Source organism: Ictalurus punctatus, chromosome 22, assembly GCF_001660625.3.
Source record: "Ictalurus punctatus breed USDA103 chromosome 22, Coco_2.0, whole genome shotgun sequence".
NCBI lineage: Eukaryota > Metazoa > Chordata > Actinopteri > Siluriformes > Ictaluridae > Ictalurus > Ictalurus punctatus.
This window is the reverse complement of record NC_030437.2, coordinates 8,910,322-9,183,796: the sequence shown is the minus strand read 5'-3', so window position 1 is coordinate 9,183,796 and position 273,475 is coordinate 8,910,322. Positions and strand designations below refer to the sequence as shown.

General features: G+C 38.8%; 11 protein-coding genes across 30 annotated transcripts; 7 read left to right on the top strand and 4 right to left on the bottom strand.

The window, feature by feature from the left end:
• The first annotated feature begins 4,286 nt into the window (after positions 1–4,286).
• On the top strand, positions 4,287–30,312 carry mamdc2a (MAM domain containing 2a). 3 transcript variants are annotated; one of them, XM_017451254.3, is made up of 14 exons: positions 4,290–4,525; positions 5,163–5,279; positions 11,460–11,710; positions 12,270–12,354; positions 12,535–12,672; positions 14,492–14,748; positions 18,842–18,935; positions 19,535–19,681; positions 20,746–21,011; positions 21,767–21,863; positions 24,166–24,321; positions 24,582–24,841; positions 27,952–28,036; positions 29,618–30,312. In XM_017451254.3, the coding sequence occupies exons 1-14, from the start codon at positions 4,486–4,488 to the stop codon at positions 29,677–29,679; spliced, it is 2,055 nt and encodes a 684-aa protein (XP_017306743.1). In that variant the 5' UTR covers positions 4,290–4,485; the 3' UTR covers positions 29,680–30,312. The 3 variants fall into 3 exon arrangements, with proteins under 3 accessions (XP_017306744.1, XP_017306743.1, XP_017306742.1); XM_017451253.3 differs by having other exon boundaries at positions 4,292–4,525; positions 5,160–5,279; XM_017451255.3 differs by lacking the exons at positions 27,952–28,036; positions 29,618–30,312 and having other exon boundaries at positions 4,287–4,525; positions 5,160–5,279; positions 24,166–24,317; positions 24,582–24,779.
• Positions 30,313–32,621: 2,309 nt separating this feature from the next.
• On the top strand, positions 32,622–38,683 carry si:ch211-117c19.1 (myogenesis-regulating glycosidase). Its single transcript, XM_017452407.3, has 3 exons — positions 32,622–32,712; positions 35,658–36,065; positions 36,268–38,683. Exons 2-3 carry the CDS (start codon positions 35,788–35,790, stop codon positions 38,054–38,056), a joined length of 2,067 nt encoding a protein of 688 aa, XP_017307896.1. The 5' UTR covers positions 32,622–32,712; positions 35,658–35,787; the 3' UTR covers positions 38,057–38,683.
• Positions 38,684–43,729: 5,046 nt separating this feature from the next.
• Positions 43,730–44,246, bottom strand: LOC108255405 (tubulin beta chain). The gene has a single exon (XM_017451344.3). It carries the CDS (start codon positions 44,105–44,107, stop codon positions 43,856–43,858), a length of 252 nt encoding a protein of 83 aa, XP_017306833.2. The 5' UTR covers positions 44,108–44,246; the 3' UTR covers positions 43,730–43,855.
• A 295-nt stretch (positions 44,247–44,541) lies between these two features.
• LOC108255957 (tubulin beta-4B chain-like) lies at positions 44,542–47,501 on the top strand. The gene is made up of 4 exons (XM_017452362.3): positions 44,542–44,712; positions 45,023–45,131; positions 45,243–45,353; positions 46,279–47,501. Exons 1-4 carry the CDS (start codon positions 44,656–44,658, stop codon positions 47,337–47,339), a joined length of 1,338 nt encoding a protein of 445 aa, XP_017307851.1. The 5' UTR covers positions 44,542–44,655; the 3' UTR covers positions 47,340–47,501.
• A 1,373-nt stretch (positions 47,502–48,874) lies between these two features.
• LOC108255955 (acyl-CoA dehydrogenase family member 10) lies at positions 48,875–65,111 on the top strand. 7 transcript variants are annotated; one of them, XR_008393205.1, is made up of 17 exons: positions 48,875–48,979; positions 49,182–49,333; positions 51,643–51,791; positions 52,035–52,229; positions 53,394–53,552; positions 55,384–55,528; positions 55,658–55,784; positions 55,877–55,945; positions 56,076–56,260; positions 57,800–57,950; positions 59,381–59,526; positions 61,662–61,835; positions 62,050–62,163; positions 63,932–63,961; positions 64,358–64,391; positions 64,658–64,814; positions 64,918–65,089. XR_008393205.1 is itself a non-coding variant. In XM_017452358.2 (13 exons), the coding sequence occupies exons 2-13, from the start codon at positions 49,183–49,185 to the stop codon at positions 62,157–62,159; spliced, it is 1,761 nt and encodes a 586-aa protein (XP_017307847.1). In that variant the 5' UTR covers positions 48,875–48,979; position 49,182; the 3' UTR covers positions 62,160–62,962. The 7 variants fall into 7 exon arrangements, 1 of the variants encoding a protein (XP_017307847.1); XR_008393204.1 differs by having other exon boundaries at positions 63,932–64,391; positions 64,918–65,102; XR_008393206.1 differs by lacking the exon at positions 64,358–64,391 and having other exon boundaries at positions 64,679–64,814; positions 64,918–65,087.
• Positions 65,112–65,599: 488 nt separating this feature from the next.
• LOC100304853 (aldehyde dehydrogenase 2 family member) lies at positions 65,600–81,336 on the top strand. The gene is made up of 13 exons (XM_017452074.3): positions 65,600–65,824; positions 68,326–68,430; positions 68,692–68,832; positions 70,293–70,372; positions 71,631–71,742; positions 76,355–76,483; positions 76,599–76,712; positions 77,657–77,759; positions 77,937–78,121; positions 79,305–79,469; positions 79,595–79,752; positions 80,497–80,611; positions 81,013–81,336. Exons 1-13 carry the CDS (start codon positions 65,708–65,710, stop codon positions 81,043–81,045), a joined length of 1,557 nt encoding a protein of 518 aa, XP_017307563.1. The 5' UTR covers positions 65,600–65,707; the 3' UTR covers positions 81,046–81,336.
• Positions 81,337–84,663: 3,327 nt separating this feature from the next.
• Positions 84,664–109,508, top strand: mapkapk5 (MAPK activated protein kinase 5). 3 transcript variants are annotated; one of them, XM_047150055.2, is made up of 15 exons: positions 85,090–85,451; positions 85,539–85,891; positions 90,480–90,553; positions 96,582–96,657; positions 99,699–99,796; positions 99,911–100,019; positions 101,338–101,427; positions 101,562–101,657; positions 101,738–101,818; positions 102,211–102,398; positions 106,222–106,342; positions 106,479–106,609; positions 108,149–108,264; positions 108,379–108,483; positions 108,620–109,508. In XM_047150055.2, the coding sequence occupies exons 2-15, from the start codon at positions 85,847–85,849 to the stop codon at positions 108,712–108,714; spliced, it is 1,425 nt and encodes a 474-aa protein (XP_047006011.1). In that variant the 5' UTR covers positions 85,090–85,451; positions 85,539–85,846; the 3' UTR covers positions 108,715–109,508. The 3 variants fall into 3 exon arrangements, with proteins under 3 accessions (XP_047006012.1, XP_047006011.1, XP_053530299.1); XM_047150056.2 differs by lacking the exons at positions 85,090–85,451; positions 85,539–85,891 and adding an exon at positions 84,664–84,939; XM_053674324.1 differs by having other exon boundaries at positions 85,090–85,891.
• A 4,881-nt stretch (positions 109,509–114,389) lies between these two features.
• Positions 114,390–157,817, top strand: atxn2 (ataxin 2). 8 transcript variants are annotated; one of them, XM_017451758.3, is made up of 26 exons: positions 114,390–115,104; positions 122,883–122,916; positions 123,042–123,101; positions 123,408–123,479; positions 123,723–123,873; positions 125,450–125,464; positions 129,709–129,833; positions 129,938–130,029; positions 130,354–130,533; positions 133,589–133,764; positions 136,481–136,678; positions 143,545–143,721; positions 143,908–144,087; positions 144,208–144,297; positions 144,533–144,603; positions 144,690–145,033; positions 150,865–150,931; positions 151,305–151,409; positions 151,953–152,099; positions 153,011–153,028; positions 154,474–154,540; positions 154,791–154,984; positions 155,234–155,357; positions 155,553–155,899; positions 156,771–156,939; positions 157,164–157,817. In XM_017451758.3, exons 1-26 carry the CDS (start codon positions 114,983–114,985, stop codon positions 157,190–157,192), a joined length of 3,354 nt encoding a protein of 1,117 aa, XP_017307247.2. In that variant the 5' UTR covers positions 114,390–114,982; the 3' UTR covers positions 157,193–157,817. The 8 variants fall into 8 exon arrangements, with proteins under 8 accessions (XP_017307247.2, XP_017307246.2, XP_017307248.2 ...); XM_017451757.3 differs by having other exon boundaries at positions 154,474–154,546; XM_017451759.3 differs by lacking the exon at positions 125,450–125,464 and having other exon boundaries at positions 154,474–154,546.
• Positions 157,818–159,654: 1,837 nt separating this feature from the next.
• cntrl (centriolin) lies at positions 159,655–204,813 on the bottom strand. 3 transcript variants are annotated; one of them, XM_053674323.1, is made up of 41 exons: positions 203,694–204,813; positions 202,166–202,293; positions 201,948–202,078; positions 201,716–201,857; positions 201,444–201,630; positions 200,432–200,625; positions 198,312–198,431; positions 196,378–196,549; positions 194,065–194,174; positions 190,461–190,655; positions 188,835–188,988; positions 185,816–186,036; positions 185,464–185,640; positions 185,153–185,287; positions 184,125–184,270; positions 183,808–184,018; positions 182,145–182,294; positions 181,773–181,952; positions 179,237–179,344; positions 178,798–178,939; positions 178,567–178,709; positions 176,279–176,459; positions 175,894–176,192; positions 175,371–175,528; positions 174,531–174,690; positions 174,297–174,427; positions 173,481–173,621; positions 173,263–173,389; positions 170,330–170,494; positions 169,465–169,624; positions 167,963–168,078; positions 167,538–167,725; positions 167,223–167,380; positions 166,572–166,645; positions 166,051–166,230; positions 163,979–164,204; positions 163,625–163,806; positions 162,410–162,613; positions 162,251–162,313; positions 161,859–162,104; positions 159,655–161,744 (listed from the first exon to the last, which is right to left on the bottom strand). In XM_053674323.1, exons 1-40 carry the CDS (start codon positions 203,857–203,859, stop codon positions 161,868–161,870), a joined length of 6,462 nt encoding a protein of 2,153 aa, XP_053530298.1. In that variant the 5' UTR covers positions 203,860–204,813; the 3' UTR covers positions 159,655–161,744; positions 161,859–161,867. The 3 variants fall into 3 exon arrangements, with proteins under 3 accessions (XP_053530298.1, XP_053530297.1, XP_017307257.1); XM_053674322.1 differs by having other exon boundaries at positions 161,937–162,104; positions 194,065–194,171; positions 203,694–204,812; XM_017451768.3 differs by having other exon boundaries at positions 161,937–162,104; positions 203,694–204,811.
• Positions 204,814–204,988: 175 nt separating this feature from the next.
• On the bottom strand, positions 204,989–229,091 carry c5 (complement component 5). Its single transcript, XM_017451771.3, has 44 exons — positions 228,937–229,091; positions 228,438–228,633; positions 227,879–228,029; positions 227,706–227,776; positions 227,531–227,625; positions 227,342–227,424; positions 227,160–227,250; positions 226,690–226,795; positions 226,453–226,585; positions 223,449–223,564; positions 223,118–223,318; positions 222,559–222,762; positions 222,250–222,456; positions 220,452–220,610; positions 220,228–220,354; positions 219,544–219,612; positions 218,876–219,046; positions 217,816–217,896; positions 217,461–217,541; positions 217,176–217,367; positions 216,969–217,056; positions 216,792–216,874; positions 216,445–216,584; positions 215,290–215,511; positions 215,042–215,102; positions 214,845–214,934; positions 214,526–214,732; positions 213,924–214,002; positions 213,509–213,665; positions 211,174–211,272; positions 210,840–211,011; positions 209,369–209,574; positions 208,955–209,107; positions 208,756–208,818; positions 208,278–208,371; positions 208,130–208,169; positions 207,594–207,696; positions 207,427–207,501; positions 207,210–207,315; positions 206,991–207,074; positions 206,783–206,872; positions 206,559–206,642; positions 206,323–206,467; positions 204,989–206,182 (listed from the first exon to the last, which is right to left on the bottom strand). Exons 1-44 carry the CDS (start codon positions 229,002–229,004, stop codon positions 206,044–206,046), a joined length of 5,382 nt encoding a protein of 1,793 aa, XP_017307260.1. The 5' UTR covers positions 229,005–229,091; the 3' UTR covers positions 204,989–206,043.
• Positions 229,092–229,890: 799 nt separating this feature from the next.
• prdm12b (PR domain containing 12b) lies at positions 229,891–234,240 on the bottom strand. The gene is made up of 5 exons (XM_017451390.3): positions 233,710–234,240; positions 232,007–232,197; positions 231,763–231,918; positions 231,426–231,540; positions 229,891–231,125 (listed from the first exon to the last, which is right to left on the bottom strand). The coding sequence occupies exons 1-5, from the start codon at positions 233,927–233,929 to the stop codon at positions 230,701–230,703; spliced, it is 1,107 nt and encodes a 368-aa protein (XP_017306879.1). The 5' UTR covers positions 233,930–234,240; the 3' UTR covers positions 229,891–230,700.
• Between the last annotated feature and the right edge of the window lie 39,235 nt (positions 234,241–273,475).

Here is a 273,475-nt window from a genome sequence, read left to right as displayed (position 1 = left end):
CACTGGATCACTTCATGAGGCCACTTAGGGCATGGCTGTGCTGTGATTCTTCCTCGCCAGCTTAATGCCAGTTTCAGCATACAGCCCCTGTAAAAGCCAAATGCTATGATTTGTTCCATGACCTCATCCAAACTGTTATTGGCCTTTGAAGAAACAACAAAGGTAGCAGCTAATGTTTCAAGCCTTTTGGACCTCATGTTCTGACAAAGAGTGAAACGAAAGAACATGATGTAGAAGAATAGATAATCCTTTTACAAAATGGACATTGGCAAGATAATCTGCATTAATACTTCAGTGACTGATTGCATATGTCATTGTTTCTAGCTAAATATTTAATGGAAATGTTATGCAGGTTTACCATAGCTTTATCGTCATAAATTTAGGGTCTTGGACCAATATGCAATACTTTCAGTGCTCAGTGTCAAGGCTCAAAAATTATTTACAGTTCACTCCGAAAGTATTTGAATTGCTCTCACAATGTTTCTGTCATCAGCTGTTGTTGTTTTCACTGGCTGACCTATTCCATGTCTGGTTGTTAGTACACCAGTGGTTTCTTTCTTTTTCAGGACATTCCAAATTGTTGTATAGGCTATGTCCAATGCTTGTGCAATGGCTCTGATAGATTTTCCCTCTTTTCTCAGCTTCAAAATGGCTTGCTTTTCTCCCATTGACAGCTGTCTGATTCTCATGTTGGTTTACCAATATAACAGGGCACACCTGGGCAGCAACAAACACCTACAAATCACATGTTCCAATATTTTTGATCACTTAAAAAAAAGGGTGGTTTCAAACAAATGGTGTTATGTTCTAAGCTGTTTATCACATCTAGACATAAATTTGAGGAAGTGAAAGCTGAAATTTAGACCTATCATCTCATATTCATATTTTGATCTCTAACACTTGCTGTTCCAATAGTTTTGAAAGGGACTTAACATAATGAATGAAAGGCCCATCAACTGTATATAAATTAGGTTAAGTTTTATGGTTTTAAAAACAATTTTAAGCATCCTTTAGCATGGCTGTGCAGCTGAATCTGGCACCACTGATAAGCATAATTTGCAATAACTTATAATTTATTTACAATTTTTACCAATTACAACAATAAAAATTACAAGCTATACAGGTCACATAAAACTGTTATGGATTCGGTTGCTGACTGAGTACTTCAGCTCCAAGCACTCTGTTTGTCTGACTGGCATTGATATGATTTAAGTTTGAGATGTCAGGCCTGTTCATTACTCTTTCAGTGATTGGCAGTTGGTTACGAGGTTCTGCTCCTTTGAGAGATCAAGCAGGACAAACTAAGAGTGCACTGTCCAATAAATGTTGAGATATTTTTTTCTATGCAAAACCCACCTACGCACACTACTATTCACCCCCAGAGATTCTGAAATGACCCAAAATGACGTATTAAAAGCCTGTTGTCAAATTTGCATTAATCATGCCTCCCATTAAAACACACTGTAATTGAATATTCCATAGAAGCCCATAGAACCCATGCTTCACTGGATTCCTATCAGAGGCAGGGCAGGAGCTTCAAAGAAGATTTTCACATAGGCTGTACCATCCACTGTAAAATTAACAAACACCATAATAATGCAGTGAGACATGCGACCATTTGGTTTGCTAAAAAAATTCACCAAGAGTAGACACATACACTGTAGTGTATATGTGACCAAAAGTATGTGGACACATGACCATTACACCCATATGTGGTTCTTCCCCAAACTGTTGCTACAAAGTTGTCTAGTATGTCTTTGTATGACATAGCATTACAATTTCCCATCACTGGAACTAATGGGCCTAGTCCAAACCTGTTCCAGCATGACAATGTGACTTTGCACAAAGCGAGGTCCATGAAGACATGGATTGCCAAGGGTGGAATGAAAGAACTTGAGTGTTCTGCACAGAGCCCAGACCTCGACACCACTGATCAACTTTGGGATGAATTTGAATGCTGACTTCACCCTAGGCCTTTACACCCAAAATCAGTGCCTCACCTCAGACTTCACAATGCTCTTGTGCAAGACCTCACAATGCTCTTGTGGTTGAATGGACCCAAATCTCCACAGCCATGCTCCAAAATCTAGTGGAAAGCCTTCCCAGAACAGTGGGGGTTATTATAATAGCAAGTAGTGCACTAAACTATATGGATTGGGATGTTCACTAAGCATCTAATTGTGATGGTCAGGTGTCCACATACTTTTGGCCATATATTATTCATATTTTAATGAAATTTTAGGAGAGGCTAGGATTCCTGTGTAACCTTAAAGCAATCGCCTGTTCTACAGTGGATTTAATTTATAGTTGCAAAAGTTAAAAAAAAAATTAAGTACTGCTGGTCTATTGTTTTCAAAATCCCCTTCTACTGCTACCTTAAATCTGATAAATGCGTATTTGCAATAAACAATGCAAAATAAAAGAAATTAAGGTTAGCATTTGACTCAGTCATAATTATAAAAAAAATCTTAACGTTGGCACAGGGGCTGGCATAGAAATGTGCGATGCAATCAATAATTCAATATAACATAAGCTCTCCAAAATCTCAAAAACCTCAAAAAAAACAAACAAACAAAAAAAACTGTGTTGTAGATTCAAATTTCAGGTTTCAAGTTTATTTGTCATGTGCACAAAATGTCAGGGACAGTTATACATTAAAATGCTTGTTGTGATACTTATGTTCTCTACAGCTGTGCAATACAAAAATATAAGTAAAAGAATAAGGGGGAATGTTTTTTTTTGTTTTGTTTTTTTTACAAATACACTAGGAAACTGGTATGTATGGTATAGAGCCCAACTGTAGACACTGGAATATGTGCAATGTGCAGTTACAGTATGTGAACAATAATGCAAAAGGTAAAAATAAATAGTAGCTGAGTGCAATGTGTAGAGTCTGAGAAGTCATTTGTAGATGTCTATAGAGATTTGATGGGAAGTGAAGAAATCAGAGGGGTCAAGATCCAGTTTCTTAACTTACATCCAATCTCAGGTGTCAGCATGAAGTTAGTAGCCTACTACTGTCACCTCCCTCACATGAAGGAGTAAAAATATTTATCATTCTAAAAATATCATTGCCTAATCTGGCATATGTTGTGTCTATTCATCAGCTCCACAATAAAGGCACAAATCATGTAACCCAAGTCACCCAAAGTATCTGAAGAATATGTGCAGGAGGATCTAACTGTTCTCTTTTAAGAACTTCACTGTATGAATGAACAAACACAGAGAATTGAGTATAGCTGATGTAGACTGTGTGACATGTTGAAACTATATGATGTTTATTTTCCTGTTTATCCAAAACAGACACAAATAGTGTGTCTTTAAAATATGATTAAAAGCTGAGGTTAACCAAAGCTGAGGTAAAAACTGTGGTAAAAAGCTGAGATAAAAAGCTGAGGTAAACAAAAGCTGAGGTAAAAAGGTGAGGTAAACAAAAGCTGAAGTAAAAAGCTGAGGTAAAAAGCTGAGGTAAACAAAAGCTGAAGTAAGAAGCTGAGATAGAAAGCTGATTTAAAAAATCTGAGGTAAAAAGATGTGGTAAACAAAAGCTGAGATAAAAGCTGAGGTAAAAATATGAAGTAACAAAGTTGAAGTAAAAAGCTGAGGTAAAAATCTGAGGTAAAAATCAGAATAGATAAGATGAGATAATGAGATAAAAAGCTGAGGTGAAAAAGATGAGGTAAAAAAGCTTAGCTAAAAAGATGAGGTAAAAAAATAGCTGAGGTTAAAAGCTGAGGTGAAAAAGATGAGGTGAAAAAGCCAAGGTAAAAACATGTCTAAAAAAAAAAAAAAAAAAACAAGCTGAGGTAAAAAGGCTGAGGTGAAAAAGATGAGGTAAAAAATATGAGGTAAAAAAGTTTAGGTAAAAAGCTCAGGTAAAAAGGCTGAGGTAAAAAAAAAATCTGAGGTAAAAAGATGAGGTAAAAAAAGTTTAGGTAAACAGCTAAAGTGAAAAAGCTGAGGTGAAAAAGATGAGGTAAAAAAGCTGTGGTGAAAAATCTTAGATAAAAAGCTAAGGTAAACCAAAGCTGAGGTCACAAAAGGTAGGTTATAAAAGCTGAGGTAAAAAACTGAGGTAAAATTTTTTTAGTAAAACTCAGTTGCTTGCAGGGGGCGTGGCAGATGGCGTCATCGCTATCTGAGTGTAGCTTCTCAGTAAGCTTTTCGTTCCCTTAAAATGATTACCTACCCAGTCAAATGCCCACGTAGGCACAACGGAGTGAAACGCGGCTCTCTATACTGAGACACGATCCTGAGATCCTTCATGTCCATCACTGTGCTGTGCGAATCACTCACACATGGCCCTCCTCTTTCCAGCTGCAGACAGCATGCCCACGACGCGCACTGCTCCATGCACTCTGCAGCTGAAGCCGTCACTCTGCAGGACACAAGCAGTGCTTCAGTGAACACTGAACATCCCAGCACAACATTTCTTTCACTGTCTCATCTGTCGGACCATATCTGATACTCGGTCGGAATAAGTGGATGTATGCCATGCGCGTTCTTCATATTTCAACTCTGCTGGGTAAGGCATTAGAAAACACACAGTCAGCGTTCATTAAAATACTGTTTATACAGATAATGGTAGGTAAAGTGAACTTTTTTTCTGTTAGAGATGCGATCAGTTCCTGCCATTGTTCTTAATGCTCTTAATTGTTTTCAGCAGTTTCCTGCATTTGCATCACAGCAGCATAATTATCCAATGAACTGAGATATACTGTACAATGCATATACATTGTAGCGTGCGCCTTTGCCTTATAAGTTTCTCCGCTTTGCAAGTTTAGTTACGTGTGTGTGCGCGCGCGCGTGTGTGTGAGAGTGAGTGAATGGGCATGTCACCACGAGGCCAGGAATATTTGACAGTGTTGACCTTGTGGGGACATTTAGCTGGTCCCCACTAGGAAAACTGCTTTTGCTTTATTATTATTATTATTATTATTATTATTATTATTATTATTATTATTATTATTGTTGTTGTTGTTGTTGTTGTTGTTTTTTTGTTTTTTTTTTATTTAACCCTAAATGAGGCTAAGTGTTTCATGTTATAGGTGTAGGCATAGCATTAATTAGCTGCATCAATAATTGTGTCAATAATTGTGTCTCATAATTATAGCAAAACAAAAGTGTGTGTGTTTGTGTGTGTGTGTGTGTGTGTGCAGCAGTGGTGCTGGTTGTAAGAGCGTACCGGCATTTGTTGCCCGGATCCTGCAGCTTCGAGAGTGGCACATGTGGCTACACTTCGGATCTGGCGCATGCTACTTGGACTGTGAACGACAAAGGTAATTAACAGAGAAACTGAGATTGCCACATGCCAAATCTGCCAGCATTTTAACATAATAATTAAGTGGCACATTTGATACGTTAATCTATGATATTTTTTAAACATTTTGAAAGTTTACAGTGTATGCATGTATTTAGTTTTTAATTTCAGCAATTACTCATACCTGTTGGATATAACTCTTAACTGGGGGACACTGGGCAAGAGTAGGGTGAGCTTGAAGGGCCTGGCTCATCTGTCTGTCAATGTCCCAACCATTAGTACAGATATAACTAGATTCACACAGTATGCTGTCTGTATATGTGGGTCTGAGATGTGATGAGTTAATGTGTTATAATGCAACTGCTTTAATATTTTTGGAACCTGAGACATAAGAGATCGGGAATTTAAACCTGGAGAAGAACAAGGTCCATCTGAGTTGACTTAATGTTTTTCTGTCTTTAGGTACTCAATTTTCTTGTGGTCTGTGTATACAATTAACAGGTACAGGACCTTGGGACTAGTGGTAATGAGTGCTGTAACAGAGAACATGGTGCCTGAATGGTGGACTACAACTGTTATGCAAAATGGTTTTGCACATTCCTTGACCGTACACTGTCCATGTTGTTGAGTCTCTCCAGATGTGGGTCAGGTCAAACATTGATCAATATGGTAGGAAGGCTCTCCACAGTAGAATCAAAGCTTTCCTTCTAAACAGTTCTGACCCTCTTCGGAGGTTAGTCTGGTGTGGGCAGTGTGCATTGGCTCTGTGGTCTGAGAATGTCTTTTTTCCACAATGACTGAATCAGGGCTTAATTCCTGTCTCAACAAGCAGCATCTCTTAATGCATGGCCAGGCCAATGAGAGCATCCAATTACACATTGCTTTCCCTGCAAGCCAGTTGGGTGACTACATCTCTTCTTAAATCTTTGCAGAAAGTATTAAATTTTATTTGTATAGCGCTTTTTATAATGGACATCATCTCAAAGCAGCTTTACAGAAACATATAAAAACAGGATACAGATTTTAAATGTGTGAATTTATCCCCAATGAGCAAGGCAGAGGTGACGGTGGCAAGGAAAAACTCCCTAAGATGATATGCGGAAGAAACCTTGAGAGGAACCAGACTCAGAAGGGAACCCATCCTCATCTGGGTAACAACAGATAGTGTGAAAATAAAGGGAAGTTCATTATAGTTTTTATAAAGTAGTGATTAGAGCAGGTTCATTCCACTTGCTTCCAGCAGCCAGCATGTGGAACTCTGCTGAATATTCTGCTGCAGTGCACTTCCCATGTTTGACGTTCCGAGATGCTCCCTTGCTTCCTTGCCATCTGGATGGTGATTACACACGGTATGAAATATTTTGACCAGTTGATCATAAGACTGCATGGTGTCACCCCTTGATCAGCCAAACAGAATTGGTCTGCTCTACTTTTCCCATGAGCAGTATCACTTTTGACTTGATCTCATGACAAGAAGTACCACGAATACTGTAGCAAAAAGCCGTGACATTTGGATGGATCTCATTATGCTTGTTGGTCTGGACTCTGAGAAACATGAAGTGTTTCTCGCTGTTGGCTGCTGCTGGTTGGGACTGGCAACTGTTGTAACTGATTAGCGAGATTCCATAATGTAGCATGGATGGCAAGGATCTGCTGGTGTTGTTCATGGCCTACAAGGCCTTGAGTTGTGAGAGCCTGATGGACTTTGCTGAAACCGTCTAGGTCCACGTTATCAGTGAAGTCATCTGTTATGAAGGCAGATATGCAGTTGTGTGGGTCATGTGTTGTAAAGTTTCGGGAACATCTGATCTAAATGTGTCTGAAAGATTTTAACTGAAACACTCCTAGAAAATGAGGTACAGTATACAGTAGCTTCCTAAATAGTACTTATTCCTCTGAGGGAAGCCTTAAGGGTTTTAATCAGAAAATCTAGAGAAAAGGGGAAAGTCTTTGGAAAGCCAAAAGTATTAACCTTCCAAAGAATTAGGAAACTTTTTTTTTCCTAAGAGTTGTTGTTCAAAATGTTAAGTGCAGGCCAAAAGAATGTGTAGATAAAAATAGTGCTACTCTCTAAGTTCGCTTTTATTTCCAGTGAAACAAAGACTTTGCTGTTTATGTTTTCATTTAATATTATTAAAAAAACATTGCTAGTCAAGTTTGTAGCAAACTGGTTACAACTCCAGGCAGAGTACTCAAACCCAGGCAACGGTATCAAAAATCTATCTTTTTATTCCCTGTATTATATCTATTAACCAATGGAAAGTTTGGGGACCTTTTACCTTTGACTGTCAGCTACTCATTATGATAAGGACAATAAGTATAATACAGAAATAAATAGAGACAAATAAAATGCTCAAATAGATCACAGTGTGGTAATTGTGTGTTACATAATCTTAACATGCAATTGCACTAAAATAAAATGAGAACATGGGCTTTCAATAATGATGAATGAACAGCCGCTAATGACAACAACTCAGCATGTAGCTGGTGGACAAAAATCATTATACAACCATCCAGAAGTGACATTTTGACACTGAATTAGTCCTCCCAATGCAAATCAAAATGTGATGGGCTGAGCCCACTGGTGCCTCTAATTACTGTATGTTGGCAGGTTATCAGATAACAAGGACTTCTGTCCAACACCTGAAGTTCTATGGCACCAGTTAAGGCATAAACAAACTATGATGCTGTGATGAGCTTGTATCTCCATTACCTTCTGAATAGGTTCCAACTCCTGGTTCCAACACATTACGTTATCTGACATCTTTGATCAAGTGATAGCTAACTTCCAAGAAATTCACCACTTGAACTTCAAATTGAGCTATTTTGAACTGGGCCTGTGTGTAAGCTGTGTGTCTGACATCTTGTTTATAACCTTTTGTAATTGAAGCCCATCTGTGTTTTGTCATGTAGCGTGTCCAAAAACAGCAGCTTGTTCGTTAATTTGTTAGGCAAGACTTTATTTAAAAAATAGATTTTCCTTTTTTATAGCTCTTGTGACAAAAAGCTTGCTTGTGCTATTGTAAACAGCAGCTGGTATTAAGATGTGTAGCCTGGACAGTTGTGTAATGGAGACAGAGACTTTACCAGTGGATAAGTGATGCAAAGACATGAGTACATCAGAATCACCTCATAACAAGCCTATTTGGTCTACGCCAGGCGGTCGTAACCACCCCAAAGGCCAAAAATGTCACTCCCTTTAGTTTTGGATATGGTGTGGTCGTGCTACATTTCCCTTAATGTGTAGCTAAATAGTAGCATAAACCCAGACTGGATTGTGACTGTTTAGTTTCCTGGGCAACTCCAGGACCAACTGTGTGATGGAAATACCCACCATTTATTTTGAGTGCAGTTGAAAGCAAACGCCTGCAGCATGAAGCAGTTTTTCCCCCTCCCTATAAATAAAAGTGCTTTTCCCAATGCAGGAATGAGATCTTCACCTTCAACAATGGCTTGAGTTTATACATATGGTGGTCTGGAGGTCATTGAAGGTGTTGAACTGGGAAAAATTATTAATTTAAAGGGGGAAAAAAACCTTGAAAGTGGCCACACTAACAACTGCAGAAATCATTTGTAAGCATGTTAAGATATCCTGCAGATTTCTATTGACCTCTTTTCAACATTTCATTTTCCCCCACAAAAGACAGATCGTGTGTGAGATTGTTGCAGGGAATCTGAATGAATCATTTCTTTTAGTTATTGTGATGGGACAGGAGTGTCAGCATGTACTGTGGTCAACAAACCCCAGTCACTCTAGATCAGGAAAGCCCTGAGCCTGATGATCTTATTATGACTGGAATACTCCTTACCACTACTCCATGTGCATTTCATTGAACTCTGTCTACAAATGACATCACCTCCTACTTGCCGTCTAGACTGGGTGTCTGGATGGTAAGGAGCTCCATATTTGATGACTCGGGAATTTTTCGACCATGAAATTGCTTACACTCAGAGAGGAAACTGCTATTTTTTTTATGGCTCAGTCAGCACTCATAACAACTGCTAGTTTTTTTTTTTGTTTTTGTCCCCCTGAATCTCACCATGTGTCTATTTTTACTATGCACTGAGATGCTGCTCTGGGCACAGACAAATGCTAACCAAGTAAGTACCTCTTTTTCCACAATTAAAGTGGTGCCGAAAGCATATTACACTAAGAAAAAAGTACTATGCACGAACATTTTGTGTTTGAGGTACAAACAATTGGTAAGCGTGCTCGCAAATGTGCAGCAGTGTACCTCAAGGTATAATTGTGTACTTTGCCGATGTTGCTTGACAGTTATATTCCTCCAACTGAAGGCAAAAAAGACACACCCCTGAGAATACTACCTCTGTGACAAGCGTTTATATCTTAGAATCTCAGTTTAGTACTTTTTCTAAACAGTGTAGCAGTAGTTGAAACAGAACAAAGTACTTGCAGGAGTTCTCAAATGTTATGAGCAAACAACCCCAAATGGACATTATGAATTTTCTGTGACCCTAAGCCTTAACCACCCTGCATCATATGTCAGAAATACAGTATATGTGCGATATAAATGACAGCTACAAACTTTACAACTGGATAATCATTTTCTGTGCATGCAAAGGTATATCTGGGTACTCAGGTTTTTTTTCAGTGTTTTGGTTTCTCCTCATTATTTACCATCATACTAATAAATCCATATTCAATAAATGTTTCTGCACATTTTCATGTTTGTTTTCTGTTGCTTTACTGAGACAACTCCTACACTAGTGCACGAGTGTGTCAGAATAGCAAAAATGACTCAAACAGTTTAAATACGGCTTGTTTGAATGTGACTCCCTTTACCATTTAAAAATAGCAGCACACAAAATCCATCTTCATAGTTAGAGTGATATTCCTCATATTTGTAAAATAGATGAATAAAACTAAACACGAGAGGTCGTGAGTTCCTCTCACGACATCATCTGTAAACTGAATGACCCCACATGAGGTGGCAAGCCCTAGTTTGGGAACCCCTGGTGTTCAAGTATTATTTAATTGATCAAACATTAGGTTCAGGAGAAGATTTAAAACTTAAAAACATACCGTCTGAAGGTCTAGTATTTGCTCAGGAGCTAAATAAGAAAAATCCTAAGAGTCAAGCCCAGGTGCAGGAAAAGTGCCTAGTTTTACAATGTTTTTACAACAGTACATACAAAGAGAAGAAGAAAAAGAAATAGGTTTTGGTGGCATCTGGAATGAATAACTTTCACCAGGCAGACAGCTGGAGGTAACGGTCAAGATTACAAACGTTACTGGGATTAAAATGCATGAACACATCTCATCTATGGTTGCTTCATTTTCCCCAAGCTTTATTTTTTAAATCAAAGCATTTAATTTCAGGTATAGCTAATTATATATGCTCTAAACATCACTCTGGTCTGGGGTTCTTAGATGAACAGCTCTATTAATCATCCTTTGTTTTGAATGATTACATAACCCAAAGTGTGGGAAAAGAGCTTATATAGCTCACACCTGGTTTCTGGCACACTGACTGGATAGTAATGTGGAGCAGTCAGGATCACACGTTTATTATCCACATCACCTCATCCCCTGCTATTATAAATTTAAACACAGTTGTTATGAGATGTAAAAGAAATTAGTTGAATATCACAAATATCATAAAAGAAGTGGACACCTGTTTAACCACTTACACTGCCAGGAGACTTAAATTCCTAACTCTCATACACTATATGGCCAGAAGTATGTGGACAGCTGACCCATCACACCCATATATGAACCTTCCCCAAACTATTGCTACAAAGTTGGAAGCACACAGTTGTCTAGAATGCCTCTGTATCATTAACAATTTCTCTTGACTGGAACTAAAGGGCCTAGCCACAAAGTGAGATCCATGAAGACATGGTTTACGAAGGTTGGTGTGGAAGAAGTGGAGTGACTGGTCCAGAGCACTGACCTCCATTCCACTGAACACCTTTGGGATGAACTACATGCCAGGCCATCTCACCCAACCTCAGTGCTTGACCTCACTAATGCTCTTGCTGCTGAATGGAAATACACCTATGAGTGTGATGGTCAGCTGTCCACGTACATTTGCCAATATAGTGTAACTACATTCATTTCCATTACTGAATAACATTCTTTAACCAAATAATACACCAAGGGTTTATTAAAAAAAGACATGTATATATAGTTATACACATGATTATGTTTGATAATGTGCCTACAATCTTCTCACAGGTCGCTTCATAGCTATAGACTCCTCCCTTATGGGCGAAGCCGACCAGGCCATCTTGGTGAGCCCTGAACTTGAAATATTTGACTGGAGCTGCTTACGTCTAGTGTACCAAATCGCCGGGGCAGGCTCACTTCAGGTTCACTTGCGCCCTGAGGGCGAGAACTTCGACTACCTGCTATGGACGATGGACAAACCCTCGGACAGCTGGTTAATAGCCAGTGTGGACCTCCGCAAGTTTTCCAAAGCCTACCAGGTACCAGCCAACATGGACCAGTCAGTTTGCTGAGAAAGGAAAAAATAATCTCACAGTGAAAATGATTGGTAAAGTGATGTTGCTGGATTAGTCCTAGTGTTAGCATTTGAGCCACATTTGAAAAGGAGGCAGAGGACCTTCTAAACAAGCTAATTTAGTTTATCACTGTTTATTTGGGCTAGGTGAAGTATTTCTGAGAGCTTATCCATTAGAGTGAATTCGTTTTTATTTAATAATTGTACTTAATTATGGCCGCAAAGTAAATTACTTTATTGCATTTTTTTACACCCTATGCAAATACATCACATTAATAGTTTAATCACGTAATATTTTCAAGGCTATAAACATACATATAAAGACTATGATTTATACATTTAGATGCACAATACACTTATTGTGAAAGATCTTTTGTTGTGATCTTTTCCTACACGCAAAAAATGTGTTTTTATTGGAGGATAATTATGTGTTCATCTATAAAGAGTGATTCTTCGTCTGTGTTATAGATTTTGAGCTTTATGGAGCATTACCTCACATCTCCTATCTTTGTCATTTCATGCAGATTTTACTGGACGCCAGGCCCAACAAAGGGACAGGAAACAGCATTGCTATCTTTGAAATTCATATCATACCCGGTTACTGTATAGGTAAATCTGTTCAGTAATTGTTGTTTTTTTTTCTATAGATTCTAAATAGTTCCAAAGTGCACCATGTCTTTAAATATGATAAACATGTTTATGTTAAACGCATGGATTGGTTTGCAGAACTTACAAAAGGACTTGCTCCCTTAACAAGCTGTGAATGTGTATTGTATTGCTCTGTTTTAGAGTGTAACTTTGAGGAAGATCATTTGTGTGGCTACCGAATCCAGTGGAACCCCAATGTGAACTGGTTAATGGGAGGAAGCCTCACTCGAGACCCTCAATCAACCCTCCCATATGGCAACGGCTTGAACAATGACAGAGGTACGGCTTTACTAAAAGCATGCTCTGGAAATCATAATTGCTCAAGTGCTGGGAAATAGACAGCTGACTCACGCTTTCCAAAAGTAATGGAGTTTCTTCAGCGTTATCCCTCATGTTCTGTTATAAATTAGTTTGCCAAGTCACTCCATTCTTTACCCATTCATTCATCTTCAGTAACTGCTTTATCCTGGTCAGGGTTATGGGAGATCTGGAACCTATCCCTGGCACACTCAGCGTGAGGTAGGAATACATGCTGGATAGGATGCCAGGGCACCCTGTACCCACACATTCGCATACTCATTCACACCTAGAGTCAATTTAGCCCACCCCATACACTTACCAGTATGTCTTTGGGAGTTGGGAGGAAAAAGGAGAATCTGGACGAAACCCATGTGAACACAGGTAGAATTCTTTATTTGTTAAGCTTTTTATACTTCTTTAAGGCCTATATACATTTAGGTGTATTTTTATATCTTTATGTTTTGAATGAAACAGGAAAGGAATATCAGCTGTTACAGATTCCACAGATTTAGCCCAATCTCTACTTATGAGATCATAAACACTCATAATAGTCATGCGTCATTCACAAGTGAATCAAATCTTTTAGCTGTCTCTTTAGGTAAACATTTCTAAATTTTACCTTTTGATGTAAATTCTGTATTCAGGATGCTTTTGTGGTGCTAATCATTTACAGTGGTATCTTGATCAAAATGCATCAAGTAAATGAACAGTTATGATAAAAGTACAGAGATCTTTAAATTGTACTTTAAAGAACGTTAAGACACCAGTCACAATAATATTATTAGTTGGAATAATAACCTGGAATGATAGCTGTATTTGAAAGCAACATTTCATCGCCCTACTGATTTTAGGGTTTGTTTGTTTTTTAAAAAGAGAGAGAAAAAAGAAGAAAAAAACTGGCAATGAGCCATTTGAGAACCAAAAGGGTGTGCTCTTACTGATGAGCTAAGCCAAGTGCTCTGACATATTGAAAAGAGCCAAAATTCCCACTAACTCCTTCAACTGCAGTATGACTTCATAATAAAACAGTCCAATCGGCTGTGGTACAACTAGCCAGAGCCAAAAGTTTAAAAAACTAAGTCCAAATCATCACTTTATATGTCACCAGTGAAGATGGGAAAAAATCTACACCATATAGCCAGTAGTTTGTAGACCAACCTGGCCATCATACCCATATGTGCTTGTTGAACATCTCATTCCAAAGTCGGTTCCCCCCTTTGCTGCTGTAGCAGACTCCACTCTTTTAGGAAGGCTTTCCATTAGATTTTGGAACATGGCTGTGGAAATTCATCCACTGGGCATTAGTGAGGTCAGGCACTGATGTTGGGGGAAGAGGCCTGCCACAGTCAGCGTTCCAGTTGATTCCACAGATGTTCAGTGGGGTTGAGGTCAGGGTTCTGTGCAGGGTGCTTGCGTTCTTCCACTCCAACATCAGCAAACCATGTGTTTAATCTCAATGCTTCGACATACAAGGACATTCTAGACAATTTTGTGCATTCACCTTTGTGGTAACAGCTCAGGGAAGACCTACATATGGGTGTGATGGACAGGTCTCCACATGCTTTCAGCCACAGAGTGTATATTCAAAATAACAGAGCAATCAATGTTTACTACAAATTTACAGTAGCATAGCAGTTCACAATGGTATACCCAGGCTTGCTAGTTAGCCCCATTATCTGTAGTTTCACAGAACAACAGAAGAACTGCATTTGTCTCACACAAAGAATTGAGAAGCATTGGTGCATCAAATATAACATGGAATTTCATGGGCAAATTTTTTTTTTATATTCTGGACCAGGTCGCTACCTGTATGTCAGCTCACTTTACACCAAGGAGTTCCAAGAGGTGGCAAAACTCGAGTCACCAATGATCACTGTTCCCATGTCAGGCTGCTTGTCTTTCTACTACCAGAGGAACCTATCCAGGGGCAACTTCTTCTCTGTGTTCACCAGAGACCAGCTGGGCCACTACGAGGAGATTTGGAGGCCAGATGTGTATGCCACGTCCACCTGGAAACTAGTGCAGGTGGACATAAAGGTGCACCATCCTTCAGAGGTCAGTGCAAGAAATGTCAGATCTTCAAGTTCCATGATACTATTGATAGTGCTGTACTGTACATGAGTTCACTAGCTTCTTCATTTCCCCAGTTTTTTAACTGCTCAGCTGTGGTGTCATCCATCCATAGATCCATCCATCCATCCATCCATTTTCCATACCGCTTATTCTACACAGGGTCTTGGGGGAGCCTGGAGTCTATCCCAAGGATCTCAGGGCACAAAGCGGGGGGCACCCTGTACGGGGTGCCAACCCATTGCAGGGCACAATCACACACCCATTCACACACTACGGACAATTTGGAAATGCCAGTCAGCCTACAGCGCATGTGTTTGGACTTGGAGAGGAAACTGAAGTACCTAGAGGAGGAAACTGGAGTACCTGGAGGAAACCCCTGATAAGAGCATAATGTTGTACTCCATTATTCTTTTTTTTTTTTACAGCCGAAGTGATTAGCTTAAACAGATCAGCTCAATGTCTGCACTTAAGCTTTGTCAGCCAACTGAGGGTTTTTTAGTGTTCTTCTTTTGCTTCTTTTACCTTAGTTTTCATAATGTAATCCGGCCACAGCAGGCGCTGGAATGTAGAACAGCGGTGGAGCCTACCCATCAATCAGCCTGTGAGCCTGTGAGCCTGAAGCATATGGAAACACAGTGTCAGGGAAAATAAACAGCTTCCAGTGGCTCACACTTACAGTGGGTCAGCATTCTTTCTGGCTGTTGTGTAGCAAATTCAGAAACTGCCGTTACATTTAGTTTTGGTGTAAATTTAATCGATTTGGGATGACTGGTTCTGTTGAGATGTAGGAATTAGGGGATTGGTGTGTTTAAGGAAGGTCAGCCCCAACATCTGTTGCTTGTCAAACAGACAGGGAGCCAAGATGCTTGTAAGACCAGATTTTATACAGATGTAACCTAAAATAGTTTTGTATCCAACCCCATTTTACTATATTAGTGTACACAGTATTTTCTTTCATTCCTTTCATCAGTATGGTTTATCTCCCCTTATTTTTTTTTCTCTTCCTTTTTTTCCTCCCTTTAAAGACACACATAACCCCTCATTCACAGTGAAGAAAAAACAGGCTACATGTAGCACATAGTGGTCAGATTAATATCAGAATCAGTGTAGTGAATTATATTTTGCTATGAGAGAACTATAGAGAACCAGGGACGTTGGAACAAGATTAAGTAGATTTTTATTTTCTAATAGAGTTTGCTATGCAGGTTAACCTGTGATATGTGTGCAATGCTAAAACCGCTAGAGGTGTAATGCAATATCACTATCTATATCTGTTTAGTACTCCAAATATTCTAAATAGCTGTATTCCGATTTAAACTCGAAGTGAGTGTGTCTTAAACTGGAATTATTAAAGTGGAACTTTTTTAAAGATGTGCATGGGACTTTTTGTTAATCCCATTCGCAGTTATTTTTGTTTGTACTTGCCTGCACCATTTTCCAACAGATTTAGTTGGTTCTCAAAATGTCAACAAAAATTTGCCCAATTTAAACCATCATGACCCAGAAGAATGAATGAATGTAAGTTCTAAATACATCACTGTAAAAGCAACATTCATGTTAATGAATACGGTCTTTCTTTTTTCCCACACGTTACATACACCAATCAGCCATAACAGTAAAACCACTGACAGGTGAAGTGAATAAAATTGATTATCTCATTACAGTGGCACCTGTCAAGGGGTGGGATATATTAGGCATCGAGTGAACAGTCAGTTCTCAAAGTTGATATGTTGTAAGCAGGAACATTGGGCAAGTGGAAGGATCTGAGTGACTTTGACAAGGGCCAAATTGTGATGGCTAGACATCTGGGTCAGAGCATCTCCAGAACGGCAGATCTAGTGAGGTGTTCCCTGTATGCAGTGGTTAGTACATACCAAAAATGGTCCAAGGAAGAACAATTGGGTCATGGGCTCACGGTCATGAACAGGGTCATGGGCTCCCATGACTCATTGATAAGCATGGGGAGCAAAGACTAGCCCATCTGGTCAGATCCCACAGAAGAGCTACTGTAGCAGAAATTGCTGAAAAAGTTAACGATACCTGTGATTGAAAGGTGTCAGAACACACAGTGCATTGCATCTTGCTGCATATTGGGCTGTGTAGCTGCAGACCGGTCAAAGTGCTCATGCTGATTCCTATCCACCACCAAAAACACCTTCAATGGGCAAGTGAGCATCAGAACTGGACCATGGAGCAGTGGAAAAGGTGGCCTGGTCTGATGAATCACGTTTTCTTTTACATCATGTGGACAGCCGGGTGCATGTGCGTTGCTTACCTGGGGAAGAGATGGCACCAGGATACACTATGGAAAGAAGGCAAGCCAGCGGAGGCAGTGTGACACTCTGAGCAATGTTCTTCTGTGAAACCTTGGGTCCTGGCATCCATTTGGATGTTACTTTGACATGTACCACCAACCTAAACATTGTTGCAGACCAAGTACACCCCTTAATGGAAACAATATTCCCTAATGGCAGTTGCCTCTTTCAGGAGGATAACGTGTCCTGCCACACTGCAGAAATTGTTCAGGAATGGTTTGAGGAACCTGACAAAGAGTTCAAGGTATTGACTTGGCCTCCAAATTCCCCAGATCTCAATCCGATCGAGCATCTGATGTGCTGGACAAACAAGTCTGATCCATGGAGGCCTCACCTCACAACTTACAGGACTTAAAGGATCTGCTTCTAACGTTTTGGTGCCAGATACCACAGCACACAGAGGTCTTGTGGAGTCCATGCCTCGATGAGTCAGAGCTGTTTTGGTGGCAAAAAGGGAACCTACACAATATTAGGCACGTGGTTTTAATGTTATGGCTTACCTGCATTTAAGTAAAAACAAATAGTGTGCCTCCTATTCATATCTGTATTTGTATCTGTCACATCTCGAGACGTAACGAAGATAGGATGCAAATGCAGTTTAACAGTTTATTTAATGTGAGACACAGGCAGGTAAATCCAAATACGTAATCCAGAAACATAATCCACAAACATGCAAAGGTCAGGCGATCAGCAAACAGGCATGCACGGGGCAAAGCATGAATCAAGGTCACGGTCACGGAATACAGGGTCGAGATACAAAACAAGAAACATAAACAATAGCGAGGGACTGGGAGTGGAGAAACCAGTGTGGAATAAATCTAATGTTTAACCAAAATAACTCTAACAAGGAACCTAACATGGATATAACTATGACTATGAATATCTATGGTAACAAATCGAATTGAATCTAAACTAAACTTATCTAATCTAATCTAATCTTCCACACCGTGTGCTGGGAGGCGCGCAGTATATATACACACATGATCAGCGTCAGTTGCTGACGGCTGACACCAATCTAGGCACACGTGAAATAACAGCCAGTGACAAAACAGGGAGGAGACATAACAGAAACATAACAAAAAGCACCTGTCCAATGTACACAATGTGATGATTGTTAACAAACGAAAAGCAGGTGCTCGCGCACCTTGCTCTTGCACGTGCGCCCACATGCTCTCTCGCGCGCTGTTTAAAGGGGAAACCGTGACAGTATCTGTTTAGAATGCATTGTATGTTCACTCCGAGCAATGTATTCATATACGATTACTTCCCTAAAACACATGGGCAGAAAATATGACTTCCAGGATCATGCGATATGTGATACATTTGTTTATTTCATACCGCACACTACGGTATAGTGTAATTGTACCAAATGTGGTGCATCTGCATCGCAAAATACATGAGTTAATGTCATGGTCTTGAAGGAGAAAGTGGTGATTGTTTTTCGTCATCTCGGAGCTCGTAAACAGCTTGAGGAAGTCTAGTTCCGACCACTGTGTTTGAGTTTGTGCAGCCAGCACTTCGGGTCTATGTAAATAAAGAGAGAGTGCTTGAGTGGGGTCCGGATATCATCTCAGGCAGATGGTGTTTGGTGTCTATAGCTCTCTACAATTTATTGTTTTTATACTGGAATGCTTCAGTGCTGTTAGGATTTAGATGCGAATGTTTTGGTTGTTTATTCCAAAACTTTCTAGACCAGTTATGGGTGCTGGATTTTGTTTAAGCTTTGTAAATAGCATTTTGTGTTCTATGTGTGAATCAAGGTGGTGTATGAGGTAGCATTCAACAGTCCTAGTGGCGGCTACGTAGCTGTGGATGACATCGCCTTTTCTCCTGAGTTCTGCCACAACGCAACACGTCAGTATAGGCATGTTTCATTATCACTAATATCCTGTTATGTAGCACTTCCTGATTCAAAACCCTCTCACACTGTTTTAGTCTAAACACTGCTTTCATGTGTCATATTTATGGTAACTGAAGAAAACATCAAATATATCGACACTGCCAATATTAAAAGTAATATAACCTATATAGAACATGAAAATGTGGGGAAAATAAAACATTTGTCACCTGATTTACGAAAAATAATCTAGTTGAACATTCCCTTCTGCTATGTTCCCAGGTTTTGCGCTTCTTATATTATATATTGGTTCACAAAAAAGACAGAAATCCATAGTGATGTGCTCAGAGAGTTAATAAACATTAATAATTGCTGCTTCTCAAGCCAAACCTGGTCCTTGTGGATGTTGGAGACATGTTTGTTCAACTTGTACATGTGCCATGAGTTGTTTTTTTTCTCCCACACATGCAGTATATATGAAAAATTTCCACACATTAAACAGCCTGGAAAATACCCTTGTAGTCAGCATTTTTGATGGATCTTAAACCCAAAACATGTTCTCTTTGTCTGATGACTAATGTGTGTGTTTTTTTTCCTTCTGCAACCTTCCCCCCAGAGCCAACCTTTGACCCCTCTGTAGCTAACTGTGATTTTGAAGAGAATCTGTGCCGGTACTATCAGGAGCAATTCGGAGGCAGTGTGTGGAACAGAGTGTCTGTGAGACCAAACGTTTACAGGATTGGAGACCACACTAACGGCGAGGGTATGTGGTGAGATGTTCTTTAATACCACCAACAATCCAGCTTTCACCTTATTTTTTCTGTGGAAATATAGTTCCCTACTTAAGTGTAGCAGAAGATAAAGATTGTGAAAATATTATATCACAGTACTATATATATATATATTCTGAGCTAACCAGACTAAGCTGACACAATGGTTGAGCAAAATTAGTGCCATATTTAGAACAAGGTCTGTGGAAAACTAGGAGCTCAATTATTTATTCAACATTCATTAAAACTATGTATGTAACAAGTTAGCTAACATACTTGCTACGCAGTATTAATTTCATAGTGTGATATCACTGGTTGGTGTTATTAGTCTATGTCCATGAACACACATGGGTGTTGCTATTAGCAACTGACAAGTGCATTTTTCAGAAGTACTGAAAATATTTACAGTATGCTTAGAAGACATTATAATCTGTTTTTCCACAATGATTAAATGTTACCATATCACTGACTCTAGAAAACTCTAGAAATTGGTACCATATTTACTGTGGATGCATTTTGCATTAAGGAAGTTCTTGAGTTAGCAATATAAAGCAGTTCTATTGGGAAACTTTCCTGAAAGGAAACCCCTTTGTTGTTGAGGTCTAAGAGAGACCTCTGTAGACTATATGTACAACATCTGTACATATTCATTTTATGAACATAATCCAACTATTCAAATACTGATCTTGTTATTTATATGTGTGCTATAATATCTTTGCTATTTATTGAACTCACAGAGCGTTTGATTCCTGAACGTTCCTCTCAGACCACCACTCAAACCTACTTGTTTGTGAGTTATTGAGGCCTGGATTAACCCATTAAATCAAGTAACCAATCAAATATATGTAGACAACTATAAGAAATGAATAATAAATATAATAACGTAATAATGATAATGGGGGTTGAACCCCCCCCACCACAGACCCCACTTTGAGAACCATTGCTTTAGGGAGCTAGAACCTTATATCTAATAGTGCACAAGACAAAGAAAAAAAACACATACAGTAGTGTAAATTTCACAAATGTGATTTATCAATACTGTAACTTTGTACTCCAGGCTGGTTCCTCCTGGCTAACACCCGTTTCAGATCCCGCATGGGTTACGTGAGCCGCCTGCATGGACCCTTTCTGCCTGGGAACCACAAATATTGTCTCAGATTCTATTACGCTCTGCACGGTTTAAGGAAGATTGACAACAACCTGGCCCTGTATGTCTATGATGAACAGAACGTAGCTCAGGCTAAGATCTGGACAGTGCCTGAGAGCTCCAGAGATGTGTGGACGGAGGTGGATGTTACATATCAGAGGCCAATGCCAACTAAGGTAAAGATAGATTAACACCAGTATTATACAAAAATGACATATTGCTTCAAAAATACAAAAAAAAAACCCCAAAAAACAACAACTACAAAAAACCCTTCACATTTGTGACTCCATTCAGGTTTTGAATAACTGAAAGATAAATCCTCTCCTAAATTTTACTGCATACAGTACTAGCTGTGAAACGAAAGGGAAGTTCACAATGATTGATGTAGGTTACATGTCTAAATGTGTGATGACAAATTGAGTCCTTAAACATTGTGAAAAGATAGTTTGCAGAATAAACACAGAAAATGTTGCTATTCAAGATTAAGTCATACTGTAGTTTCAACCCAAGATTAGAAATGACACACTGCAGGCCAACTGTAATCAAGCTTTTAAAATGACTTATAAGGAATTCTTATAGTAAGCCTGAGGATTCAAGATGTTATTTGTAAATAAAGTTAGAAGAAGATATATGAACAGATGAGCAGCAGTCTTGGATAAGCCTTAAAGGGGAAAATTCATCCTGAATGTCTTGCATATCAATATTTATATAATCACTATGTGATTTTCATTTCCACAATGATCTTTGACTAAACTTTGATCTTGATCAAATGATCAAATGATCTTTGACATTGAATGTCACTGGAAAATTGAGTGAGACAAGCTGTTTTGTGTTTAGGAGCTCACAGCAAAACGTGACCGTGTTGTTTTGGATGTATTTCCCTTTGGTAGGAAGCTAAGTCATTGCACTCTTGTGTAACTCTTTATTTTAGATTGTGTTCGTCAGTATCTGCAGAAGCTTCTGGGACTGTGGGCTTGTAGCTCTGGATGATATCAAGGTCACTCTTGGGGACTGTAGCATCACGGCAGGTCAGACTCACATTAATAAAGTTCGCAACTGTATTTTTCTGAATGGTCAATTAATATAGTAAGATCTGTGCTGTTTAGTGAAGTTTATTAGTCAGGTTTATTGTCATAATAGAGATTTACCCTAAGGTGTAATTTGGAAAACATTTTGCTTAGTGAGTTAAAGGTGAGAGCTTTTATTTTTACACATTTTATTAGGAACATCTGTACACTTGTAAATTCATGCAGTTATCCAATCAGCCAATCCTGTGGCAGCAGCACAATGCAAAAAAAAAAGAGAGAAGATCTTCAGGTAATGTTCACTCCAAACCTCAGAATGAAGAACAAAGTGTGATCTCTGTGTCTTTAACCGGTGGCATGGTTGTTGGTACCAGATGGGTTGGTTTGAGTATTTCAGAAACTGCTGATCTCCTGGGATTTTTCACAAACAACAGTCTCTAGAGTTTACACAGAATGGTGTGAAAAACCAATAGACACTGAGTGAGCAACAGTTCTGTGGGTGGAAACACCTTGTTGATAAGAGCGGTCAGAGGAAAATGGCCGGGCTGGGTTGCGCTTCCAGAAAGTATATAGTAACTCAAATAATCACTTTACAACTGTTGTGTGTGAAAATCCCAGGAGATCAGCAGTTTCTGAAATACTCAACCCAGCACATCTGGCATCAGCAACCATGAAACGGCTAAAGTCACAGAGATCACATTTTCCCCCATGTTTGATATGAACATTAACTGGAGCTCTTGACTTGTATCTGCATGGTTTTACGCATTGTGCTGCTTCCACATGATTGGCTGATTAGGTAACTGAGTGAATAAGCAGGTTTACAGATGTTCCTATTAAAGTGACCACTGAGTGTATATACCCTCTCTCTCTCTCTAAAAAAGATGGGTGTTGCTACAGATAGTACAATTAACGTTTGCTTAATTACATTTACAGGTGAACCATTTGTTAGTGGGAAATATGTATTTACTTGTAAATACAGTATACTTCCATTCAAATTTATAAATGTAGGTCAGTGTTTCATTGCTATGTTGAACTGAATGTGGTTTTTGAAACCATGTAGCCAGCAACACTGAAGTGCAGTTTATCAGCTCATACTTTCCATGGTTGCAGAAAACATCTGCTTTTGTGCACACAGACATTAAATGGGCAGTGTCTATTTGACTGGACAGAAATAGACAATTATTGCTCTCCAGCAGAAATTAAGAAGTGCAAATTTTTTAAAAAAAAGAACAAGCCACTTATAGTTGCAATCAAAATTATTCAACCCCCATTGCAAATCAGGTTTATTGTCAAAATTTACAGACTTTCAGCTGTTTGCAATGAACAAATCAAACAAAAGCTATTGAAATAGTTCAACACAACGAATTCTTCAAGTGGTCTCCCCAAATTCAACTGAAAATGCAACGTAGAATGATTTCTCCAGTTTCAAAATTATTCAAACCCTTCATGGCAAGCATCTTTAGTACTTAGTACAGCACACTTTTGCTGTTATGACCTGCTGCAAACGAGATGCACAGCTTCTGGCAGCGTTCCTGAGGAATCTTAACCCATGAGCAATGTAACAGTAAAATGCTTGGGTTCGCCTTCTTCAAATCCCACCAGAGATTTTCAATGGAGTTTTGCAACTGTAACTGAAGTCACCCCAAAAAAGTAAAAAATATTAAAGTACGTTATGTAATTGTAGCTGTGGCTCTAATTATTATTGTGACAAACCTGTGACCAAACCTCAGAATGAAGAAAAAAAGTGTGATCTCTGTGACTTTAACCAGTGGCATGGTTGTTGGTACCAGATGGACTGGTTTGAGTATTTCAGAAACTGCTGATCTCCTGGGATTTTCACACATCACCATCTGTAGTGTTTAAACAGAATGGTGGGAATACAAAAAACACTGAGTGAGTGACAGTTCTTTGTGAGGAAACGCCTTGTTGATAAGAGAGGCCAAAGGAAAATGGCCAGATTGGTTCAATCTGCCAGGAAGGATATAGTAACTCAAATAATCACTCTTTACATCCGTGATGAGCAGAAAAGCATGTGTGACTTCCATGTATCTGGATGATTTTATCCATTGTACTGCTGCTGCCACATGACTGGCTAATTGGATAACTACATAAATGAGCAGGTGTTCCTATAAAAGTGGACGGCGGGTGTATCAAAAACAAAACTGGTTATAAATTCACAACATGAAACACAAGCATAGCATAAAGAAATGTAAATGATTATATTTCATTTAGTTCATTTAGTTAAGGCATCAATTTCCCAAAGGTGTCTTTTTTAAATCATGTACTTCATGTGCTATGCTTTCAGGTCCTTTGCGACCACCGCCAGGACACTGTTACTTTGAGACAGGAGACTGTGGATATACTCAGGAAATTAAGAGTAAGAAAGCACACTGGTTACGGAACAGCGGACCGACACCCACATCCTACACAGGGCCCAAGGGGGACCATACCTTAGGGGTAGGTGAGTCAATATACCCACCTTATACTTTTAAAGTATATTAGACCTGTTTTTACTTGTTTTAATCTCTCACAGACTGATTATGCGTATCTGCTTCATCAAGCCAAGACAAGTCTATTTATAAATCGCATGTAAATGCAACAACTTTTGAAATCTTTATTTATTTCCCATTTGCAATGTTCACAATTCCAGTTAGTACAACAGCAGCATTTATCTTATCATGCCAGCTAATGCAATCTAACTGACATTACCATGTCTCTAAGGGTACTACATGTACATTGAGGCATCCAATATGTTACCTGGACACTCAGCACGGTTGGTGACCCCGGAACTACGGGGTTCGTTCAGGCCACAGTGTGTAACCTTCTACTACCACATGTATGGTACGGGAACAGGGGTCCTCAACGTCCTGCTGCGACAGAAGGGTAAAGTCAAAGAGACACTGCTCTGGAGCCGACAAGGAGAGCAGAGTATCTCCTGGATGAAGGCTACTGTGGATTACGACTGCTTTACCAAGCACAATGTGAGAGCATGGAGGCACATTTACTCATACACACACCCACACACACTGATTATCCACTGATCCAGAGGTTATTGGTCCAGCGATCACATGAGACATCAAAGTGGTTAGGATCGTGAGAAGGAGGAAATACTTTGGACTCACTCATGGTGTGTTGAACATTGAGAATGAAACTTCACGATGCTCCCTTGATCACGTTAGACATCAGTGTGGTTAGGTTAGTGGAAAGGATCAAAATAAGGACTTCTTGGACTCTTTCATGTTGTGAACATGAAATTATGTGGTCTGACTACGTTTTATCATAGTGTAGTCAGGGGTAAAATTATTTCTGGCATCCTTCATTATAAATGGACAGTAATGAATACATAAAACTCATAACTCTATGCATAACATGAGTGATAGTTTAAGCTTAAACATGAATGGATACTGTACAATTTTATACTGACTATGCAGTTTTGTTTTCAAACATAAAATACAAGTTTTCTTGAATACAAGATTTCTTAAATGGTTTATAATTATGGGCACATCCATAATTATTATTTAGCAAAGTCTCCTGTGGACAGAACTGCACTGAGCTTCTTTTTTGTAATGTATAATAAGACAATTGTAGAGGGATCTTGTTACATTCGTCCGTGTAGAACATTTCAAACCTATTTAAATTCTTAGGTTTGCACATGTTCTTCTCAGTTCAGACCACACGCTGTCATCATGGGTTAAACCTGGAGACTGAGATCATCCGTGCAGAACACTGATTTTGTATTTCTGCAATCATTTATATGTTAAAATAGTTATGTTTGAGGACATTATCTTGTTAAAAGTGATTTTATGGCCAAGTCTTGCCAACCTCCTGACAGAGGCAACCAGTCTGTGAGATAACATTTCATGGTATTTGGCTGCTTTCATGAACATTCACAAGAACCCCTAGAGCATCAGATACATACAGCCACAAGTCATCAATGATCCACCACCATATTTTACAGTAGGTTCAGATGTATTTCCTCCCAATATGCACTCCCAATTTTCTTATCACACGTTGCAATGACACTTGGTAAGTTCATGATCTTGTGGGTTTTGTGCATTTTGTTGGTTGCTCTTTTAGGAAAATGTCTTTCCTGCACCCTTCAGTACAGATTGTTGCTATGGATCGGATGTTTAATCATTTTGAAACATGACAAACTCGAGAATCATTAACGTGCAAACCGCAAAGAGGAAAATTGTAATGACAGATGCCTCACAGCAAGACTTGCTGGGCATGTAGAAAAAAAACTTGAGCTAGAGTCCGTACGTTAGCGTATTAACTTCCTCAGAATTTAATCTGTGTGACTGCAACATTTTCAGTGGGTCACATATAACTAGTGCAAAGAAACTAACCACCAAGGTGGCGCAAAATGGCAAACAATCTTGAGGTTGGTCAAGTAAATTCTCAAAGTGCATCTGAACTTCTGTCTTAAGCTGTTTACGTATTGTACCGGTGTATGCTATTTGTTATTAGGTCTATGCCTGGGATTGGCAAATTTACAAGGATCAGCTAACGAAGAGCGGAATTCGATCTGCTTGCAGTTGATCCATGGACATGACCAAGACAGATGCTTTAGGATGCATTAGTGCATGATTGGCCAAAATCTACAGTTTTCAAAATCTACAGTGATTTTCTTCTGCTACCGTTGCTGTGCAGTTATAGGACAGTCTACGCAAACAATGTGTCGCTAGCACCATTCTGGCCAAACAGACACCTGTTATTAAAGTTACTTTTGTGTGCAACACCCATTAGACCAGACCTGCTGTCCCAAATGAACATGTTACTATGACACAGCAGACCACATACCTTGAAATCTGTTACCAGAGAGTGATCCCAACATGCTGGCCTCTTTAGATAGTGTTAGACATACAAGTTAAGTCAAGTCAAATGGGTTTTCATTGCCATTCCTCTATATAGCTTGTATACATTAGAACGAAATGTTGTTTCTCCGGGACCAGGGTGCAACACATAACAGTACACGAGACTACATAAAGTGCAAATACACAAGAGTGTGAGATGATTGCAGGACAATAAACGCGCAGAACATGGACTGTGAAGTATATAGAAGTGTAGCAGCAATATTGGAAGCAAAAAGAGTTCCATAAATAAAGTGTCTGTTGCAGCTTTGTAAAGTGCAGGTGTGCAGTCCTATTGAGTCATACCGGGTTAGGGGTTTGAGTAGCCCAGGTGAGCACTGGGAGGAAACAGGGTGTTGAGTACTCTCTAGAAATAAACTGTTACATCTGCTGGTGGAGGCACAGATGCTCCAGTACCTTCTGCCAGATGGCAGGAGGTTGAAGAGTCCATGAGATGGGTGAAAGGGGTAACGGTTATTGTTTGAAGCTACGATGGTTGGTAGAGAAACCCTGGTGATCTTTTCAGGTGTTTTCACAATAAAATAATTCAATTAGCAAGAAACAGAGGATTGGAGTGCTATACTTAGCATCTTGAATCTAATTACTCAAACCATCGACAAGATAAGAATGGTCAGGAGATGAACGTGATGTATCAGGGACATTTTATAGACTACTCAAGTGAATAGTTTTACAGTAACAGACACATGGTTCTTGACAAAGAAATGGGAAAAATGGGAATACTCTACTAGTTCTGTAAAGTAAATGCACCATGAGGTTCACCACTCAGAGGTAGAACCACAGTTACTGTACATATGTAATCTTTCATTGGTAAAGCAGGGCTGAGGCAAAAACCAGAGAAGACAGGAACACCATTAAGATAATGATGATGATGATGATAATGAGTCTTTATTTGTCACATATACATTACAACACAGTGAAATTCTTTTCTTCAAATTCCCCAGCATGTTAGGAAGTTGGAGTTAGAGCGCAGGGTCAGCCATGATACAGTGGCCCTGGAGCAGAGAGGGTTAAGGGCCTTGCTCAAGGGCCCAACAGTGGCAGTTTGGCAGTGCTGGGGCCTGAACCTCTGACCTTCCAATCAGTATCAGAGCCTTAACCACCAAGCCACCACTGCCCCCTTAAGACCATCTCTGACCAATATTTCAAACTGTGTTGAGTTCTAATTTATAGTTTGAGCTGTCTCGATCTTTTTCTTTTCTTTTTTTCTTTTCTGGCAGATTATATTTGAAGCAGTCAGAGGCCCTTCACTAAGAAGTGATATTGCTATTGATGACATTGTTTTCCAAACTGGACCATGCGAAGGTACGTATGACTGTTACAGTCTAGTCTAGTCTAAGCCAAGTTAGGTCAAGTCTAAATAGAGATTGAGTGAATACCAAACTAGTTTCATACATAGATCACAGAGATGTCTCTAAGGGTCTTGCATAGAAGAAGTTATAATTGGCAAAGGAAATTAGGAATTGGCATTTATCACACGTAAGTATGCACAGGTGTACACAGTGGATGTTGATAAATCCCATACATTCTAAATTGCTCTGTTTGTGCACAACCATACAGTGTTTTACATAATAAAACACCCCCAAATCACCATATATGGTAATTAACTTGTGTTTAAAAGTCCCAATATTGTACTGCTTATTACAGAATGAGCATTACAAAAAGTCTAATAAGATTCATTTCACCGACCGTAAAGTAGAGTAAAACAGAAAAGGTTTATTCGGCACTTCTATAAGTGGTTTGTCACAGAAATAATTTAAAAGTTTTTTTTATTTTATTTTATGTAGAAATTTCTGCAGTCCAATGCCCCAACTACGTTTAGAAATTGTTGTCTTGTCCGATGCCATATTTGGAAATGTAATGTATTGCAGTGTGAGCAATATGAATGCATGTAAGATGTGTCATTATTTGGCTCAGACTTGGTTGGGAAATGCCAGACCTGTCTCCAATTTCTCAGTGAAATGTGCTCCATGGCTAAAACCCCCTAGAATAGAAATATACTGTAATAAAACTGCACTGGGCAAATGAAATCATCTCAGTCCAACTTTAGATGTGCCTTTTCAACTGTGTCACCTAGTCTGCACCAAAATCACTAATTACTCTGTCAGTTATCCTGATAGGATTGACAATAAGTGTGATTAGAGTTCTTCAAAATACTGTAGGTGTACCAGCATTTTATACTTTTCTGCCACTAGGGGCTCCTGTATGCATATAGTCCGGAGTGTGCGTAAAGCGTTAATGGGAAAGACTTTTATTTATACCTTGCACACATGTCAGAGGAATTGCTAGCTCCAGTTAACTGGGGCATGGAGGGCACATAATGATGATATAATCACTCTTCAAGACTATATTTATTACGACTTGACAAATATTAGATCAGAACTATTTAATAGCACACACTGCCAACACATCTCTCCGAAATTTATATTATGTTACAAAAATATAAACTGAATATTAGCCTGTGATATTTCTCCAAAATAGACCTGGGCTCCACTAGCTGTTAAATAGCAGCAGGTGATGTTTGATATGGGCCTGGGTAACATCCAGTTGTCCATTAGGTATAATGGACATGTCCAAAGGCTGGAATGAGTGTATTGTCTCCAAATGACATGTCCCAGTATCACATTTAGTCTAGTACCACTCCTGATTGGTGCTTTCCCTTACTTTGCTTCCCATCCTTTCAATGAGGGGACATGCTGCAGCATCCTATGCATGGATAATTGACATAGCAACGGACTCTCTAGGTTTTAACAGCCATGGTTTCAGAGGAGCAGGAAGTCTGCATCCTGCTCAGGGGACTTTGACTGTAGTACTTATTAATCTTGACTTAGGCACCATTCAAGAAATTCTGTTTCTTACTCTCTTTCTCTTGTCTTTCCCCTGTAGATCTCGGAGACAGCTTTTCCTACTCAGGCTTCTCTGAGGACTTCAATGAGATTGAGTACTGAGCAAGGCACTGGAATATTATGTGTTTGCATCTGTTTTTGTTGCTATGCATGACCAAACTGAGAGACGCATTTCATAGGTTTTCTTAGTGGAATTCGTTCATGGACAAAATATTACCAAAAAATTTTAGATGTTACAAGGACATCTTGGGAACGTTGTTATTTTATAAATCTAGCTTTAGCAGTTCTTAATTAAGAAATGCTTTTTGTCCTTTAAAGTAGTAAATTGTCATTTTGTTCAGCCCTCTGCTTGCCTGCAAGGCAAATTGCAACTGAAATGCAAACACTGACAAGCCCATATCCTCGCTGTTGAAACTATATATACCTTGCGAGCTGCATTTTAAGGCCGAACAGTTCCGTAGAAGAGCTGTTTTCTGGGCCGGAATAAATTTAAACAGAAATCGGTGAGATCTCTTCCTTGGCACTAGTGTGGATTCGTTTTTCTAAGGTAACTTTGAAAGGAGGTGATTATTAGATCTAGAAGCACTTTCATATATCGCAGACTGCACCTTTGATAGATTTTCTTCATTGACATCACCCGGCATTTTGCCTTTATTATTTTTTCATTGGTATTGCTGAACTGAAAGGTTTCATTATGTTTGAATATCATAAACATTAAAAGAGCAATAATACTCACTTCTTGTTGACACTGTGCATTTACACCGAACAAAACTATATCGTGATGTATTGTATTGTTTGTATGGTCACTGATGTCATGTTATATCGTATCAGGTCATTTCATTTTGAGTAACAAGTCAAACCTTTTGTATTATTTAGTTTGCTTTTGATAACTTAATTAGTTGTATGTTTTGTGGTATTATATCAAATGAATAAATAATGTTTGATATGGAAGCCCTCAAGAAACCTTTGAAATGTATTCAACATTGAGACATGTGTTTCTTGGTTGTTTTTTTTTTCATGTTTTCATGTGACTTGTACACATCTCATAAGATGATTGCACTGGTTTTTCATGGTTTTAGAAATGTAAATATCAATCCTACTGTACAAACATCTCTTACACGTGTGGACAGATGCCATAATGTAAATGTAGATAGTGCCATCCAGTGGGAGAATTATGATATGAAAATCAAATGGTAAGTCAGTTCTATGGCTTAACTCAGAAATGAATGAAATGCAAGATGGAAACAAAATAATGACGACAATTTATCTTGGTCCCACAACTTACTAACTTGTGGACATGGTTAAATTATCTCATTCGTACAACTTTCTAAGTCATGTTTATGACTTAAATATCTTGTTCCCGCTCCTTAGTCATAGACATGATTTAATTCTCTTGTTCCTACACCTTACTAACTCATGGACGTGGTTTAATTAGCTCATTCCAACACTTATCCAACAAATATCTCATAGATAAATAACATAATAAATGAATGCCAGTCAGGATATTTCCATCAGAGACATATTTCTAATAATATACGCTTGATCTTAGATATATTAGATTAATCAGATTTAATTTCCACTGATAGTTTTTTCCTCTTTAGCCCTGAATGCCCAGGCCAGGTTATGGCCCTGGTTGAAGACCCAAGTTATTAGTTGCATTATTTTATTACACCTGAATATCCCCACTATGGAAATCTAACCAATATCCATTATCTAACCCTTTTTAAGTGAGGTGTAACTTTGTTGTTAATAGTCCCTTTTCACAATGAAAAAAACTTCTGCCTTTCTGCAAAGCAGTGTATACGTACTTCCATTTTACCTTATGCATGCTGGATACTTCAGGAAAATGTAGGAACATGCTAACTAACAACACGAAAAACGAAATGTAAAGTTTAGAATAATAATGTTTAGGTATTTACGGGTTCTTATATTTTAATTCTTTTGATAATGTTAATGAATAAAATAAAAATAAATAAACCTGAAGGTGATGAGCCTCCTCATTTTTCCTCATGGACCTGTGACAACGTCCTGTAACTGTCACCTCATCCACAACTACAAGGCAATGTTTTGGTGAAATGGCACAACATTAACCGTGAATGCGTTACTGACTTTTATCTAATACACAACCTATAGATAACATCGGTAATATGGAAACACGATTGCAACAAGAGTTTGCAGTCTGTATTACAGTAAATCAATCAAGAATAAGGACTTAAAGACATTCTATTTGCAGAAGAGAACGCTAACATCCACCGTTATCCTAACTTTAGCACTAATGTAAGTTGCACTGGACAATACACAAATGCTTAGCTTCATGATCAAACTGATCAATGAAGAATTTGTATCCTTTATCAAGTTTGGAACATGTTATAAGTGATAATTTGTCTGCAAGTTGCTGTACAACGTCTAGACGTATTTCCAGCAGATGTAGAAGGGACTGGGTAAACTCCATAGCATTCCACTATGCTGGCGGAAGTAATCATACCCTACTTTGAGTGAGAACAAAATTTGTGTGACGTCATGTAAAAAGGGTCTATTATGACTATTGGGGTTTTATATCTCTACCTCAAGCAATGTCAAAGCCTTAAAATCCTTTACATTGTGTACAATGTATAATATTTATGCTTTTTTTTTATAATGTACAATTGATTGTATGGTGCATATAAAAGGGAGGGATGGAAGGAGGGAAATAGAGGAAAAAGTTGAGGATTCAAGGCTTTTTTCTTTTTCTTTTCGTTAAATAAATGTAATTTATTGTAAATTATATAATCCCCCGACCCCCACCCAATGTTTTGTTTTGCTTGTTTTGCTTTTTTTGTTTACCCCCCCCCCCCCTTCTTTGTTTACCCATTATATTTGTTGTTGTTAATATCTGTTGTGAGTTGTAAACATATGTATGTGCATTTACTTTTGTATATGCTCAATAAATAAATCTAACAAACAAACAAACAAAGTTTGTTGAGTTATACCGCCGCCATTTTGTTGTTTTGGACACTACCATTCCCACAATGCACCCGGAAACAATTTCAAAAGTCACGTGATGTTTTTGAAACTTGCCGAGACTCCTGAAACAGGCTCACACACAGACCATAGACATTCTGTAGCTCGCGCAGCTGGGACACATCCGCTGACAAAGTAAGTACCACTAACCATGTTTAAACGATTATATATTTATCATTCGGTACATCTCTTAATGACTATTTTTTGTTTATATAGATATGTGTATGTTTGTCGTAAATATATGATATATTTCTGGCCCTAAGTAAGTCAGCTGGTGCTAGGTGCTAGGACTAATGACAGTTACACAGAGAGATAGTAAACAGCTGTTTCTCACAGTCTAACTTACACAAGATCTTTAATATATAAATAGAGATGCGTTTACACATAAATATTAAGTGCTGACTCTACAAGTAAAGTTTGTGTTAATGGCGATTTCTTAAACGGTTACAGCTGTGTTTTAGCCGGTCGCGGAGGCTGGAGGATTCACTTAATTATTAACGAAAGAAAGGGAACATAGTCCAAAAGACTTCGAGTTTTTACAGCTTCAGCACTTTTCTTTATTATTTAGCACTAACTGAGGGTACCGCTTAACAGCGGTATAAGTCAGAGATATTAACTGGTGTGAACACTGATGACACGGATCTGATTTTTCTCCCCTTCTCCAGTCTGTTTACATGTAAAACCTGACCCATAACTGATTAACATGTTTACATCAATCTCCTGACAAAATGCACTGCGGTGAAAACAGCAACTTTGTACCACTGTGATCATTGTGGTTGAACATGATGACTAAAATAGAACAGATTATTTTCACAGAGTTTCTTCAAAATGTGTGTGAAGAGTTCAAAATATCATGCAAGTAGCCTAATGATGATACAAAGAATGAGAGCGACCCTTTATTGCTTATCTGGCGAGGACCACGTGACTTCTGTTCACCTCAATCTCATGAGAATTGTGTTTGAAACCTGGATGTCAAGAGTCGACACCTTGGATGATGAAGAATAGACGGGTAGACGGTTATTATGGTCTATTATGGCCTTAAGACGTTTAATTTTACATTGGCGTAGGAGCCAGGACCATATCCTTGGTCTGCCGTGGCCTGAGAAATGTCTTCATAGACAGCGTGGTTTCTGTAGATACTTTTGAGTTGTTCTTGTTTTTGAAAGGTTGGGTCAGCTCACAGATTGATAAAACAGTTTATTTCATCTGGACTACACTGACTATCCGCAGACCACCTCTCATGATCCATGTGTGTTTGTGTGCCAAACGAATAGTTTTGGCTGATTCATCAAAAATTGCCAGCATTACAATGCCGTTTAACTTCAGAATGAAAAAGATTTGAGCGTTTAGATGCGAGCCAAATGACCAGATATCTGATGTGTTTCAGATTTAGAGCCTCATTTGATCGTGGCTCGTAATGGATGTGGAGAAAATCCCGTCTGAGCTGTTTACACGTATACGTGAGTCCCTCCGGTATTTTACGATCGCAGAAATTAAGAAATTTGGGCCAAGATGTGTGACGTCATCACAACGCGCATTCGGTCAAAGTCGTCTTCAATTCATGTGCTTCGAACATGAGTACAGCTGAAAGGTCTTGTTTACCAAGAAGCATCACTGCGAAAGACTGTGCAGAACAATTTCGTCCAATTGCAGTTTTGCAAGTCAAGTAGTTTTCCGCAGAAAAAACTCTGCAAGTTGCACCGCAAATTTTTTACAAAGCTGCAGCAAAATCGAGCATCTTTGGCCTCAACAATCTCACACACACAACAACCTCAGCAAAATCCTGTATGCACTGATTAGGTATTTCGTTGCTTTATCCCACAGAGACAGCAGATGTTTTTTTGTTGTTGTTGTTTTTTTTTTTTAACTATCAAGTTATCATTCAGTCTCCTCCTCACCATAATAGTGTTGTCTACTTAGCCTGTCTACTAGCCTTGTTAGATTAAACTAACCCATAGCTCAACCATGACCCTGACTCCTAATACACTTTTCACGTGACTTGTGTTGATTTTAATCACAACTTGTGTGTGGAAATGAACTGTACAAGTAAATCATTTTGCTTGGAAGTGTTTGCTTGTTAGTTCTAATATCTATGTGTTGTTGCAGTGTCTCAAATTTCCTTTGTTTATGCTACGACATGAGCCCGTATATAAACACCGTTTATCTCTGTTTCGTATGAGCGGTTTCAAAAATAAGGACCCTTGTGACTGGAGAACTTGCTGACACGAGCATTTTCTTTGCTGAGAAGCTTGAAAGTGGCGAAAACTCCTTCCATTATTGCCCAGTAATCTTACCACAAATCCATATGTACTTTATTTATGGACTCTCTAATGACCCAGTAACACTGAGAGCAGTTTCTCAGCGAACTTTCAGTCTGCATATGAGTGTTTTGTGTCACGGGTCTATAAAATCAATGAGGCTCCATCATGGGAGAAACAATGGTGCTCAATTCATGCCCCAAAGTCCATTCTGCTACTATAAAGCATTTGTAAATAAAAGCTTTAGATCTGGTCAGGAGTTTCCTTCTACGTATTTGATTTAAAGTGTTTCACTTAAAATGATGTCAGTTTTTTTATGTTAAAATGATCTATGGTTTTGAACAGTATGTAAGAAATAAAACACAAGGTATGCCGTTTATAATAATGTTAAAATAATCTGTGACGATGTGGTGTGATGCAGACGTACTGTTTCCACTCGATGTGGGTTTTTTCCCGCTATACTATAACAGCAGTTTTATTCTTTTTATACCACAGTAGTTTGCCAGTTCAATTCTTAATAAATATTAAATGAACATCTCCTTACAGAAAGCTTCACCGTATTAACAATTGTTTTTCTTTGTTAAATAGCAAGTTATTGTAATGGGTTTATTATTAGGTCTATATTCTGTAGTGTGTATGCCTTACAAGTCTCTGTGAATGTGTTGTTGAAAATGATATAACAAGTACTTATCATTTTAATTAAATTTGGCACTACTATCAGAGTTGCTGTTATTTATGTCATTAATACACTTTTTCTTTTGTGTAAAAATAGAAGTAAATATTAGCTTTCTGCTTTTAATATCCGTTTCTTGTCTCTTCCAGACATACACTGATTTCTGAATGTGAAAAAGGTGTTGGCAAGTAATGTGCAGTAAATGCCTGCACATCCACTCAGACAGATGAAGAAAAGCTTCGTAGTGAATGCACAGAGTGTCTCCTGGATATTGCAAGGATGTACCAAATTGTACCAGCGACAGTTGGGGATATTGGCTTTAGTGGCATGCGCGAATACACACCACCAAAGAAAAGAGTGGATCGGGGTGGACATCGACTGATCGCGTCAAGCTTGTTTGGGGCAGTGCTAGTCATTGCAGCTGTGGTAGCTTGGTGCTATTATTCCATGTCTCTCCGCAAGGCAGATCTGCTGAAGACAGAATTGCTAGACCTCAACAAAGATGGCTTTGTCATTCGCAACCAAACTGGAGCCATCATCTTCCGAATGGCATTTAGGTACGTGAACCCATTTGGTACTAGCTCTGACTGAAGCATGGGTACAGCACAGTGGTGATTATATGAACGCTAATAATCCACCCTGAATGCTAATATCAAAATAGAATGTATGTTCTTTTACATATTTGAGTGCAGTCTGTATGTTTAGACTAAGTAGTCTTTAAGTCATGATCTTTTTTTTTTTTTTTTTTGCTTATCTCAGGTCAGGTTCCCTTGATCTGGACTCTTGCTCAAAGGAAGGTACAGTTCTCAGTTGCAGCCGATCCAGTGGAGGAAAGCTTAATTTCTTCATTGAAACTGTGAGACCCAAGGACACAGTGATGTGTTACCGTGTGCGCTGGGAGGAGCTTGATGTGTACCGTGCTGTAGAACATGCCATGGCCTATAATGGCTCTCACTGGTATGGTGGGGCAGAGTCCAGGTCTCAGCACTGGCCAATTGTTTTTGTGGGAATTCAGGAACCCAAACCTTTCATTACTAGTGATGTCAATTCGATTCAGCAAGACTTTGGGGGCATTCTGGAGCGCTACTGGCTCTCCTCCAGTGCAACTGCTATCAAAATCAATGACTCAGTCCCTTTCCATCTTGGCTGGGATGATAACAGCAAGATGCTGCGATTCCAGTCACGGTATGACAACAGTCCATATAAGCCAGACCCTGCACAGCCGGTCCATGCTGAACTGAGCTACCGTGTTTGTGTTGGGTACGATGTTACTTCCATACATAAATACATGGTTCGTCGTTATTTTAACAAACCCAACAAAGTTCCTTCAGAGGCTGTTTTTAGATGGCCAATTTGGTCCACGTGGGCCTTGCACAAGACTGAAGTGAATCAAGAGAAGCTACTGGCCTATGCATCTGAGATTCAAGCACATGGCTTTAACTGCAGTCATCTGGAGCTGGATGATCGATATACGACAGGCTATGGAGAGTTCGAGTTTGATCCAGTCAAGTTCCCCAATGCAACTCATATGTTCCAGAAACTTAGAAATGATAGGTTTGTGGTCACCCTCTGGACCCATCCCTTTGTCAACTACAACTCCACTAACTTTGGAGTTGGAGTGGAAAGAGGGCTTTTTGTGCGAGAACCTACTGGCGAGTTACCTGCCTTGATCCGGTGGTGGAATGGTATTGGTGGTATTTTGGATTTCACCAATCCAGAAACTCGTGAGTGGTACGCCTCACACCTCCGTGCTTTAAAGAACAAATATGCGATTGCTTCCTTTAAGTTTGATGCTGGGGAGACCAGCTACCTTCCCCTGCAATTCAGAACCTTCATGCCCCTGCATGATCCCAGCATATTCACTCGCCGCTACAGCGAGATGGCAATACCCTTCAACGACCGTGCTGAACTGCGTGCTGGGTACCAATCCCAGAACATCTCCTGCTTCTTCCGGATTACTGACCGTGACTCGGTCTGGGGCTACGACCTGGGGCTCAAGTCGATCATCCCTACTGTGCTAACTGTTAGCATTCTGGGTTACCAGTTTGTTCTCCCGGACATGATCGGTGGAAACGCTTATCCAAACCGCACTGAAGGAAGTCAGGGACTCCCTGACCGGGAGCTCTACATCCGCTGGCTGGAACTGTTAGCATTCATGCCAGCTATGGAGTTCTCAATCCCACCATGGCTGTATGATGATGAGGTTGTAGAGATTGCTAGGAAATTTACAAAGCTTCATGAGACCCTGGTGGCTCCTCGAGTGCTCGAACTTGCTGGGGAAGTGTTGGACACTGGAGATCCTATCATTCGCCCTCTGTGGTGGATTGCTACAGATGATGAAGCTGCCTACAAGATCGATTCACAGTTTCTCATAGGGGACGACCTTATGGTAGCACCAGTTCTTGAGCCAGGGAAGCAGGAGAGAGATATTTACCTCCCAGCTGGCAGATGGAGGAGCTACAAGGGCGAACATTTTGACAAAGGGCCGATACATCTTACTGACTACCCTGTGGACTTGGATGAGATTGCCTACTTTGTGTGGATATGAACTTAAAAGGGAAGTGTTTGCACACAACAGACCCAAGTATCTACTGCAATTCCACTGAACAAGCATTCATGCACAGTTTGTTTTTTCTCACATCCGTGTGCCTTGTAATTGGTATGCCACTGTAACCAGCATATGCAATATTATATTTGATTGTTTTCTATTGGTTAAACACATTTTGTACATTGTGTATCTCATTCATTGTAAACAAATGTTTAGAAATGGAGGCAGGGAATGTTGAAGCTACCATTTCTGATTTTACCTGTTTAGAGAAATACATGCATTGTCTTTTGTCCTTTTAAGGCTGATGTTCTATCACATACTCCCAATAGTCCTAGAATGGTGGAAATGTTGTAACTAGATATTAGAAAAGAAGCTACAAAATGGAGAGGGACAAATTCCATTATCACAGGAAAAGTGAATGTTGTAGTGAAACACTGGGAGCATATTACTACCTGGTTTGACAAAAAGCACATAAGGAAACCTTGGACCTCAGTTAATTGGAAACGGAAGTGAATTTTGAAGTCTGTTCTCTTAAAACTCTTGAAAATGCTCAAAAACTACTGATGATGCCATATGGAAGGTGACTATTCTGAAACTGCAATAAAGACACGGGATTTTTGTACTTGTCTTTGTCTTCAGTGTATTTTTTTTACTCCCCTGATGGTTATTAATTTGGGGCATTATTATTTTTATGTTGTACTGTGTGCTTTTTGATTTTTTTTGTTTGTTTGTTTGCTTCAATTTAAGATGGCAATATGGGCAATAAGATTTATTTATAATAAATCTGAAGTGTCTTGGAAGCCTGAAATTTAAAAAAGGGAGGAGGGAGGATTTGATGATTTGATTTATTGATTTATTTTTTTGTCTGTCTGTACTGATACTGTGAATTACATTCCTTTCCAAATTATTTAAACAGCAAGAGGTAATCAAACCATTAGATGTAACTAAATGTAATACAAGCCTTCCTTTGTCAGATTGAAAATGGAAAATGGTCAAGTCTGTTTATTGTTGATTGGTTGGAAATAAACCTACTTTTCAATAAATAAATAAATGCTTATTTATTTATTTATTTATTTAGTTATTATTTTTTTAATAATTGGTCATGATGAGGCACGGTGGCATAGCTGGAAATGTTGTTGCCTCACAACTTCAGGGTTCAGGGTCTGATCCTGTGCTTGGGGTCTATTCCTGCTTGTAGCCTGGTGTTCCCAGAATAGACTCCACTATGACACTGGCAAGAATAAAGTCAACTAGTTCTATGTGAAGTCTTCTCTTGTGTTCCAGAGTTCATGTGTATTAGTTCCAGATTTTAGACAGACCCTATGACATGGTTCCCCAATTTGTATGCAGCAGGCAACAGTGTGTCATAAGGTGTCACTGCAATTACTGATGCGACTCCTATACCCAAAATAAAGGCAACCGAAGGCAGGATGGCACAGCCACTGAGCATTCCTCCAAGAATGAAGGGGATGGATTTAATCAAAAAGATTCATGAGGGAATCTGTAATAAAACTGCAGTGTCTGCAAGGAAATGTGTTTGAAATTGTTGAGGTATAAATCGACCTCACATTTCTCTCTCACTCTCTAAAGTGGATAACCTGCTAGAGAATCTGGCCCAATCATAATATATACAACAAAAGCTCCTCAATTCTGGCATTTACATGTGCACCAGAAAGCTATGCAGTCATAAAATGGGAATAGGGGTAGACCAAAAGGAGCTCACCAGCCTGCTTAAGATAATTACTAGAACTTTAAACTATGAGGAGTTCAGCCCCGGGAGGCCTCACAAGCTGTCTAAAATGCCCTCAAATATTTTCATATTGGTGTCTTCATGGTGAATATCAGGACTGACTGATGTCTAACAACAAAAGTGTGAAATTATCAAGTGAATTCATTGGGTATCTTGCCTCCCCATGCTATTTCTTTTAATCAGATTTAAAAAATGTTTTAGAAAGATTTTTACAAACAGCTACTTGATAGGAAAGGTCTGCTCAGCCACCACTTTCCCAACAACCCTCGCACCTTCATGTGTGCTATTTAACGGCCAAATGTTGATAACAGTCCCCTTGGGCTTGACAAAATGGCTTAATAAAAAAAATATTTTCTTTTGTAATGGCACAAAATATGTGCCTCTGTGGCTGTTAGTATACCTTGACAGGCTGTTCAAGTGTAACCTTGTGTGTTACATTACATAAGTACATGAATCAAATTATTTCTTATGTTAATACTGAAATGGTATTACAGTCTACAGATTACAATATAAACTCATTTAGCAATAACCTGCTTTTAAATGTAGACTACCTGCTCAAAGCTGCCACCCTGCCTTACTGTCCTCAACCTCACTGCTTGACCTGTCTAAAATATACAAGAGGAATGAAAGACAAACCATTAATACTTGATTACAAAACATGGAAACATATAAATGGCCAACTCTTATTTTGAGAACATAAAATCTGTTGTCTAAACATGACACTTTGGCTATTATCTTGTATAAATATTTTTGAGCACTTCTATAAATGGGCAAGACTGTAACCATTTAAGCCTTTAACAACATAACTGCATATGGTATTCACTCCCTAGATATGATAGCTTTATTAGAGCCATGACTGAATCAATCGGTTCATACTATGAGCATGGTAGCATGATGGTGTAGCCATTGCTTGAATTATCCCAAATAGCTTGATTTTGTTGGTTAGACTTTATTTTGTGTCTTATTTACTTTTGCGTTGGTAGCCACCATTCTCTCATCAGCTGCCAACTCCCTTCTAGGGTTGTAATGAGCTTGGCAGGCAATGCAAATGTCATCAAGCAGAGGCCTGATTCTGAACAGCTTGTCATTTTCTGGAGTTCCCGTCTTTTTGTTATTTTCAACATCCTCCTCTGGATCACTGAGGTGCAAGTTCCAAATAAAGTCATTTATAAAAAATAAATTTTTATAAGAAGTTTGTTATACCTCGTGTCAGCTGCAAAAATTTTGTCTTCTTCATAGTCTGGTAGTCTCCACACTCCAGGTCTGATGAAAAATTTCCAAATTCATCATCTTCGAGTTGAGAACACGCTCGGTGTCTTGATGTTTATTCAATGTTCTCTTCATTTTTGAAAATGGCAAAGATATTTCAATAAATGCAACGATTGTCCTTTGCCGGTTTAATGAAAACAAACATGAGAGTTTCATGTTTAAATTTGATTTATTATATTTCTGTTTCTACATGGTCTAGCAACAACAACAACAAAAACAACAACAAGAAAGAAAACAATGGTAAGTAAAATCAGTTATTGGTTTTATGGCAGTTGGTAGACCAGCTTATGGTGCATTATTGCCACCTACTGAGCTTTATGATTTATAATTTAAATGTCCATCTATCCATGCGCTTATCCTTTTCAGGGTCACAGGGAACCTGGAGCCTATCCCAGGGAGCATCGGGCACAAGGTGGGGTACACCCTGGACAGGGTGCCAATCCATCGCAGGGCACCACATCACAGGGCATCGCAGGTGCCAGTCCATCACAGGGCACAATCACATACCCATTCATACACTAGGAATACTTTAGACATGCCAATCAACCTGCATGTCTTTGGACTGGGTAAGGAAACTGGAGTACCCGGAGGAAACCCCCACAGCACAGGGAGAACATGCAAACTCCGCACACACGGCTCCTAACCATGGAGGTGTGAGGCGAACGCGCTAACCACTAAGCCACCATGCGTCCTCCAAATGCCTTCCAGTCTACTAAAAACTGCACTTTGCTCTTTGTTTTAGGGGTCTCCAAATTAAATTTCTATTGTTCTAATTGTCTGAGACTAAAACATTCTTTAACTCATACATATCATATTGCACTGTTAGTCCAGATTTCATATCTACTTAACAATTTAATTACAACATACTTAAATTATTTAAGCTTGAGTGCATTACTAAAATATTCAAGTAGATTCTACTAGTTTGTAGACATATTTCAATGTATGAATAATTTCAAGTTAAATGGATTAAAATGGTTAAGTTTTTGTCCTGACCATGCCTCCATTGGTTAGCAGTTGCAGAGTCAAGGGAAGCCATTTTTTCTTGTGGGGTTAACCCTGTATCAGTGGGTCATTTTGGCACCTGTGTGTCTGGGTCTGTGGGGGTGCGGGTGAGTAGCCACCAACAAATATGTTTATGTTAATGAGACTGTTGTGAAAACCTGTTTCTCCCATTATTAATCACACACAATATATATATTTTGTGGTATAAGAGAATGTTTGTTTCTGAAATTACGTTTTGTGGTATTGTTTTATTTGAAGCTTAAGGATGGTTTGGGTGAAATACGTCTAAAAAAATTGTATCAGTGGTTAATATTGGCATACGTTTGTGTTAGTATGTGGGGGATTTCGTTTGTGTAACCAAATTGTTAGGAAAAAGCATGATGTTTGAAAGTGTACATATATACTGAAGAGTTTCTGTAGATCTCGTAAATTAATGATTCTAGCAGACTGTTTTGTGTGTGCACCTAATTTATGAGAGAGAGAGATTCATGTATTTCCTGGGGTTTGCTGACCAGAATGCTTACAATGTGTTTACGTTAATGAATTAAGGGACGAGTCGTGCATTTCCGTGTTTTACGACCAATGTGTACATTTGTGGTTTAAGTCAGTGGTTTTCAAAGTGGGGGCCGCGGCCCCTTGGGGTCCGCCAGGGGGCGCCAGGGGGGCCTCAACATTTTGGTGTGAAAAATAAATTCTCACTCTCAGACAACCACACACACACAGAGACACACACACACACACACACACACACACACACACACACACACACACACACACACACAATCATTTCCTAATGTAATGTAATGTAAAGATGGAAGATGTAATTTTTAATTAAAAAAAGGGGGATATATTTTAAAGACATCTTGCAAAAGGGGGGCCTCGGTCAAATGTTAATGCCATTTGGGGGGCCTTTCCCTGGGAAAAGTTTGAGAACCCCTAGTTTAAGTGAATCTTTGTTTCTGAAATAACTTTTGTGGTAATTATCAGTTTGTGTAACTAATCTATCAGAAATCTATCAGACTAGACCTGGTGTCTGAATGTGGTAGATGTATTAGAATTGTAGACATTTTGTGTGTGTGTGTGTGTGTGTGTGTGTGTGTGTGTGTGTGTGTGTGTGTGGGGCTACCTATGTGTATGATTTGTGTAATCCTTCTGTCAAGAAATGAACAGATAACATTCATTGGCTACGTTGTTGAGAAAAACACTGTGATGTGTAAAACATTTCTAAAGTCCTTCAAGGCTGTATGAGGACGTTGTTCTCTTTTACTGAGATAAAAAACAAAACCATCGGTGTTATTCATTCTGGAGACTGAAGTGACAATATGTCTGAAGAAAATTAAAAATATTTATTACATAGCCTACTTTCCAAACAAGGTACTTAAAGGGTAAAAAAAAAAAGGTTTATCATTGTATTATTGCTATGTATTATGTCTAACACATAGACTCATTACAAGTAATAATTATACATCCATTTTCCAAATTGTTTATCCTACACAGGGTCAGGGTAATCATTATTCATAATAAAGTGAGCATTTTCATTTAACAATATCAAGGTCAAACTAAATAAATAAAAACTGAACTTAATTTCTCTACACACTATGGCAGCACCTGACTTCACATTTATATAAAACTACAGGAAATAAAGATTATGTATAGCTGATGAAGCTTCTTGCTGTATTCACATATACATTCACTGTATTCACACTTTACATCGATTTCAAGAAACAGAAAGACATAGAAATTGTGAAAATATGAACATGTGAAAGATTAACCCATCTTTAAGCCCCTTCCTCTTCTTCCTCTTCATCAAACTCGCCCTCCTCTTCAGCTGTGGCATCCTGGTACTGCTGGTACTCAGACACAAGGTCATTCATGTTGCTCTCTGCCTCAGTGAACTCCATCTCATCCATTCCTTCTCCTGTGTACCAATGCAGGAAGGCCTTTCTCCTGAACATGGCTGTGAACTGCTCCGAGATGCGCTTGAACAGCTCCTGGATGGCTGTGCTGTTGCCAATGAAGGTGGCAGCCATCTTAAGCCCTCTTGGTGGGATGTCACATACAGCTGTTTTGACATTGTTGCGGATCCATTCCAAAAAACAGCTGCTGAACGGGAATTCTGAATTCTGTTTTTGTGAATCAGATCAGACTCAACTCAGCTCATCAATAAGAGCCGACTCTTTCGACTCCAAATGCCTCAATGACATTTTTTTCGAGACTGGTGAAGGTTGTTCTTTGTCCAACTATGGCTGAGATTGTTTAATGAAATCTAACTCCACCCTCCAATTAACAAAAAACAAACAAAACTTTACATTGCATTCTATACTGTACAATGCATTTGAATAACTGTTTCAGCAAGGGACCACACATGTTCATCCATAAAAACACTAAGCATCCCTGCACTGTTGTTGTGTTCTGTCTTTTATTTGAGTCTGATCTGATTCACAAAAACAGAATTCAGAATTCCCGTCACTATAGAGACGGAATGCATATTTAGTCCGTGATACAACACGCTTATGAGTGTTCGGACGAGTTTGTTTGAGGTCACGGTTTGTGTTTTGTAAACGCTTCTCAAAACAAAATGAGGGAAATTGTTCACATGCAAGCTGGTCAGTGTGGGAATCAAATCGGTGCAAAAGTAAGTTTAAAACATGAATATAATTACAACTCTTACCCTTTAGTTTTAGTTGGTTAACTTCAGAGGAAAAAAGTGGTCGTTGGAAATGTCTGGGTTACTTAGCAACAAGAATATTAGACATTAGACAATATTATTGGGTTAAGTATTTAAGCTACTTTCCTCTTGTTTAACTGAACGTTAACTACGACGTGGCTGATTTATTTCAGGGTTTAGGTCGAGAATCGCTTCTTTTTTGTTTGTTTGTTTGTATTTGAAATTGCTGCCGTTGACTATAATAACGGACTGGTTTTGTAATTTGATGCTGTTGTAGTTTTGGGAGGTGATCAGTGATGAACACGGAGTCGACCCGACCGGTACCTACTACGGTGACAGCGACCTGCAGCGGGAGCGGATTAACGTGTATTACAACGAAGCCACTGGTAAACCCGGCTATCCATAGCTTCACATTGTGTCCAAATAAGCTTACGGTTTAATTACTCACCTTAAATGCTTAACTGGCCGTAGTGAAAGTGTGTCCTGTGGTGAAACAGGTGGAAAGTATGTTCCCCGGGCTGTACTGGTGGACTTGGAGCCAGGGACCATGGACTCTGTAAGATCTGGTCCTTTTGGCCAAGTGTTCAGACCAGACAACTTCGTGTTTGGTGGGTGACATTTATATTTCATTTTATTTTTAATGATTAAAATAAAAATGTATTTTTTTAAATCCTTGTTTGCTCATCTTCCTTCTCACATTGTGCATGATTCGGGTGTACTGATCACGTCGTGATTTATTTATTTATTTTTGTTTAGATTTTCCCCCTGCCTCTGAATTTTGGCTAAATGGTGGGATGATTAAAAAAATAATTTAAAAAAATTATTGATAAATACTGTTTGCAAAGACATGCCCAGTTTCTGTAAGCCAGTCAAATTCTGATTGCTAATCTCCATACCCAAACCCAAATATGCAGTTTCACTCTGAAATAAGTCCCATTCCCTTACATATTGTCTTCAGATCCTTCACAGTAATTCAATATTGTGCAAACAACTTACCTAATGCCTTTTTAGACAATCTGTTGTCACACATACACAGTGCATGGATGCATGGGTCTTTGTTTTTAAGGGGTTATGGAGAGATCTGGGATATCCAGGGAGTTTTTGAGAAAGTAAGATGTAGGAATATGAGCGCAACTTTTTATTTATTATATCTTGTGTCTGGGCCACATTTTGTTATGCTCATAAGCAACACTGAATGAGTGGATGAATGCAGGCAGAGGGTCCAGTTTACCCCAATAGAATGCAAATTTAGAGAAATGAGGGAAGAAATGCAAGGTGACATTGAATGAAGAATTGAATAGTATATTTTTCTCATTTTAGATATGTAGGCCACAACCAATGTATACAACATATATTTCTTAAAGTGTATCTAGAAAGTTCCAAAAAATGCATTCAAAGATCTGGATATTTTCTTTTGGATAGTAATGTATGTATTAAGCACACGTTTTTATATAGATCACTTTAACTGTTTAAAATGGCATGTTTGTGGTGCCTTTATGTTGTAATTTAGCCTTACTGTCCTGCTTTTCACAGGCCAGAGTGGTGCTGGAAACAACTGGGCCAAAGGCCATTATACTGAAGGTGCTGAGCTGGTGGACTCGGTGCTGGATGTTGTGCGTAAGGAGGCTGAGAGCTGTGACTGCCTACAGGGCTTCCAGCTCACTCACTCCTTGGGTGGGGGCACCGGATCGGGCATGGGCACACTGCTCATCAGCAAGATCCGTGAGGAGTATCCTGACCGCATCATGAACACGTTCAGTGTTGTGCCGTCTCCTAAAGTCTCAGACACTGTGGTGGAGCCCTACAACGCCACTCTGTCTGTGCACCAACTGGTGGAGAACACTGACGAGACGTACTGCATCGACAATGAAGCACTTTATGATATCTGTTTCCGCACTTTAAAGCTCACAACTCCCACTTATGGCGATCTCAACCATCTTGTTTCTGCCACCATGAGTGGTGTGACCACCTGCCTCCGTTTTCCTGGGCAGCTCAACGCTGACCTGCGAAAACTGGCTGTCAATATGGTGCCCTTCCCTCGTCTGCACTTTTTCATGCCTGGTTTTGCCCCACTCACCAGCAGGGGGAGCCAGCAGTACCGTGCGCTCACCGTGCCTGAACTAACACAACAGATGTTTGATGCCAAGAATATGATGGCTGCGTGTGATCCACGCCATGGCCGCTACCTGACTGTGGCTGCTATCTTCCGGGGCCGCATGTCCATGAAAGAGGTGGATGAGCAGATGCTCAATGTGCAAAACAAAAACAGCAGCTATTTTGTGGAATGGATCCCCAACAATGTCAAAACAGCTGTATGTGACATCCCACCAAGAGGGCTTAAGATGGCTGCCACCTTCATTGGCAACAGCACAGCCATCCAGGAGCTGTTCAAGCGCATCTCGGAGCAGTTCACAGCCATGTTCAGGAGAAAGGCCTTCCTGCATTGGTACACAGGAGAAGGAATGGATGAGATGGAGTTCACTGAGGCAGAGAGCAACATGAATGACCTTGTGTCTGAGTACCAGCAGTACCAGGATGCCACAGCTGAAGAGGAGGGTGAGTTTGATGAAGAGGAAGAAGAGGAAGGGGCTTAAAGATGGGTTAATCTTTCACATGTTCATATTTTCACAATTTCTATGTCTTTCTGTTCCTTGAAATCGATGTAAAGTTCAGTTAACAACTCCACTGTTGTGCTTTCAAACTTAAATAAATGTACTTTCAAACTCTCTAATAAATGTTTAACTTGGGCAGCTTGGCTCGTTCTTTGCTCATTTTTAACTAAATCATTCAGCAATTTGGAGACCAATGTCTTTTTAGTTCTCATGTAGTTGCACAGAATTATGAATATTATATTTCCATTTTTTGCCTCGACTGAATTCTAAACTCAGATATGATTTTTAAATAAAGCAGAAATATTCAAATAAAAATTTGTTGTGAAATTTGGCTTTAAACCAAAATGAGATCGAGGGTGTTGATTTCTTGTACTTCTTAATTGAACCAACCTGGTCACAGAGTGGGGTGGGTTTGGTGGTGGTGGTAGTGGGGGTCTATGTGAATACAGCAAGAAGCTTCATCAGCTATACATAATCTTTATTTCCCGTAGTTTTATATAAATGTGAAGTCAGGTACTGCCATAGTGTGTAGAGAATTTTTTTTGTGAGAAACCACAAATGTACACATTGGTCGTAAAACACGGAAATGCACGACTCGTCCCTTAATTCATTAACGTAAACACATTGTAAGCATTCTGGTCAGCAAACCCCAGGAAATACATGAATCTCTCTCTCTCATAAATTAGGTGCACACACAAAACAGTCTGCTAGAATCATTAATTTACGAGATCTACAGAAACTATCTGCCGGTGAAACACGTGTGGATGGGTGGAGTGTATTGAGAGAGAAAGCTGAATCATTTTTAACCTCATTCCTGCTTTATCCAGCGATTGGAAGACATCTTGCGAAAAACTTGTCTTCTAGTTTAAACAATACGTGCGATTCTTTTAACCAACACTTTAACATTTTACCTCCTAACGTTATGTTTAGAAGTCATGCAATATGTGTGATTCTTTTAAACAGCACTTTTTAAACATTTTTATCTCCTAAGGGTTATGTTTTTGGAAGACGTGTAATACGGATTCTTTTAAACAGCTCTTTTAATAATTTTTACCTCTCAAAGGGTTATGTTTGAAAGATACGTGTAATTCTTTTAAACAGATTCTTTCTTTCTTTCTTTCTTTTTTTTAAATGTTACCTCCTAAATTTTTATTCAAAGCAAACCCGCCCCCCCCCCCAAAAAAAAACGTAATCAACATTTGTTTTCATTTATTTCACAAACAAATATTCTGCTCATATGTGTACACTTTCAAACATCGTGAGCATGTTAATTAATTAATTTTAAAAAGATAAAGAGTGCCATCTACAGGCGTAATATCATATCTGCAATCAGGGTGGATTTAAGTAAGCAGCTTCAACCTCGGGCCAAAACTCGAGTGAAACAAGTGAACGCACCCCACTGTCGCTACTCAGCACAGTAATTCAAGAGTCTGTAGATGACAGTAACTACACACAGTACATATATACCGTGATCGTATTAACGAGACTCTTATTTTGATAACTAAACCTTTACGTCCTGCAATGTTATTATCACGTGATCACCCATTTCCGGCACGCTACTAGACATCAGTCATACAGTGTAGAAGTTTTGTTCCTGTAGTCCCCAGCCTAGAAAGCGTCAGGTGTGTGTTACATAATTTGGCATAATATTGATCAAATGTGATTTTAAACAGTTAACAGTGGAGTCCTGCTGAATCCATACTGCAGACACACGTTATATAGCCTGTATGGTTCAAATGTCTAGAAAGTTATGAGTCGTTAGTTCTCTGATTATTCTGCTGCTTGTCACTAACAGAAAGTCATTGATGTTATTTCCGTGGGCAGGATGATGGCGCTGCGGCGCGGAGTTTGGAGGTTTCTCCATGTCAAGCCACTTCTTCATCGCCACATGAGTGTGTGCTCTTCCTCCAGCTACAGAGCTGTGATATTTGACATGTTTGGAGTGTTGATCCCATCACCGCTGCCTAAAGCAACAGGTACTGCATGGTTTCTGCATGTTCTCCTCATGTCCTCTCACAAACACACCAACGTTCGATATTCGCAGAAATACGGAAATTAAGGGACCGTCTCTAAAGTTACATACGACATTGTTTATACACGTTTCTAACTTCAATAGCATTTGAAGGGAATGACTTACAGTCATATAACCAACTGTACAGTGTTCATGTAGGTGTCAGCTATGACGCACATACTTTCCAGTTGGTTGTGTGACTGTATGTCATTCCCTTCAAATGCTATTGAGCTTTAAATAATGGTGTATTTTGTGTATGGGCCTATTCACTAATGAAATACTTGGCAATATTTACATATGATTTAATAGCTTATTTTAATAAATATCAAAAATCTAAAAGATGGGCGTCATACCTGACACCTAGATGAACACTTTACAGTTGGTTGTGTGACTGTAAGTCATTCCCTTCAAATGCTATTGAGCTTTAAATTATGGTATATTTAGTGTATGGGCCCATTCTGCAGTGAAATTCATGTCTAATTTACATATGATTTAATAGCTTATTTTAATAAATATCAAAAATCTAAAACGTGTGCCTTATAGCTGACACCTTGATGAACACTTTACAGTTGGATGTGTGACTGTACGTCATTCCCTTCAAATGCTATTGAGCTTTAAATAATGGCATTAAATAATGACGCCAACAAAACTCCATAGAAATGGCATGACTATATCATATAGTTACAGTGGTTATAAAAATTCTACACCCCCCCTGTTAAAATAGCACGTTTTTGTGATGTAAAAAAATGAAACCAAGATAAAACATGTCTGAACTTTCTCCACCTTCAATGTGAAATTACAGCATATAAAAATAAATTGAAAAACAATCAGAAATATTTTCTGGAAAAAAGGAAAAATAAAAAACTTACAATAACCTAGTTGCAAACGTGTGCACACCCCTAAATTAATACTTTGTTGAAGCACCATTTGATTTTATTACACCACTCAGTCTTTTTGGGTGAGAGTCTATCAGCGTGGAACATCTTGACTTGGCAATATTTTTTCACTGTTTCTTGAAAAACATTCCAGATCTGTCAAAATGTGAGGGCATCTCCTGTGCACAACCCGCTTCAGATCACCCCACAGATTTTTAGTTGGATTCAGGTCTGGACTCTGGGTAGATCATTCAAAAACATTGATCTTCTTTTGTTTAAGCCATTCCATTGTTGATTGGGATGTATGCTTTGGGTCAGTGTCGTGCTGAAAGGAGAAATTCCGTTTTCATCTTCAGTTTACTAGCGGACACCTGAAGGTTTTGCACTAAAATCGACTGGTATCTGTAGCTATTCATGATTCCCTCCTCCTTGATAAAAGCCCCAGTTCTGGCTGAAGAAAAGAAGCCCTAAAGCATGATTCTGCCAACATCATGCTTCAACTTTGATGTGGTGTTCTTTTGGTGATGTGCTTTTCTTTTTCACCAAACATACCTTTTGGAATTAAGGAATTATTATACTTTTTGTAATTGGTCTCATCAGACTATAACACATTTTGCCACATGGTTTGGGGTGATTTAGTTGAGCTTGGATGTTTTTTTGTGAGAAATGGCTTCTATCTAGCTCCCCTACCCCATAGCCCAGACATGTGAAGAATATGAGAGATTGTTGTCACATGCAGAGAGTAATCAGTACTTGTCAGATATTCCTGCAGCTCCTTTAATGTTGCTGTAGGTCTCTTCACAGCCTCCCTGGTAAGTATTTGTCTTGTTCTTTTATAAATTTTTGAGGAACGTTCTGTTATTGCTGATGTCACAGTGGTGCTCCATTTTCTCTATTTGCTGATGATGCCCTTCTAATGTTTTGGAAATTGTTTTGTACCCCTCTCCTGATTGATACCTTTTGACAGTGAGACCCTGTACAGCTTTGTAAGCTCTTTGTGGACCATGACTTTAGCAGTCAGATGAAACCAGGATGTTGTACAGAAACTCCTACTGAAACAGCTGATCTTTATTTGGGGTTAGTCAGAATAATTTAATTGATGGCAGCTGTATGATAATTACTTTTAAGCATGAGATTGAATGTGATTGGTTCATTCTGAACACAGCCACATCCCAAATTATAAAAGGTGTTTGCACACTTATGCAACCAGGTTATTGTAAGTTTTTTGTTTTTCCTATTTTTCCCTAAAATGTTTCTGGTATCTGTTTTTCACTTCATTTTTATACAGTGTAATTTCACACATTGCCTACTCCATTTACAAGTGCTCATAGCCCCACAGGAAGTTTGCTTTGTGTGTGATATAACTGTGCACATATTTGCCTTTTTTTTTTGTTGACAGAATGGGAAGATGAGAATGGAGTCCCTCGTGGCACAATAGGCCGAGCTATAAGGGCAGCGGGCAATAACAACTCCTGGAAGAAATACATGAGAGGAGAATTGGGGCCAGAGGAGTTTGTGGAAGCCTTTAGTCAGGACTGCAGTCAAATTGTATGTTTCTCACTATTTTCAGTTCAGTAGACTAGAGTACCCTGGGTATTGTTCATGGGTACTACAGCTTAAGTAGGTTTGCTTATTTATATAAATTGCACTTTGGGCAAAATAAATGTTTGCGTATAGAAAATGTAGAGAATGCTGGATTTCAATTTGAAAATTAGGCATTATGTATTGCATGAACTGGTGTAATAAAGGAAATTAGATTTGCGTACATTATAAACTGTATATTATTTTCAGGTAGGCTTCAAGGTCCATATTGGTTCTTTCCATTCTGTGCTGACCAGTGACTCCATGTCACAGCCGGTGACTGTTATGATGGATGCTGTGCAGTGTGCTCGTGCTGAAGGGTTCAAGACTGCTGTTCTTAGCAACAACTTTCTCTTGCCTGGAGGAAAGTCCTACCTCCCTCTGGACACTTCTCTCTTTGATGTTGTAAGTGAATGAACAATAAACCATGTACCTGTTATTAGGCTCAATTGCTGAAGTAAAAACTACTTCACTTGCGAAAACTGGAAATGGAAACAAGATTTTATATTTTTGATCTTTTTTACAGGTAGAATTTTGTAGGATGTAATGGTGTAATAATTTTGGATACAGTATTGAAAAACTAAAAAAAATGCTGTATTTTAAATAGTACACTGGATCATTGACACTCCAGTTATTCTTGGCAGAGTGTCTTATTTACATTGTTTTATTCAAACTACATAATGATCAAAATGAGGTGTCCATGTGCATGCAACCAGAGTACAGCAGGCGTCATGCAACCACATGCAGCTGACTTCAGGCTTTTTATTTGAAGTTGCATATAAAATCTCCAGGTTTCAGGTTCGGGGGCTGGTGTCCAATTAAAGGTCATTACAACATGTAAGGTACTCAAATATTAGGCAAGTTTATTCTATTAGAAGAGGCTGACATTTCTGATCAGCAGAAGCAGAAGATCTGCTGGGGCAGACCCAGTATCGGTGCTTATACTATGAAAACAACACCACTGTCTCATTGCTACACACTTGCACTGTTCCGCCCTCTTTCTCTTCTTGTTAAAAGGGTCATGGATCATCCAGGTTACAACACACAATATTAAGAATCATGGTCCATGCTTCTATCTGCTGACAAGCTTATAAATGGTAACCCCCTAACCCCCTCTGTCCTGAAGACTTCCCAGTGCTTGGAAACTTTGACTGTTACAAAGTGCTTACAACTGAGACTCTGTTTATAAATGTTAAATAAATATCTCCTAAAAATGTCGCCACATCAATAATGATATGTTTTACTTTGTTAAACAACCTTTTTAAAAATCCTTTTATTATTAGTCTTTAATTAGATTAATTAGTCTGTTAGTCAGTATAAGCACACCTGTACGTGGGCAGTTTCTCCCAGGCAGATCGTCTCAAGCTCAGTCAGGATGGAAGGGTTTGAAGAAGTTCTTTTTTCCTTACCAGTCTTTACTACTCTGAGTTTTCCCTTCTTTTCATATTCTTTTCCAGCACATGTAGCTGAAAGTGTAAGTGAAAGTCATAAATCCGATAATTATCTCACTTCTAAAGTCACCTCACTGTATCTTTATTTTGTATTTGTATTTTTCTTTAATCATTTTAGATAATAGAGTCCTGCAGAGTGGGTTTATGTAAGCCAGATCTCAGGATCTATCAGCTGTGTACCAAAAGACTGGGAGTCTCTCCTGACGAAGTGGTGTTTCTGGACGACTTGAGTTTCAATGTGGAGGCTGCAGTACAATTAGGAATGCATGGCATCACGGTGAGTTCTATAAAAAATACTGTACTTCAAATATTACCAAGCACAAAGACACTAGGAATAAATGTATTGCCAATTGCCATCAATAGGAAAATTGCGTCAGCCCTATGTGTGTGCCTGTGTGTGGGTGTGTGTATGTATGTATGCGTGTGTGTGTGTGTGTGTGTGTGTATATATATATATATATATATATATATATATATATATTTCATAAAATTTCATCACAGGATCTGCTTGTAAGACTTGCAACTATTGGTGTCAAAGTGCATGCTTCTACAAGAAGACAGAGATTGTACAAATTTGACCTGCATGGAAAAAGCTTTTGTTGTCTAAAAAGAACATTAGAACAAGACTACAGTTTGCCAATGAGCACATAAGCAAAGACCAGGCCTTTTGGAATAATTTCCTCTGGACAGACGAATCAGAGATAGAGATGTTGGCCACAGTAACAGCAGACATGTTTGGAGGTGACCTAAGACAGCTTTTCAGGAAAAGCACTTCATACCAACTGTGAAGCACGGTGGTGGAAATGTTATGGTTTGGGGTTGCTTCGCTGCCTCAGGGACTGGACAGCTTGCATTCATTGATTCAACTATGAATTCTGCATCATATCAAAGAGTTCATGAAGATAACGTGAGGCCATCTGTCCGGAAGTTGATGTTAAGCCGAAAGTGGATCTTTCAACAGGATAATGATCCTAAGCACACTAGCAAAGCCACCAAGCAATGGCTCAAAAAGAAGAAATGGAGAGTTATGGAATGGCCTAGTCAAAGCCCGGATTTGAATCCCATTGAAATGTTGTGGGGGGATTTGAAACGGGCAGAACATGCAAGTAAACGTCTTGCAATTGAAAGAATATTGCATGGAAGAGTATTCAAAAATTCCAGCAAGCCTGGTGGACAATTATACAAAATGCCTACAAGAAGTTATTTCTGCTAAAGGGGGCAATACTAGCTTCTGAGACCAAGGGTGTACTTACTTTTTCCACAGAAGAATATCACAGCTATTGATAGTCCTGTTGAATAAATAATTGAAAAGGTTGTGGTTTTGTTCAAGAATATCAACTTTATTATTAGGCACTGTTTCAAAGATGATGAAATGTTTGCTTGTCCAAATATGTCCTGTGTGTGTGTGTGTGTGTGTGTGTGTATGTATATATGTATATATATATATATATATATATATATATATATATATATATATATATATAGTATAAGAATTTCTATGAATAAGCTATTTCACATAGCAGATGTTTACGTATAGTCCACAAGACAAGATAATAGCTGAATTTATAAAAATTACCCAGTTCAAAAGTTTACATACCCATGATTCTTAATATTGTGTGTTGTTACCTGGATGATCCACGACTCTTTTTTGGTTTTGTGATAGTTGTTCATGAGTCCCTTGTTTGTCCTGGGCAGTTAAACTGCCCACTGTTCTTCAGAAAAATCCTCCAGGTCCTGCACATTTCCACTGCTTTTCCATCATATTCTGCATATTTGATTCCTTTCCAACAGCAGCTATATGATGTTGAGATCCATCTTTTCACACTGAGGACAACTTGAGGGACTTGTACATAGCTATTACATAAGGTCCAAACATTCACTGATGCTCAAGAAGGTAACATGATATGTTAAGAGCCAGGGGGATGTAAACTTTTGAACCGGAACATCTTTTGTAGTGGAATTACAATACGAATTGACCAATTCTAGACATTCTTGGGAACATTTTTTTCTCCAAGACTCAGTTGCTTTGCATACCAAATTTATAATCAGATTGATTTTGTTGCTAGACAATTGTTATACAGCATTCAACATATGTTGTTTCTCTTCAGGTTAGAGATCCTGGATTGGCTGTGAAGGAGCTGGAGCAGGTGCTGAAGATACCATTGTCTGGCTATAGGCCTGGACTGAATTGGCAGCTCCCTATCAACCCGCTTACTCAATATCTCAAGAAAGCTACTCAGCTTCCACTTACAGGTACAGTAGAGCTGATTATTATACCTTTTTAAAACTAGACATCAAACATACTGATGTTTTGGTCCATGAATTGCATTGTTAGGTTATATTGCAATGAGATGTTTTGGACTTGTGTTTTTTTTTCTGTAGACCACATTATAATGCAGCGACTGAGCCAGAGTGACTTGACTGATTCCACATACCTGTTGAGCTGTGGACAGCATCGGTTTGTCCTGAAGAAGAAACCAAGTACTGAAGCTCTGCAGAAGGAATGCAGGTTTGTTTGAATGAGCTTATGAGCTTTTCTATTATTTCTATTGGATAATATTTCCCAGTAATTTATTATTATTATTATTTTTTAATCTGTAGGCTTCTCAGGGCCCTTAAAGAAGCCAAAGTCCCTGTACCAAGTGTTATTGCCCAGCATGAGATGCCCAGGTAAGCAGACATTCACCCTCGAACCTTTCTGACCCGTGTAATTTGTGTAAGTTGTAATATAAATACGTATCTTTTGTAATTGTAACTTTTTGTGGTTTTAACATGCCATTTTATGTGTTATTTCCTTGAGCAATGTTCTGGGAAGCCCATTTTACCTGACATTTTACTGTCCGGGTCGAGTGTTTAATGACCACTCTATACCAGGAGAAGATACTCATGGGAAGAGACATGTATATAAGGCTATGATAAAAACCCTCTGCCAGATACACAGAGTTGACCTGAAAACCACAGGTCTACAGAACCGTAGAGATCCAGGTAGGACATGTTTTCCCATTTTAAAGAATGTAAATTGACAAAACTGATAGGTGACCAGTTTGAATTACACCTGAAAATATTCCTCCACATAAACATTTTGCAGTGTGCTGTACAACAAATAAAGAACCCTGTAATTGCTGTATGATTTTACATAAATTGTTTTTTTTCCCCAGGAATTACAGTATATGACATATAGGAGATCATAAACTTTCTCCAAGACGTGCCTCATTCTAACACATGTCTTATTTATCAATGTGTGAACAAATAAGTAATTTAAACTACAGCAACCCAGACCTGGTCACTACTAATGAATTAGTGAATGAATTTATGAATGATCTGCAAACCCAAGGTCCCGGATTTGTGTCCATTGCAGTTTAAAACACCCATCTTTTTTATGTGTAAAATTTATTTATTTATTTATTTATTTTTAACAGCTCAGTGCTTTCCAGTCTGAATCTAAAATGAAAATTTTGAAATGCATGACTTAATGAAATAATGACCGGTACCAATTTTTGCACATCTGCTGTATTTACGTTGACAATATGTTGCTCTCTCTGGGCAATGACATCATCGTTCTGATTACAACTATTAATGTTGTTTTACTGAATGCTATTGTGAATCTGTTATCTCTCTAATGCCAGGGACACACTAGACGATATTTCTTATCTTAACCGATTTTAAAACCACAGACATAAGGACAGTTTCAACCGATTTTTTACATTATAATCCTCCGAATGCGCACATTAGACGATTCGGCCGGACCGCGAGACCAAACACCTGTCGGTTGAAGTAACGATCTCACAGAAACTCACGTTTTATCAAACGTGACTTCAGAAGACAATATCACTCATTTCTTTTGGTTTATTAGCCACATATCAGCCACTTCATTCATACAGCAAAAACTCACTCACTCACTCACTCACTCACTCTCTCTCTCTCTCTCTCTCTCTCTCTCTCTCTCTCTCTCTCTCTCTCTTAAGAACCAGCAAGCTCAACATTCTATTAAAAAATTCTTCGGTTGTCTCTTGTGGAACCATACTCCACTTTCATGGCATGTTTGTGGCTGCCATGTTTCGGTTATAAAAGCACGCAACACTTGATTGGTGATGCTTTCTTGCTCTTATTGGCTATTGCGGGTATTCCACTTGTGGCATCCCGATCAAGAGTTGTAAATATCAAACATGTTTGATGTTTATGATTTCTGATCGGGGATCTCCGATGCAGAGTAGTAAAATAATCATAATGACACCACACAATTGAGGATGTTTTGGACAAAAAGTCAGTAGCAACAAGCCTTGAATCGGGTCACGCCCCCCACGATCATTGCAAATCGGGCTTAAAATCTTCACGAGTGTGGCCAGCCTAAGAATAAAATCTGACTGCCCTCTTCTGGAGGATAATAGAAGCAGAATAAAGTCATCCCGTTCTCATCCCGGACCTTTTTGTTGACCAGCAGGACTCCAGTCCCTGTGTACATCTCTACATTATAGTTACTTAGCTACATAAAAAACGGGACTTGATCAATAGTTTGTATTCTAGGTGACTTCATGGAAACTCAAGTGAAAAAGTGGGCACAGCAGTTCAAGGCAAACGAGATTCAGCCCATTCCTGCTATGGATAGATTGATAGACTGGCTACTGTTGCATCTCCCTAAACATCAGAGAACCACACTGCTCCATGGAAGTTTCAGGTTTGATATATCCATGCACACAGTCGTATTTCCAATTAAGCATTCCAAATACCACTGAATTATAAGCTTCTGCAGCATATATTGTTTCATCCTTGCCCCATGTAGCACTTCCGTCTCAATCAAGGAGGAAAAAACCCCAAAACATACAGTGCTATAACATAGTAACTAGTTATATTACTGATATAGCAACATTTGGTTAAACATGTATTCATTGCATGTTAATTATGTTGGATGTAAATCATATTTTCACACATATTAAATGGCATGTAAATAAAATATATATAACACTGAATCATTATTTTAAAAAAATTAACACAAGCTGTTCACAAACTTTAGTGGAGGAAGAAACAGTTTTGTGCCTGTTGCATTTTAGCAGTCCATACAGATTCCACTGAGTTTATTTGTGATTGTTACGGCCAAAAATGCTTGATTTTGCTGCGGCTTTTTTCAAAATTTGTGATGCAATGTGACGCGTTTTTGTGGTGTTTTTGCAGAAAATTATTTGAATTGCCGAAATTGCAGTCGCACAAAATTATTTTGCACGATCTTTCGCAGTGATGTTTGTTGGTAAATTAGACCGTTTAGCTGTACACGTGTTTGACGCATGTGAATCGAAGATTTGACTGCATGTGTGTTGATGTCACATGACACGTCTTGACCCAAATCTTCGGAAAATCTGCGGTAATTTAAAAAAATTTGGAAGCTCCTGTGAATATTGTGGAGTTTGCTTGATTTGCATTCATTTCTGCAATTGCAAAATCCTAGAGGGATTGTTTTAGTGACAGTGCAGCACTTGTTCTAGTGCATGGGACTCGACACAGTAACTCTGATGGTTAAACAACCTTTGATGCCTTTGTATGTGTCCAATATTTCTATCTTTTCTTTTTCATGTGTTTGTTTAAGAGAAGGATGACAAAACCATCGCATTTGTTGCTGACCTGTGATATCTTTTTTTTATGCTTCCTGAACTTTCCAAACTAATGTAAACTTTTTCCAGGTGAGGGGGAATATTCCTTGTGTTTGAGAAAGGCATTATTTAAATTTAAATTATTATTATTAGTACTAATGTGCATCAGACTGTATCAAGAATTCTGATGGAAAAACTGTGTTATGTATTCTGTTGTCAGCTCTCATTAGAGCTGTATCAGGCTTCCTACTGGATAGAGACTTTGGGGCAGACCCAGGACCTGCTGGAAAATATATCTGGGAATGTCTGGGAATGCCCCAGAGGGAGCTGGAGTCTGTAGATGGGGATAGAGAAGCGTAAGGCTGACCTACTCAACCTGTTGCCTCTGTAACCCCCAGAAAAAAAGATCTCTTTTCTTTTACTTTCCTTTTTTTGTTTCGTAAAGTGACCTTGAGTATAAAAGGTTTTAATGTAAGATGATAATAATAATAATAATAATGATAAAAAAATTATAATTTTGCAGCCTGAACAATCTGGTGTTTGACTCAGAGACCCTTGATGTTAGGGCAGTATTGGGCTGGAGTCGTTCTACTGTAGGAGACCCACTTGTGGATTTGGCTTCCTGTTGTATGCCCCTCTTCCTTCCCCCTACTGCTTCTACACAACAAGGTAAGAGCAGAGCATTCAGCCAGTTTAAAAGAGATACATTTTAAATGACTTAAATAATAAAACACAAAAAGGGGCCCTTAACGTACACAGTATGTGCACGCTGTAATAAGCGAAGAATCAGAATACTTCTTGGCTCATCTTTATTCTGCGTTCAGCTTGGTTTGCAATCATAATAATCAGCTACATCGATAGACCCTGGTAAATGTCTGTGTGGTCAATTCCTGAATAACTGAATTAACTTTTTATTTGATGGAAAGTCTTAAAATGTCCTGGAATCTATACAGTTTGAAGTAAGGTGACATTTGCAGCACAATATAAATACAGTCATGTGAAAAAATAGCTACATAAGTTGGCTATTTGGACAAGCAAACATTTGATCATCTTTGAAACAGTGCGTATTAATAAAGTTGATATACTTGAACAAAACCACAAGGGAAAATAGCTTTTCCAATCATATATTCAAAAGAAATATCAATAGCTGTGATATTCTTCTGTGGAAAAATTAAGTACACCCTTGGCCTCGGAAGCTAGTATTGCCCCCTTTAGCAGAAATAACTTCTTGTAGGAGTTTTGCATAATTGTCCACCAGTCTCTGATAGCAGCTTGCTGGAATTTTTGACCACTCTTCCATGCAATATTCGTTCAGTTGCAAGATGCTTGAGGGTTTTATTGCATGTTCTGCCTGTTTCAAATCCCCCCACAACATTTCAATGGGACTCAAATCAGGGCTTTGACTAGACCATTCCATAACCCTCCATTTCTTCTTTCTGAGCTATTCCTTGGTGGATTTGCCATTCCTTTGTGTGCTTAGGATCCTAATACTGTTGAAAGGTCCACTTCTGGTTCAACTTCAACTTTTGGACAGATGGCCTCACATTATCTTCAAGCACTCTTTGATATGATGCAGAATTCATGAATGCAAGCTGTCCAGTCCCTGAGGCAGTGAAGCAACCCCAGACCATAACATTTCCACCACCATGCTTCACAGTTGGTATGATGAGGTGCTTCTCCTGAAAAGCTGTCTTTGGTCAATGGCAAACATGTCTGCTGTTACTGTGGCCTTTGATTCGTTATGAAGCTTTGATTCGTCTGTCCAGAGCATGTTATTCCAAAAGGCCTGGTCTTTGCCAATATGCTCACTGGCAAACTGTGGATGTGCCTCAGTATTCTGTTTAGACAGCAAAAGCTTTTTTCCTGCCACGCCTCCCATGCTGGTCAAATTTGTGTAATCTCTTTCTGATTGTAGAAGCATGCACTCTGACACCAACAGTTGCAAAACTTACAAGCAGACCCTGTGATTAAATTTTGGGGTTCTTGGAAACTTCTTTTTGCATCAGGCCTGCTCTTGGGCTGAATTTGCTGGGACAGCCAGTCCTAGACAAATTGGGAGTCGTTTGAAATCCGTGGCACTTATACATTATTTTCCTTACAATGGAATTATTCCAAATAAATTGGAGATCTTTTTAAATCCCTTACCAGACTCATAAGCATCCACAACCTTTTTTCTGAAGGACTTACAGAATTCTTTATACCTTGGAATAATGACACCACACACACCAGATATCTGGAACACTAGATATGAGAGAAGTATAAATAAGACAGGTACCACCTGCACTCCCTAAGCAGGTTCTAATCAATGGCACCCAATCTTGAACACCTGATTCTAATTTTATGGATTTGAAGGTACGATAAATGTAGGGGTGTACTTACTTTTTCCATTCGACTGTTTTTTGTTCATTTCAGTTGTGAAAATTACTACAAAATATCCATTTTATGTGTTATTTGATGAGTGTAGCAGCTTTATTGATTGGCATGGTTTCAAAGAGGATCAAATGTTTGCTTGTACAAATATGTAAAAAAAAAAATAAATAAATAAAAAAATCCATGGGGTGTACTTATTTTTTCACATGACTGTATAAGGGACAATGCACAACGGAAAGCATATTTATATAATTATACTCCTTGGCCAACCCTTGATCATGATGCTGTTGTGTAAGGTATTTACCTTACACAACAGCATCATGATAAAGGGATGGCCAGGGAGTATAATTATATAACCAGACAGGATAAGCAAATGACTTGTAATCCATCACGAGCACCAGTATATTCTTAAATTAACCTTGTTATATTTGAAGCTTTTACAGGAAAGAAATTTGCTCTGATGGGTATTCCATCTGCAGAGGAAATGTTTGAGCTGTATTGCAAAGAAATGGGATTGGAGTACATTTCAAACTGGCAGTTCTACATGGCTTTCTGCTTCTTCCGCCAGGCTGCTATCTTACAGACAAATTGTAAAACATCATGCAAAGGTAACCTATAATTAGGTATTAAGCAATCCATTCCCATAAGACTACTGCGTACAGCATTACAGAACCTTTGGGTGATATTGGGTCCTGACATTTAAGTCTCTGTGTATGTTGACACGCATGTTTTTAGTAATTTTTTTTTATAGTTATATATTGAATAATTGCAGTATTTTTCAGACCTATGGCTAGTGTTTTCATCTTTCTTATTTTTGTTAAGGCACTACATACCCACGTGAAATAGAAGACATTGCAAACCTGGCGTGGGACTTTGCCACTAAAGAAGGCTTCCGTATCTTTAATGCTTTGCCTGGAGCAGCAAGCTTTTGATATGGTAATGATAATACGACAGTACTTTCATATACATTCCATTTTATAGAATCAGGCTAAGAAACCTATTCTGTACTTTGCTGTGCTGTACAATCAGGTATGTTGTGTACTAATAAATAAGCTGCTAGTTGACAAAAGGTTACACTGGCCAAAGGTTCAGTAATAATTATGATTGCCTGATCTTGTCGGTGTGTCATTGACCAGCACCACATGATGCCTTTTTTGTATGCATGGCTTTTTCAGGCATAATTAGTATGCATAAGCTTGTATGCATTAAAATTGTCATGTTATCTGAATATTGTATACCATAAAAGGGCTTTATATTAACTGCTATAAAGGTAAAGAAAGAGTTTTATATATTATGTTTATAATATATTCATCACCCCAATCCCCAGACATAGCTAGCTGTGGATCTGCCCCTAGACTTTTCATTAGTGTTTTTGTATAAACATAATAGAAAGAAAATGGCTTCAAATAAATTTAAAATTTAAGCATAACACATCCATAAAATACCTTAATCTGTCATTACCAAACACTGCTGTGCCAACATTCACCCAGGTTTTGTTTGACAGTCTGAAGTTCAGCGCTGCATTGATAAGGCTCTCAGCACAGTATAACCATACTTGTAAAACTGTATTATTATACAATTGTATCTTGTTTATGTGTGTTATTGTGTTTTGAAGGCCCCTGATTTTTTAATATAGGTCTGTACAGTTTACTCATGTTTACATTTGTGTCTAAGGCTTGTTTGTTTTTTAATGAAATGAGATGTGAACTGTATAATAAAGTCTGATTACACCATATGAGATTGCATTCTCTGAATATTACAGTGCTGCTGGTTTGCTGAGTTAATTGTGCACAATAGAACAAATGGTGGCTGAATGATGCCACTGAAAATGTGCTGCTTCATAAACATCCTTCTTAAATGAGTCTGTCGTATATACTTAGGAAGCATGTGGACACTGTAGAGTAAAACAGTTGTTGTGAGACGTGGTGTTGAAAGTGGGGCAATACAAAGCATTCTGTGCAGAAAATGTAGAAAGTTATAAATTACCTAAAGATAAAGATTTGTAATGATTTATATCTATGACAGGTTCCCTGCGTGTAAGACTAAATGCTTGTGAAAAAATTATATAATAAACAATTCTATTAAAACATAATTAAATACGGTTATATAATACAATTAATAGACAATACCCAATAACATACAATATCTCAGGGTGTTTAGTCATGTTGCTATTCTTGGACTAACTAATTTGTCTCTGAATTCTGTTTTTTTTTATTTTCTTTTCCTATGCATGACAGACATTAATCCAGTTAACCCGTACATTTATATATAGCCAAAGGAACTTAAAAATTGTGACCTTAGTATTATGATGAATTATGATGAAAATTAAAATCCAATCCAAGCTCAGAGCTGAAGGTTATATGCCGGGCCAGTGATGTTCAATTCAGGAGGGTTTCTGTTAGAACTAATGTAGCCTTCCCGTAGCCGTCGTCACATCGGCATGGGTCAGTGATAGTGATAGGGGCATGTTCACACTACCTGAGGCACTGTTCGAGCACACATCTCCTCCTGCCTTGGGGCATGCACTTAGGTGTTCTTCCTGCAATGAAGAAGACTGTAATGTCAGAAGCCCATCCCTCCTTCAGAGGACCACTGAGATGATTGTTTATAGCTTTGTTGTTGTTGTTGTTGTGTGTGTGTGTGTGTGTGTGTGTGTGTGTGTGTGTGTGTGTGTGTGTGTGTGTGTGTGTGTGTGTGTGTGTAGGTGGAGTCAGCAGTGCAGAGTATAGGTAAGGTAAGTAGTGTGTCTATGTGCTATACATGAGTGTACTGATAAATAAGTCTGTATTATGGCCTGAATGTCCCTTTGCACTGGCATGAGCACCCCACACATCCCTGACCCACTGTTGCTGTGAGCTTGTTTTATTATTATTATTATTATTATCATTATTATTATTGTTGTTATTTTTAAAGATGACCTCTTACGTAATGTAATATGTGTTTTATGTGAGTATGTGTATTCTAAATAAGTCTTTATAAAGTACACCCCATGGAAATTGGCTTTTTTTTTTTTAATTACCTATTTGGACAAGCAAACGTGATCATCTTTGAAATAGAACCTATTAATAAAGTTCATATACTTGAACAAAACCACATGGAAAATTTGCTTTTTCAACAATTTATTCAACAGATATCAATAGCTGTGATATTCTTCTGTGGAAAAAGTAAGTACAACCTTGGCCTCAGAAGCTAGTATTGCCCCCTTTAGCAGAAATAACTTCTTGTAGGCGATTTGTATAATTGTCCACCAGGCTTGCTGGAATTTTTGAATACTCTTCCATACAATATTCTTTCACTTGCAAGCTGTTAAAGGGTTTTCTTGCATGTTCTGCCCATTTCAAATCCCCCCACAACATTTCAATGGGATTCAAATCCGGGCTTTGACTAGACCATTCCATAACCCTCTATTTCTTCTTTCGCCATTCCTTAGTGGATTTGCTCGTGTGCTTAGGATCATTATCCTGTTGAAAGATCCACTTTTGGTTCAGCTTCAACTTTCGGACAGATGGCCTGACATTATCATCAAGCACTCTTTGATATGATGCAGAATTCATAGTTCAGTCAGTGACTGAAAGCCTTCACAGTTGGTATGAGGTGCTTCTCCTGAAAAGCTGTCTTTCAGATAATTCAGAGATCTTTTTAAATCCCTTGCCAGACTTATCATCCACAACCTTTTTTTTTTCCTTACAGAACTCTAGATCTTGGGATGATGACACCACACACCTCAATAGCAGAGGAACACCAGACACTGGATTTGAGAGGGATATAAATAAGACGGGTTCCACCTGCACTCCCTGAGCAGGTTCTAATGGACAATGTCCATTGTTAAAAGCGCTATACAAATAAAACTGAATTGAATAAGATGCAAGAATTTCATTTACATCATTTGGCAAACACCCTAATGCATAGCAACTTACATTTATACAACTGCTCAGTTGAGGGTTTTGCTCAAGGGCCTAGCAGTGTCGGTAGGTAGTGCTGAGATTTGATCTCACATCCTTCCAATCAGTAAGTGCAATGCACACCTTGTCCTCAGTCTACGTAATACACTTATTTTAAGACAGTGGCTTAAGCTATTTAAAAAAAATTCTACATAATTTCCCACATTATTTATATGAATAAGGAATGAAAAATATTGATTGCAAAACCTTTAATAATGTAACACCACTAAATTCAGCCTGCGTTCCCCAAATCCCGCCTCTTGCGCTAGGATTGGCTAGGAGTTCACGTGATCAAATCAAATCACAAATCCAGTCTTCTGTATCCTGATTGGCTAGTTTAGCACAAGCAGGAAAAAAAAACACGCCTCCTGCGCTAGGATTGGCGGATTGTCTGTGATTCTGCGTTAATATCCCGCCTGTAACGGCATCGGGGTGGGATTTGTTGCGATACCGTTGGGGAAGAAAACAACTCGCCCGAAACGTTTCTCTTAGTTGGTTTGCAAAGTTTACTAAAGAAGCACTTGTTGCGTGAATCCGTCATGCTCCGCACCGGCCTCACACGAGTCGTCCCGCACATCTCCCGCATTTCCGCGTGCAGGTTTTCCGCTGCAGCAATTCCTGCACCGAACCCTCAGCCCGAGGTTCACTACAACAAGGTACAGTAAAGGACAGTCATGGGGGTTCAAAATGACGCATTTGGCAACTAACCAACACGTTCCTCTGTTTTTGTTCTGCTTAGGAAGCGGTGCATTTTAGGCAAAGTGACGCACTTACTCATGAATCTGCACGAATACACCAGATCTGAACATGTTCTCTCTGCTCATCACTAACCTCTACTTCCTGATACTGTACTTTATTTACACAAGAGTCAGTTCCTGTAGTCTTTGATGGTAAAGTTAGAGTCAAATTCAACCGATGAACCAAATCGAGATCCGAAACGAGCAGAACATTTTCTCCGAATAAACTCCTGAGTTCCTAATAATAAGGATAATGATTAATAATTGACACTAACAGAAACAGAAAATGTTAACCACGTGATAGTAACCACTCATCTCTGTAATATGTCATCATGATTTTCTGCAAGGTTCTGCATATTGAACAATATTATTTCACCTGACAACTGCTAGTTTGAACACTTGACGTATTTCTGTCAATCTTTGGAAACTATGTGGACATGTTCAGAGTGGATGAGAAAGTTGATCTAAGTAGATTACTGTGCACCTTCTCATGATTAGTTTAGTGAGTTTTCAACATTTATTACTGGGGACAAAAACAGTACCTGTTGAACAGATCAATATATTGTTCCAAAACTAATTCATGCAATATCATGCATGATCTTCTGTACAACATACCAGTCATCTCATTTTGGCAACTTTTAATGAGTTTTTATTTGGACAAAAATAAATAAATAAAAATTCTAAAGCTTCTAAACACTATTGTATTGCTGTACTGATGTGTATTGGTTCAAAGCAACTTGTAAATTATAATGCACGTTCTGTTAAAAATACTGCAATCTTTACTTTGGTAAGGCTTTTACCGTTACATCATTTAAATGACATTTTATTCAGGGGAAAAAGATCCAAAAGCACCAAAATGGTTGAAGGAACTGATCCAAAACAATATAGGCAATATTATGCACCTTCTCTAGAATATACTACACTCTTTACTTAGGTGAACTTTGTATTCTGTTGGTTTTATTTAATTTTTATTTTGAAAGAAATCAATGGCCATTGAACAGTAAAAGTATATTTGTAAATATTATGCACATTTTCTTTGTATGGTGTAAAATTACAGTTTCCCTACACTGGAACGAAGAAGCCCAAACCTGTTCCAGCATGACAATGGCCCTGTACACAATGTGAGCTCCATGAAGAAAGGTTATGTTTAGGTTGGAGTGAAAGACCTTGAGTGTCCTGCACACATCCCTGACCACAACCCCAGTGAACACCTTTGGGATGAATTGGAACGTGCCTCTTCACCCGACATCTCTTGTAGCTAAATGAACACAAATCCCTACAGCCATGCTCCAAAATTTAATGAAAATCCTTCCCAGAAGAGTGGAGGTTATTATAACAGCAAAAGTGGTGAAACTCCATATTAATGCATATGGGTTTGGAATGTGAACAACAACAATACCACAACAGGCACAATAGGTGTGCACAATAGGCACAACAAGCACAATAGGTGTGATGCTGAGATGTTCACATACTTTTGGCAATTTTTTTAATTGTATCTGAAAGCTAAACGGAAAACATGCATTTAAGATTAAAACTCATCACTTTTGGTTTGGTTTTAAGAGAGATGTTGTATCTTCCGTAAATGTTGTGTAATATATGCATGAAAGTTACACTTGCCAAACTAAAAAGTGTAGTACATTCTAGAGAAGGTTTTTCCAATTAAAAATTCATTAAAAATGGGTAAAGATTTAATTCACTAAAATGAAAAATATGTAGTATATTCTGCAGAAGGTGCATGATATGGCACTACTTGTTTTGGAACAATAGTCTTTAACTGTAACTATTTAACATTTTTTAAAGAAATTCATTTAAATATCTGTCTGTGACAACCCATTACTAGGACGCCATTTCTTTGTTTACATTTCTTTGCTAAATCAGTTTATCTAGTTTATCTTCTCTATAAATCAGAGTAGCAATTTTGTAATAGATGCATATACAATATATAAATTACCCATCTTTTTAATATTACATTTCAAACATTTAAAAAATTGAAACATATGTTTATGGTAATTACATTGTAGTATACATATCATTTCATTTATTAGTGTACTATTCATTCAACACAACCTGTAAACAAAACCTGTAATTTGTTGACGGTCCCTTAGGTCTCCTAGCTATTACAGATTAAACAGCATCGATTACCAGGGAATAATTATAATTGTTTGTAGCTGATATTTTAACCTTTTTGAGCCTGCCATTTGAAAGCTGTTGAAGACAGAAATTTGAATTTGTCAATTTGAAACAAACTTTACTGCATTTAGCTAGGTTACTTTAGGCAACCTGGTATACTGATCTATAGTAGATTGTCATAATCTAATTGTAGTGCAGTGCAGAAAAGCTCAGGGTTTTAACAGTCTAAAAACAATTACTCTTGTGCTGTATTTAATTGAGCATTTTATCCTGGGTTTACTTTCTTCCAGCTCTTCATTAACAACGAGTGGCATGATGCTGTGAGCAAGAAAACCTTTCCAACCCTCAATCCTGCCACTGGTGAAGTCATCTGCCAGGTTGCAGAAGGTGATAAGGTAGGTGGTTGGGTGTTTGTGCATGTTCGCACTTGCCAGGTTTGATTTACTGATCAAATACTGTTCACTCCCTTGTTGTTTTCTTGTTATGAACATACTATTTTATGATTAACTTAGTGATCTAATGATTGTAGAACATCTGACCATGTTGGTTCTTGCTAGTGGTTTTTTTTTTTGTTTTGTTTTTTTACTAAAAACTGTATAGAAAAGATGTCTATGTCCTCATAGTGCCTCAATTGTCTGTTACGACTCTTCTCTCAGGCAGATGTAGATAAAGCTGTGAAGGCTGCAAAGGACGCATTCAGACTTGGTTCTCCATGGCGGCACATGGACGCATCTCAGCGTGGACTCCTTCTTTATCGCCTGGCTGATTGCATCGAGAGGGACTCTGCCTACTTGGCAGTGAGTGACAATTGCTTTATCCAATTATGATGGGATAGTGTGCATGAATCTATGCTGGGAAGGGGTTGTCAACGTGGTCTGGGGTCCAGATGCAGACCCATGATGATCATTGATAATCAATGTTTAAAGATGAATGGACGTAGAAGTGTGTACTTATTCTCCAAGCTCCAAATTCAAAATAGATCTAGAGTCTATAGCACTAATCAAAAGTTGAAGTGCCATGAAGCGCCACTATGAAACAAAACATAACTCTTACAAATTGTTGTTTTTATAGCTATAAGTACGAATGGTTAAACATTTAAAAGTAGCTTTTGTTACTATTCAGTTATGTTTGTTGCTTTTCCGGATTTTTAAGCAAATAAATTTATGTAACTGGATTTTTACAAATTTGAACTGAATACCCCTGGTTTAGGACAACATTTTCTGTGATTACTGTGCTGGATTGCATGCAAAGTGCTAAAATATGTTTAATTTCTTTTAATTCACAAAGAAAGAATCTGCTTATAGTCACAACTGGGGAAACAATGACAGCTTGATCTTCTTTATGTGAAAATGTGAAAATGTGGCCTGGCCTGTGTGACTGGGTAATGCTCTGTGTATGGCTCTGTAATTAAATAAAATAGGAAACTGGACTAGTTGCTATGGTAAATAAATGTGCTGCAATTGTCCCTTTCTGCATACTGTCATGTTGCATTTGGCCAGTGTCAGAGGGAAAGAGATCTAGCGCAAGTTGCCCAGTCATTATGACTTTGCTTCCCCCTTGAATAATATTGAGTTATTTGTAATATTTGAATTGCGAAAGATTATTATTGAACCTTATCAGGGCTGACATATCTGACAGTGACTCAGCAATCTTGCCACATGTGAGCATGCTTTGTTCTGCAGATAATATTTGTTTATTAGTGTATAATTAATTGCTATAGTATAAAAAGGGATTATGAGTGAATCACATTAACATATTTTTTGCGATATGGAGAGCCAAACCCTAGATGTTCTCCTTCTGTACATAGTTGTTCTTGTACAATTACTAGTCAAAGTGCATAAAAATCTGGCTTGTACAGAGAACACAGTAGCAGTGACCCTGTGATTATAAATCTCCCTACCTTCTGAGTATGGTTCTGCTCAGGGTTTCCTCTGTTTCCTCCTCATGTTGGTTTTTCCTTGTCACTGTGTATTGTGTGTTATAAATAAAAATGGAATTAAATATTCTCATGCTTTAAGTGCACATAGTCATTTTATTGTCATCTTACATTAAAAGTTCAAACTTTACGTATAGTTGAAAAGACTTAGAAATTATCTAGTTTTATGTAATTTAAGTAGAATTTTGCACTGTACTATATATGGAGGAAACCTGTGGAAGATACATTTTTGATGTATTCAGTCAAAACAAAAGCCAGCAGTTTTTTTTTTAAAAACTTCTTTTGTTTTCATGTAATTTATTCATGATGTTTGTATTGCAGGAGCTGGAAACTTTGGACAATGGAAAGCCATATGCTGTGGCCTACACAGTTGATTTGCCCATGGTGGTCAAATGTTTAAGGTGAGATTTGATAAAGTTTTGCATTTAATTTGAGTGATGAACTGGAGTGCCCAGTAGTATAGTAGCAAATAATATTAGAAATGTCTCAGCTTATCCAGTATATTTTACATCACTGTCCTTGGCTGAACAGGAGAATCAATTGAGAACCACATCAAATCTAGCATTAGTCAGAGTATCAGTGTGTCTTCCAATAGAGCCTTCATATGAAATGACTCACCAGCTACATGTCTTTGAGATATACACGCACAAAACATTCTATTCACTATACTATCACTATACTAATTCTGGGTCAGGCTCTCAAACAGCCTCAATTCATTGTGGCATGGATTCCACAAGATGTTGGAAACATTCCTTTGAGATTCTACTCCATGTTGATATGATTGTATCACACAATTCCTGCAGATTTTTCAGCTGCACTTTCACGCTGCGAATCTCTCGTTCTACCACATGCCGAAGGTGTTCTATTGGATTCAGATCTGGTGACTGGGAAGGCCACTGAAGAACACTGAACTCATTGTCATGTTCATAAAACCAGTTTGAGAAGACGTTTGCTTTGTGACATGGTGCATTATCATGCTTGTTTTAGTCATTAGACGATGGGTAAATTGTGGCCATGAAGGGAAGCACATGGTCAGTAACAATACTCTCATAAGTTGTGACATTCAAGCGATGATTGATTTGTATTAACGAGCCCAAAGCGTACCAAGAAAACATGGTTAACATTTTTTTTGGAAAACATTTTTTCCCATTCTGATGGTTGATGTGAACATTACTCAAAGTTGCTGGCACGTATCTGCATGATTTTCATGCTCCGTACTGCTCCGCATGATTGGGTGATTAGATAATTGCATGAATGTGTAGGTGTACAGGTTTTCCTAATAAAGTGTTCGGTGATTGTATGCATTAATAAAAAAATATTTTTTTGGCTGTAAGTAAAAAAAATATGCGTGTGTGTGTGTATACTACTAACATTTCATAAAGACGTAATGAATAGCTTTGCCCTGCAATGGATTGGCACCCTGTCCAGGGTGTACCCCGCCTTGTGCCCTGTGCTTCCTGGGATAGGCTCCAGGTCCCCTGTGACCCTGAAGATGATAAGCGGTATAGAAGATGGATGGATGGATGAATAGCTTTGTTCAAATAAAAATATAATTTGGAAATTTTGAATGTATTACCAAACTCAACTCTCCTACGTGCAATATCTATGGATTTTTCAAATGTGAATTGTTTGTGTGTTTTGTTTATGGGAATTCTGCAGGTATTATGCAGGCTGGGCTGATAAATGGGAGGGCAAGACCATTCCAATTGATGGTGATTATTTCTGCTATACCCGACATGAGCCTATTGGAGTGTGTGGCCAGATCATTCCTGTAAGTATTTGTTTATTTGGCTTAAGGTTTATTTTTGTCAATATTATTTTTCTTTTTTTCTAATTAATATGGTCAGAAATATTTTGTGGTTTTAGCTCATTTTCAGATTTCTTTCTTAAGATGTATTAATTATCCTTCTGCTCCTACTGCTTAAGAATGAATGTCACTTTTACCATCTCAAAATGACAAGTATGCGGCAATAGATTACATATTTGCTTAGCCTCATTCTTAAAAAAATATTTCATTGGTCAATTGTACATGAAGGGAAGACTACATATATATATTTATATATTTTTTTAACTCTGTGTAATAAGCTTTGGCTGTATACTACAGCTGTTGGACGCAAATCTTTCTTTTACATTAGCGTTGAATAGATTGGCTGTTTTCCTCATGAGATAAGAAAATTTGATGAAAGATGAGTGGAAAACATTGCAGTTCTGGGGCAGAGACCTATTTAAACAACATTGACAGGACTTTTTTCCGTGCTCTGTCTTGAAGGGGAAAAAGCCATCTTGTGTAAACGAGTGTTACACAAGCTGTGGATAAATTTAGCATCATTTTGGCAGTGATGTGTTTTGGCAGTAGGGGTAGGTTTGTGTAAAAAGCACTCTGTATAACATATGGTTTATTAGTTTAATGAACATAAGGTTATTTATTAGATAAGGGCAAATAAATAAATACATTTATCAGCAGCCAACTGATATTATTATTATTATTATTATTATTATTATTATTATTATTATTATTATGTCTGACCTTGCATGAAAGTTGGAGTTCTTTGGATGATGTGCTCTCTTGTTTTTGCACCAAAAGCATTTTTTTTTTTTAGAATTATGTCCCAAAGGCTCTGCCTTGGTCTCATTAGATCATACCACAATTTGCCACATTATTTGGGATGATTTAGGCAGGCTTGGGTGTTTTATTTTATGAGAAAGGCTACCCATAGCCCAAACTCTATAACACCCTCCATTCTTCTGGGAGCTTTGTACAAGATTTTGGAGTGTGTCTGTGGGTGTTTGTGCCCATTCAGTCAAAAGAGCATTAGTGAGGTCAGGCACTGATATTGGACATGAAGGCCTAGCCTGAGTTTGTGTGCATTCTGGAGGTTTTCTTCAAGGTTGTGACAATATTTGGCTGCATTTATCTATCCCTCAATCATTAAGTCTCCCTGTCCCTGCTGCTGAAAAACACCCCTATAGCATGAGGCTGACGCCACCATGTTTCACTGTAAGGATGGTATTAACCAGGTGGTGTGCAGTGCCTGTTTTTCACCAGACATAGTGTTTGCTTGCTATCCTGCCCAAAGAGTACACTTTTTGTCTCATCAGGCCAGAGAATATTTTTCCGCATGCACCGTACTCTGCCTTTTAATCAACAGTGGCTTTCAAGTCGCCACTGCCATAAAAGCCTGATTTATGGCGTGCTCCTGAGATGGTTCTCCCATCTTTGCACAGGACTTCTGGAGCACTTTTAGAGTGTTCTTTCTGAACTCGCTGACCAAGGCCCTTCTTTCACAGATGCCCCAATTGGCTGGATGGCCAACTCTATTAAGGTTCAAGGTTGTGCCAAGCTTCTTCTGTTTCAAGATTATTGAGGCCACTGTGGTCCTGGGAACACTCAAAACCTTACAAATTGTTTTATATCCTTGCTTTGCCTTGTACAATATAATCTTTGCTTGTATTTTTCTCAGTTGTAAGTCGCTTTGGATAAAAGCGTCTGTTAAGTGAATAGATGTATAAATGTAAATATCATTGACGTTGCCACAATTTGATCATGGAAAGCCACATAGAGTTCTTGGAGTTTATGGCTTGGTTTATGTCCTGACAGTGCAGTGTAAATTGTGGGCCCTTATAGACCCTGATGTGTGCCTTTCCAAGCTGCCAAATCTGTTTGCAACAGGTGGATTCCAGTTGAGTTCTAGACACATCTCAAAGACAATTAAAGCAAACAGGATGACCTGACCACAATTTGGAGTGCCATAGCACATGGTCTGAATACTTTTGTGAATAAGAGATTTCAGTTCTTGATTCTTAATTCATTTTTGAAAATCTCTTAAAAACATGTTTTCACTTTGTCATTATATTTACTTGTAGATTGATGGGTAAAAATGGCAATTAAATTCACAAGTGTGCAACCAGTAAAGATATACTTTGAATTCTGTCTCATCCAAAAAATCCAAATAATCTTTACAGATCTTTATTGGAAAGGGTTTACACAATGTTGTCCATGCTTGTTCAATGAACCATAAAAATTATTGCACATGCACCTGTGTGACAGTCTTTAAGACACTAAAGGCAATTAAGGCCACAGTTACAATAACTTAGGACACTAAAGAGACCTTTCTACTGACTCACCAGAAAAAAACACCATAAGAAAGATGCCTAGGGTGTCTGCTCACCTGCGTGAACATGCCATAGGCCTGCTGGAGGGTGGCATGAATACTGCAGATGTGGCCAGAGCAATAAACTGCAATGTCCGTAATGTAAGATGCCTGTGTTGGGATTTGAAACTAGAGAATCTCCAGGTTACGATTATTTAAGAAGAGAGAAAGTGAAGATACACAAGAAAGACTGTTTTCATTGTAACTGTTTTCATTCCTTCTACTGCCTTAGAGATGTTACCATGGACATCATCGTTGGGTGGCATGTATTTGCAATACTGATCCCTGTTCTGTACAGTGGTGAGACGAATGGCAGTTAGTTCTTGCTTGAAAGTTTAGTAAACGCATGCTCCTGACAAGTGGAGTGGAGAGAATAATAGTAATAGGATTACTTAAGTGGATGAGGGCACAAATGCCATTCCAATTAGCGTGGAGGTAGAAATAGGCCTGTGAACCACATATCCAATACCAATCTGGCATAAACATTTACCCTATCCTGCTAGGGTGGAGAAGTGAACATGGTGGGGTGCTGCAATAACAGCGGGAAGTATATTCTCCTAGAATAACTAAGCATGAAGAGGCTGGTATGGCACCTAAATCCCCCCCGCCCCCTGTATGACGAACACAGACCGTGTAAGGCTTATGAGGCTTGTTCACAGTGATATGAGCTAGGGGTGGTCCAAAATTATGAGAGAGAACCATTGGTATATGAAAATGCCATGTGAAAAAACAAGGAATGATTGGCATTCATAGAACAATTGTTCAGAAAATGCCCCTTTCTCCATCGATGGAGATTAGCACACATCATTTTGGTGAGAGGAACAATTAATCGGAGAACTAAGGGACTTCAGGGAAAAGGGGTTGTCTACTGAGGGATTGTCAAACTATTCCTGAACAGTTTTTCCAGGGAGCATTATCCTGCTGAAAGAGGCCACTGCTATTAGGGAATTTGTCATGAAGTGGTATACTTAGTCTGTAACAATGTTTATGTAGGTGGTACGTGTCAAAGTAACATCCACATGAATGACAGGACCCAAGGTTTCCCAGCAGAACACTGCCCAGAGCATCACACTGCTCTCACACAGCTGGGTTGCCTTCTTCCCATAGTGCATTCTGGTGCCATCTCTTTCTCAGGAAAGCGATGCACATGCATCCGGCTGTCCCCATGATGTAAAAGAAATCTGGATTCATCAAACCAGGCCACCTTCTTCCATTACTCCATGGTCAAGTTCTGCTACTCACATGGCTATTGTAGGTGATTTTGGTGCCAGACAGGGGTGTTCTGACACTTTTCTATCATGGCCAGCATTAACTTCTTCAGCAATTTGTGCTATAGTAGCTCTTTCGTGGGATCGGAATCGGACCAGACAGGCTAGCCTTCGCTCACTATTCACACCAGTGAGCCTTGGGCACCCATGACCCTGTCATTGGTTCACCGTTTGCCCTTCCTTGGACCACTTTTGGTAGGTACTAACCAGTGCACTAACCACTGGAACACCCCTCAAGACCTGCTCTTTTGGAGATGCTCTGACCCAGTCATCTAGGCATCATAATTTGACCCTTGTCACAGTCGCTCAGATCCTTACACTTGCACAATTTAACTGCTTCCAACACATCGACTTCAAGAACTGACTGTTCACTTGCTTCTTAATATATCCCACCCCTTGACGGGTGCCACTTTAACAAGATAATCAATTTTATTCACTTCACCTCTCTGTGGTTTTAATGTCATGACTGATCAGTGTGTGTATACGATATATACAGGAAAGGTCTTATTTTAAGTAAGACCAAAGGAAGAAGTTGTCAGTTTCCAGACCTGATTTGAAGAAGGCAGTGTGTGAATTTCAAACATCTGGCAGAGTTAGAACAGAAATGCCAGGAAGAATTAGAGGAGGCAGTTATTACAACTGAGAGGATACAAAAGCTGCTCACAAGATAAAGTGATCTATTTTACTATTTTGTTACTTGTAATAATGAAGAAACGTCTATGGAAACCTAACACACGAAATATCTTGATGACTTACATTGCATTTTTTTAAATCTTCATTTTATCATAAGGGCTGCACTGTATGAATGTATATACAGTACCTTGCTCTGTAGCACCTGCTGTGTAAAACTGGTCTTTTGTGAAAGGGAGCACTGAAAACCATGCATTGTAAAAACAAACAAGTCCTCTTTAGACTTCATGTTGCCCATGTAATGATGGTTAGCATCTTTCTCTTTTTCTTCCAGTGGAATTTCCCTCTGCTGATGCAGGCATGGAAACTGGGACCTGCTCTGGCTACAGGTAACACCGTAGTGATGAAGGTGGCAGAGCAGACACCTCTCACTGCACTCTACGTGGCCAGCCTGATCAAAGAGGTTTGAGCTGTTACCTTTAGACTTAAATATGCCTAAGATACCTGCATCTCAACAAATTTCATGTATACATATACACAAAATTCTGCATAGATATTTCTCAATCTGTTACCTTTAGGTGGGTTTCCCTCCAGGTGTTGTGAACATCATCTCTGGAATGGGCCCTACAGCTGGGGCTGCCATCTCTTCTCACGTTGATGTGGATAAGATTGCCTTCACTGGCTCCACTGAGGTAACAGTATAGATTTTCAGAATTAAATGTGGACATTGCACATTGCGTGTCAACTAGGGATGTGCATTGTGCCAGATTTAGTTAACTGCTAGGTAAAATGAGTGTTTAACATACAAGTAGTTTAAAAATGGTGAGGCATGCGGTTCTAGGAAAATAATGGTCTGATGCATCAGGAATATGCACAGTAAATGATGCTGCAGTGCAGATGATGCTTTCAGGTAGTTGACGAGTACCACAGTATTCATGATGTCTATTATATTTCACCAAGACTGGCACACAACACTGTTTGATGGATTAACACGCTAGTTTAAAGGGCCATTCACACCAAACTTTTATACATGCATGATTACATAATCACTTAGCCAGGTGTTTGATTCAGATCTCGGCCTGGATTGGACTGGCCTCCAATCCGAATCCTGACCGGAGTCTGCCTATTGAGTACCCCTGGTTTATAGTTACAGTTACTGTTGTGGAACATCTGAGAAGCAAGTTCATTTTCATTATAACTGCTATAAACAGTCATTCCCTCACCAGCCTCTCTCTCTCTCTCTCTCTCTCTCTCTCTCTCTAAATAAGACAAAAAAATGCAGCTTGTCACTTAACTGTTACTGTCACTAAAAAGTCCTCATTCCTGGAGACTTTTCCTCAACTCCAGACACTGACTGAAGTCTTTCAGAAATATTAATTAAACATCTCTTTACAGATCACATCACCAGAGCAAAGTTTGTATGTTTTTGTTGTTTAAAAAAAATGCAGTTATTGTTTTATTGTCATCATGTATTATCTTTCTTCTGCCTCACAAGATTCATATCGCTGTTGTCTCTAACTTGCACACCAGGATGTGCTGCTGTCTGCATCAAAATATTGCCATGGATGCTCTTTTTCATACTTTATAAGTGCAAGTGTTTTTTCTAAATTATTTGACTCCAGTGCATGTTCTGTAGGTAGGTCACCTAATTCAGCAAGCCTCTGGCACCAGCAACCTAAAGAAAGTAACTCTGGAACTGGGAGGAAAGAGTCCCAACATTATTTTATCTGATGCCGACAGTGAGTACATTTTCTGTGTAGGTTGTTTTCAGAATTGAATTCAGTGCATCTCTTTAGTCTGCCACTGCAGAAAGTATATTTGGGTTCCGTTGTTGCTGAAAGCCAATGCATTGTGAATTTAGCTTTAATATCTAGACAAATCCCAATTTTGTTGAACTTTTTTCATTGTTCTGGCAGTGGCGCAAGCAGTGGACCAGGCTCACATGGCCATCTTCTTCAACCAGGGTCAGTGCTGCTGTGCAGGTTCTCGCACCTATGTGCAGGAAAACATCTACAATGAATTTGTCGAGCGCAGTGTGGAAAAAACAAAAAAGAGAATTGTGGGAAATCCATTTAACCTTCAAACTGAGCACGGACCGCAGGTACGGCTGTGGGGCACACCTTGCCCATATAAACCTTTTCTACAAAAACCTTTGCTTTCCCATCTCACTGGGTGATCCAGGGTATGGTTTTCTTGGAGCTTTTTGCTGAATCTTTATAGCTGTGATTTTGGTTAGAGAGGGTCACACTTAAGTAATGACAAATCTGTGATGCTCAAGTCAGAGTGACCTGTACCACGAATTCACACTAGATTGTGACATGTAAGAGGGATGTGTGTAACATGCTAATGTAGGCATAAGCAAGCTTTCATGCAATCCAGGATCTGTCCAATTAATAATAAGTGCAACCTGTATACACATACACACACATACATCAGATCCATAAATATTTGGACATTCAGAGTTATTATTTTAGCTGTCTACCACAGTATATTGGAGTTGAAATTAAATAATGAATATGAGCTCAAATTGCAGACTGCAATAATTTGAGGGTCTTTGAATCCAAATCGGGTGAATGACAAAGGCGCTTTTTATACCGATTTTGTACCGATACCAATACAGTACCTGCCGATGACCAATTTATCAATCAATGGTCTTTAAAAAATTTATACTAAATGAAAACATAACACACAAAGTAAAATATTCCTGAACTTTTATTACAAAAAAACACTACTGACTGTACCATGAAAATGTACTGTACTTTTTTAAATGAAATAAACATTAAAATATAGTCACTATTAATAAATATTAAAGTAAATAAAAGATACGCATTCAAACTGAACCAAAAAGTAACACTCTGAATAACAAATAAAAATACAGACACTTCAAATAACACAACAAAATTTGCCGGTGATGGATTTTGGCAAAACCGATCAATCGGTCAACCTCTAATGCCTTGAAATGCAAATGCCACACTTGAAATCTGATCTTGATATCTGCTTACTCGTAAGTGAAATAATGAGGTGATGATACACACCTGGCCATGGAACAAGTGTGCAGTCAGTTATTTATGTTCCCTTAAAAAGGGATATAAAAAGTGCTGTTAGTCTTGCACTGTTCACCCGATATAAATGCCCTCAAATTAAAGCTGAAAGTTTAACATAAGAAAAGTGTTGTGTGTCCAAATATTTATGGGCCTGCCCATATATATTCATTGTAAAAGTATATAGTATATTCATATATTATTTGTTATTATCAATTGTATTATTTGCTCTTTTGGCTAAAGATTGATGATGAGCAGTTCCAGAAGATTCTGGGCTACATAAACAGTGGGAAACGTGAAGGAGCAAAGCTCATGTGTGGAGGCGGTGTTGGAGCAGACCGCGGTTACTTTATCCAGCCTACTATCTTTGGAGATGTTCAGGATGGCATGAAAATTGCTCGTGAAGAGGTGACGCCGAAGCTAATAACCTCTTATGTGATTGTACCCTTACATCATGACTTAACAGAAACCAAATATTTTCAGTGCTTCGCTTAATTTAAACTCTCAGTTACGCTTTGCTACCTCTTTTTTAGATCTTCGGTCCAGTTATGCAAATTCTGAAGTTTAAGACCATAGAAGAGGTGATTGAGAGAGCCAATGACACCAAGTATGGCCTCGCAGCTGCTGTCTTCACGAAAGATATCAACAAGGCGCAGTACATCTCTAACAGTCTTCGTGCTGGCACTGTCTGGTACATCAATAACATACTTTTACTCCAAGGGTTAGGTTTTAATCCGAGCTGCGCAGGATGATTACCATGCACCGATTAGTCAGGAAAGATCATCGATGGTTATTGTTCTCATGGGGTTTCACATGTTCTCCCCATGTCCCTGTGGGTTATTGAATGATTGATGAATTTAATTTGCCAGAAGGAGTGAATGTGTGTGCATGGTGCCATGCAATGGGCAGGGTGTATTCCCTCCTCATGCTCAGTGTTCTCAGTATAGGCTCTGGATCCTGTACTGAAGAGAAATGAATGAAAGCCTGTGGTCTGCAATGAAAAATGTTGTTAACAAAATCCCCTTACAAGTGTTTTCCAAACTTGTTAGACATTACAGGAAGAGGCTTAGAGGTGTTTTTCTCTCCAGGCGAGGCATCGGCAAATATTAAATGTTGGGGTGCTGATAAATTCGAAGCCAGGGTTTTGCATTTTAAAAAATAAACCAGTTGGAAAAAAAAAAAAAAGATATTCTGTTTAAGAACTATACAGTGCCCCCATGGGGTGAAGATAAAAATATTATGACTTTTTATTTTTACATTCAATTTAATGACGTGTCCATAATCTGGAGTTGACTATTATACTGGCTTTTGTCTACAAATAAATTTGCACACATTTGTGCTCATTTTATGGGGAAACTTTTTTTCGTTTTTTGGAGAAGGGAATGTGGCATATTCATTCCACTCAGTCAGGTTTTCATATTTTTCATGTCTACAGGATTAACTGCTACAATGTGTTTGGAGTTCAGGCTCCATTCGGTGGTTACAAGGCCTCAGGGACTGGGCGTGAAATGGGAGAGTATGGCCTGGAAAACTACACTGAAGTCAAAACTGTAAGCATGCACACCTCATCCTTGTGACACAGTACATGAAATCTTTCACACTGTCTTATTAGTATCTAACGGGGCGTGAGAAAAATGACTGATTTAATCATGATAACTTGAAACGTCTATGATTGGCAAAAGTATTTAGGTATATGTTATTGTCATTCATGCCATTGAAAGTAAAGAACTTATTAATAATAAGTTAAATTATTAATCTGTGATCTGTATCAACCAAATGGAGTACAGCATTTTTGACAACATGGGTAACCGGCTATAGCATGACTTATATTGATATGTCTTATGTGCTGGTCTCCATCGATCCAAAACGTGAATCACAACTTATGATGGTATATGATTTGACATTTCCCCATCATAAAAATTAATCTGTGTTATCATTTTTGGTCCGGCAGGTAACAATTAAAATTCCTCAGAAGAATTCGTAAGTGGTTTTGACCATCCCTTTGAAGAAACCAGTGACAAAAAAGGGCATACAAGTACAAGACTTATTCTTTAACCAAGAAATTTTCTTGATTTATAAAGCTTTTCTGTTTTCAGGGAACCTTATTTCCTTATTTAGCACAAGTGCATCAAATATATTGTTCTTATGGTATTTGTTCCATTGTTGCTTTTGTTGCATTTTGAGAGTGACTCAGGAATACACCTTGTTTTCACACAAGCATTGGAATTGTGCAGTGCTTTAACTCAATTTTTCTGCAATAAATAATTCAAAGCTTTTTATGTGTGGTTATGTGTATTTCATGTATTTTTGTACATTATGCTTATATTTCCATTTGAGAACAGATTGCAATGTAGGGAAGACCACATGGTGTTCATAATGAACAAGAGCAAACAAGATATGGCTAAACAGTATAACATTTTATAATGCGTATGCAAGTTTAGTGACCTGTTGTGCCAGTCACACTACATAACCGAAAGTTTTTGGACACTTGACCATCACACCAATATGTGCTTTTAACATCCCGCTCAACATTTAGTTGCTTTTTGCTGTTAAAATAAGCTCCACTCTTCTGGGAAGGCGTTCCACTAGATTTGGGCGGATTTTGTGGGGATTTGTGATCATTCAGACAAGAGCATTAGTGAGATCAGGCACTGATGTTGGGTGAGGAGGTCTGGGGTGCAGTCAGTGTTCCATCCCAAAGGTGTTCAGTGGGGTTGAGGTCAGGGGTCTGTGCAGGATACTCAAGTTCTTCCACACAACCTTAGCAAACTATGTTTTCATAGAGCTCGCTTTGTGCACAGGTGCACTGTCATGCTGGAACAGGTTTAGGTCTCTTAGTTCCAGTGAAGGGGGAATTATAATGTTACAGCACACAAAGACATTCTATATAATTGTATGCTTTAGACTTTGTGGCAACAGTTTAGACAGGTGTCCACATACTTTTGGCCATATAGTGTACAGGAAATATGTATATGGTTTTGCAACCAGCCCTCCTGGCCCTTCTAAACTGTCTTTATTAAAATGGGCAAAAGTTTGTGGACAGCTGACCATCCCACTTGTATGTGGTTCTTCTCCAAACTGTTGCCACAAAGATAGAAACACACAATTATATAGAATGTCTTTTGTATGCAGTAGCGTTACCATTTCTCTTCAGTAGAACTAAGAGGCCCAAACCTGTTCCAGCATGATGATGCCCCTGTACACAAAGCGAGCTCCATGAAGAAATGGTGTGTTAAGTTTGGTGTGGAAGACCTCGAGTGTCCTGCACAGAATGAATGGGCAAATGCACACAGCCACGCTCCAAAATCTTGTGGAAAGCCTTCTCAGAAGAGTGGAGGTTATTATAACAGCAAAGAGGGAGTAACTCTGGAATGAGATGTTCACTAGGCACATGTGGGTGTGATGGTCAGGTGTCCACAAAGTTTTAGCCATATGTTGTATCTTGCAAAACCTCTGAAGGGTTTTGTAACTCAGGGGTTCCCAAACTTTTCCAGGGCAAGGAAAAAAACAGCTAAAGACCCAACTCTTGCGTGAGCACGTAACTAACCCCTAAAACCCCAACTCCACATTACCCTAAAAAAATGAATAAAAATCACCTACTCTGGCTCTTACACCTCTACTCTGCGCACTTTGCTTTTCTAGAACTCAATTAATAGATCTTGTACGGTAGCACTACTTGTATTGTTCTCCGCTTTACATCGCTTTGCTTGTATTTCCTCATTTGAAAGTCGCTTTGGATAAAAGCGTCCGCTTAATGAATAAAATGTCAAATGTAATGTAAAATGTAAATCTGAGAAATGGATGAATGTAAGATGATTTATTGTGAATATCTGAAATATGCATGCTCGGCTAAATGCTGGTTGTCTCCCTTCCTCCACAGTCCGCTTGGGGCCACACACACGCATCCATGGCTTTCTGACAAGCGTGGGCTGACTGTCTATTAGGCAGACATTCTGTGGCTGATTTAGCCACAGCTAATGCTAACAGAAACAGTACATCGTCTTCTCCAGAACCATGAAGCTCGGTCAGTTTTGGTCAATTTTGTTTTATTGTGGCACACTGAAACTAGAGACCAAACTTACACCTCTCCAGAAAGCATGGGCCTAAACAGAGTATAGAGGGTGCTACAGACCACACCTCAAAGATGACACATTCATTCAAAATGATGGCATTTCTAAGCGGGCTGGCCAACATGTCTGAAAGTTGGTATGCATGCCTTGTTGCTCATGGGGAACAAAAAGGTCTCAAGAACCCATAATGTCCGCATGATGAAAAATCCTCTACAATGATAATTTGTGGAAAACTACAAAAATGAACTTAAAATCTGCCATTGATCCAAATGCACTGAAATGTTGGATCTGTGGGATACATTTATCTACCATGTCAATTTTGAAATGGTCCGCGATCTTGAGGAGGAATCCGCCATTGCGGCTTGCAGCTATATTTATTATTATTATTATTATTATTATTGTTATAAATCCAACCATAAATACATTTTTTAACATGTAGATGGTTCATTTCACAGAGGAATTCTGACACCAAAATATTAACATATTAATTAGTTAACTAATTAATATGAACTAATTAATATTCATTAATATTTTACTTTCTCTTAATGCTGAAGTAAAAGGGACATTTCAAATTGCTACTCAATCAACCTCTATGCTCACAGTAAACACCAATACATTTTACTATAGAATTTTAAAGTAATCACTCTTAAAAGTCATTGGATCTGTCAATATCATTGAGCCAGGAGACACTTTTTAATACATTATAAAATAGACATTTCAAATTGGTAGACTATCAAACCCACTTAAATCAGTTCATACAGATGAACTCTGCTCACAATAAAGATTAAAGACAATAAAGGCATGTTTATCCCACCCTAAAGACATGTTTATCCCACCCTAAAGACATGTTTAACCCACCCTAGAGGCATGTTTAACCCACCCTAGAGGCATGTTTAACCCACCCTAGAGGCATGTTTAGCACTATTCGGGCAGGACTAGTTTTCCAGGGGGACGGTAGAGATATTCGTGTTTCAAGACGCGCTTTTTAATCCAAGTTTGTTCTGCCAAGTCTGTGTTTCTCACACACAACCTCTGTAGTAAAAATTCCGGAGCAACTTCCCTACTGTTTTTCGGCTAACTCAGCAATCCTATGAGAAATCTAATCCCGTACTAATGCCAATGTCTGTCAAAACGCTTTTCCTTGTGTGTTTTGGCCAACGTGAACTGCCGTAGAAGCTCTCACACACGCGTTTTCTGCTTGCTGCCACTATATGTTTTACTTTAATTGTACATTATATAATGTTTTCATTTAATTACACATTATATAATGTTTTAATGATATAAGTAATCACGTGTTTGTTTCAGTGGGTTTATTATAAGCAGCCAGTTCTATAAAATCATTAAGTTTTTTTTGTAAGTTTTTTTAAATAAGTAAAATAAATAAATTAACATTAAATCAATAAATTAAGAAAGTTACATTTAAAAGTACTTATGCACGCATCCAGATCACGTGATCTACAGCGCCCAGCTGTACAAAACAGACCCTCCCCCTGTGTAATAAACAAGGAGCTGTTAGTCCTGTCCGAACCGGTACACGGACTCACAGAGGTCGGGTGATAAGAATTGTAACTCAAACTATGTTTAGAAAACTAATCCCGTCCGAATAGCGCTTTAGACTATAAAGCAGACGTCAGCGTATATATTTTATTTACACATTCAACGTTCTCAGCTGACTGTCTATGAGGCTGCGTTACAACAGAATGAAACGCACCGCGTGCGACCAGATGGATGAGGACCCTCCGCGTCACGAACAAAGCCAAAGACTGTAGTAGTCTTTCAACATGCCTGATTCAAAACAAATGACTAAGGTACTCTACACAATTATATGTGCGTGATATGGCGAATAGGTAAACTGTATATAATTCTTACCGACATTACGGCACTACCTATGGATTAAATGTGAAAGTGCGATGAAAGTCGTTAATATGATGCTCGCCGGCGTTATCAGGGACAGCCGCTCACCGCACTGCTCATCTGCTGCCCGTTTCCTGGGAGAATCGTTAACAGAGGTTTGAGGCTGCTGCTAGCTGAAACATAGCGACACACCAAATAAGTCCTGAACTCTTAGCGGACTGCACTCAGATTGTCCTGACGCCCGGTTCTTAAATGATTCGTTTACACCTGGAAGGATTGAAGGTTATAAGCAGTTGACGTTGCTTTTTTTGTGTGTGGCTGCAATCCGCTGTAGCGCTTCGTGCTAGCAAGCTAAACGGACAGGTAAGTGGGGAGCTAACCTGCGGCTGAGCGCCGGTTCTCCGTTAATCAACGGACCCCGAGCAGCACTTTGAGCTGGGCTAGAGACAGCCGCACTGTAGAAGAGGTAAAACTTCTCACGGCATTCACTCACCGCTCATTACCAAACCGAGCTGCTATAAATACACGGCTTTGTTTTCCTGCCACCCAAAAGTGGCTCCGCTTCCTCCTCCTCCTCCTCCTCCTCCTCCTGCTGCTCTCCTCTCGGCTGTTGGAGCTCGGGCGGTTCTCCTGCTCGGGATTTACTGACGGCACGCTGTCAACTTCGAGACGAGCTGCAGGGCTAAAATAGCGTCGAGCAGCACGTTGTCCCAGTTAAGCCTGTAGGTTAGAGCTCGACAAGCCCAAATTTAATGGAAAGTCACCGTTGCATTTCGGGAAAAAGGTACAGAGTCGATCATCCGAGGCCGGACACACAGACTCCCTAATCAGCCTACACCGAGTGTGGAGACGCAGCGGGACATGAACACCATGTCTGAAGACAACAATGCAGACAAGTTTATTAAGGTCAGCACTTACAGGATTAACTGAAGACTTTGTCCTCTGATTAGGAGCTGAAGTGATTTGTCCTTAGTAATCATAATATTAGCCTTTTCTATTGTGGCTTGATATTTTTATCCACTAATGAAGTCATTTCAGCTGCAGAGAGTCAAAACATCAGGGACATAAACTTTCATTCACCAAGTACAAAGAGATGTAGAAGGAATTTCTTTTGGTGAACAAAAAACAAACAAACACACACACAGCATAATGTAATACCATGCAGTAAGAAAACAAAACAACACCAATACAATACCGTACACCACCTAAATACTGCTAGTGATTAGTGGTTATTAGATCTGGTAAGTAATGAAGAATAATGGGGGGATGATGCAGATAAAACTTTTTTTTTCTTTAAAAACAAAAATCAATCAATTCTGTATGCTGAGATTCAACTACAAACATGGGTAAACTTGTAGCAGTTTATTTCCTGTCTAACTGCAGTTTGTTTTCTCTCCCCTGATTAAGGTCCAACCCGTCTTAAGTCCCAGGTTGTGTAGATAATGTAAATCATTCACTGTTTATGATGAAATGATTCATACACGGTCCTTGGAGCAGTTTGACCTGAATTTCACTTGTGGTTTGAGCCAAACGCGGCTCCGTTAACAACTCCTGATCCAAGCTTTGGCACATGCGACTCGAATAAAGGCCGTCCTCCTGTTTCTCAAAAGCGTCAGAGTGCACAAATCCGTGTGTACGCTTCTCCAGTTCCTAAAGCACGCTTTGTAATACAGTAGTTGATGATGTTTTTGTAACTCGATGGTGGTCATGGGAAACTGAGCCCAGTGCCGTAGTCCGAATCAGATCGGGACCACACCGCAGCAGTAAAGTGTTTTTAAGTTTAGAGGTTCTGGCAGGACAAATGTCATTTTAGATGCTGTCTCGCAGTTCAGCTGCACAGGAAACGCATGCAAGGCATCTTAATAACCTCACTGGACTAACATTTAAAAGAAGCTGAACAGGCGTTTGCGCTCAGTTGTGCAGTAAAACTGTTGGTGCGTGCGGCTTTAGTTTTTCAGAATAGAATAATTGCATAATACCACAGCACTGTTGTAATTTCACACCCGATTAATTCATTAATTTTCTATAACAGCAACTCTGACAGTCGTGATGACTACTGGGCCAGAGACGGGTTTATATTAATGGACTTGTTCTAATACTTGATCATTTCTATACTAACAGTAAATTCCAAGGACGTCAGTCTTATGGATGCTCACGTAAGCCTAACAAGAAGTGGTTATGTAACACTGAACAAGTATAAAAGTTTTCTGTAAGAAGACATTTTTATTTAACGTTTATTAAATAAGACTCGAGTCCGTCCTTTGAGGTGAAGCTGGTTTTCTACTGTGGGGAATGTCTTCAGGATAGAGGACTCTGGGGTTTCTCAGTTATGTGACAAGCTACATTTGTTTTCTTAATAGCTTCAAGAGAGAAAAAGAAAGGAAGGATAGTATGAAGTGACAATTCATAGCTGTTGCTGTGAAAGAGATTGCAGGAACTAGCTAACGTTTCACAACATTAAATGTAACTATACATGGATAAAATCAAATGCATGGTGTGCTTTTTATTTAAGGGACTAACATGCTCCGACATGTTCTATATAAATGTTTCGAGTCTAGGTACATTCTGAAATGTGGACAGTGTTGCTCTACAGTTTTCTATTTTCCTAATAAGAATGTACGTCTGTGAGAATTCTCTATTCTTATATTGTCTGTGTTGTTTATTTGGTTTACATCTTGTATCTTGTGATTCGGTGTTAATGTCCTGGTTTTGTTTGGTTTGGTATGTCAGTTTGATGTCGTTGAGCACTTTGGGGATTAGGTGGTTAGCATATCTCACTTTATTTTGCGTTTTACCTTAAGGGGTGTAACACCCATCCTTTGGTTTTGTTATCATGTGACTTTATCATGTGACCCATGTAACCCACACCCAGCACTGTGATTAGGCATTGAGGACTGTCACACATGACCAAAACATTTGCCATTTTGTTCTCAAGTAAAGCAGTGTTGTTGTTGTTTTTTTTTCTTAATGCATGTTTTTTTTTTTTGTTTTTTTTTTCTTTTTTCTTTTTTCTTACTTGGAGTGCACAGGCTCCTCTTTGTACATGTTTGTCCCTTGGATTCCTTCAGTCTACACACCTCATTTTGGACTTTTTTGAAGGCGCGGTGAGTCCTTGGGTACTCTCCAGTGTGCTTTTTATTTAGAAATATAATAAGGACAGGACCGTGTTGGCAAATTGCTGTGGTATAAGAGGAATAGAACACACCGTGATATGCTGTTATTGTAAAAATGATCCGGGGTGCTAACAAACTTCGTGGTGGTAACAGATTCCAGGAGCAGTAACTCATCATGTCAAGCCGCATCGCACCAGCCTGTCACTGATTATTCTCCTTTAACAGCATGCCTTGTGATGTTTTGTCCTTGTGTATTTCAGTGTATGTCTATGGCTGAGCGTGATCTTACATCGCCTCGAACCCCATTCAGATCAGCAGCAGACCGAAATCTATCCGAATTACTGCGTTCTTTTGTTCTGATTTGTGCTGCATAAATATGATTACTGACTGGGGTGAGCAATATGGGGAAAAATGTATCACAACTCTCTAAGCATTTCTACAATACACTGTGACATGGTGACTATGTGGTGCAAACAATTTCCTAGTAAACAAACACACACAACTGTTCAATAATACTTTTGTTTAACATTTTTGAAATACAAAAATAAGCAAAACTATTTAACCTTCAACAATATTGAAAAGGAGAAAAGGACTAAGTGTATCGTGACATAACTGCTCACAATGTTGATGATATAGTCGTATCTCCCAGCCCTAATGCCTGATATGATGATGACGTTCATGAATATGTAACTTTGTCTTCAAACCAAACAAAACCAGCACATACAGTACTGTGCAAAAGTTTTAGGCATGTGCCAAGAAATGCTGTAGATACCATAAAGAGCAATAAACAGTAGTAAATTTGGTGTGACTGAAAAGATGAAAAATAGTAGTCTCTGGTGCAATTTGCTCAGTTTTATAAGGAAATGAGCTGTAAGTTTTATTGAGCATCTTGCAGAACCAGACACGGTTCTTCTGGAGACTTTGATTGTCGCTGTCTCCTCTTATTTTTGCAGCGAAACCCAGCAGCCTTCATTGTGTGTTTTGTCTGAAAAGCGTCTATGTAATATGCTGCTGTCTTTTCTGACATTTTTATGTAACATTTTAATTTTGTGCTAGAAAACTAATGTTTGGAAATATAAAATGTTTTTGTACTGACTCGATAATGTAGAAGTCATCAAATAAAAATCTATAACAAAGTTTGTACTAAAAAAAAAAAAAAAAAAACTTTTTTGACAAACTTTTGCACAGTACTGTGTGTGTGTGTGTGTGTAATCTATTTATTTTATGCGAAGCTGACTTCATGGAGGTATCTTAATGTATTTTAAAAAGCTAATAAGAATAACTATTATATCGGTCAACACAAACTTGTGTGTTTAATGAGTGGCTTGAATCTGTGTTATGTGGGTTTCTGTCAACTTCCTGTGGAAATAGAAATCTACAGTGCCTAAGTCGCTTATCCAAATGACCGATGCTGTTTTATTTTTATTCAGTGCTACATAAACCGTTACTGTATCATTGTGAATCTGTACACTAGTTTTCTGGTATTCTCTGCATCAGTGTAGTCTAAGCAGACACAGTCACCGGCTATCATCTTCACCCTGTCACGGATCATTACCTCAACAGGGTGAGAAAGTGGGCTGGACAGCACACTCGCAATGCAGGACTAAGCACCATTTATTAGCTTCTTTTGATTCTCATTCTTTCGTTTTCAAAACACCTATCAGTCACGTATTCCAATATTTCTGATCACTTGAAAAAATGGTGGCATGTTCCAAGTTGTTGAACACATCTAGGTGTAAATATGAGGGAAGCTGGAATTCTGATCTAGTGTCTCATATTAGTCTTTTGATCTCAAATCCAGATGCGTTCAATGTATAGCGAAAAAGATAGAATTGGCCTTGCCGTTCCAATACTTTTGGAGGGGTCTGTGTATTAATGCACTTGTTCTAATAAGTTAAGGCTCCTATGGTAACAACTCGTTCACTTGTATGGTAGACGATCCATATAATCTGAGGTTAATAATAAACGAATTAAGAGAACATTGTTATTTAATAAATAAAAATGTAATAATAATAATAATAATAATAATAATAATAATAATAAATGTCATTGTTGGCCAGTTGCTGTGGTTTAAGGATAATAACGCACTTATTCAGGGAAGTAACGTGTCGCACTGTCTCACACCCGCCAGGGGCTGATTATTCTCCTACAAAAGCACAGCCCGTTGTGTTATTCCTTACAATATACATGTTAGCTAAAGACTTCCGAAGGGCTTTACAAATTGCTTTTCTAGGTTTAAGCATACATTTCTGCCAGTTGCTCAAGACTCCATTGGATAAAATGTTTTTGTGTGTGTATTTGAAATAGCAATATTGTGTAAATCCATACTACTTATTATTAAATACTGATCTGCTGTATTAACGTTAATATCATGCCCATAGGAGAGCTCCATCTTGGAAGAGTACAGTATAAACTGGACCCAGAAGCTCGGTGCTGGAATCAGTGGACCTGTAAGGTAAGATTGGGTAATCTCATTTTTGTCCTGCATCATCTAGTTCATCTGGTGGTTAGCACGTTTGCCAAAGACATGCTTTGTAAGCTGATTGGCATCTCTAAATTGTCTGTAGTGTGTGCATGGGTGTGTGTCTGATTGTGCCCTGCGATGGGTTGGCACACGTCCAAGGTGCCTTGTGCCTTGGGATAGGCTCCAGGCTCCCCTTGACCCTGTGTAGGATAAGTGGTACAGAAAATGGACGGCTGGAAGGATCATAATGTATTAAAATGTTGCTAAGTCAATATGGAAAACTGTTGGTCAAGGACGTCTTAGCTCTGACCCACCCTCTAGTGGATATAGTGCCACATCAAGTGTTTCAACAGCCTTATAATTTAGAGCGACTCTTATTAGCGTAGAACAAATGGTAAATCCAACCTAAATAATTATGTGCACTATAGTAGAGTAGTTCTTAGAGATACTATGATTTTAGTGATGGACAATAATTTATAGTCAGTAATGGCTTGTAGGACAGTAAACAGAACTGTTCCTTGCTGTCAAATGTGAAATCTCTATAGGAAATGTGAAGCCAAAAATGGGATCTCGGGCAGTTTGCAGCCTGAAGTAAGTTAGAAACGAGCGAATATCCCAGCTGCTAAGACGAGCGCCCTCACTCTCAGTCTTTCATACTTTTTCTGCTATGACTGATTTCACTTTGACAGCTCGAGTACTCCACAGAGAAAACAAGCAAGTACACAAGTTCTCGTTTAGAGGATTGACTGCTCAGTGACTCTATATAGCAAATTGTTTTGGTGCTCTCAAAAAGATAAAATAAATAACTGCACAAAGTCTAACCCTTCCTCTGTTCGCCGAGTTGCTTAGCTCTGCTGGCGTCACATGTACACCTTGTTGCAAAAGGGAATAAACCAAATCCTCCTTTTTGGCCTCCTGTGTGTGTTCCTATTTTGGAAAAAAAGTATTTCACATTTTGTTCTGGCCGCTACGAAACTGATAAAAGACCCTATTCAGTTCAGGTTCGTGTGTTTAAGGTGAAGGCACAATGCATTAGGGCCAATTTATACTCCTGCATTAACATGCATTTGCGTTGTGTTGCAGCGAGAGGGATCATGGGTAAACGTTGCACGTTCAGTCCTCCCGTGAGCTAACTACACGTTGTGCGTATCTTCAGTGCTGTATGTCAGGGCGAGCACTGATTTGGTTGGCTGGAAGTTGTGTAATTGCATATTCGGAAACAGTATATGATTTAAAGGAACCCAGAGTAATATTTTGTCAAAATACATCTGAACTGTAAACAATAAAATTTTCTCTTGTCGCTTCTATTGAGCACGTGTTTTGAAACCGCTTTCTGAAGGTGCAGTCTGTTAAAAGCCTTAAAACAGCTCATGACGGAAATGGATGGAAAAAAAACACTGTAAAAATCCACGCTGTTAGTTTCCCAGACAGATCTCCTCAATGACTTTGGTTGGAGATGAAACCTGCATGAAGGTTGTTCTTAAGGAAGAGGGTTGGTGACCACTGCTCTAATAGACTTATTTATGGGAAACTACAATCATGATAGTGTTGATATAAATATATTATATCAAATGTGAGGCTTTATAACGGCTGTAGTTTATACAGTTACACAGGCCAGTTTAATCCTGCAGGATCACATGCTTTACGTTCTTTCTTCTGATTCCTAGTAAATGCACAGTGAAGGTGATGTAAACCACAGCAACTCAAAAATAAAATGTAACGCGTCCTCATTCTGTGATTGATAAAATTATGGAATAAAGCACTAATTACTTCTCGTTTTAACACTATTCCACTCGTACTGCTGAATACAGAGGAGTTTAAACACTTCTCACTGTTTTCGCTGAGAAGTCACTTGATTTATAATTAATCACACAAGGGGTCCCTTTTTCTCAGCACTTCTTCAAACCAAATGTACAGTGGGGGAAATAAGTATTGAACATGTCAACGTTGTTTTCAGTAAATATATTTCCAATGAGTCTATTCACATGAAATAGTATAGTCACATGAAACAGTAAAGTCCATAAACAATGTTGTGTAATAAAGTGGAATGACACAGGACAAAAGTATTGAACACGCTAAGAAAAAGCAGTTCTCCAAGGTAAGGCAAGGAACCAGCTGAAACCCGTAAGTAATTATACGCCCTATCTGTGCAAATTAATATCAGCTGGGTTAGTAAATTGATGATGGTCTATAAAAAGGCTTTTCGTTACCAAGGTGTCACACAAGAAACATCTCATGATGGGTAAAAGCAAAGAGCTCTCCCAAGACCTTCAGAACCTTATTGTTGCAAAACATATTGCTGGAATCAAATGCAGACATATTTCAAAACTTCTGAATCTTCCAGTAAGCACCATTAGGGCCATTTTCCACAAGTGGAAGCAACATCACTCCGTCATCAACCGGCCACACACAGGAGCTCCTCGCAAGATTTCTGACCAGGGAGTCAGAAGAATAGTCAGAAGAGTAGCCCAAGAGCCAAGGACCACTCGGAAAGAGCTCCAGAAACACTTCGAGGCAGCAGGTACCATCGTCACAGAGAAAACAATAGGCATTGCACTCCACTGCTCACGCTCACCCCGCAAGACTCCATTACTAAAGAAAGGCATGTTGAAGCTTGTTTAAAGTTTGCTACAACTCATTTGGACAAGCCTATGAAATACTGGGAGAGTGTAGTCTGGTCAGACGAGAGCAAAATTTTACTTTTTTAGCTGTCAGACTACACACCATGTTTGGAGAAGAAATGGCACTGCATATCACCCTTAAAACACATCATGGTGTGGGGCTGTTTTTCATCACATGGTACTGGCAGACTTCATATAATTGAAGGAAAGATGAATGGAGCCCTTTACCGGGAGATTCTTGAGAAGAATCTGCTGCTACTGCTATCCACCAGGATGATGAAAATGAGACGTGTGTGGACCTTTCAGCAGGACAACGATCCAAAACACAGCAAAGGGGAAACTCAAAAAAAAAAAAAAAAAAAATAATCAAGGTGTTAGAATGGTCCAGTCAATCACCTGACTTGAATCCAATTGAACAAGATTTAAAGACAATATGTTTAAAAGAATGGGCCAAAATCACACCTCAATACTGCAGCCCATTAATTTCTTCATACAGGAAGCGTCGTGAAGCTGTCATTACAAATAAAAAGGCTTCTCCATTAAGTATTAAATAAATTTCAGTTAGTGTGTTCAATACTTTTTTTTCCTGTGTCTTTCCACTTTATTACACATAACTTCATTTTTGAACTTTAATGTTTGGATTTCTTTATATGTGTGGAGTTAATACCAAAGTCTGGTGAAAATTTCATGTGAATAACCTCATTGGAAATATATTTACTGAAAGAAATGTTGATACGTCCCATACTTATTTCCCCCACTGTATGTCTAGGCTATCTTTTATTTATTTTTCCTGAAGTGAAACACAAAACCCGTGTTGTTTTTCGGCTTTTCTTTGCTGTGTAATTTTTCAAATTCTGGTGTGGTTCACGTTACATGCGATACGAATATTTCACCCTGCATATGTAGAAGTATAAATCAGCCCTTAGCAGTTAAATGAGTGTTTTTTCTCAGGTTTGTCTCCTTCAAGAGGTTGTTTTTGGCTGTCCATTCATTCTGTGGGAGAAATACACTGCAGCAAAATGGCATTATATAAGTGCACACATCAGGTGGCGCGGTAAAATGTTCGTTGCCTAAAGTGGCGAAAAGTCTTGACTTTTCGTGTTCAGAGCTTTCTCTTGCTAAAGCCGGAGCCTGCTGCGTCCCTCCCCCTGCCAAAACAATGTTATATTTAGTTGTTGCATTTTAAGCAACAGTGGGAGTGTGTTTTTAAATTAAAAGGCAGCGTGAATGACCAGTAAATATAGACTCCTGCTTGTCCTGATCAGTTGGATGTCGGTGCTCCACATTTCCCCCCCTCATGTACAGAGTCCTGGGCATCACAGGGACTACCTCTCTCCCTCATTTTACCTCACAATTAAAAACCTTTTAACAAAAACTAAAAATCCATCTTTTCCACCTTGCTTTTCCAACCTGCCTAACAAACTCCATATCCATTTATCTTATTGGGCCCTCCATTTTTTGCTTTTCAATTATTCCCTTTTAAAAAAAAAAATTAAATTACTATTATTGCCTCTTTTTTACGTGCTGTGATCTATCTGTACAGTGTTCTTTGGTACCTTCAAAGGTACTTATAAATAAAATATTATCAATAAAATGACCGAGCCTATTTTAATCTAATGAATTGATCAGTTTCAGTAGTTGCTGGTGTATTAAATCAGTTGTCCTATTCTTTAGCATTGGTGTAGCTTTCTAAATTAGTCAAAATGAAACTAAAGCTGTGTGCTTGTTTTGCTTCTGTGGTCATGCAGGTTTAATGTTTAGACATCTTTATTGATCAGAATGAAATTTCAGTGTATGTATAGTGCCCTCCACTAATATTGGCACCCTTGGTAAATATGAGCAAAATAGGCTGTGAAAAATTGTCTATTTAACCTTTTTGAACTTTTGTTACAAAAATTCACAAAAATACTCTGTTCTCATGTATATCAAACTGTTGCAAACAAAACACAGATTTTTATATATATAAAAAAAAACAACTTGCTGTTAAATATAGGTGTGCAACAATTATTAGCACCCTCTTAGTCAATACTTTGTGCTATTTCTCTTTGCCATGATAACATCTCTGAATCGTCTCCTATAATGCCTGATGAGATTGGAGAACACATGCCAAGTTATCCAAGATCATTCCTCCATACAGAATCTCTCCAGATCCTTCAAATTTTACGGTCCACGCTAGTGGACTCTCCTCTTCAGTTCACCCAACAGGTTTTCTATGGGTTTCAAGTCAGGGGACTGGGATTGATTTTGTGGTCAGTAAACCATTTTTGTGTTGATTTTGATGTATGTTTTGGATCATTGTCCTGATGGAAGATCCAACCACGGCCCATTTTAAGCTTTCTGGCAGAGGTACTTTTCCATATGGCTACCTCTCTGTGTGCACCAAAACTACCTCTGGTGTTTATTGCCAAAAAGCTCTATTTTGGTTTCATCTGACCATAGAACCCGATCCCATTTGAAGTTCCACTAGTGTCTGACAAACTGAAGACGCTTGAGTTCGTTTTTGGATGAGAGTAGAGGCTTTTTTCAACTTGTGCTGATGTAGGTGACTTCGAATTGTAGTTTTGGAGACTTTCTGATCCCAAGATGCAACTAACTTCTGCAGTTCTCCAGCTGTGATCCTTGGAGATTTTTTGGCCAATTGAACCATCCTCTTCACAGTGCGTTGAGACAATATAGACACGCGTCCTTTCTAGGTTGAGTTCCAGTTGACTGGAACTTCTTAATTATTGCCCTGATTGTGAAATGGGCATTTTCAATGATTGTGCTATTTTCTTATAGCCGCTTCCCATTTTGTGAAGCTCAACAACCTTTTGCTGCTCATCACAGCTATATTCCTTGGTCTTACCCATTGTTACGAATGGCTAAGAGAATTTGGCCTATGTGTTCCCTCATATTTATACCCCTCTGGAACAGGAAGTAATGGTTGAACAATTTCCTGTTCCTAGGCATGCAGGTGTACTAAAAATGTGAAATATCAATGGGAATATACTTCAAATATATTTTTCTTATATGAATTCTAGAGGTGCTAATAATTGTTGCGTGCACACACACATTAAACAAACATTTATTTTATTGTTGATAAACCTGAGTTGTTTGCAATTGTTTGATATCCAGAGTAGAGAGCAGAGTATTTTTGTGAAGTCTTTAAACAAAAGATCAAAAGGTTAAACAATAAAGACAAATTTTCATAGCCTTCTTTGCTGATATTTACCAAGGGTGCCAATATTAGTGGAGTACACTGTAAATAAGTAGAGCATTGTATGTTATACAAGTGCTGCACTTTGGTGTGAGATTTGGAGTGCGTTGTTTATTGATCTTAGAGTTTTAAAGCCAGCAGAATGTTGTCAGAAGTTAGACTCTTGCCAAGGACAGTGACATTGACAACTTTTTTCCATTAGGGTGTGTGTGAAGAAGTCAACACAAGAACGGTTAGCCCTGAAGATCCTGATTGACAGACCTAAAGCACGCAATGAGGTACTGAGGGACACATTTATTGACTTCTGCCAAAGGTTTTCTGGAATTTTTTTTTTTTTTTTTTAAGTTTAATTTATTCATTGAATCACATTTTTAAAGACAGCAGTTGGTGTCACAGATCAGATCACTTTCACTGTGAACAGTGCTGGAGTTGTACGCATTAACTTCTAGGTAGGGCTGGACAATGCAGGTGCAACTCAAAAAATTACAATATCGTGGAAAAGTTACATTTTTTTTTCTGTAATTTAATTAAAATTTCATGTAATATATATTACACAAAGTGAAACATTTCAAGCTTTTCTTTTGTTTGTTGTAATCTTGATGATTACAGCTAGAGGTTTACAGCTCATGGAAATCAAACATCCAGCATCTGAAAGTATTAGAATAAAGAATTTATAATATAGAAATGATGACCTGAGAAGAGCTCTAATCAGCTAATTAACTCAAAACACCTACAAAGGTTTCCTGAGGCTTTAATCTGTCAGTCTGGTTCAGTACACGCAACCACAATCGTGGGGACGATGAAAGTAAATTTGCATTTCATTTGGATATCAAGGTCCCAGAGTCTGGAGGAAGAGGAACAGAATCCAAGTAGCTTGAAGTCCAGTGTGTTTCCACAGTCAGTGATGATTTGGGGTGCCATGCCATCTGCTGGTGTTGGTCCACTGTGTTTTCTCAAGTCGAGAGTCAAGGCAGCGTCTACCAGGAGATTTTAGAGCACTTCATACTTCCATCTGCCGACAAACTTTATGGAGATGCTGATTTCCTTTTCCAGTAGGACTTGGTACCTGCCCACAGTGCCAACACTACTAGTAACTGGTTTCCTGACCATGGTATTACTGTGCTTGATTGGCCAGCCGACTCGCCTGACCCGAACCCCATAGATAATCTATGTGAGAAACCAGACCCAACAATACAGATGAGCTGAAGGCCGCTATCGAAGCTACCTGGGCTTCCGTAACACATCAGCAGTGCTACAGGCTGATCACCTCCATGCCACATTGATGCAGTAATTCCTGCAAAAGGATTAAAGCCGTGACCAAGTATTGAGTGCATAAATTAGCATACTTTTTCAGAAGGCTGACATTTCTGTATTATAAATTCTTTAATCTAATATTTTGAGATACTGGATTTTTGATTTCCATGAGCCGTAACCTCTTGTCTGTTAGTTGGATGCGGGATTGTTTTGAGCATGGAAAAATCCAGTCAGGCAAATTCTGCCATTTCTCTTCGGGTTCTGCCGCTGTGATGGATCTTGTTGGGAAACGTTACATCAGCGATCCGGGAATATTTTGGGTTTGTGCTTAACGAGAGAGGTGCACCAATAAATTTGGACGAAGCCATATTTCGACTTTGTGGGGGGGGGAAAGGCACGTCACCCAGCTGCGTTTTTAAAATTTTTTATTTAACATTTAGTTGCTGTCTACTGGTATTTCTTTCAAAGTTTTATAGGCCTATGGTAAACGTGCGACTGTGTTTAACTCCATCTTTTTATTATCCACTAATTCTCCTTCTCCCCTTGCGTGCTATCACAATACCGTATCCCACAGCACCCTCAGGCTGTTTCTCATTGCAACAACATGACCCAGCAAGGCTGTATTAAGTTGCTTCACTGAAAATAAAATAAAGCCTCGATTATTTTTTTAACCCTATTGATATCGTGATAAATTATTACGCAATAAGCTTTTCCGAGATATCGTTGGTATGGTGATGTATTTGTAATGTTTTTAACAATTACGAATTAAATGGTAATGAATGGATGCTTTTGATTTGAGGGACCTTTTTTTTTTTTTTTTATTTATTTATTTTTTAAACTTGTCTTTGTAGGCATTACAAAAAGTATAGTCTATCAGTTTAATGTTTTTGTTTGTTTGTTTGTTTGTTTGTTTGTTTGTTTATTTTACTACTGTTTTTGCAGAGAGTTTGTTAGCTAACTATATATCGTGATGCGCATCGTGTATTCTAGAAATGTCCTCAAGTACCATGATATGTGTTTAGCCCTACTTGTAGGTACAGGTCATGCTTTTCTGAGATGATGTGCATATAATATCCTTTTATCAATATTTAAAAAATAATTACACTCTGGAAGCAGCTGATGTGATAATTATTTTTTACTTCACGTAATTATATAATAAAAACTATACATTTGCTTATGAATGATAAAGATTATTTATACCAGGTTTTTTTTTTTTTTTTTTTTTTAAATGCAACACTATGGTGTTGCTGGCAGTTTGTTAGCAAACTTGTGTATTGTGATGCATATCGTGCATCTTAGAAATGCTTGTGGGAAATGTGATAGGATATTTTGGTCATATCTACCCCTAATTCCAACGCATAACCTGAACATTTTTTAAACATTCAAAAATCTATGTAGAATAATAAATTAGTTTGGTGTAATTCACAATAAGATACTAAAAATGACGTAGCAGCATCGCGACACAATTATAACAACCTAATAAATGCATATACATGAATCTACTTACAAATTGCAAAGTAAAGTAAATACTTTTGCACACAATAAACTCCAGGGTTTCACAAAAGTGTCCAGACATAAAGGGAATTAACACCTTTTAGCAAAACTCTACATGATTGCCATTTCCTTTGTAAACACACAAGCAGTCGTCTCTCCCGCTCTTGATGAACTCGTGTTTAACACATCTGGTGTTAGGCATGTTCATCACAACCTTGCGACAGCTTCCCGAGCCGGGATTTCAATACGTTCTTCTTTTGTCAAAGGTGTTTTTAAAGGCTATCTGCAAATACTTTTAATAATCTAAACTAAGTATGAAAATTTAGCTAAAAGACAATTTTGCTAAAAGGTGTTTAATTTCCCTTATGTATAGAGACATTTGGGACACCCTGTAGATTATTGCACATAAACATTCTACCTGTACACATGCTTCTGATGTTGTTTTGTGAGTGTTGATCCGGTGTAGTGATGTGATGTTTTTTTTTTTTCTGACAGCATCATTCCTACTGTAGTGACACACTTCCACGAGCCCCAGCATTTCACTCCTCACGTTTATCATTCTCTTTATTAGGTAAGACTTCATATGATGTGCGCCGCACACCCCAACATTGTACGCATCTTGGAGGTTTATGCCAACAGTGTTCAGTTTCCCCACGAGTCCAGTCCACGGTAAGACACGCACCATACTGCCTGTCTCTTCTTAGCTTATGTGGCCCCTCATTTAATTTTATCCTCCATGCTGTCTTTTCTGTTTTGATTATTTTTAATTTTTTTTTTTTACAGAGCAAGATTATTAATTGTCATGGAGATGATGGAGGGAGGAGAGCTGTTCCACAGGATCAGCCAGCACAGGCACTTTACAGAGAAGATGGCCAGCCAAGTCACTAAACAGGTGCAACTTCACATTCAGTATGTGTGCTGTATGACCTCAGGAGTGGACAAATTCATTAGCTAGCCTACTGGGCAAGTGAAGGCTCTAATATGCTTCCTCAGTCCCATGTACTGGTTACCTGAAAAGACTAGGCTCATACCTAATGTAATAGCTGAATAAATGAAATGCCATGTAGTAATGTATGGCCAACTAGTTAGCTAGTGTAGTGCATTAATTAAGGAATAATTGACTCTGGGCCGTTGAATTATTAGAAAATAATGCACGCCTTGAGGTGGTAATGCGGCTGTTACACCTCGGGTGTACGTTTTCTAATCATTCAGCCGCCCGGAGTTAATTATTTTGCTTATCCCACAGTTACCACACCTCAAGACGTTGGTCAGAAGTTTTCATTTCAAAACATTTGTCAGGTTTTTGTCCTTAAAGTGTGCGTGTGTGTGAGAGAGACTAATTTATTACGCATCCCATCTCAAGCCTCCCTTGCTAATTCCAAAATGTCGTTTTGGAGCTGGTAACAAAGGCTTAAGCCATTTATATGCAGTTATTCGGGAGAGAGAGAGAGATCACTTTTTTTTTTTTTTTTTTTTTTTTTTTTTCTTCATTTCATGCTGATAATATAAAAATAGAACAAATAAATAACAGTAAGCCTACTTGTTTACAAGTTTTTTTCCTTTTTTTTAATTACTGCAGAAAATACAATGAATAAATCAATAAATATTGATACTTGTTCACCGGTTTTCTCTCATTATTGCGATCACATGCGCTCGCTTTTTTTTTTTTTCTTTCTTCTTGCGCTCTGTCTCTCTCTCTCTCACACTCTCTCTCTCTCTCTCTCTCTCTCTCTCTCTCTTCAGTAACTGGATATCAATGGCTCAAGCCTCTGCTTCGCCTGGTGGCCGCATTACCACCTCGGGTGCGCATTATTTTTCGAATAATTCAACGGCCCGTCGTCAATTATTGCTTACTTATTTCTGGAACGTCTCGGTATTCTGTCATTTTGTTTGTTGTTAGCTCTGTGCGTTATTTCAGTTACCTTTGCGAAGTGATATGGAACTGTAATGTGGTCGACATAACTGGACCTACTTTAGCTGTGAATTTACTGAAAAATAATTGCACACCTTAGAACGTCTGTCAGCCAATCAGAACGTAGAATTCAAGAGCGCTGTGCTATAATACAGAAAAATGTCTCGTAAAAGATATTCGAGATTGGCTAGCGTCTTTGTTTGCCACCACTTCACACAGTCATTGCAATAATGTAGTATTTTGTGCTTGTTCATGTTTTGATTGATTCTCTGACATCTATATGATTTAATGTCCACAGATCGCCCAGGCTTTGGAACATTGTCACTCACTTAACATTGCACATCGAGACCTAAAGCCAGAGAACCTGCTGTTCAAGGATAATTCACTGGTAAAAACATTTTTTGAAGTTGGTTATTGTTAGAATTTACTAGAGATTTTCCAGATGGACAGCAAATAGCTCTGAGTAATGTTGTATAATTTATAGAATTCTTTATTTACTACTGTATTAACTCCACCTTTCAGGATGCTCCTGTAAAGTTGTGCGATTTTGGTTTTGCGAAAATCGATCAAGGTGATTTGATGACCCCACAATTCACTCCTTACTATGTAGCACCTCAGGTAAGCCCTTTGTCGTTCTAATTCCCCCATCTATTTGCTTGTTTGCTAGTTTTGATATCATGGATTTTTACATTTTTCAGGTATTGGAGGCACAAAGACGCCACCAGAAAGAGAAGTCTGGAATAATACCTACCTCACCCACCCCATACACGTATAACAAGGTGAGCGGCCCCAGGAGAGTATGATGTGGAGCATTTTAAATCAATAAACAAACTAATAATTTGCCTAATACCTAGTTGAGAGAGAAACTATTTTTAGGGTGGGGCATATTTGCTCAAATTTCCACATTTGTTCACGTGAGAGAGATTTGTGAATAAAGGACAAATTGTACTCTTACTCTTGTAACCCACCCCATCAAAAATGGTGAACTGTGTCCGGTACTTTAAATTTGGGGGGGGGGGGGGGGACGACAAATCGAATAAACTGATCCAGTTGTATTGTAGAGAATGAAGATGAAATGAAAAGAGGAAATGGACTGCCTGCTGTTCCACGTGATATTGCAGTTTTTTGTTTTTTTTTTGCCATGTGACATTCATTCTTTTTTTGTTTGCAGAGCTGTGACTTGTGGTCCTTGGGCGTTATTATCTATGTGATGCTGTGCGGTTATCCTCCGTTTTATTCCAAGCACCACAGCCGCACCATCCCTAAAGACATGCGCAAGAAGATCATGACCGGCAGCTTTGACTTTCCTGAAGATGAGTGGAGCCAGATATCCGAAATGGCAAAGGACATTGTCCGCAAGTGAGTGAGGAAAAAAATTATATATAATTACACTGCCCTCCACTAACATTGACACCCTTGATAAATATGAGCAAAGAAGGCTGTGAAAAGTTCTTTATTGTTTCACCATTTGCTCTTTTGTTAAATAAACTCACTTGGGGTCAGAAAGTCTCCAAAACTACAATCCCAAATCACCTACATCACCAATTGTTTGGAAGGGTTTCAGTAAAAAAGCCTCTACTCTCATCCAAAAACAAACTCCCTTCAGTTTGACAGACGCTACTGGAACTTCAAATGGGATCGGGTTCTATGGTCCGATGAAACCAAAATAGAGCTTTTTGGCAATAAACACCAGAGGTGGTTTTGGTGCACACAGAGAGGTAGCCATATGGAAAAGTACCTCATGCCCACGGTTAAATATGCTAGTGATTCTTTAATATTTTGGGGCTGTTTCTCTGCCAGAGGACCTGGAGGATACATGGCATCATAGACTCTATCAAATATCAAGATATTAAATGAAAACCTGACTGCCTCTGCCAGAAAGCTTAAAATGGGCTGTGGTTGGATCTTCCAGCAGGACAGTGATCCAAAATATACATCAAAATCAAAACAAAAATGGTTTAGTGACCACAAAATCAAGGTCCTGCCATGACCATCCCAGTCCCCTGACCTGAAACCCATAGAAAACCTGTGGGGTGAACTGAAGAGGAGAGTCCACCGCGTGGATCTGGAGAGATTCTGTATGGAGGAATGGTCTCGGATCCCTCGCCATGTATTCTCCAACCTCATCAGGCGTTATAGGAGAAGACTCAGAGCTGTTATCTTGGCAAAGGGAGGTAGCACAAAGTATTGACTAAAAGGGTGCCAATAATTGTTGCACACCTATATTTAACAAAGATTTGTTTTTGATAAACCTGTGTATTGTTTGATATCCATGAGAGCAGCGTATTTAGAGTGATTTATATATTCAATGAACAAATCAATTGAAATAGTTCAACACAATTGTTGCTTCAAGTGGTTTCCCCAAATTCAACTGAAAATGCAACTTAAATGATTTCTCCAGTTTCAAAATTATACAAACCCCTTGATTAGAATCCCTCACAACAACACATCTGCAAAACAGGTGTTGTCTCAAGCACACCTGATGCAACTAATCAAGGGCTTCATTAGTTGCACCAGGTGTGCTTGAGCTGGAACACATGAATTACCTGAACTGGCTAGTTTATGGAATACCTGGATGAAGCAGAAAAAGGAAGCTAGCAACAGCTGCAACCAGATTTCTGAGAAGGCAGGTTGTGAAAAACCCTGCAAAAAGACCTGCAGCAAGACTTGGTGGCAACAGGCACTGAGGTTTCAGTGAACACAGTAAGGCGTAATAAACGCAGAAGGTTTCCGTGCCAGAACTCCAAGACGTACACCACTACTGACCCAGAAGCACAGGAAAAGTCGGCTCATGATCATATAAATAAGCCACAGAAGTTTTGGGATTCTGTTCTGTGGAGCGATGAAACAAAACTTTTCGATGGATCAGCGGTATGTCTGGAGGAAGAAGAATGAAGAAAGAACACACTGTCCATAGTCAAGCATGGTGGAGGCTCGGTGATGCTCTGGGGCTGCTCTGCATCCTCTGGCACTGGAAACCTGCAGCGTGTGGAAGGCAAGATGGATTCATTGAAGTATCAGGAAATCCTAGGAGAAATCATGTGCCTGCCAGTACAATGTGTGTCCCACATTTCAAATTTTAGGTATTAAGGTGGCAATTTCAAAGCAATCTCATGTGGGGTTGAGTTATCTTATGGTAACATTCAGTGGGCTAACACCTCCACCCACCCCCTTTGCCTTTCCCTTGCTTTAGCTGGCTAGCAACATCTGTGGAGCAGTTTCTAGGAGTTCATTACCATCATTGCCACTGTGTCACACATCTTCATGGGAGAGTCACATATTTTATCTGTGAAGCAAAATAACTGAAGCCCCTAAAATAATCTGTGCTTACACTAAGTAGATCAGAATTATAGTTAGGTTTTCAGTCTTTTTTTTTCAGTTGTGATTTCACAGGAAATAACACGCCGTCCTCCTACCCTCTCTTAGGAAAAAATAGGTTATCGAATGGATACAAACGTAGTTTAAGGTATGTGAAGGTTGTCCACCCCAAAGGGCAGCCACTGACGTGCAGAACACTTTTATTTACTGGTTCATGGTTGTAGGAGATCCAGTTTCACCTAGAAACAGTCATCAAAATAAAAGACCTTTTTAAAGACTATCTGAGCTCAGGTTACTGTCTGTGTGAGGTACAGCTGCTACAACTAGTCAATAAAATTTGACGATAAAGACAGTCGGACATTAATTTTATTTTTATAAAATAATGAGTGGGACTGTGTTATGAAGCAGACTGGGGCATACTACCTCACTTTACTTAAAGACTAATAATGTGTTAGATAAAATGATTGAGCACATTACAGAGAATACAGTAAAGTGTGGAAATACTTTACATTATACTATGCTGCTGACCTCATGACATAACTTGTGTTTAAGACATAACTCATGTGAGTAATGACATTTTTTATGGGAATGTGGAAGGACCGGTTGAACCAAGATGCATCACACATTTCTGGTAATATTTATTGATCCTTTTTGCCCCTTCAGAAAACATCTCGTGCTACTTTGGCCAACAAGTTGGACGTTTGTATGACACCTTGATGGGTTGAAAATGACTGAACATGGCCTCAAGTAAATGATTAGTCTAGAAGACAAACGTTTTCTGACTTCTAAACACAATTTATGCCATGAAGCATGTGTATTATACAGTGTTGGGCAGTAGTGTAGTGTTTCTTAGCATACACAATATATATTTTTAATAAATGTTGTCCGTCAAGTCGCGATCGTGCTTTCAGTTCACATCAAAGTCGACCCCAAAAAGAGTCGAGTCACTGAATCCAAATATTGAACAGTTAACCCCAAAGCTTTGGAGTTGATTTAATCCACTGAAAATAATTCATTTCGTGCGCACACATGACAAACGCAATGAAATTAGCATCAGTGTGTTTCAGTTAGTGATTCTATACATATTTATTTTGCCTTTATTTCAAATTTGTCTGGTTGGAATTGAACAATGACTTGAAATACAGTTTAAACATATAGTTGCAAAAAAGTGTGCAGAACAAGTCAAAAAAAAAAAAGGACAATCAATTTGATCAATCAAAGCAGTGTCATAAATGGCACTGCAACAAAACCTAAACAATATTGGTTCAATGTCAACATGCATTATTTCCTGATATGGATACATATACAAATAAAACAAAGATGTATTAAAGCAATCACAACAGTCAGTATAGGTGATCTTGTATTTTTTTTATTTTTTTTTTTATTTGCATGCACCAGGCATAAACCTGACACTAATGAATGCAAACTGTAAAGCTCAGCAGAAACTGTTACAAAATATCCAGCTTTGTTTGCACAATTACACACAGATGAAAATATTTTGAGGTCACAGTCTTCATGATTAATTATGAGATATTAAGAGCATTGATATTAAGAGCACTGAAACAGGCTTCCTTTAGAAGTCTCAAGTGTAATTTTCGACTTTTGAATCAAATGCAATCCCACACATGATAATAGCAGGTCACTTTTGGATTGTATTCCCCAAAGTAGTTAATTTGATAGACTGTTACAGTTTATTCTGTCTTAATATTTTCGGTCTTACTGCAGGGCTTGGTTGGTTGGAATAAACTTGTGAAGCTGTTGTCTGTCTTATAGTTGTATTTCACAATGGAAAGACGACTTTGGTTTTAGCTTATGACTGTGAGAATACTCAACTGTTCAGTCTGTTTTTCTCCCCATCCTGTAGGCTGCTGAAGGTAAAGCCTGAAGAAAGGCTAACCATCGAGGGGGTCTTGGCACACCCCTGGCTTAATTGCACTGAGGCCTTGGACAATGTGCTTCCTTCTGCTCAGATGATGATGGACAAGGTTAGGTCTAATTGATGCATAAATAATTCACTCTGTAAAAAGTATAAAATGTATGTTCTACAAAAAAGGAAAGCTTTTCAATTTTGTATTAGTACTCCGTAATAGTAACTGTCTGCTTCTTGTTTTGTGTGAGCAGGCGGTGGTTGCTGGGATCCAGCAAGCCCATGCAGAACAACTGGCCAACATGAGAATACAGGACCTTAACGTCAGCCTCAAGCCTCTCAGCTCTGTGAACAACCCCATTCTGAGGAAGAGAAAGCTGCTAGGGTTGGTTTCTTTCTCCGCATTGGTGTTTTGCCTCAATAATTAGGTCTCCACATTTTTCAACCCGGATATGATAAGTTTTTAATTGGGGATCATTCACAGTAACGTTCATGCAAGGAATGTGGTTGTTCGAAATGTTAGAACGGGAAAAAGTGTTCATCTCCTACAAGACCTCCTGATTTTATTTTATTTTATTTTTTACAGAAATGTATGTCTAACGAGATTAACTAATGTGTAAGGCTTTAAATTGTCTTGAGTTACTGCAATTTTAGATACAAATGGGGAAGAGCTGGTGTGTGCCTGTGATAGCTGACACGGCACACTGGCTCAGATGCATTACTGGAAAATTTCGCTCACTCTGCACTTATGAGTCGTCACTTTGTCGTTTTCAGCTCTGTGAGCTTTATGAAGATGCAAATCAGCCATGCTCTGTATGTGCTTGGTGATTTGCTGACATGCACCTGAGTATGTAGAAAATCAGTGTTGCTGAAACGTTTGTAAATCTGATCATTTTTGTTTCGGTTTGGCCTACAGGGAAGCATTTACTCACAACTTCACTGAACAATTGAGAAATGAAGGCCATTGTCTGTATAGCAAGACATTATTTCTGAATTTATCATTTAACTGTCTTTTGAGTACTTCAGCAGTGTGTGTTCCATACTGTAATCTACACCGATCAGCCATAATATGAAAACCACTGATAGGTGACCTGAATAACATCGATTATCTCCTTACAGTGGCACCTGTCAAGGGATGAGATATTTAGGCAGCAAGTGAACTGTCAGTTCTTAAAGTTGATATGTTGGAAGCGGGAACAACGGGCAAGCGTAAGGATCTGAGCGACTTTGACCAGGGCCAATTGTGATGGTTAGACGACTGGGTCAGAGCGTCTCCAAAATGGCAGGTCTTGTGGGGTGTTCCCAGTATGCAGTGGTTAGTACCTAACATGAGTTCGACTGTGATTGGTTGATTCTGAACACTGCTGCATTCCCCATTATAAAAGGGTGTACACACTTTTATGCAAGCTGGGTATTGGTAGTTTTTTGTTCTGTTTATTTTTTTCCCTTAAAACATTTCTGATTGTCACTGAAAAAGGTTCTGATATGATTTAACTTAGTTTATTTATTTATTTATTTTTTACATTACAACGCCCTGCAATTTTGACAGGGGTTTGTAGACTTATTATATCCACTGTAGCTATAACCGTCTTTTGACTAGCACAAGCTATTAAACTAACAGCCTGTCTCAGCTGTTGGCATAGAAACTGATTCACAGGCTTTGTGACTGGAGGAAATGCAAGGAGTTGTTTTTTTACTATGATATTTTGTACTCGGTCCATAGTAAAACTCAATCCATAATAAAAAGGATTATTATTATAGACCGGACTATAGGGATTATGGTTGTTGCCATGTACATTTGGCAGGTATTTTTATCCAAAGCATGAGAACTAAAATACAATCCCAGCAAATATGACCTGTGTGTTTTTTTTTTTTTTTTTTTTTTTTTTTTTTTTTTTTTTTTTTTTTTTGTTTATTACTATAGTACAAAGCCTAATGATGGCTTCTTCATTAATGACCCTGAAAATGGAGCAGAAGACTCCAATGTGGCTCTGGAAAAACTGCGGGATGTCATTGCACAGTGCATCCTGCCACAGGCTGGTAAGTCAGTTGGCTAAACACACACACATATACTCAAATAATGGCATATTTTATTGCATATGGTAATGCCACACTTATCTTGTCTGTATGCTTATTTGGCTATGATACTGACAGGAGAAAACGAGGACGAGAAGTTGAATGAGGTGATGTATGAAGCCTGGCGTTTCAACAGAGACTGCAAGCTGCTCCGTGATGGCCTGCAAGGACTGAGCTGGGATGGTAAGTGTTATTATTATTATTATTATTATTATTATTATTATTATTATTATTTACAACGACAAAGACTGACTACTTTTTATGTTAGTGTAGGCATTTATGTTTGCATTCATTTCATTTGTGTTTTCTGCGCTTTCAGGTAGGGCTTTCTCTGATAAAGTGGATCGCTTGAAATTGGCAGAGATTGTGAAACAGGCTATTGAAGAAAAAACTAACTTGGAAGACTCCCAATAGAAAGTGCTGCATTTCTATTTCCTTTTGTACTGTTTATTATAATTGTTCTTAAGCAAATAACTGTAAAGTGTAATTTTATGTAAATTGAAGCGCATATTTTTCCCCTTCCATGGACACATTCGCAAGCCTGTTGTACAGCTGTAGATAACGCCAAGTTGTTGGTATGATTACTTTTTTCTACAGACGACAGTGACAAAACATTTCAAAAAGATTATTTTTGTTTTTGCAAAAAAAAAAGCACCAACTGAGGCAGTAGTCCTTTTGTAATTCATTTAAGAGATTTCTTTTTATTTTTGTTTTAATGATGCTTGCAAATCTATTTATACGAAAAAGAAAGCTGTTTTATCACAAAGCTTACAAAGGAAAAATTACTGTAACATATGGAGGCTTCTTTAAAAAAAAAAAATAAATAAATAAAAAAAAAAGGGTGGTCCAGGTGGGGGTCTGGACAGAAGTTGAAGATGAAATTGTAAGTAAATATAATTTCATATCACAAAACTCAACAACTGTGACGTATCAAATATTAATTCATCATATTCTGCTCCCTGAAAATGTATAGAAGTTATTTAAATTAGGATGCTAAATAATTTGTCTCCTGTATATCCCACAATATGTTATCAAGTTAAGCCATGCTGGCATAATTTCTTTCAAATTGACTTAATTTTTCACTTAACTCCAGTAGTTACTCCCTTTAGTTCAGCTCACACAAGGCTGTTGGGTGAATTATGACTTAACGTCGCAGCCTTCCTCGGCTCTATCTGTGAAAAGATAAATAAATCCTGTATCGATTTTGATCTTCTTTGATGGAAGTACATTTGACTTGCATTACTTGAGCAGTTTGTCTGGTTTTCCTACAGCATCAGGGTCATTAATCTTAATTAGTAGAGTGTGATCATACAAATCAAGCATCTTATCAACTGTATGACCTGAACAACTGTATAACATTTGACCTGTATAGTTATAATGTGTATAACGTTTGTGTGATTCTTAAAGTCTTAATCATTTTGCAGAAGATGCCCAGTTAGGTCTCATCTCCAAGCCAGAACTGCACATGCCCAAATAATTCCCCCATTGAGAGATGCTTGATTAATAATTGTTGTATGATTTAGTGAAAATATACTAAAGGATTTCTTTCATTCAAGAATGATAAACTGGGGCCTAATAAGACATATCCTTTCAGTGTCGTTATACAAAAGCCAGATTTAATAATCTTCTGTTCATGAACACTTTTTTCTTTTTAAGTTTTATCTGAACATACTTATAGACAATATGTAAACAAATAAGTAGCACATATTAATCATTAGACTCTGATGCTTGGAGAAAGCAGTTTGAGTTATGACCTAGGTGATATCACCTAAATATACTGCTAAAAATAAGGTTGTACAAACAAGTCCCCAAATAATACTAATCATGAGATTCATCATTACCCTATATGAGGAAAATACCAACAGATATTTTTTCTCTATAACTAACTTTTATATCATAGAACATGTTAAGTCCTAACTTCACTGTTAAATACATGCCTTGCTCCAGCTATGGGCCCACAAACACAGTACAGTGTACCTTAGTAACATTACAGTGTTATTGTGGTGTTTTTTTTTTTAATTACAGTGTTATTTAAATTGCAGTAAACACTTTTGTAGAATCAAAAGTTGTTCATTTGAACCCAAAGATTTCACATGCCCTGTGTATCTGCTGATTGCTCTGTCAGACATGACTAAATTATTCTAAAATGTAGCAATGCACCTGGGGGAACTTTCTGAAGATGAGTGATCCTGTGTATGTAGAAAAAAACTGCTGAGCCATAATCAGGTTGCCTTATGCCCAGCCCTTTGCAAACCTTGACAAAGCAAATCAGAGAGCTTGAGGCCTTTTTAAAAAAAATAAAATAAAATAAATCAGCTGCCATTTTAATATGGCAATATTTTGCTCTCTCTGAAATAGTCAAAGGCCTTGTCTATACTAGGTTTGCTATTACTAACAAGACCCATGTGTTTCTAGTGCTTCCAGGTTGTTTTTTTTTTTTTTTTAAATTGTATTTTAATTTATTTGATTTCATATCTTACCCCTTCATGGTGTGGCACATGAGCACTTACTGTCATTTCATGATTGAACACATGTAGACCTGTACCTCAGACAGCTTTGTTTGTGTTTTTTTTTTTTTTTTTTTTGGAAGGGGGGGGGGGTTCTGACCATGCTGAAATATTTGTATTAAAGGAATTCCTTGCTAAAAATTTCATATGTTTTGGTTATAATTATATGTACCCTTTTTAGTTCCTCAATAGCTGTATGAATGACAGGAATTTCATATTGAGGCATAATGACTTGCTGCTTTTAGAAGTCAGACCGAAACTTCAATCAAATGCCACTGGTTACATTAGTAATGCTAGATGTGGTGTTTATTCTGGAGGACTGCCATAGACTGTGCCAATCAGTGGCACTGTCTTTTAAAAAAAAAAAAAATTGCGTCCACAACCATGAACCAAGATGTTCTTGGAATCCAGTTGCCTGGTCCTTGTGTAAAAAAAGACTATGTTGACTTTATAGGCTGCTATAACGATCAACAGTAAACACTCAAGGCATGCCCAGGGACCTAACAACACATTGCTGGCATTGAAGATCGTATTCAGAAGTTCAGTACTAGAGAAATACAGTATTCTGCTCCCAGCTTAATGGGCTCATAGATAGTCCATGCCAGTCAAGCATTAGGCTATGGCAAGCAAAGGCTGCTCAAAGTTTTTTAAACCAAGGGTAGATCCCACAGGGGGTGAGGATGGGGAAGAATTGTGATTAGTCGCTCTTCCTATAAATCCATCCATCCATCCATTTTATATACGGTGTATCCTACTGGGTCCCAGGGAGCATAGAGCACAAGGCGGGGTACACCCTGGACAGGGTGCCAACCTCTTCCTATAAATATCATGACAAATTGATCCATGATCAGTGAGCTGCATTTATTGCAGACCTCTTTGTCAATACACTTTTCAGCAGCTGTGTAATGGGCGGGAAGGGAAATAGCTGTATGATGAAGAGCTCCACTTCCGACTTTCAAAATTGATCATTCCTACCTCCCTGAAAAAGTTCCTGCAGTGGTTTCCTTTTCCCTATGGTTTTCTTTAACTAGCTCTAGGACGGTATAATCTACATTAAGCAAAGCCAAATGCTGTATCCATCACTAATGATCTCTGTCCAGGAAATGAAGAATTCTGATTATCTCCATAATAAAATGTTTCTCAGAGTCTAGTTTCTGAATATTTACAGTAGAATTTCACTGAAGGAAACATTGATATGGATGCTATTTAGTTAACCAGCAATACAACAAAACTATTAGGTCAGTCCCTCCAGGGGACCACTCCGACAACCAGCAAAGGGGAAAACTAGGCCATTGAGTTACTTATGTTACTACAAATTGAAGACAAGGAAGGATTCCAAAGCTTTTGTTTTGGACTGTAGATGTGTTAATACATAAAGAAGAATCTGACATGAACAGAATATGCGTCTGTAGGTATAGGATCTCAACCATTACGCATGAGGTGAGGGGAAGTAGGATTCTTCTTTCCAAGAAGTCACATATTCAGTTATACATTCTGGCAAAAATCCTCCATGATTTCCCCTTTTAAAATGAGTATAAGCATGTTTTTTTTGTATATGGTATTTGTAGTATTTGCTAGACAAGGCAAATCTGTTTGGTTTAATATAGGATTAGCCATTTAATTTTAGTGTATCATCATGCTACTACTGTAATGGTCTTCCATTTGTTCAAGTAGAATTGGTGAATTTTACAGTAATGGAATATTTGTTATATATCTGAGTAAATAAGTCTGGTTACGCTGTGACTGGCAGAAGTCATAGCCAATCAGAAGAGACAGAGTGAGAGAGTGAATGCTCATAAAGGGGGTGGGAAAGGGAGGTGAGAAAGTGAAAGCGTTTGATTCTCTACTAGAGGAAAAAGTCTTCCGGTTGATCAGTGTTGCCATTTTGGCAGATGTATCTCTAAATTTCATGAATTTCTGATAGTCGCATATATTTGGCTAATTTTTAATTACATTTAATAAATAATAATAAAAAATTACACTAACTACATTTGTCCAATAAGTTTAACATCCATGCCCCACATTTGTTCATCCCCAACATAAACGTTTCCCCAGTCAATCAATGTAATTTTTGTATTATACTAAACACTGGTGAGTATGTGCTATCAGGACATGCTGCATACATGCAGTAAAAAATGTCAAAAAATAATACAAACAACCTTTTTGATGTGCTCAGGACTACTGTAGTGTGTTTGCATTTCTGAGGAATAGACTTAGCTATTTTAATATTGTTATTTAACATGAAATGGCCGGGACTTCTGAATAGCTTATTAGTCTTAAATTACAAATTAAATAAATAAATAATAGTTGTGCTCAGCAAGGTGTTGCAGTGAGTAGCATTCCTGCCTCACACGTCCAGGGTCCCAGGTTTGATTCTGAGCTCAGGTTATTTATTGTCTGTGTTGGTTTGCTCTGGATTCTCTGGTTTGAGACAGGTAAGAGGAGAATGGTCAGAATGATTTGATCCAACAGGAAGACTACAATAACTCAAATAACCACTGTGTTGAACAGAAAAGGCATCTCAGAATGTAGAACATGCTAAAACTCGAAGGGGATGTGTTATAACAGCAAGAGATGACAGTGAGTTCCACAGCTGTCAGCTAAGAACAGGAATCTGAGAACACAGTGGGCACAGAGTCACAAAAATGCACACCTGATTAGAAAAAAAAAAAAACATTTATGAAAAACAACTTCAGTTGCAACATGCAGATCACAGCGTGAGAATTTGGCATCAACAGCATCAGCATGTAGCTGATCAAGAGCATCTAGCATCAACTCTAGAGAGTCTTATGCAAATAAATTCCAGGAAATCAGTGGTTTCTGAAATATTCAATCAATCCATCTGGCACCAACAAACATGCGATGACCAAAGTCTCTGAGACCACATTTTGATGTCTGATGTGAACATTAACTAAAGCTCTTTACCTGACCCCCATGATTGACTAAATATATACAATATATGGCCAAAAGTATGTGGACACCTGACCATCACACTCATATGCGTTCCTTCCCTAAACTGTTCCCACACGACTGTAAAGGATGTCTTTGTATGCTATAGCATTACACTTACTCACCACTGGCACTAAGAGGCCCAAACCTGTTCCAGCATGACAATGCCCCCGTGCACAAAGTGAGCTCCATGGTTTGCTATGGTTAAGGTGAAGAAGCTTGAGTGTCCTACACAGAGCACTGACCTCAACCCCACTGATCACGGTCAGGATGATCTGGAACGTTGACTGCACCCCAGTCTTCTTCAGCTGACATCAGTGTCTGACCTCAGAATGAGCACAAATCGCCACATCCACGCTCCAAAATCTAGTGGAACGTCTTCCCAGAAGAGTGGAGCTTATTGTAATACCACATGTGGAGGTGTCCACAAACTTTATACTGTAGACCATATACTGTAATACAGTCTGACTGTATAGATCTAAATGTTTTCCTCTTCTTAACAGTTCTCTACTGAGGAAAAATAAAGCGCGTCTCCTTTAAATGGGATGTGGAAATCTGAAAGCACAGCGAGGAGCCAACCCTGACCGGCTCACGTGCATCATGCCGTAGCACCGCCGCTCGGCTTCCGACGTGATCTTGTTGACTTCCTGTAAATAGTGCGCGGCACTCTAGTCCTCATTTAGTAAAACTTAGAACAAAATCTGTTAAATGCCACATATGTCTTGATACTGTATTTTTTATACTGCATGAGCCAACGTGTAGACATTTATATTTTAAAATGTTTTAAACGAAACACGACTGATAAACAACAAAAAAAAATGTACGCCTGTTTTGTGTATATATCCATCCGCTAGTATTTCGTGTTTTTTTCGGATTGTTTAGGTGTATGTCTTTCACAGGCAGACATCTCCGGCGAACTGATAATATTATTGAAACTATTTTAGTGTTAATCTAGTATATATGGATAATCTACATCTCTTTCAGTGATAAGTGTTTGGTTTTAAAGAGACAACGAGAAGAAAAGAAGCTAGCTGACTTGCCTAGCAGTCAGTGTCCAGGCTGGAATAATCAGCCCTAGCAACAGCAACAGCAGCAGGGCTAGCAGGCTAACATCGCTTTACTCTCAGTTTGACTTTTAAAGCATTTCCTCCGCTGTAGTTTTGCCGTTGGAGATACTTTCTAAACCGTTTGAATAGTCTGCTCAAAGACTCGTTTATGGGATAATCATGTCAATGAAGCAGACAGGCGGTAATCGCAAACCGGGCAGCGGTAGCAGTAGCGGGGCCGCAGCGGCCTCAGGAGCCGGGGGATGCGCAGGAGCTGCTGCAGGACGACACAGTTTAACCAGGTGAGTTCACTGTAGCCCGAGCTGCATGTGCTTGATTTATTTGTCACATGTGTAATGTTTAGATCGGATAACTGTCAGATGTGTAACACACACACACACACACACACACACACACACACACACACTGTAATGTTGGAATGCGGGGTTGTTTGGTGTCTGCGGCAGGTAGGTAACTAGCTGGTTAGCTTAGCTTAGGCCGTCCTGGGAGAATGGGCTTGGTTTCGGTTATTATACTGTTCTCTTTTGGTTTTGGGAAAAGACTGGAATCGACGTCAGAGTAAAAAAACAAAACACAACATTGGAGTTGGATGTTTGCTGAATAAAACGTTGAGAGGAAGTGCCTGGTCCTGCCTGAGGCCGTGTCCTCTGCTTGTCTGGATGAAATTCTCTGTAGAGTCGCAGACTGGATGCTGTTTTTTTTCTGTTATATTAAATACATTATCATCATATTGGTCATTACAGCAAGTTTATTGGTCGTGAATGTACTGTTTAATGATCAGTTCAGGGCGAGCAGAGTGGAGCTTAACGCCGTTTCTACTCACTACTGCACTGACCTTTAACACGCGTTAACTAGCACGGAGTTACTACACTGTTCTCACTCCGCAGAAGCACATCCACACTTGTGTGTTTACATCAACACCTTCAATGAGAAACTAGCCGCTTTGGTGCAGGTAGCCTTCTTGATCTGCTAACTCAAATTCCTTGTTAAATTCTCGTCACTGCTTTTAATACACTCGTTAGCAGTCTAAACCAGCTTTTATGTGAAATGATTTCGACTTCGCAATTGGTTTTGAAGCTGTTTTAAAGGAAGGAAATAAATACGGTAATCTGTGATGCGTATGAATAATGGTATTTGCAGCTTTGCATTATTACTTTACTACCCGTATCCAGACAGGTCCTTCCTCCTCGCCTGCATTCTGCCCCGTGATTGGCTAGTCCTGTCCTGCCCTCTGTGCTGGGATTGGCTAGTACATTTCACGAGCTCGTGAGAACAAATGAACGAACTAGCCAATTCCGTGGTAGGGGGCGTGGCTGGTCGGAATGCGGGTAGGGGGAAATAACACGGCAGCTCTCCCTTGTAGTAGGCGTTTCGGCTGTCGGCGTCCCATCACCCCACCAACCATCCGGAGGCCAGAGTCAGGCGAGTGAACCTTAACGCTTAGCAGCGTGGCTTTATAGTAAAGCAATCCTTTAAACATGACGTTGTGTAAGTGTGCTCTTTGGGTTGCCCATTATATTCAAATTGGGTGTGTTCGTGCTTTTTGTGTCAGTCTTTCGTCCTTGTGGACACCAGTACACCAGAATAACACGTGAGAGGCTGGGAGAACCCTTTACATGGGTTAAACTGAACATTTTGTACTATGTAGACCAGAGGTTCTCAACTTTTTGTAACTAAAGCCCCCAAAGCCTCCCATATCATATGGCAACCCCCCACCCTGTCCCCCACCCATTTTAAGGAGACCAGGTATATGATTTTGGTTTTGGGAAAAGTCAGGAATCGACGTCAGAGTAACAAAAAACCCCCACAACATTGGAGTTGGATGTTTGCTGAATAAAATGTTGAAAGCAGTGTCCTCTGCGTGTCTGGATGCAGTTCTCTGTAGGGTCGCAGACCGGATGCTGTTTTTTTTCCTTATATTAAATACTTTATCGTATTCATCATTACAGCAAGTTTATTGGTTGTGAATGTATTGTTTAATGATCAGTTCAGGGCGAGCAGAGTGGAGCTTAACACCGTTTCTGCTCACTACAGCACTGACCTTTAACACGCGTTAACTAGCACAGAGTTACTACACTGTTCTCACTCTAAATGATTGTGTGTGTGTGTATATATGTTTTTTGATCATTTTTTGCTTTTCTGATTTTGTACTTTAAAAAAAACAACAAAAAAAAAACTTTTAGGATTTTTAAAAAATAACTTTTTATAAAACTATATAACGGACAGGTATAGAAGATGAATAATCAAAAATGTTTCTGAACACTATAACGACTTTGAACAAGAGAACTAGGCTGTAATAACGTGGACTAGTTTACATGTAAAACATGTTGCATTACATTTGTCTTGCATTCTAAAAACATTTGCATAAGAATGATGTAAATAGGGACGAGAGGCGTGTCTCGTTATCCATGACATTGTTAAATCTCCGGCTCTCAGCCCCTCACTGAACAGAGTAGACGCAGAGAGAGGTGTGAGTGCAGCGGGAAGGCAAGACCTCGCGCTTGCACGACCGTATTGGTGGTATTTGGAAAGTTGCTAAGGTTTGTTAAAGTCGCTAGATTTGTTTTTGCAAAAACGAAACAAGTAGCTAAGTTGGCAACACTGGTCTGCACTGACAGCTAGATGAAAGGCAGGCTAAGCTCCGCCTCTCCTCAGCAAAAAGAAAATACACGGGGAATGTGGGTTTTTTCATTTATGCACATTCTATTTGAAAAGCCGTAAAATACACAGAGTACCCAGATGATGCCCTGTCGGTGTTTTATTTTCTTTTTTTTTCCCCCCTTAAACAATTTACGCCCCCTTCTGATCTCTCTGTGCCCCCCGGTTTAGAACCACTGATATAGAGCTTTGACAACTACAGAAACACTGTTCTTTTACATGTCTTAATCAGACATAAAACTTTTAATCCTCTTTATCCCAAAAGGGAGAAAATTGCTTTTAAAGATTTCTTTCAGCGTCACTGAGAGATTGCCTACCTCTACATTTATACGATAATCTACTTATAGAAAAGCAACAAGACTACCAAATCGTAAAAAATTGCGGGTTTACAATATTACATTATCACTTTTCACACTGGGCACATTTGCTGTGGTCCGAGTGGAGTAGATTCCATAACCCTCCATTTCTTCTTTTTGAGCTATTCATTGGTGGATTTGCCAGTGTGCTTCAGATCATTATCCTGTTGAAAAATCCACATTTTCTTCCTCTTCTACTTTCGGACAGATGGCCTTTGTCTTCAAGCACTCTTTGATATGATGCAGAATTCATATTTGAATCAATGAATGCAAGCTGTCCGGTCCCCGAGGCTGCGAAGCAACCCCAAACCATAACATTTCCACCATCGTGCTTTGTGGTTGGTATGAAGTGCTTCTCCTGAAAAGCTGTCTTTGGTCTGCGCCAAACAACTCTAACTTTGAGTCGTCTGTCAAGCACATTATTCCAAAAGGTCTGGTCTTTGCCTATGTGCTCATTGGCAAACTGTAGTCTTGCAAAAGATTTTTCCTGGTATGCCTCCCACACAGATCATCATTTGTGCAATCTGTTTCTGATTGTAGAAGCATGCACTCTGACACCAACAGTTGCAAGACTTACTAGCAGATCCTGTGATGTAATTTTTAGGGTTCTTGGAGACTGTTTGCATCAGACGGTTTGCTCTTGGGCTGAATTTGCTGGGACGGCCAGTCCTGTACAAATTGCCAGTCGTTTGAAATCTGTGCCATTTGTAGATTATTTTTTTCCCCTTACAGTGGAATTATGTATTTGAAATAATTTGGAGATATTTTTAATCCCTTGCCAGACTCCTAGGCATCCACCACCTTTTTTTCAGAAGGCCTTACAGAACTCATTTTAGATCTTGGCATGATGACACCACACACCTCAATGGCAAAGGGAACACCAGACACTAGATATGATAAAGAAGACCGGTTGTAAAGAAGACCGGTTCCACCTGCACTCCGTAAGCAGGTTCTAATCACTGGCACCCAATCTTCAATTTTATGGATTTGAAGGTGTGATAAATGTAGGGGTGTACTTACTTTTTTTTCATGTGATGATCTGTTTTTTTGTTAATTTAAATTGTGAAAATTACTACGACATGTCAACTTTGTCATTTGATAGTGTATCAACTTTATTAATAGGCACTGTTTCAAAGAGGATCAAATGTTTGCTTGTCCAAATATGTAAAAAAAAAAAAAAAAAAAAAGAGCACCAATTTTCAGGGGTGTACTTATTTTTTCACATGACTTTACCTCGTGTTAGACTGGAGTGGTCCTCATGTCCCAGTGGGATTTCAGTATCTTCAGTGCTGCAGTACAGACGGGGCGGGGTGGGGGTGGGGGGGTGCTGTGAGCTGGTAACAAGTGATGCACAGCCCCGTCCCACTCTCAGGCATGGATGTTGGCAGGCTCTGTTCCAGGATAACACGTGTGGAAAAAGTACAATGGGTAAATTAGGAGTGAGAAATTATACAATATCTTTTTAAAGAGTGTCTTTAGTGAATTTCATCAGGAATATGTAAAAAAAAAAAAAAAAAAAAAAAATTTTTTTTTTTTTTTTAAATACCCATGATTTTAAGTCAGTCCCTCCAGGATTTTGTGATCACAAAAAACAAGAAAATGCCACAGCATTTGGAAGAGCCTTCAATATTTCAAAATTACCACGGATTTTCCTCAGATTTGGGCCAAGATGCGTCATGTGACGTCATCACAACGCGCATTCATCCAAAGCCCTCTTTTTCACGTGCATCGAACTTGAGCACAGCTGAAAGGTCTCATTTACCAACAAACATCACTGCGAAAGACGGTGCACAATTTCGCCGATTCAAGTAGCCACAAAAGCTGCAGGGAGAAAAAAAACTCCCAAGTTTTGGGAAAAAAAGCTGCAACAAAATCAAACTTTTAAAAAAAAATTTTTTTGGAGAGTTTGTATTTGTGCAAGTTGCTGGTTGACAGGCACGTTTTTTTTGGAGGACTAGTTCAGTGCCGACTGACTGACCGATCGAAATCACACTTCTGTTGTATTTATCCACCGTCCGGGCAAGGACATGAGCACAGCTGAAAGGTCTCATTTGCCAACAAACATCACTGCGAAAGAACATGCAAGACAATTTCGTGCGTTTGCGTTTTCGCCAATTTTTCCGCAAAAAACGACACCTCGAGCATTTTTGGCTGCAGCAATCACAAAGCAAAACTCCACGAAATCCTTTACAGACTAGAACTTCTCAGAGCCAATATTAAAATTCCTGTTTCTACTGTGGTAGTGAAAACATAAACGCCTATTAGCAATGTACACAATCAAATAACATTTATTAGTTTGAGTCAATAACTTAATGTGTGCAAATGTACACGCACTTATTAAACCAACTTCTACCAGCAACTAAATGACGTATTTGTCGTAGTGACCCCCTCTCAAGCGATTACATCAGGGTAGTTTTGAACACGAGGGCGTGACCATTCTCTCCTCCATGTTTAGCCACATTTAGCCACTGCTGAGTCTGTGTAGATCCAGCAGGTGGTATTGGCTACCGGCTTTTGTGGAAATCAGTCAAGTCCTTGGACACATTCACGCCCTGGCTTCCAGTTTCACAAGGAAATACGTCACCATATGGAATCAGTCACAGCTGTTTCATCGAGCTTTTAAAGTTTCTAATGAACAGCACATGGTACCAGGCGGAAACTCTGCTCGCTAAAAAAAAAAGAAATTTTCTGTGCAGAAATCCGTATCCTTGGCTGTGAACAGGGTTTTAAATGCATTTAGTGTTTCAGCAGCGTAATCTGTATTTTTGTCGCTTACTTCAAGTTGATTAAAAATCTCATTTTACTGCTTCAGTGAACTGCAAATTCTTACACAGCAAATACATCAGTTTTTCAAATGCATGTGATTTTTAAAAAAAAATTTATTTAGTGCACTTATATGGATCGGACGTCGTGCTAGTTTATTCCGTCAGTCCCAAGATGCGCAGAAAAGTCTTGTATATTAAGTAGTCCTCATTTCAGAACAGTTTTTTTTTTTTTTAACAAGCCGGTGTTGTGTATAATGGCCGGATCTCTATGGTTTTTATCTTTTTGCTTGGTGGTGAAATCTGCCTCGGTGTGAGCTCAGATTTATACAGATGTGAAGCCAGTTGCTTTCTTTGCCATCAGAATTTCAATTTGGTCGTTGTTAAAATGCATTAATAAAAATAAAGTGCACGCAGTGTTATAGGTACAAGGGTTCATTCATTATCTAAAAGCCTCTGTTGTTGCAAAGGTGAAACAGTCGGTGTTCATTTCTCTTTCACTTCATGCTGCACTGATTTCAGTGTGGGGATTGACCACAGCACAGCTGAAAGTTCTCCTATACCAATAAGCATTACTGCGAAAGACCGTACGAAACAATTTCACGCAATTCAAGTAGTTTTCCACAAAATCATCAGCCAGTTGCGTTGCAGATTTTGGTGAGGGACGGGGAAAGCCGCAGAAAAATCGAGCATTTTTGGCTGCAACGATAACAAGCAACTCTGTGAAACCCTGAACAGACTGAACATCATAATTCATGTCTACAATGTCCTGCATCAGCAAGTCTTCAGATGAACACACATGAGTTATTGGCTGGTCTGGTCATGTGAGATGATGTAGTACTTCCAGGGGCTTTATGAAGGATATTGGAAATTCTGCCAGTCTTCCTGTACTTCCATCCAGTTTTTCATATTCTGCCCCATAATAGACGCGTCCACCTGATGTATGAAGGCAGACGCACATCTGACTGCCTCACATGTTCACACACGCACGGACACTAAAACATAAACCCTTACTTAGCTAGCCGTCAGCTGCTTTGGGGGCCTGTCACTAAAATGCAGTCTAGTGTATGTGTCCAGGGTTACGTTACACTACATGGCTGAAAGTTTATGGACACCTTATGTGTTCCTTCCCCAAACTGGTGCCACAAAGTTGGAAGCGCACAGTTGTACAGATTGTCTTCGTATGCTGTAGCATTACAATTTCCTTTCTCTGGAATTAAGAAACCCAAACCTGTTCCAGCATGACGGTGCACCTGTGCACAAAACGAGCTCCATGAAGACATGGTTTGAGAAGGTTGGACTGGAAGAACTCGAGTGTCCTGCACAGAGCCCTGACCTCAACCCCACTGAACACCGTTGGGATGATCTGGAACACCGACTGCACCCCAGATCTCCTCACCCAACATCAGTGCCTGACCTCACTAATGCGCCTGTGGCTGAAAGAACACACACCCTCCAATAAATAAAACTTTATCGTTCATTTGACTTGATTGTTTGGTTATTTGCAAGCAGCAGGAGGCTGGCTGAGGAAAACTCATAAGGCCTTTTAATTCTCTTTCGTTTTACTTTCGCTTTTCATCAGACTCGTTCAACCATACACACGTCTCTGTGCTGGTCAGCTCTCTCTCTCTCTCTCTCTCTCTCTCTCTCTCTCTGTCTCTCTCTCTCTCTCTCTCTCTCTCTCTCTCTCTCGTTATGGGAAGCACTGACACACACAAGTAAACTCGGGCCAGCACAGGTGAGATTCATTACGCTTTACCTGACTCTTAAACCCACCTCTTCTCCATCCTCTGCTGTCGCTTGACCACGCCACCGCTGCCACAATCGCATATACTATGCATAGTCCAAAAAAGTTACAGTGGAAAATAAACACCAAAATGAGATGACCAGATTTTTTTTTCCAGTTTGTCTGGTAAACTTTAATAATAAATTTTATTTATAGACACCTTTCAAGACTCTCAAGGACACATTACAGACATAATCAAGTTTACAATTTAAAAAAACTTGATCATTCCCAGACACGTTGGCCAGCACCAAAGTTTTGTAGTAGAAACTCTGGTGCCTTTATTAGATAACCTGCTAAATATCTGTAGCAAAATGTGTCACCGTCCTGAATATTCGTCACTGACAACGGTCTAAGAGATTCTAGTATTGAAGTCTTGCCATGTATATGAAAGTCATTTTGTGTGTTTATGACCTTGTAAATACTGAAATGTGCAGTATGCTGCCGTACAAATGTAATGATTTAATTCTTAAGTTAAAGTTTTGTTGATTTTTGTACAGGGGACGTAACAGCGCCAAAGCACACTCCGCACCAGTAAGTCCAACGTTGTTGTTTTTTCTTCTTCTTGTCAACATCTCTGCACTCTGAGTTAGACTTTGAGTTGCAGTGTATTCATGCTATCGTTGACTGCAGCACTGATCATTCTGTTCTGTTTTTAGGTGGCCTTCAGTGGAGTTTATGCAAATATGAGGATGGTTCACGTCTTAACTTCAGTGGTGGTACGTTTAAAGAGACGGCTGTTTTCCCAGATTGATTTCTTGTGAATAATTGGAGTAATGCCGTTGTGACCAGGATTTAATTGACTCATTATGAGATGTTTAGATATTTGATATAAACATAAATATTAATAGTGGAACTCTGTAGCCTATTAGACCTCCAGGAGTCGATATTATTAAAATGTAAAGCTGTAAGCTGTCACCGTGAGAACGAACGAGGTGCTTTTCTCAAATTCAGGTTTTAAATTGTGAACAGGTTTTGTATTTTGTACAAAAATGATTATGATATCATTTTTACTTCTTGTGCAGGGAGCCAAGTGCGAACTCAAAGTGAAAAATGGCGCAATCTACGAGGGTGTCTTCAAAACGTATGGTCCAGAGGTACAGACAAATATATAATGTGTATATGCAGTTTTGAAATACCAAAAAATTGCATATGAATAATGTTGTTGTTGTTGTTATTGTTGTTGTTATTATTATTATTATTATTATTATTATTATTATCATCATCATTATCATTATTATTATTATTATTGGGTGATACAGTGAAGAGGACAGTGTAGAGAAGGTAAGGTTGAGTCAGTCTTATAATTTGTGTGTGTGTGTGCGCGCTTGTGTCTGTAGTGTGATCTGGTCCTGGATGCAGCCCACAGGAAGAGTCCAGAGCCGAACGTGGGCCCTCGACGTGAGGACATAGTCGAGAGTATCATCTTCAAGGCTTCAGATGTTGTGGTGGTGCATTTTAAAGATGTGGACCTGAGCTATGCCAAAAAAGGTGAAACATTGAAACAATGTTGTATGCTAACACTTGCTGTGATTGCTGTCATGCTTCTGTGACCGTGTCATCAATCTTGCCCTACAGTGTGTGGATCGGTGTTCAGTCATGGTTAATGAAAAGGATGACTAATTTAAAGAGTAGAGATGAGCAGAGTAATAGGATGTGATAAAGATGATAGACAGGCTGCCAAGAAGCCGTGCTAGGTGCATTAACGTGAATTCGGTCCGACTTTTGTGTAGGAGTGTGGCACTATGCCAGTATATTATTACATGGCTGATATGTAACGTTGATATGTTTGTATTAATACTGATTTGGCAAAATTTGTCCCTGGTGCTCCTTATCAAATATGCAGATTTTAAAAAATATTTTCACTATATACTACGTGAAAATCAGGAAATTTCTACGTTATTTTAATAGAAAATTGAAAACCTACTGTGTACAATATTGTGCATCAGAGACCATCCTTATGTTTTCAATCAAAAGGCCCTTCATTACTTATTATTGAATATTTGGATGCAAACAGTAATGAAGGGGAAATATTCCCTTTTCAACCAGCCATGCAATACTTGTTTAGACAGGTAGATATTAAAGTCAGCTTTACAGATATAATATTTACAGATTTCATACTGTTTACACTGTTGAGGCCTTTGTAAGACTTTCTGTTAAATACGTTCCCGTAGTCATTACAGTCCCGCCAGAATCTCGTGATTTTGTGATCACAGAAATGAATGCAAAATCAAGAAAATGGCAGAATATTCAGAGTAGCTTGCAATTTTTCAAAGATTACCACAGATTTTCTGCAGATTTGGGCCAAGACGCATTATCTGGCATCACCACAACACGTATTCAGCCAAGGTCCTCTTCGATTCACGTGCATCGAACATAGGCTCAGCTAAAACGTCTCGTTTACCAACAAACAGTGCGAAAGACCGTGTAGAACAATTTTGTACAATTGCGATGTCACCAATTCAGATAGTTTTCAGATAGATAAAAAAAAAAAGGACCAAAAAAACTCCACAAATTGCATCAGAAATTTAGAGAAAGTCTGCAGTAAAATCAAGTGTTTTTGGCAGCAATCGCAAAAATCTCAGCGGATACTGTACGGACTTTATTATTATTATTATTATTATTATTATTATTATTATTATTATTATTGCTTGTAAATTGTTTTAAAAACCCCCCACAAAGGTCTCAAACAGTAACAGCTGGAATAGCATTACTGTATTAGCACTTTAAGAAATAATAATAATAAAAAAAGCATTTAGTCTTTTAGCCCCAGCTTTTTGCGTCCCATTTCCCATAAATCCCACACATATGTGTAAATGGCTTCTAACATCCCAATAAAACCTTTTTATAGTTTGGGCTGCACTGTTCTGCTGCTTTTGCAACATTTGAGAAAGATTTTGTCCTGATTCAAAACCATTCCCACCTGTTTGGTACTGTTTTGTAAATAATCTTTTGAGTGTGTCTGTGTGTGTGTACCAAGGATGTAAAGCACTGATTTATAACCTGCTCAATTTTGTCCATCTGACCCTTTCTTTATTCTGTCTCTCTCCTCTTGCACTGGGTGTAGTCTCATCAGAGCAAGGTAATCTGGCTTATTACCCCATTTAATATCACATGTCATGTGTTTGCCATGTTATAGATGTCATTGACATAAAAACAGTGGGTGCTATAGCCACTGATTGATTTGTCTGAGATGCTGAGCTGTGCTACTGCAAGTTATGATTCGATTTTTCTTCAGTCTTTGTCCTTGACACTGACATCTTAAATTACAAGAATTGCAGGATTCTAAGATGATAGATTGCAATGCCAAACCCGTACACATTCAACATTAACATGAAACAGAACTGAGTAAAATACTAGACCACATTTCTAAACAAACCTGGGCATTGGACTAAATTCACTCCATTAGGCAATGAAAAGGCCTGGAAATCCTTTAGTTTCTTGAGAGTGCTTACTTCATGGCCAACGTTACTTCATATCCATTTATATATATTTAAAACATTAAGGTCCTTGAACCTTTACGCCTCTTTTCCACTGAAGCTCTAAACAGGAGAACAGGTACAGTTCTTCTTTTCCATCTGTCATGCTGCTAAATCAGGACAAGGAAGTAGCTAAGCAAAACTACTGTGATGAATCTTGACTGTTTTAATACCTGCTCGACCATTTGAGGCAGCAATAGATGAGTTCTGAAATTCCACACCTGGTAATATTTTGATGTGTAGTCAAATATGAAGCTCACAGGACAAAAGAGTTAATACAATTTCAGGAATGTGCAATACAACCGGATTAAAACTATTTTAAACTATTGTAGAGACAGATCAAGTAGCACAGGTTTGACACTGCACACGCATGTCCCAGCTGCTCTGTTACGCTTTTCATTTTAAATCTGCTGCTGCTCTTTCATGGAGCAGTATATTCATGTCTGTGTTTTCCCTCGCAGATATAGTAAATCTCTGTACTTTCTGGCCAAAACATACACTGTCGTCGACTACGTTTACATGTACGTCAAATTCCGTTGAAGCTCTCTATTCGGGTTGCGGCCATATTCCGAATACAGTGTATGCGTACAGGCATCGGAACATTCCTGTATACATGGTTGCAAGTATACTTGAGTTGCCGTTCATAAATGCCGAGCCTACAGATGTTACAGCATCTGTTAGCAGCCACAACTCCTTGTGGACTGAGCATGTGCATATGTCTTCTTTCAGTGGATTTTATGAATAAGATGTGTACATGCAACAAATTTCCGATTAAACCTGGCATATTCCAGGTGTGGGGATAAGAATATTGTCTTAATCTGAATCGGGCAGTAGGATTGCAGCATTTACGTGACTCAATTACAATACCGCCAAATTCAGATTAAGATCAGAATATTGATGTGCATGTAAACGTAGTCAATGTGATCAAGTTGTGATCAGTGAGGTATTAACTATTCTTTAGAAGTTAGAATTTTTAATGTCGCATACGACACATTGTGCTGAATATAGCTGACTTTCAGTAAAACATTTGGTGTGTGTTCAGTTTTTTGTCCAATTTTATTTATTACATCTGTGAAGCACACGGATGTGCACCCAAAAGTACAGGACTAATGTCCACTGTGCTAAAGACATCTTATCCCTCTCCTAGTGGTCAGTCGAACAGCAGTACATTAACACTTATAGATATTCGATAAAAAGTAGGTAGAAGGCACATCTGTAGTGAAGACAGTGATTGGAACGGTTACTGTCTGTGCTCAGAACTGTTTGGCTCTACAGCTGTAAAGAGGCTTTCGTTTCTACCACATCGTCACAGATTCCTAACATCGCTTCTGAAATGTTAGACTTTAGAGATGGCCTGGTGTCTCACAATAAATAAACAAATGCTCGTATCATGCCAGTTGCACTTTATCTGAAATATGGATAAATGTAACCGCCACTGCAAATACACAGAGCAAGCTTTGCCATAAAACATGTGCAAATGCAGGTTTTATCACAGATTACTGCAGTCCCTGTTATCCTTTATTATTATTATTATTATTATTATTATTATTATTATTATTTTAAACCTGATAGCTAGTATGCTTGCCTTACTGTTGTTTTAAGTGCATGGTTTATTATTTTTATTTTTCCTGTTTATTCAGGTGTGTGTTTTCATTGCTTTGCAGTGTCATTATTATCAATAAATGAATTAGTACATTTTAAAGGCAGTTTGTATGATGTGATCCTGGTGACCCAGGACATCAAGAAATGAAAACCTTTTTATCTATCAGTAATTAATGTATTATGGATTCATTCATTTGTCACATATAGCATGCTTGGAAATTGGATGGACACCTACTCTGTAAAAATGCTTTATTTTAAGTGAATGAGTATGGCTAATGGAATTTTGTTTTTAAATGTTTTCTCTTTAAAAGCACAAGACTATTGCAACATGCCATTATAACAGTTTATTTAAATTTTAAGCATAGTGGTACCTATCACACAGCTGCTTTCACACATCTGTTTGCTGCTCAGTTTAACGGTGCATCGGGTAGAATTTTGTTTCTAATAGTTATAAGGTCACGTATAATAACATTTTGAAATTTATTTACTTTTTGACCCACACCTAAATCCAGGTTTTTAGGTGTTTTAACTAGGCATTTGATGGATGGCTAGCACATGTATCATGCATCGATTAAAAAAAGACACAAAGAGGGGGTTTGTGGGTTAAGCATAGAAGGGCGCGAATGGGCTGACATGCACACCGCTCTGTGCATGTCTCTCTGCATAGCCAGAGACCCTTTTTATCAAGAGTTTTGGAATAATATTGCCACAAATACATCTCAAGTAGAGTGTAAACCATGCAATTTTGCATCCAATACTTTCCATCTTCTGTAGACTGGGACTGTGCCTACTTTTGAAAGCATAGTTCATGTAGAATCTTATACAGAACTGATTAAAAAACGTAAAAATATCTGTTTAATTTCTGTTTACATCCCTGTACATCATTTTATAAATACTAGGGCTCTCTTTAATGCTGCATCTGCACTCAGTCACATTAAGTAGAACCCGTGCTTAACATCCACATCAGTGCCTGTAATGTCTCTCCTGTTGTTTGTTATACAGCAGTCACATAGTGACCAGTGCACCTTTAACTGAGTATTAGGGTCGTCACGGTGCCATAAACATATCGTACGGTATACCAGCTGAATACCATGTACTAGCTGAAGTATCACGATGCCAAGTAGCGTCACAATACCATGCCAATATTATGTTAATTCGTATTACAGAAATGCATAGCATAACGAACAAGGCAAATTTTCCGCTGAATATTAATGAGAACGAATAACTGGCTGTTGTAAAAACTCGAACAATCATACAGAAGGAAAACAACTAATTCAACGTGTCACATTTTCCATTTGTTGTTCCCTAGAACAGAGAAATGCAAATGGAAATTGTCTTCCGTACTAAGAACGAACACAATATTCGGAATAAATATCTGAAATGGAAATTGACAAAAAAAAAAAAATCATATAAAATTGGGAAATTTTCCATTTCCCAGGCATTGCTCTGTCTTAATCATAACATCAAGGTGAATGACAGGAGCTCTGTTGCCAACAACTTTTAATGGAAATTTGCTAATTGTTTCTAGATGATGTCATGCGCTAATTAGCATATTCAATACGTCATTGTGTTGTATTTACATTCTGCCTACACTCTGTGCTCACATCCTGCATTGTACTGTACAGCCGGATTCCCAGTAAAGCTCTTCTGGTTGACATTTTTCTGTTTCTGTTAGAAAACAGAACGAATATGAACTAGTGACTGAAACGCGGGAGGATGGGGCGGGGCTGCTGCATGGAGTCATATTTTAAGTCAAAGGATTGTATTCGTGTTCTATCGAAAATAAACTTTTTAATATTATTTAGTGATTTCGTATTTAATGATTTTATAATTCAAGCACTTTTTAAGCCCCTCTGGATAAAAAAAATGCCTACTTTCAAGTTTTTTTCAGTACTTAAATTTCAGAACTCCTAATTCAAGCTCCTTGTACGAACCTTTTTTTTAGTATTTACACATGGCGCTTGGTAGCAAACCGGGAATCTTTAAAGATTAAGGTGAATAATTTAGAATGTGTCGTTTTAGTGAAAATAGTAATAACTGCCGCATACATTACTTACGGTACTACCGTATTGTCTATTCTACCGTTAAAGTGACATCAGTGGTATTTTGAAGCTTTAGTATCGCGATATTACCGTAGTACCGGTATACCATGCAACCCTACTGAGCATTAAACCTCTGGTCATTATTTTTGTCTTCACCTTGTCTATCTTTTGTTTATACATTGTCTGTTTTCTCTTTGAGCCAGATAACCTTACAGACAACCCATTAAGCGCTCGTTTAAATGGAGAACATAAAGAGAAGGATTTGGAGCCTTGGGACGGAGGAGATCAACATGTCTCCGGCAGCTTGGAGTCTCTCGACACTGACTTGGTAAAGCTTGTAGACTTTTTCTCCAGCTTGACATTGTTTGGAAGTCCAGCAATAAAATTTTAAATCATCAATTTAATAATTTGACATTTTCACTCCTTTCTCAGTCAAATGGTTGGGACCCTGATGACATGTTCAAATACAATGAGGAAACATATGGTGTGAAGTCTACCTATGATAGCAGTCTGTCCTCTTACACGTGAGCGCCTTTATTTCTTTTCCTTATGTTATAAAGCCATAAAGTGAAGGTGTGGTATTTTTTAAATTTCATTAACAAAGTCTCTCTTTAAGAGATTGTGTTTAGTGAATTGTTTATATGTGGGCTGAATGAACTTTATACAAATGCAATCCTCTCTTCACTTCTAGTTCAGATCACTTATTGTGTACGTTATCAGCATATGTCAATGCCGCTTTTATTTACTTTTATTTTTCTTGTGGAGTATTGAACACCATTTAGCTATATATTCCTGCTGTCAGTTTATTTTTCTTTTCTTTTTTCTTTTTTAATTAACAAACGTCCCAGAGTGCCACTGGAGCGAGACAATTCAGAGGAGTTCCTCAAGCGGGAAGCTCGTGCAGCGCAGCTGGCTGAGGAGATTGAGGCCAGCGCCACCTATAAGGCCCGTGTGGCTTTAGAGAACGACGAGCGATCGGAAGAGGAGAAATACTCTGCTGTAGTGCGGGATGCACACACAGTCGGCAGGTCAGATATCAGGCTCCATGCTGACAACAACTACACGTCTGTAGGTCATTATGTGCAGGGTTTGACATTAACGCTTGTCCTGGACAGTGTTTGGTCAAGTGAAAGAATTTTACTCGCCCGACCGGACAAGTTGCCTGAAAATATCAGTTACAAAAAAAATAAATGAATAAATAAAGTAACTGCCTTTATTTGTGATGTAGCCTTTGTGATAGTCAGTTATAACCAACTTCACGTTCTTCTGCCACATACAGCGGAAACCAGGAAAGTGCAGTTTTAAACAAGCAGTTGCTTAGAAACAAGCTTGACCAGTCAGAAGTCGATTCGACTTTACCTCAGGCAACATCAGCGACGCGTGTCCTTTTCACTTTCTAAAAAACAATGTTTCTCAGCCGTCCGCAGCCCAGCCAAGCGCCTGGTAAATCACCAAACTCAAAAAAACTGAAGAGAATAATTTGACCGGTCATGTTCACAGCTCCGTACACTTGCTGTAATGTTACCATCAGAGGTGGGTAGAGTAGCCCCAGTTTTTATTCAAGCACAAGTAAAACTACTTATAATTACTCAAGTAAAGGTAATAATGTTAATAATTTACTTGAGCAAGAGTAATAAAGTATCCAGTGAGAAGACTATTCAAGTAACAAGTTAATAGTTACTTGATTTGATTAAAATGACGGGAAAATCCTGAATCTCAGACTGCATGGAAAACTGTAAGTCACACCTCTCCTTGAACATCTGTCCGTTCTGTTTATATGATATAAAGCATTATATCCCAGTCCAGTGATGGGTCCAATAACACACACACACCCTGCCAGACACGGACAATCTCGCACACCAAAAAAAACTAACCAAACACGTTAACAACACAAAGTTGTCCACATCAGCATTTAAACAGAGAACAAAAGAACACACTACAGTACAGAAGAGAGAGAGACACAGAGACAGACAGACATACAGCCCTGCCTCCCTCGACACTCTCGCTTCTTCCCCCTCTCCAGGACTGAGCCGCTAAAAAGTGAGTGGTTGTTGTGTCTGCATTCAGACCACTGCAGCGGATCGCGAGGCTCACAACCTCATTATACGTCATTTAATATTCATGGAGGAGCACCACCAACTGTAGCGAAGTAAAAGAACATTTTTATGATTGGAAATGATCTTGAGTATGAGTATAAGTATGGCCAGTTAAACCTACTCTTAAAAGTAATGTTTTTTCAAAAGGTTACTCCAGTAAGTGTAACGAAGTTAATGTAGCACATTACTACTACCCACCCCTGGTTACCATTAACACTAGCTAAGCTACATCGCTACCCAGCGTAATTCTACTTTTCTGCTGCAGAGAGTCAAATTTATTGCATATGTATTAAGTTGTCTCTTGTAATTTTAGACAACATAACAAGAGAATCTTTGTGTTGCTTGAGCAGGTAACTCTTAGTGAATTTAAAGCCACTTGTTATACAGCTAGAAAATTGGCTAATATTTTTATATTGTGATTTTAAGAAAGTGAGAAGAATTCCTCCATTGCTGCTCAGGTTCATTAGTCAAGGGGACAACTGCCTTCAAGGCAGGATACACTTCTGTCCCATGACAAAAGCGAACACCAGCAGCACAACATGAAGACAAACATGATTTGACAAATTAAGTTTGTGTTTTGCGTCTTTACATGACCACAGCAGTGTGGTTGCTAGCTCCTACATCACTGTTTGGTGTGCTGCTGTTTAAAGTTGAATGACTCAAGTAAAATATTATGAGCTGATATAACACAGAGTATACTGCTTCTAAATAATTATATTTACACCACAATTGAAAAATGTCCCTTTTTCTCTCTTGGGAAGTAACCTTTTTTTTTTTTTTTTTTTTTTTCTTTTCTTTTCTTCTTTTCTTTCTTTTCTCTTTTTTCATTTGGACAAATTTACTTGTCCAAAGGACAATCACATGACCATGCTTAATGTCAAGCCCTGATATGGTAGCTGAAGTCTAAACGGGCCATCAGTTAACAATATTAGGGCAAGGGGCTTCAAAACACTGAGCTTATTGATGTGCTTCAAGGTTTGTAAGCTTTTAATGAACAAAGCACCAATAATGAGCTCCGTGAAAGAAACGTATAGTGTATTTTAATCACTAATGGTGAATGATTAGAAGTTAATAATAGTGTATTGATTACCAGTGAATCAGGGGTCTCTGTCCTCTTCCAAGTGAACTCTGGTTCAGTTTCATACTGCAAAGATTTATTTGTATAGCACTTTGAACAGTCAATGTTGTCACAAAGCAGCTTTACAGAAATCCGGATGTAGATTTAGATCCCTAACAAGCAAGGCAGAGGTGACTGTGGCAAAGAAAAACTCCCTGAGAGGACATGAAGAACCCTTGAGGGGAACCGGACCCAAATGTGAACCCATCGTCTTCTAGGTGACACCAGGTGTAGAAGAGTAAAAGCATTGGTCTTTTCAGCTTGATCACTTTTGACCGTACTGTGGAAGCTGCTGCTACCCAATCCCCACTTCCTGACTAATTTTCATGAATTGCTGCAGTGTGCAGAATGTGACAGCACTGAAAGTAAAGACCAGTTCCCCCCACAGAACATGTATTTATTTCTAGAGCACATTTCTATAATGCCCATGCACTTATTTTTCTTTCACATGGCTTACATGTATTATAATGAACATTTAGAATGGGTCTAAAATGTCTGTGGAAGCATGAGAAATTATTGGTCTTGCATTATGGGTACTGGCATTTTATTACCAGTCCCCATAAAAGCTTGTACAACTATTAGTAATATTTGCACTTATAGTATTGTCTTCACTTTACTTAAAATTATACTTGTATGTTAGCAGAGGAAAAACAATTCTCAATAAGAGCCAGTAAGAGATTCATCACAGCACTCCTGACTAATCGAATTCTGCTATGGAATGTGTGACAATAGCTTTATACAGTTCATCAGTAACTGTAGCCTGTGGTCTGAGGCCAACACTATTACAGCTGATTTCAAAATATTTAGTCTTAAGACTGATGCTTCAGATGCCTTGGTGTTCTTTCCAATTTTTCCGCTTCACTTCAACAGGGAAAATAAATACATTCCCCCAGGCCAGCGGAACAGAGAAGCAGGACTGTCATGGGGAGCAGGACGACAGAACTCACCCAGACTGGTGCAGTGCAATCCTGGGCCTCCTACACCCAGAGCTTCACCTCATGACTACAACACACTTGCTGGTGTGGATCAGCGTGTTGTCAATGGAGGTATGGTTACTACTGTTGTGATGGCTTGGGATATTTAAATACCTGAACTGATCACATTAGAATGGCAAAATATTTTGTACAACTCACAGATATTCATTTTTGTTAAACTATTGGCGAGCCTCCTAAGGTATGATAAGGTGACTTTTTCCGACATTTACATCATGTGCCATCACAGATGTCATATCTCCTCACATGTCAACCTTAGGGTCTGTTCACACTGGGACGTTTTTCGCCGCATTATTTTGTGTTCACACCCAGGTGTTAAACTGCTAAGCTGAATGAAAGTGCAAATTCACACCCTGAGAGTAGATGGCGCTTAATGAAGAGCAGAAATACCCCGGTACTCAAGAAGGCGCTGTACAACTTTCCGTTTCTGACACCCGCTCATCACTGAGAAAAAGAGAGCCAGTATATGTCTTTATGCCGTTCACACTCTTCTTGCAAAGTGCTTAAAGCACATATGCACTTTTGTGTAATGTAAGGTATTTGGTGATTTGGCCACTGCAACAAATACTTCTTTAAAGCTAAATCCTTAAAGTTCTCATTTTAAACAGTATACTATTTTTAAATAAGTAATGATTTGAATTGTATCAAAGTCACAGCAATAGCATTCACACACTTATGGGAAGACCCAGTTTCTTTTATTTTTTTTAATCTAATTTTTTTGGGAGGGGGTGGGTGGATATAACTACTCTTGTGCCCAAAATGTTAATGTTCCTGTAAAGTGTGGTGTTTTTATTTTTTTTGGTCAATATGATAATACAAAGACTCAATAATGGGGGACTTATCTATTTGAGTAAGAGGTCAAGAATACATACACACCAGGTGCAAAATTAAACACACTGGACTATCAATCAGCAGATTATCATTTGCAGGGACGAGACAAAGAAACAAACAATGCTTTTTAGTGTAGAAAGCAACACTGAAATAATTAAATGTAAAACTTGGAATTTATGCTTGCATTTCAGTGTCATCAAAAAACAGCCACAACATAAATACACCTAGTATTTAGTGGGTAATTCTGAATCTGGTTCTTTCAAAGGACACCTTGTTTGTGTGTAGGCAGAAGTATTTATTAGCAGTGAGCATCTTATGCACTCTCACTAAAATGGTGGGTGCTGGCGGCATCTTCGTCGTTAAAACAGTTTTGTACTTGAGCGCCATCACGTCGTACTTTAATGTAACTTCAGCGGCTCCGGGCGCGTGAACAAAAGCGCGAATCTCGTTGGTCGGACAGTTTGTGATGCGGCGCGTCAAAAAAAAAAACCCAACTAACCTGTCGACATTAGAAGAAAACACAACGCTTTGACACCATGTGTTTTACGCCTGGATATGAACACTCATTGACCAGCCATTGGGGCATTAAGGCTCTGGTGTACTTTTGTTTTTTTACGCGTACGCTAGCGTATGTGCACAGTCTTACGCATAGCCTTTCAAAGTATACTTTTATTTATTTATTTATTTATTATTATTTTATTTTTTTTAAAGTATACATTTGACATGTACACGCACACAGGTGGTCGATGACAACTTGCACTACCCCTCCTGGCCTAGAGTCAGTGCAGAGCAGTAAAGGCCATGATCAGCACCCATATACAAGCACCGTATACGTGCAGAAGAATTAAATGTGCATGTGCGACCTGTTGAGGTTTTTTTTTTCTATAATAAAAATCGGGCTGCGCACATACATTTGCGTCACGTGTACTGTACGCTGTTTCTAGCATACGTATAAAATGTAAAGCATTTTGTACTTTAAACGTACCGTTTTTCACAGCGCATCCCGGTGTGAACAGGGCTTAAGGCACAAAAGAACATGTGGCTACTGTGTTGGAGTGAAATGTGTTGGAAGTGTTATAAAGACACACAAACATGTAGGTTAGTTCTACTTCCCAGAATCTGTCAGAACACATCTAATGGACTTTTTACAAATGATTTAGTAATATTTTTGGTTTCTGGATAAACAGCAAACAAATTTTAGGGCTTTTAAGCAAAGTGTCATGAAATCATATGTCCACTACTATCACCATATTATCATGGTTAATACAGATGTGTACATTGTAACCACATAGTGTTAGGGAATTTGTTAAAACATTAGCAAGTAATTTACTGAGCAGGCTGGGTGTAAACCTTAGATGGCTAGTTGCTGATGGGGTTATTTATAGTATTGATGTTTATAGCTGAGGTGGGACATTTGAACATTTCTAATAGACATTTTTTCTGGTTTTGCTGAACTCCTCTGTATACCACTGTGATCCTCTCCTTCCCATGTCATTTTGTCATCTAGTTTTCTCATCTGTGTTTCCACTGTCAGTGTAAGCACAGTACCTGCAGGTTATTAAAAACATGAACAAAGTATTCAGTTTGGTCAAATGGTCTAAAATACTGTCTGTAAGGGATCATTTAAGTATAAAAAATTGTATGAAGTCTCAAGCTGTTCTGGACCAACTATGAAAATTTAATGGCAAAAATGGTTCTAAAAACCATTAGTGAAATTTCCTGCAGCTACCCTGTTACAGTACTCCAATATTTTTCAGTATATTTTATTCAAATCTCCTGTCTTGTCAGAAAAATAATTTTATTCATCTATTTTTACTTTTGACCCTGAATCTCCTTTTCTCATGTTCCATCTCTGCTCTGTACATTTATTTACATCTTTTGTCAATTTTTGTTTCTGCACCCCCTCTCTCATTTGTTTCCCCCATTCACTCTCTATCAGGTTCCCCACATTGGTTCTCTCGCTGTCCATCTCCCTCCTCTTACCCTTCCTCTCGCTACCAGTCAGGCCCCAACGCCTCCCTACCCACCCGGCCTCCCTCCAGACCCCCATCTAGGCCCTCCCGGCCCCCCTCTCATCCCTCTGCCCATGGTTCTCCAGCACCCCTCTCCACTCTGCCCAAACGCCTCTCCTTGGAAGGTACTAGAAACACCTGGAGTGGCCTGCCATGGTTTTTTGTTGTTGTTTTTTGCACTTTCTCATGGGATGTGCTACAGATTCACTTCTGGACACTATAACTAATGGGTGTGGATTATTTTTGAGTGCATGTGTGTGTTCCTAACATCTCACTTTACCCCTTGTGTACTTTCCCAATACTCACTGTTCTCCATCTTGCTGACTCACCGGTTTTGATTAAGCACAGGACTGTGGCATCTTTCACTCTTTGGGTGTATGTCAGTCTCTTAGAGACTGATTTTAAGCAGCTAGAGATCAGTCTTGTTAACTCCAACCAGACTCAGTTTTATGTTCTTCCATGGCTTCAGTCTGGCAGGAGAGTCATTTCACTAACAGTCATTATGATCGAATGAGTTACAGGGACTGATAGATGAAATTAATGCAGATGTAGCATCAGTTGTAGCAATATTTCACGTTTCTTATTATGGTGCTTAAGAAATCAAGCCACTGCCAGATTAAAAACATGGAGAGCTTTGGAAAATCTGCTGTTTTTAACTAATGCCTATTTTGCAGTTTTGTGGTGCTAATTTAGTGACCTTTTTAACTTTCTAGAGTATAAGTGTAATTTTAGAGTTTAGCTTGCTTGCAATATTTTCAAGGAAGTAACTGTATTTTATAGTTTTATATTGTATAGATCTTGTGTAGTGGTGCAATAATTCTCCTTTTCTGGTACACTTGTGATATATTCGTTCCTACCCGATATTACACCACCACAGTCAAGTGACAGATTTTACTCGATTTGTTAGTTTTGCAGTTACCATTAAACAGCTTTTTAGAATACCGTTTCTGTTTCATTCCTCGTGACCGGCAGAGACGGTGCAACAGTAGTGGATGATTGCAGCGCCAGCCAGATCGGTTGAGAAAATAAATCCCATCGAAGTCACTTGATGTGAGCTGAGCGGCAGTGCAGCTCAGCACTCCACCTCTTTTGCTTTCTCGCCTTTGGATTAGATAGAAGTTTATTCTGCACATCATCAAGTGCAGCTTTCTCAGAGCAGCGATAATTCGTCCTCCCAAGCTGTGACGATATGTTTAGCACTGTGCTGTTTGACTGATAAATTGTTTGTTTTCCGGATTGCTAGTCAGTGGTAAGTACAGGCTTTTCCTTAGCATCGCGGCTACACGCTGTCGAGCTGCTTGCTGTGGCGCGTGAATTTTTCCTTTTCCAGGATTTTCTCTGCATGATGTGCCACTTACCTCACAGTTCTATCCGGAGGCGTATTACCGTTTTGGCTAGTTAGCAAGTTGTGTTAACCTGGCATGGCAGAGATGAAACGTCTCTTGCAGGCCCTCCAGCCAACAGACTCGGCTTCTACTATGGCTCCCATTGAGTACACTTGCTCGCACTCTTCTAGTGAGGAGGCTACCATCTCACCTTTTCCTTTCCATAGCCCCCACAATGACGCTATGTCTACATGTGCTTCTGACACACATTTTTAGGACCGTCTCCTCACTGATGTCACTGAGCTTCAGAACAAGCCAGCGAGGGCCGCGTTAGCTGGTGGCTCTGGTGCTGGCACTCTCCACTCTTTGGGGACGGCCCCACCACAGATGGATGACACATTGGAGGAGCTTTGGATGGCAGTGGCCTGTCTTGGCTGGGATGAATGCCCTGCACACCCTGTTCAGTCCAGTGGGTTTTTTCGCAGGCTTCCGCTTAATGACTCATTTGCTATGCCTGCATTTAAGGACTTTATTATGGAATTCTCGAATGCCCTCAAATGGCCAAGAGACGTTCCAAGACCGCTTGCACCTTAGCTTCCATGGCAGAAGCGGAGTCCATCGGGGTGTGGAATGTACCAGAGGTTGAACAGCCGGTCACCGCACTGGTCGTGCCACCGGATGAAGCACGGCGTAGGAACGTTCTGTGTCCTAGTGCTTAGTGTGGCCGCACAGATTCCATTCTGAAGAAAGCATACGAATCAGTTGCCTATGTCACTCAAGCTGAGAACACCATCTGCCAATTGATTTTGGCTGCTTCTAATTCCTAGGGTTCTGAAGATGTGGATCCATTGGTTCCGCGATTTCTGCAGATAGCCTTGCTGGCCACGGTTCAGGATTTGTTTTTGGTCCAGACGTGTCTGAGGTGTTGGAGAGGCGCGTAAAAGTTGTCCGCTAACACAAGTGCAGCGTGCGCCGAATTTTATGGAGCCAGCAGCACCTGCTCATCGTCGTTACACTCCAGCGTAGTCTCACTTTTGTCTCCCACGCAGTCCATCACATTCATCGGCGTGATGATCGAGTCATCCACAATGCGAACCTCTCTGTCTCAGAAGACAGACATCTTAAATATTCTTGCCCAGTTTCGTCTGGGGGTGTCTCTCCAGTATGGGATTTTATTGAGGCTGATCAGAATGCTGACGCCAGCCACCTCTATTTCCTGTGGGACTGCTTCAACAGTGGCCCCTGCAGGTGTGGAGCAACAGCCTTCTGGTGGACCCAGTCGGTCAACGTCATCGGCAGATCATAGTGACTCGCAGTTCTGTGCGTGCCTTCCGACGGTGGACTTCACCAGCATTTTTGACAGCAGACGTTCTGTTGGGGAATGTTCCCTCTCGTTGGGAGGTGGTAACAACCGATACATCCCTCAAGGGTTGGGGAGCAGTTTGGAACCACCGGGGTATCTGCAGTGAATGGTCAAGGGAGCAGTCTATGGCTCACATCAGCCTGCTGGAGATGCATGCAGTTCTTCTTGCCCTGAGACACTTTCTCCTGGTGCTGACGCGCCGTCATGTGCTTGTCGGCTCGGACAACACTTTGACTGTTTTCAATCTGGACCACCAAAGGGACACGAGGTCAGAGACCTTGCTACTACTCACTCACAATATCCTCACCTGGTCACTCACATGGTTTGCATCACTGAATGCTGTTTACCTGCCAGGGAGAGTCAATCAGGCAGCAGATGCTCTTGCCTGAAATTGCTTCATTCAGGCGAGTGGAGGTTCCACCCAGATGTAATTCAGGACATTTTGGCAGGAGTTCGTGTGGTGGAAATGGATCTCTTCACTTCGTAGAACACAACTCTCTGCCCGTTGGGGTTTGCCCAGATGGAAACTTCCAGTCCGCTGGGGCAGGATGCACTGTCGCTTGATTGGCTGGGTTGTCTCCTGTATGCCTTTCCCCAAACTCCTCTGCTGTGGAAGACACTTCACAGAATTGCTCAAGGCAGGCACAGGGTGCTTCTGATTGCACCATGTTGGCTGTCCAGACCATGGTTTCCCTTGCTCCTAACCTTGCTGAGGGCTAGAGAGAGGCAGCCTCCCCTCAGGAGAGATCTATTGTTTCAGCAGGACGGCCACATTTGGCATCTGAACCCGGCCCGTCTACAGTTATGGATCTGGCCTCTGGGGCTGACTCGCTCTTGGCAGACTGTGAGCCTTCAGTCCTTCACACTGTTCTCAATGCGATGTCTGCTTCCACACGAGCACTTTATGCTTATCGATGGAAGTCTTTTTGTATGGGGTGCGAGACTCGTGGGTTTGACCCTGTAAAATGTGCGGTCTCTGTAATTTTGGGTTTCCTACAAGGTCTTTTGGGTAGTGGTAGAGCAGCCTCCAGCTTAAAGGTTTATTTGGAGACTATCTCTGCACGCCATTCGCCTGTGGACGGCTCATCTTTGGGCTCCCACAATCTGGCTTGCAGTTTCTTAAAGGATGTGAGGCGCCTCAATCCAGCTCGTTCTCCAGTGTGGAGATTACCCCTGGTTTTGGAATCCCTTTGCCAATCCCCCTTTGAACCATTGGAGGGGGCAGGTCTTAGATGGAAGTCATTGAAGGCGGCTTTTCTTCTGGCTGTGGCATCTACAAAAAGGGTCGGTGAGCTTCACGCTCTGTCCGTGATTCAGTCATGCATGAAATGGAAACCGGAGGGTGCCGGAGTTGTCCTCTGGCCCAATCCAGCTTTCCTTCCTAAAGTGCTCCTACACCAGTTCATTAATCAGTCCATTGAGCTGTGAATCAGTCCAGCTGACAGGCCTCTCTGCTCCTGTGCCTTGTACGGGCCTTGAGGTGCTATGTAGAGGCGACGGCGCAATTAAGACAGTCGGAACAATTGTGCCCGGGTCAGTCACTTGCCATTCCACCAGGGCTGTATCATCTTCGCGGGCTACCTTCAGATGTCTCTCTTGGTAAACATCTGTACTGCGGTGACATGGTCCTCTCCCTGCACCTTTGCGAGATTCTATAGTATCAACGTTGCTTCATTCCAGGATGTGAGCTCGGCTATACTTCGCCAGTGACCCTTGGTCTTTTCTGGTGAGTTACTCCTCGTGACCTTTCTGGCGAGTTGTTACTCGTGACCTTTCTGGTATGAGTCATCCACTACTGTTGCACTGTCTCAGGTGGTCAGGAGGAATGAAACAGAACGCTGGTTACGAATGTAACTGTGGTTCTGTGAATTCCGGATGACCGCCAGAGTTTCCGGTCACTCAGAGTGTGCGAGAAGACACTCCGAGGTGGAGTGCTGAGCTGCAGTGGCTTATATCAGCTCAGCTCAGCTCACGTCACCATGTGACTTTGTTGGTATTTATTTTCGCGACCTATCTGGCTGGTGCTGCGATCATCCACTACCGTTGCACCGTCTCAGCGGTCATCTGGTATACAGAGAACTGTGGTTGATTTAGTAACCAGCGTTTTAAACAAGCATTGTGACCTTGTTATGAACTCATAACTCAGTTGTGACCATAATTCATAGGAATAAAATGACAGATCTTGTCTGGTAATTTTCTTGGGATTCAGACCTGATGCAAAGGTGGTTGACCTACATCTGAATTAAGTTACCTGCAAAATCTGTAACACAAAAGTTGTCAGAAAAGTTAGTAACACTACAAACCTGCAGAATCACCATCCAGATGAGTTTTGACGATTGCTGCTGCATGCAAGCAGTTCCTACCTAATCCTCACTCACTATCTTCTATCATGGGGCAGAAGCTTGTTTGATTGCATTGATTCATTTTACATATGAAACCTCAGGGCACTCAACGACGCCACTCCATGGCTTTAGGTTATTCAAGTGTGTTTTTAATTTTTATTTTTAATTTTAATTTTTTTTTATATATATAAAAGAATCTGTTCTAGATAGTTAAATCAATAATCGAGATTTTTCATGAGTAAGAGCAGAGAAATATCAACATTGCACAAGCCGAGCTGCTGTTGAGCAGAGAACCAATGCTGTGGCAGCAGAATTTGCAAGTGGACATGTATCATAATGAGGTCCAGCATTATATCTTCAGTGCTGCTTTGACAATGTTTTGTGTGCCAGTTCACCTGCACTCAGGAAGAGCTTGTATTTACAAAAACATGCTAGAAGGTTAATCCATGTAAGCCTGTGTTTTGGGTAGAATGTTGCTACTCAAGTTTTGCTGGCAGTGCTATTTCTGTGTACTAACATGTAGCACTGTGCGTGGGACTGCATACTTTCAGTTAGTTATTAGTTAATTGTCATAATTCTAAACAAATGAGTTGTATCTAAAATGTTTAGTTTTTTCTTTTTCTTTTTAATAAACACAAGAAGGACTGATTGTGTTCACTTAAAACACAGGCTGCTTGCTTATAACAAGGTAGGAGCAACTGTAGTGAACACCGAAATAAGGTTCATGTAGTATTAACTTAATCATGAAGCCATGCTCTGTTCTTCTGTTATTGAATGACAGCGGCCACGCGAGGAGGGTGAAGGCTACCATGTGCTTCATCCGAGACACGTGAAGCCACACCACATATTTTTGTACAGCGCTGCTCATACTATGTCACAGGGCAGGGTAACTGCTAAGGAAAGTGCTATCTGCCCTCTAACACATACATGAGCTCCCATACGCCTATAACTGGTTAGTGTCCCTCTAATTGACCGGGGAGAGAGTGAGAGAATGGCATCCCTCCCAGCCAGAGAGCATATCCAATTTCTCTCCCTAGGCTTCCGGCCCCGGATTGCTGTGGCATCCTCGAGATTCGAACTCGCAGTCTCCTGATGATAAGGCAAGCGCTTTTGTGTTGCACCACTCAGGAGCGCCACACAAACAATTGTTATTGATGGCAGCAGTGAGAGTGCAGTAAAGTAAATAAGGCAGTATCTAAAATGTTAAAGCAGTGGAAGTGTTCCCAATCAAAGTACAAGTGTGATGCAGTGTAGTATACTTAATGTGCAAGTATTTCAGAAACTGCTGATCTCCCGGGAATTTCACACACAACAGACTTTAAAGTTTACACAGAATGTTGTACAAAACACAAAAACCATCATGTGAGCAGAGGGTCTGCAGGCTGAAACACCTTGTTGATGTGAGCGATCAGAGAATGACCAGACTGGTTTGAGCTGACAAAGTCTATAGTAACTCAAATAATCACTCTTTACATCTGTGGTGAGCAGAAAAGCATCTCAGAGCAGACACTTCAAACCTTGAGGTGGATGAGCTTCAACAGCAGACCACATTGGGTTGGACTCCGGTCAGCCAATATTCTAGTATGGTCTTCTGCTGTTGTAACCCATCCACCGCAAGGTTTTGTGCATTCTGAGATGCTTTTCTGTTCACCCTGGTCGTGAAGAGTGATTACATGAGTTATTATATCCTTCCTGGCAGCTCAAACCAATCTGGCCATTTGATTCTGTATCTGCTTTGGCTGTTGGTAGCTCTTATTCCTAAGTTAACATCTAAAATCTGCTCAAATTGAGTCATGAGAAAAACCAATCTTTTGACACAGGGGTTAAGGTGTGAGTGCCTTGGGCTCAACAGCGGTTCCTTTGGCAGTTTTGGTACTCTGCATTGGAGGTAGGAGGTGTGAAGACAAGCGGTGTCTCAGTGGTTAAGGTTCAATCGTTCATCATGATGCTCTGCTTTATAGGTCCTCCAAGGATGTCTCCAAAGTCCCAGCGGACCCCCAGGGCACATAGAGTGCCCTCCTGCCGGGGTGCTCCTGGGGTGGAATTCATGTCACAGGGTGCATCTGGGGAGGCTTCAACTACTCCTCCTGCTCGTAGCAGCCCCTCTGGTGGCACTTGGTCTTCAGTGGTCAGTGGAGGTAAGGTGTACGAGTGTGACTCATCTTTGATGTGTATAAATCAGCTTTATAGGTAAATATAGATTATTTTGGTCAAGCAACTTTTAAATTGTTCTAAATTACATTCTCATTAAATTTACAGACAGTAGTTTGTTAAAAGCACTAAGCAAATAAAATTTCATTTTATTGTTGCTGTCTTTCCCACAGGACACAGACCTCGTTCTCCTCGGCAAACCATTGTCGGAGGACCTCCTCCTGGCCCCTCCTCCTTGTCTTCTCCACAAGCTGGCACAGTGCCAGTTGATTCAGTGGCCACACCCACTTTGGCAACATCACCAATTTCAGCGAGTCCTGCACCTATCATGAGTGCAATACCAGTAACCGAAGGTTTGGATCTGTTTAAAATGTGCAGATTGGGTTTGCTTCAGTGAATGTGGATTCCAGCCTGTGTAAATGGCTCGCCTCTCTTTAAAATAATGTTTTTATTTTTTTTATTTGTGAATGTAGCAAAAGAAATTCGGCACAATTCTCCCTCAGCCAATAAGGAGAATGTGAAGCCAGTGGAATCTTCACCAAGCAGTAGGCCAGTTAGTAAAGGTATGTGGTAATACATAAATGAGTTCTTGGATATCGAGAACTATGCTGAATAAAACTAACGAATGTGAATGCAGCACAATGTACACTGATCCAAATATGACCAGTTTTGTTGAGCATCAATTAGCAATACCTAAATGTACAATACATGTGCAATTGTGATATTAGCTTTTTTTAAAATTAAGATTGAATGATTTAATATGCATCCAAATGATTATTTTGAATTCTTCTTTTGTAGGATTTCCCAGCATGCCTCCTGACCATAGAAAGCAAATAGACAATTTAAAAAAATTTAGTGTGGATTTTAGGGTAAGTTCAGTTTTGCTTCTTTATTACCTTTGCATTTTGTGCTTTACTGGTTATCAAAGAACTACTCCTCTGCTCCATTTTTTTAGTTGCAGTCCAGCTCAAATCCAGATCTTGGGGTTGAGCCAATGATGACAAAGTCTCCACGGGACTCTGGAGAGAAATTTAAGGAGTCACCCAGTGATAAGAGCATGACTGAATCAACAGGATCCAAAGTTTGCTCAGAGTCTCCTGGCAGTGAAGAGGTGTCAGCGGCTTTGGGTGCAGACTCTAGCGGGAGTAAACCTGGCACTCCTTCTCCTTCTCCCTCATCCTCTACTCCCAGCACGGAGCAAAAACGTGTACCTGATGTGACGTCTCAGGGTGTCCAGACTTCCTCACCCGCTGCTATGAAATCAGATGATAAAGAGGACAAGAAAGACCCTTTACCAGAGTAAGTTGTTGAGGCTCCCCCATAGGTGCTATAAGGGGAAAAGTGGAATGCAGAGTCTCAAGAAGGGTGCAGAGCCTTTGATTTCATAGCTGGTGTGATTGTTTTGTGTATATGCCTTCATATCCATCTAATAGTCCAGCCTATGTTGCTGTAAGATCTTCCTACTGTGATTTTAGAAAATCACAAAAAGTAACCTCTCACTGTTTGGTAGCAGGGGCACATTGCCCCTGTTTTATTTGAGCAATATAAATCACAAAATTTATTAAGTCAAAGGGTTTAAAAGCAACAATAGCTGCTTTTTTTTCCCCCCTTCTTGGCCATGCCGCTTTGTTTAAAAACCAACTGCATCACCAAACACCCGTACAGTATGTAATCACTGAGGAGGGGGTCACCTCCAAAAAGTCACTCGTTATTTTATTTGTTGGAAGGCGCTACATAGAGATGTGTGATTAAGTCATTTGCGTAGTTTAATTACCTGATAAAGTGAGCGAGTCCTTTAATTCTGATGTTATGAATCGTTTTTTTGTGTTTCTGAAACCGTGTTCACATATCAGGATTTAGGGCAGTGCACGGTCATCTCGTATCTCGAGATCACACTTTCGTTTTTCACTCTGCATTTGTTTAAATACAAGATGAGTGTGCACTCCCCTCAATATGGTGTTGCCATAGCTGTCTGTGGTTGGGAGTCCAACAGAACAAAACTGCTGCTTTCAGGAAGGGAGAGGTGGTGTACTCTCTCACCTATCAGTCACGGTGACACTAGCCAATCACGGGCATCTGTGAGCTCAAGTGGAAGTGGGCAGATGGTGCTTTGCTCAGAGTGTGTTTTGATGCCACCCTGACGTTGCATGAGCAGCAGTTTTAAAAGATGTGGCTGGCTGGCTGCGTGTCTGGGTGGAAGCATGCGATAGCAGTCACCCTTCCTGGTTGGTAGCAGCCATGTGATAGGGGAGTCCTAATTGGAGGGTGGGAATTGGCCATGACTAAATTAGGGAGGAAATCGGGGACCCACGTCACCAAAAAAACAACAACTACTAAAAAAGTTACTCATATTGTTCATTTTTGTTGTCTGGCACTGGACCATTAATGTTGGATATGATGATGATTGTTTGAGATTGACTCGCCAAAGCGTACAACTACTGGGTTCTCCATGTTGTGGAAAAAACAAACAAACAAAAAAGCAGTTTGTAAACCTGGCCACATGTGCAACAGCTTTACAAGAAGTTATGTATAAACCAATACATCAGTTGTTTTTGTAGTTTTCACTACAGTGGTAGAAACATTTGAAAATCCTCACCGTTTTCTCAAGTTTCTCCTTTACAGCATACCAGAAACACTCCGATCACTATTTGCTCTCTAATCTATACACCTACAAGACCTAATTTCCAGTGATATTTCACTAGTATTGTGTGTTTGAGTGTGTTTGTCTGATAGATGAGCACAAAGATGTGTTTTGACAGCTTGGGAACAAATAAATCCTGATTCCCTGATGAGCTGACATCATGCTGCAGCACTCGTCTAAATACACTAGTAACTAACAATGGAACTTTTGTGTAAAATTATTTAATGTTAGAAATAATCATCATAAGAGATAATACAACATTAAATCATGTTATGTTTTTCATGAAATCTGATAGCGTTGCATTTTGAGTGTTATTCTGCTAACTGATGCATTGTAATCAGTGAAAAATTATAATTGCTACATCATAATTGTTAGAATAATGAAGACTAGCATAGTGTCCCTCCAGTGTATATGAAGCTTGTGTTAGTGTGTTCATGAGCGCTTTGACACTAGGAACTCTGTGTGCCATGGAATCATGTAACACTCAGCAGTAGGGAGCCGCCCCCTTTGTAAAGCAAGTTTATGACTGTTGGTTGTATGTACAGTCATGTGAAAAAATAAATACACCCTTGGAAATTGTTGGTTTTTTGACATATTTGGACAAGCAAATATTTGATCCTCTTTGAAACGGTGCCTATTGATAAAGTTGATACACTATCAAATGACACACAAAATTGACATTTTGTAGTAATTTTCACAGTATAAATGAACACAAAAATTGTCACGTGGAAAAAGTAAGTACACCCCTACATTTATCACACCTTCAAATCCTTAAAATTTGAACCAGGTGTTCAAGATTGGGTGCCAGTGATGGATCCTGATTAGGGAGTGCAGGTGGAACTGGTCTTCTTTATAACCCTCTCAAATCTAGTGTCTGGTGTTCGCTTTGCTATTGAGGCGTGTGGTGTCATCATGCCAATATCTAGAGAGATCTGTAAGGCCTTCAGAAAAAAAGGTTGTGGATGCTTTTGAGTCTGGCAAGGGATTTAGAAGGATCTCCAAATTATTTGAAATCCACTGTAAGGAAAATAATGCAAAAAAATAATGTCTCCAAGAACCCCAAAATTTAATCACAGGATCTGCTTGTAAGTCTTGCAAAAGTGCGTGTTGTACGATCAGAAAGAGATTGTACAAATGATCTGTGTGGGAGGCATGCCAGGAAAAAGCCTTTGCAAGACTACACTTTGCCAATCAGCATATAGGCAAAGACCAGGCCTTTTGGAATAATGTGCTCTTGACAAACGAATCAAAGGTCAACAAGTTGTTTGGCCACAGTAACAGCAGCCATGTTTGGCGCAGACCAAAGACAGCTTTTCAGGAGAAGCACCTCATACCAACTGTGAAGCACGATGGTGGAAATGTTATGGTTTGGGGGTTGCTTCGCTGCCTCAGGGACTGGACAGCTTGCATTCATTGAATCAACTATGAATTCTGCATCATAAAGAGTGCTTGAAGATAATGTGAGGCCATCTATCCGAAAGTTGAAGTTGAACCAAAATTGGACCTTTCAACAGGATAATGATCCTTAGCACACTAGCAAATCCACCAAGGAGAAAACCCTCAAACATCTTGCAACAGAAAGAATATTGCCTGGAAGAGTGGTTAAACATTACAGCAGGCTTGGTGGACAGTTATGCAAAATGCCTACAAGTTGTTATTTCTGCTGAAGGGAGTAATTCATAGTTTTCATCTGATGTCTCATTTTTATTGGAATGCCCACCTGAAGGGCAAAACATGGCTTTCTTCTGCTGCCTGGCAGTTATTTTTTACCGGATTTGCTTAGGCAAAATGCTGGATAGTTGTTTATTTGGATGCACAAACAGTTTAAACAGTAGGAGTGGTTTACCCAATGTTGAAAATAAAGTTTTGATTGGATTTATGTCATTAGATATTGTTAACCTAACCAAAATATCACTGACCTAGAATGCGGACTGCAGTCAACCTGAAGTTAACGTTAACTAATTAGCACTCACTTTTGCTCTGACAATGAAGAATTTCTTGTCCTTCACAAGACAAATGGCAGCATTATTGATCCATCTAGATCGAAAATACAGTTAACTGTCTGTACTTTTGTATGCTTTCATCCTGGCAGCAGTGTAAGGGGGTGGATTCTCCACATGATATATGTAAACCTCACCAAAGTGGAGCTCCGGCAGGGACTTCGCTGTTTTCAGTGATTGAAATACTGCAGCAGGTGCTGTATATGGATCACAAATGCCCAAAACTTGCAGTTTGTTGAAATACCTTTTTGTTTTTTTTCTTTTGAGAGGTGATCAAAATATTTGTGGCTTGAAACAGATGGGAAATTGACAGGCCTGTGCTGCAGTTCGATGAAGTGTCCAGTGTTGGTTGCCACTGTGGAACGATGTTTTGTCCTCCAGGTCTCTGTGCCAGTAATGTGACTGAAAACTATGAATACTAGATTCTGAGGCTGTACTGTTCCCACAGAAGAATATGACCTCTATTGCTATTTCTGTTGAATAAATGATGAAAAAGCTAGTTTTCCATGTGGTTTTGTTCAAGTTTATCAACTTCATTAATAGGCACTGTTTCAAAGATGATTAAATGTTTGCTTTCCAAATATGTCAAAAAGCCAACAATTTCCATGGGTGTGTTTATTTCTCATAACTGTATATCAATAAAATAACATAGTGGGGGGAAATAAGTATTGGACTCGTCAACATTTTTTTTCAGTAAATATATTTCCAATGAGGCTATTCACATGAAATTTTCATCGGACATCAGTATTGACTCAAGAAATCCGCAAATGTTAAGAATTCACAACATTAAAGTCCATAAATAAAGTGTAATGACGCAGGAAAAAAGTATTGAACATGCTAAGAAAAAGCAGTTCTCTAAGGCAAGGAACCAGCTGAAATCCATAAGTAGTTACAAAGTAATTATACCTCCTATCTGTGCATATTAATAATAGCTGGGTTAGTAAACTGATGGTCTATAGAAAGGCCACAAGAAACATCTCATAATGGGTAAAAGCAAAGAGCTCTCCCAAGACCTTCACAACCTTATTGTTGCAAAACATATTGATGGAATCGCATACAGACGTGTTTCAAAACTTCTGAATCCTCCAGTAAGCACCATTTGGGGCCATTATCCACAAGTGGAAGAAACATCACTCCATCATCAACCGCCCACACACAGGAGCTCCTCAGGAGTCAGAAGAGTAGCCAAAGAGCCAAGAACCACTTGGAAAGAGCTCCAGAAACACTTGGAGGCAGCAGGTATCCTCATCACAGAGAAAACAATAGGCAATGCACTCCACTGCTCACGCTCACCCCGCAAGACTCCATTACTAAAGAAAAGGCATGTTGAAGCTCGTTTAAAGTTTGCGACAACTCATTTGGACAAGCCTATGAAACACTGGGAGAGTGTAGTCTGGTCAGACGAGAGCAAAATTTTACTTTTTGGCTGTCAGACTACACACCATGTTTGGAGAAGAAATGGCACTGCACATCACCCTTAAAACACTACACCAACAGTGAAGTTTGGAGGTGGAAGCATCATGATGTGGGACTGTTTTTCATCACATGGTACTGGCAGACTTCATCTAATTGAAGGAATGATGAATGGAGCCCTTTACTGGGAAATTTTTAAGAAGAATCTGCTGCCGTTCACGAGGATGAAGATGAGACGTGGGTGGACCTTCCAGCAGGACAACAATCCAAAGCGTACAGCAAAGGAAACTCAAGGTGTTAGAATGGCCCAGTCAATCACCTGACTGAAATCCAATTGTTAAATTTAAAGACAATATGTTGAGAAGAACGGGGCCAAAATCACACCTCAATATTGCGGCCCATTAATTTCTTCATACAGGAAGCGTCTTGAAGCTGTCATTACAAATAAAAAGGCTTCTCCAATATTTGTTATATTTATTAAATAAATATACATAAACATAGCACGTTCACCTCACACCTCCAGGGTCGGGGGTTCGATTCCCACCATGGCCCTGTGTGTGTGTGGAGTTTGCATATTCTCCCCGTGCTGCGGGGGTTTCCTCCGGCTACTCCGGTTTCCTCCCCCAGTCCAAAGACATGCATGGTAGGCTGATTGGCATGTCCAAAGTGTCTGTAGTGTATGAATGAATGTGTATGTGATTGTGCCCTGTGATGGACTGGCACCCTGTCCAGGGTGTACCCCGCCTTGTGCCCCATGCTCCCTGGGATAGGCTCCAGGTTCCCCGTGACCCTGAAGGATAAAGTGGTATAGAAGATGGATGTTCAATACTTTGTCATACTGTGTCATTCTACTTTATTACACAACTTCATTTTTGGACTTTAATGTTGTGAATTCTTTATATTTCTGGATTTCTTGAGTTAATACCAAAGTCTGGTGAAAATTTCATGTGAAATAACCTCACAGTATATTTACTGAAAACAATGTTAATGCATCCAATACTTATTTCTCTCACTGTATATATCATAATATGAATACATATAGATATATATGATTTTTTTTTTTTTTTTTTTTGCAGGAGTGTTAGAAAATCAACTCTCAATCCTAATGCCAAGGAGTTCAACCCCAGACCTTTCTGCACTCCAGTGAGTATGCAGCAATGATGCTTTCACTTTAGGGCTGAACAGATCATTACTTTTTGTCATTAGGTTTTTTTGTTTTGTTTTGTTTTTGTTTTTTTACAGTTTAGTAAAAATAATTACATTCTATATAGATTCTCATGGCAAGATGTAATAATGTATCTGACCTATAGCAACACTGTCATTCTTCAATATTTATTTTTTAAAATTATACTGACCTACTTTTAATAAACCTATAAATCTGATATTCCAGATAACAGTAGCTACTATTAATTATTGAGACTGGATTGTAGTGCAGACAAATCAAATAAGATTACTTACAAGGTTTTCAAGGTTTTGCTTTTTGTTTTTGTTTTTTCCCCCCAAAACATTTTCAAAGCAAATACAGGGTGTTCCAAAACTTTCCTTACATAGGGGACTATGTTTGCCAGCACCACGTCGGTTGTGCCTTCGTCAGTGGATGTTCGTGGACGTCAACTTCTCGGTTGGTCCGCAACACTTCGTCTATGTGAATTTGTTCATAAGTTTGGCAACAGTGTCGTGTGTGATGTGCTTGCCATGTTTCCAATTAAAGTCCATCACAACCTTGCGACAGCATCCCAATCCAGCCATGAGAATGATTTCGATGCATAATGATATTGTCAAAGGCTATCTGGAAAAAAAAAAAATCATAAATATAAACTAAGTAAGAAAATTTTTGGAAGATATTTTTTGCATTTACATTTTATGGCATTTGGCAGATGCCCTTATCCAGAGAGCGACTTCCATTTATACATCTGAGCAATTGAAGCGTATGGGCTTTGGCCCAACATGGCAGTTTGGCGGTGCTGGGGTTTGAACTCATGACCTTTCGATCAGTAGCCACTGCCCTTTAAAAAAAAAAAAAAATTAATTTCCCCAATGTATGGAGACTTTTGGGACATCCTGTAGATGTCATCTTGATCCACACAGAAAATGTGCTACAAATGTTGGAATAATAAATAAATAACAGCTGACGCTTCGCTTAATACACGTTTCTCTTTCTCAGCCCAAACCAGCCACTACTCCGACTCTGACGCGACCCCAGGGTCAGCCGAGTCCTTCCATCATGGTGCAGCAGCCCCCGGCCGTTTACAGCCAGCCAATGTGCTTCCCACAGATGTACCCACTGACCCCAGTCAGCCCTGGAGTGCAGGTGAACATTTTCCACAATTCCAGCATTATAAGCTCAGGAATGCCTTTGTGCTCCATTCTTTTCTTTGGTTTGTGTAGTAATCCTCAGTTTTCAGACTAATACGCTTATTTTCCCACTATACCTTTTTGTTGTGTCTCCGTCTCTGTTACACAATAATTGGTTTATGTTCTCTGGCTGCCTCCTTTGCATGCTTCCTGAAACCCACCTTGCCTCTTTATTCCATAGCTGAAAACCAGTTTCTTGTACTCTGATCGGATAATAAAGATTTCTACAAACAATAAGAGTGTATATACATATAAGTATAGGCTAATAATAATCTTCAGTCAGGTCCATAAATATTTGGACATTGACAGTTATTGTTATTTTAGCAGTCTACCACAGTATTATGTAGGAGCTGAAATTAACTAATGAATATGAGCTCAGAGTGCATATGTAAAAGTGCTGTAATTCCTACACCCTCAAATAAAAGCTAAAAATCTGCACTTTGAGCTCTTATTTCAACTCCAAAATACTGCTGTAGTCAGCTAAAATAGTAACTCTGTCAGTGTCCAGCTATTTATAGATCTGACTGTGTACACTAGTTAGGCTTCATCTATGCTTACTTACTTACAGATATTACTTTTTTTTCTTTAGGTCACACATCAAATTTTTCTTTGTATCTTGAGTTTGAAAATTCTTGGTAACTTCTCAGTGATAGTTTTTATTCTGGTGTGTGGATTGGTGTTGCCAGTCACGTAGGTTTGTAGAAACATCGCATTCATCCGTTTTGTTTAAGGTTTCCTGTCATGTTGCTCTGTCAAGGAAAGCCTGATGATACAGCAGTAGTTTCAAATGGTTTAGTATCAGGCATGCGATGATCAAACTAAAGACTGGTTCTTTTTTTTCTGTTCCTTCTTTCCTCTCTCCATTAGAAAAGCATTATCTGGAAGGTTTGTGCAATTCTAAACTTTCTTCCTTTTTTACATGTTGATTGTTTAATGAGATGCTTGCTTGCTTGCTTGCTTGCTTATGTGCCCTGCAAATGGTTTGCCCATTTCGTCCCATAATTAATAAGCTTAAACCTGTTTAGGTTTTTCCTTTCTATATTTTTTGATATGCAACAACAACAAACCTAATAATTTTTCTTTGCCATTAAAGTTTTCTAATGTTCATTATTTATTTTATTTTTAGTTATAAATGTGATGCTCTTTTTTTTTCAGATTTTTTGCTTCTTAATTAGTCTTAAAGGTTTATTTGCATGATTAATCATTAAATAAGAAAGGACAAGCTTATTGGTTATGTACTCAATCTGGCACCATAACAGAAAAGCGCATGGGAAATTTTTAACGAGCACAACAGATTGTGTGTGGTTTTTTTTTTTTTTTTTTTAACAGTTAATACTAATGATAGTTATGAATCTTTAAGAAGTTTAAAATGTGCCTTTAAGACTGTTTGAACCTGGCCGAGCCCAGTTTTGCCAAACTGCATCTGACTGCATAGCATTTTGCCCAAGTGCAAACGATAAAGGATCTGAGACACTTCATCTGTGTAAGGAAATATGGTAGACTTTCATTGGACTTCCTTCACCTTACTGCTAAACAAGCTTTCACTAGAAGTAAATAGAATGACTGATATGAAAACGGTCACTGATACAGATATTATGGTGCTAAACATATTAGCTGATTATAAATGGTCATAAATTTGACACCCAATTGTCACTTGCACAAAGTTAAATAAACGACACATACCCACATCAAGCCAATAATAAATCAATTCAACAGAGTTGGTGACTTAAACATCACTGGAATTATTCCTTTATTACATTTATTTTACATTCCACTGCCCTTTGCTCCCAAGTGCTGTCATGTGGTTTGTGAGGTGCTTCGTTCACTCATCATACTTTCATAGTCCGTGAAACAGCAGATTCAGACTAAATACAATATTTTATTGTGAAAGTTTGTTCTGTGCATCTTGATGAACATTTTTGTCTTTTCCAAACAAGATTATTCAAATGAATGACACAACTGCGCCACTACTTGGGTGTATATTGCCACCTACTGTACGGAATCCCAAGAGACTGGCGCATATGTTCATATGTGCATTTCTGTAATGCTGATCAGTCATTTGGGCTGTCAATGCATGAGGGAGGGACCATGACACTTATACCAGGCCACACTGAAGTCTGGCACAGTATAGTGAAAATCAGAGACGGCCTAAAACTGGACCATGTTTAACTCTGACATCATTCCACTAGAGAACACTGGTCCCTTTGAAAGATTGCTGGTTGAAGGATATGAGGTCAATCATGAATAAAATCCATCACACAGCTCCTTAGGTACTGTTCAAAGGGGAGGTTAAGTTATGCTGTGTTTAACTTCTGTTCCTCCTCCCTCAGCCTCCTGCTATGTACCATGTTCAGGTTCCTCACATGACTGTAAGCCAGACCAAGCCATACAGAACAGGTAAAGGTGAGCATGCATTTTTACAGAAGTGTCTGCATGTGTGTGTCTGACAGAATGATAGACATATTAATGTGCGGTGTTCTTTAAAGATAAAGGATGCACAGACTAAATGGACTATCATTAATTGAATCATTAAATCAGTCAGTTGTCACACATACATAAGGTTATCTGTAAGAACGAAATGACGCATGTGTATATAGTATACATAATAAAGAAATGAATTATTTTTCCTTGTAATGCTCTCTGCCAGTACCCAATATCCAACAGCAAAGACCCGACCAGCATCACCCAGCAGGCACGTCACCCATGATGCACCCTGCCACAGCTGCAGGTCCCCCAATCTTAGCTCAGAGCCCAGCTTACTCCACTCAATATTTCACCTGCAGCCCTCAGCAGTTCAGCAGCCAGACGCTTATGCAGCAGATGCCCCACTACCAGTCCCAGGTATGTGGAGTAGTATAGGTTTTAACCAGTTTTGTAAATAATTGCATACACCAATCTGAAATAAACTTTATATTCAGTTATAAAGTTAATATTCTTTCATTCATTGATTTTTAGGTTTAAGCAAATAGCTCGTTTAGGTCTGAAATTGCTCAACTGAACTGTACTTGATTCAAGTCTCCTATGAGCCAGGAAGCTGTTAATTAATTCCCAGTATTGTACAATAGTTAAACAAAAATATTCTCTTTCCAGGCCCAGCATGTGTTCAGTCCTGTTATGCAGGGAGGTGCAAGGATGATCACCTCCAGCCATGGCCAGCCCAATCTGGCCTCCTCCTCCGCTACCCAGTATGGTGAGCAGACCCACACAATGTATGGTAAGAACCCACCCCTACCCTGCTTTACATCATGTTTGTTTAAATCTTTGCCTTTTCTGCTATTTTCTGATATTCGGACATTCCCTGGGTTGCTTTTTGTTACATATTGTACCACTTTTGCATAAGCCTACTTTCTGATCTGGAGGATTTTCCAGTCACAGTAACTACTGCATGTGTTTTGTGTTGGCCGTTTAGTCTCAGCCCCTATCCCCCAGCAGTACCAACATCCTGGTGCCACCCTTCACCCACATGCCCCTCAACCCCCACAGCCCTCAGCCACGCCCACGGGTCAGGCCCAGCAGAGCGGGCAGCATGCCGGCACAAGCCACGCTGCTGCCAGCCCCGTCCAGCACCCACAGCACCAGGCGTCTCTCCACCTGGCCAGTGCAGCTCCCCCGCAGCAACAGATGTACTCGGCCTTGACGCCGACCCCGCCCTCCATGACTCCCGGTCCGGCTCCTCAATCCCCGCAGGCTGTCTACATCCACCCTCAGCAGGTTCAGCACTCGTACAATCCCAACCACATGGCTCACATGCAGCAGGTCAGTTCTTCTGATTTTGCCTGGTTGTTATTTTGGCAACTGTTTTACCAAGTGGTCTAATTTGCTGTGGTGTATAGCCTGTCGTATCAGGATATTATGAAAACAAGGTCCTCTCTACAAACCCCATCAACTCAAGGAAAACCAACATTACTGCCAAATTGGAAGGATTTATGTGTTTACAGTGGGGAAATAAGTCCATTTAATTATCAGCATTTAAACAACAGCCTCATCGTCATCTCTTCACTTTACTGATCTCTCTTCCATCGGTGAGGAAATAATCGCTCAAGTCAGTCAGTTCTGCTCTGTTGGCTAAATTTCCCATGTATTTATTATGACACGTCAGCATTTTTAAACTTTAAGGGTTTCTGTCTTAATGATGTAACAGAAGAGCATTGCAGCCAGAATCTGATTACAGACTGAATTGATTAGACTTCTGCCCATTTCACTATGGCCATAGCTAACCAGGAACTCGATCAGCTTTTAGACATCTTTACACAGACTGCCTGCAGTTACTGCTGTGTTTGTGGCTCCTTCCACAGCGTGGTCAGACGGGCAGGGTTAGAAAGTAAATGAAAACATCTCCGTGTAGTTTTGGTGAAACATACTTGTGGTTTTAAGTGCACACATAAGAGTGTGTTACCCACAGAAAAAACTCAGTTTTGGTCACAACCTTATTTTTCATCAGTTTTAGTTGTTCACCAGATGGGTTTTCGCAGCATATCAAACAAAGGGCACTTGAACATTCTTCTAAATGGCTGCAATGAGTTAAACATCAAAAGAGATTTTTTTTTATTTTATTAATTTTTTTTTTTAAAAAGGAATGTGCGTAAAAAGTGATCTAACCCCCTTTCTTTGTCCGTTAACATTGCAGGCACACATGCAGTCAGGGATGCACGTGCCTCAACATCATGGCACTCCGTCTCACCCTGTGATGCTGATGGCTACACAAGCAGGTCCACAGCCACCTTTACCCCAGAACACACTCAATCCAATCCCTGTCTCCTCAACCACACATTTCTCCTACATGGCACATCCTTCAGGTATACAGTCAACTTTCTCAGCAGGACTAAACACTACGAACATTAGCATTTAAAAAAAAAAGAAAAAAAAAAAAAAAAAGGTGATTTCCTGAAGATGGTGTGCAGTTAAATGTAAATTGCGTATCCAAATTAGCGTCCCAATTTTCCAGAGCAGACGTGGTGTCTCTGTACTCGGCCTATATGAAAATATAATTTTAACATTGTATTTTTTTTTTTTTTCTCAGTACAACCTCACCATCAGCAGCAGCTTTAGAAGATGAAGATCGGCTGTTTTCAGCTGACTCCAGTGACGTGCTCTTCAAACTTCATGAGCTACTGGCTGACCGATCCTTCACCTGCTCCTACTCTACATGCCCAGTGAAATGGCCACTAAACCGTCTATCATGCTGCACTGCACTTTTGCTAATCTATCAGAAATTAATGCTAATGAGCAAAGTTGCGGTGAACAGATGTTTTTTAACACGAGTTTTAACATGAGGGGACTGTTTTAGACGCCATGAGTGAGAAACTGAATGTCAAGAAACTGGAACTTGCATTTTGTTTGCACCTTCGTAAGTAACAAATTCTTCCAGTGAATTGACGGTATTAACTTTACTGTTAAATGCTGCTGCTATTGCCATGTTCAAGAACTTGGGGTAAAGAAAAACATACGAAACAAAAATCACTCTAACCAAATTAAACAAAACAAAAAAAACTTCCAGTGATTTAAAATGTTTGGCAAAAATGAATAATTATTTATTAATCAAACTGAATGGGCCCCAATTACATTTGACTGTCATAAGACTGCTAAGTTAAATAAAATTTTACTTTGTAGATAATATAAATGAATAAAAAAAAAAAAAGAATAAAAACATTAAAAAAGTTGTAAAAACTGTTAATGGCTTCTGTGTTTAATTATTGATGCATGGAATGTGTTGTCTTTTTGATGCGAATATTTCCATTATGGAAAAAAAAACCAAAGCTTATGTTCAGTCTATACAGAAAAACCCAACGTGGAGTGTGGGGGGAGTCGACCCACCATGAGCTTCAGTATGCCTTAGCATAAATGTGTATTATTCATGTCGCTACATGCAAGTGAATCTGTACTAAAGGAATGAACACTTTCTTCTAAACGATGTCCAATGATGATGGAGAATGCTTTCTAACATGTCACTCTAAAATCTCCCATAGGTTTTCAGTTGGCGGTTGACTCCCCAGCCCACATGCTGAAGTGTCCTTGGGCAAGACACTGAACCCTAAGTTGCTCCTGATGGCAGGCAAGGTGCGAGCCTGCCACCACTGGGGGTGTGTGAGAGAGAGACAGAGACTGTAAAGCGCTTTGTAGAAGCACTGAGGTTAAAAGGCACTATGTAAGTACAGCCCATTTACCATTTAAAGCCATGGTGTAGGAGCCCTCTATTATTATTACTATTATTAATGCTCAATAAATGCATCGTAGTTCATTATACTACAGTGCTGTTAAATTCTTTTACCTGTTTGGTCAGAAGCTGTTGATTAATAACAGCAGCTCTCATAATGCCAGCTGTAATTCAAAGCACAGGTTGATATTAATACCCTTATTTAAATGTTATTTCTAAATGAATTCACAGTGTGACATGTACGGCAGACACTCAAAATAATCTAAGGCTATTTAAAAATCGATTATTATTATTATTTACAAAAAAATACTACCATGGATCCGGTTATGCAATCAGCGAGGAAACATCTAGTTAAAATTTATGTAAGGAGTCTCCTGTGCCAGCATTTTAAAAACCAGATTTCCAACACAGGAGAATCTCCAGAATGGAGGAGTTTCTCAGTTATATTACAAGCTACATTTTTTTGTCTTCAAGGTAGAAAAACAGAGGCTGGTGAGTGTTTTAGTTGCTTTAATGAAGGTTCTTTTAAATTTAATAAAAAGACATTATTTCATTATAAGATTATTTCTGTATAAGAGAACTAAAGACTTTTGGGATGTGATTTTTTTATTATTATTATTTTCCTGGAACCACACCCTCATTGGTTGAGATCCTTAAGTCTGGACTTCTACACGCAGACATTTTCAAGTTGTTTCCTTATCACAACACTGATGCCATAAAATGCCCATGAGAATTTCACCCTCAATATTCATCAAAAACATGTTGGAATTTGTAAACATCTACAAATCAGTTCCGAGTCTTTTATTTCCAAGATGGTTTTCATTGATTGATTGATTGATTGATTGTTTTTCTCCATGACTGAGAGAATAAGGTACACAGACAGTATGGGATACTAAACTTTAACGTCAGCTCTACTCAGGGAAGTGGTACATCAGACATGTGTGCCACCACAAGGATGAAATATATATGTCTCTCCAGCATCCAGAAAGACCGTGCAATGTGTTTTCTGACCACTACGCAATAAGCATTCCTCCATATTGTCATATTTGACTAGAAAGAAGAGTTACTGCTGTCTTTAGGCTCATGTTTTTGAGTCTTAAGAATTTGTTGACATGAACAGATATTAATTGCTGCCATTTATTGGGAGGATATTCAGCTTATTCACCAGGTATATATTCAGACTTGGTCTGTCTTTCTTCCTTCAACACTATATAACAATCTCCTCAGACATCTTCTTCTTAACGTTTGTAATTAAATAAATAAACAAAGCTGTAATATTTAATCATCTTGGCAGTATGATTTAGAACTCGTGCTAACTAACTGAACTAGAAAGAACAATGAGAGGACGTTTAATTAATTTAAATAACCAATATTTTATTGCACACGTGTCATTTAAGTAACAATTATGCATATAAAATTAAGTGCTGTAATAAATATTTTACTGTGTGGTAAAAGGAGTGGACTTTCATAGGCGTGTATGAAATAGTAAAAAGGCATTACATCTCCAGTCATGGCTCAATACTGAATGTACATTATAGATTCAATCCATTCGCATATACCACAGTGATACAGTGCTGTGAAAAAGTATTTGCCCCATCCTGATTTCTTCTGTTTTTGTGTATGTCTCATACTAAATAGCTTCAGAAATTAAAACAAAATCAAAAATAAAACAAAGGCAACCAGAGCAAACACAAAATAAAGTTTTTAAGTGATAATGCTAGTTATTGAAGTATAAGTGATCCAATACCTACTGGGCCTGTGTGAAAATTTATTTGCCCCTGTAGTTACTAATTCCCCAAATCTATGAAATTGCATTCAGAATGGGGTTCAGCTGGACAAGACACAACCAGGCCTGATTACTGCAAACCCTGTTCTATCACATCAACACTTAAATAGAACTTTTGTCAACAGCAGGAAGTTAGTAAAAAGGTCTTACACGGTAACACATTATGCCAAAGTTGAAAAAAAGGTCCTCTAGAACTCCGAAGAACCACAGTGAGAGCCGTTATCTCCAAATGGAAAAATTCAGGATAGTAGTGAACCTTCTCAGAAGTGGCCTTCCAAAATTCCTCCAAGCGGACAGTGACGACTCATCCAGCAAGTCACAAAAGAGTCAAGGACAACGTCAAAGGAACTACAGGCCTCTCTTGCATCTCACTGTTCATGACTCCACTATCAGAGAGACACTGGGCAAAAATGGCATCCATGAAAGAGTGGTGAGGTGAAAACCACTGCTAACCCAGAACAACATTAAGGCTCATCTGAATTTTGCCAAAACACACCTTGATGATCCTCAAACCTTTTGGGAGAATGGATTGATTGTTCTGTGGATTGATGATTGGAAAGTGGAACTGTTTGGAAGACAGGGGTCCAGTTACATCTGGAGTAAACCAAACACAGAATTCCACAAAAAGAACATCATACCTACGATTAAGCATGGTGGTGGGAGTGTGATGGCGTGGGGATGCTTTGCTGCTTCAGGGCCTGGGCAACTTGTAATAATTGAGGGAAACATGAATTCTGCTCTCTATCTGAAAATCCTAAAGGAGAATGTTCGGTCTTCAGTCAGTTCAAAAACTCAACTGCAAGACAATGCTCCAAAGCTTAGGAGTAAATCCATCTCTTAATGCTTAAAAAAAAGCTAAATTAAAGTTTTGGAGTGGCCTAATCAAAGTCCTGACTTGAACCAGGTGAGAGGCGGAGGCAGGACCCAAACTAAAGCGGTTCTGCAAAGTATAGTGTGCCAAAATTCCATCACAGCACTGTGAAAGACTGATCTCCAGTTATCGAAAGCGTTTGGTTGCAGTTATTGCTGCTAAAGGTGGCACAACCAGATTTTAAGTTTAAAGGGGCAAAGTTTTCGCATGAGTGATAGGTGTTGGATTTTTTTTGCTTCAACAACAAAAATAAATAAATAAAAACTGTATTGTGTGTTTACTCAGGTTGCCTTTGTTTTATGTTGTATTTCGTTTGAAGATTTAAAACTATTTAGTATGAGATATACACAAAAACAGAAGAAATCAGGATGGGGCAAATACTTTTTCACATCACTGTGTATGAGGCACATTGTTTTATCAAAAATGATTAAAAAAAAAAATTATTTACAAAATCGTATAAACTTCACACTCAAGCAAAAAAAGGAACAATGACTGTTTTTGGCTCTGAGGTAGTAAACCTAAATAAATCCAGAATATTTGCACCTTCAGATTTACCCTCCTCATGTACTCACAGACGCGCCTAGACACAACATCATTTCTGTAGGCTGACAGCTGGGAATCTCCTTCACGCAGGGACTTGGCTTCAGTACCAACCAGAGTGAAGGTTTTGGCTTTAATGCACTTGGCTCAGCATGTGTGTTTGGTCTTTCTCAGGAATGGTGGGGTCCAGCCTAATCGGACTTAAGGAGCGCTGTCTGTCCCTCTCCTGCCACCACCTCTCAGTGTCTGACTGCGAAAATTTTAATCAAAGCATTACATCTTACACTTTTTCATCATTACCCTTACTGAGTGTTACAAATATTTATAATGACTTTTAAGCTGACGAGCAAGACAGACCACATACTTTTTCTTTTCACTTTTTATCAGCAGAATAGAAAGTGCCTGGATTCGGGAAGATTCCATATCTCCAGCTTTCACTTACACACACATATTTGGAGTCACTCAGGTAAGGGAAATCATGGCCAGACTTGGTCAGTAGCTGGTCCAGCTGGTCGACTCGTCTGCGCAGGCCCTGGATGCTTCCCTCGGTCTGCTGCCTGCGCAGACTCAGTGCCTCCTGCTGAGAGAACATGGATCTGCGAAGCTGTGCCTACGGTGGAGGAGTGTGTGAAAAGCAAACCACATAAGATTATTTGTTCATTCAATAGAAAAGTCTAAATATTCATGTAAAATTAATGATAAAGTCATATTTTCACAATAATGGCTAAATGACACTTTCAGAATATCCCACGGTACCTTCAGATTATCTTCATGTTGCTTCAGCTTCTCTCTCAGCACTTCTCCTCGCCACTGCTCATCCTGCAGACAGGAATCATTCAGTCATCACCATTTTACGCTGTCATTCATTTTATTCTACTTAATTAAGTGTTGTTCTGTGTAAATCTCAGTCCGTACTCTGGTGCTGTAGGCTGCTTTTCCCATACTCAGTGTAGCTGATGTGTGGTTCTCCTCATCATTGTCCATGTCTGAAGTGGTCATGGGCTGCAACTCCAGCTCTTTCAAACCACTGTCCAGTTCTGCCTGGACTTCAGCCCTCAGGGAACGCACAGTGTCCTTAATCTCTTGCATGTCACTCTCCCCCTCTCCCCAACTCCATAGCTGAGGACACAAGTACAGAAAACAGAATTCTTTCATAATTAACAGTCTATACTGACTGAATTTATCTGACTACTTCCAGTGTTGCAAGTCACGAATAAATGTCATTAACCACTAATTCTATTAACACACTAAACAAACATTTAGGTAACAGGTCCATAAATATGTGGACGTTGAAAAAGTCTTTATTTTAGCTGTCTGCCATTAAATAATGAATATGAGCTCAGTCTTTGAGCTTTAATTAGAGGAAATTCACATCCAAATAAGGTGAATGTAGGAATTACAGCACTTTTTATATGTGGTTCCAACTTTTATGGGACCAAAAATAATTTGACAAACTAACAATCACAAATTAAATAGTCCTTTTTAATACTTGGTTGCATCGGGTCATTGTCCATCTGCAGTGTGAAGCACCGTCCAATGAGTTTTTAAGCATTTGGCTGAAAGTTAGCAGATAATACAGCCCTATACACTTCAGAATTCATCTCTCCGCTTTTGTCAGCAGTCACATCATTAATAAATACAAAGGAACCAGTTCCACGGGCAGCCACACATGCCCACAATATAAGATGAGATGGTATACTTCAGTTCATGAGCAGTTCTTCCCTTCACCATACTCTTCTCATCTTTTAAATATGTTTTTGGCAAACGCTAATCTGTATTTGAGGTGTAACAATGGATTTCTTCTTATGATAAACCCTCTGTATTTACTCTGGTGGCATTCTCTCTTGATTGTTGATACTGATACAGATCCTGCTTGGAGCAAATGCAGATTTTAATAAGTTCATCTACTGGTTACTATGATGATTCCACCTTATATCCAACAAACATTCAACCACTTGTTCCTGGGACATCGATCTAATAAGCAGAGTCTGCAGGTGCAGGTGGCCACAGTCAGGGGTTAAGCAGGAGTAAACAAGAGTGGGATTAAAAGAACAGTCCTATACACAGCTTCAGGTATTCTTATAGAATATACTATTTTAAACCATTTTGTGGCAAGGAAATAGCTCTCACCTCAGCCTGCTGAGTGTCAGTTAGACTGCGGCTTATCAGGGCCTCTGCATGCTCCCTCTCGCTGGTTAGAGTTCCTTGAAGAATCTGGATGTCAGAGCGGCATGTCTCAAGTTCCTCCTTTGCTTCTCTTTGCTCCTCTGTGCTGGCACATAGCCTAGCCTCACTCTCAGCCAGGTCTTGCTCTACAAACAAACACATCCCTGTTTTCACCACTAGAGTGAAATACATCTAAATACAGTATAAACACTAACTGTGTTTGAAAACCTGCATGCCCAGAGCTCAAACAAGTCAGTAAGGTCCGATATTTCAGTATGAACGCAACGTAAAAACATCTGGATGGGGGTCTAAACTCACCCAGCTGTGCTACTCTGTCCTGCAGTAAAGCACACTGCTGCTGATCTGCCAACAAGAAGCGTCGCTGCTCTTCCAGCACCTCCACAGCAACTGTGACCTGCTCCATCTTCTCCACTCGCTTTGACAGAGCTTCCTCTAGTGCCTGCAGCTGGGACTGCAACTTCTTCTGTTGCTGTCTCTGTAGCTCCTCCAACTCTAAACTCTGCTGCTGTTGGATCATCAGGCGCTAAAAACAAAAATAGTTTAAAGGAAAAGGTGACTGCACCTATAAAACTTTCTTTGAAACATATATCACAGAATATTCAATATGTATGTAACTGTGGTTCTATTTCACCTCTCATGACAGTCCGAGGCAGAATCACCTGGATAATGTATATGCCCCAGTGTCATGAGAAACCAACACACTTTACAAGAAATGTGTTCTGAGATGATGGCTGCATTCATGCCACTAGGAAAGGTTAACTTTGCAGAAGCTGGAGAAATTTCCTGGAGAAGCATGCTATTAACTAATGCCCATAAGGAGGAGCTGTTCCTTGTACAGTGGCGTGTCACAGTTGGGGGTGTCTATAGGCCATAGGTCTATAGGTCCACCACTCAATGGGTCAGTCTGTGCTTAGACAAGGGAGCCCCTTATATCTGTCTTCTGTGACAGATGAACAGTTGGGCTGAGGGTCAGATGTTTATGCCAGATACAACAAGGAACACCCCGCTTGCCTTAATGAAATGCTATAAGATCAGTTGATTGAGTTTTAAAACTGGGTGAAAGGACATTGGACATAAAATCCAGGGTTCAACCACAAGGTCATCCCAGAGCCACCAACACATGTAAGGTCAGCTTATAAACAGAACTTTTGGTTCTCCCACTCTTATTTTTACTAAAGTGCTTGCTAGCAAAAAGATACATGAGCACTTTCCATTGTCTAGTAGACCCTGAAGAAAAATGTAATTGTGCGGTGCACAGGATCCAGTCAAAATGAATAACATTTGTAGACCAATTTAGAAGTCACAGGCTTCAGTTCATTGTGAGAGACCAAATCTATAGGCACAGGTGACCTGATTGGAAGGCCAAACCTTTTCATTTAAGAGTGGAAACCAGAAGTGTTGCCAACCATCCTATGCCTAGCTGCTGAGTTCTGTGCAATGTGGGAAGAAGAGGAGTATAGTATAAGGCGAGGCCAGTCGTGGGCCAGTACATCCACTCCCAGTAACACCAGTGAGGCTAACCATGGATGATCCCACCTATAATACAGTTTGTGACATTTGGGGTCCAGCTGTTTGCTGACCCCTTCTGAAGAGCTGTTAGTTCCAGCAAGTCCAAGGGAATTACCACATCTGCTGTCAAAAGTCCCTTCATCCTCAAAAGGAGGACATAGAGTCCAGGATGAATTTGATTGCCAAGCATAAAACTGTCTGCAACATCAGGAGGCAGCATGGGTAGGATTCTATAGCTTCACTGTTGTTACTCTAGCCATGCTGTGTGCATGAGGAAGGTGGAGGAACATCAGTCATTGGGCTATAAATTGAAGACCACAAGCCTCTGGGTTGCATGGGATCAGATTCTGATTGGCTGATTTTTAATCAATCCATGTCTGCCATCAGGTGGTGCACTCACAAAGAAAGTGTCTCAGATTACTTCCTGGGCTTCTTGTTATGATTATCAGTCATAACAGGCATTTATAACTAGTGAGCTGTTTAGGCTGTCATTTGGGTCAGATTCAACTAAGTTAAAGTCTAATCTGGCAACTGAACAAGTTATGTTGAAATAAGTATATGAGGCGAGAAGAACAAATGACAGTGGTAGCTAGGAATCAATGTGACTCTCAGGCAGGTTGAGGGGTGAAACAGAATCACATTTATTCAGAACACAGATAGTTCTGTTCCTACTTTCAATTACTAAAACATAAAATTTCATTATTCTGTTAGTGATTCACATGACAAGACTAAACAAATATCCTGCACACTCCTGTTTCATGTATTCATTTATGTCCATATTTAATTGTATACCCTAGAAATATTTACAGCATAAATTAATCAACAGCTATTTGATCAAACAGCACAAAAAGCTACTTTACCTCCTCCTGTCGCTCAAATTGCATCTCTTTCTTTTCCACAGATGCCTCAATCTCCTTCAGCTGCTGCTCCAGTTTGTCTATTCTCTGTTGTCTCCTCTGGATTTTGTCCTGCATCACAGCCTTCTGGTGCTGCTGCTGCTTCATAAAGTCATCCTGCTCTTGCCGAGCATCTTCTACCTCCTGTGCACAGAAAAGCAACGCTAAATGCATTTTTATCATCAGGGATAGAGCACCGTTTCCTGAGGGTAAAATCTGTGGCTATACATTATCAACCAATAAATACAGCAAAACCTCAAGGAAAGTAACCACTTTACGTTACAAAATTATAGCTACAGTACTGCCATTTCTCTCATTCTAAGACTCTGAGTGTATGTATGTTTTAGACTGCCACTATATGTGAGTTTCTTATTACATGAAAACATGTTGAAATTCATGTCCACGGTAGTCAGGATGAAAGATGCTCTAGAACTTCTTTAGCAGTTTAAACTCAGGTTAAACACACAGGTGGATTTTATACACACCTTTCTAATTTTCTCTAGCTGAATTGTTGAGTGTGCAACATCTTCCTTTAGTTTATTCAGATCCTTAGATTTCTCTATAGGGAGCAAAAAAAACAACAACAAATTAACCACACATCACATTAACATATGCCAAATATCAAGGGTACTACTGACAAATAAAACCAGCTGCTCCTTTTCCATTTAAGAACCAAGGTTACAGATTTAAAATCAATTTTACTGGTAGAATTAGTATTTTAATAGCACATCTCACAGCTGGTGCTGATTTAAATGCTTGTTAAAACGCATGACTAGAAGGTGCACCATAAAAGATTTCAATTGTAAACTGGCCTTTAGTAGACACATTTGTTCTTATTTGTTACTGATAAAATAATGAAGTCTGCTACATTTACTTCCTATTTGGATGAACTAGCCTATTTATGTTGAAGTGGGGTTATATAACAGGTGCATTTTTGACCCATTCCACCCACATTAGTGAAGCTCATTCATATATGACCACTAAAGTATCATACAGAGATCAAACATGGAAAAACTGACCTGTGCCAAACAAATTTATTATCAATTAACTGCAGCTTCTGTTAACCAGTAATTATGCACAAAAACATCTCAGTTCAGACCGCTCATATGAATGTCATATCTTAATACGGCTCAAACCTTCTAGTTGTTTCTGGGTTGTGGCAGCATCTCTGGTGAGGTCTTCTCGAATACTCTGGGCATGTCTGTGCTCCTGCTTCAGCCTGGCCAGCTCTGCCTGCAGTTTCAGCAACTCTGCCTCTGTTTTCCGCACCCCCTCCTCTGCAGTTTCCTGACATCTGCCACATCAGATAGCACTGGTTAAAGCCACTTTAATACAGCTCACAAAGTCAACACAGCTGTTTATCATAAACCTTAAAGACTTTTAAAGAAGTGTAAATGCAGCAGTATCACTACAAATAAACAGAACAGGTAACTGTAACTTGGAGCTCTTACCTCTGAGCATGTGAGCGGCGGGCCTCCAGGCTGGTGCACTGCTCTAGCAGGCTGCTCCTCTCTATGGCTGCGGCATTAGTCTGCTCTTTCAATGTGAGGATATCCTGCTCCTGCAGCCTTCTGTGCCTCTCCTGCTCAGCCTGCTGCTCCTGCAGCTCCTTCTCCACCTCCTGCACTTCCAGACGCATCTGCAAGGCACAACATACCAATTCTACCATAACAGTTCACAACATGAAAAATATCTATTTTTTAAATCTAATACATTAATTAGCATTTATTAGTTTCTAGCAAACTAAATGATGGAAGAATAATTCTATTTTTATAGCAGAACAATAGAACTGAATGTTTTTAGTGTGCTGAGCAATGGCAGCAAATCAGGTATAACAAGAATAAGAAATTCTGGCATTAAATGACCTAGGTCTCACCTGTAGCAAAGTCTCCTGGCTCTTCTCCAGCTGGTCCAGTTTCTGGTTGTGCTGAACCTTCACTCTCTCTAGCTCTACATTCTCCAATTGGATCATGTCCAGGACATGCTTCAGCTCTACACATACAGAGCAAACACAAGCTCTTGAAAATAGTTTCCTAACTGCCACAGCCGTTGTGTCAGAACTCAGATCCACATAACCTTATTGCCGCATTTCCCTGGCCAAAAACATTTAGAATTGTCATATTATTCATTTAATTAAAGGCAAAAAAAAAATCCATTAAAATGTTCTACATTTAGTTGTCTAATGAAAGTCTGAATCCATTGTAGTAGGAAAAGAGCTCTGAATAAATACATACCACTCAGGGCACATTTTATTCTGAATATTACATAAACTAAATATTAAGTAAAGCAAAACAAAATGCAACAATTTCAGCAGGCACTTATCGGAGCCACTCTTTTCCTGTGGCTGAATCTAAAATGCAAGTCATTATTGCAATTCTTTATAATAATTCAGATTTGACAGCCCTACACAGTGGAAAATACCCTATATGTCCAAAAGTATGTGGATAGCTGACCATCGCACTCATATTTGCTTTTGTTTTTTAACATCCCATTCCAGATTCCAGTTTGATTTCCTGGTGTTGACTTTGTATCTCTGCCTAGCCTTGTTTTGTCTGCCTGATTGCCTGACCTCTGCCTGTTTAACGTTGTGGAATTTTACATTACTCTTTGAACTTGTTGTTTTTGGATTAAAATACCTAACCTGTACTTGCTTCTGTCTGTGCCTCCTTTACGTGACAAAGGTGTGTCACACCACGGTTTAGTGCAAGAAGTTTATATATATATACAAAATAAACTTTTGTGGAAAACCATTTTTTTTTCTGGCCGTTGTCCCTAGGGTAACTACAAATATAAAACTAATTGCCCAGTCACAAGATCTGCTTGTTGTGGGTGTCTGGGGCTACTGATGTGTCCACCCAAACAACTAACGTGATATGAACAGTTTTGCGACAAAAACTTAGGCTACAATTGCTATGATAGCCTTAGGACTGCAACTGACATGAAGAGTTCTGTATTCAAGTTTCCTGATTATGAATTTCCTGGTTACACAATTTCTGGTTACATGCACTTTTGACCAGGTAGTAAATGGTTATAGAAGGGAATTATTTATAATCGCACTATCCGGTGTCCCCCAGACGAGGAAGGGTTCCCTTTTGAGTCCGGCTCATCTCAAGGTTTCTTTCTCATGTCGTCTCAGGGAGTTTTTCCCTTGCCACTGTCGCCTCTGGCTTGCTCATTAGGGATAATTTTATAAAGTTAAAATTTATATCCTGAATTTATACATTTCTGTAAAGTTGCTTTGTGACAATGTCCATTGTTAAAAATGCTATACAAATAAAATCTAACTGAATTAATGTATTGCGCTGAACTGCTATTCAGGAATAGTACACTAGACCCTGACTGTATGTCTGTTAATATTCAAAAGTGCTTAGAATTCACCTGCTTTGTGCTTGTTGATGAATGCACGCTGGTTCTGCACTTTCTCTTGAACTTTCTTCTCCTCCTTTTTATACTTAGCCAGTCTCCGTCTCCTCTCTGAGAGCTGGGAATCCAGTTCCCCCTTCTGCACAGCTAGAGACTGCACATCCACACGCAGTTCCTACACACACATGTACATTTACGTTAGGACGATAAAGTTTCTGCATTGAGAAAATACAGAAAACTCTATAATCAAAATTCGCACATGCAAGTCTAAAGATACTTGTGTGATGCAGCCAAAAAACGTTTATCCAACAAGTGCAATGCATATCCACATTCATGCACTGATTGAGTCAATGGTATTTGTAAATCAAGATTTAAATCCATACCATGTCCTTTCAGAGACTGGACTACTTTTTCAGAGGAAGAAAATTGTTGTTAATGTGTTACTAATGTAGACATGTAAACAAGGAAATACATGAATACCACAAATACTTGCAGAAAGTGTAAGTGACTGGAATCACTTTGCATTGTGTCAGTGTGAAAAAGTTGTACATAACTACAGCAGGTTTGGTAAGACAGCCTCATGTCCGTCACATTCGAAGAGATTTATTATTATTAGTCTAAATCTTATAGTTTTGAATGTTATAGTTGCATATTTGAAATATGTATTAATGGAATTCAACGGCTATGCTTAAACTTTCATTCTAAAGGAGTTCTAAGCAACAGGTTATCGGTTCTTTTCTTAGCACAAGGAAATTCATCAGTCATATGCTGCAGTCCCAGTAGACAGAGATGTGGTTTAAAAATGCTGGAATATATTCTCATAACATATAATTTGCACCAAATCTACTTGGTGGCTATTACAATTGTTAAAACTGTGAACCTTAATGTGTTGCTGCAGACTGTGTGCGTCGACTTCTCCCTGCCTCAGCACCTCCACCAGGCTCTGCCTGTGCTTTTCCACATTCGTCCTCACAATGTCCTCCTCTTCCCGCCACTGCTCTAGCTTCCGCCCCAACAAAGACAGCTGTTCCTTCTGCTGGAGCACCTACAAACAGACACGCACAAAACAACTTAGATAAATAAGTGCAATGTCACACTGATTTAGTATGAGTAACCTTATAACAAAATATAAGAAAAAAAATTTGTATTAGTCTCTATTTTGATAATTTCTGTCAATGATCCATTACTAGTGAACATTACAAAAAATGTTCAAGCCACAGATGAGAGTAATATGTCATGACTTCTTTCATGTTTCCAGTGTCTTGTGCTACTTTCTGACACACACACACACTCATCAATTGCATCCTACAATATATTAGTCACTACACAATTGATGCATAACTGCTACACACCTCTAAAGGCTGTTATTTATTAGGGTTCTCTTTCATTATCGTGTACTCAAGATCCACCTATGGGAAAGGGCATCTGTACCTGACCTCTGAAGAAGCCTCCGATTGCACTAAATCTGGCTTTGACAGAACGACAATTTTGACATTGGCGTGTGTCCAATGCCAGGTAAGGGCACGCCGCTTACCTGAGTGCATTAAGGACCTGCACATGCTCCTCTTCCTCAGTTGACATTCGCTTCTTGCGACCTCTAGCTTATTTTGTGCACACAGTTTGCTGGTCTGCTGACTTGCACTTTTTGTCTGCAGAAGGACATATCCCTCAGATCAGCCTCCGCTGGAGAAGTTTGTCTTGCTAGCTAGGTTATCTGTGTTACTTGCTGCAAGCCGCCAATACTCTCAGTACTCATTAGGCTGCCCACCTCTGCTTAAGTCTTTTTTTCCTTGCCCTACAGCTGCCCGGCTTTTGGACTTGATTGAGCTTTGTGCCACCACGGAGCATTCTAAACCGGCTTCGGCTTCCACCGTCACATGCCTGCCCAGCTGAGTGCGGTACTCTCATCGCAGCTAAGGATTCTCATCCCTTCTGCATAGCTTGCATGGACCTGAAACACGTGGAAGAAGCCATCGACTTCCCTGAGAACTGTAGCCACTGCCTAGCGCATCCCAAAATGCTCTGGCGCCGAAGGCTCATAGTGGCCGCAAAGTATAGCGTAAATTTCAAACAGTCCGACACTGACGGGGGAAACGGCACTGGCGGCAGCTGGGAACCTCCCCGGGCATGGCTTCTCCAAGCTGGGCCGACCAAAGCAACCCGTCTCTCCTCAAGGGGATCTTACCAGGTGAACCCTCCCTCATTAACCAGCCCCCCGGCTCCGGCGACAAGGACGATGTGGGCCTTCTCGAGGGTTCAGAGGTCTTCTTTTACGCCCAAGGCTAATGCTCCCACGGACATACCTCGGTCCATCCTGTTCGAATTTTGTGAGCGAGTGGCTGCTCGCCTCAATATCGAATGGCCAGCTCTACAAAGTGCTGCCTGCCAAGAGAGGGATGTTTATGACAGGAAACTGCTGGGACGCCTCCCGGCCAGAAAAAACAGCTCCTCCCGGTCCTCCTTGCATGTGCCAAGCACATGAAACACTGCTGGGGAAACATTCCTCGAGGTTAAAGATAAGCAGCTCTCAGCATGGGTGACCCCCCCTCCACTGAGCCCTCCATCGCCAGACACCTTATCCCCTCCCAAGGCAGCCTGCAACCGCCCCCAAGCCCACTATCCCCAGCAAAATGTACCATTTTTCCATGTACATCCACAAAATCTCTTATAAGGCCTCAGCCTTGGCTGTCAGGACATTCAACATCTCCTCGCTTCTATCAGCTTACCAGGCTGAGCTCCTGGTTGACATGGGGCAGCAACTGGCGAAAGGGTGTCCATCACACTTAATGCCCTCATCCTCCTCAATGCATGCCAAGCCGTCCTGGTGAGCAGGCGTTCTATGACCCCCTCGGTGGTTGTAGAGCGCGGCTGGAGGCTTTGAGTCCATGTTTTGCTCACTGAAGAAGAGGAGCATTTGTAGTTCCTTTATACACTCCCCTTACCTGCCATTGGACACACGCTCCTGTCTGTCAAAGCCAGACTTGGTGCAATAGGATGCTTCTGCAGAGGTCAGGTACAAATACCCTTCCCATAGGTGAATCTCTGCACTCATAACATTATAGAGAACCGGGGTTACGGACCTATTGGTTTTATTTGTTTGTTTCACTTTCATAGTTTTCTATGGGCTTAGTTTTCCTGAATGCAGTGCACAAAACCCAGAAGTAGCGCACTTTAGCATTAAGTGCCGAGTAAAACTCCCTCAAACACATTTAACATCAATCAAATGGACTTATTTTATTGAGCAGGTCAAATTCTTGCTGCCTGTGACTTGTTTACATATTGAGTACATTATTGTGCATATTATCTGTATTATAACCATCTGCTTTTTATAAACTTGATTTCCTAGTGTATGCTACAGTGGCGGCGGGTGAGCACTACAACTTTACTACAGCACAAAACAAAATCTGAAAACACAAAACCAAATCCTCCACAACAAAACAATAACACAACAAAATTTAGGGAAATCCTAAAGTTAGAGATTCCTCACAATGGAAATGTTTCCTAACACTGATGGAGGCACTCCTGCTAAGGCAGCTGATGTATTTGTCCAATACAATTTGTGTAAGCATAATGTATCATCCTGAGCTGTGCTGAAAAGGTTAAAGCTTATTTAACATGCACTGCACCCCTGCTGTTAATGAAGGTGTTAGATTTCTTTTTGGGGGGGATTTTCCCACATTTTCTCCACAAGTTGGTCACCTGCCATATCCCACCCACCACCCTTGAATCCTGGTTTTACTAAGGTATATTTAAAATGATCTGATTGATAGATTAATTTTTTTTACACATTACTAACAGCACTTTTAACATTACCTGGGTGTTTAGATGCTCTAACTCTGTTCTGCGAGTGTGTAGATAATCCTCAGAGTTCCTGCAGCCCATAAAAAGATTTGCTTCCTGGCTCTGTCTCTCTCTCAGCTCTTTCTGCATGTCCTCCATTCTTGACACCACACAGACAAGATTGTGGTTAAAAAAAATACGAAGAAAAGCTTTTCAGTACAGCTGTCATATCACACCAGAAGGACACTTACTTATTGGTTACTCTCTTCAGATTTCTGTTGACTTCTTGAAACTCTGCATCTCGAGCTGCAATCACTTTTTCCACCTGTTTTAGTGTGTTCTCCTGATCCTGCTTACGTCTTTGTTGATCCTTTACCTCTTCCTGAAGGTCCCTGTGAAAAAGAGTTGGACATAACTGTTTGAAGCCAAGCAGTATTAAGCTAAGCCTGAGTATCATATTGTGCAAAATAAATGTTACAGGATTGAATATATGGGCAGAGTAGGGATGTCACGAGAACCGATACTTCGGTACCAAGATTCTTAAAATGTGACGGTACTTGTTCTTCTGAAGCAGCGTTGGTACCGATTCTAATGACGGTACCAAGACTCGTTGAGAGGAAATGTGGTATGGAATATGGAAATACTTTGCATTCGAGGATGACAACAAACATATAATTGATGCTCTGAAGCCGGTGTGCAACAGATGCTATTGTTCATTTCAAACAAAGCGAGGAAACACCTGGAATTTGGCGAAGCACCTGAAAGACGGTCCTATATTATATTTGTTTGAGGCATCTTGCATTGTGGCCATGAAACCAGCTAACGTTATGCTCCATGTAATGTTAGCGATAGCCAGTTATTTGTTAATGACACTAACGCATTGCGATGTTATAAACTACCTCCTAATGGGCACCATGCTTCGCCATTCAGCCCGAGAGTTTTTAATTTATTTTATTTTTATACCACACCATGGTATCGACTTTGGTATCGAGTATTGTGTACTTTTGGTGGTATCGGTACCGACTACTAGATTTTGGTATTGTGACATCCCTAGGGCAGAGTAGTACCGGAGCTGTTGTTTGGTGTGTACTAGTTGTCTGGTGCTATCCTGGTTTCGCTGTTTAATCTCCTCGAGCTCACATTCTGTCTCTTTTAACTGGCTCTCAGCTTCACTGTAGCGCTGCAGAGTGTCTTTGGTCTACATATATAGAGACAGACAATTAAATAATAATTTAAAAATGTATACTTGCAATTTTAAGACTTGTCATGCTGAAATGTTGTGCTGTATGGTTGTGGCAGACCTTTGCTCTGGTATCTTTCAAGTCCGCTTCAGCCTCTGACAGCAGGCGCTCTACCTCTTGTAGCTCAGTCCTGCATTTGAAAACAGTTCTCTGCAGACTTTCCACCTCATCCTTTACAGAGTCCTCTTCTGCACGGTTCACTGAACTCTCCAACAGCCTCCTGTCCTCAGACACAACCAAAACCTGATTATAGCTAAAACATACATAAATACACTGCTTTTATTAATCATGTCTAGCTTAACTGATTTAAATGAGCATTAAATAATCATTGTAGTATTACAAGTATTTTGACCAAATCTTTCTGGAACAACTGACAGCAATACAGTGATTTAATAACATGACCAAATAATATAAATTGTATAATTTGAACATATTCTACAAATGCAATCCTATCATATACAATTGTTACCTTGTGAGTATTTTGTAAATTAAGGTGTGTGACTTATGTGTAGGCCGAGAGAAGTTGTGTGAGTATTTCATAGAATGGGAGCAGGCATGGATATGTGTGAGACTGTGGTGTAGACTGAAAGCAGGTTCCTGCACTCTGTAGAACAAGTGAGTATAATGTAGACTGAAAGCAGGTTCTTGCACTCTGTAGAACAAGTGAGTATAATGTAGACTGAGAGCAGGTGTGAGAGTATCATGTAGACTGAGAGCAGGTATCATGTAGACTGAGAGCAGGTATCACGTAGACTGGCAACAGGTGTGAGAATATCATGTAGACTGACAGCAGGTGTGAGAATATCATATAGACAGAGCAGGTGTGAGAATATCATATAGACTGAGAGCAGGTGTGAGAGTGTTGCATAGACTGTAGTAAGCAGGTAAATTTTCCCTGACTTGTGGCGCTGAAGTCGGCTCACAGCTTCCCGCAACTCTTTAAGCTCTATCTGCAACTCTGATCTCTGCTCCTCCAACCTGAGCAGTTCCCGCTCACTTTCCACTCTATCGGACTGCTGCCCCCTTAAAGAATGGTCTGCCACTCTTGAACAGTGTGTCTGAAGAACAAAAAGTCAAACACATTACCACCAGACTCAAGAACACAGCATTCAGCCATCCATGACCAGTATCACATGACTAACTGTTCGTTCACATGATTAATTGTGCATCTAACATATATAAATTTTTTGTCACCAATACAGATACTAAATTTAAGAAGCTAAAAATTCTGTAGTGTCAGACAACAGTGTGAATATATATATATATATATATAGATAGATAGATAGATAGATAGATAGATATACAGATAGATAGATAGTGTATGAACCTGTATATTAAACCGATTATTTAAACTTAATAATATATAACCAATTTTATAGCCACCGGATATATCTATAAGGCCCTAACATGCACTGTGTCTCACCATATCCTGATGGCCAGGCACATTGCAGTGTAGAGTGCCATTAGGAATTAGAGGGATATGTAGACCACTGGGAGGAGGACCATAAACCAGCCTGAGCCCTTCAGGTGGAGGGCCATAAAACACTGCACCAGGGCCTATGGCCAGGCCTGGTACAGGAGGGGCATAGATAACCATGCCTGGGGGAAGATGGATGCCATCAGGGGGCATGGTGTAGATAATTGAGCCAGGTGGGGGGGTGAAATTAGTTTCTCCAACACCATTCTCGTCACTCTCACCATCGCTGTTTCTGTATGAAGACTCTATAGGGATGGGAGATAAGAGAATTTTTTTTTCTGGAGAACATATCAGAAGCAGTAAATTCCTGTCCACAGCCAACACTAGTCACCTCTTTTCCCATAAGTGCGTTGGTCATGTGGGTGGGGGGAATAAACCCAGTATCCTGAGCTGGAGGAGGGTCTTCTCTCTTTGTGCTGCTGGCTTCTAATATGTTTGCCTCTGTCAGGTGATGGGACATACTGAGAACCTAGGCCAGAGTCCTGTGTAGCCTGAGAACCAATACTGGGGTGCTAGATGGATAAACATAGAACATTCAGTAAAATTACGAAACTCACATAATATGGAAGTTTAAGGTCACCTATTGGGCCAGGAAAAAATGTTTTATGCAAAACATACGACAGATATACTTAAACACTTCAGTCAAGAGCAGTAAACTGTAGTAAATGAAACAAAGTCAATATTGGGTGTGACAAAATTTTTTAAATTAAAACAGTAGTCTCCGGTACAATTAGTGCCGTTTTATAAGGAAATGAGCTGCAAGTTTTATTGAGCATCTTGCAGAACCAGCCACAGTTCTTCTGGAGAGTTTGACTGCTGCTGTTGCTTATTATTTTTGCAGCAAAATCCAGCAGCCTTCATTCGTTTTTGTTTTTTTTTTGTCTGAAAAGTGTCTCTTATGTAATATGCAGCTTTCTTTAATGACATACAAACATTTTTCTGTAACATTTAATTTTGTGCTAGAAAACTAATGTTTGGGAATCTAAAATGTTTTTGTACTGACTCAATAATGTAGAAGTCATAAAATAAAAAAAATCTACAACAAGGTGTGTACTAAAAAAAACAGGGTGCCTAAAACTTTTGCACAGTACTGTGTAATATATATATATATATATATATATATATATATATATATATATATATATATATATATATATATATATATATATATATATATAATATAATATATAGTGTGTTTATATATATATATATATATATATATATATATATATATATATATATATATATATATATATATATATATATATATAGATAGATAGATAGATCGATCTAGACAAGGTGCACAATATTGTACAACTTGTTTTAGAGCAACACTGTCATTGTCAAACTTGCACAAAATATCATGGTGACTTGGCACCATTAGCTGACAATTTATTATATAATAGCAACTATTTAGCCACTCTCATACATCAATTGTATCTGATTAAAAATAATAATACAAATAATTATCTATTACATGTTCGTTACAAATATCAGTTTATATATGCACAACCAGTGAGCACTTTTTGTTTCACAACTTGTTCTGACAAATTGTTCTAATCACAAGATAATTATTTCCAACTGAAAATTCAGCTAATGTGTCTGTGTGACCAACAGCGACTGTATGAATATGACACTAACTTCGCTAACCAAACAGGTCTTGGCATGAAAAGTTTTTTTTACTCTGTGAATTCAACTTATTTTTGACAATATACACTCATTTCAAATCTGATGACGGCAACACACTCCAAAAAAGTTGGGATAGTTGACTGTTTACCACTGTGTAACATCACCTTTTCTTTTAATAACACTTATTAAGTCTTTGGGAACTGAAGACATCAGTTGGTTAAGTTTAGCAAGTGGAATTTTCCCCCATTCATCCATTATGCATTTCTTCAGCTGCGCAACTTCGTTGCCTTAGTTTCCGCTACATAATGTGCCACACATTCTCAATCAGAGAAAGGTCAGGACTACAGGCAGGCCATGCTCACACCCGCACTCTCTGCTTATGCAACCATGCGCTTGAAATCCAGGCAGAATGTGGTTGGTGTTGTCCTGCTCTGGATGGCAGCATGTGTCGCTCCAAAATGTGCATATATCTGACAGACGCTGGCTTTTGGACCTGGCGCTGATAACAGTTTTGATGGTCCTTTTCCTCTTTGGCCCGGAGAGCACGATGGCTGTTTTGTCCAAAAACTATCTGAAATGTTGACTCATCGGACAACAAAACACGATTCCACTGTGCTACTGTCCTGTACCCGTCCTTGCTCTTGAATGATTAGGCCTTTTTTGGAGGCTCCTTATATACTATGATTAGACGACTGCCTCACCTGTTTCACATCACCTTCTTATTTCAACTCGTCACATCGATATTAGTCCTAAATTGCCCCGTCCCAACTTTTTTGGAACGTGTTGCATGCGTCAATTTCTAAATAAACATTTATCTTCAAAATACTAAGTGCAGTTGATTAGGTAAAACATTAAATACCTTGTGTTTATACTTTTTTTGTTTAAATACAAGTCAAAGTACATTTACAAATCACTCCTCTTTGTTTTTATTAACATTTTCCATACTGTCCCAACTTTTTCAGAACTGGAGTTGTAGATAAAGTAACTTACATTTTGGTCTACTGGTACATAGTACCAGCATCCACCACTGTGTGGAGTATGCCCAAACCTGGACAGGTAACTGCTCTGCTGCAGCAGACTATCTCTAAGGGTTTCTATTTCCTCAATCAGCTCCTCCAGGTTTCCATTGTTATCTATTAATACATGCAATGGAAGCATTAATAAGTCAATTATTTGAATAGGTCAACGTTTATTTAATAATCTGTACATTGATGCCGTTACCTTCTAGCGCCTGAGCCAGCTGATCTCGAAGCCGTTTGGTCTGAACCTGCTGCCTTTTCAAAACTCGATTCATTCTGGCTAACTCCTGCTGTTGAATACTGGGGTGTAGGGCACTGAGGCTATCTGTGTCTGATAGATGAACCTAAAAAACAAAATACAGGTTAGGATATAGATTTTTCAACTAATCACTGATGACAAGTCATCATCATCATCTTATGGATGCTGTTCAGTGTGGATATTCACAGAGATAGAAGGCAACAATGATTACAATTACGGCATTTGGCAGACACCCTTATTCAGAGCGACTTACATTTATCTCATTTATACAACTGAGCAGTTGAGGATTAAGGGCCATGCTCAAGGGCCCAAAAATGGCTGCTGAAAAGCACATTGGAACATTTATTAAACCTTGTTATGTACTTATTAGTGTATATCATACCCCGTCTTGAAGCAGCTTCTGCAGAACCTGTATTTCTTCCTCTGCCTTTGTTAGATCTTGCATGGCTTGAGCAGCCTGCATCCTGGATTCTTCTAGCTCCTCTGCATCCTACAAACACAAAAGCCCTGTTCACACCTGATACTAACATTTGTCTCGAATGACTAGATCACAAGTAGCATGTCATCGCACTTTGTGACCAGAGAGGGTTGCCAAATCTGTTAATAACAACCTGATATCACTTCAAAGACATCACTAACATGAACACTCAATCATTGCAAATGTATATATTAAGCAATTTGATGGCATTTCCATAAATCTACTGTCAGTGGCTGAATTTTGTGCAGGCTTTTATGTGATTTTTTCATCAATCCCACAAACAGAAAAGACCAATTAATCAAAGAGAGAGAAGTGGAAAAACAAAGTAAGACATGAGTTGCAGACACAATAACTGCATCGTATAAGAGCAGGTGCATGCTGTCAGTGTTTGGGAATTTCCCCTCACATTAATACAGGTCTAATGAACTTGACCACAGTGCACAAGGCACACAATATTTACAGTGACAGAAAAATACATTTATACAGTAATGAGCAGAGATCACTGACAAAAGTAAGAAGCCTGCATATACAGTCATGTGAAAAAAATTAATACACCCCTGGAAATTGTTTTTTTTTTTTTTTTTTTTTTTACATATTTGGACAAGCAAACATTTGATCCTCTTTGTAACAGTGCTTATTAATAAAGGTCTTACACACTATCAAATGACACATACAGTTGACCCTCACAAAACTAAGTACACTCCTATATTTAATCACATCTTCATATCCATAAAATTAGAATCGGGTGTTCAAGATTGGGTGCCAGTGATTAGAACCTGCTCAGGGATTACAGGTGGAACCTGTCTTATTTATAACCCTCTCATATCTAGTGTCTGGTGTTCCCTTTGTCATTGAGGTGTGTGGTGTCAACATGCCAAGATCTAGAGTTCTGTAAGGCCTTCAGAAAAAAGGTTGTGGATGCCTACGAGTCTAGCAAGGGATTTAAAAAGATCTCCAAATTATTTGAAATACATCATTCCATTGTAAGGAAAATAATCAACAAGTGTCTCAGATTTCAAACGACTGCCAGTTTGTCCAAAACTGGCCGTCCCAGCAAGTTTGACCAGCATGGGAGGCGTGCCAGGAAAAAGCCTTTGCAAGACTACAGTTTGCTAATGAGTATAGGGGCAAAGACCAGGCCTTTTTGGAATAATGTGCTCTTGACAGATGACTCAAAGATAAAGTTGTTTGGCCACAGTAACAGCAGACATGTTTGGCGCAGACCAAAGTCAACTTTTCAGGAGAAGCACCTCATACCAACTGTGAAGCACGGTGGTGGAAATGTTATGGTTTGGGGGTTGCTTCGCTGCCTCAGGGACTGGACAGCTTGCAGTCACTGATTGAACTATGAATTCTGCATCATATCAAAGAGTACTTGAAGATAATGTCAGGCCAACTCTCTGAAAGATGACGTTGAACTGAAAGTGGACCTTTCAACAGGATAATGATCCTAAGCACACTAGCAAATCCACCAAGGAATAGCTCAGAAAGAAGAAATGGAGGGTTATGGAATGGTCTAGTCAAATCCTGGATTTAAATCCAACTGAAATGTTGTGGGGGAATTTGAAACGGGGGCAGTACATGCAAGAAAACCCTTTAACATCTAGAGTAGTCTACACTTCCAGTAAACCTGGTGGACAAAGCCTGCTAAAGGGGGCAATACTAGCTTCTGAGGCTAAGGGTGTACTTACGTTTCACACAGAAAAATATCACATCTATTGATATTTCTGTTGAATAAATGATGAAAAAGCATGTGGTTTTGTTCAATTATATCAACTTTATTAATAGGCACTGTTTCAAAGATGATCAAATGTTTGCTTGTCCAAAAATATTTTTAAAAAAGCCAACAAATTTCATGGGATGTAGTTACTTTTTAACATGATTGTATGCATATCCAAGAATGCATGTTTTAAAACATCATAGAGATTTCTTTGATCTTATATTTTTCAGCCAACCAAACTACAGACAAAAAAAGTTAAACCATCATATGTACAATGGGCTTGTTTGACTTTGCAAAAGAAGTTCAATTCAGTATGAAAACCGTGAAACTGGCATACTGGAGACTACGGGGTCCTTCAATGTTGCCCAAGATGCACTGAGATGAATTAGTGTTTACACTACAAATGCAGTGTGGCCATGTGAGTCCCTGACTACCTCCAAATGTGGACTGACTGAGGACATCCCAATGCACCTCAGAGACACATATGATTCCGTTTACATGAGCATTGACTACAGATTATTTATTTGAGATGCATGTTAAGTGGGGGGATTTGAAACAGGAAGTACATGCAAGAAAACCATTTAACATCATGCAACTGATGCATGTTAAGATGCATGTTAAGACAGCTCACTGTAAACGAGGAGAAAGACAGACACCTTGAACAAAGTTTTGTGTCTGTAAACACTGAAATCATTCCTTAATCAATTTGCACATTTGTACCTCTGCTCTTTCCTCACTGATTCTCTGAACTGTGCTGTGGAGCGAGCGAAGCTGGTCCGTGGTAGCGTTCAGCTGCTCGGCAGTCAGTTGATCAGCCATAGTGAAGGATCTCCTAAGCTCTCTTAACTCCAGCTCCAAGGACTGTAGCTGTTCTTGTGTTAGAGTCTCCTCAGCCTTTACCTGTGCACAAACATGAAAACACACAGATATACAACACACACCTCTGTCCAATCCAATATGTAAAAAAATTATTCAAATCTTTAAGACTAATTCAGTGTTTGGTTATGAACATGTTTGAGTGAATCTACTGCCCATAGTAAATATTTCTGTCCTCTTCAAATGTTAAAAAGTCCGTAGGCTACTTTCACACACCTGTTTGTCTTGCTTCTCCAACAGTAGACGATCTCTCTCACTCTTGGCTTCTTGCAGATGCTGCAGTGTCAGGTACTGCTGCTCCTGTGCCTCCTGCAGCTCTGCCCTCATCTGGAGCAGCTCAGCCTCCTCCTCAAACCTCTCTGCTGCCTGTTGGGAACAAAAGCAGTTAAGGCATCACATTAGTAAAAGCCTGGAAGTATCCTCTATTTAAAACCTGTCATGTTATTCCTTAGACTTGCTGGAGTTTCCTGAAATTTTATTCTTAAGAATCTAAAGAAATGAAGTACACTGAGAGGAAAGTAGGTAAAGAGAACCCAATTAAACAAATGAGACAAAAAATATTATACTTGGTCATTTACTTATTGAGGAAAATTTTCATGATTTTCAATACTACGTATCTGGCAAAAGTATATGAACCTTTGCTTTCAGTATCTGGTGCGACCCCCTTTCTTGTATTATATATATTTCTGGTAACTGTTGATCAGTCCTGCATTTTAGCCGATTCCTCAGTACAGAACAACAGTGGTCTGGAATTTCCTCCATATGTACACAATCTGTCAGACTGTGGATTGGTGGAGTCCAAACTCTTTGGAGATGATTTTGTAATCTTTTCCAGCCTGACGAAAATCAACAAATCTTTTTCTGAGGTCCTCAGAAATCTCCTTTGTTCATGCCAGAATACACTTCCACAAACGTGTTGTGAAGATCAGTCTTTGATGGATCACTGTGCTTTAAATAAAACAGGGTGCTCACTCACACATGATCATCATTCCATTGATTGAAAACACCTGCCTCTAATTTCACCTTCAAATTAACTGCTAATCCTAGAGGTTCACATACTTTTGCCACTCACAAATATGTAATATTGGATCATTTTCCTCAATAAATAAATGACCAAGTATAATATTTTTGTCTCATTTGTCTAATTGGGTTCTCCGTGTACCTTTAGGACTTGTGTGAAAATATGATGATGTTTTCGGTCATATTTATGCAGATATATAGAAAATTCTAAAGGGTTCACAAACTTTCAAGTACCAGTGTAACATCTCTCAAGACGGGAGCTGCTGTAGTCAGCTGCCATGAGCATGGCACCATCATGGAGGATAGCACTGTATTAAATAAACAATGACTAAATAATGATTCATAATAAATAATGAATATCAGCAATGTGTAAACTTTCAAATTTAATTTGATGGTTTATAAAAAGTGCTGTCATTCCTATACCATTTATCCAATTTTGATGTAAAATGTAAAGATTTTTTCAGCTAAAATAAAAGCTCCATGTCTGCAGTTTAAGCTCATATTATACAGTGAATAACTTCACTGAAGAGGATGGGTTCCCTTTTGAGTCTGGTTCCTCCTCAGGTTTCTTGCTCATGTTGTATAAGGGAGTTTTTCCCTTTTTTGTCTAGAGGAATACTGTATTTATGTACATATATTGATATGTTTATAGAATCTTTCCTATTGTAACTGTGAACTTACCAATAATGCAAATACATAAATAAACGAGAAGCAGCAATCCTATGTAAGCTGTTCTTTGATAAAACAGAACCATGTAAAAACCATTGTGTCTGGGTGCAAGAAATAAACTTAATTCAGAGATGCTCACAAGATAAGATAATTTATGTCCCTAGGGGACTGTGCACAATAATCAACTCACCCTGGCCTGTTCAGCCTCTTCATATGCACTCTGGTATTTCTGCTGATAGTGTGTAAGCCTGTTTCTAAGAATGTTCCGCTCACGTGCCAGCCTATCCTGAGCACTCTGGGCCTCATCTCGGTCTCTCAAAGCAGCAGAAACTGTGCGATGCAGCTCTTCCTGCAGTTCAGCCAAGCTTTCACTCAGCACACCTCCATCACCATTCACTCTGCTGTTAGTTGAACCCACATCCACATGATTGTTATTCAGGTGAGTATAACTTAATAGATGTTAAAGTGTTCATTCCTACTGTTCCCTAGGCTATCATGATGCCATACCTTAGCTCCCCTGATCCTGTGGCAATGATTCTCTTCAGCCCCTGCAAACTCTTGGCCACTTGTTTTGGGCACAGCAGCTCCCTCTTGATCTGCTGCAAGTCTTTTTGTAAGACTTTGACCTTCTCCATTAGATTACTTTTCTCCCTCTGCAATAACACATGGACCCATCATAGTGATAAGTAAACAGCCCATAGTTGCTGAGGGAGACCAGGCTATCTATTATATTAGCTCAGTTTAGGCAAGCATTTCAAGAGCAAACAGATAAGGCTATGTTCAACCTAGATCTTGTAACCATAACAGCACTGATGGCAAGCTAACTATGTTTACTCAACAGCAGAAACTGTTCCCAGTAATTGTTCAATGGTCCCAAACTGTTTCTTTCTGGTCAGCATTAAAATATACTTCAGTTTGCTATATTGTGACACAAGCTCCTCATTTTCACTTAGTTACAATATAATTTTCCCAGAGGGCCACTATCTTAATTATTGTCATTTGTCCTGAGTTGCAAACCTTACTGCTCAAGCCGAAAACGCATGTATGTAGTTGAGATAAAAACACCTATTGTAACAGAAGTGTTACCCCATTGTCAGAAGATTGGGAGTTGATGATGTCATACCATCATTAGTTGGAAGTCCAACAGAGCAAAAGATCTGTGCTCTCTGGGTAGAAGTGATGGCAGTACTCGTTTTTACCCTGTCTATCAAATCAACACTAACTAGTTGCTGTCATCTATAAGCTCATGCGGAAGAAGGCGGTTAATGCTTTCTCCCAAGTGTTAACTGTCCTGTGATGTAGCATGAGCAGCAATTCAAAAAGATGTGGTGGCTGGCTTCACATGTCTCAGGAGGAAGCGCATGCTAGCCTTCACCCTCCATGGTTGGTAGCCATCACGTGATAGGCGTGAGTTTGCTAATTGATGGGAAATTGGCCAAATGACTAAACTGGGAAAAATGGGGTAAAAAAACAACAACCCAAAAACACCTATTGTGAACATAGATAGAGAACAGCAGCTGTCTGTGAGAACACACCTGCAGAGTGTCGAGTTGTTGCAGGAGTTCAGTGTTCTCCAGCTCTCTCTCTGCAGCTAGCTGCAGCTGAGCCAGTGCGTTCTCCTTAGCCTGTCTCTCCTTCTGCAGTTCCGCTTGCAGTGCAGATTGCTCTAGCTAGAAGTAACAGAAGAGTCACTGCAGACTTACAAACAATTCCTAGTGAATGAGATGCTTTTGCCTATTAAAAAATGTCTAATGCAAATAAAACATTTAGTTCTTACATCAGCATGAAAAATAGCTAGTTGAAATCTAATTTCATCTAATCATCTCAAAGCGGTTTTGGGACATACCTGACTGAGCCGATGCATTCGATTCAGCTCCTCCTTCAGGTGGCTGGCCTCAGAGTCTCTCTCTTGCAGTTGAGCCTCCAATTCAGCTTCATAGTCACTGACCTGACCTTGAGCCTCCCTCAGTTCTACGTTCTCCCTCCGCAGAGCCTGCAACTCTTCTTGGTGCTGCAACAACTCCTACACAAACCAACACCTTATCTTTTCATACAGTTCATACAACCGGTCAAAAAAAATCAAGTCTTATAGGTGCACATAGGTATTACTGTTAAACTCTTGTAGCATTTTAGCAGAATAGCACATTTCAGTGCTCAGTAAAACTCTTTAAACATTGATGAAAAGGTCTCAGTCAAACCTCCTTTGTGTTTTCACAGATCTGGGCTACTTGTTGCAGTTGGCTGAGCTGTTGATCTTTTTCCCAGAGGAGCTGCTGGAGAGTGTCTTTCTCCTTCTGCAGGCGCATACAGTCAGATTGGGCCTGTCGAGCCTGATCCTTCACTCCATGCAGGTAGTCCTGTAGTCCGGAAATTATGCCCTCTAGATCCTTCTTCAATGCTTCATTAGCTGCTATCTGACCTGGAAGATGGGAGAAAATAATCAGAAAACACTTAGTTTCAGGAGTTTCTAAATTCTACATCTAGATTTTGTTTTATTTTATGTTGAGAGCACATTTTTAAAGAGATATAACTTTTTAAATTAAATAAATAAATGCATTTTCAGAACTTTTTCCATGAATGCTGCTGGTCATTGAAGGTCATCTTAGAATGACTAATCCACAAATGTCCATAACATTAAATTCAACAACATAACCCTTACCAAACCCATACCAATACACAGAGCCACAAACCAATGTTCATCCAATTAAGTTAGCTTTACTGAAATATTAGAAATAATATACAGACTTTCTCACTGATAAAGACAAGTGGATTTAGATTACATTTAAAATATGTCATGTAAAATGTAATTAAAATAAATACATTTAGATCTACAGTTGCAATCAAAAATATTCAACCACCATTGCAAATCAGGTTTATTGTAAAAATTTACAGACTTTCAGCTATTTGCAATCAAACAAATGCAATTGAAATAGTTCAATACAATGAATGTTTAAAGTGGTTCCCCCGAATTCAACTGAAAATGCAACTTATAATGACTTCTCCAGTTTCTCCAGCATTCCTGAGGAATCTTAGCCCATTCCTCATGAGCAATGGAGGAACAGTTCAGTAATATTCTTGGGTTTGCGTGCTGCAGCTGCCTTCTTCAAATCCCACCAGAGATTTTCTATGCAGTTCAAGACAGGTGACTGTGATGGTCCTGTAGAATCTTCCAGGACTTCTTCTGCAACCAAACCTTGTTGTGGACAGAGTGTTCTTTCTTCATTCTTCTTCCTCCAGACATAACGCTGAACCATCGTGCCGAAAAGTTCCAGTTTTGTTTCATCACTCCACAGAACAGAATCCCAAAACTTCTGAGGCTTATTTATATGATTTTGAGAAGACTTTTCTTGTGCTTTTGGGTCAGTAGTGGTGTACGTCTTGGAGTTCTGGCATGGAAACCGTCTGTGTTTAGTACGCGCCTTACTGTGTTCACTGAAACCTCAGTGCCTGTTGCCTCCATGTATTGCTGAAGGTCTTTTGCAGTCACTCGAGGGTTTTTCACAACCTGCCTTCTTCTCAGAGATCTGATTGCAGCCATTGATAGCTTCCTTTTTCTGCCCCGTCCAGGTATTTCATAATTTTCAACCCCTAGCCAGTTCAGGTATTTCATGTGTTCCAGCTCAAGCACACCTGGTGCTACTAATGAAGCCCTTGATTAGTTGCATCAGGTGCGCTTGAGACAACACCTGTTCTGCATATTTGTGCTGTTGTGAGGGATTCTATTCAGGGGGTTGAATAATTTTGAATCTTGAGGTCATTATAAGTGGCATTTTCAGTTGAATTTGGGGAAAACATCTGAAGCATTCATTGTGTTGAACTATTTCAATTGCTTTTGTTGATTTGTTCATTGCAAACAGCTGAAAGTCTGTAAATTTCAACAACAACCTTATTTGCAATGGGGGCTGAATTATTTTGATTGCAACTGTAGATAGCCAATCACGTGGCAGCAGCACAATGCATAAAATCATACCAGATACAGGCCTGCAGCTTCAGGTAATGTTCACATCAACCATCAGAATGGGGGGAAAAAATATGAACTCTGTGATTTTGACCGTGGTGTAGTTGCTGGTGTCAGATGGGCTGGTTTGAGTATTTCTATAACTGCTGATCTCCTGGGATTTTCACACACAACAGTCTCTAGAGTTTACTCAGAATGGTGCAATAAAGAAAAAAAAAAACCATCCAGGGAGTGGCGGTTCTGCAGATGGAAATGCCCTGTTGATGAGAGAGGTCAACAGAGAATGGCCAGACTGGTTCGAGCTAACAGAAAAACTCACATAACCAGTCTGTACAATTGTGGTAAGCAGAAAAGCATCTCAGAATGTACAACATGTCACACCTTGAGGCAGATGGACTACAACAGCAGAATATCACGTTGGGTTCCACTTCTTTCAGCCACGAACAGAAAACTGATGCTGGCATGCGCACAGGCTTACCAAAACTGGACATTTGAAGACGTAAGCCTGGTCTGATCAATCTCGATTTCTGCCGAGGCACACAGATGGTAGGGTCAGAATTGTGGCATCAAAAGAATGAATCCAAGGACCCAACCTTGTGTTAACATTCCAGGCTGGTGGAGGTGGTGTAATGGTGTGGGGAATGTTTTCTTTTTTTACTGACCATGTGCATCCCTTCATCCCTTACTTCCAGCATGATAATGCGCCATGTCACAAAGCAGAAGTCTTCTCAAACTGGTTTTATGAATATGACAACGAGTTCAGTGTTCTTTAGTGGCCTTCCCAGTCACCAGATCTGAATCCACTAGAACACCATCGGCAGGTGTTAGAACAAGAAGAGATTCGCATTATGAAAGTGCAGCTGAAAAATCTGCAGGAATTGTGTGATACAATCATATCAACTAGGAGCAGAATCTCAAATGAATATTTCCAACATCTTGTGGAATCCATGCCACGAAGAATTGAGGCTGTTTTGAGAGCAAAGCGAGGCCTGACCCAGAATTAGTCTAGTGTTCCTAAGTGCTCACTGAGTGTAGTTTGTAAATAAATCATTGCGATGTCATTAATATTTAGGCATACTACTTAATGAGTGTTTGGGGAATTCTCTATAAATGGCATTCACAGCACTGATACAAGACCACACAGCAGAGAACGATTCAGCACAACTCTCGTTATAAAATGTTCTTCCGCATTCAGCTTGCAATAGCATTTTTCTACGACATAATTTACATCATACCAATGTCAGAAAAATGTCTCTCACCCTCAGTAAGCTCTTGTTCTAGATCTTTGATTTCTTGTGTCTCCTTCGCAATGCGACTGAGCATGTCATCTAGCCGTCCTTCCAACTCGTGCTGTTTCTTACTCATGATTAACAACAGCTGACTCTTACTGGCCAACTGAGCCTTCACATGAACCTGAGAAAAAAGCAGAAATGTCTCTTATACACAAGGAATCGGTTTCATTATTTGGTCTCATTACATTCTGGCTCGTGCTTTGAGTGAGTTCATGCTTTAATGCAACAGGTAGTAGAAAATTATTTCTCATGGCCTAAATAATTATTTTCTCATAAAGGCAAAATTAGTAGCTATTAGACATTATACCACATATACCACAGACCTAAGTTTAAGGCCTAAGTGCAGTTACCACTATATCTGACTGAAAAAAAAAGTATTTTCTTTAAGCTATATACAACTGCTGATACATGAAAATCAGGACATGAGGATCCAAACATGAAGCTTACACTACTCCATTAATATCCCTGCTCATTACTTCCACTGTCACGACATAAACAATGACAGTTTTGTACATTGTACAAATGCAAAAAAGGCTTTATGTTATTTTTCTTGCCTATTTTTTATTACACGGTGGCATGGCAATCTATTTTTAAAAGCAAATAGTTATCATATTCATTTATTTTTATTAATAATATAGCTACTTGCTAAAAGGAACTGTGTTGTTCGAGTGATCTCAAATATCAGAATATAACATTGTTCGCATCAAACATATTAAACAAAATAAAAGTTTCATCAAGCAGGAAAGGATAAACTGTACACAGCATTATGAAAACATATAACATGCAAACATATAATCATGTACCCCTCCCTTACTCCACTGGGGTACTTACTAACATAAAGTGGCTGACATAATCACAAATCCTGCTCTCCCTCCATTCCTGAGGCTACAGGAAGGCTACGTACTGAGCGTTAGCCTTTCCTGTCTCTCTGATCCTCTCAGTGTTCTTGCAGACTTTTAGCCACAAAGTTTTTGCTTGTAGACTCCAGCCATAGTACAGGGTTTTCCCCTAGTTTTGCACTTCATCCCCCCAACCAACACACACACAGAGACACACACACACTGTTCCTACGTAATCTCCCCCTCTCCCTCCAGCCTCTGCTTTGAATCAACACAGGAAACTCTCTGTCCAACCAATCACTCTCTATAACTAAGCTGTGACAATACCTCCTAAGAGGGAGTGAGCAACTTTTCAAGCTCCACCCAAATTTCCTACAGAAAGACTCTTCCTATTTTCTTAAAGAGACACGAACCAAGTATTAGTAAACTGGAGCTTTTGCTACCCTTACTAGACAACCTTTACTAGATTTATAATGTATTCCACTGGGAGGCTGATCTTGTTTTCCATGCATTAGCTTTGTTGCTGGGATGGAACCAAGGCAACATCCTAGATAACTGCTACTGTCAAGGCTGCAGGCGGAGATATTTTTAGCACTCAAACAACCTTTTGTTTTTACTTCAAAATATTCAGGGAATTACAAATGACTTCAAAATACATTGACTTGAGCGGCATAATTACAGAGTGAGATTCCACAAATAAACAAATACTATACTAATTGCAAAATACAGTGTCTGAGGCAGCAATTTTACTAACGTGTCTGAGGTCTTCTGGCTTCAAAGTGTGCATTAAGCTCTGGAGCTGGTCCAGCTCCCCTTGAGCCTCACTGAGCTCAGAACTCTGCCTGTCCAGCTGCTTCTCCAGGGTCTCTGCCTCCTGCCGCATCTCATACAGCTTCTGGATCTTCATGTGCAGCTCCTGTCTAAGATGGTCTTTCTCTGCTTCTGAAATCTGCAAGAGGCCACAAACACTAGGGTTACAGTGTCTCCAGTTGACCTGGTGTCTTACCATGTGGGGAAATGTAATCAGTAACAGTGACTGCAATAAGTGTCTTGATAATCTGGTATTAACATATGCGTAATAAATCACAAGGTTTGTTTTTCTATTTATATAATTGTATAATAATTGTTAAACACAATAAATCTAATTTTCCTTGCATACAACAGGTGAAACAATTCATTTTCTAACAAAAACATTTTTAAAATAACAGTATTTTCTCTCAAATATATATGTACCAAAATTACTTTACTATTCCTAAGAAATATTTTTGATTAAAGGCAAATTACTGTGTTGATGAGAAAGGTCAGAGGAGAATGACCAGACTGGACCAAGCTGACAGGAAGGCTACAATAACTTCAATAAACACTCTTTACAACCATGTTGAGCAGAAAAGAATCTCAGAATGCACACAATGCCAAACTTTAAGGGGGATGGACTACAAGAGCAGAACACCACATGCTGGTTCAAGTCAGGACTTTGACTAGGCCACTCCAAAACTTTAATTTAGCTTTTTTGAGCCATTCAGAGGTGGACTTACTCCTATGCTTTGGATCATTGTCTTGCTGCATAATCCAGTTACATTTGAGTTTCAACTTACAGACTGAAGACCGGACATTCTCCTTTAGGATTTTTTGGTAGAGAGCAGAATTCATGTTTCCCCCAATTATAGCAAGTTGCCCAGGCCCTGAAGCAGCAAAGCAAGAGGTCCTTTGATGTTATCCTTGGCTCTTTTGTGACATGCTGGTTGAGTCGTTGCTGTGCTCTTGAAGTAATTTTGGAAGGCCACTTCTGGGAAGGTTCACTACTGTGCTGAATTTTTCCATTTGGAGATAATGGCTCTCACTGTGGTCATCTGGAGTCCCAGCGCCTTTGAAATAGCTTTGTAACCCTTCCCAGACTGATGTATTTCATTCACCTTCTTCCTCAATATCTCTGGAATTTCTTTCAACTTTGGCATAGTGTGTTACTGGGTAAGACCTTTTAACCAACTTCCTGCTGTTGAAAAAGTTCTATTTAAGTGTTGATTTGATTGAACAGGGTTTGCAGTAATCAGGCCTGGTTGTATCTAGAACTGATTACCTGTAGTTACTAATTCCCCAAATCCACAGACTGCATTCATAATGGGGTTCAACCCCATTATGAATGCAGTCTCGTAGATTTGGGGAATTAGTAACTACAGGGGCAAATACATTTTCACACAGGCCCAGTTGGTATTGGCTAACTTTTTTGCTCATTAAATAACAGGTTCCTCAGGTTACATTTGTTTAACTTAGATTTTGTTTAATTTCTGAAACAATTTAGTACGAGATATACACAAAAACAGAAGAAATCAGGAGGGGTCAAATACTTTTTCACAGCACTGCACACTCCAGAGTTTCCGTTAGCCGATAAATACCGGTTTTTGACTGTTAAAAATTCTAAAATGTCAGATAAAATAAAAAACTGTCAGACAAAACATATTAACACAAAGCAGACATACATTAAACAAAGTACATTCCCAATTGCACACCTCAATAAGGTCACTGCGCAAAAATATTTTCACAAGCATCTCCTGTAACGTACTTCATTGTTTTGTTCTTACTATTATATCGCTATAACACATCTGGGTTGAGAATGAGGTGGGAGGCAGGTTGATTAAACTCAAAAGGCCTTTTTATTCTATTTATACTTTCACGTTTCAGCAGAGTGTGTATATATTATATATATATATATATATATATATATATATATATATATATATATATATATATATATATATATATAGAGAGAGAGAGAGAGAGAGAGAGAGAGAGAGAGAGAGAGAAGAGTGAGAGAGTCTATATATACACTCAGCAAAAAAGGAAACATCCCCTTTTCAGGATTATAAAGACATTTTTAATGTATTATAAAGATAATTTTATAAAATCCAAATAAGGTTTACAGATCTTTATCTTTCATGCTTGTTCAATGAACCATGAACAATTATTACACATGCACCTGTGGAATAGTCTTTAAGACAATAACAGTTTACAAGCAGTAGGCAATTAAGATCCTTTTTGCCCAGAATTTCCAGAAATTAATTCTTGGCATTTTCTCAACCAATTTCTTGAGGAATCCCCCGGAGATGCTTCTTAAACAGTATTAAAGGACTTCCCACCTACACTGGACACTTATCGGCTGCTTTTCAGAATATTTCACTCCGAGTCATCCGTTTAAACATTTAAACACCTTCAGATCAAAAGGTTTTTAAGATGATGAGAGACATTTGTCAAGTGTCTCCAAACTTTTGAGCTATACACTTCTGAAGGTGTGCTGTGGTATGTGGCACCAAAACTTTAGCAGCAGATCCTTTAATCCTATAAGTTGTGAGGTGGGGCCTCCATAAATCAGATTTGTTTGTCCAGCACATCCCACAGATGCTCAGTCAAATTGAGATCTGGGGAATTTGGAGGCCAAGTCAACACCTTGAACTCTTTGTCATGTTCCTCAAACCATTCCTGAACAATTTCTGCAGTGTGGCAGGGCGCGTTATCCTGCTGAGGCCACTGCCAATACTGTTGGCATGAAGGGGTGCACTTGGTCTGCAAACATTTTTAGGTAGGTGGTACGTGTCAAAGTAATATCCACATGAATGCTAGGACCCATGGTTTCCCAGCAGAACACTGCCCAGAGCATCACAATGCCTCCACATGCTTGCCATCTTCTCATAGTTCATCTCATCCATCTCTTCCCCAGGTAACATGATAACATGATTCATCAGATCCACCACCTTTTTCCATTGCTACATGGTCCAGTTCTGATGCTCACTTGCCTGTTGCAGGTGCTTTTGGTAGTGGACAGGGGTGAGCATGGGCATTCTGAGCAAGCTGCATTGAACTGTGTGTTCTGATTGTGGTTGTTTTTTTTCAGATGAGCAGCAGCTTTTCCTTAAACCACTTGATGTTAGGGTACATCCCTGTATATACACATACTCCAGTTTCTACCTCAACAGGCTTGACTGCATTGTTTGAAGGTGTCTGCGATGCAGCAGAACAAACTGCGTTATAAATCACTATCTAATTCTAATTACCATTAAAATTATTTGTAAAGTTTTAGATTTGACACTTTGCTGTACACCTATTTAGTCTTTCAGACAGAAAAGTGCCGTTTTTGACAATTTCTGCTAAAAACATTTGAGCCATCCATAATAAAAATAATTATGACTAATGACAAAGTTTTTCCCCATTCTGATGTTTGATTTGAACTGAAGTTCTTGACCTGTATCTGCACGATTTTATGAATGTGTTAGTAAAATATCATTTGTTTAAACAACTAGTTTCAATTTAGGTTTTGGACCAACAGCAATAAGAAAAAATATACACGATTTAAAAAAGACACTCACTCGTTTTTGAGATGCTGCCTCTTCTAGTTGTTGCAGCTCCTCGCTGGCTCTCAGGATCTGTCGCTCTTTATACTCCATCTCTGTATGCAGCTGCTGTAGCCGCGCCTCTGCTACAGTCACAGCATGTGTTATTTAACAAACACCAATATTATCCCAATTTTATAATAGCAGTGTACTAACCAATGTAGTAACATGATCTTAAAAGTTGATATATTATATTAAGTTATTATTATAACTGATTCATTATAATAGCTGATATAAAAGCACAGTTAAATTCTCAAATCTGATTGGTCAGAGGCTGTTTTTGCATAACTGCATGGCTCAGGCAGTAGTTTCAGCTGTAACATCAATGACAGGTTTATACTCATTCTAATACGTTATTATTTCTACAGTAACAGTTACTTCACAGGGACTTGTATGGTGGACGCTCGACATAATCCAAGACTAATAATAAATGGATGTAAAAGACAAGGAAACCTATAATTGTTGAGGTGGTCAAATTGTTTGTTAGGACAACTATAGAAAGTGTTGCGGATGTCTGATGTCTGTGCTCTGTAACAGTCACAGAGCTTTGCAAAGCATGAGATATTCTTCAGGACAGTTTGCCCTTGTTGGTTTCATGAATTTTATTTTTTGAGAGAGAGAGAGAGAGAGAGAGAGAGAGAGAGAGAGAGAGAGAGAGAGAGAGAGCAAGAGATGGAGTGAAGAAGATGCTGGTAAGGGAACGACTCTCAGCTGTAAATAACAGGAACTTGTCTTGAGTATGTTCCACAATAAATTGAACTGTAATCCATTTAAATATGTGATGCATCAAACAATAATTTATTAAAACTTGTAATTGTTGGAAATTACTGTGATATACAGTCATGTGAAAAAATAAGTACACCCCATGGAAATCGTTGGCTGTTTGACATATTTGGACAAGCAAACATTTGATCCTCTTTGAAACAGTGCTTATTAATAAAGGTGATACACTCTTATCAAATGACACATAAAATTTACATTTTGTAGTAATTTTACAATTAAAATGAACAAAACAACAGATAGTCACATGGAAAAAGTAAGTACACCCCTACTTTTCTCCTACCTTCAAATCCATAAACTTAGAATCAGGTGATCAAGATTGGGTTCCAGTGATTAGAACCTGCTTAGGGAGTGCGGGTGTTATTTAGAATTCTCCTATCTAGTTTCTGGTGTTCCCTTTACTATTGAGGCATGTGGTGTCATCATGCCAAGATCTAAAGAGCCTATAAGTCTGGCCAATAATTTACAAATGGCACAGATTTCAAACAACTGCCAATTTGTCCAGGACTGGCCGTCCCAGCAAATTCAGCCCAGAAGAAGACAGTCTGATGCAAAAAGAAGTCTCCAAGAACCCCAAAATTGAATCATAGGATCTGTTATTATGTCTTGCAACTGTTGGTGTCAAAGTGCATGCTTCTACAATCAGAAAGAGATCGCACAAATTTGACCAGCATGGGAGGCATGCCAAAAGCCTTTGCAAGACTACAGTTTGCCAATGATCATATAGGCAAAGACCAGACCTTTTGGAATAATGTGTTCTAGACAGACAAATCAAAGATAGAGTTGTTTGGCCACAGCAACAGCAGACATGTTTGGCATTGACCAGAGACAGCTTTTCAGGAGAAGCACCTCATACAAACTGTGAAGCACGGTGGTGGAAATGTTATGGTTTGGGGTTGCCTCGCTGCCTCAAGGACTGGACAGCTTGCAGTCATTGCAGAACATGGAAGAAAACCCTCAAACATCTCATCTTGCAACTGAAAGAATATTGCAAGCAAGCCCGGTGGACGATTATACAAAACTCCTACAAGAAGTTCTTCCTGCTAAAGGGGGAAATACTAGCTTCTGAGGCCAAGGGTGTGCTTTTCTCCCCACAGAAGAATATCACATCTATTGATTTTTCTACTGAATAAATGATGAAAAAGCTCATTTCCCTTGTGGTTTTGTTCAGGCATATCAACTTTATTAATATGCACTGTTTCAAAGATGATCAAATGTTTGCTTGTCCAAATATGTCAAAAAAGCCAACCATTTCCGTGGGCTGTACTTATTTTTTCACATGAATGTAAATGGAACAACACACTCCAGACTGTGCAGTTATACAAAAATAATCCATGAAGGGGCGATAAGATGCTTGATCTGTTACCACCCCAAAGAGATATGAGAACTATGAGATAGTATACTTTACATGCTATAGCACGTATTGCTCTGTGCAAAGACTGTGTATAGATGTTGTGATCAACTCATGCAAAATAAACAAAACAACCGCTACTATATGGATGTCAGTACCTCTTGCCAAGTCCTGCCTAGACTCATCCTCCTCTAATCTGTCTGTATGCACGAGACCCCCTGTGGCCAGATGCCTGTCCGCTGTATCTATGCTGTCCGATGGAAACGTGTTCCTTTTGTGACGGGCTTTTCCAATGTACGGACTCTCACCCAGCACATCCCCCTCCTGGTCCTGAACAGGATATAAGATGGAGAACAGACTGTTTCAGTGCACAGCTGGGAAATGAATCATGTAACTTGATGGGACTGTAGATTACTAAAGAGTAAAACGTACTGTAAGAGCAGAGCTATATTTTATGTGTACATGTGCACACATGGCCGCTACATTGCCAGTTTTATTACCTCAACATGCTGTTTTGTGCATATGGAATATTAAAAGCAGGTCAGAGCTGAAAAATGTGGTTGGCCGGTTATCAGGTTAACATGTAAAATGTTTTGGCAATTTGTCAAAGTGGACAAGCTCTGTTTGCATCAAAATTTCCAACACTGTCACGGTTTGACCAGTCTGCTGCTGAAGCTGGGTCATATCATGCTACACTGCCCCCAGAAATTATATGCAGGTATCTGCTTGTTAAATCTGATGTCACACGTTTCAGTGCAAAGCCAATTCCAGGTCCAAACACTCCAAAAGTGAAGAGCAAAAGTTGACATTTAAAGATGATATGCCATGATCTGGCTGAAGTAGGGATGTCACGGTGATGACATTTTCCCACCGATTAATCAACGTGTGACAACACCGGTAATACCGGTATCACCGTTTCCCTCTTTTCCCCCTCGTTTTTAACTCGGTTCATTATTATTCTTAATGAAAAACACAACAACAACAAAATAGTACAATGACAAACTCGCTTATATTAACCATAGAACTTTTGAAACCAAATCTTCCGCCATCGTCTTGTCAGTCAGCTCACCTCACTCTCGTTAAGCAATAAATGAAATCTGATCTGTTCTGCGACTCTGACTCTTTTGGCTCATGCTGAATTGAGAAGACACGTTCGGTTTTTAATTGCAGTGTCCGTTCTCTAATTGAACTAAATGATTTTTACTACTATAAAAAAGCAAAACGACAGTGGAGGCGGTGCTGCAGTGGGCAAGTGATGTAATCAGTGTGCGGCAGAACACCGTCTAACATCGATCCCAGCAAGCCTAGGCTGAAATATTTCTAAAAAACTACAACGTACAGGACTTCTATAACTTTGGATGTAAACGAAGATGAAAAACTAAATATGTACCAGCCAAGTGTTAGAGGGATAGTGAAGTTAGGCTAGCTGACATATAATGACGTGCCACCCCCTGGCTAGCTACAGATGTGTTGTTAGGCTAATATAAACACAGCACTGGCAATGTCTTTGAGAAAATTTAGGGTGAGAGTTAAATTGTTTTCAATATAGATCCATGTTGTGGGCAAGTGCCCAATTGGCACAGACAAGTGCCATCATATTATATGGCTGCTTTATTGATTTGGGTGGAGAAAACCGTGTCCTGTACCAATGTGGAGTGCGTGTTTGTTGCATGGGTTGAATGATTTGCTTAACGTTATGTGGTTTAAAGCCATTGGATTATGCAGGATGAATCGTATTTACCAAACGCTGCTAAAATACACTCACGGTCTGCTGTAGTACTGCTAAACTTGATAATTATTTTGGACTCAGATATATTCAAACAACAAGGAACACAGTACTGTGGCATGCTGAAAATACGAGCGTCAGCCAACTCAGTGAAGCTTGGACCCGGAAACAGTATTATTGGAAGCTCGTTATGTCACGACTTAACAAGCGGATTGCATACTGAGGATATAGTAGTGTAGTGCTCATTTCTGAACAGGCACAAATGTTGCCAAATGGCTGCTGGATAAAAGGGGACAGCCATCTTGCACATGCACACGCATATTTAAAATCAATTATAACAATAAAGTAAGTCTTGATGAAACTTACATGGTTAGGATAAAATGGAAGTGGATCAAACTTAGCATCTATCTTATGAAAAGCCAGCTCTTGCTCAAGCTCATACTGCTTCTGGCAGGCCCAGGTCAGCTCTGTGGTCTTCTGTTTTAGCTGGAAAATAAAGGAAGTGTGTTTAAGAGCCAATACCTCATGTACAAGCATTCAATATAGAACATAATGTCCACTGCAAACATATTCCATAAAGGTCACTGGACATAATCAGTGCATTTTGCAGAGGTAAAATGCATGCATGTATCTGATCGAACAACTTGACTTATGCATGCAGAAAGTACTGTAGCATGCTTATGCACACAGCAGTGCTAGATCACATCACTCTAAGTGACTACCTGGTGGCACAGGAGAAAGTCATGACATTTCAGGTCACTAGGACTTCGGGAACTGGTTGATGATTGATCTAACAGAAACTGATTGGACACAAATGAATACCTTGTAGAAAGAATCCAGCAGGGGAACAGGTAATGAAGGCTGAGAATGCAGCATGGAAAAGCAGCAAACAGACAGAAATGCCATGCACAGTTTATAAAAGAACATGCATTCTGCAGTAAAGAACGTATGAATATAAGGTACAGACAGCTGACAAAGAAAAAGCTGGTGGCTCTGTTATACTGTGGGACACTATTTATTTATTTTGCCGGCATGTTTTGGGTCTGCTTTTCCCCTTGATGGAAGAGTCAACACAAAGCTCTTCTGACACAAAGCTCTTCTGACACAAAGCTCTTTAACCTATGATGAAACATTTCTTAATTTCTTCCAGGGATGGCATTGTCCCCATCCACAGGGCAGAAAGCACTCACTGCATGGTTTGATGAGGATGAAACAGATGTAAATCAGATGCTATGGCTTTCTCAGTCACCTGATCTCAGTCAGACACCTAGGGGAGTTTTCCCAACACCGTCATCAAAACATCAACTGATGTTCGAAAGAACGGTGCTCCAACTGAATTTATGCCAAGCTGCATTGAAGCTGTTCCTTTATTAACACACTTTACAGGTGTGCTCAAATATTTACAGACCCCTTGCAGAATCTGCAAAATGTTAATTATTATTATTTTTTTTTAAATTAGAGGGATCATTAAAATTTTATTTTGTTTTTATTTAGTACTGCCCTGAATAAGCTTTCACATAAACAGAAATTGACATATTTAATTCATAAGACACAATAATAACTGAATTTACACAGATGAACCAGTTCAAAAGTCAAAAGGGGTCAAATGTGCAGAAGATGCTGGAAAAGCAAAGAATGTGCAGGACCTGGAGGATTTTTCCGAAGAACAGTGGACAGTTTAACTTCTCAGGACGAACAAGGGACTCGTGAACAACTATCACAAAACATAAAAAACAGTCGTTGATCGACACACAGTATTAATAATCAAGCGTATGTAACTTTTGAACTGGTGCATTTATGTAAATTCACTTATTATTGTGTAAACAGCTGTTGTGTGAAATAGCTTATTCAGGGCAGGACTAATTAAAAAACAAAATGCAATTTTAATGATCCCACCTTTTTAAAAAAATTATTAATATTTTGCAGATTCTGCAAGGGGTAAGTAAATTCATGAGCACAACTGTATGCTGATTTTTCAATTGTCAGCTGTCTATACAGGCAAAAAAAAAAAGTCAATATTGTGATAAACACCACTCACAGTTTAATCTCACCAGAGCACACATTCATATAAAGTTCATGGAGGAGAACCAACTATGAGGTGGGAAACACAAAGAGTCTAACTGATCTATGGGAGAATGCAAAAACAAAAAACAAAACAAAACAAAAAAAACTATTCAGTATTCAATACTACCTTTAATGTAGCTGAAAGATCTCTAGAGAAAGTAGTAAGAAGTGAAGAGGAAATTGGCTAAAGGTTCAAAAAAGAAAGGAGAAGGAAGCAAGTTCAAGTTGGTTAAAGTTTAAGGATACATTGGTTTAAGCACTGAGACACTAGGCTGTTTCTCTTGAACAGGCACATTTTGTAAACACACTGAAATTTACGGTCATTTACTGCAGTCTAGAAATCAGCAAAAGCTTGGTTGTGTCAGATTATAGCCTCGAATACTATGATCATAACAGACGGACAAGAAAGCTCTGTTACACACCAGTTCGGACTTGGTGTCCAGCTCCATTTCAAGCTGTTCCTGTTGCCACTGTTGTTCCTGGCTTTGCTGCCTCAGGCTCTGCTGGAGCTTCTCTTGATGTTCCAACTCCTTTAATGCTACAGCTTTCTCCTCCTGCAGTCGCTCTATCTCTGCTCCTTTTTCTTCCAGCTCTTGCTCCAAACGTTCCACCTCCTCTGCAAACCAGAAAGCAGCAGCACAGGTGAGAGAAACTAAACATGTGCTATGTCTCTGACTCAATGTTCATATATATGCACAGTACACAGTGCCGTCCACTAATATTGGCACCTTTGGTAAATATGAGCAAAGAAGGCTGTGAAAAACATACATCAAAATCAACACAAAAATGGTTTAATGAGCACAAAATCAAGGTCCTGCCATGGCCATCCCAGTCCCCTGACTTGAAACACATAGAAAACCTGTGGGGTGAACTGAAGAGGAGAGTCCACCAGCGTGGACCTCGAAACTTGAAGGATCTGGAGAGAGTCTGTATGGAGGAACGGTCTCAGATCCCTTGCCATGTATTCTCCAACCTCATCAGGCATTACAGGAGACTCAGAGCTGTTATCTTGGCAAAGAGGGGTAGTACAAAGTAGTGACTAAATAGGTGCCAATAATTGTTGCACACCTATATTTAACAAAGATTTTTTATTTATTTTTTTGATAAACCTGTGTTGAGTTTGATATCCATGAGGGCAGAGTATTTTTGTGTATTTTTTAAACAAAATATCAAAAGGTTAAACAATAAAGACAAATTTTCACAGCTTTCTTTGCTCATATTTACCAAGGGTGCCAATATTAGTGGAGTACACTGTATAAACACTGAGTCAGAGACATAGCACAATTGTAACTTTAGTCTGAATTGATTCCCTCTAACTGTGCAAATGCAATATTAACCTTTCTCAAATACCATATTTTCCCTTTATCCTGCAGCCCTAGCAAGAATCTGTTTTGGGAGCTAATATACAGACAGCAGGTAGAAGTAACTATATACCAGTGTGAAAGCGCTGATCTGCTTTTTCTCTCTCCTGCTCGCTGATTGGCTGCCCATCCAGAACGTCCAGTGATCTCAGGTGGAAGACTACGAAGAGGCGGTAGTGGGGAAGGTCAGAGACAGGGTTCTCTGCTAACATCAGCTCAGTTAGACTTTTTAGAAGCTTCAATTTGGCGAGCTCATGAAGCTAAAAGATAAAAGAGGATAAAAGTTATGTCATGGCATGCACGAATAACTGATAAACAACTTCGGCAGAATAAGGTAAGACTAACTGAAAAGATCTTGTTTTTCTGAAGGTTTAGCTTCTGAAGGGATCTGAGCTTTTTCCCAACCCACAGCGGAACTTGTTCAATGCTGTTGTTGGCCAGATTCAGAATCTGTAGATTTGCCATTTGCTCGAGGCCTTCTATTTTCCTGCATGATGGAAAACAACAATTTAATGATACAACCTTTCAGTAATTGCACAAAATAAGATATTCTTTAATTTAAAAAAAAAACATTTACCTTATTCTGTTATTGGAAAGGTGCAGCTCTCGCAACTGATGAAGCCTCTCCAATTTCTCCATTTTTTCAATGATGTTGTTACTAAGATTGAGAACTTGAAGATGGTCACACTTGTCCAAGTTCTCGATGTACTAACAGAACAAATCAGCAAATATATCACTGAACAAACACTCAGATCAATAGGTTATGAGCAGTAGAATAAAGGTAGTCATTCTTACCCTGAAGGTTTTATCTCCATGAGTAGTGGACAGATTCAAGGAGCGCACAAGAGATAAATTATCTTGCCTGGTCAACTTCTTAATTAAGTCTTCTGTGATGTACCGTGTTCCTGTGCATTTTGTTTCATCTTCAAACCAAATGTAAGAGAGTGAAAGTGACAGTAGTATTACAACCTTAAATATAGAGGGCCTGGAATTACAGCGTTTGACAAATGTTACAGGGGGGACAAAACAGAAGTTTGTTCTGACAGTGTTACATCTTTTATTCATTTATCTATTCAGAATCAATAACCACTTTATACTGGTAAAGATCATGGTGGATTCAGAGTCTATACTGGGAACAGTGGGCACAATGCAGGAAGACATCCTTCTCACACAGACACACACACGTTCCCACCTAGAGGCAAGGTAATGTTTTTGTCAAACCCAAGCTGACACATCCTTCCTTACATTTATATACATTCCTCACTTTTCTATGAACTCAAAGCGGTTTACGTTGTATGGGTGAAAATCTCCTAAACCACCACCAGTGTGTAGCATCCACCTTAATGATGCGATGGCAGCCATAGTACGCCAGAACCACACCACACACCAACTATTAAAGGAGAGGAGAGGAGAGAGTGATGTAGCCAGTTCAGAGATGGGGACTATTAGGGGGCCATGATACATGGGGGCCAATAGGGGAATTTCGCCAGACACAAGGAAAACATTGTGTTTTATCTTTTGATCATATATTTACCAAAAAATCATGTTTGTTTTGAAACCAACATGAAATATCACATACTGCCTCCTCACAGCTCCAGACGTGTAACCCAGTTCGATACCGAGCTGATGTTACTGTCTGTGTAGTTTTCCATGTGTGGGTTTACCCTCAGGGTTCTCTGATTTCTTCCACTGGAATAAAGTTGTTTTGACGTTAGACGTTCGATATTCGCGGATATGCGGAAATTAAGGGACCGTCTCTAAAGTTACATACGACATTGTTAAACACGTTTCTAATTTCAATAGCATTTGAAGGGAATGACTTACAGTCATATAACCAACTGTACAGTGTTCATGTAGGTGTCAGCTATAATGCACACCTCTTAGATTTTTGATATTTATCAAAATAAGCTATTAAATCAAACCAACTTTATTCCAGTATTTCTTCCCACCACACACTATCATGCCAGTAAGCATTACAGCTGCTATAAATAGCCTTTGGTGTGAATAAGTGTGTGAATGTATGTGTGGTGGGATGTGCTGGGATGGACCAGCGTCCCATCCGGGGTGACTTCTCCCGCCTTGCACCGAGTGTTACCGGATACACTCCGGATCCACCACGACCCTGACTGGGATAACGCGGTTACAGAAGATGAATGACAATGTCATGTACTTCCCTCATCCAAATCCTCAATACGTTCTGAAGAAATACAAGGACTATCATTGTGTACCTGAAAGCTTTGTGTAAATGATCATGGAATGTTCTGTCCAGCTGGTGTAAGGAACATTTTTTTTTAGGATAAACGATAAAAGAGCTGTAATTTACCGTCATCACTGAGTTCAGCTGCATCTTCACTCGCTGCTGTGAGACTCAGGCTGTGGCCAGGGGGAGGAGGAGGAGGAGGAGAAGAAGAAGCTGAACTCAACCGTCTGCTGGAAACTTTCAGTCTCTCCACAGACGAGGCTCTGTGTGAACCTCTTATCCGCTTCATGTTGGCCAGTTAAAACAGCCGAATGGTTGCTAGGTTTCGGTGTAGTATCGTTAGCTAGCTAGCTATCCAAATGAGCTCGCTTTCACAACATAGTCCACTTCAATGAGCTGTTTCCGTTATGAATATTCACTATGCTAACACAGAATGTCGTAAGTCAGTCGCGTCGTTGTGCTTTAGTTTAGTTTAGATAACTGTTATAGTTTTAGATAGTCACTTCGTGAGCTAGCTGAACTGTTGAACTAACTTAGCTAGCGCGTTTAACTAATCTAGTTAGGTCGCTGATTAACCGCTGCACGAGCGTGTTCGCTGTCATTGACCGAATATTTTAATAACATGAAATAATCACGTTGCTAGCTTCTTACAAACTTTATCCTCAGTGTATCCCCATGGACGCGTTAGCGAGGAGGTGTTAGCTTGGCTAGAAAGCAGCATTGCCAGTATGCTGTGTTTGTTTCCATGGAGATACAAAAGAGGACACGCCGGTAACGGTAAAGCGCTACATGAGAATCTGACAGTACAGGATAGCGCTAATTTCTCATAAAACACGGACAATGTTTTCTTTGATGGGTTAGTTACAGGTCCACGTTTTATGGTTTGTGACAACACGTTTATTAGAAAGAACCTCAAAGCAGACCATGTTTGAGCCCTGTGGGTTTAACACACGCTTGATAATAAACCACAGTAATACGATTCTGTCAAAATAAAAGTCCGAACTAATTTTTTAAATAAATAATAATGGACAATTTTCAGATTTCAAAAGGAAAAATAGCAGACAGGCTGCTTTAAGAAATGGAGGAAATATATTGTTAAAGTATTTGTAACATTAATAAAAAAATTTGTATTAATAATATAGGACTTAATACCTTTCAGTACACAGATATTAAGGAGGAAGTGTTTTAAATGAGAAAATTGTGTGGAGGGAAATACAGTTTTGCGCGAGAGTCAGGGGAAATTACATTCACCGTCCACTTTATTAGGAACACCTGCACATTAATGCAGTTATCGAATCATGTGGCAGCAGCACAAGGCAAAAAATAAATAAATAAAATAAAAATAAAAATCATGCAGAGCTTCAGGCAATGTTCACATCAAACATCAGAATGAAGAAAAATGTGATCTTGTCAAGGGGTTAAAGATGCCAAAAACCAGACTTTATTGAAAACACAACCGACTGAGACTTCTGCAGATAGTCTGAATGAATACAATCGTAGAACAGGCTTTTATAAAATCCTGAAACAGTGATCTCAGTTAGGCAGGGTTTTTTCCCCATTTCTCTTTTAGTCACACCTGACCTTTTGCCACAATTAATTCATCATAGACATACCTTATTTATAATTGTGGCGTGAGCTCAGTCATATTATTATTATTATTATTATTATTATTATTATTATTATTATTATTATTATTACTACTACTACTATTACTATTATTATTATTATGCAGAAACAAGTAATTTTTATAACATTATCACAATTTAAATGCTGGTTTATCATCCAGTCACTCTTAAAATGCTGATAGTTTTTCAGTCACTCTTAATCATACACTTACATGCTGATTTCATAATCTTTTACATTGTCATGTTAGTCTTCTGCATTAGCATTTTTCATTACAGAACAGCTTGGCACGGTGGTGGGTTTCCTCACGTTCAAACGTGTTGAGAAGATCAGACATTGATAAATCCATGTTCTTTAATTAAAACAGGGGGCTTACTTACCTAATTGTCATTCCATTGATTGAAAACATCTGACTCTAATTTCAACTTCAAATTACCTCCTAACCCTAAAGTTTCACATAATTTTGCCACTCACAGATATGTAATATTATAATATATATAATGATATATATCATTTTCCTTAATAAATAAATGACCAAGTATAATAATAATTTTGTCTCATTTGTTTAATTGTGTTCTCTTTATCTACTTTCAGGACTTGTGTGAAAATCTGAAGATGTTTTGGGTCATGTTTATGCAGAAATATAGAAAATTCTAAAGGATTCACAAACTTTGAAGCACCACTGTAGATCATTTTATATGTAATATGCAAATTATGTGTAATATCATTTTCATAGCCCTTCTAAAACACGCATTGTTACGGGAGGTTGTGTATGGAAATATACATATCTTCAACAAATGCCAAAAAGTTCCAGAATGAATGTGGATGTTGTAAATGTAGAGCAGCCACTCTAATGGCAGCCAATACTAAGGTATTCAAATTCAAAATCACTTAAAACATTAGTATATTGTTTGCAAGAGCTAGTTTGGCACTCAGAATCCAAGGGCCACCACTCCACCAAAGCTTGTGAGTCCAATGGAAACTTGTACCTGATTGCACAAGAACAAAATCATAATACAACACTCAGTTGTTGTTTAAACATATTAATGAAAATTGGCCAGAAGCCATATTCCATACAATTCCATAAGGATTTAAGGTAGGAAAAATGTAGCATAAGACAGAGACTTACTTGTAACTACGGTTTACTCGAAGGTGCATGATCTCTGCACCCGTAATCAGGTACTGCTTGCCAATTTCCAAATTTGTTGAGGTGCAAGTTGCCTTCTTTACAAAGCTGACCTGAGATGTACCTGACCTTGTAATGTCTAATGACCCTGTGGTGCAGAAGGAATTTAGAAGGTTACATGAGAATGTGCATTTATCATATCTTTCATATTAGATGAAGCCAGAGATGTGTGCACCCACCTTTTTCAATGACTGATTCCACATTTGCATTGTATGTCAGAAAATCACCTTCTGCTTCAGCTGACGTTATTTTTACTTTTAAAACTGGGACAAAAAGAATAGTTTTCAAAAGCAGTTACTTAAAATGTCTACATTTTGTACAATTTCAAATGATGTCCAACTTTTACTTTCATTACTTCTACATATGATAATTGGGTTCCATGTTTTATTGACTGAGTATTTACCATATTTGATGTTGTCTTTGCACACGTCACGTATTTTCTGTTGAACAGTAAGAGAAGGGTCAATGCTGGCCTTGAGTTTGCAACATTCAGCTGTGGAACAGGAGGCACAACAAGCAGTTAGACAGTGGGTATATACCTTTTCTGTTTATCAATCTTTATTATTCAGAACTTAAATTAAATTGTGTATGAAAGTATATGTGAGGCTTACCTGCCATGCACTGACACTGGTCTGCCTCACAGAGACGGAGAAGCTTGCGGCTCTCACTGTAGTATAACTTTGTACACTGACTATCTGTAGACAAAAACAAGTATGGATAGATTGGAATATTTGTCAGTATTCAGTACATATTACACGGTATGTTCTTGGGTCTATAATTTATGAATCCAGAAGACTGGACCACAGGCCACCTTTAGAGACTCGCTTTACCTGGATCATGATACTCATACACTTTGAACACAGAGGCACTGTTCAATCCAGTTCTAAACACCTCTTGAATACGGAAGCCCACACAATAGAACTCATCTGAGGGTATCTATAAACCATACAAGAGGTACTATGCAGAATCAAACAGATGTTTACACATCAGTATTATTACTTAATGTTTGTTACTCATGACCCAAAGATCATGAGAACATATACTCACGGAATCTATCTGGAGAATCACTTGGTTGCCCGTTATTTCATAGTCAGAAATACGACTCTCGAGTCCATCCCTAAACTGCAATATATGCAGCAAATTAAGAATAGTTATCATTTTCCCTCAAATTCTGGAGTTTGGCAGCACTAAACAAACTCATGGATGTGTCTCACCCTTTTTAGGTCCTCTTGGATTGGGCTCACACCAGTGGGCAGATTAATTTCCAATACTGTGTGACCTGCCTCATTCTCAACCTCATTTTCACGTGGCTTATATCTGTGAGATAAACGTTACTAGGACATTCAGTGAAATATATATTTTTGTAAATACATCGTTTTAAACTATTTGTATTCACATAATACCATGTGCTATAAAGCACTAACCAAGACTGTACACTGTTTCTACAGTATGGCCCTACAAAACAGATGTGTAAGCAGTTGCTTTGGGTCCCTCAGCCACCAGAGGGCGCCATAATAATACTGGCTTGTTTATTTTGTAGTAATATGTTTTGGCCAAAGGGGATGGTAAGCTCATGGTTGTTACCATGGTTCAAGCTTTTGCAGTGGCCCACCTTGTGTTATGCAGTTTGAGAGAGATAATTGGACGTAAGTAGATGTCAGTTCGGTTAAAGGTTCAGAAACCTTTGATTGTGCCTTTTAAAATGACCACAGAATGTGCTGTTCTGTAGAATTTACAGCTGTGTACTCACTTGGCACAGGCCACTATCCGTGGTGAGAGAAGAACAGGATCTGGTGAAATAGAAGGCCATCTTTATTAATTATATTATTAAATATACTGTATTAAATGGTATTCACTTCTAAATAGAAATGCTATGAACTGTCACTACAACAACATACCTCCTGAATTTGGGTTTCGGGGATGAACTTCTATTGATATATCAAAGTTGCAGTTATTGTTGTTTTCTGTCGTTTCATAATACACTGTTCTTAACTGTGAAAGAAAGATCATAAGCTAATGAACTGTTTGCTTTTAATGGAAAAGCCACACAGACATATATATCCACAGATCCTTTGGAGGACCATAAGGACTTTGTTAGCAATATACAAAATTACATTTTTATGGACTTATTAAAGCCGGTCCTTAGACAAAGAGAGAAAGAAATGGAATAAAAGAAAAGGAGAAGAAAGGGAAAAATACAAATGAAAAAAGAAAGAAAGAGAAAAATGATTATGCCCATGTGCCCAACAAAACACGCTTTTGACAGCAAAATATGCAGATATGTCTAGATAATTAATAGGGACAAAATGTCACCTAAAACAATCATCTCACTGTGCTTATCACAGAATATTTAGGTGATATTTGTTTGACACTCACATTAGCAAATGAAACCCCTGTGCTGTATCCTGTTTTCAGTATGACATCATCAGCATGTTCAATCTTTCCAAAATAACAGGTCAGAATGTTATTCTTTATGATTAAATACACTTAAGAACAGAAATGTTTTTAGAAATCTTTTAAGAACACAACTTTTTTTTAGAATAGTAAATCGCATCACAGACCGGAGAAATCCTACCTCAATGGGTTTGCCCACAGGGATACTCTGGGTCAGAGTAACACGGCCGATACTGCCTTTTTTCCGGTATGACACGTCAATGTCCATTTGTAAAACTGCTCTACGAACTAAGATGCTGTATTTGCTCAAGGCCTCCAGTGTTAGAATAGAGTCCTGTTGATCAGAACAATAAGATCCTTAAAATATATTAGAGACAAGACATTTTGAGCACATCATGCATGTGTTTGTGATTGAGAGGGCTGTAACCAGCCTTGTTATGCCATAGAGAATCTCAATTTAGCAAAATGTCTTATATGCACAATGGTTATTGGCCTGTGCTTGCTTTCATTTATTTTTTAGCCATGTAGGCATTTTGCATGGCATATTTACTTTCTTTATTTGCATGCCATACTTCTTTTTACTGTGGCTGTGTACCTGAGTTGAGTGGAATCCTCCTCCATATCGTTGATCATCAGTGATCCATTGTATGATTGGCTTGGCATATGTTGGGTCTCCTCTGAGTAAAGTAGTGAGTAGCATATAGACAGTGGTCTCTACTGACAGTGCAGAGGCCCTGTTTGGCTTTAGTGGGTCCTGAGAGGCTTTGTTCTCCTCCCAAAACCGGACAGTTACTGGGTTTCCTAAATTCAGAGATAAAATAATTCTATATACAATGTGTGTGTATGTGTACACACACACGTACAAACGTACACATACACACAGTCATGTGAAGAAATAAGTACACCCTTTAGCAGAAATAACTTCTTGTAGGCGTTTTGTATAATTGTCCACCAGGCTTGCTGGAATTTTTTAATACTCTTCCACGCAATATTCTTTCAGTTGCAAGATGTTAAAGGGTTTTTTTTTTTTTTTTGCATTTTTTGCATTCTTTCAGCATCAGACGGTCTGCTCTTGGACCGAATTTGCTGGGACAACCAGTTTGAAATTTGTGCCATTTGTTGATTATTTTCCTTACAGTGGAATGATGTATTTCAAATAATTTGGAGATCATTTTAAATCCCTTACCAGACTCCTAGGCATCCACCACCTTTTTTCTGAAGATCTTACAGAACTCTTTAGATTTTGGCATGATGACACCACATACCTCAATGACAAAGGGAACACCAGACACTATATGTGAGAGGTGTATAAATAAGACAGGTTCCACCTGCACTCCCTAAGCAGGTTCTAATCACTGGCACCCAATCTTCAACACGTGATTTTATTTTTATGGATTTGAAGGTGTGATAAATGTAGGGATGTACTTACTTTTTTCCCTGTGACTGATCTGCTTTTTGTTCATTTAAATTGTGAAAATTACTACAAAATATAACCTTTATTATAGGCACTGTTTCAAAGAGGATCAAATGTTTGCTTGTCCAAATATGTCAAACAACCATCAATTTCCATGGATTGTACTTATTTTTAGCACATGACACACACACACACACACACACACACACACACACACACACACACACACACACACATATATATATATATATATATATATATATATATATATATATATATATATATATATATGCAATGACTTGCAAATCTCATACACCCATATGTTATTCATTATAGAACATAGAAAATATATCAAATGTTTAAACTGAGGAAATGTACCATTTAAAAAAAATAAGGTCATTTTGAATTTAATGGCTGCAACACGTCTCAAAACAAATGGACGGGGCAACAAAATTGTCTCAAAAAATGTACCTTATTTTTTTTCTTAAAATTGTACATTTCCTCACTTTAAACATTTGATATGATTTCTATGTTCTATTGCGAATAACATATGGGTTTATGATTGAATTCTGTTTTTATTTACATTTTACACGTATCAGTTTATAATGTTAAAAATTTTAATGCTTGGTGTAGATGTGTAATTACTCTTCACCTTTAATCTGTGACTCTTTTTTAAGCTTATTATAGAGTATGACTGCATGTCGGTTCTGGAGGTCAGCAAGCGTCAGGGCGTACGCCGCTATAGCTCTCACATATAAACTTTTCACGTTTGTCACTTGTAAGGACAAGTACTGTGTCGCCTTGTCCACAGCTTGTTTATATATCTGGTAAGACAGATATCTGAAATGTTAGGCTGCTACATATGAAATAATACACTGTACTATTATTAGAATGGGTATCATAATACATTATTACTGAGTTAAATATTTTTAGTTCAAAGCATAGTAATGGCAGAAGAGAGTAAACTAGAGACAAAACATTCTTACCGCTAAGTTGGACTTGGGAATTGTCAATGCATTTTTGATCCCAATTACGACAAATGATGTGAGATACACGGACTGTTCAGTGACATCTGCCCCAGCACCCTTGAAAAAGTGAGACATCACAATGTATACAATATACTATATACATATTTAAATGTTATATACAGTGTTGGGAAAAAGTATCCTGATTTCATCTCTTTTTGTGTACATCTCATACTAAATAATTTTAGATCTTCAAATGAAATACACCATAAAACAAAGGCAACCTGAGTAAACACAAAATACAGTTTTTATTTATGTAGGTTTTTTTTTTTTTTTTCATTGAACATAAAAAGCTATAACCCAATACCAACACCTATCACCCATGTAAAAAACTAATTGCCTCTTAAAATTTAAATCTGGTTGTGCCACCTTTGGTAGCAATAACTGCAACCAAACACGTCCGATAACTTGAGATCAGTCTCTCAATACTTCTATGGCTAGGATTTGCCCCAATGTCTTGCGGCATAATCCAGTCGTGCTTGAGTTTCAATTTATGGACTGAATACCAGAAATTCTCCTTTAGGATTTTTTGGTAGAGAGCACAATTCATGTTTCCCTCAATTATTACAAGTTGCCCAGGCCCTGAAGCAGCAAAGCATCCCCACGCCATCACACTTCCACCACCATGCTTGACCGTAGGTATGATGATCTTTTTGTGGAATTCTGTGTTTGGTTTATGCCAGATGTAACGGGACCCCTGTCCTCCAAACAGTTTCACTTTCCAATCATCAATCCACAGAACAATCAATCCATTCTCCCAAAAGGTTTGAGGATCATCAAGGTGTGTTTTGGCAAAATTCAGACCAGCCTTAATGTTCTTCTGGGTTAGCAGTGGTTTTCACCTCACCACACTTCCATGGATGCCATTTTTGCCCAGTGTCTCTTTGATAGTGGAGTCATGAACAGTGACCTTTATTGATGTAAGAGAGGCCTGTAGGTGCTTTGAAGTTGTCCTTGGCTCTTTAGTGACTTGCTGGTTGAGTCGTTGCTGTGCTCTTGGAGGAATTTTGGAAGGCCACTTCTGGGAAGGTTCACTACTGTGCCAAGTTTTTCCATTTGGAGATAATGGCTCTTTCTGTGGATCTTTGGAGTCCCAGAGCCTTTGAAATAGATTTATAAACCTTCCCAGAGTGCTGTATTTCAATCATCTTCTTCTAATCACCTTCATCATATATGAAATTTCTTATAAATTTTGGCAGAGTATGTTACTAGGTAAGACCTTTTAACCAGCTTCATCCTTCATAACTATGAGGGCAAATACATTTTCACACAGACCCAGTTGGTATTGGATAACTTTTTAGCTTCAATAAATAACATTATCAATTAAAAACTGTATTTTGTGTTTACTCAGGTTGCATTTGTTTTATCTTTGATTTTGTTTTAATTTCTGAAACAATTTAGTATGAGATATACATAAAAACAGAAGAAATCAGGGTTAGGGTTAGGGTTAGGTATCCTTGCCTTGGAGAACTGCTTTTTCTTAGCATGTTCAATACTTTTTTTCCTGTATCATTCCACTTCATTACACATAACTTTATTTAATGTTGTGAATTCTTTATATTTGTGGATTTCTTGTGTGACACCTTGGTACTTCACATGTGCCGATTTCTTGAGTTTATACTGAAAATTTCATGTGAATAACCTCATTGGAAATATATTTACTGAAAAAAATGTTGACATGTTCAATACTTATTTCCCCCACATTAACTAATGTTTTAAAGAGGATTCCTACCTGCAGCCGTAATAAAAACACACAGAACAGTATGAAGAGTCACTGTAGACACTGTAAATGCAGCCTATCAGCCACAGTTGTGTCACGCAATTACACAGAGTGACATGCGCCTATGTTTGGTCTCCATTTGGGCTAATATATTGTAGCCTGTTTAGGTGACGCTTCAGTAATACATCGTTAGCAGTCATGTTATGACTAAAAGTTGTTAGTTTGAGCACATATTGTCCAATCAAACTACAAATTACACCAAAGGACAGATGGCAGAAGTTCAAGTTTAGTTTAGTTTTTTTTTTTTTTTTTGGTGTGTGTATGTGTGTGTGTATGTGTGTGTGTAATTTTTTGCCCATATATTATTTTACATTCACAGTACTTAAATGTATTATCAAGACCTCTGGATATAATGTATTGTTCAACTGTAATAGTTTAATTGTCAAGCTAGGTATTTGATTTTAGCTCATCCATCCAATATAACCACCAGTTGCCACTGATCTGTGTTGCTGAGAACAAATGTTGGTGGATTTAATCCAAACTTAAATATAGGTATCAAAAGTATGATTACTGTACCATGAGCTTTATAGGCTTGTAGCTGGATGTCTCATTAAATGAGCCATCTGTATTCTGACACTTAATCAGCCAGCGGACAGTACCGGACAGTATATCATGATCCACTGTGACATATTTGTTCACAGAAGCCAGAGTCTTCACCACCAGAGCAGTCAGCCTGTATAAGAGTTACATTTCAGTGTGTTTTAATTGCAATTTAATGCATATCAGTCTAGTTTGGATTGTAGCACTAAAATTATGAACATGGTAGTAGTAGATTTTATGATATCTCAGATAAAATATGATATTTATATTATGTTGATGATTAAAAGCCATCAACCATGATGCTTTGGGAAACTGAGTCTAGATCAGATTAGATAACATGTGGTGAAGAAGGCATAAAACCACTGTTACTTACAGTCAGACTGTTACTTACCATGTGCTGGGTTCTTTGTTCTTCCATAGACTGAAATTATTCTCCCACTTAGTCTTAAATGACATAACACTGGTAATACCTGGGAGAAGTAGTAGATGCTTGTAAATGAATCTTTATAGTAAATTCAAACCAGCTTCAATGTTTGCCTGTACATTAATAATATGGTGTAATACAGATGGGTAACAAAGGAAAAAAAACAAAACAACCATGGCTCTGTTATACTCTGAAGGGCAGTTTGCTGCCATGGTTTGGGTTCATTTGTCCCCTTAGAGGGAAGAGTCACTGCAAATCAATACAAAGTTCTTCTGACTAATCACCTTTATCTTGTGATGAAATGTTTCTATCCTATCACACATATTATAGAAGCAACCATATTGTCATGAAAATCCCTTCAGATTCTTGAGCCAATATTTCAAACTTTGAAAGCCTTGTTATGAGTGCAGCAATTAAATCAAATAACCACATGCTTAGATGTTCTAAAAGGCTCTACGCCTACAATTATGCAAATCCTTATGCGTTGCACCTTCAAATTAAGCTAGTGTGTCAGAGACATGAAGGTTTTATGTCCTCCAACATCTGGTCTAGTATAAAACATGACCTACCCTGGTTTAGCTTTCTCTTTAGAAGAATGGGGTTTTCAAATTCCCTGATCCTTCCCCACTGCTCAGACTGCTCAATATAATCATACACATAGAAGATGGGAAGAAGACCAATAAGCTCCATCTCTCCAGAGCCTCTGGGCAGGCTAGTCAACTGCACAATCCCTTTTGGGTTTATAATGATGGACAGCAACTCTCCCAGCACCTCACCTGAACAAAGAAAATCAGGATAGTAGTCTATGGCTTGGGCATGATGACAAACTGTGACTTATTCTAAGCTTGACACTATTGGCTAAAGACTTTTCTTTCCTAGACAACTTACCGTTTACTGTTAGCAGACGTTCCACAGTGGACTTGGGCACAATATTTGGAGGAAGGGAGTTTCTGAGCTCAATACGTGTCACAGATGTGCCTGATGAAAAACAGCAGTGTTTTTTTGTAGATAGCCTGACAATACTACTTGACATGTACAAGTTACATCTTTCCAGAACAAAATGGAATTCATATGAAAGCTCTTACCATAGATGCCATTTGGATCAATCCTGCGTCCAACAAAAATTTCCTTCCTAATGCCCTCTGGCTATTAAAAAATCAAATCATCTGTCAAATATATTGCATTGTAGTATGTGTATATCTACACAAACATCAACAAACATGACAGGAAGTAGACTTAGGTATTTTCAGGAATATTGAAAATGTGGATGTGGATGTGACCATTTTTAAAATTTAATTCTTTTGACTTGACAAATGTTTTGGTGCTATCTTACCACTACTCTCAGCGTTTTGACCACTGTCTCGCTTCCTGAGCTGGTTGTAAGAGTGAAGCTGAGTTTATGAGTGCCCACTTCTACTGCCATGATGAAGAACTGGACAAGTGCCACAGAACGGCCCTGAATCCTGCCTTTATTAAATTGTCGGTAACCATCATCTGTCAGAAGGGTTCCCCGAAACGCACACACACCCTCTGATGCTGACAAAGTTACACTGTACTGATCATTGAGATAGAGTGAGAGCAAGAGAGAGATCGAGAGAGATCGAGAGAGAGAGACCCAGAGATGCGCATCAGTTATGAGTGTAAGTACGTAAGTAAGTAAATTTTATTTATAAAGCACATTTAACACAGCAAAGCTGACCAAAGTGCTGAACAGAGTAAAGAAAAGTAAAATAGAAAACAGAATAAAACCAAATAAAGACAGACAATAGACAATAGTAAAAAAATTTTTGATTAAAATGCCTGGGAGAAAAGATATGCTTTTAGCCTCTTTTAAAAATGATAATTGAGGGTACAAGGCGGATGTCCAGTGGCAATCGATTCCATAAACGAGGGGCAGTGACTGAAAAAGCTCTATCCCCCTTAGTTTTTAAAGAGGATCGATGGGCCATACAGAAGAAACCTATCAGAAGATCTTAGAAATCTGCTGGATGAATGTGGTGTAAGAAGATCTTTGAGATAAGAAGGAGTTTGATCATAAAGAGTTTTAAAGATAAACAACAGAATCTTAGACTGGATCCTGTAATGGACCGGGAGCCAATGGAGCGATGCTAAAATTGGGTTGACATGTTCAAATTTCTTTGCCCTGGTCAACAGCCTTGCAGCTGCATTCTGAACCCTCTGGAGACGAGCAAGAGATGACTGAGGAAGACCCGAGTACAATGAATTACAATAATCTAAGCGTGATGTGATAAAAGCAACCTTCTCCAAATCTTGGAAAGACAAAAATGTTTTAAGTTTAGAAATAATCCGTAATTGAGTGGGCCGTGATAATATATTATTATCATGATAATACATAAAATTTACTTACTTAAAGCCACCAGAAATCTTATTTCCATGTAAATACTGTACTTAATTATGATTGTCCCATTCACCCCAAGAATATTAAACACAAATAAAGAGGTATTAATGAAGGAGATAGAACTCTTACTGTTATTTCTTTGTCATACTCATTATAGACTGATCCCTTGAGCTCAATCTGCTCTCCACGCACCAAAGAGTAAGGCAGAGGCACATCTACACTCACTGCCTGCTGAACTGACAGTCGCAAGGGATCTGCTACACATATTCCTGTATTGTGGTGCAAAAAGTGAGATACATTAGCGCACAGCATCAAAAAAAAAAAAAAAAAAAAATATGGAAGACCAAACTGTGTTTCATTTTATAATTGTAAATTCATTTGTCTCTCATGTACTAATTTACTACAGTTTTGCTGGAAGTGGTATTCCCTCATTTACCACCTGATGGTGGTAATACGAAGCAGTTGCCTTATCTCACCATTGTTGAACACCCCAACAGCTCTGAGCTCCCATGTAGTCAGAGAATCAGGCAGAACTTTAGTGACATGTACTAATCCAGACCTACAAGGTGTTTTATTCAAGTTTAAAATTCAGTGTAAAATTCAAGTACATTTTACTTGTTAATGTTATAATGTTAATGTTATAATTTCCCCACCTCTCGGTTTCATGTTCTTCCCACAACCAGCTCTCTGGAAAATAGCTGCGGACCTGCTCTGTCTTCAAATTCAGCAAAAAATCTATTTCTGCACTCAAATGAAACATGGTATTTATTTCCTGCTTTTTAACAAATCTTACAACTTTACAGTATTTCACACTTGCATAAAACCAAAGTTTTTCATGGTTCCAAGCAACCAAAGAATACCTGAACGAGCAAGGGTGAAACCTGTACTTTCTTTTCGAAGCTTTTCGGCAAATCTGCAACATTCACGGAATGCTACCCTACACCCCTGGTATTTGGTTTGTAATTTCCGGGCGCGATCCCCACAGGTCTCCAGAGTCGGGCTACTGTCAGTTCCTTCCAGGCAACATTCTTTAAAAGCTGCATATTTTTTAGCTGCAGAGAAGAAATAGTTAATTTTCTTTCAACATATCTACAAAATCTCATTAAGATGGTTCTAATTTTGCAGATACCAACACAAAAACCCACCGTTTTCCTCAATCCTATCATTCAGAGGGATAGCAGAACGCTTTTTCCGGACAGCAGTCCAGGGTGTGTCAAATCCAAACTCTGATTAATACAATAAAGCCGTTATATTTTAATAAATGTGACTCTCCATTCCTGCCATTCTTGAGCTCCTGTTTGCTGAATTTTTTTTATGATTCACATTTACAAAATTTCTCAATGGGTTGAACGTGAATCTTCAAAACAAATGTTATGGTTTAACTTTACAGTGTTATCTTTACATAAAACTGAAGTTTTTCATTATGCCAAACAAACAAAGAATACCTGACAGAGCAAAAATATTACAAATAATATTACAAATACCAACACAAAAACCCACCGTTTTCCTCCAAATTTTCATTCAGAGAGAGAGTAGAAAGCTTTTTCTGAACAGCAGTCAAAGGGGTGTCGACTTGAAACCCTGATGAAAACGATGTTAGATTTTAGTCAATGTGGCTTTCTTGATGTCAGGAATTTGAATACCACGTGAAAGTTTTATTTCCACTAGTTAATAGTAAGAATATCATTTTCACTAGTAGAAATAAAATTTTTACTAGTAAACGTGTAATTTTATACTTCAAATGTTTTTGCAAATTAAATGGTAAAATTTAAATAAATTATTACTAGTAAGACTTGAATTTTTACATGTTCTAATATCAGTGTGCTTGATTTGCATGTGAATATGAAGCCATGGCTCATTTGCTTTGTGCGTTTCTTAAAGAAACAACACCAAGTGCGTTGTATTGGATTTTCATTTCTTTTTAAGTCATTTTCAAATGAGAGTACAGCTAACATGTTAACAAGTTGTATGGCACATGCAAGCATTTTAAATAGTTTTTAAAAAATTGCTAAAAGAAAAAAAAATCCCAACTGTTTCAGATTTAAAACACTTACCAATGGTGACCTTAGCTCTTCTGCAAATTATGAAAGGAGTCAGAAAAATTTGAGTTTTCCCCATTCGTTTTGATGGTGGACACATTTTTATTAGTTCAACTGCATTTTTTGTAGTGACAATTACATTTTTTACTTGTCTAAATTGAATTCCTGATATCAGAAATATAATGGTGAGTAATAAAAATTGAACTGTTGATATCACAAGCATAATTTTTTACCATTTTCAAATATTGAGTTTTTTTCAAAACTTTTTAACAATTTTAAAAAGAATTCAAAATGCTCGTGTGTGCCACATAATGTGTTAATATGTAAGCTGTACTCTCTTTTGAAAATGACAAAGAGAGAGAAAAAAGTCAAAACATGATAATTGGTGTTGTCTCTTTAAGAAAAGCACAAAGCAAATGATCATGGCTCATTAACATTAGAACATATAATAATGTAATAATTCAATTCTTACCAGTGAACATTTTACAAGCCATAATTTAATTTAAAAAGAGTGTCCATACTCTCCTTTTCTTTCTGATGCTTTTGGGCAAAGTCACAGCATACACGGAAAGCTATCTTGCACTGTTTGTGTGGAGTTGAGAGTTTCTTGGTTGCAGCCAGACAGGTGTCTAGAGCCAGGCTATTGTTCATTCCCTCCAGGCAGCATAGCTTATAATGATTGTATTTATTGGCTGCAAGGAAGGAACGATTTATTCAAAATCATTTGCTATGTTTTTTGAATTATTCACAGCTGTGCACAGCACTCATAGGTGTTTTATTTATTGAAATGCATTCTTAGGGCAGCTGTACGTACATATACATTTACATCTATGGGACTTGGCAGACATACTATTGATTCTATAGGGGGTCACAGTCACTTTAAATGTGATGGCAGAAAACATTATAGTTTATTAGCTAGCTTGTTTACAGCAAGCAGCACAATTAGCGCCAGAGGAAGTCTGAATTTACATTTTATAATCAAAAAGGTAAGGCCAGCTATAGCAGAAATCTTATCTGAAGTTACTGAGCCCTCCTCCTCATTGTTCTGATTATACGCCTGACAGAACCAAGTGTATGTAATGCTGCTGTTGAATGCATTCCATAAAAAAATCTTCCATGAGCTAACATAATTACTGAGATGGGTTCTAATAGTTTTGATTAATCAAACTAGGCACACATAAAAGCTAACCATATTCTTGCATCTCCGTGACTGAAAGAGTGGCGCGTTTGGGTCTGACCAAAGCTGTACAGGTCTCATCTGTAAAATAAAGACAGCTCCTTTACCAAACACAAATCCTAGAAAGAATTTCATTTCTATGTTTGCTCGTCTACTTTAATTAAATCACACCCATGTTTCAGGGATAGGCTCCACCTTGACCCAGACCGATAGCGTGGTTACCGAAGATAAATGAATAAATAAAATGACTGAATTTACATGTAATCATTAATAAACAAAACAGCTGACATAATGGACTAAAATGGTTGTCCAGTACATGCCATTAATACCCTATCCATCATGATGCTTCATAAAAACAATTTCATCAGTGGATAATCTCATCTGTATACTGTGGATTTATACCTGTTGCTGTAATCATAAAAACTGTCCTGTTCAAATCTAAGAGCTCTTATTCACAGTGTGCTCATACTGAACATGCTTTAGTATTGTCAACCCTTAATCTTCTACATCTGTATAGTGAATGATTTATAATCCCACTGTCCAATATCACCCAGAAGATGGTTTCCCTTTTGAGTCTGGTTCCTCGCTATGTTTCTTCTTCATGTTGTCTCAGGGAGTTTTTCTTTGACACCATTGTCCACTGTCACACTCATTAGAGATCTAAAACTACATCCTGAGTTTAAATTAAATATTTACCTGTATCGAAGGGCTCAACATTTGCATTTGTAAGAAATGTCAGTCCAGCACGGCTGAAGGTGTCAGCATTATTTCGGCCTCCTCCTCCTCCACAGCCAAGGTCACTGTGCTCTAATTGCTGCAGTACCTGTAAAAATGACACCAGCATAAGTACATACTACATCATCATCCTCATCATCATCATCATCATCACTGTCATCATAAATGGAAGTGTGCATATTGACCTTGTTTAGTGGATCTTTATCTCTGGCAATGAGGTTGTACAGGGCCGTGTCTACAGCTGACAGTGCCACCAGGGACTTTTCATTCACACTCTTAGTCTTTACTGACAACGTAAGAGTGTCTTTAGGTTTGTAGTCCTTGTTGGAAGCTGCCAAGTTCACCTACAGTAGGGGAAATAAGTATTGAATGCATCAATATTTTTTCCATAAATATATTTCCAATGCGGCTATTCGCATGAAATTTTCACCAGACTTTGGTATTAACTCAGGAAATCCATACATAAAAGACCATAAATGAAGTTATATGTAATAAAGAGGAATGACACAGGAAAAAAGTATTGAACGCTAACTGAAATTTATTTAATACTTAGTGGAGAAGCCTTTGTTTGTAGTGACAGCTTCAAGATGCTTCCTGTATGAAGAAATTAAACATATTGTCTTTAAATCTTGTTCAGCTGGATTCAAGTCAGGTGATTGACTGGGCCATTCTAACACCTTGATTTTTTTTTTTCTGAAACCAATTGAGAGGTTCCTTTGCTGTATGCTTTGGATCGTTGTCCTGCTGGAAGGTCCACCCATGTCTCATCTTCATCATCCTGGTGGATGGCAGCAGATTCTTCTCAAGAATCTCCCGGTAGAAGCCTCCATTCATCATTCCTTCAATTATATGAAGTCTGCCAGTACCATGTGATGAAAAACAGCCCCACACCATGATGCTTCCACCTCCAAACTTCACTGTTGGTATAGTGTTTTTAGGGTGATGTGCAGTGCCATTTCTTCTCCAAACATGGTGTGTAGTATGACAGCCAAAAAAAAAAGATTTTGCTCTCATCTACACTCTCCCAGTATTCCATAGGCTTGTCCAAATTTTTGTTGTAGCAAAACTTTAAACAATTAAAAGTTGTAGGAAACTTTAAACGAGCTTTGACATACCTTTTCTTTAGTAATGGAGTCTTGCAGGGTGAGCGTGAGTAGTGGAGAGCAATGCCTATTGTTTTCTCTGTGACGATGGCACCTGCTGCCTCCAAGTGTTTCTGGAGCTCTTTCCGAGTGGTCCTTGGCTCTTGGGCTACTCTTCTGACTATTCTTCTGACTCCCTGGTCAGAAATCTTGTGAGGAGCTCCAGTGCATGGCCGGTTGATGATGGAGTGATGTTGCTTCCACTTGTGGATAATGGCCCCAATGGTGCTTACTGGAAGATGGAGGATCTGTATCCGATTCCATCAATATGCTTCGCAACAATAAGGTTGTGAAGGCCTTGGGAGAGCTCTTTGCTTTTACCCATCATGAGATGTTTCTTGTGTGACACCTTGCTAAAGAAAAGCCTTTTTATAGACCATCAATTTACTAACCCAGCTGATATTAATTTGCACAGATAGGAAGTATAATTACTTTCTAACTACTTACGGATTTCAGTTGTTCGCCATACCTTGCCTTGGAGAACTGCTTTTTCTTACTTTTTCCCTGTGTCATTCCACTTTATTATTCCTAACTTTATTTGTGGAATTTAATGTGGTGAATTCTTTATATTTCTGGATTTCTTGAGTTAATACTGATGTCTGGTGAAAATTTCATGTGAATAACATCATTGGAAATATATTTACAATTTTTTTTTTAACATGTTCAATACTTATTTCCCTGACTGTAAAACAGAAGGGAAAAATATAGAGAATCAAGCAATTCTAAGTAACACTGCCAGGGCATCTATAGTGTGTATATATTAATTTGTAGTTCTTTGTCTTTTAATTATCTTCATAAAATAAATAAGGCTGATGATATAATATTCAAACTATAAAATTACATCTAAATCATTGACACATTTGGCCTTGACGTCGAACCACACAGAGTCTGCAACCAATTCAGCTCTCTGCTCTCCAGACAGGATGTAATAGACCACCAGGCGGGCAGATGGCACCATGTTCGATGTCACCTTAAAGTTGATGCTTTGGACTTTGTCAGACACACGCTGCTCTGTGGCAAACTTTACCACTTTCCCCTTTGAAATAATCTATGAAAAAAATTAAACAAACAAGCAAATGAATAAAATAATACAATTACTTCACTTCTTTACTGGACAAGTCTGGACATTTGACATTTGACAATCTCTTACCTGGTAACTGAAGGTCTTCAGTGAAAGATAGTCACGATAGTGAAAGTTGATGTTGACGTTGGCATAGTCTTCTACATTAAAAGCTGAGGTATGTGAAGGTAAATTGATATACAGATAGCGCTGATTGACAGACTTGTAGGCCACGGTGCTGATTTTAAGCTGAGCCTGGCTTTCTGGTGGATAATTCTCATCATTTGTTTCAAACTGAAATACAAAATTATTTAAAACTCATGTTGTTATATGTTTGTAACATTGTAACATTGATTAGAAGGTTTCAAGTACTGTGAAAATCCTTTCTGTTAACCTGTAAATATTCTTGTGCTATCTGTCACTGAATAATGCATAAATGTGCTTAAAATTTTGAATAAATAAATAAGTAACAATTAGAGTTTTTCCTTCGACCAGCAGGTTCTGTTATGGTTCTTAATGATTTTTATAGGAAAAAATTAACAACGTTCAAATGTTGTTATTATTATTATTTTTTAAAAAGAGACAGTGTAATTGTATGATAATCCTACATCAAGCTTTGTTCACTATAGTATTGCAAATGTTTACTCACAGTAAATTCAGCTCTTTCAGCATTTTCTGGAATATTGCAAACAAAATATGCAATGCCATCATTACTGGATGTCTGTGTGATTTCATGTGTACGTCCATGGAATTGGAGCGCTTCCTGTTCATGATCATTGTTAGTTAATGTTCCTCTTGCCTTTACTGGCACTCCACTCACTGATTCACCCAGTGGGTCCTTCACCAAAACCTAAAAAAAAGAAAATGGGCAAAAAGCTAAAGAACTCCAGCATATCCAAAGAGATTTGTCACCGAAAACAACCTTATGTGTCCTACATTCATTTCAGTCCTTTTATTACCTCTTAGCTGACATAACTTACTCTGATGTTGTATGGTAAAGACGGCTTGATGAAAGGAGGAGTCGCAATTAGACTCAGGGTAAACGGAGCATGAACAAACTTCACATTGGACAGTACTGCCTCCTGGGAGATACCACCTAACGATGAGGCAGAGATCACACTTGCAGTGGAGCAAAACATGTCAAAGGACAGCAAAGAACCCATGCATCTATGCATTTAGACATATCTTCTATCTATCTATACTCACTGGCCACTAGATTAGTAGAACTGCACATTCATGCAGTTATCTAATCAACCAATCATGTTGCAGCAGCACATTGAATAAAATCATGTAGATACAGGTCAAGAGCTTCAGGTAATGTTCACACCAAACATCAGAATGTCTGGTCTTTTTCCAGTCTTCAACCCTCCAGTTTGGGTGAGTCTGTGTCCATGATAGCCTCAGATTTACTATTTATTATAGACTTCCTGTCAGATTAGACCAGTCTGGTAATTCTCCTCTGATCTCTCTCATAAACAAGATGTTTCAGCCTGCAGACTCTCCAAACACAGGATGTTTTTTTGTTTTTAGCACCATTCTGTGTGAACTCTTCAGAGACTGTTGTGTGTGAAAATCCCAGAAGATCAGCAATATCTGAAATACTCAAACCAGTCCAAATGGCACCAACAACCATGCAACAGTTAATGTCACTGAGATAACATTATTCCCCATTTTGATCTTTGATGTGAACATTAACTGAAGCTCTTGACCTGCATCTGCATGATTTTATGCAATGTGCTGCTGCCACATGATTGGCTAATTAGATAAATGCATGAATGAGCAAGTGTACAGGTGTTCCTAATAAAGTGGATGGTGAACAGTTCAGCTGTTGTTGTATTGCAAATTTAAGTATATTAGGACTGGACTGTTTTTGCTACTTCTACTTCTGAAGTGACTCTTTACTAAACGATAAAGTAAATCAAATGAAGTACTCCGATGTCCTCAGCACTGAGGACTGTTAAATTGTTTTTCAAAAAGTAAAAAATAAGAAAAGAAAAACATATCTACCATTTTTATATTTGCAAACATTTTGTGTTAGTTCTTTTTGCCTTAGTGTGCTATTTATGAGTTATAGTTGGGGATGGAATTTTGCTGAAACCAGTAACCCTCACCATGAGCTTCTGCAAGCTGTTATTAGAAGCTCGACATTAAAGGGGTCATGAATTGAGAAATAAAATCTCCTTGAACTTTTGACATCTAAGAGGTCATTATACAATAAAAACATCCTGTAAGTTTCAGAACCCAAAACTTCATCATTAGTTAAAAACGGCTTTTATTGAAACCAGGCTGTCAAAACGCTTCGTTTAATATTTTGTCTCAGTATTACATCATAGTGTGATGAAAGACAGAAGAAGATCAACGCCTACTTCTACATCATTGCCTCTTTAGCTCGCCCACCGATTCACGCATGTAGTAGGGGATGAGTAAATACAACAGAGACACAAACACAACAAAAACGATAGAGATGCATCAAAGGATTACAAAATGTTGTGCAGTGCCAAGTTGTGGAAAAATACAGTCTTTGCATTGGCTGCCTTGTGATCCTAACATTAGGAAAGCGTGTATGAACTTTATTTTTAATGAAGTTCCAAATCATGTCAGTAAGTTCTCAAATCATGTCAGTTTGTTCTCTTCATTTTACTGTGATTAATTTTTTTTAAATTCATTTTTAAACAAGTCACAGTTAATAAAAAATAAAAGATGTGCTGACTGTATTGGACCCAACAGTAATGTAGCAACACACAAGTGTGAGTAATAAAGTTTTTACCATGTTTTCATCATTGTTTTCTGATTCGGGATCAGACTCTGGCTCAAACATGTATGGCTGAAGTTTTCAAAACAATTCTACACGTGTAGTGGCGAGGACGTTACTCAATCATAGCAGTGGGCATTTACTTCCAAGTCTTGAATGTAGCATGATTGTCAAAACGGAGTGTTTCAAACAGAGGGTGAAAAACAGGATAGAAAATAGCCTATTACTTCTAAATTATTTTGATGTAAAAATCTTGCTAACATTATCAGTGGACCTCAGAGAACATTATAACATTAAAAAAAAAAAAAAAGATTTTCATGACCCCTTTAAAGTAAAACCCTTGTGCTTGCACCCCTTTTTTTGTTTGTTTGTTTAGTCTGGTATACTAGTCTGATGCTTTTCTGCCAAGCTTTCTGTAAAAAAAAAAATAATAATAATAAAAAAAAATAAAAAGAAAAACAATACTCTGCCTATATTTCATATCTGTATTTGTACAGTATTCGGTATTCGGAAAGGCAACAATCAAAAGCAGGCTTGACCAAAATACCTTCAGAGGGTTATCAAAAAAAGTGTCAAAAACAGGAAGACCAGATTAGACTTGGCCGGACACATCTAAAAAAAAAAAAAGCCAATACAGTTCTGCAACATCTTCCTAAGGACAGATGAGATAAAGATCAACTTGTACCAGAACGATGGGACTAGAGGAGCATGGAGAAGGGAAGGAAATGCTCATGATCCAAAGCATACCACCTCCTCTGTATAGGGCAGTAGTATCTGCTCAGATTCAGCCAAATGCTTCAAAACTCATTGGACTGTACTTCACAGTGCAGATGGACAATGACTCAAAGCATAATTAATTCCAACTCCAATATACTCTTGGAGACACTGATAATAACATTAAGTTTGTTAATGTTCAAAACATTTATGGACCTGACTACACCATACAGTTAGGTTGAATCACAGCTATGCTGATATTCAGTTTAACAGTACTCTTGCTCCTGTGAAAGTGCTTAATTAATGTAATGCATCTTTTAATATATCCACATGTACATGAGGAGATCAGTAACATGTGCATGGGGAGAACAGTAATCCAAGGCAATAAATTCCCCCTTTGACTGGCAAGAAAAGTTGGTGGGTTTTTGCCTCAGTGTCACAATGTGTCTAGAGATGCCTCTGTCACATGTTAATCACAAATGAGAAAATCAAACATGTAATCAGGTTACAAGACTGACCAGTAGACTCCTTTAGCAAAACAACCACACGGAGGAAATGGTTGTTCATATCGTACAGGTCCTTAGGCCCAGAATCTACACTGGACAGAGCACGTCTGATGTTTAACACAACCTCCACTTCGCCATTATCCAGCTGAAATAGCAAATATCCTAATAAGATTCATCTAGTTGCACTGATTCTAGTTGTAATTACTCTGTTCATTCATAAACATAATCTTAGAGGATTGCTGTCATCACCTTATAATGTCTTAATGTTGATGGTATTATGACCACAGCATTATTATTGGTGTATCCAAACCTTATGAAGACATTTGCTGAACTGACTGGTTTCCCACCAACATATCTGCAGTGAAAAACAAAAATCAAACTATTAGAATAAATATTTACTCAAGGTTCTTTTGGATATTGAACAGTTTTTATCTTCCTAAAGAAGTCCAACATGGAACCCTGTCTGATAGGGAAACAGTTCATTGTAGGATTTGATATGTATACTATAATGGTTTCCTCTTGGGGTCAAACTGGTGCTAGAGGGAACCTTTTCTTCTACAAGATGTCTACATAGTAGGTTATATAGAAAGCATACGATTAACACTCAATTTGCCAAACAGCAAAATATATTGTATGTCTATAATGATATGGTAATATAACATTTTCGGGTACACTGTCTGGTATGATAACAGTAGATTCAGTGGACCAGGGAAACCCACTTGGCAAATATCTTCAGTTTGAAGGCCTCAAAGTTTGCTGTGCTGACATAGTTTTCTTCAGGCTTGATGCGGACTGAGATGCTGGGTAATACTGAGAAAGAAAGGTTCACCATCATTTAGTACAAGAGGAACAGCTTGCACAATAATCTGAAAGTTACATGTAATTGTAAAGTGGTAGGTACCATATTCTTTGACCTCGAATTCAGCCACAGCAGTTGTAGTGAAGTTAGTAGCATAAGCAGCCTCGATTTTCCAGACCCCAAACCTGGGGATGGATTATTTGTGTAAGTAACCGGCTCACACCTCTAGCACAAAACATTGTCACTGATTGATGATTAATGATGTACCAAAGCCACAAAACCTATTCATACTTAGGTTTCAAGGGTATTTTGAATGGAGGAAGCAATGGTTTCACACCATTGATGTCATTCATTTCAATAATTTCCACTTTGATGCCATCTGGGTCCTATAGTACAATAATAGGTGTTCATATTGGTATATGCACTTAACCCAACATCAGAGATGAATGGAGAAAAAGAAGCTCACCTTGAACGTGAGGAAAACAGGTCTACTAGTCTTTCTCAGCTCCTCATTCAAAGAGTAAACTCGTACCTCAACTACAGTGAGAGAAATGCATGCACACACACGGATCTCTCTCTATCCTTTTCACATTTTCAGATTCAGTTACAAATATGGCACACACTATTCCCAACACTCACCTTGCTGTTCAGGTGTGTATAATTGTTTATTGGTCTGGATAAAGAGAAAACCATTGTGACGAATGACTGGTATTCTTATGTCCTTGGTGAAGGAACTAGATATGGCCTGCAGGTGGAGATGAGTGACCTTTTTTTCAATGTTTGGGAAAATCTGAGGGCAAAGAGTAAACCATATAAAAACTGAGATGCTGGGGAACATTAAGAAGAAATGTTTTATATGGTGCTACAATATATTACATGTTGTACTCAACTGTAAAACTTCAAAAACTTATAATAATATAAGTAATATATAAACATATGAATGATATACAAGTATCTACAGGGCTTCTTCTGTCGGCAAATGTTGCTCAGAACATTTTGAACAGTTTCTGCTGTTAATATTATTAATAATGGCACACCATCATCTTTCCAAGTTTGATTTTGTGAAGCTAATGACTCACAGTTTTGCATACAGTGCACTCAGTTTAAATCTAATAATATACTGTGACATTATTCAATGTAAAATGGCTTTCATTTCATCAGAATTTTAAAGCAAATGAATGGTGTGCATCACTAGTACCCGTAGAGTAGCTGCAGCTTGGTAATCATTTTTGGCATTGAGGTTGAGACTCTGAGATGCATAAGTTCTGCCATCAGATGCCAGATTGTCTTTAAGGTAAAGGTTCACTGTGGTTTCTTGGTCATAGCCAAACAACTGCACCACTACAGTCTCTGATGCATCAACTCGCAGAACTTTGGGTGCTGTGATGAAGTACCTAACAGAAAAGGAATATTAATCTCAGTGTAATAAGAAAATTGGAAAACAGTGTTTTGCATCTCAGTAACAAAAATCTTATTGCCAACAATAGTGTTTGTGCACAAAATGTATTAAAGTTCAATAATAATAATAATAATAATAATAATAATAATAATAATAATAATAATAATAATAATAATAATAATAGCTCATCAAATATATGATCAAATTTTACTTGATAATAAATATATTATCAAATTTCCTTTTTTAAATTGAATTTTGTATTGGAACTCTTTGTTGATAGACAATAGTGTACACTTACGTTCTCTGCTGAGCTTCAGTCACTGACAGCACATGTATAATACAGAGCAGAAATAGAAATCCCAACATAATGCTGTCTTAGATCCATTCAGTGAAAGATAAAGCTTAAAGAAACACTGCTGTTTTTTGATTTTCTTTGTTTGTTTTCAGTTAATCATGAACCAGAGTGTTTCATGATGCAAGAACTACCAGAAAATGCAGCTAAAGGGGTGACTGCACGGACCTTGGTCTAAATACCACACAATAAAACCCAGAAATAGGTTGCTGTGCAGCTTTCTTTAACATACATATCCCGCATGTATTTAATAATAATAATAATAATAATAACAATAATAATAATAATAATAATAATAATAATAATAATAATAATGATAAGAAGAAGAAGAAGAGGAAGGAGAAAAGAAGATTGTTGTTGTTGTTGTTGATATTGCTGTTAATTTTACACAACTTTAGTAAATGTAGTGTTAGTGTAAGCTGTCAGTGTAAACTAATCATTTAAGTTTGCAAAGTTTTGTACCAAAAACAATGCTTACATGCCCCAAATGACCTAATGTAAATATGGTTCAGTGGAAACAAATATAAAAGTCTCATGGTGTATTTGCTGTGCCACTGGAGTTTTCCAGTGTTGTGCAAGAAATAGTCATATGACTTTCTGGACATTGTGTCAATTGTACTGACTGACTGACTGGAAATGAGCCAAATGTGAATAAAACTATAGCAGATACTCTAAAAACGTACACTTGTGTGATAATATGACTTACTAGATCTACTCTTAAAGGTAGACTAAAATTTTTAGGTGGTATTTCTAATTTTCAAACCTTTCCACATTTTTGTTGTGTTTTTGTTCATTAAAAATCATCTTTAAAATGAATGTTATATTAAATAGATGAGCCAGCGTGGAGTATTATTAATGATAACAAAGCAAAAAGCAGAAATAAACATATTATACTAAAAGTGATTAAGTAATCATTTATTAGCATACAATGTGAATATTCAAAGAGTTTATTTCAGCAAACAAAGTACATAATATAATAGAGCCAATTATTCTTATTTACGTTTTACATACATACACAAATAAAGTGACTGTTCAGTAAATTGCAGAAGTAGATTTTAAAATTATATTCACATTACTTTACAAACCTTACACAGATTATTTACAATTTTGTGCTCCTGAACTTTACTCACTGGAGGTGACATGCAGGTCAGTAGGTGGAGCCAGTGAGGCTTAAAATATATTCATTTTTGACCTGTCCACATATTCACTGATACACGACGGCAGCCTCATAATGTGCATTCTTTTGAGGGTTTATATTTTTTTTAAAAAAAAGTGTGGCTATTTTTCTGTCACCTAATAATGGTGGGGCATGTTTACATGCTGTCACTCCTTTTTATTTACACTGTAACAATTTTGCATGCAAAGATTAATCGATTACACACTTTGACTGACCACCTCATTGAGATTGCTCGCTCTTGGATGAGCCACATATAACAGATACAAGAAGACTCAAGGTTTCTACTCAGCACGTTCTGCTTTGTCTGCCTCTGAGAATTCAACACAATAAACGTACAAAACCGCACTCTGGTGCTCATGTCAGTACTGTCACAACTTGTGCTCCTCAGCCATGTGCATCAAGTACACCGAGTCTCCTACACACAGCCAAGAGCATGAACAACACAGCATCCACTAAGAGGATGTGCGACTTCAAACAGCGGCATGTGCTCTATGAGGCTATAAAGTTTGAAAGCAAAGGGACACTTTGACAGCTCATAGCACCATGGTGGGTATGTGGTGCACCAGCGAGGCCGGGTGAGGCACCGCTGCCATTTGAGGAGGAGGAGGAGGTGAGGGAGTTTGCAGCCCCACCACGGGCCCGCCACTGGGAGGACGGTGCCTCGCGCTTTTCTGGTGCGCACGCAGGCCTGCCAGCTGTGAGTAGGCGCTCTGGCACACGTGGCACTTGTAGGGGCGCTCGCCGGTGTGCAGGCGCACGTGGTTGCGCAGCGTGGATGACTGACTGAACCGGCGGTTGCAGAAGCGACAGACGAAGGGCTTGTCGAGTGTGTGGATGCGCATGTGTGAGCGCAGGTTGCTGCGTGAATTGAAGCCGCGGTGGCAGATCACGCAGCGCATGCGACCCGCAGTGGCCAGGGACGTGCTCGACGACGAGGTGTCACACACGTGGAAATCATCTAGAAGAGGAGAGAATGTGAACATGTCAGTCACAATTTACACAGTAAGAATTATCGGGGAAACTGTCACATGCATGGCATCACATTGATCTAAAAATGTTAGATGGAAGAAAATCTGTGAAAATCTGTGATGGATTTATTAATATCCTCACAAATGACAGGCGTTGATGTCAAACTTGATTTCAAAATTCATGAAAAAAAAAATGAATTACTTCAAACATGTTTGCTTAGTCTTGGTCTATAACAGACATCCAAATTTAACTCTAAATACAGGATAGCTCTATTGAAATCCTGAAGTACCATTTTTATGCTTCTTTTGATGTTCTTCGTCTATGCCAGGAACCCCAGGAATGCCCAAAAATGTGTTGTGGGAATTTCCATACCATACCAGCAGTTCCTGATCTGGTGGTATTGTCTAAAGAGAACAAAAGATCAGAAATCATTATTCAGAAATGAAATGTACTAAAAAAAAAAAAAAAAAAAAAAAAAAAAGATTACTGAATTTGACTGAAATGCAGATATTACCTACAATTATAACTGAACTTACAAATACGTTGATATAATTAAATGTATAACTGTGTTTAAAACTAAACCAATATATTTCATATTCTTTGTCTTATTATTATTATTTTTATACCTCCACTGCTTTGTAGAATATGCTGCTTCCAATCTGCACCACCTCTAGGTTCTGCTCTTGCTCATTCCGGGCACATTTGATGTAGGTCATCCAGCTTCGATGATCCTCTTGACTGGCATCAATGAAATAGCGCACTGTCCCGTCTTCATTAAAAACCTGAGAACAAACATGAACATATGAACGCTTAGCCTGCAGTTTGTAACCCCAGTTCACTGACAGGCAGCTGACTCCTATTTGCCCTTACCTCCCACATGAGGTTGTTGTTCTTAAAGAGGTCTACATGTTCAGGTGCAATGACCCTGCCAGTGAAGGGTCCCATCTCAGTGCCTGCCTTGATCCATGTTTTGGAAAAGATGCCAAGACCTTCACCAGGGATGGAGCTCTGTGCGATGATCACCTCACTGGGCAACACAAGACTTGACAACTTTTGCACCTCTGCAGAAAAGGTACAGAAAATAAAGTTTACAACTCAATCATATTCAGGCAAAGATATGATCTATAAAGTCCTAATAGATATTTAAATCTGTGAATCTAAAGAGCCAACTTCTGCTGGATTTCAATCAGGCATTTTTGGGAGCCACACTTTCCATTCATCAAACGTGATACTGAAAAAGTTTCTGCAAAATATTAAGTCATGGAAAAGGAAGAATATATAAAAACATCTACAAAATAAAAACTCCAGAAATTAATAATAAATTGAATCTATACAACACACACACACACACACACACACACACACACACACACACACACACACACACACAAATCATGCAATCATTCATCCACAGGTTTTACCTACTTATTAAAGTATTGCAAAAGCATTTCAATTAATATGTTTCAGCGAAAATGTGTGTAAAGCATTCTGCACGGCTTGCTCCAACATCCCGCCATACCATAAAAAAGCCAGTCCAAATGAATGTGAAATACCTCTTTAAATCGATGAAAGGGGTGATTTGTTATGCTTTCAGTGGGAATGTGAATGAACAACTCCACAAGCTTTCAAAAGAAATGCCTCATTTCATACTCGTTATCCATTAAAGGACGTTTCAGCAATAAATCTGCACTGAAAACGAGGGCTTTGAAAATGCCCAGCGGATCTCAGATTTACAAAAGCGGAGAGATTAGACGGCTGACATGGTGTGAACAGTGATAAAATCAGAACTTCACGCTTTAATAATGTCGGAACAGCGAACTACAGAAAGAGAGAAACGGTGTAGAGAGAGAGAGAGAGAGAGAGAGAGAGAGAGAGAGAGAGAGAGAGAGAGAGAGAGAGAGAGAGTCCAGGAGCTGATGAATGAAAGCTATTCTGAATAATGGACCTTTTCTTTGCCTCTAATACTTTCCCATTGGAAACTTTTTTAGGTCAAGCGCAACGTTAAGCTTATGAATTTAATAGCCTTATTTAAGTCAGACATGATTAATCTGAGGAATATGACACACTATGAAAAATAAATTTGATTTAGGCTACTTTTAACACTTTGTTGGCTATTATTATTTTTTTCTTCTGTATAACAAATGACCAAAGGAGTGAAAGAATAAAGTGTTTAATTTTTTTAAAAAAATATATAAATTAAATAACAATTTTATTAATTGTATAAAGTGTTTCATTCATTTTCATCAATTAATAAATATATTTTGGGCGGCCTCAAGCAAGCTTCATTTGGATTATTTAGGGAACTTTTTAGTGTCTCGTTCTGCAAACATGGTTAAGAAAAAAAATGGCTAAGAACCACACACTGAAAAGTTTTGGGGAATGACACAGCATCTCTTTAAATAACATTTTAAAATCCTTTATTTTTTATGAGGTAAAAAACCCAACTGTCTTGAAAAAACAAAAAACCCCAAAAGAAACCCAAAAACAAATCAACAAACTTGTCGGAACTGAAAGTAAACGATGGGGGAAATGCTGTTGGCGGTGTTAAAGGCAGTGATGAGGCACTCACTCACCTCCGGAGAAGGACTGCGCCAGAACCTCCGCGGTGAAGGCCGTTTTGGGTCCCACGGCGCTGCTCTTCTCCTCGAACAGATGCTCTCCCAGCGCGTTCCTCCAGCGGCCGTACAGGAAACTGTGCAGGATGTCTGAGGTGATGATGTCTGACAGAGCCAGTGTGTGCGGCTTAAATCCAGCCTTCAGGGCCAGCGCTTCAGCGGGCAACACTGAACCCATAATGTCTAATCTCACTATGATTTAACACCAGTTTGAAATGTCGCTTATTTGGGAATAAATCAGTTACACAACAAGTCTGTTATTTAACAAAAATCAATGTGCCTATTTAAAAAAAAAAATGAAAAGAAATCTCTATCTAAACTCGATCTGTCCTCTTGGTGCGCAGTGCTGAAAATGTTTCTCTTGTGCCGGCTCCCGGTGGGCTTTATATATGCGTTAGGGTCTGACCTGCGGTAATTAGTTATTAATGACCCACCCCTTGTGTGCTGTGTGTCTGTAGGCTTGTTCTTGCACAGGGGGGAAACGCACGCTATTTATTGAGTGGCCATCAGGTGGGGGCAGTGTGTGTGTGTGTGTGTGTGTGTGTGTGTGTGTGTGTGTGTGTTCAACATTCAACAAGCACTTTTTTACTAAAATAAGCAGACTCTCTGTCACACTTGTGAAAATGGCCCACACTGGCGCTCTTGGCAGGGAAAACACTAAGCACACCAGAGACACAACATGGAATCTCTGCATGAAAACAAGCTGGAACGATGGATGGATTTACAGAAAAAATAATGCCACTTACATTTTGGTAGAAGCGTCTGAAATATAAGTTAGAAGTTAAGCAACCTGACTGACAGCCGAGATTATTTATTTGACTGCGATGCGGTAGGGTAAATTTACATCAAATATTGCTGTAATGGAAAAATAAAAATCACTGCAAAGAAATAACACTATATATATATATATATATATATATATATATATATATATATATATATATATATATATATATATATATATAAAATTGTTTATTCACTGCAATTTACTTAGAAACTCTGCAAAGTGTTGCATTTTTCTTATATTAACAGTAATACACAGTTTTGAGCATTAGATAAAATAAGAAACGCATCGACAAAACAACCGAATGTGCTATCCAGCACCTAGTAAACATATCGAAATTAAAAGCATATATTCCAGGTGAATAGATTTTAATGACGTTCTTAAGCTCAATAATATGTAAAGCCGCTGGGGTCAAGTCTTTTATTTCGTTCTTTTTCAGGCCAAAGTGATTTAATATTCATGGATATTAATTTAAAGTCTTTAGGTATTGTAAGAGGGGAATATGGGCTTTTCTTTGAATAGCTCCACGTCTTTCTCTCTTCTCTTTTTCAAGGTTGATGGACTGAGCTTAAATGGGCAGTTTCCCCCCTTTTTCCAACAGGGAGGACATCTTTATTCCGTCCCCCGGCTTGCAGGGTTTCCCATTCAACTCGCTCCGATGTAATGCCGGGCGCAGAAATCAATCTTTCACGGTGTTCTTTGAGGGCGAGTTGACATTCAAGCACTCGTGTTTTTTTTTTTTTTTTTTTTTTTTTTTTTTTTTGGGGGGGGGGACTACAAGGGGAAGGTCCGAAAAACGTCTGGTCAAGGTTGGGGTTTGGGAGAGAGGAGAGGGTGAATCTGGACATGAGCGCAAGAGTGGAGAGAAGAGCGCGATGCTAGAGAGGGACAGAGAGAAGGAGACAGAGAGGGAGAGAGAGGGAGACAGAGAGGGAGAGAGAGGGAGACAGAGAGGGAGAGAGAGGGAGACAGAGACAGAGAAGGAGAGTGAGGGAGACAGAGACAGAGAGGGAGAGAGAGGGAGACAGAGACAGAGAAGGAGAGTGAGGGAGACAGAGACAGAGAGGGAGACAGAGAGGGAGACAGGAGGTGAGTGGCAGGGCATGAAAACAGATTAGGACTCAACAGCTGCTTTTTGAGGGACCTTACCCCCCACCCCCACCCCCTCCAGGTTTCTCCCCTTATTAGGTATTTTCCCCTCCTCGGTGAACAGGATTTGCACACATTTAGATTGATTTCTATTTATTGTAATGAAATATTTATTGCACTGTTATTGGTTTCATACAAAATGTAAAGATTTCAGAGTTTATTCGATACCAAATTCATATATAAAAAAAGGCTTTGAAATCGAGGGAATAGACACTACATATTAGAACACCATCAACAACAACAACAACAACAACAACAACAACAACAAAAATACAGTTGTGTGAATATTAAGCATTTTTATAAACACATTTTCACCGCGCTTATTAACAGCTGTCACCTCAAATGCGTAAAAGGCGCAGTGAAATTCTGAAGTTTAGGGATGAACCAAACTGTTCACTTAGAGACTGAACCTTTCTTTCTCGATGCTTCTTAGAACCCTACTGCAACGATCATGGCTTTTGCACCACACGTCTGACACTCATCCTCTTATTTCTAATGATTCAAAAAGCTTGGCCACGGGTCTGAACACGCTCAGAAACTGAATACAGTCATATGCGCATAGCACAGTAGCACATATGTGAGTAGCTGAAGATTAGATTGAAAAACACCTGCTTGGGGAAAACAAAACGCTAATTACTCAAAGTTTCGGGTACTAAACAAAAATTCTACAAAAAGGACAGATGGATTTACTGGTGAAAAAGTTACGCAAGAAGTAATGCTGAGAACATTACACAGAAAAAAGGCTTGCACTGAAGCACTACATCGCGCTTTAAAGACTTGAATTAATATTTAATTTGAAAATTAGATGCAAATGATATCGTGGATATAAATGTAAGCCTAATAATAGCGGGATAAAAAGACGTTCTCCTTGCGCGTAATGCACTTAGCATTCATGGCCTTATCCTGCTTCCCAGAGCGCTTCAGTCTGAAAGCAGCAAGCTGTTTCGGGCTGCTTTTATCACAAAAGAACGGGGACAAAAATCCCGGAATAATAGAGATTTGCAAATGTTTTTCAACTGATCTGACTCAATGAACACTGGATTTTTTTTCAGACTAAGAAAAACAGAAGAGTCTGCCTGCAAAGCTGAATTGGGAGCATGGAGAAGAGGTGGGTTTTTATATGGTTGGATATAAAATTTAATTAGCGTAGTACAGCCCTTGAAAGACAATGGGGGGTTCAGTACGTACCCAATCTGAATCTCACTTGGGATCCAGACCGCGGAAAGTCAAAAGAATTAGAGAGAGAAAGGCGAGCTTTTTTTTTTTTTTTTTTTTTTTTTTTAAGACGAGCTTCAGAGAAAAGCGGGGAAGGACCGAGGCGGACGGCAGGTGACTGGCACGCGTAAAAACAAGGGGGGACACTTTTGGCACACAGCTGATTATTTGAAAGAGAGAGGAGACACAACAAAACAAAATAGAGGTTTCTCCAGGTCTGGCCCACTTAGACCAGCTGAGGCGGAGAGCGCGAATAAAAACAGAAAGAAGAGGATAAACAGAAAGCTCGGAGGCTCCGCACGCGCGCTCTTGGGAACGCACCCAAATGGTGGAACACAGCCGACCAATATCATCACGCGACCATTAATGCATATTCATCGTTCGAGGTTTATTACTTTTTTCTTCTAACAATAAAGCCGAAGCGTCGAGCGTTTATTCACGAGCGGACCGTGCTGCAGCACGTGCACAAATCCAATGAACACGCTTAACAAAAGAGGACCGTCAGCGTTTGGCTCGAGTGTTTTAATTACTCTCCTTAATATGGGCATTTATACACTTAAGTGAATTGCCTTTTTGTTGCAACAATATTTTGCAAACGAAAATTTGTTTATTGAAAATGTGAGAATACGAAATTAATTCAGAAAGTGTACACCTGTAGCTTTTTTTTTTTTTTTTTTTTGAAAATCTTTTAGCAAATTCTGGTTTTGTTGTCACAACCAATACATTGTAACCATCCAATTAATTTGCAGAGCCATTTATTGCAATGTACATGCTGCTTTAATGTAAACTGATTATGCTCCATTTACAGTCGCAGTTTTAACAAAGCATTGCGCACACAGCGGTGAGACGCCTAAACATTCCCCGCAGTTATCGGGTAGTTCAGTGAAATAAAAGAGAAGCACAAGAGGAATCGAAAAGGAGCAATGTTTCCTTGGTAATAAAATACCTGGTGCGCAAATACGTTATGATACATTACATTCATTCTGACTCTAAGCGGTAGACTAATCTCTAAACACACTGACTGATCGCATATAAAGTACACACTCTTCCTGCATGTATTTTATTTTCACTATTTTATTCTTTACAGCTAGTCTCTTTTCTTAAAGCATTGTTTCCATTATTCCCATGACAAATCTCCCAAATGAATCTTGTCGGAAACGATGAAGTTGCCAAGGCTCTTCATAAAATTGCGCAGAAAATATGAAAAGTTTATTCACATACTTTTGCACATATTCCTGCTTTTAAATCTGCCATATATATATATATATATATATATATATATATATATATATATATATATATATATATATATATATATATATATATGACAAAACAACCAAAGTGTTTAATTACTTCTGACTAGTTGATGTAGTTAAAATCGAGAACTAATTATCCACATTCAAGACCAGTGCCGCCCCCCGATTTTTTTCTGTATTATAGAGAGATGTTCCACAGCACTGAATAGACTCAGATCTGGTGGAGAGCATGAAAATAAAGCTCTTCGCTACTTTAGCTCTAATAAATTTACACTCTCTGAGCTGAACTCAAAAACCACATTACAAATTACATTCAGCAAGCACACAAACACAGAACATCAAGAAATATATTCACCTTGGTCAAAACACAGCATACATATTTGACATGATAAAACATAGTGTATATTAATCAATACATTTATTTATCCCTGAAGAGAATGCTATTTAAAGAGTTGGATTTGGAAACAGCTGCTGACAGAGTCCATGGGAGACAGAGACAGACTTGCTCAGTGGGTGGACATGACAATGCTCACATTGGATGGATTTTGCAAATCACCATGACATATTCAAAGGAAAAATGATAGATTACACTTATCAGTAAAATAATGAAGGTTTTTAATTCTGATTTATAGATATCACAAAACTGATTAAATACTGTCACATTTTGGTTGAATATTGTTAATCTGTCACCATACTTTCTCCACAAAAGTAGCAGTCTGCTGCTCGTATATAACATAGGCATTTTCAACACCACACAATTTTATCACCATGATCAGATCTTTCTGTGGTACTGAGAAACACATTAAACAATGTTAAATATTACTGTGTAATAAACCTGCATTTTATCTTCAGAGGAAATGATTCCTGTTTTGTACACTATTGTAGTCTAAGCACTACAAAGTCAGACTGTTTAGACTGAAGCAAAGCAAGAAGCCCTAAGGAAAGTTGAACAGAATCTGAACTTTGAACTGTAAAACACAACACAGGTTCAGAAATTGAAGAAGCTAAACATGCAATTAGATCAAACAAAGTGCCTGAAAACAGGAACCAGAGATAACACAGAAGAATTAGAAAGTAGACAGTTAATACTGGAAAGTGTAAGATTAACATTCACATGGGTCAGAATTGTAGGTTAGCATAAGCAAAAGCAAAAAAAAGGAAAAGGAAACTAGGGCCTAAATACAGGAAATATGGAATGAGTGCAGGTGATTAGAGAACTAATTAGAGGTCCTAATAAAAAGATCTTTGCAACTAAGGCCAAATAAGGAAAGTGGAAAGCTAATGAGAGTAAAATTTAATTGAATAAAATGTTATTTGTACAGTGGTTACAAATTACATTGTTAACAATAGACATGAAGCAACACTTTTCCTTAAGGAAAAAGTAATTGGAACGAAATGAGGAAGAAACCTTGAGAAGAACCAGAGTCAAATGGAAACCTATCAAGTTACACCAAATTGTGGGATTATAAATTATTATACTAAAACACGTAACAGATAAGTCTGACAGGATGTTCACTATGAATGTATAATGAATAAGAGTCTTGGGATGAGCACTGGGCAGTCTTTGTGATCACAGCAGGATCAATTTAATAAATAATAATAATAATAATAATAATAATAATAATAATAATAATAATAATAATAATTCCTTAGATTTATATAGCGCTTTATGTTGTATGGGGTGAAATCTCCTCAACCAGCACCAGTGTGAAGCATCCACATGGATGATGCCATAGCAGCCATATTGCGCAAGAACACACACAACACACCAGCTATTGGTGGAGACGAGAGAGTGATGTAGCCAATTCAGAGATGGAAATTATTAGGGGGTCATGATAGATAAGGGCCAATGGGGGAATTTTGCCAGGACACCGGGATTATACCCATTTGAAATTGTCCACAAAAGCAAAGGTATGTCTTGGGCATAAACCATTTTTGGAAAGTGTGGGTTATTGGAGTATCCATGACAACCATCCATAGTAACAGGACATGAGTCACAAGTGCAGAAAGTCCATATAAAGGATGCAGGAGTACACATTCAGGATGAATCAAACAGGTCTAGGTACAAGAGCAGCCACAGGAGTAGAATTGTGTCGGGATCAGGCACTGGCATCAGGTAGCAGGAGCAAGATACAGCTTGACAGAGAGAGTGAGCTCTTAATTTATTAGGAATGCTCTTAACTTGAAAATGATGTAAAAGGGTGTACTTTGCAAACAGAGCTTTCGCAGCATAGATAAAAGGCAGAGCTAGAAATTAACACAAACATGAGGGCACAGAGAGAAAAAAGTGACCTGTCCCTCCAGTTTCTCTGTCCTCAACACTAATTGGAATGCTATTCCTGAGCTGCGGTGCTTTGTACCCTCTTAGAAATAGGATTCTCCAAGGGTTCTTTATGGGGTTATACATGGTTCTTAGTTTCCTAATAGGTTTTTAATTTGGACCCCTTGCCATGGAGAAACACTCTGTTGTAGGGTTCTACATAGAACCCTCAGGGGTTCCTTCATCTTGTTGTAATATTTATTGTTATAGATACTTAAAAAGAAAATGCATTTAAAAAAAAAATCAAAGCAAGAGAGGTGGGTCATAATACTGTAGACCAAAATTCACACAAATGTACACAAGAATAATGTACACAATAATGAATAATCAATCCTTTTTTTTTTTTGCTTAGAAACCTTAGACATGCTTAGACATTAACAGCATTAGCAACAGCCTCAGAGACATAAACAGAGACAGAGACAGGGACACCAATGGGGTCAATAGTGACTGTTCTGCAGTCCATAACAACAGTCATGATAGAACTGGAAACAGGACTGCCTTGCAGCACCAACTTGAGTGGATGGATGGCCGACAGCATACCAGATCCATCAAAAAGCAAATATTTTTATTAAATAAAAGCAAAATCCATCAATCATCTGGCTGAAGGCTTCCTGGTATGTCTCTTGTTGGTGCTGGACCAAATAGATCATGTGATAGAGGCTGTATACATTCCTCAACAGACCTTATCGACTCACCAGATCTTTCATTGAGTCCCAGAAGCATTTAGACCTAGACCATCTCAGAAAGTCTTTTATAATATGTGTTGAGGTCTAAGAAAACCTGTTGGTTGCAGGAGCTGAATTCTGACTATAACATAGCTAGACATAAATTCTGGCTATAACATAAGTTTAAGATATATGTCACGAAAACAATATAGAAAAAATAATTGTAGGTACTTTTATAAGTTTATCTGGGCTTTCTAGCTAAGCATTCTTTCCTTATGCAGTGAATGTAACACTTTGATCAAGTTGTTATATGCCATAGCTAAATGGATATATGTATAATCGATACAATGTATAAACTGTCTAAATACCAGCTGTCAAATGACCTACAATGCACATGTGCTGTTACTTACACTGTAGAGATGGCAACAAAAGTTGTAATGTTTAAACTTACACAATTAATCAGTGATCATGTCAACACCAGTGTAAGACATTTGAGTGAAGAGTGCCGATGAGGCTCTTATTCAGCAAATGTCTTGACGGACTTTTACTTTTAATTGATGAGATGAGATGGACAGATGTGGATGATGCTGATGATCAGAATGATTACTCATTTTCCATTATAAACTTATAATCCAAAAGTAATTAGTCAGTTAGCTGCTGGCGAGGTGTGTGTAATTAACTCATCATTTCACTTATTAGTAAGCAGATAAAAGGTCTAGAATTGTTTTCATATGTGGTATTTTCTTTTGAAATCTGTTGCTGTTAACTCTCAATATGCAGTCCCAAGTGCTGTCACCGCCAGTGAAGAAAGCAATCATTCGGCTGATAAATCAAAACAAACCCACCAGAGAGCTAGTAAAAACATTAGGTTTGGCCAAATCAACTATTTAGTATGTTTCTAAAAAGAAAGGATGCACCGGTGAGCTCAGGAACAACAGAAGGTCCGAATGACCGTCGAAAACCACAGTCATTCGGACCACCAAAATGGTAAGTGACAGAAGAATTTTTCCCTAGTGAAGGAAAACCACTTCACAACAGTTTTCTGATGAAGAACATTCTTTAGGAGGTAGGTGTATCTGTGTCAAACTCAACAAGAAAATTTCATCAGAGTAAATACAGAGGGTTTACCACAACGGATTGGTAAGGCTAAAAAAAGAAGACCAGATAAGAGTTTTCCAAAAACATCTTCAAAAGACGAGACAAAGATCAACTTGTACCGGAATGATGGGAAGAGATATGAAGAAGGTAAGTAACTGCTCATGATTCAAGCTATACCACATAATCTAATGGCATGGGAATGTTTGGCTGCCAATGGAACTGGTTTCCTTGTATTTATTGATGATGTAACTCCAGACAAAAGCTGCAGGATGAATTATGATGTGTATCGGGATATTATTATCAATTTACATTCAGCCAAAAGCTTCAAAACTCATTTGACGGTGCTTCACAGTGCAGATGGACAATCACCCAAAGCATCCTGCAAAATTCAATATGTATATATATATATACACCCCCCCCCACACACACACACACACACATATATATAATATATGGTGTCTCTCAGTGGAATTGTGTAACAATTAGAATCTTGCACTTCTGGTGGCGGGTATTGGGGGGGGGGGGGGGGGGGGGTTAGGGACACAATGCTATAACTTTTGTTTGAGATGTGTGCAAAAGAAAAACTCACTGTCCTCAGTGATCTCCTGAAAGAGTGATTAGTGAATCTTTATGATGGTCAAAATATTCACGAATTCAAACACGGAACCATTGAACAAGAGAGGAGGGAATCTCTGTCATGACTGGATGGAAGGATTCATTGACTCAAGGGCATACAAACACTACTTACACAACTTGAATTGTTACCTACACAATTCATGAACATATGTTGTAAACCAATGTAAAATGTTTTGCAATCATGAAGTCACCTGTGGATGTGTATGAAATGGAAGTGAAGTGGCTTTGCTGCAGTGTTTTTCTCCCTTTGATAAATAAATACAATCTGCCCCTATAAGGTTGCTTGCTGATTTACTGATGCTGGAGTCAGTCAGTCTTGGGCCCAGAGAGCGCAACTGGTGTTTGCAAAGCTTGTTAGCAGCGTTAACAGAAATACATAAGAAGAATTCTTTTGATAGGAAAGGTAAAAGCCAGCAAACATGACCCTCCCATTTACATAATGTACCTATTATTTATCTAAGACGGCTAGCCACTGATCATTTTTATTATTCATGTGATTGTGACATTTACAAGACAGGAAAAATGTGGTAAATGTGCTCTCATTACAAAAGAGCTTTCATTCCACAAAACCCGTGTTCAAAGTTTTTCAGCACAAGTCAATTTAATGCCTAATGCACTTAAGAGGCACAAGTCAATATTCAAGGCAGCCAAAAGAGGTCCACTGTGCACAATAGAAAAAAGTCAAGAACTAAAAGCAAAATCCCCATTTATACCACCAGCAGCTAAATTTTTAATCTGTGGTTATCTTGCTCAAGGTCAGAGAAATAAATGCATGTTCTTATGTATTTACAGTTCCACTTAAGAAGATATTTCCTGCCCTAATCTATCTGCTTTTATTACTGGTTGGCACCACTCTCACTATTCAATTAAGGGACACCTTACGGGTCATTACCGAATAAATACTCATTTGCTATTGATGCCAAATGCGCTTTTAGCAATGGGTTCTTCAAGACTATTAGTGTAGTGTGCATACAGTGCAGCTGCCCCAGCAATTCCCATGCTACCCTTCTTATATTGTGGGCTCTCCCTCCCTCTCTCTGGCTTCCTGTCTCTAACTTTTAAAATGCCCACTTAGCTCTCCCGCATTGAACATCAATTTTAAGTTGTTGTCATCTGATGTGTAATTACTGGTAAGGGCTTGCCGACTGACATCATCGCTGCTCTGACCGCAGGGTAAAGTGGGGTGGCAGGTGGGTGCAGCTCGAACCAGCCACAGGACACTGTGACTTTTTAGTTGTCTAAAAACAACTAATTTCAACACAAATTTTTGAACTGTAATGCCATTAATAACCCTTCACAAAATCATTACGTTTTAAAATATTACCAGAATGTTTCCAGGGTTGATAATTGATGGCCTCTGAGTAACATCAAAGACTGTTAGAAAGGCTAAAAACATTTAGGAAACCCAAGGCCACAATTTGGCAACAATTAAATGAAATTGTTGGTCACTAACCATTAAAAAATTTCAGGAGGAGAAAGTTTTGTTTTTCATATCTGACTAATAATTATAAAATGTTCTCCTAAACGTTCGTGTTAGATGTGATCCCAAGTGTACAAATTGCTGTTTGTTGTTATGCAGAGGTAAATATAGTAAAGGCACAAGATAACCCAGCCTGACATGGACTTATAAAAGGGCTGAAACTCCTCTCTACATTTTCTCCTAATGCCCATGAAAATCAGAGACAAAACCAGACACTGTTCCCAGTACAGAGGAGAAAGGAACACCAGCAGTGTATGCCTCCCCTCTTCACGACCTGTGTGTGGGGTAGCAATTAAACACCAGGCAAAACACAATCATTCCAGCAAGAGACAGAAGAGAAAAATTCAAGCGTATCCCCCTTTTTGCAGCTTGGCAGATTGCACTTCTTTTCATCCCATGCTTTCACAAATCAGTTTCCCTTATTCTGCAAAGGACAGTCAAAGCCCAGACAGCAGCCCCTTTTTTAGCCACAGCTCAAAAGAGGCAGCCAGAGATGTCCGAACATCAATTACATGTTTGTTCACTTTTGGGTGACACTCGGTTGACCCCTGGAGAACCTAAACTGAAAGGGCTGCAAAAAAAGTCTCCTCCTCCTGTTGGGCCTTTCCCGATGCCAATAGACTACCCTTGGGCCATTAACCCATTGTCAACCAAATGCAACTTCTGCATTAATGAACCTATTATGAGGTCTGCAGTCAGAGAATGAGAAAAATAAAGACACCAACTATTCAATTCATGGAGTGGGCCTTGGCGAGAAGACATAATAAGAGACTCTCAATGAACCGGGTTTAAGGAGCCAAAAAGAGCCTTATACAAATCTGTGAACGAATAGAAAAAATGGCTACATCAGGTCTTGGAGAAAGTGTGCAAAACTCCTCTGAAAAAATTATTTCAACGGGCAATGATAGGCAACTTTAATTTACTCTTTAATTTACTTTTAATTGATCAATTAAGGACATCCAAAAAAATAGCTTGGTCTATGACAAACTCTTATTCCAAAAGTGATAAGAATAATTGTCATCTGTAATGCATATTGATATTTGATTGCATTCTTACACATTAAACTTTGCTCATTTGTGCTGATTCTGCAGGTTGTTGGGCACCTCCAGCTCTGGTAAGTGTGCTCCATAGAGAGCTCAGGATGATGCACGCAGGAGGGCCATGGCGCCGGCTGTGTGTGGTATCGTAAAGACATTAATCACTCCTGGCCAAAAGCCTTCGCTGACAGCGCCCAGACCGGCTGACTTCCATCCATATTGGCTTGTTTCTTATGTTAATGCAGGGATGGGGCCCACTGAAAATCACCACTATTTGTCCCATTCTCCTCCACACAGAAGGGACTTGACATTTCTACTACTTTTTTAAAAGCATTATCATAGGTGGAGCTGCCACCCAACCATCCATCCTCCACCCTGCAACACAAACATAAGCACTGGCACATCTTGCTCACTCACTGCAACCAATGGCCCATTCCTAAATGGTCAATGACTTTTAAATAGCAGGCAATAGAGTGAGCATGAATGGCAAACCAACTAATTTGACTCTGTCATTCCCTCATTCGAGTCCATTGCCTTGAAAACGGCTCTCATTAAAAACCTGAGGCAATCTTCCAGATGATTGAGGGCTGTTATTATGAACCTCAAACAATTAATGTCACATTACTTTAAATGCATTATCCCCTTCATTAGGCATGTTACATAGAGACCCATTGGAAATTTTAAAAGCCGTATCTACATGAACAAAGCCAGGAATGGAGGAAAAGAGAAAGATTGAAAAACAGAAAGAGAAAGATGGCCACCCAGGTGCTTCTGTCTCATTATTTAAACCTGAAATGACTTCCTTTACAAGAGGTGAAGTGGAGAAAAATTTGCATATTGGGAAAGATTAACATAATAAAAGCCTTTTGAAAGTCTATATATGTAGTTAGAAAGTATAAACCTGTACTTGTCACTTACCATAAAGATGAGAAGAAATCAGATCTTTCAGAGAATAAATGGTAATGGAAGGCTTGCAAGGCATTGGTGAAGTTTTGTATTTAAATTTTTCCATTTCATGCCATGTCTTGATTTTCAGCGCTCTGCTTTCTTTGACACTAATTTCTTTCCACCTCAAAAGCAGATGAAATAGCTATGAAATACTGAATTCGATTAGAACTTAATAATTCACATAGAAATGACTGATATTCCAAAGGATAACAACATTTTAGACTGTTCACCAGGATCAGCTGAAGCAGATGAGTTTAAAAGAATTCTAAGATACGAATCATTACAATTTCATCTAAATCTACATTATATTTTGATAATTTCATTAAACAGCACAACAATGTAGCCAAGAAGACATACTTTCATTGTCAGATAGTCTCACAATATCTCACTGAGGGTTGTCGACCCATGTTTAGAAAGAATAAAGAGGCAATATGCTGTATATGTGTTTGAGTGTGTGTGTGTGTGTGTGTGTGTGTGTGTGTGTGTGTGTGTGTGTGTGTGTGTGTGTTTTAAAGAACGAGAGCAATTCATGAGATGTCTCAATCAATATCTACTTACAGTTTGGCAGTATATTGGGTAAATTGAATTCGCTTCACTTACTTTTGATATTCCATCATTTCAAGCTGGTTACCTACTGTGAAGGCTGAAACTGAAATAGAAATGGGTGGTGAGAGAGAGAGAGAGAGAGAGAGAGAGAGAGAGAGAGAGAGAGAGAGAGATTAGATCACAAGTTAATCAAACTTTTGATCTCCTTTAAAAAACTTAATGCAAAAACAAATTTAGTGGCCAGGGTGCCAAAGCACTAAATTGAGAGTGTATTGACTCAGGACTGATTCAATGAAAATGGAATGAGATGGCTTTGTCAATATTTTCTATAACAGACTCTCAGCTGGGGAGCACAGTGAAGCCGCTGGTTCACCTGCATACACAATATATCTAGGCAGAATTAACTGTGGACACTTGAGCCACTGGTTACAGATAGATTGGATAGCAAGCTGGGCTGATAGTGTATCATGCCGTCCTCACACTTCCCACTGCTCCATGTGAAGGCAAGAGCTAGAAGATTCTGGTGAAGTGTAACAATGTAACTTGTGTTTTGTTTTGTTTTTGTTTTTTTGAGCACAGGCATAGGAGACTTTGAGGCAGGTCAAGTGAAATATAAAGGCTCCTTCAGATTGACCACTGGCAGCACTGCTGAGTTAAAAATGGAATGCATTGGGTACAGCTGACAACTGCGAGATCAATGGGAACAGAAAAATAAAACGAGCAGGTAAAAATAAAAGCACTTGAGTCTGCCAAAAACAGACTCACACAGAGAGCAAAATACACTTACATTTACATTTATTCATTTAGCAGACGCTTTTATCCAAAGCGACTTACAAATGAGAAAATACAAGCAAAGTGATATATCAAGAAGAGAACAATACAAGTAGTGTTACTATACAAGATCCATTAATTGAGTTCCAGAAGAAGCAAAGCACGCAGAGTAGAGGTGTAAGTGCAATTTTTTAATTTTATTTTTTATTTTTTATGGGTTGGTTAGGTGTTCATGGAAGAGGTGGGTCTTTAGCTGTTTTTTGAAGATGGTGAGAGATTCTGCGGTCTGGATTGAGGTTAGAAGTTCATTCCTCCACTGAGGAACAGTTAGTTTGAATGTTCTTGATAGGGACCTTGAGCCACGCTGAGTAGGAACTACTAATTGTCGGTCGCTAATTGATCGCAGATTGCGTGAGGGAACGTAAGCCTTCAGGAGAGAGTTGAGATAGGAGGGAGCTGTTCCAGACAAGGTCTTGTACGTGAGCATCAAGGCCTTGAATTTGATGCAGGCAGCTACAGGAAGCCAGTGGAGGGAAATGAAGAGGGGTGTGACACGGGTTCTCTTGGGCTGGTTGAAGACGAGGCGCGCTGCTACATTTTGAATCATTTGAAGGGGTTTGATGGAGCTGGCTGGGAGGCCCGAGAGTAATGAGATGCAGTAGTCCAGTTTTGAGACAACAAGAGCCTGGACTAGTATCTGTGTAGCCTTTTTGGTGAGGTAGGGTCGGATTTTCTTGAGGTTGTACTGGATGAACCTACAGGACTGTGCAGTTGTTGAGATGTGTTCTGTAAAGGTCAAGCTGTCATCAAGAATCACCCCAAGGTTCCTGGCCATCCTGGTTGTCTTGAGTGTGGTTGAGCCGAGCTGTATAGTGAGGTTCTGGTTGATTAGAGGGACAGGCTGGCATGACGAGAAGCTCAGATTTTGCCAGGTTGAGCTTAAGGTGGTGTTCCCTCAGTTGTGAGTTGCTGAGTTTCAGAAATACCTCCCCTCCGTAATACCTTGAAGGATCTGTCTGAGAGATAGGATTCCACCCAGTGCAGAACCATTCCAGTGATGCCCAGGCTGGAGAGAGTTGACAGGAGGATCTGATGGTTCACAGTGTCGAAAGCAGCAGAGAGGTCAAGTAGGATGAGGACAGATGATCTAGGGGTTGCTCTTGCTAGTCTTAAGGCTTCAGTGACAAAAAGCAGAGCAGTCTCTGTGGAGTGATTGCTCTTGAAGCAAGACTGCTTGGTGTCCAGGAGGTTGTTCTGTGTGAGAAAATTGGAGAGTTTATTAAAAATGGCTCTTTCAAGAGTGTTGGAAAGAAAAGGGAGGAGGGAAACAGGTCTGTTGTTGTCAACTACAGCAGGGTTAAGTGATGGTTTTTTAAGCAGTGGGGTAACCTGGCCCTGCTTAAATGAGGTAGGGTATGTGCCAGTGGAGAGGGATGTGTTAAAGATGTGTATGAGTGCAGGTAATAGTGTGGGAGAGATGGACTGAAGAAAGTGAGAAGGGATAGGGTCAAGAGGACAGGTTGTGGGACGGTTAGAGAGGAGGAGTTTAGAGAAATCAGTCTCTGAGAGGGGAGAGAAGGAAGTCAGTTGGGAGTTACATGGAGGAGGAGCCGGTCTATGCGTGTCTGGGGTTGAGAACTGGTTCCTGATTGATGTAACCTTGTTGGAAAAGAAAGTGGCAAAGTCATCTGCAGAGAAAGAGGTAGGGGAAGGGGGAGGAGGGGGACAGAAAAAAAAAATTTTTTTGAAGAGAGTGCGGATGTTGGGAGAATTGCCAATCTTCTCTTGGTACATGACTCCCTGTGGATATATGTATGCATGACTCCCTTTGCATCAATTGTTACACTATATGGACACTTCACATACCATCACACCCATATATGGCCCTTTCCCCAATCTGTTGCAACACACTTGGAAGTGCACAATTGTCCAGAATGTATGCTTTGTATGCTGTACCATTAAGATGTACTAGAACTAGTACATGAGGCCCAAACATGTTCCAGCATGACAATGCCCCTGTGCAAAAAAGTGAGCTCCAAGAACACATGAATTTGCTGAGGCTGAGGTGCAAGACCTCAAGTGGTCCGAGCCCTGACCTCAACCCCACTGAACACCTTTCGGATGAATTGGAAAAATGACTGCACACCAGGCCTTCTTGACATAAGGCCACTTGATATAAGTGCCCAACCTCACTAATGCTCTCGTAGCTGAATGATCACAAATCCCCATAGCGATGCTCCCAAATCTAGTGGAAAACCTTCTAAGAGAGGAGGCTGTTATAACAGCAAAAGTGTTAAATCCATGGTTTTGGAATTTCTCTAAACAATCTTGTGTTTTGTTTAGAAAAATCTTGAACCATAATTGAACATAATTTGTACCATAATTCAAACTGCAATCTTTTTCTAAAAGACCTTTCTAACCTGATATCCTTCAAGTTAACATTACTAGAGCAATACAAAACAGTATGGAAGTGAGTGTTTAGATTTTTTATAGGCATCAGATGGTCAAGGATAAGGGTTTGTAATAATTATTTTTAAATGTATTTTGTAACAGTATAAACACATACATTTATGATTATTCCTTTATTTATTTATTTATTTTTGTTTTTAGCAAATTTTTTTTTTTTTATTTTTTTTTTACAAACTAATTTTACATGATAAAATACACTTTTATGAACCTTATCCTATAATAGCTCTCAGTATCAGACTCATGCTGTTCAGGAATTTCTACAGCAGCCAAGAGGTGAAACAAACTGAAAAGCAAGATTTGAGTGCTTTCTTTAATCTCTCTTTTGAAACTTCCTTCATTTTAAATCCAACACTATTCCCCTCACACTGAGTCTAATGTGAAGTTAATCCACTGGATACTTGGTTCTGCCTTCTCCTACATTATAACAGCACCTCTTCTCTTTTCTCTCTACCACAGTATGTATCTTCCCATGATAAGCTTTTTAGGAATCTTAATATGTGAAAAGATATAATTTAGTAGAAGACCCCAGGACTGTGTCATCATAGTGCACAAAAGCAGAATGGCTGTTTAAGACCCAGTGGTTCTTTTGTCTCTCTATTCTTCTGCACAAGGAGGAGTGTTAGAGAAGGAGCGAGCTGGCAAATGCTCAGCCTTACAGCTCTCAGCACTCTTAAAAATTAACGTTGTGCCCTATGTACCTCCCTCACTGCATGACTGAGTCCTGATTCTCCATATTCCAAATGACTGCCATTTCAAGCTCTTTTTGTGTTTGATCTAAACAAACACAGCATAACAGAGGCCTGAAAGTGTGACAAACTAAATTTTCTGAAAACAAAATGTTATTTATTTTCGTCGTTTGTCCTATGCAAATATAAGGCCTTGGCACTTATGTCCATTCTTTCCTAATACCCAAATATGAATATTCGTGCCAAAGTCTTATATTGAGTGCAATTAAATTTGAGTTGCGTAGCACTTTTAAGAATAGACATTGTCATAAAGCATTGTTACTTGGTTTTAGCTCCATAGAAGAGCAAATCAGATGAAACAGTGGCAGGGAACACCTACTGAAATATTATGAGGAATAAACCCTGAGAGGAACAAGACTCAAAAGGGAACCCACCCTCATCTGGGTAGCACCAGACAGTGGGATTATAAATCATTATTTTTCTACAACTGTGTACTATAAAGTCAAAGGATGTTCAGTATGAGCCTATTGAATATCCTGGGAGTCCTGGGATGGACAACAGACAGTCTTCATGATTACAGCAGCAGTTATTAGGCACAAGTCTTCAGTATGCAGGTGAGATTATACACAGAAATAAGGGGGAGACTAGGGAAGTTTTTTTTTGTGAAGTGCAAACTTTCCATGTGGTGTTTCCATTGTTACATGAATTCTGTATGCAATGTGCTCTCAGCTTGCATTTGGGTGTGCAATGTGGTGTTTTAAAATGGTTTATTATTATTTTTATTGTTATAATGTATGTCTAATTTGTGCTTCAGACACAAACTTACAAGACCTGTAATATTAGTCACAGGCATCTGCATAACATCACATTAAATTAGTGGTAGCTTATCTGAGTGTTGCCATAACTTAAGGACTACTCCAAACAACTGCACTGTAATGTACTTTTTGAAAAAAAAAATGTCTGTAATGTAATTAATTTACTCTCAATAACACTCTCAATATCTACCATTTTCTTTAAAGGTGAAATAAAACAATAATAATTGTCAGGCATGTCATGCTAAATCTATAAAGTGTGCAAATGATTCTATGGGCTTCCATATACTCTCAGGGCATGTATATTAATACTAATAAGGCAACATGTAAACACTAAGGCTCCTGCATCTTTGGAGTTTGAACCCCTAAATACAATGTCCCTTTCATTATACTGGCTATAAGCAACTCTTTTTAGGGAGGCCTGAACAGCACACATGCAATCAGAAACCCAACCCCAGATAGGGGAAATTTTGCTCTCACTGCAGCTCCTCCATTGACCCCGTGGAGTGATGTCCGGGACACGGCTGACCTCATACCTGCCCTGGTCAGACACCTGGCCTAGAGGTCCAGATGGCACTAATGGCGAGACAGTGCAGATAAGAAATCTATTCTTACTGTATTGGAGTGTGTATGTGTATGTGTGTGTGTGTGCGTGTGTCCGTGTGTGAGCAGTATATGTGGGTGTGAATGAGAAAGCCCCGATGTTGTGAGAAAATTTAGAAATATCATATTATGTAAAATTTTTTTGAATGATAATTTGCTAATAGAGTGCTATTGGCATGGCTGAAGTGTGTGTCTCTAAAGCAATAAAAGAAGCTTTAATTTTAAAAATGCCTTAATAAATAACTTCATCAACACATGTCACAAAATTAAGTTCACAAAATGTTTAACAGTCTAAATCAGCAGTTGATGGCGTTGAGGACATCGTAACCATGACGTCCCAAGGATAACAATAATCCATCATTTTGAATATTTATATCCAGCATTTAGTATAAATGCTTTTGGCAGACCAAGAACGTAAGAAATTGTTGCTAAAATCTGGCCCCAAAAATTGAGAAGACCACAGAAGACAAATCTCCTTCATTTTGACAAAAGGAGAGCATTATAAAAAGAGCTAAATGAAAACAAAATTACTTCAGATAGGTATTTGGCTGAAATGATAGCATATAAAAGCTCTGAGATGAAAAGAAAGAAAACAGTTGCGGTTCTTGGAAGAAATCCTCAATTTGATCTCTTGAGTGTATTCTCCCATCTTATTACCTTCGCTCTTCCCCTTTATTCATCTACGTATCTGTATTTAAAATGACTCAATTACCCAGAACCCTGTGGTGAAAATTACACATGTTTCCCCCATATTTCCTTTTTTAGGACTGGGACATGGGGGACCTCAGGTTGCCCCTGCCCTATCCCCCCACCCACTCTGTCCTCCCTCTTCTTTCTCACCACCTTTTTTACTCCATCTGTTGCAAAATGCATGCTGATTATGGAGTGGTAATCTCCACATGAAAAAAACAAAACAAAACTCAAAACTCAAAAAAAAAAAAAAATAAAAAATAAAATAAAATATATATATATATATATATATATATATATATATATATATATATATATATATATATATATATGTGTGTGTGTGTGTGTGTGTGTGTGTGTGTGTGTGTGTGTGTGTGTGTGTGTGTGTGAAATTTAATCTATAACTAAAGTTAGTGTGCAGAACAATTTTTCATATATAGTAAGATTAAAATATGGTTAAAATGACTAAAGTACTGTTTTTAAGAGAAAGGATAATAATTTACAGTTCCGAGAAAATGATCAACTTACGCAAGATGTTACGTTGTTTCATAAAAGGCCAAACAAATTGGGTGATGATATCTCAATGTAATCATTACATGTTTATTATATTTAGGGGAACACTGGGGTATCTGAGTAATATGGCCTATTAAGAGCATCTGGTATAATACATTAATCATATGTGAGAAATCTAAAATAATATTTTGGTTGTCTTGGCTATGCCACCTAAATAACTGCAGTCATTAGAGAATAAAAGCTTGAGGCAGTTTTTAATGAGCTCTGTACACAATGGACTGCATAACAGGGCAAAGACTAATGCACTTCATACCAAGGAATACTTTACTTGCCCTAATCTGCTTTATTATAACGGACAGTCAACCGATGCTTTTTAAATGGTTAAAATATATTTTCCTTCTTCAAAAGATATCACTTATATTTCTCTATATATGCAACCAATTCTTTTCAGACTATTAACATCCTTGGTTTATCCATTCTTCTCCACTAATGGAAGCCTGCATGTCCTTGAAACAGTTTTCTAAAGAAGTCAGTCCATTTCCTAGATAAGTAGCATTTTAGTGCAGTCATTATGCTTTTCTATGTTACATCTCATTTGTTAGCAGTAATTGGCTTACTATTGTCTATCTGAAACTGCAAGTATTCACTCTCTCTCTTTCTGTTATTTATTTCTATCATTTAGAAACATCTGACTTTAACAGACTGTCTCTCTTATATTGTCTGAGTCCCATCTGGAAATGCCTGAATAGTCAACAGCATGTAGCCATTGATGACATTTATTTTCCACCCATTTGGATTGTTTTTTTTTTCTTTTTTTTTCTCCAAGCGGGAGAGGAGCTGAGGGGATACAGAAGGATTGGGAATGCACTGATGTCAGATGTGTCCCACACAGCTTACTAAGGCACTCTTATGCTTGCATTTGGCATCCTTTTGTTTGAAGAGCACTTTATTGACCATTGACCATTTTCCACTTGGCAAGGCCTTTTTATGCACATCTGATCAAGCCGGTAATAAACATAAACATGACATATGCTCTAATGAGCACAAAGTATACACATAAATAAGAATACAAATGAATGCACATATGCACAACACAATCCAATGCACGGATATTGGATCTGGAAAAAAAAGAGAAAAGCTCACAGCAAGAACAAACACAACCAAATACACACTTGTGAAGTTCATTGAATAAACAAAACAGTCAGCTGACATGTCATTTGGAACATACATTTTCAATTCTAAAAGTAAAGTACATAAGCATAACTGACAGTCTCAAGTGCAACTACCCAAACCTCAGCCCACGAAACATAATCAAACATTGAACAGTTACAACTGAACAGGCAAACAAACTACAGGACTCTGGAGAATTGAAAAGTCCCCACAAGTGAAATGAACATATTGATTAGGATAAGCTGGTGTTGCATTATTACAACCCCGGGGTGTGGTGGAGGTGCAGGCCATTGAAGAGCCAAGCAGCTGGCGAGAGGTTAGAGACCTCTTTAGCCCCCTCACTTGCTCTCCCCCAACATACACTTACTGCCATTCAGGCTCTGGTCAATAGTTGACACTACCCTCACACTCCAGTCCAAATAAGTGGGGTCCGGGTAAGTGTTTAGACTGGATCTAGGATGAGAATCAGAGAGGCTGCTCTGCAGGAGGGAGATAGGGAAACAGAAGAGCTGACATCTTTCTGATTGATACATATATCATTGTTGGAGAGGCAGAGGGAACTAGTCCGGTGATGCTATGAGAAAAAAGCTTCATTATGTGCAAAATAAACGACATTTAAAAAGAGGTGTGTGCTTGTTCAGCAAATTTAAATGTTTGGATTGAGGGTAGAGTGTAACAGGAAAGAGGTAAAATGAGTCAATTTACTGGCAGCTCACTGTAATCATGTAGAATATTAATATTTCAGGATTCTACAGAAATTACAGTAAGTGCCAAAATGCTTTACGCCCCAAGGCACCGATTAGAAAAATAATGGTCAGTAGTGTGTACGATTATGGACTAAACATAAAGCCAGATACTCATTTAAATGTGACGTTTTTACACAAATTATTACATCCAAGCACGGCCAGAGAGAGAGAGAGAGAGAGAGAGAGAGAGAGAGGGAGAGAGAGAGAGAGAGAGAGAGAGAGAGAGAAATGTGTTTAATTAATGCTACAGAAGCGGAAACTTTTACAATAAAATTTTACTTACTTTCTCATACAGTAAAAAGGTCTGAATTCAGGGGAAAAAGCAAGGCAATGTAAAAGAAGATCTGTTAACCTTAATCTATAGACAGTCCCTTGTTCAAGGCTAAAAAGAGGAGATAGAGCCTTTTCGGTGCTGGGGCCTAGATTGTGGAATTTATTGCAACTTAGAGTTGCAGTGCAACCCTCTCTATCAGTTTTCTCTTCTGAAAACTTCTTTGTTTTCCTTAGCTTTTAATACATGTTAATTGTCGCTCCTTGTTATGCTTTAAATTTTTTGTATTTGTTTACTTTGCTCATGTACAGCACTTTGGTCAGTCATGAGGCTGTTTTAAAAGTGCTTTATAAATAAATGAACTAGAATTAGAAGTAGAACGTGATATGAGAAAAGAAACAAAGTCCCCAATTTTCATGATCATGACACAAACACAAAATAAATATTCTTGTGACGGTGGCAATGATGGTACAATCAGAATGTGTTACAATTAATACATGATCAAGAAATGTGCTGAAGTGATGTTTGGTGAAATTAACGCCTAAATTTTTGCTTAAAACCCATTGATATATGATTAGATTCGACTTAAAGATTTCAATAATTCTCACCTAATAACTTTCACTTCAGCAGATATCACTCATAGATTATAAATCAGTATTAACTGGCTGGCAGGCATAAATGTGTCTTCTGCCTCTTCATGCACTTTTGTGGATGTTCAGCACTCTAGTGCACTGGTTCTCAAAGTGACTCTAAGGGATTTGGGAAGCATATTCAGGCAGTGTTGGGTAAATTGCTCAAAAAAGAGTAATCCACTACAGATTACTAATTATTATTTTAAATTGGTAATTTTATTACATCACATGGTAATATATATATATATATATATATAATATTATATTTACTAATAAGTTTACTTTCCCGTTACTTTCAAGTAGCTATCAAATCTACAAAAATACACTATAAAAGTGAAAATAATAGTTCTTTCGGTAATTTTAGTGTGCGTTTGCTGGTGATTCATTAAAGTGCATGCTCATTGCTCAACTCCTGTCAAATTAGCCTAAAACGCTTATCCAAGGCATACCCAGAGTAAAATTAAAGCTGTACTTTAACCATTTGGAGTACATGCATGGTTTTGGTCTCTTTTGAAAGGTGACAATCTGCAGTGTTTCCCCCTGAACCACTGTAAGTGCTGCTGGTATTGAGTAATAGAATTTTTAATACACTGAAATAGAATGTTTTTTTTCCCGCGTGATTTTTTTTTTTTTTTTTTGCAAACATATGCCTGCAGATGTCTAGAACTGGGAGCTATTCACTGGAAAACACAATGGGACCATAGCATGAAGCCTTACCTAGCCCAAGTTCAACAGTGGCAGCTTGGCAGTGCTAGGGCTTGAACCCCTGACCTTCTGATCAGTAACCCAGAGCCTCAACCGTTGAGCCACCACTACCCACACGATCCTGATATTTCAACAGTTTGAGAGCCCCCACTCTAAGACATCTCTAATGATTCCTCAACTCGTCAAGGGCAATTCAACACTGGGGATCTTACTGTGTAGGAGCATGGCATCCACAATAGAATACAATCATTATGATAAAGTGATACTGATCATAAATCAGCCCAATAGGACAACTCCTAAAATGCCAGGGAAATCAGAGACTTCCCTAGTGGCCCAGTAGGTGAGCAGGTGAGTAATCTGATGGTTGGAAAAGAGGAGCACTTCATGACCTGATAAGATCTACCTGTGCCCTGCAGAACAGGGGAACACTAGGACTCTGTCAGTGGCCCCACACATAGCCTAAAGGAAAAGATCTGTGACCTTGATAATGTCTCACCGATATTTTACTCTCACTCTGCGCTCTGAGATGTGGCCATGGGAATTCCACCACATCAGTGCTATCCAGGAGCTAAAGTCACTTCTTACAAAGAGCATCATTGCAAGAAGCCATATTTTCCATAACAGTATTGATTCTATCTCTCTCAGATGCACAAGGACATAGCAAGCAAATAATAAAAAGCAAAACTATATAATCTCCAAAAACCTACTATACTGTACATAGAGATGCCTCATATCATCATATGAAAGATGCCATTAAAGTAAGTCCATTTATGTTTTTGACTCAACCGTTTTTTCTGATTGACCTCAGTTTGGTTCTATAAGAGCAGAGAGTGTGACTAATGTCCGAACCCTGTGTCAAAAAGCCATCTCCTCTTCACAACCGCACAGCCCTGGCTCAGGGCTTAGGTTACAGCAGCCAAACAGTCTCATTTAGGAACTGATTGCCCACTGCAATTGTTCTCTAGCTTTGGTGGAATCTGGTGCACAGTGATGAGGTCAACAAACTAAGACCTTGGCACATGAAGGTCAGCTGGGATTGAATGTCCTGGGGGAGCAGGAAGAAAGGAGAGAGAGTGAGAGAGTGAGAGAGAGAGTATTCTCTTTTGGTGTCCATATGGCTTGCTCATTTCATCTGAATCGCTACATCTAATGTTTCCCTTGTGATATGCTGCCCCATTAGGAAAGAGTAAAAACACACATTGTTTTGTTTTAACTTGACCCCTGCGGTCAGATAGAATAAGATGGTGAGAGTATTATAGTATATCAGTACTGAAGGATATTTTTTTGTTAATTGACAGGGTTTGAACATTTTTCAAGTGAAAACCAAACATTCTTTCAGCTCTTATAGAAAAATAATAGGATGGTATGTGATGTGAGTTGGATATTTCCAATAACAGAATGTTCTGGAATGTTTTATGTCTCATGTACCACAGGAATTTATCAACAATGAATTGTTATTATTTTTTTTGCTAATTAAAAAGTGACATCATGAAATCACACAGGCTATATATTATATTGTATAGCATAACATTCTGATCTTAATTTCATCATTCATTTGTTTAGTTACACATTTTGCCCAAGGCATATTCTGGCGAGTTTAAAGAAAAGGCACCAGAGAATCACATAACATTATTTCCTGAAGGTATTGAAACACTTCGAGTTAGTTAGCTAACATTATGTTAAACTCATTTGGCACTGCAGGTAGACTCAAAACACACACACACACACACACATACACACACACACACACACACACACACACACACACACACACACAATGTAACTAATAGCAGAATTAAAAAACAATAACAAAAAAAACAACAACTGTTAAATGCTTTCCTAATAAATGTTCACTTCATATTAGTCCATTTTGAATATACAAAGCACTGCCTATGCTGATACATGTACAAACAACCACCTAGTTATTTTGATTAACAAGAACAACAACAATAAAAAACAGATGATAATAATAATAATAATAATAATAATAATAATAATAATAATAATAATAATAAACAATGCAATTTAATAATAATAATAATAATAATAATAATAATATACTTCTATAATAATAATATATTAATAATATACATTTTAAAAAGAACAAGAAGAAGAACATTTATTTAGCATCCATTAGTTGTGTGAAGGAAGCTGCTTGCCTTAGCATTTGTGCCAGAAAAACTTTAAATAATGTTAAAAATCTCAACAAGAACATGTAAAGAGAATTGTGTGTTTCTTGTTGAATATTTTGCCAATCATACCAAGTGCGGAGGACATGTCTGAGAAACTTTGCATATATAATCATTGGCCACTTTATTAGGTATATTTACGTCATGGCCTTTTTATTAGGTTCACTCAGAAATATCTTATGTTTGAATTGATGGATGAGGTTGAGGAGGGCTGAGTAATTGTGCAGGGAAATAGAAATAGTGCAGGGATACACACAGTAATAGTTTATTAATCAAGTTATTCTAATCAAGTTGAATCAAGCTAATCAAGTGGTCACTTAGTACATGTCACTAATAGTGTCATCAAATAGAAGATATTAAAAGAAATTGACTTTATTTATTGTAAGCAGACTTTAATTAAATAATTCATGACTACATCAAAACCTCCATATGTAAAGGTTAAATAAGTTTATAAAAAATAGATCATATATGTATATGTATGTGTGTGTGTATATATATATATATATATATATATATATATATATATATATATATATATATATATATATATATATACACACACACACACACACACACACACACACACACACACACACACACACACACACACTTAATTCATTTAGTTTCTAGGTTTGCTCCCTATACTTCTGAGGGTTTCCCAGAAAAAACATTCAAAAGCTTATCAAAAAATTATTTGCATGCCATATTTTTGTATTGAGAAAGCACTGCCTAAATCTTTTAGCGCTGATACATGAACAAAAATAAACATATAGCGATTTAGATTGACAATGAATAATAATTTATAATAACTGATATAATAATCATAATAGATTATAATAAATTTGGGAGAAATAGCTGGTCTGTAAATAATTGCATTTTCACACAATTGCATTTTCTCTAAGTGGTTAAGAAAGGGAAAAATATGTACAAAGTGAGCACAAGTGTCTTGTCTCAATCCTTATTTCCCCTCAAAACAGCAGCTAATATCTTTGTCATTGTTCAAAGGCTTCCCATGAGATGTTGTAGCGGCTGTGTTGATGTTGTTAAAGAGATATAATGGATGTAAGTCAAGCATCATTAATTCCTCTTTCAAAGCCACTTTTCTCACTCACTGTGACAGGTCTTTAGCTGCAGGCGTTTCAGGCAACCTGAGAGCAAGACAGAGCAGAGACCAAGCAGCTGTATTCTGTGTAAGTCTAACTCTACAACTGAGCTAGAGCATGCTTTTAATTATTTGCACCATACTTGAACCACAATCAGACTTTACCATGGTTCCTTCAAACTGTGAATTAAGCAGTCTAGAGACTCAGTATTGCAGCAAATATGTGTGGCAGCCTGGGAGAACGCTTCACAAGGTGACATTTTGACAGTTTTATTATATGCAGCTCTGGAAACTGCATGTTTTCCTGAACGGAAGTTTTTATCTCTCACACATTGCATTAAAGATTTCATTCCAATTCCACTGAAAGACACCAAAACACTGACTGTCTAAAAAAAGAAACAAATATAAAATTATTTAATTTAAGTTTAACTTAATATGTAATTAATAAAATATATAAATAATAACCTAAATAATAAACTAAATAATAAACTAATAAACAGGCTCACAAACAATTCAACATAGTTCTTGTGATTATATATTTATGTGTTCCTAAAGTAGCGGTAACAAAGTATGTTATAAGCAGAAAAACCTAATTATTCATCTAAACCTGATTTTTGGTCATTTATGGCTGTTGTCCAGAATTCGGCTGGACATTGAGAGGTCTTTCCAGAACAACACAAATACAGTATACCAGGAAGAATTGCAGTATTCATTTATAAAAAAATAAAAAAAAATAAAATAAAAATAAATAAAAAAAACAGAACATCTAGCCAGCACCTAACTTTTAACATTTGGCCTAGTAAATACATTCAACTAGTAAAGAACATAATGAGAGCATCTCCCACTTAAACGTGATAGATTCTGATTCAGAGGAGAGCCTGGTTAAAGACTGAGATAAGCTGCTAGAAAGATAGGATCAGACAGCTAATTACAACTTAATTAGGCAGATGGAGGGTCCTTAGGGAAGGACTGTGCTGATTTGTGAGTTATTGACCTTTCCTAATCAAAATGCTCACCTCACCCAGACAAGTATGTTATAGCAAAAGGAACAAATATATTCTCTTGCAAACAAACCAAAAAAGGTCATAGACCATTTTGAACTCAGAAAATCACACAAAAGACAACCTGTTCATTCAAGCTCAAATATATAAGCAAATGGCAATGGCATGAAAGGAAACTCAGCCAAAAATAGCTTCTCTGGAGGAGTTGGACAGAGCGAGTGATCTGTCATGCAGACACGCTCACTGAGCTCATGTCCGAACAGGTTGCATGACCAGCGGACACCTGCTGGGTTCTTTCCCATCTGCACCAGATTAGCCTTTCCTTCCACTAGAGCAGAGCCATTCCAGCCTCAAATAGTTCCATCACTTCCGCTACAGCTGAGAGATTGCCTATCGACCAGGCCTGACCCCGCATCTTTATACATATAGATATATGCAATGTGAGTCAATTTCAGCTCACTCACACACTTACACACAGATACACACCTGACTGCCCCACAAAATCAAGACCTGGTTTCAGTTAGCGAATGATAAATGTAAGAATGTAACTCTTAGTGTTCTCACTTGAAAATAATAATTGCACAATAAGAAATAGTTGGATTAGATGCAATTAAATTTTTTTCTGTGCGACAGACTTTGAACTTCAGTGAGTTATTGGTAAAATCTTAAACAAGACCTGCGGTTATGTGAAAAGGGCATGCAAGTTAAAAGGCTTTATTTTTATTCTAGTGATTTCATTTCACTTTGTTATATACTTTTTCATGATTTTCTAATATGTGCTATAAGCCTATTCAATAAAATGATGATAAATGAATTAGTTATAGCTATGGACTACAAGCGATATGTTTATGTACTGTACACACATGGATGTTGCCATACCAGTGAAATCATAACTGGAAGTTTGATTAGCATGAAAAGGTGCTCTTCTACATAAGTGGATTTTTTATTATTATTATTATTTTTTTTTTATGAGATCCACCTTAATTGCATTTAATGCTGAGCACAAAAGTGCAGTAGGTGCCCTGAATCTTTTACAGAAAGAGTAAGCACAAGCAACTAAGAGCCATTAGGCCAGGAGATGAAGAAAAGAGCTTGTCAAGGCCATCACTATAAACAGCAACCTTCACATTCACTTAAATATCTTAAGCACCAAATGAGGAGAAAGGAAACAGCTTTTATAATCAATGTAGACCATTTAAAAGTCACTGTGACTTTGTTGTGTTTTTGTATTCATAAAAATGATGAAATGTCACTTATTTTTAACATCCTCTGGACTCTGCTGATAAAAAAAAACCCAACAACAGACAGTCGATGGCATATTCTTTTAGAAATGGACATTTTAATTAAATAACATGCTGTTTATTTCCTATATATTGTTCTTTATTTTATTATTAGTATGTTTTTGTTTTTTTTAAACTTTGATTTCCCTTGATTAGTTTTGAAAAAGCGTTTAGCAGAAGCTCATTGTTTAATCAATGTCAGAACTCATTTATGCACATGGCTGCCTTTCACAGACAGTATTTTACTCTATGGATTCCCTGTGCTTGACTGAATGAGCAGTGATGAATAGAGGCTGTACTAAAGAAATGGCAGTGTTTGACATTGCCCTCAAGGTTGTTAACCCTGTCACTGAGGTCTGTCGGATGCTTTGACTTTATTCTGTTTATTGACATAACTATCTAATTTAGACATGAGCCATTATATCCAAATTCACATGCTATTGACGAGAGTTGGATTCTAACACAGGCCTCTGATTGGCTCAACCTGGTCACATCATTTATGTTGCACATCAGAAAGCCTTAAGTTCTTGCATCTTTTATTGTGGAATTACCAACAAGCTAAGCTGTCTTGATGGTGGATGTAGTGATTCTTAATAGTTGTAGTGGCATATTGAATTAGGAGGTAGTTTTATATTAGAAAATCAATCAGACACAATGTCATGGTTTTGTGTGTGTTGTGTAAATTTCTCTTTCAACTCTTGGAAATAACCAGACTGATCTTATTTACTATTAGTCTGTTTTTATGCTATACATGTTTTGTTTTCCTGTTTTGTTTGTTTATTTATTTATTTTTACCAAAAGGCCAGCTTATCTCTAAAACCTACAATACATATGATTTAAGTATTTCCACTACACCAGCAGAAAAGCATCTGCAATCCAAAGAGCCTAAACATACACTGTCACAGACACAGAGATTCTATAAAGCCCTCCATGCATCAGCCACAAACAAGCATTTCAGCTTCAGCTTAAGCTCTTCATCCTCTATTACACACCCAAGCTTCTCGCTCCTTTTCTCTCACCTAATGTCCTCCTTTTCTTTTCTTTCGGAGCAAAAACACACTTGCTTTTATATTTGCGCCTTTCTTTATAAATGTGAGTCGCATGCATGGGGTTCTTTTCTCCTCCCCAGTGTGTGTGATCTATAATTACAGTACTTTCTACCTACTGTGCCAAAGAGCTCCCACATCTCCTTCGCGCTCTCTCTTTCTCTCTTCCTCTGCCGCACGACGGCATCACCCCACGCCTAATGTGACGCCGTCACTCAAAGGCTTTGGTGGGTAGCCAAGCAGAAATCAAAAGACAGATGAAGAGGGAGGGACAAAGAAGACAGAGGACGTGATAAACATCGCAAGAGTGAACGTGATCAGAAGAGACAGCACCTATCGCTGGAGAGTGAAGGTGAGGAGTATGTTCAGGTTTCTCTGTATTTCTTTCAGACTCATTTCAGTATATCAGTGGAGGGGAGCTGGTCACTTTTGCCTCCTGCCTATGTGTACTCCAAAATCGTACAACGTCTGTGGACGCAGATGACAGAACACACAGTCCAGTTGTAGACAGATTTGGAAGTGATTAGATATAACAAAGCTTCAAGGAAAGCAGTTAGTGATTACCACCTACAGTAGGGATTTGAGAAGGGTCTTAATAAACAGATGAGACCTCTCTTAATGTGACCTGAGGGTGAGGATCAAGAGAACAATCTAGTCAGAATCATGAATAGTTGACTTTCAGTTACTGTAAAAATTATATTTTGTAAGATAAAGAAGAGAGAATATACAGTCCCCTCTTAAAGTATTGGAACTACAAGGCCAGTTATATTGTTTATGCTGTACACTGAAGACAATTGAGTTTGAGACCAAAGATGAATATGTGACAATTGATCAGAATTTTACCTTTTTTGCCCCCCCGATATTTACATATAGATGTGTTAAACAATTTAGAACATTTCACTTTTTTTTCCTCTAAGTGATCAAAAATCTTGGAACATACTACTGACTGGTGTTTCTTGTTGCCCAGGTGTGCTTGGTTAAATTGATTGTTTAAACAATGAATGGCTTTGAATATCAACTCTTAGTTTGGGCCCTGGGATTTGTTGTTAAAAAGGATAAAGCAACATGACGATCAGAGAGATGTCTTTCAATGCAAAACAAGCCATTTTGAAGCTGAGAAAATACAACAATTTGAAATTTGGAATGTCCTGAAAAAGAAAGAAACCACAAACAGACATCGAACAGGCTGGCCAAGAAAAAGAACAGCAGTTGATGACAGAAACATTGTGAGAGCCAAAAACATCAACAACCTCCACATGGCATGGGTCAAGGTATCACAACCCACTCTTTGAAGAAGACCTTGAGAGCAGAAATATACAGGCCATACCACAAGCTGCAAAGCACTCATCAGCAGTAAGAATCAGAAATCCAGATTGCAATTCACAAAGAAATACAGAGAAGAGCCACAAAAGTTCTGGAACCAAGATTAACCTCTACCAAAATGATGAAAAGGCCAAAATGTGGAGAAAGAATGGATCTGCTCATGATCCAAACACACAAGCCCATCTGCAAATCAGGATGGAGGTAATGTCATGGCTTGGGCTTGCATGGCTGCTTCTGGAACAGGCTCACTAATCTTTATTGATGATGTAACTCATGATGGTAGCAGCAGAATAAATTCAGGAGTCTATAGAAACTATCTGTCTTCCAATTCAAAAAGAGATGCATTAATTCTAATTGAGAGGAACTTCATCATGCAGAAAGACAAGAAAACACTTCCAACACAACAAAAGACTTCATCTAGGGGGAAAAGTGGAAGGCTTTAGACTGGCCAAGTCAATCACCAGACCTTATCCCAGTTGAGCAGCATTTCACATTCTGAAGAGGAGATTGAAGGGATAACCCCCCTCCCCCCAAAAACAACAACTGAAAGAGGCTGCAATAAAAGCCTGGAAAAACAACACAAAAGAAATATGCAACAGTTTGGTGATGTCAGTGGGCTTTGATGCAGTTATTGCAAGCGAGGGATATGCAACAATATATTAAGTGCTACTTTAATTTACTGTTAGAATGTAAGACCTATGCTCACCTAAAAATTGGGTGGTCTGCCACCAAAAGTGCTATGTTCTAAATTTAACGCTAGATGTAAAAATGGGAAAAGGAAAGCTGAAATTCTGAGATGGCAGTGGTGTTGGATTTCATCTAATTTCATACTGTACAACTGTTAACCCCAGCCTTACCCGTGCATATTTTCACATGGATTAATTGTGAATTGCTCTGAATTTGCAAATCCCCTTTGCAGATGCTGGTAGGTGGATCTTAAAGGGGAAGTGTTCAGCTTGTTCTTGTTGCTCCACTCCAGGAAAGGATTAGTGAATCCGACACATATGTTGCCTGTATGTACTTCTCTTAAGCAGGTAAAGCTCACCTTATTTTCTCAGAGCCTGCTCTCCAGCAGCTGGACCAGGGCCTGAGGACAGGCTCTGTCAATGGGAGCTTTCACTGGAGCCATCTGGCTCCTTATACTGCCAGGAGCTCACTATAGCTTCTGCTACAGCCATCACACATATACATACACAGCCTGGGGACAGAGACAACAGCCTCTCCCATTCATCTTATGTAATTTCTCCAAAGTAGTGCGCATATGGATGGAAAGATAATCATTATCTTTGAACACTGAAGCAATGTTTACCAGAAAAAAAATTGTTTGTAAATATAGAAATGAAGTTACCACAGATAATAATGTTGACACATAGTTAAGGATACACCGATCCGATAATGAGTATCAGTATTTGGGGTTATACTTTACTTAAATGCTTGATCCATGATGCAAGTTGATATGACATTTTTATGATTCCATTCATTGACATACAATATTTTATGTTATGAAAGACAGTAATGAACAGATCATGCATGTAAACAGAGGACCTAACATGTAGTAAAGGGAGCTCACCGTGAACATAATAGTTATTTTGTTATACAGTAGTGAATAACAAAACTTTCATGAAAATGTCAATAACTAAATAAACTTTTTACTGTATTGCTGCAGTGGAAAAAAAAACTACATAAGAATGCTTTGGTGAGACAAATGTAACTTTTATTCTGCAGTCTCATATATATTCTCATCTAAATGCAGGAAGGTGTCTGTGGTAATCACACATTCAGTCTGATGCATTTTAATCTAGAGATTTGGCTGAAAAACACTGGAGTATTCTTTATGTATCTGGCTGATTAATCAGCGTGACTGTCATAAGCAGAATGACTTTCATTGCTGTCATGTTCTATATTGACTTACAATAAAACTGCTCTCTCTCTCTCTCTCTCTCTCTCTCTCTCTCTCTGACACACACACCAACTCACATACACAAAACCAACTGAGTCATATAGTAAAAAAAATGTAAACTGAAGGAGTTGGTGTGTGTGTGTGTGTGTGTGTGTGTGTGTGGGGGGGGGGGGGGGGGTGTCTGATGTCTGTCTAACACTGGTGACAAAAATGATCCCCCTTCAAGTTGACGAGCGCCCCTGTGGCTCTGCCCCTTCTCCCCGCTCCCTGTGCAGTCATTAAAAGGCATCTGTCATTATGGCCCCGCTGAGGGGCAGACAAGTCCACTCCACTTTCAGGGCCCACCGTGAAAATCTCCAGTATCTCTGTGGCTCAGTGGTGCTTGAAGTCGCTAAATGACAGGGTAGGGCCATGTACGGCTGCCCAGCATCTAGGGATCTACGCTCCGGTAACCCTACAATTAAGCCGCTACCGTGAGTAGGGGGCAATGAGGGGGACTGAACGCAGAGGATGGGGGTGGAATAACATGGAGAGAAAATAAGTCAAATGAAAAATTTAAGTGTGAAAATGAAGCTGTCAACTTAGTGTCACGAACAACGACAAAGATGGAAGCGGGGTGGGGTAGGGGTTACTTTGGTTACCCTCCTTCTTTCCCAACATGGAGTGTCTTTTCACAGGTGAATGTTTGGTGGAACGATTTTACGAGACAGCGTGTTTGCTGAATGTTGACTGTGGTGGTTTGAGAGGAAGAAGATTAAGAGTAATTTACTGAAGGTGAACTAAGTGAGGACTAAGTATCTTTAAATGATGAGTTGAGTTGAAGAGCTCAAGAAAACCACTTAGTGCCAGAAGTGGGGAGAAATGCAATTCTCTGCTCAGGAACTCTCCACAAATAGACATCATGTCACAAGTTAAAAACAACCTTTAAACCTTTAATTCTTAATAGATCACAAACAGACTGACTGGCACTGGAGTCCATCAGTGAGAATGTAATGTTTCCTTAGATCTAAGAGCAAGATGAAAGGTAAGCAGTCTCTCTGGGGATCTATGCTTAAATCTAAACTAGAACATTATTCCAAGAAATGAATCAAGCAATTAAGAAAATTCCATAATCACTGAAGAAAATCATAATGGCACTATGGTCATTTTAAGAGTTAGTAAGATATTGTGGAATAAAATAAATTATTAAAACATATTAACATTTTCATTTTCAACTGTACCAAAAAATGTGCCGTGGTTATATGATGACCAAAGTTCTTTCCAAAATTACCATCTATCTTTTCTCATTTCAGTAACTTGGAAAGAACAGCATGAGGTGGCTGGCTCTGAATGTTTAAAGGTACAAAATGACAGCGAGAGAGAGCGGGAGAGAGACGCAAGCAAGCTAGTAAATGTACTTTATTTAATTGCTCTCTTGGTGGCTTGGGCTCTCTGGTAGGAGGCTCTTTCAAGGCTCTTGTGTGACTGCACTGCAGGGGGGCAGTAATGGAACAGGTAGAAAAGGCATTTATCAAATTTGCTTTTATTAGGGGGAGAATTTTAATAGAGGAAAGGTAGACCTGCTGGGGAGAAAGCTGCCACTCTCCCACATTCTCTCAGACCAATCTTAGCAAATTAGGGGCTGCCAGTGTCCACTGTGAACTCAAAGGCCTGGAAGCTGACAACCGTCATCACAATTCTGAGGATATAGAACCGGATGAAGATTCCCACTGAGGTGAACTTGATTTGTTCATATAAAAATGGCAAAGCAAATAAACCAATAAACTACATCACAGTGTATGAGAGGATTGACAGACTGGCTGACAAGTAGACAGAGGCTTTATTGGAGCCCAAGACTGACATCATGATGGGGCAACAGCTGCTGAGACTCAATTCTCTCAACCCATCATCCATGTGAAAGCACCATGACAAATATGACACTTCGGCTTTTTGAAGTCGGTGTCTAACACTTCGATGGTGAATAGAGCGCTTGTCACAATTGACGCTAGTTGCTGCTAGTTATGTATTTACCTCGTTTATATAAAGAGGAAGAAGCTGAAAATAACCCAGAGAGAGGAGATGGTTATCATCAGGAAAGTGTGCTTCACATTTTTCAATTTCTACCTGCCACACAGAGCGGGATCTAGAGTGGATAAGCTAGGCAATTTGCCAATCAGTGTGTTGTGTTGCACAGGGGGAGCCTGTCACTGCACTGTTAGTCACAAACACTGTCAAGGAGCCTAAAAAACTAACTACTGCTGTGTACTCAATCACATGTAATCACACAGGTTTTTTTTTTAACACACACACATACACTCACACACACACACACACACACACACACACACACACACACACACACACACACACACACACATACATACATACATACATACATACATATAGGAGAAGACTGCGGCATTTCTGGATCATGTTCACATATGGCTTTGTTGCATGATAGAACTTTAACCAGCATTTGTGAATGGCACGGCGAACTGTGTTCACAGACAATGAGTTCTGGAGGTGTTTCTGAGCCCATTCAGTGATTTCCATTACAGAATCATGCCTGTTTTTAATGCAGTGCTGCCTGAGGGCCCGAAGATCACGGGCACGCAATAGTGATTTTCACCCTTGTCCCTTACACACAGAGATTTCTCCAGATTCTTTGAATATTTTGATGATATTATGTACCGTAGATGATGAGATATTTATAGTCTTCACAATTTTACGATTTTGCCTCTCTAAGATATTCTTTTTTATACCCAATCATGTTACTCACCTGTTGCCAATTCACATCCAGCTGTTTCTTTTTAGTAACACTTACTTTATCAACCTTTTGTTGCCCCATCCCAATTTTTTTGAGACGTTAACACATGAACTATATTCTGAAGATTAAAGTAAGATTTCTTAATTTATTGAACGTTATTAATTCATATCAACATTGACTGAATTCTAAAAAACCTCCTGTTACTCTCAAGTTCACTCACCACAAACAAAAGCATTTCTACTTCATCACTGACATCAAACTGGCAATATATAATATAAACTTTTTTTTTATATATTAACATTAACTGGATATGAAATATACTACTCTACAAATATATATTATTGTGCAATATATACTTTTTTTGTCAGCTCATCGTCATTTAACTCTTTCAACGGTGTACTGGCCCTTTAATTCAGTCCGAGCAGTGTGGAAAAGAAAAAAGAGACTCAACGCCAAAATTCCCGCTTCACTGCTGCAGCATCTGGTGTAAAATTTTAGCAGTGCAGAGATTACAGAGATTACAAACTGCAGTTTTGACATCATTCCACACAAGAGACATCTTCTTTACACACAGCACGCAATCACTGGGTTTTCCTGCCCTCTTTTGATTGACAGGACATAATCGGCCCTGATCATCTGATGTTTTTAAACTATCGTTATCGGTATCGGCTGATAAAGGCTATTTTCCCACTATGGGCTATTGGCCGATACCCATAGCGATCAGTGCATCTCTTATATGTATATGTATCTATCTATCTATCTATCTATCTATCTATCTATCTATCTATATCTATATCTATTTCTATCTATCTATCTATCTATCTATCTATCTATATATATATATATATATATATATATATATATATATATATATGTGTGTGTGTGTGTGTGTGTGTGTGTGTGTGTGTGTGTGTGTCTGTGTGTATGTGTGTTCACATACAAGGGTGCCATAGTATGATAGTATGATAAATTCATACATTTCAAATCTATATCCTGAATTTATTTTTCTGTAAAGCTGCTTTGCGACAATGTCCATTGTTAAAAACGCTATACAAGTAAAACTGAATTGAATTGAATAGTATGCAATGCAATCTTTGTCTTCAAAGAAGCAGGATGCCATTAACCTATCATTTGAATATGTTACACACTGGTGTGAACAGTGCTATGATGAGTCAAGGACTGAGCCAGACTATAGTGGCATTGATGGTCGACTCCTGGACACCGTTTAGCAGCTAAAACTACACCAGTGAAGCCAGTGAAGTACTTAAAATTTACAGTGAATAATTATAAAACATATTTACAGTAAGTATTGTAATATTTTACATAGGATAAAATAACACATAATCCAAGCTCATTGGGCTGAGGCTTTTTTTATTTATTATTATTATTATTTTTTAAAGCGACTTATATTTGAGGCAGGGTACAACTGAGCAGAAGGTTAAAGGTCTTGCTCAATGACACAACCATGGCAGCTTGACAATGCTGAGATGTGAAGTTTCAAGTTTATTTGTCATGTGTACAAAATGTCAGGGATAGTTGTACATTGAAATGCTTGTTGTGAGGCTCAGGTATTCTACATCTGTGCAATGCAAAATATATACATAAGAAGATGAAGGTGGATGGATAAGAAGAAAGAGGGAAAAAATGATTATTGAGTGATATTTCTGTGGGAAGAAACACCTTGTTGATAAGAGAGGTCAAAGGAAAATGGCCAGATTGGTTTAAGCTGCCAGGGAGGATATAGTAACTCATATAATCACTCTGTACAACCATGGTCAGCAGAAAAGTATCTCAGCATGCACTGGATGGGCTACAACATTGGGTTCTACTCCTGCCAGCCAAGAACAAGAATCTGAGGATATCATGGGCACAGGCTCACCCAAACTTTACAGTTAAAGATTAGAAAAAAAAAAATCACCTGGCCTTCTTCCAGTCTTCAGCTGTCCAGTTATGATGATTCTGTGCCCATAATTGCCTCAGATTCTTGTTCTTGGATGACAGTAGTGGAACCTGAGTTTGGCAATCTGCTGTTTTAGGCCTTCCACCTCAAGGTTTGATGTATTGTGCATCCTGAGATGCTCTTCTGCTCACCACTGTTGTAAAGAAAGATTATTTGAATTACTATAGACTTCCTGTCAGTTCAGACCAGTCTGGTAATTCTCCTCTGATCTCTCTCATCAACAAGGTATTTCAGCCTGCAGACCCTCCACTCAAAGGATGTATTTTTTTCTTTTCACTAATCTCTAGAGATGCCAGGGGATCAGCAGTACATGACATACTCAAATATGCCATGGTTAAAGTAACAGAGATCACATTTCCCCCATTATGATGTTTGATGTGAACATTAACTGAAGCTCTTGACTTCTATCTGCATGATTTTATGCATTGTGCTGCTGCCACATGATTGGCTGATTAGATAACTGCATAAATGAGCAGCTGTACAGGTGCTCCTGTTAAAGTGACTGGTGAGTATATACACAAAATATGCAGAATATATAGTAGTAAGTAAGTAGTAAGTACTGCAAGTTCAGATCCTAACTGTAGACATGTCACAGTATGTGAACAAGAGTGTCAAAGGTATAAAAATAAATAGTAGCTATGTGCAATGTGTAGTGTCTGAGCAGAGTTCTACAGACATAGAAGAGAACAAGAGTACACAGAACTTTCTAATTTGCAACTCAAAGCCTTAACCACTGAGCCACCACAACTAGCTCAACTAACTTACATCGCCTCAACCACCTCTACCAATGAATTAACTTGCAATGAAAGATTAATTTCTGTGCTTTATTAAACCAAATCTTTTACTAGCATATAATGTTAAACAGGATTTGTATTTGCCTAGTCACCAAAATAAAGGGCACAAAAATGATCCACTAATATGCAGATGTCGACGCAAGGAGAAATTTTTTTTTAAATTTTTATTTATTTTTATTTATTTATTTTTTTACCATTTTTACCCCTGCCAAAAATGTTTGATATCTCATTATACATTGCATGTTCTGGTATTTTACTGTAAATCAATGCACTGTTTTAACTGCCTGTTTACACTACAATCCAGTAAAATAACAGAACAGGATTTTACTGCAAATTTACAGCATTTATTAGTTTATTATTATTATTATTATTATTATTATTATTATTATTATTATTATTATTATTATTAATTTATTCATTTATTTTTTATTTTTTTATTTTTTTTACAAAATATCTTCGTATGACCTCACATCACATAGACAGTTCATGGACAACTGTTATGTTGTAGCACTGTTTCAACACCATTAAACAGTTGTATTTGAGGCAAATAAGAGAACACAAGTATTATATGGTTCTATCGGAGTTAAGACTTCTTCATGGCTCAAGGCCTTTACTGCAGCTGACTTCAGTTTCTGCTCGTTTTTGTGGTATTTTGATCTCAGTTGAGCCTTCAGCAAGTGAACTGCATGCTCAAATGGGTTCAGGTCAGCTGACTCACTTGTCCATTGCAGAACATTTCACTTCTATGTCTTAAAAAGTCTTGGGTTGCTTTCAAAGTATGCTTTGGGTCATTGTCCATCTGCACTGTGAAGCAAAGTTCAATGAGTTTTGAAGCATTTGTCTGAAACTAAGCAGATCATATAATAATAATAATAATAATAATAATAATAATAATAATAATAATAATAATAATAAAAGTAGATATCAACAGTCAAATGCGAGTCAAGGCGAGTTCCAAAGTGAAGGAGCGTAGACAGAAAAAGCCCTGTCACCCATAGATTTTAAGCCTGTTTGTGGAACAGTTAACAGATTACACTGTGAGGAGCGCAGGATGTGATTTGGGGTGTAAGGAATTAATAAAGCAGATATGTAATGAGGAGCCAAGCCACATATTGCCTTGTATGTCAACATCATAATCTTAAAATCGACACAGAACCTGACTGGGAGCCAGTGCAAGGACT

Bases quoted from the DNA above. Each gene is read 5' to 3' on its own strand.
- LOC108255955 (XM_017452358.2), top strand. From the start codon at position 49,183: ATGATGGCGCTGCGGCGCGGAGTTTGGAGGTTTCTCCATGTCAAGCCA. The intron at 55,946-56,075 runs GTAAGCAGACAT...TATTTCCTTGAG, and splicing joins GCCCAGCATGAGATGCCCAG to CAATGTTCTGGGAAGCCCAT. The intron at 56,261-57,799 runs GTAGGACATGTT...TTTGTATTCTAG, and splicing joins ACAGAACCGTAGAGATCCAG to GTGACTTCATGGAAACTCAA.
- LOC100304853 (XM_017452074.3), top strand. From the start codon at position 65,708: ATGCTCCGCACCGGCCTCACACGAGTCGTCCCGCACATCTCCCGCATT. The intron at 79,470-79,594 runs GTGACGCCGAAG...CCTCTTTTTTAG, and splicing joins TGAAAATTGCTCGTGAAGAG to ATCTTCGGTCCAGTTATGCA. The intron at 80,612-81,012 runs GTAAGCATGCAC...TTGGTCCGGCAG, and splicing joins ACTACACTGAAGTCAAAACT to GTAACAATTAAAATTCCTCA.
- si:ch211-117c19.1 (XM_017452407.3), top strand. From the start codon at position 35,788: ATGTACCAAATTGTACCAGCGACAGTTGGGGATATTGGCTTTAGTGGC. The intron at 36,066-36,267 runs GTACGTGAACCC...TGCTTATCTCAG, and splicing joins ATCTTCCGAATGGCATTTAG to GTCAGGTTCCCTTGATCTGG.
- cntrl (XM_017451768.3), bottom strand. From the start codon at position 203,859: ATGAAGCGGATAAGAGGTTCACACAGAGCCTCGTCTGTGGAGAGACTG. The intron at 184,271-185,152 runs GTGTGTTCTCAC...GTGTTATTGCAG, and splicing joins AACAACTCGACACTCTGCAG to AGGGAGAAAAGTAATCTAAT. The intron at 174,691-175,370 runs GTCAGGGAAAAT...GTCTGAGGACAG, and splicing joins AGCCGACTTCAGCGCCACAA to GAGGCTGTTGGAGAGTTCAG.
- LOC108255957 (XM_017452362.3), top strand. From the start codon at position 44,656: ATGAGGGAAATTGTTCACATGCAAGCTGGTCAGTGTGGGAATCAAATC. The intron at 44,713-45,022 runs GTAAGTTTAAAA...ATGCTGTTGTAG, and splicing joins GGAATCAAATCGGTGCAAAA to TTTTGGGAGGTGATCAGTGA. The intron at 45,354-46,278 runs GTGGGTGACATT...TGCTTTTCACAG, and splicing joins ACCAGACAACTTCGTGTTTG to GCCAGAGTGGTGCTGGAAAC.
- mamdc2a (XM_017451253.3), top strand. From the start codon at position 4,486: ATGTATGCCATGCGCGTTCTTCATATTTCAACTCTGCTGG. The intron at 14,749-18,841 runs GTCAGTGCAAGA...GTGTGAATCAAG, and splicing joins AGGTGCACCATCCTTCAGAG to GTGGTGTATGAGGTAGCATT. The intron at 21,012-21,766 runs GTAAAGATAGAT...TCTTTATTTTAG, and splicing joins AGAGGCCAATGCCAACTAAG to ATTGTGTTCGTCAGTATCTG.
- LOC108255405 (XM_017451344.3), bottom strand. From the start codon at position 44,107: ATGGCTGCCACCTTCATTGGCAACAGCACAGCCATCCAGGAGCTGTTC.
- c5 (XM_017451771.3), bottom strand. From the start codon at position 229,004: ATGTTGGGATTTCTATTTCTGCTCTGTATTATACATGTGCTGTCAGTG. The intron at 209,575-210,839 runs GTGAAGAGTAAT...CTCTGAATTTAG, and splicing joins AAAAGAGTCACAGATTAAAG to GAAACCCAGTAACTGTCCGG. The intron at 209,108-209,368 runs GTACACAGCCAC...TCTGATCAACAG, and splicing joins GAGGATTCCACTCAACTCAG to GACTCTATTCTAACACTGGA.
- prdm12b (XM_017451390.3), bottom strand. From the start codon at position 233,929: ATGGGTTCAGTGTTGCCCGCTGAAGCGCTGGCCCTGAAGGCTGGATTT. The intron at 231,919-232,006 runs GTAAGGGCAAAT...GTTTGTTCTCAG, and splicing joins ACAACAACCTCATGTGGGAG to GTTTTTAATGAAGACGGGAC. The intron at 231,126-231,425 runs GTACTTCAGGAT...CTCCTCTTCTAG, and splicing joins TCAAAAGAAGCATAAAAATG to ATGATTTCCACGTGTGTGAC.
- mapkapk5 (XM_047150055.2), top strand. From the start codon at position 85,847: ATGAACACCATGTCTGAAGACAACAATGCAGACAAGTTTATTAAG. The intron at 102,399-106,221 runs GTGAGTGAGGAA...CCCATCCTGTAG, and splicing joins GCAAAGGACATTGTCCGCAA to GCTGCTGAAGGTAAAGCCTG. The intron at 108,484-108,619 runs GTAAGTGTTATT...CTGCGCTTTCAG, and splicing joins GCAAGGACTGAGCTGGGATG to GTAGGGCTTTCTCTGATAAA.
- atxn2 (XM_017451757.3), top strand. From the start codon at position 114,983: ATGTCAATGAAGCAGACAGGCGGTAATCGCAAACCGGGCAGCGGTAGC. The intron at 154,985-155,233 runs GTATGTGGAGTA...TTCTCTTTCCAG, and splicing joins TGCCCCACTACCAGTCCCAG to GCCCAGCATGTGTTCAGTCC. The intron at 156,940-157,163 runs GTATACAGTCAA...TTTTTTTCTCAG, and splicing joins CTACATGGCACATCCTTCAG to TACAACCTCACCATCAGCAG.